Source organism: Atractosteus spatula, chromosome 2 (genome assembly GCF_055471065.1).
Source record: "Atractosteus spatula isolate fAtrSpa1 chromosome 2, fAtrSpa1.hap1, whole genome shotgun sequence".
NCBI classification, from domain to species: Eukaryota; Metazoa; Chordata; class Actinopteri; order Semionotiformes; family Lepisosteidae; genus Atractosteus; species Atractosteus spatula.
Window position 1 is genome coordinate 62,958,643 of NC_142707.1, and position 288,358 is coordinate 63,247,000.

Below are 288,358 nucleotides of genomic sequence, written 5' to 3' on the forward strand. Positions count from 1 at the left end.
AATGTTCATGTTTCTACAATTTCCTGGTCTCTGCACAAAGCTGGTTTGTTTGGTTGAGTGCCAAAAAGAAACCTTTACTGAAAACGACTCATCTAAAATCCCATATGCGATATACTGCAGATACAGTATGTGGCAGAACTACTGTATGTCTGGTGCAAACCCATCCTAGTGTATCATCCAGTCAGCACCATTTAAACAGTCAAGCTTGGTGATGATTGCATCATTCTGTGGGGCTGCATCTCTTCAGTGGGGAATGGGAAGTATTTCATGATTGAGTGAAAGATGTACAGTATGATGCAAAGTACGAGCAAATCCTAAAGGAAAACCTGCTTGAGTAATCCAATTATCTAAAACTGGCTCTACAATTCACACTGCAACTACAATTCACAGGCCATAACAATGAGGATAGACAAGAAAAGAGTGAATGTCCATGAAATGACCATTCAAAGTTTTGATTTGAATTCAACAGAAAAATTACAGTGAGGCCTAACTGTTGTAGTCCTTCACCCATACCCAACAAACTTACGGTATAAGAACTGAAACAATTTTGCCAGGAAGAATTAAAGAAATGATAGAATCCAAATGTACAAAGCTGGTAGACACTAATCTAAAAATACTGATAGAAGTTAGTGCTGTCAATTTTCCCTTCTTTATGCAGAAACACAGTTCTGTGGTGATCTTCTGTGGTGACATTTTAGGCTATTTAATCCTTTTTGTATCTATATTCTGTTATCTAAGTATTTTAGTTTTATGGCTGTGTAGAGTGGAAACTGGGAGTGTTTCACAAAGCAGGTTTAACTAATTCACGATTTTCTCAAGTTATCACGATCATGAGCAGTGACCATCAATTATGGCTCTTTATGAAAAACTATAAGGATAAAATCTGTTGTAATAATGAGGACTTATACTGTAGCTGCTGCAAAACCAAGAGAAGATGCCTGGCAAAGTATCACCGATACATTGAATGTGGAGGTTAATAATGAAATCCAATGAAAGATCTTCAGATGAAACAACCTATAAAAATTGCACAAGCACACACGTGTTCACATTAGTTAGTTACATTATTATGGCATTGAAGCTACTCTTTAAACTATTTTGTAGTTATACAATATTGTTTTATGCAGCAGTAATGTATGCATTTACAGTAGCTGGTCCACAATGGGAGGACCCCACATTGCAGAAAGTCTTAAGCCAGGTAAAAATGTCTAAAAATGTTTTCAGGAAAGAACTGTATTTTTGAACTGTACTTTGATGCTGTGAATTGATTTTCTGTTGAAACAATCTGCCTTGTTTGACCCTGTGGGAGCTTTAATGAGGTTGTCTGTGCAGTCCAGGGAAGCTATTAGGAAATGTTACAAGAAATGTTTAGATCACAGTGCATATCTACAGGGAGCAAAAGCTACATTTACAGTGCATAGCATTAAATATGAGAATACTGTATACCCAGTTATTTAATGAAACCCTACTTTTGTGATATTCACTAATGTATGTACTGTATGGCTGGGAGACATTATGAACACACTCAAACACAGTTTTAGGGCAAACACCACTTTCATTATTGCACAACACACTGTTGCTTTACTGAAGCTGATGCCAAAACAGGAAAACAAACTGCATCAGTCACAAGGAATATCCCCGTGAACAGAGTTTGGGTTTCTTAAACCCCCTGCTATGATGAGCAGTATTAACAATCTATGGGCTTAAGAGATCATGAATGTAAAAAATACTCTGTCTGCTGAAACAGTATGTTTCAAATCAGTGAACTGTAAAGTGTGATCTCTAAATTTTTATGCTCTGTGCAAAGCTCTCATATCAACTTTATCCCTGAAGAAAGGTGAAGTCATTTTTTGCAGGGGACTGATTCAACCTCATGGGAAATGCAGCTAAAACAAGCACATCAAAACTATCCAAAAATAATGACAATAAGTGACCAAGTTAAAATGTTAATGAGGAAGGTAGAATTGTGTTTTGAATGTTTTTTTTATTTTCAACTACCAGTTATATAAAGATATATTTATATTCATATATTCATATATTAATTTTGTAAATACCATTCAACATCTTATATTTTATATTATATATTATTATATGAATTTTAATATCAATCATGGTCATTTTTATTTTCAGCAACCAAAATTTGCTTTTAGAAATTTTGAAATGATTCCATATTAAGTGAATTTAAAGAAGTACAGTAGGCTTCCAGTACATGAATATTACAGTACTGTACGAAGAGCCATACATGGTGATCTAATGCCAAACCTTTCAATCTAATGAGTAATCCCCTTTTCAGAAAAAAAAATGTACAGCCACTTTGCATTTTAAAATGGTAGCTAGGATATTCATTTTATGTTTACATAATATGAAATATGTTATTTTTGAAGAAATACGATTATTGGACTAAGAAAAAAAGATTAAATGAAGTTACCATTTAAGTAACATCTTATGCAACACAAGTGCCACCTTTCGATCTGTTTTGAGCAGGGAAGGGCTGACAGGAATGTCGTCTACCACCAATTTTGATGCCCATTCTAGATGGCCCCATTTGTATATTTTAGAATATTCTGTATTTTATTGTGTGATCCAACTGATTTGAGATAGCTGTGAGTAACATGTTTTTCATTACATTATAAATTAGGTACCCGTAGGTGCTACACTTCCGGATGAAGCTAGTCTCTTCCCATCAGTGAATTATCTTGAGATCCTTTGGAATGAAAAATACCATATGAATGAAAGCAATTATTTGTCATTACTACAAGTAAATCTGATAGAATGTGTAATAAAAAGCAGTAATAGAGAGGAACAGTATATTTTATGCATTTCTGTTAGCTCATTTAGTGAATTTAGTTCACATGGAAATAAATGAAACACAGGACAATAAGCAGTTTAATTTATCTTTATACTGGGCATGTTCACATAATGTAGATTCTTGAAAAAAAATGATTGTTTTCCTGTTACCTGTTAAGTGATGATACATCTAGCAAGTATTTAAAACCCCATCAGCTAAAAAACACAGAGATAGCATCAAAGTGAATTATTTAACATGCTGATTCATTTTATTCATCCTTTAATGCTTTATTTAGAACAGTTTAAGAGAGACAATGACCTGGACACAGCAGCCTATCATTTCAGACTCCAAATTCATTAATGTAATCCTTTCATGTTTCTCAAGAATGCTTTATCGAGAACAAGGAATAATCATTGGTAATATGTTAATTATCAGAGTACATTTTGGTTAAGGAATAAAGTTAATACAGTATATGCATTAAGGTCATCTAATTGTACAGAAAATCTTATTTAAATTCAGTACAACTTTATACTGGAATGTGTAGATACATTATTGCTACAATACACAAGAAAATACAGGCTTAAGTCTTTTCTTTTAGTTGACGTTAAGTCATTCCGGTGACATGCTACAGTGTATTATCTTTAACCTAAAAACAAACGTATGTTCTTCTCCGCTATTTTTTGTTATTTTCCCATTTTAATCCATAATACTGTAGTGTCACCACATTCAATCATGTAAAAGGAAGTTTACACATTTGTACATTTTATAAATGATAAATTATTTAAACATCACTCTTGCATTTTGGACACTTTTTACCTGTGAAAGTTATAGTTTCAGCACATGATACGCCCATCTTTTCCAGCAAAAACTGGATTGCATCAAAACCTTTTTGATGTGATTTAAGTTTGAATATGACCTTGAGAAATGACGTTCTGTTTTCTGGTAATCTTTTATCGGAGAGATGCTTATTGAGTTTTAAATCTTGACTCATTGATGAATTGTCCACATGAAGTAGTCTGGAGATGGTGTTGTAACTCTCCTGTTTCTAGTAGTCATATGTGGTCCAAATACTTTTTCTTCTAATGTCATCAAAAAATAAGATACAGTACATAACTAAGTCTTGTAACACACTAATGGCGGAGATGTACTGTATATATACTGTATACAGTATACAGACAGTTCCTAGGATTTGATGACTCTCATACTGTACACTGTATCTGACAAATGGGGCATTACAATCACACAGGCCTTAATCTTTAACTTCTAAAAGCAAATAGCAAAGGTTTCCCCGGAGCTTGTAAGCAACCTCAGCTCATGAAAAAAATGTACAATAAGCTTCTAAAAACAAACAAAAAAAATTCTGCCTTTATAACACTTTTAATCCCAAAGAGCTTCACGTACTGTATAGGATGATATTCACTTCATCCGTCACTGAAGTATAGCACCTACATGGGAACTGCAGAAGACATTATGTGCCATCATACCCACTATACAGCAGATGGAGAAGCAAGAAATTGCTTCCTCAATTGAATTAAAGGGGAATTTTATTAGGCCATTCTGAGCAAATCCCAAAGTGTTATATAGGCAGACGATCCAGGTTCATACACCCTATTTTTAAAGGTGGTGAAATTAGATCTTGATGCAGTGACCAAACAATCAGGCCCTTAGAGGTCAACATCTCCTCCAAAGAACAATACCTCCAAGAATACATACAAAGTACTGTCCCACTTCAGATTTGAACCCACAACTTTCTAGTTACATCTCCGGAAATCTTATCACCACTTCATACTGCTGCTAACTATAGCTGATAAAAATCAAACTTACAGGCTATAATAATGCTACTGTATTCTTCTGTTCATACAATAATTTACACAGTAGCACATAATCAAAAATAAAACTATTATCATTACAGCATAAACATTGTGGACATATGAGTGATGTTTATGCAAAACACTCTATTTGACATCAATTTTGCCAAATATCAGCTCTTTTTTACCTTATCAGAGTTTCTGCACATTTGTGAAGTTTAGAAGTTTTTTGCATTGCTGACCCCATCTTATCTACCTTATCTGTCAGCTGTCTTTCTATAATTATGTGATAAGCATTTGAAGGTCAACCCTGATTTTTTACTTTGTGCTTTTCCAGGATCATATGACAAGATCTTCCCCTGTCAAATTTAGGCCTATCCCTTTAACAATCTCCAGCGCCATCCAGACTCTTCATTTAGTGTTATTTTCTAATGAAAGTACCTTGGAAAGACTGTCCAAAAAAGCATGTTCTCACATTGACATGTCAAGTTCCTGGGAAAGTAGTTCAGGTGGGTAGGTGCGTCAGCATGCGTAGGCTGCAAAGGAACAAGTAATAGGTTTATTTATTTAGGTTTGTCAACACGTGAAGAAGGCTCCTCGGCCTAAAAGTTGTGTTCTCTTTCTTCTTTTTTTCAGCATGGAATAAACCTATTACAAGTTTCTGGGAATGTCAACACAAATCTAACATTTTTCTTGGATTGAAAAACAGGCAGATGCAAAGTAGAAAAATTGTACAAAGCAGAAACTCACAGCCTTGATTCAGGAAGAAATTCAAGATTTCACTGAATAAAAGGTACACTTATAGAATTGTTGACTTATACAGGGTCAACAAAAGTATTTCCTCAGAATAAAAGAAGACCATTAAGCAAATTTTTGAATCCAGTGATATCTGCTAATAAACATGGTTTTATCCTTTCCTTTCTCATAATGCCTTACATATTAGTTGTGTGTGAGATTTCTGTGCATTAGCAGCAAGTTCCATTCAATGCGGGCACAGTGCACATTACCACCTTGTGAGCCAAGCAAATGCTTGTATTATGTGTGACAGTTTGAGATGAGAACAATATACTGAATTTCAGGGTTATATGAATTTCATGAGCTTTTGTCCGTCTCTTCAATATATCTGCAAAAGCTATACTTTCAAGGCCTCTGACTCACAAACTATTTAAATAAGCAAAGATTCTTGATGGCTGGAATATTTTATGATATGGGGGCTGTTTCACAAAACTGGTTGAACTAATTCAAGATTTCCTCAAGTTATCTGAATAGACCTAACCCGATAACTGAGCTCAGACTAACTCCGTTTCACAGGGGCAAACTCAGGTTTTAGTTATCCAGTTAAAAAACTCAGGTTCTGCATGTTCACGCTGCAGTTCAGTAGGCAAGGAGGGTCAAGTATCAAATCCTTTATCTGCACCAGCAAAACCACAGTGAAAGAACGTGCATCTTAATCCAGTGACCATGAATTATGACTCTATATGGAAAATTATGAGGATAAAATCTGTTTTGATAGTGAGGAGCTATACTATAGCCACTGCAAAAGCCAGAGAAGAAGTTTAGCAAAGAATCAATGTATGAGTTTAAGAGATTGTGAATGTAAAGTTTACTCTGTACAGTATATTTCAAATAAAAATTATTAGCAAACTGTAAACTGTAAAGGACGATCTCTAAACCTTCATTCTCTCCGCAAACCTCTAATATTAGCTGGTTCATTGAAGAAATGGGATGTTATTTTTTTTTGCAGGGGACTGATTGGTCTGTGAGTCGAGCTCTTAATCTCAAAGTCATGTTTATGTTTAATTTAACCTGACCCGGAGCAGGATAATAAAAGAGGATTTACTTAGCCAGATAAAAATTCTATATTGCTTTGTGAAACTGAAAATCCTGACTTTGGTCAACATGTTTACAAAAGTTATCCAACAATGGTTCAAGGTAGTACTGTATTTGAATTAATTACTAATAAACCATCCTCATTTTTAATCACCTTCAAATTCAGTAAACTAAAACCAATTGATCACACAGTATTAATTTTTTTATTTTTACAGTAGGTGTGAAACCTTCTGTAATCATCTACCATAAATACAATAATAAAATGCCCTATTCTTTTTTAAATCCATGTACAATTTTAAGTAGAACTACCTATTTGTCGATTTAATCATATTTTTTCTATAAAGTAATAAAACAAAGCCGTTAAAATCAAATAAACAAAGAGATTCTCAAATCATTGCAATTTCTTTGATTCCTGCATAAAATATTCTTTGCAAAATGCAGAATCCTTTAGAAAAGGCTTGATACAAATACCATTAGGCTCTTCGAATTCTTAGTCTAGTTACCATGACAACTAAAATGTTATTTTAGGTTCTTATTTCATTAGATATACTCTTGGAGACTACATTACATAAGACGTGAAATATTCATAAAGGAGTATCCTCTGTCCAAATGTAGTCCAATAAAATACATTTATACTATATATTTCTTTCTTTTATTTTTATCAAGACCAAGAGATAACATCATTTTCTGCTTTTCCATCACTCCATTATCAGAAAGCCACTTTTTCCTGCTAAGGGTGATGACAACCCAGAGAGAACCACACCCTATATGGGATACCAGTCTATCACAGGGCACAACCGTACATTGTAATGACCAACTGCCATGGCTGCCATGTCTTTGGAATGTGGGAGGAAACAGAAGTACCCAGAGAATACTTGCTGAAAACCAACAGAACATTCAAACATCACACAAAAGGTCCCCCAGTCTAGAACTCCAGATCTGTGAGGCACAAATGCTAACTACTATGTCACTGTTCCACTCTTCTGTACTAAATGTTCAAACCTAAAGTTTGACTGAGCTTCTCTTTGACTTATATAATAGTTTGCTTTGAATAATGATATATATTATAACTGAAGGATACCCAGATAAGCCTTGTCTATACTTTAAAACACTTTATACACTGTGGAAAGTGTGTTGTTGTTTATACCAGAACAGCTATAACTACTAATTCTTATTTGTGTTTCCTGAGGGTTCCAAGGTCTTTGGTTCAAATCTCAGGTGGCATACTGTAATTGCCAAATGTAAGTGTTAGTATGTTACTATTGACATTGTAATCCCTGGATAGATGCAAATAAAGGGTCTGGGCTGTTTTGCTTTGCCAGCCATGTGCCCTGACACCTCTGATCCCAAAAGGTTTCACACTGATGTGCAGATAGGGAACATTTAATCGAAAAACATATTTAATTGAAAAACAAGAAATACAGTCAAATAATGCAATACCAGAACAAGGTAGAAGTGTCACACTGTCAATCATAATAGCAGTTATAAAAATAATAATGAAAAATATCCCCCTGTAGATCTTAATACTGTAATAACTGATATAAAAATAACAGATTAACATGGTGTGTCTTTACATACACAATGCATTTTACAATTCATAAAATATGTACTTTATGATATATGTAGACATACAGTATGTGTCTACATACAGTACATGGAGATGTGTGTCTACATATACAGTATGGAGATCTATATTTGTAGACACAAGACTAAGCCAAAATTATAGCAACAATTACCAAAATGTGTTTGCTTTGTGTATCTAGCTGAGCTTCAACTGAACAATTCAATAGTCTGATATTCATACAGTACCATATATGCACAAGAGCTGAAGGAAACCTGGGTAGTAGTATTATGGTTGGAGGCACTCATTTTAATGAGACAGGGCTCATTAAACTGCATTGACAAAGGTCATAAATACAGAAAGATTAAATACTGTATCAGAGGAACAGAAAGTACTGAAATGGTCAAAATTCACAAGTATTCCCCCATAAACCTGTTTGTCACTCTCTGCTGCTGTTCCCCATTGAATTTATATCAGGTGTGTGTGGATATGAATTTAATTGCTGCATGGTTTATAGAGCTCAAATTGCATTGAATGTTGGAAAAACTATATAAATATAGTTTACACAGCTTTGTTGACAAAAAAAAAGCTGTGATACAGGCAAACATGTGCTTTTAGTCAGTGATCTCTTATTAAAAACATGGTATACTGTAGGATTTTGGGTGTGGAACTCTATTGCTCTTTTTCCTCACTACTACAGTTGTTTATGGATTCCCTGAACAGTTGTTAGCTGTCTTTTCTAAAACATGCTATATAAAATGAATCAATGATCTAGATGCCACCTGTTAAAAATAGCAATAAAAATCTGATATATACAAGCATGGAGCGTTATATGCATGCAGCACAATTGTAAACTGAAGTTATAAGATGTCAAATACTGGGCTTGAAGAAGCTAGTCATAAAAATGATTTAGCAGTCTCATAAGTATATCACCTTGAAATGTCACCCTTTGCAAGCTGTGCAAGCTGAGTATGTGTACAGCTGTGTATAAATTACATTATTGTGCATTTTCATAAAATGCTTTAATTTTCCATAAGTGAGAAATATTTTTATACAAATGCAATTTGTCCATAAAAATATGCATGTATATATAATACAATGCTTTGAGTGTTACAGCTTTTCTGCCAGTGGGGTTTACTAGATTTATGAAACTAGTGAAATCGCAAATTATTTAAAACATCACATACTACCATTCACAAGGATGGGGTGGTCACATTGACTAAAATTAAAAGATAAACCTTGAAGTGAGTGGTGTTAGCTATTTTAAAAGCTCTTTCAATCCATTTTTTTTTTAATTGGACTTGATATTGCAATTGTTGATTAAATTGAAGTTTTTTTTTTTTTTTGCTTCTGACAGAATTGTATTTCCAAACTCAAAGGATGTACTGTAGGAGTCCTTCTAAACATGATACCGTAGAACAACGTTTTGAATATTTTAATTTTTATTTGGGTCCACATTAGCAGTAAACTACAGAGTGCTCTGAGACTAGATTAGACAGAGGCAGCTGGGACCCTAAATCTATAGCTGTCCTACATGATGGATCTGATGATTTTGTTGGCCTGTTGCTTCCATTCTATGCTCAAAATGGAGCAATGCTGGCTGATAAACTCCTGAGGAGAAGACAAAATCTGCTTTTGAATAGTCACACATTAAACGTGAACGTAGAGCTAAAATCTGCGGTTATACTTTGTAATGGAAATGCTTTCAAGAACATATCTGCCCTGAAAGAGCCTGTCCCTTGAAGGCAAAATTGATTTACAAGAATCGCTGAAGGTCTGCTGCTTAGATTCCTCTATTCTGGGAATTTTCTTTTAATTTAAACAACCTGCAATGTTGTGATGCTCTGAATAATACAACCATGTGGTTTGGAGGAATGTCACTGTTACTGTGTGTATAATTGGCACGAGGTGAATTGGAGGACTTTGACACAGGACCTTCTTTGATCAGGGAGAAAAGTTGTTAATGCTGCTTTCACTGATCCTCCTGAGTTGCCAGGTTAAAATTTGCTAATATTGTTTGTGCTGCAAAGAAAGGGTGTTCTGTGTGATTTACAGTTTCACTTCTTTAGAATTAGAATTGTTTTAAAAAAATAACAACTGAATGAGGCTATACAGAGCAAGAATTTGTATTTGCAGGAATTTTGCTGAGACATATGCAGCTAAATTTTATTTGATTAAAATGCTATCATAAAAGCTTATTCTGATGATACAGTATATGGTATATGGAGCTGATGTACTGTATGAAAATTAATTTAGGCTAAAGTAAAAGATATACAGTATATACTGTTGTATATATTCACATGTGGCACTTACCATGCAAGTCATTATTGATGATGACGTTACTGCAGTAAATCCAAACTGATCAATAATTAGCAATATCAAAATATTTTAAAGTTATTTGTTTTAGAATGATGTACTAAACATTATTTTTATTTCCTCTGGCTTTGAATGGTCAAAGGGGACCAAAAACCAGGATACTTTTATATAACTAAGTCAGTAAAATATGCTACATAGTTATAGTAAATTATTTCTCTCATACTTCCAATTGTCTACAGATAAAAAAGCATAGCAAAACACAGTTACAAGGCCATTTAATTTGAATTGAATGTTTTTCTTGAATGGTTAATTTAATTCTGCTGTAGATGTCACCGTTTTGAAAGAATACAAGGCTTATGGTGTATTCGAATTGCATAGATTCTCACATCAATTGGCATAAAATACCATAATTAACACACATCTGTGTTCTGTTTCTTAGTTAAATATTTACTTCATTTCTCTTTAAATTTAAAATGCTGCCTGACTTGTGCGATATCCCAAAGAATTGTGTAAATACACTTTTTGTCTTCAATAAAAGTCCTTACCTGAAGTGAAGATGTGATAAGGTTAAATTCAATAATGAGCTGTATAATTAATCAGGTAACAGTGCTCTACATAAGGTCAGTCCAAAGGAGAATAAGCTAAAATGTTTTACAGATGGCCTACCCATTCGGGTCACTCCTTTTGTGTATTTCTTATTGTAAGGTATTTTAGGGTTCATTAGCATTCCAGAAGATAACCAAGGTGTGAAACCATGTTCAAGTTCCTGAATATTTACACTCAAAGGGCATTTTTTTCCTGATTGGTTCAACCAGTATAGGAAATCCTTCAATACTCAAACTGCTGTATGTCACAATTGAAAGTGTGAAGTGATCCATACGGTTAATAGTAATTTATGGTTCTCACATATTATCATGGGGATTCTGAGGAAACTGCAGGAAAACCACACACAAAAGGGATTATGGTAATTATGGACAGTAGGTCATTCTATATCTATGTCAAGGTGGGGAAGCAATAAATACACAGTAGGAAACAAAATGCTTGAGTATATTCTATAGCAGAATTGTGAAATTTAAATCCAGGGGATTTATGCTTAATTTTTTCAATGCGTCATGCTGGATTTGGTTAACATAACACAAAAATAATATGATAGCCACAGAAATATGATAAGCAAAAATGATTCCTTGTCATCAGGAGTTTCTTATAGTATACAGTATACTGTATATACTGTAAACAGGTAAAGGAAGCTAAATCTTATCAATCTAGAGCAAAGCAGATTGAGTGGAGACATGATTCAAGTACTGTACATAAGATCCTATGAGATTAATTATAAGATTAATTCAGGGGCTTGTTTCATATTCAATACTGAAACAAGGACACAGAGTGTGGAGAGGATAGAGAATAGAAAACACTTCTTTACACATACTGTACAGTAGTTGTAGTTTTGGAATAGGCTTCTCAGCCGTGTGATTGAGCCTCAAACCCAAGACTCTTTTAAGAAACAGCTGGAGAAACATTTAGATTTGCTTAGCTATTAAAATCCTTAAGAAGCATTTTTATGTTCTTGTGCTCTGATCCAAAACCAATCCACATTTGATAATATCATTATGCTCTTTGTGTGAAAAGACTGGTACGACATCCAGTAGGTCTCAGCTGAAGGTATTGTCTTTCCCATGCTTGTATGAGGGGTGTGGCAGAGAATTGTACATTTTAAAAAAGCACCAAGCATTTACAACTAAGAATTATTTTCTTTATTTTAAGGGGAAATGTGTTCCGAATGAAAACAAGACAAAAGTGATAGTCCAAGAAACACATTTCACTCTTTCTGCAAGGAAATACAATATGTTCTGTTACGACCCCAAGTGTCTAGGGGTAAAGGGGTGTAACATTTAGGATAGTTTTTGGAAGCAGGTGGGTTCTGGTGAGGGACTAGGAAGCGTGATATTAAGGGTCGGTGCAAAAGTGATGATTTTAAGTTGAATAAGTGACTGGTATGAGACAAGACAATAACACGCAGGGGTAAGGAACTAGAGTGGTGCCAAAGAAAAGAAAATAACAAACAAAATGGAGCTGGCTAGGAAAGTGAGGGAAAGTTAACCTGATTACAAAAGAAAACCCGAAACATACGGTCTTCAACACTCTAGCTAACCTCCACTGACTACCCAAAACCATACAAGACAAACGGCACTCACCCGTACTAAACTAGTGTTACTAATACAAAATCAACTAAGTGTGTACAAAATGTACCCAACAACATAAACTAACCTTATACACAAAAGTTCACACAAATACACAAGTGAACTAGGAATACAAAAAAGGGAAAACGAGAGTAATCAACAGGAACAGGGTACAAAAGATCAGAAGTTCAGAATCATATTGGAGAGACTCCACAGATGTCTTAAAATATGATGTGATCAGCTGTGTAGAAAGTCCATCACAGTCAAGTAGAATATGAGGTGTCATGTCCTGCTCACACAAAACTGAGAATTAGGAACATATTCGTATTCAAGAGGCTCCAAGCAAACCTACTGTAGATCAAAGATGGGTGTGTATAATCCTGTGACGCATATTGACTCACGGTAGTGTCAAATTTTCCCCCTCTCAGGAATAGGATCAGATGTACTGATTGTGTTTGCATGTACAGCCAAAATCGACTTTATTTTCACATAATTCCAGCTGTTCATTTTTTTTTTACTTGGAACAATTTTATGCACAGTACTAACTTAACTTAACTTATGATTCATTTAACATGATTTATGTATTATGTTCTATTGTCATGGCAGCTTTTATTCTTTTACAAATGTTTTTAAATGAGACCTTCTCTGCAATGAATTTAATGCTACTGTACTACTGCTACTGTAATATGCACACTGCAGTAAACCTCAACATAATCATGTTTCATGGAACAGTACAACTTAACATTGGTGAAAGAATGTATCAAGAGATGATACTTATCATTATTATATTGATGTGAATCATTCAATTTTATTTTCAATTTTCCTTTGGCACTTAGCAATAAAACCAGTGTATACACAGTACAGAGTTTTATAAAACATTCACTTGGTTTTACAGATGTACACAATCGATGTAACCTAAAAAACAATACCATACAATAAGTACAAAACCATAAGATTCACGTGTTAAAGTCCCCTGAAATAGCTAGCGCTTTTATAGCTATTTCAGGGGACTTTAACCACGTATCTATTTCCACCACTTTGCCTACTTTCCACCAGTTTGTTAAGTGCCCGACCAGAGAAAACAAAACACTGGACTTATTATATGCCAATGCTAAGGATGCATATAGTTCCACAGCCCTTCCCCCCCTTGGCAGATCAGATCACAGCCTTGTCTTGCTTACACCAGTATACACGCCTATTGTCCAGCGCCAACCTGCGACCATGAGGACTGTGAGGAGATGGTCTCAGGAGGCTATGGAGGATCTACGTGGTGCTTTGGAGGCTACCGACTGGGATGTGCTGTGCGAACCACATGGGGACGACATAGACAGCATGGTGGATTGTGTCACTGACTACATTAACTTCTGCGTAGACAACACTATCCCCACCAAAGACGTACACTGCTTTTCCAATAACAAACCCTGGATCACAAGCAACCTGAAGGCTCTGCTGAATGACAAGAAGAGAGCCTTTAGGAGGGGGGATAAGGAAGAGGTCAAGCGTGTACAGAGGGAACTAAAGCAGAAGTTAAGAGAGAGCAAGGACGCCTACAGGAGGAAGGTGGAGGACAAGCTGCAAAGGAATAGGGTGAGAGATGTATGGAGCAGCATGAGAGAGATCACTGGCTTCAAACAGGCTGGGGGTGCAACAGAGGGGAACCTGGAGATGGCCAACAAGTTGAACCACTTTTTTAACAGGTTTGATTCAGGGCCCCCTGTGGCTCAACACCCATCCCCCCACAGCCACATGCTCCCTAACCCTTCACAGCTGCGGCTGCCCAACACCTCCTCCATACCCCCACAATCATGGCCGCCTACAGCTACAACCCCCGACAGCTACTCACCCCCCAATCCCCCACAGCTACCACTCTCCAACACCTCCGCCATTAACACCTGCAGCACTGAAAGCGCTATGAGCACCATCCCCCAGGCCAGGCTGACCATCATGGCTGACCAGGTGAAGAAGGAGCTGAAGAGGCTGCACCAGGGTAAGGTCACAGGACCAGACAACGTCTGTCCCAGAGTTCTGAGGGCCTGTGCTGATCAGCTGAGCGGAGTGCTCCAGCGACTGTTCAACCTGAGCCTACACTTGGAGAGAGCCCCTGTGGTCTGGAAGACATCATCACTGGTCCCGGTACCAAAGAAAGGGTGCCCCTCTGTCCTCAACGACTACAGACCAGTTGCACTGACTTCTCACGTCATGAAGACACTGGAGAGGCTGGTCTTATCCCACCTGAGACCCCTGGTTAGCTCATCACTGGACACCCTACAGTTTGCCTACCAGCCCAGTATTGGTGTGGAGGATGCGATCATCTACATGCTGCAAAGGGCCTACTCACACCTGGACAGGGCTGGCAACACTGTAAGGATCATGTTTTTCGACTTCTCCAGTGCCTTCAATACCATCCAGCCCTTACTTCTAAGGAGGAAGCAGGAGGAGATGCAAGTCGATGCCTCCATGACCTCGTGGATCACTGTCTACCTGACTGGCAGACCACAGTCTGTGAGACTTCAGAACTGTGTGTCTGAACAGGTAGTGAGTCACACAGGGGCTCCTCAGGGGAAAGTTCTTTCTCCATTCCTCTTCACCCTCTATACTTCGGACTTTAAGTACAACTCAAAGTCATGCCACCTGCAGAAGTTCTCAGATGACTCTGCAATTGTGGGATGTATCAAGGGTGGGCAGGAGGAGGAGTACAGAGGACTGGTCAGCAGCTTTGTGGAGTGGTGTGGGGTGAACCACTTGGAACTGAATGTGACAAAGACAAAGGAACTGGTGGTAGATTTCAGAAGGAAAAAAGTCAAACCTACTCCTGTCTACATCCATGGGAGTGGCGTGGAGATGGTGGACTCGTACAAGTACCTGTGAGTCCACATCGACAATAGACTGGAATGGTCTAAGAACATCGAGGCCATTTACAAGAAGGGTCAGAGCTGACTTTACTTCTTGAGGAGGCTCAGGTCCTTCAATGTATGTAGTAAGATGCTACATATGTTCTATCAGTCGGTGGTAGCGACGCCTTTTTCTACACAGTGGTATGCTGGGGCCCCGGGATTAGAGAAGTGGATTCAAAAAGGCTGAACAAGCTCATCAGGAGAGCAAGCTCTGTCATTGAGTCTGACCTGGACCCCTTGGAGGTAGTGGCTGAGAGGAGAATGGTGTCCAAACTAGAAGCCATCATGGACAACATCTCCCATCCCCTCTAAGACAGGCTTGTAGAAATGAAGAGCACGTTCAGCAATAGACTGATTCATCTACGGTGCGACAGGGAACGCTACAGGAGGTCATTCTTGCCTTCTGCCATAAGACTGTACAACGCATCCACCTTGCGTCTGGGCAGAGGCAACATTGACAGTGACCTGTTTCTGGACTAAACACATCTACACATCTACTGCTACATCTGCTTTCTTTATTTTCACGTTCACAACCGGTTTTTGTGCAATATATGCCAGGGACCCGTGCAATACATTTATATATATATATTTATATCTATATTACATCTATATTTATATTCATATGTGTTATACAATTTTTCTGCATACTGTTCTGTTCTAGTTTGTTCTTTGTGTGTCCGGACTGTGAGTAACTCTTTTAGTGCACCCCTCACTGTACTGATTGTATTGTATGTATTGTACTATTATTATTATTGTATTATTCGTTACACTGTGGCTGTGTTGTCTGTGAAAAGCTGCTGTTGCACTGCAATTTCCCTCATGGGATCAATAAAGTATCTATCTATCTTAAGCATAATACTGTATATAAGTGTGAGCTGCATGGATATTTTGTATATGTTGACAATGGAATGCTGTAAAGGGGCTCATACTGTACATCAGAGTAATGGCACTCAGAATGAATGACTTCTTTAATGTTTGTTGTGACCTTTGGTACTCTGAAACGTCACCCAGATGATATTTTTTCTAATTGAGAGTGTAATGGTTGTGAGGCATCATTTAGTGTACTGTTCCTGTAAACAGTCCAAGTATAGATGTGGTGCAGATGGTTCTGTTAGTGACCAATAATTTTGCTACCTTTGTTTATATCCTTGGGAGCTTGGATCTACCCCCTGAACATGCTACCAATCCACATTGCTGAAGTCAATACCTTTGTCTCCTTCAGGAAATGACTGGATTAGATCCTTTGATGAGTAAGCTAGAGTACTACATAACTACCAAACTGGCCAGAGAGGCCTAATGGTTCCCTCTTGTTTGTTCTTATGAAAGCATACATTAGGCACAGCTTAAGCACTTTATACTGATGATAATGTGCCAAATGTAAGTTGTATTTTCTTTTTATGTTTTTTTTTAATTATTGGATATTTTTAATTATTGGACAGGCCATACTCTCTGTGGATGTTTTGTGCATTATATTTCAAAATAATAATAACTTTATTATTATTAAAATATTCTTATACACTTTCTGTTCAGAAAGAAAAAAAACAGGATATGAGAGGGGGACATGCAGCTCATCTAGTTACAGTATGTCAGGTCATGACAAACCCTTGTTGTTTGTTTGTTTGTTTGTTTGTTTGTTTGTTTGTTTGTTTGTTTGTTTGTTGGGGTTTTGTATTTCTCAGAAGAGGGGCATTATAGTCCTGTAGGACATGTAGCTGACATTCCTTTCCTGCTTGAGTCATCTAAAGGACTGTTTGAACTACACTGCATTCAAGATGGATCACTCCCCCATGGCTGTGGCTGATCTTTAAAAAAACTCAGGACATCGCATTGTATTTACAATGTCCTAAACTGGTCTACAGCCTTCCTAAAAGGAGAATATTTTGTCAACAAGGTAGAAACATAGCTACATTGAGGGCTGCTCAAAATTCAGACAAAACTTTAAAAACAGTTAAATAAGACCAGAAGTGGATAATTGTTCCCCCTAGACTTTACTAAAATACTCTGTTATCTTGTAGAGTAGTACAGTATGTACAGTACTAGGATGATCACTTAGCTACTACTGTAGCAACCAAACAAGCTGAATTTTAGAAGAGTTGCACCCACTCCCCCAGGTTACCTATGGGTTCAATTCAACAAGTCTATACTGTTTGTATCCCACATTTTACATTAATCGACCAAGCCCAAAGATTTCTTAGTTGTTGAGTGAACATAGATATAGAGAATTATAATTCATATTGCTGCTCCATTATCTGCCTTAGCTGTGTCAGTGAGTAAAGAAGAAGGGACAGGAGAGCAGATTTTACAGGCTTATCAGGGTCTCCTGTCCTTTCATGGTTAACAAGTGGATGTGTTTCTGCGAATCACAAATCACAGAGGGAGTTAGGCAACAGGACAAAGAATGCAGCTACAGAAGCAATCCATGAGGTAGAGAGAACTTTTATTTATATAGGGGGAGAGAAATGAAATAATGATGAATGGAAATCAAGTTTTAAATCCATATAATTAGAATAATTAAACACCAAATATGTCATAAATTAGAAACATATACACTATGGTAAATAAATTAGAGAAAATTACTTTTTAACAAATGATTACTGTAAGTTTAATTACCCTACACTAAACCGTTCAATAATTTAGCACAAGATAAATTAATTAAAAAATTAAATCACTTGGGTACTTCCATGCCTCTGTTGTATATGGCTGATTTTCAAAGAAAAATGCTAGGTAATTTGCAAGGGTTGCCAGACCTGTGTGAAAGCAAAGTAAAGCTGAACATAAATCCAGCACCCACTGGATGCTGGTGGTGATGCAAGACATTTACTGTACACCACGATACTCCTGCGTGGAAAAAAACTCAGCACAATACATGGATCTTTATGCATACTAATGTAAGTTTTCCATGCAAACAAACCATGAAATTCCATAAAACAATCTATGTTTCATGGGTCCATGATCAATGGTCCATGATCCATAATCCATTAAACAATCAGTCGAAAATGGGACTATGGGACTCCTGGGAAGGCTTTAAGTTTTCCATGCAAACAAACCATGAAATTCCATAAAACAATCTATGTTTCATGGGTCCATGATCAATGGTCCATGATCCATAATCCATTAAACAATCAGTCGAAAATGGGACTATGGGACTCCTGGGAAGGCTTTAAGTAAAGTCAAATTTATATACAGTACATCAAATCATATGTAACCTTGGAAGACTGTGTAATTAGCCTATTTGAAGGCATTGAAATAATAATTTACCAATATTTTGACTGCATCCTCTACCCCATATCCTGTATTAAGTGGCAAAAATGGGGTGCCAGAGAGGCTTAACCAATAAGGAGATCAGTGATCAATTCAGGGCTACAATATTAACCAGATATAACAGGAATTCCATTAAGGATGGTGCTCAAATACTGCTGAGGATGGGCTGACCCTCTCAATGAGCACTCCTCTCAATGAAGGATGTGCCCCCCAAATGCAGTAATGATGAATTACAAGTCATCTTGTCTTGGTATCTTTTAATTATAGGCTTTGGAGTGCTTGAAGGGGACAAGGCTGAAACCACTAAACGCATTTCACCTGTGAGAGTATATGATGCTTTTAACCACTTGTGACAGACTTACTGTATAAAATTACCTATACTGACACCTTGAAGATTTGACTGTAAATCATTCAAAGAACTCTGTGAACATTAAAATGGGTTACGATGTGGTGTTGAAGAACCAAATCTTGGAACATATCACATTAAGATAACGTTAATGCGAAAATAAAAGGTAAAAGACATATAACAAGATGACACTTAAATATAATGTCTACTTTTATTGTACTGTTGAATAGTAAAGGGAATTTTATTTGATTTAATATGTGTACAGTATGAGTTTCACTGCTGTAGCTGGAGGGTCTTGTAACCTGTGCTGGTACAAGAATATATTTTATTCATTTAAGAGTTGATTTGACCATATTAAAACAAAAGATATGTTCCCTGTGGAGACTTGAAAATAGATAAATCCTGTAAAGAAATTCATGCAGTTTAATGATGGAGGGTATAAAGGATTGTCAGATTAACCTCCATCATTTGAATTCTTCTGGAGATTTAGAATCTTTTCATGTATTGAGATTTCACAGGCTTGAGTGTATTATAAAATAAAACAGAAATGACAAGCTTTGTTTTTATATTGATTTCATTTTTTGGGGTGAGGTGAAATCTGTTTGTCAGAGCATTTTGATTTATGTATTTTTTTCATTTAACAGGTAAATTCCATGAACAATCATCTCAGGAAATACCATTGTTATACAGATATGCCATATCTTTGATTTAAGCTACACAGTACCTGCTGCTAGAATGATTAAATTTGAATGATTAAAGTTTCTATATAGCATAACTTTTTTCTTATAAAGGCGAAGTGCATCAATAAATGTAAGATTATGTCCATAGTCATGCTCCTATCAAGTACCTAATGTGTCGAAACTCCAACATCTGGAGTCATATGCAGTAGTTTTTATTTTAAAGTCTATATTCACTTCCCTATTGCTGATAAAAAGTTATGACTACCAAAGCACCTGTAGGACCGTATGATTAATGAGATGCATTTGTTGTGTATTGGGTCTTATGCCAGTTTATATATATAAAACTACTGTCACATAAACCTGACCTCATTTATACCTCAAAGGATGTGTCATTTATTATTTGTCCTATTCTACATTGCTGTATTTTTGGTACTCTGAAAAATGGGATATTCCAGGGGAAGGGGGCACTTGACAGAAGCATGAAAATTACTACCACCTAATTTAGAATTTGAATATTGAAGACTATATGCACAAAATGCAACACAGCATGTTAAGCACAGACAACTGACTGTTATATATTGATGCTCTAAAGAAATGTAATCCTTAGATTCAATGCATTCAATCAAGTAAGCATAGATATCAAAATCACAGAAACAAAAATACAAATACTGTAACACATCTGCACTATGAAACATGCCACAATGTCAAAATGAAATATTACAAAGTTAAAATTAGGCATAACCTATCCTAGCTATTATCACCACCGGTATTGACGTATGAACCTCATCAGCCTCTGGGCAGGCTGCTGTGCGTTACGTGCGTGTGCACAACCAGGCGAGTAGGATCCTAGTAGTTCCTGGGGTGTACTTAGTTGATGAAATAATGCAGACAAGACAGAAACGCCAAGCGACAAAGGGAAGCAGTGATCCTGAAGACAAAGTTTTAGTTAGCCAGGTAGGTCAGGAATAAAAAAATGCTAATACCAATAGCCGAAAAATAGTAGCTGTAGTCGTAATAACCTTAACAATCCGAAATCTTCAGGGTAAAAAACCGGGAGGTAGTAATGACGCCAAAACCCACAAAACCAATATCCACAAAAACGTAGTCGAAAAACCAGTCTAAAGTCAAAAAGCCAGAAAAGCAGAACACAAGGAATTAGTTGCCAACGCGAAAAAAGAGAGGCTCACAACCAGGAAGACCCAAAATACTGAACAGTGATTGTGGTGATTGGAGTTCCTGAAATAGGACGAGACCAGGGGTGTGTTGTTAAGCTGGTGTGGTGATTGGTTAGTAGTTTAACGCAGTCAACGCCTTCTAAAGGGGCAGCAGAGGTATGGCGTTAATCCGAAGTTGTAACACTGTGGAACCTTCAAATACTCTTCCTGCACCCAGATGGACATGATTGGACTTTCATAATTCTCAAGTAATAGGTTTATTCCATGCTGAAAAAAAGAAGAAAGAGAACACAACGTTTCGGCCGTGGAGCCTTCTTCAGGTGTGAGGAAGGCTCCACGGCCGAAACGTTGTGTTCTCTTTCTTCTTTTTTTCAGCATGGAATAAACCTATTACTTGTTCCTTTGCAGCCTACGCATGCTGACGCAGCTACCCACCTGAACTACTTTCATAATTCTCTCCTGCCAATGATAATATTGATTAATTGATCTGATAGATGTTATACTGAGCTCAGGTCAGGAGAAAAACCTGGCCACAGACAGACATGAACATTATTGTCTTGAGGTTATGCCATTGTAATTTAAGCACTGTGTGGCAGTGTAGAAAATAGTTTTAAAAAATCAAGACTTCCAAGTTTACATTTATGAACAGAAAGACTATTGACACAAAAGCCGGGTAGTAATGTAGGTCTCAATTTGCACTGAAGACATTGTGTTATACGATATTCCTCCTCACATCACATTATCACGTTTCTGTGACCCCACCATAGGTCTCAACAACTCAGATGTCATCACAACACTACACGCATATCTAAACATGATGTTTTCTGTCAGAACTTTTAAGAGCAAGATGATATTAATCAGTGAATAAAACACTTTACTTTCAGTTCCTCCGCCACCATCTCAGATATTCTGTGGACCCCAGTTTAGTTGCTCAGCTGCCAGCATTCCCACTGATCCAAACATAGAGATCATTTTCATGCAGAAGGTGAACTACAGTCAACCTGGAGAAATGCAGGTCATTTCTTCCAAGAACAGCTGTAGCCATTGCAGTATGTAAACAATTACACAAATGAATTGAACAGCAGAGACATTCGTGAACCAGTCTAAATAACACTTTAGTAGTTCAGGTGGGTAGCTGCGTCAGCATGCGTAGGCTGCAAAGGAACACGTAATAGGTTTATTCCATGCTGAAAAAAAGAAGAAAGAAAACACAATGTTTCAGCAGTGGAGCCTTCTTCAGGTGTGAAGACACCTGAAAAAGGCTCCGCAGCCAAAACGTTGTGTTTTGTGTTGTGTTGTGTTTTCTTTCTTCTTTTTTTCAGCATGGAATAAACCTATTACTTGTTCCTAAATAACACTTTGCCTGTCAGCATGTGGCTTGTCCCACATAGGCCTGATTTTCTGGAGTCTCTGGGCTAGTCTGCTGATTGTTGAATTATAATATCTCATTCTCTTGGCAACCACTCTCACAGACAAGCTACAGTAACTTCGAATGTGGTCATATCTGTCAGCGTTCTTGCATTCAATTAAATCATGTCTATTTAAAAGACTGTTGATAACTTTCTTAATCTCTCATTTTTTACCATTTTAACTTTACTAAAATACAAGACACTGAGCACTTGGCATTTTTATGAAATTACATCAGATCAGTATTTTGTTATCCACAGGAACAGCATGACTCAATCAATAAACCTACTGTATTAGTTCACTAAAACAGTAGGACCCTTTATATGAATTGGCTTTATTACTCTGCTCTCCTCCCCACTGATAGCTGATGTGTGGTGAGCATTCTGGCAGACTATGGCTGCCGTCGCATCATCCAGGTGGGGCTGTACATTGGTGGTGGTGGAGGGGAGTCCCTGTCATTACCTGTAAAGCGCTTTGAGTGGAGTGTCCAGAAAAGCGCTATATAAGTGTTAGCAATTATTAATTAATTATTATGTGTTATGAGTTGACATCAGTGATTTAAGGTGCTACTAACTCACATTTTATGTAACAGCCATTGGAAACCTTGTGGAATCCAGATACCTAAAATCTGCCTAATTTTGAATAAATTAGGGTGCAGATTTGAAGAGATAAGATGTCTTTCTTTGAATAAACAAGTTGCAGATGGGGCTTTGTGGTAGAAGTACAGCTGTGGGATTATAGTACATGTGGAAACAGATGTATCACACTCTTTCGATTGATCTCAGTTGAGCTCTTAGAGGAAAACTCAGCCTGGAGCCTCTTTATCACAACGTCAGCATCATATACTGTATATGATGATATCTTACATATTTGAAAAGCTGACACAACAAAGCAATGTGGGCAGATATTTAAACAGGAATAAAAAAGCGAGCATACATTCTACAGAAACCTCTGTGCTTTCCTTTTCAATTGTGGTTCTTTACCACTCATTACATTTTCTCAAAACCACAAAAATGTGTATTTCTTTTTTATGTTAACTAGTCAGTAGAGGAGTTGTTGAAATGAGTGGTGTTAGTACATTTTTAAATATCATATCTATACTGTACTCATACGAGCCTTAAGGAGGTTCTTTAAAATGACATTGTTTGCTTTCCTTTAAAAAAAAAACTGACTTACTGGGTTGTATGTGCAGAAATAGTCCTGCATTTCAAAAAAGATAATTCTGTTTCCATGGAAATTGAAGTACATCCCTCTCTGAAAGATAAGATATTTGGCATTTTTCACTTGGTGTTTTTTTTAAATAAACAAGCATTTTTACCATGTCTGCATACAGTATGTCTGGCACATTTATTCTGCAAACCACTTTAAAATCAATGGGTATTGAATAAAAAATCCCATTCAACAGCCATACAGTACATTGTGGATAGTTTCCTATCTTGGCTACTTCACCAATGCAACTTGGACGGATGTACTGTACCCAAGGCTATAAGGTGACAATCCTCTTACTTGCCAGCCTCCTCCCCATGTTTCTCTCAAAGACTCTCATGGTTCTTAAAATGGATGAAAAAGCCCTTAGAAAAGAGAACTGCAGCATAAACCAAATGTCTTTGTGAAACAAGTCATTGACATTGGAACTGTTGGGTTTGTGGGTCATTTGTTTTATGAATGTATTTTATTAAACTTTATATTTACTCAAAGTAGTCATGGTTCCAGACCCCAAAAATGGTCTCTTAAGTGTTTTCCAACCTATCCACATGCTAACGTGCACTGCGACAGATAGAAGCCCGTTGTAATAAAAATTCCAAGTTAAGTCTCCTTAACTAGTTTAACATTTTTTTCTGCAAAACTGCAAAAACCCTTATTAATTATATATGCATTGTAGAAAAATCAAAGGAATCCAAATGCTTTTAATCTTTTTTACATATTCTATTTTCAAGCCATCTTTAGCTTTGGGTTAACATACTTGAGTTTTTTTTTTGCTTCTTGGATTTCTAAAAAAGCTTCAAGCATTCAATAATAATTACGAAATGAGTATAAAAGAAAAAAAATATTGCCAGCTCTCTTTTTAATGGAATCCTGTGTATCTTGATGCCTTCATCTGAAACTTCTCTTGTGTCTTTGCCAAGTTTCAGGCAGCAACAATTTGGTCTCAACTGTGATTTAACTGCAAGTTTATAAATGTGCTCAGAGCAAGCAACACTTTAAAAACAATTAATCTATAAGACCCGTTCTAGTCTTTGACTGATATGGTTATGTATTTGCTTTGTACAGGCCGTAAAAAAATAAAACCTGTCAGAATGCATCGTGCTCAATCTCAACTGACGGAAATAAAACATATTTAAAGAATGTAACCTGTATGATATGGTGATTTAGCAGTTTTAAAGTAATCATCCTAAACAGTCTTGTGAATCTAGCTATTCTTAAGTGATGGTGGATGGGTCTTTTCCCGATACAAACATTTTGGTTCAATGCTGCAATTTGTTGTTTGCTTTATTTAAGACAATATTGGCTTGTAGCAGCCAGAGCAAATCATCCAAATTGATATGCTAGTTATTCGTTTTACATCAGAGGCATACAGAAAATTTACCAGTGAAGCATATAGAATTTATTGTGGGACCATTAAGTAAAATATACATTTGTAAGGTAAATGTAAATTGAAAGTGAACAGCCTATCATTTTTTGCCACATTGAGCATTGCAAACACTCTCCCATCTCTTAGTACTTAAGAGTCTGTATTTGCAGTCTAGTTAACGCTTCAGAAATGTATTTTTAACGAAGCTAAGAAAACATAGAACACGTTTAAGGGGGAAGCTGTATCTGCTGGATAAAAAAAGTGCAATATAATTTATTCTTGAAATGTATTCGTTAAAAACATCTTCCATGCCAGAAGATAACCCTGCAAAATGTACATTCTGTTGTTGTTTTGTTGTTGTTACTGTTTTGGTACAGTAGATTACTCTTTGGCTTAAACTTGCATGTGTGAGGAACTACAGTATACTGTACCCATAATGAGGAATTAGTGGACGTCCCCATACAAAACACACAAAACAAAGAGCAGTAAGAGCTAATTACCTAGATCAGACATGAAGTATGTGCTGTAGCATAAACAGCAGCACCAATACAGGATTTGGAATCCATCAGTTCTCCTTTAATGTTTTACTTTGTTTTTGTTGATTTCTTATCATTTAAATCAAGAGAAGTGTACAAGGAAAAGGTTATTTATATTTTATTGATGCAGAGGATAATGAGCCTCTGACACAGATAAAGGTAATTACATTGCATGAAGAAGAGTGATGAAAAGGCTTTAATTGTGAAGAGGTTTTCCTCCTTCAAAAGACAGATGCACTTTTACGTGAATTGATGCAGGATGGCAATTAAGTAAGTGATTGGAAAATTGCAAAACAGCACTATAAAAGCAAGCATGTATTTCGGGTTTAAGTTCTAGACATATAGAGAGACTAAGGTTTGAACGGATTTGAAAAAACATGCTGTTTCAGTTATGCTGAAAGGAGTATTTCATAAGATTATTATTTCCCAGTGTATGTCTCTCTGGACTTGCTTTGCAGGGAACGTCTTACATTGCTTCTGATCAAATTCTTCTCACCTACAGTACAGTAAGAAAAACAGCTAAAGGAACATCTTTTAGAAGTATGAAGAGATTAAAAATAATGCCTCAACATTACGTCCAAAAACTGGGCTTTATGGAGGAAGTATGGAGAAAAGGTTATTCTGTATCTGTATTCTGTATTCTGTGGGTTAAAATCCCAGATGTTTCCCAAGAGTTTCTTGCTGCATATGATTGCAATTAATTATAACATCATGTTATAAACATGCTTTGGATAACAGTGTCAACCAACTAAATCAACAACAACGCATCATGCTCTGAAATGTTGTACAGTAGCACATTACATTCAGTAAGTGTGGGTCACTGCCTGAAAACCTACTCTTTCTGAAACTCGTTCTTGTTTCTGTAAGACCAGTTGTAGTTCCTCTACCCATGAGTTCTGGGATACAGAATTCCTCAATTTGTACATTCACAACAGGGGACTTAGAAGTAGTTAACCCCTTTCCATATGAAGTAATACAAGTCAGAATACCAGTATTATTTTTATACTTAGAAAATTGGAAAATTACACTCTACCCAGCAAGTGAATACATCACTCCTGCATCACTTCATCACTCGCATCAGGAGTCTGTGAACTGCAAAGGAACAAAGAGATGTTAATTCCACAATGGAAAACGTAAAAAGGGAAAAAAAAATGTTTTTGGCTTTTGGCTGGTGGAAATCACATTGGAAATAACTAAGCATTCAAATATACTGTATAATTATATTCAGAAACTATGTGAATATATAGTTTATATTCATTCAAATAAAAAGTTTATAGTTTATATACTTTTTGAAAAGAGTATGTATTGTAATGTGTCTGGCTCAGAATTTAGCTTATATCCAGCAGAGAAAGTATACCTGGGTAGAGACCGCTGGGAAGAAAGGTGACTTCTGTATACTATTTCTGGCAACAGTCATAAATATCTAAAGGACACTTTAAATTCTGCTTCTCAATCCATTATTCTTTCACTAAACATTAAGTCTATAGACCAGTCAAAGACAAGAGTCCAACTCAGTCTCACAGTAAATTCAAGCAAAATGTCAAGTTTCAGAATTGGGTTATTCATTAATGCCCATTTATGACTCTAAACCTAGCATTGCTCAAGCTAAGAAAGGTCACAGAGTCATGCAAAACCACTGTTCGTCTGAACAGCGGTTGATAAGCACAGCAAAATGATAATATTTAAATATGGATTAGACTGGACTGTAAAATAAAATATCATCCTTTGTTCATTTCTTTACAATTCTTTCTTAGTCCCATAATTCCTAGGGCTTGTCTCCTCTGTGTTTCAGATCACAAATAGATTTAATTAAGGAAGCTACAGAAATTGTGAAATAAAACCTGAATTTTTATTCTAATTTTAATTATTTTATTCATAGCTCTCTACATGTCTATAACATCCCAAACAATGTTAAGTGCTGTATGTTTTACTAAAACTGTTGGACAGTTTTTGTAGGGACAGTAACCTCGTAAATTATACATGAATCTTTTTGGATCTGCATCTATGCTCTGTAACAATTTCTGTAAATTCAGAATTTACAATTGGAAACTTTCACCATTTTTATATACCCATAATAAAATATGATCTTTTTAATGGGGTCGAAATTTATTACTCCTAGGGGTATTTTATGATTCCTGTAGTCAGCAAGAGCTTCTTGGAAACTTAAAATAAGAACACATGAAAGGTGATGAAAGTGGAAAGGATAAATAAACTTATAATAATACAGCGGATAATGAGGTTCCAAGGTGATACTGAGTGAACCAATTGAATCTGAATATTCTGATATTTATAGTGCACTCCTTTCTTGCTGGAGTTTTCATTGACATTGCAACATACAGTATTTTGCACACTTCTATGTGATTTTTCCACATGATAAATATTTCTTCTCCGTTGTCCGTCATGTGTTTCCTCTATCATTTCTTCAGGCCTACATGACATATGTTACAATGTCAGGTGTGTTATGCTGTAGGGACCACTCAAATGGAACTGGGCCAGACGGGAAGAACTGAATGCCTAAAAAAGATTTGAAGAGTAGACAATTTGTACTTGCAAATGCATCTTTTGTCTTACCTCGGGAAATGTCTTCTTTGACAAAAGCGGAACCAAGCAATTCTCTGTATGCTACAGTACAATGAAGTTGCTTTACAGCATCTAGCAGATATTAGTAAAGGACAGACTGTGGCATGATTAATATGCTGCTCTTTAGCACGGTACTCTTATGTACTGTATATCTTGGTGCTGTATTTTCTTTTCTTTATCATTAATTGGTTCCCATTATCCAATTTTTGCCATATTTGTTATTTTTCTCAGCAAGTCAAATATAGTCTATTTATATCAAAATGTAATAGCAATAGAATACAGGACTTCATACATCCTCTACATTTCTAATGCAAGTGTGGAAAGAGGTCGTTAATCAAACAGTGGAAGGAATTAATTAATTTAGGCTAACTCCTGCCAGAAAGCAGTGACTCTCAAAATCTCTTTCAACATTCTCTGAAATCATCGAATCAGTTGCTGTACAGTAACTGTTAATTTTAAATCCTCTGAGAGTATTGATTGCATTTTCAATATTCCTCTTTAACTCTATTGTTTTTTCAGCAAATATTCTCAATGCTGATTATATGCTGCCAGCAGCGTAGTATGAAACCATCAAATTGTTTTACACTACTTCCCTACTCATGTAATTGTTTTATTCACAGAATGTAATAGATTTTACAATGTGTTTTACATCAAATACAGCAAGGCATGTTCAACAAAATTAACATTGATGTGATGAGGCAGTAAATGAAGACCAATGTGTCTCATGCTTTTATTTAATAAGATCTCATAATCCTTGAATTATTTCAGTGTATTCTTACAGTACAAAACAGACATCGTAGTGCTACAGCCTTACTACTCTACTTCATTATTTTACTAACACCAATACTGTAATTTGCCTTTTTGTGTTAAGATTTAAAAAAACATTGTATGTGCCTTGTGCTGTTTCTTTTTCACGATTATGTAATTGTATGTTATCAAGTCCGAGCATCATTTAGTTCATTTTCTAAACATAATTGCTTGTGTTAATCACAAAACAGAAAAAATATTATTTAGCTTTCCCCTACCACAGTATTATATTTGGCACTGTGTATCACATGACAGTTCACTGGAACTTCAGCAATATTCATGATATGATTTGTGTACATGACCCAGACATTAGGTAGGAGCACTGGTTACCTATTTAGGTAATCCCTTTGAACACCAAGGCAATTATACAGTATTTGAAATGTACTGTATGTCCCATGTAAGGTCATTCCCACATATTTGAGAACCTAATTGAGGTAAAACTGCAAACCGGCACATACAGATATTTAATGGTACTTTTGTCCTTGAGTTGAATATAATTGTACTTTGATGTGCAATAATACTTACTATTATAGTTAGATGCTTAAATATCAATGTTTAGCATCTGTTCATTTTGAACATAGGCCTTTTTAGTTTTATATGGATGATGTGTTAGATATGTTTTTAAGAAGAAGAACCAGATGAAGAAAACATCATATAATCAAAGAGTTATAAATCATTTAAGCAATGAAATCAAATAAAAAATGAAACAAACGCTAATAAGAGAGAATTTACCAAGTAAATAAAGTGCTTGTGTTTGCACAAGTAATAACCAGTTTCAACAAATTGCTGTTTATGTGATTTACAGCTGTGGTCAGATATAAAATATATTCACAAGGATTATGGGTGTTACGGCGATATTTAAGGCATTGCGTTACCAATACATTTTTTGGTGATCAAATGTATATTTTTGTAAGCACTCTAAAATGCAAAACAAAACTTCAGCCATCCCCTTTAGTGTAAAATAAAATAACTTAATGACCCCTAAAATATGACCAGAGTGCTACAACGAGACAAAGCTTTCACTGTGTCCACAGCAGCACATGAAGAAAATATATACAGTAAATAATACCAGGAAAATTAGTCCCTGATACACAAAGGCACATTATTCATATTTATGTAATACTAGAAAGAAAATTAGGCATATGATTTAAACTATTGTAAGTGAACAGATAAGTGTCTAAAAGAGTTGTGAAAAACACACATGGAAATCAGTGCATTGCTGGTGTGTACCTTTTAATTTGGGCACTGGAAATTAGTTTTCAGTTTTAGTTAACCTAAGCTAATATTTCTTAAAATTAATGACTCTTGTCACAATTAGCAATTGACATAAATTACATAGGAGTAAAAGAAATAAGAGCTATATTTGTCAAACGAGGTGGTGAATAGATGTTTAGTCAAGAGAAGATAATGTTGTCTAACTTACCAACCAGGAATGCCTTTTTCAAAAAGAACCATTTAGTAATAGCATGAATAATTGCAAGAAATTGTATATGGCCAATAAAGTGATTTTATCTTACTGTATGTCATTAATATCTGACCCAGAGAAATGTTTGACTTTTCTTTTTCTGTTTGTTTGTTTACATCATTCTTTTAAATGGAACTATGGACCTAAATTATGTGATTGTGTGATCCTTCTTCATATACAGTATAGTATTTTTAAAGATTATTCACTTATATTAGAGGACAGCTGTTATCAAAACCCATTGTAAATGATTTGTGTAAAGTACTCTCACCTTTACTGACTGTCTTTGCTTTGCTGATACAGCAACTACTTTGTAAAGCAGGCATTCATGGGTCAATCGCCAGTCACATCTTTCAATAAGAAGATAAGGATTCTGAAATGCACTATCATCATAGATGCTTCTGACAGTATATTATTATCCATGTAGGGGTGAAATGTTTTTCAGAGAACACAGAGCTCTCTCAAGTGCTGCTGAAGGGTGACTACAAACATGAAGTGTCATCTGATTCTACATACTGTAGAATGAATGTGAAAAAAAATAAAATTGATATCTGAACTACATCATTTTTTCACTTCTGTACATTTTCCTAGCATAGACATCTTTTTGAGTATAAAATTGTGAATTTCCTTTCCAAATCTGTACACAATATTTCATCTAAACAAGCCAGTCATTAATATTCACTTGCATAACCCTTTCAAATAACCTGTTAATGTTATTCTAAATTTTAGGGTTCTTAAACCATTAGAAGGTCTGTATTAAATTGTACATTTGAATCAGTATTGTGAGTGAATCACAATACTTACACTATTATATGTAGATGCATATTGGCATGTGTAAGCTAGTACATTGACTTTCTAGATGACTTGCATCCTATATTGCCATTTTCAAAGTGCCAAGCTTAATGCTTTATTTTTTGTCAAATTAAAAACTGACAAAATACAGTATAGCTGCTTTGGGCAGCACAGTGGCACAGTGGTTATTACTGCTGCCATGCAGTGTTGGTAACCTGGGTTCAATCCCCACATGGAGTTTGTTTGTTCTCCATACGTTTATATGGGTTTTCCTCTAGATTCTCCAGTTTTCTCTCATAGTCCAATGACATACTGGTATGTTCATTGGCTTATGTGAAATGTGGCCTTGGTGTGAGTGTGTGTGTATTTGTGTCTGTGTGCTAAGGCCTGGCAGCCTGTCCAGGCTGCATCCTGCCTTGTGTTTGCTGCTTGCAAAGATACAGTAGGTTCCATTTATGTTTGATATCTTCTCATCTTCTGTTATTATAAAGACTTCATCAGAATGTACACCAAGTTTCCTAAGTTGTTCCTAATCTGCCCTCATTTGAATTTCTCTAGTAATACATTACGTGTCAATAGATGGATTAAAAAGCTAATGACAAAGTGAAACAGAGCAAATCAAATTATTCGAATCACTTGATCAACCTGAATGCACGGCACACACAGTTATGAAGTGTTTCATTTTCTTTAATGAGTGTTTTTAAACCTCTTTTTGGTTTAGTGTTTTAAATATAAGCAGAAATAGGAGAACATAGACACAACAGTACCTGACTGTTCAAAGTAAGTGCATAACATTCTTTGAACTGAAGTATGACAATCCAAAGAATGAATTAAAGACTTCTATGTTTACTCAACTCTTGCTATTTTTCATTTACCATAGATTATGTAAGGAAATCTTTGCAACCAGCAGTTATATCACTCTGCAGCTCACACCTGGCAGCCCACTGAAGCTAAGCAGGTGTGGGGCTGGCCAGTACCTGGATGGGAGACCTACTGGGAAAGTTAAGGTTGCTGCTGGAAGAGGTGTTATTGGGGCCAGCAGGGGCTATGTGCCTAGCAGTGTGTGTGGGTCCTAATGCTCCAGTACAGTGATGGGGACATAATGATATAAAAAGGTGCCGTCCTTTAATGAGACCTAGGTCACGACTCTCCATGGTTATTAAAAATCCCAGGATGTTTCTCAAAAAGAGTATGGATGTTACCCCGGCATCCTGGCCAAATTTCCCATAGGCCTTTATCAATCAGGCCTCTAAATAATCTCCATCTATGAATTGGCTTTATCACTCTGTTCTCCCCACTGATAACTGGCGTGTGGTGAGCGCACTGGCACACTTTGGCTGTGGCTACACCACTACCTGTAAAGTGCTTTGAGTGGAGTGTTCAGAAAAGCGCTATATAAATGTAAGCAATTATTACTATTATTATTTGTAATATAGTGCATAGTGCATGAAATATGTGTGTGTTCTTAATCTATGCATTTTGATCGAACCATAGTTAAGGCAGAGAAGTGGTGCAATAGTGAACTTTATCGGGGGAACTTGCCTGGTTGTGGGTAATGACCACCTGTCTGTAAGGGCTGTCAGAACTCCCCCCTCCTCCTTTACTGAAGGATGACGTTGCTGTAAAGGTGAAGGGAAGGAGGGGGAAGGGAAGGATGTGAAAAAGAAATGTGCAAGCAGAGGAGCAAGAAGAGTGATGTTCATACTGGATTTAAAATGGATTACAATTTACTGCCTTTTTCTGTCTCTTACTGTGATCAAGCAGTACCAGAGTACAGGTACTTTTAGTTCCCATATTTTTTTTTTGCTTTAGTTTCTGCCCCCTTACAGTACAGTATATCATATAGAGGTTCAATAATAATATTTATTATTATTTATTTATTTTCATTGAAAAGGTTATGGTCAACCTCACAGAAAAAAAAACCAAATACATTAAGCTTTGTTTAATATAAGATAAGAAGAACCTAATGTCTGACTTTGTCTCAAAAGAAAGTGCAATGTAGCTTTAATCTTACAACTAAAGATGTCAATTAGAAACCCTCGTATTAAGAATATCTGCTGTTCCACCTCAATAACACTCTGGAATGGAACTTGATGAATAAAATGCTATTATTGTGAGCCTACTCATCACAACTTTCTCAATTGTTAAAAAGGGAAACTTTTCATTATTAACCACGTTCTTAGTTTTTACTTAATTTATTACAATATTGTTAATCGTGCAGAACACAGCCTGTTCTACTAAGAACAAAACCATGCATAATTTTCAATGTACTGTCCTGTTCCAGACAACTTCATTTTTGTGGAGATGACTCCTGATTATCCTTGTATTGTGTCTAATATGACAAACACCAAATTCACTGGAAACATTACAGGGAAGCTCTTGACTGCTGTGAGATCCATAATTCTAGTTACTCATGAATAATAAGTTTTCACTAAAGTCACAGCACAGTGATTTTTACACACATTTTTAAAATCAATAATGAGCTGCTGAAGTTGCAAAACTAAGGTAAAGAACACAAGGAAATCTGGCACTGCACTATACATTCCAAGTTAGCCTTGAATAGTACAGTATATGAAGACCATAAATCGTTCTTTTCTGTATCAATACAAATAAAAGAAATGTTATGCACTTTTGATTTCTTAAAATATCAGCACTGCACACTTTATACTGCTCAATGAGACTTACGCTATGTAAATATAACCAATGTGCTATGATTATGTAGAAATAAAAAAATATAGTGTTTGCTATAATATTTGTAGAAATGTAGAAAACAACTGTAGTTACTGATACAGTCAGAATCGTTATTCTATTTAAGAGTTTAGATTCACTAAAGCTTGAAGGCACATTAAATTATACTTCAAGAATATGCAGTAACTATAGCACCAATACTTTAAAAAGGAAGAAATCTTTTCTGGAGTAAAAGAGTAAATTCATTTTACTTCAGCATGAACCTCCAGGACTGAAATGAGACATTAAAAAAAGACATACTGTATGTCTCTAAAAAACATTTAACACTTAAAATGTATTTGAAGATAACACACAAATTGGGTGTCTCCCTTTGTATATTAAAAAAGCTGTGAAATTGAGCTTATAGGATACTAAACAGAGGTGATGATTGATCAGCTTTATCTGCATTCGTATGTGAATTGTTCTGTAGGATTTCAATGGACACTCTAGCTACGTATCTATTCTTGAATTCATTATAACTCCTGATACTTTGCTGTATTAAATAATACAAATATTGTATAAATGCTTTATATCGCCAAAATAAATACATTGTTTTGTTGGATAAACACTGCTGACATTTAAATTTCTCTCTTTCATTAACAGACCAGCAATATTCATGGTCACCATCTCAGCACTTCAATGAGGACAGATACTCTCCTACGCCAAGGAACATGAAGGGTTTATCTGGCAGCCGAACACAGCCCCAGATCACATCAGGACACACTTGTGGCTTAGCGGAGTGCGAACATTCTCATGACCACCTTCATCATGGCCAAGATTCTCGGCAATCCTATCTGCTCAGCCCTTCAGACAGCTGCCAAATGGACCATCACCGCTGTTCCCCGCGCAGCTCCATCCACTCGGAATGCATGATGATTCCCACAATAATGGGCGACCACGTCTCCAGCAGCACTTTCCCCAGAATGCACTACAGCTCTCATTACGACACGAGGGACGACTGCGCCATGTCGCACGCCAGCAGCAAAATCAACCGCATCCCAGCCAATCTCTTAGATCAGTTTGAAAAGCAGCTGCCGCTCCACAGGGATGGCTTCCACACCTTGCAGTACCAGAGGACCTCCACAACAGAGCAGCGCAGTGAGAGTCCGGGCCGAATACGCCACCTCGTCCACTCGGTGCAGAAGCTCTTCACAAAGTCCCACTCTTTGGAGGGGTCTTCCAAAAGCAACATGAATGGGACGAAAGGAGACAGCAGGAGTGACAGCCATCACCACAGCCACCACTCCAAACACAGCAAGAGGAGTAAAAGCAAGGAGAGGAAGCCAGACTCCAAGCACCGGTCAGGGATGACAGGCTGGTGGAGCTCTGATGACAATCTGGACAGTGACAGCACTTATAGGACACCCAGCGTCATGAGTCGGCACCACGTTGACCACATCACTCATTGTTACCCCGAGTCTATACAGGGCCACTTTGGAGACCTCACACTAAAGACTTCCAAAAGCAACAATGATGTGAAGTGCTCTGCTTGTGAAGGGCTGGCCATGGCCCCAGAGGGAAAGTTCATGAAAAGGAGCTCATGGTCCACCCTCACTGTCAGCCAAGCCAAGGAAGCATATCGGAAGTCCTCTCTAAATTTGGAAAAGCCAATGGTGCATCAGGATATTAAAACCCCCTTGAGGCCATGCCACTACCTACAGGTAATGAAAAACTGATTTCCTTTAATCTAAGCAGCTTTGTATAATATCCTTTGTCTTGATGCCATACCAAAATTGAACACCTGGCATCATAAATACTGCAAAGGAACAAGTAGAAGTCCACACTGAAAAGTAGAAAGGAAGAAAAATCATGAAATGTGGAGCTTTTTTCAGGTGACCTTCACAAAAAGTCATCTCCGAAGGTGAAACATTGTTTTTTTTTTTCATTTTACTAGTTCCTTTGCAGTTCACAGTCTGATGCAGCTCCTCACTTGAATCATTAATGTTGCTTTAATTGAGGTCTGTTTCTGTCTTTATTTTTAAATCTGTTTAAAACTTTTTAAAACTGTATGTGGCTACTGTATGTCAAATGTAGCTAATTTGGCCGATGAAATCTGAGGAAGGAGTCTGCCGATCAAGGTAACGTTATCAGGTCTTTGGTTTCACTGGGTATTTGCATATTGATGTTGAAATCCTTTGAGGCTCGTGTGAAGTTTTAATTGAAGATTTTACAGGGCATGTTTATTATGTAGTGCTTGTTGAAGAGCAGGAAATAAGGTACAATGGTGAGTTAAAGAGTTTCTTGGCAAACTAGGTAGCAGGTTTGGTTTCCTACCAAACCAAACTTGCTTTCACATAAAGGAAAGTTGGATTGTGAGAACCATCCTGGAAATATTCTGTGTGTTAGCAAAGGTTAATGTTTTGTAAACATGCTAAAATAATTCAAAGTAATCACAGACCATATACTGTAAATGACAAAATGAGAAAGGTTTTCTTATAATTGCATGCCCTTTTGAAAAAGAAGCATTGCACACTATACACTTCACTGCCCAGGTTGTACTGTATAGTTTTTAAACTAAAAAAATAACTTACAGTTCCACTTTTGAAATTGATCCTATATGCACACAATTTATTATTTTGTTCAGTTGCTTATTCAAAACAGAAATATATTAAGGAATATATATTTGAGCAACCCTGTTCTTCTTCTCCTGTATTTCATTTTCTGTTCTTTTACGCTATACAGTATCTTAAATTTCTGTCCTAGTAACCTTTTGTGTGAAATTGATTTCTTGTGTTTAGAAACTTGACATTTATTGTAAAATGGATTTTAGAATCAATTCAAAATGAGTCAAGACTTCACCATAGGATATTTTTAATAATTAACTTTAATATAAATTGGATTGTTAGAGCTAAACTGAACCAGTGTCTGAAGGCAGATCTATATTTAGGTCCCCAATAGAAAATATGTACAATATTTGTCTCAGGAGGTTGCATTTACAGGTCACTAGCAATAAACAATGTGGTATCCTGCTGTGGAGTGATGTTTGATTCAGTTACCCTACTGACACAGTTTACATGCAGCTTCAAGCTAATGTAACTCTAGCTCTCTAAACCAAAAAGGAGAAGATTTCGTGGATTACATCATACCAGCATAGGAACAAGTTAGTGGTTAGAGGTTAGTGCCACACTTAAAAAACAGAAAGGAAGAAAAACACATGACCTCCTTTAAACTTTATCTAATTAGTCTCATAAGTCACTTCTATCTACATCTGAGCATGGAGCTGATGCACATCTTGTAAGTGGCAACCAATTTGAGTGTAAACTATCAGCTAAACCGGACTAAGACAGCTAAGACTGATCATTAAAGACTCATAAAAGTTTGTTTTACTGTTTAGTTTGTTTTACTGCAATGGTTTAGCATAGATTTACATGTGTGTTCTAAGCAAATTAATGTTCAAATTCAAAAGAGGTCATCAGGATAGTCGCTGTTCTTCAGATTACAATTCCACTGGACTTTGAATATATAATGTATTGATTTAATAAACCAAATTTGTCAAATAACTACAGCAATTGAATGAAAACTGGGAGAGTTTGTGTTCTTAGCTGAGTCCAGGTCCATGGGAGCACAACTAGGGATACAAATGAAAAATGTTCATGGTAGTGTACTGTATAGAGGTGAACTAAATAGCGAGCTTATTTCCCTAGCACCAGCAATGTGATTTTGGCACAATAAACTTTAGCAGAAAAAGTAGACATTTCAAATGATTTACACATGAAAAAAGCAAAAATAAAATTAAATACATTTTTTTTATTTTGCTCATCTATTCAACTTTATAACATTTTTGTAGCATAGAGAGATAGAACTGGAAAAGACTTAAATTAGGCATAGCAGGGTACAACGTAAACTTTTAGTACCATTAGACCATATTTTGTACTGCTGATGGGTCAGATATGATGCTTTTAGAATTAATTCAGTCCAAACTTTAAACCTGATCCAGGCACTGATAACTGTTAATCCTGATGCATTCTTCAGGAAGCCATTTAATGAACAATTCTGACTGCAGTAAATACATAGTGCTATTAATAGTGAGCAGTTTTCAATTGCCGAGATATATTTAGGCAGTATTATCAATCCTCTGATGATGACGCATTTGCAAGGAAGATTTTATACTTTATCTGAAGGAATGAGATAGAAATGCATTTAAAATGATTGGAAGTCTGAACAAAAATAGCAATAAAAGGCTCCAGTTATTTCTGTTATTTCTGTCTATGTATGCCAAGAAGTCAAAGAGTTCAATACATACTGTACAATTTAAGAATAAGGGAATGAAAATCCGATTTGTTAGGTAATGGTTGACTAAGGTCTTTAAGAGTAATCACTGAAGCTCACTTGACATGTTGAATTGTGTTATAACATCATGCTGGGAAAATGAAGCCTTTTTGAAAGGCCATATTCAATTTTATAACCTTTTTAGAATATGGATAACAACAAACACGAAAAACGTGCAAAGAATGGGGGCTCACACATAAGGAAGTCCACTTTGCATTTTGTAGACTGCGGTATGAAATCATGTAAAAGAACGTTGTACTTAGAAGATATTAGTATGTAAGCATACAGTATATCACAGAGGAAATTATTTACTTCTTTAGAGTCATATGTTTTGCTTGAGAATGGGTGTACATCTATAATAACTTTAAAAAAGGGCATTGACATCCTACATACAGAAGTAGAATATTCTACCAGTTTTAAGATGCAAGGCAATAAGTGTAGTTCTCCCTTTTATATGGTCAATGTGAAGATTTACACACATGAAGGAGGGAAATATAAAATATTTCCTTTAGGAGCCTTTCTGTATTTCCTTATGGCACCTTTTCATGTGTGAGTTTGCTTTTCTTTATCATTCCTTAGTAACCTCAATGTCATAATGGCAGTCCTGGCTATGTTACCCACAGGGTTGGGAGATGAGTGGGTGGAGTAAACAGCATTACAGATACATACAAGTGGACCATTTGGTTACAGCACCTATTGTACAGTATGTTTTAAAGACCATTAACATCCACAGATCAGACTCAGGAAAATGTGCTGCGTACAGTTCTGAAAAGATACGGCAATGGAAAAATGCTCTTTGTGAACGAGTACTGGTTTTATTCATTGTCGTTTGAGAGGATGTTGAATATAGTCACGGATACAGCAATACAAAATCCCCATTAGCCCACTACGGTCTGCTGCTTGAGTGTGATGAGAGAAGTCGCAGTGAATCCTTGCTTGTTTCAAACTTTCTTTTTGAAAAATGATGATTATTAAATTCTTGAATGAAAGAAAACCAAAACCTTTTCTTTATAGCGCTACATACAGTATAATAGATATTAATAGTTATTGCAGTGAATATACAGACATCAGACTCATGCAGGCGTCTGCAGCTTTATCAGTAATATACAGTATATAGTACAGATTTCTTCTACTCATACCGTATATCTATATAACTATACTATATATCAGTGCTGTCTCCTGCCTGCAACCACATATGCTATGAAAGGTGAAGACCATTGGGTGGGAAGGGTCAAGAGTCATGCCTGGATGACTTTGAAAAAAACTGCCAGGGCCATCTTACATTTAAAGGAGCACCATTGAAGATTAGCAGCTGTGTGCTAAGGACCAGCATACACTCTGTTTCCAGTGTGGACTCTGGCTTGCTGTGACTCTAACGACAACAAATATCTATTCCCAGATACAGTAGATGCACTCCACAGGCTTCTGGTTCAGCCAAGCTGGTAGCGTATCCAAAAGAGTTTGGGATCCCACAGGTCAAGACCACCTGCAAGGTCCATCTACTTTGAGACCCCAACTGAATATCAGGATCTTAGAAGGGGAACCCGATTTGAGATCAAAGAAATGAAATCCAAGTCCTGTTGAGACCTTAAGAAATACATATCATCTACAAGGATGGTAAAACCAGTGAGACCCTGAAGAACATCAAACCTGTAACTGAAACTAGAGACCTTACCAAGACTTTAACAAGTAGATATTCTTGCATTGCCAAGAAAAAACTTTGTGAACCCCTGAAATAATTATGGGAATTACAATCTCAAAATTTTAGTCGACACTGGTTTGTTTTTAAATAACCAACGGGGTTTGTATTTACCAATCCAAAGTCTTATTGAGATGAAATAGTGTATGATGATAAAAAAATAATAACTGAGAATCAGTGCATGTAAAAATGTAAGTGAACACCTAGTTTACATAGTGTAATTAAAAGGGGTTTTTAATTTACTAAAAACAATTGGTAACGGGAATAGTAAATCTTAAAGTTTAAAGTTGCTGAAGACTGCTTTTCCAGGAATTTAGTGACGTGCTGAATTTTCTTCTTTAAAGCAGTCTGTGTCTGTGACCGACTGCAAATGAAACAGGCGAAAGAATCTCATTTTATTTACTGAATATACATGGATATTCAAAATATCAACAAAAAGAGTCCAGTCGTATCACTTTCATTGATCAGCCATAAATAACAATTGGTTTGTGACACACAAGATTTCTTCTGTTCCAGAAACAATATCTTGGAAAGAGTTCTGTGTTTCACTGACTCACTCTCTCAGCCTGCCATCTTGAGAATAAAGTTAGGTCCTGACTCGGACTGCTTGCAGTCACATGGAAATTCAGAGCACCAGGTTAGATGGAGAGAGAAGAGGAACCAGTGAGTTACTCAACATTTCATTGGGTTCCATCTTTTAAAGTAGAAAATCACAGCTGATAGTTACTTCGGGTGTTGTCAGGTTTAATGCAGGTACTCACCCTGCAGGTCCCTCATTGGATATAACTATCTATATAACTATATTAGGTAATGGACAGTAACCTCTGACCCATTGCATTAGGCAGAAAGGGTATAGCCAACTGGGTGGAGCCAAGATATAACACATATCATTAGAGTGTTTCAGAATGAACACAGATTTAAGATGGTCCTGTGCTGTATGTCCAGACTTTGAAGATGTTTCTTATTCAATGGGCCTTTTTAGCTGCATTCCTCTGCTTTTACACCACAGCCCAAGCTGCCTTGTCAAGGAAACCAAAAGATTATTAGAAATCTTTAATAACATTTAGAATTAAGTGTAATAATATGCCTTGTTGTTACAAATGTCACTGGTCTGAAGCAGTTCTTTGAGGAACAGTGGACCAAAAATCATAATGGCTGATGTGAAAGACCAATAAACAGATGCAACAAACAACTAGTTAAAGTAATTTCTGCTTATGGAGGTGAGCAGTTAGTGTATTTAGGGGTTAATACAATGATATATACAGTACTTTTGTATCATTATGTTAACTAATTCAAATATATCTTCTTTATGGTATATGTTTATAATCAGGTTATTTTTATCTTGTTTTAAGACGCACAGGAAGATTTCATTGCAAGTCTGAAATATACAAGAATAAAAACCAACCTAAAGGAACCTGTAGACCTTTGTTTGGCACTGTAGGCGTTCAGTTTTTCACATTTAAATTTACAGAAGGCATGAAACCACTGTCAAACTGTAAAAATTAACAAAACCATAAATTATAAATGCAGTTAGAGTTGATTAGTTTATGTCTCTGGACTCCTGAAATAAGCTCAGGTGAGGAACCTGACTGATACTGAACCCTTGAGCAAGGTATCATACCCAGAATGTTCTTGCAAAACTCCAATGTTTTGAATGGGTACCAGATGTTATACAGTATGGAAAATAAGCAAAAGGTCATGCAATCTGAATGTTACTGGACTTACTCAAGTCATGACTTTTTTCACTCATAAAAGTGTTCAGATTCAGCAGTCAAGGTTTGATAATATTAATTTTAAAACAATGTATACTATAGGCACTATAAACACCATTTGTAGTTCAATGAATGGGATGATTGGATTGGTTGAATACTTTTGCAAGACATTGTATTTACAGAGTACCATAAGATAACAACAGTATACTGTTTTCATGGCACTGAGCTGGATGATATCCCCCACAGAGTTGACAGTCTCCTAACAAGTAGATGATAACCCATGTGTTGATGTCCATGGTGGCACACATGAGAAACTTTCCTTCCACAACAATTCAGAGATTTTGCCAAAATACTGAATAATATGACCACATTTTTAGAAAGGTAGTCGTCTCATGTCTTTTGCTAAAGTGAACAACTTCAAATGTAAATCCATCAGCACGTATTTAGCTAAAAATTTGGTGTGCTGAAGTAGGCTTTAGCTTTCTTGGCTACTTGAAACCTTTTCTTGCAAAAGAAATCCAGACAGATCTGATGGATTATATCTAATTGAGGTGAGCATTTAGATGCCAGTACCCACACAGACATTGAAAAGAATTAAAGCAGGAATAATAATAATAGGAATTATATATTTTACAAAAGCAAGACAAGACAAAATTAATAACATTAAAAGAAAAAACAAAACACAAGACCAGATAATTAAGTGCTACGAGTAGCATTTCAGTAAATTAGAAAGTGATTATGATGTACAATCGTTTATCAAAAAGTATATTAAAGCACAGGAACATAACTAAAAAAATTAAGTATCTATGTTTGACAGATTTAAAGAAAAACATTCAAAATGCATAGTGTTAGAAAAAAAGTGACTACAAAATGCAGATATAATTCAACATTGTATTTTAATGAAATTAAGAATATATTGTTACACATAGAGGGTGATACATTTATAAATTAAGGAGCTGTCAAATCATAATAAAAATCAAAGGTCAGGTCCTGACACCGTCTTGCTATGAAAGCAGATTATAAAGATGTTCAAGTAGGTAGCTGAGTCAGCAAAGGACCAGGTAAAGGTTTATTCTATGCAGAAAAGAGACACAATATTTCAGCTGTGGAGCCTTCTTCTTGACACCCTCCTAATTCTAAAATGATATTGTAGGAATGCCAGCCACACGAAAAGAGCAGACATATTTGATGACTACTTCTTTCTTCAGTTTGTCAGAGGACCTACAGAAGGAATGCTTTCATTGATTTAGATTTTTAAACAATCAGGACAGACTGAAGAAAGGAGAGGTGAGAGAAGGAATCACAATATGGTGTGCTGTGATGCATACTTTTTTATAGACAGAGACTAAAACAAACTTTTACTATTTCAGGAAAAGAAGGGAAAGCTTAAAAGAAGTAGATTGGGAAAAGAGAAATCAATGGAGAATGTATGGCAAGAATTTAAAAAGGTTCTACCTGAAGTACAGAACAGACTTATTCTAAGAATAAGTAAATTAAAGCCCAGTGTAACGGACAGGGTCTGTAGTCCGTGTCGGGTTTTGTAGTAGACCCTATGCGATGCGATAAGAGCTGGAGAAATCAGGAGGCGTGGTATAGGAAAACACACAAGGGTTTAATAGTGCACAAAATAATAGTGACAGTCCGTGAGACAGTGAGTGGGGGACACAAAGAATGGCATCCAAGTCCAAACAGGTCCAAAGGCAGGTCAGGGCACAGTGCGGGAGTCCAGCGGCGAGTAATCCATCATGGACGCGACAAGGTTAAAATCCCCGGGAAGGGGGAAAACACGAACACATGTAAAACATGGAGTTCCTAGGATGATAGGGCGAGTTCCTCCAGACCCCGGGCTCAGGAATGGGGGGGGTGCCGATGTCCTCAGGAGACGGACATAGAGTATCCTTGTGCTAGGCATGATACTCGCGTCATCCGTACCCTAAAGTTGAGCTCCAAGGACTGGGGGAGCTAGACTTTAAATAACGGAACATTAACAGGCTACACCTGGGGAACACAGCAACAGTCACGGGACTAATGACGGGAGTAGTGGAGCGCCCTCTAGGGGAGGAATGTCGGGCGTGACACCTAGAAACTACTGTGGTACTGTTGCAAATAGTAAAATCTAAGGAGAAAGATCATACTTTATAAAATGATTAATAACAAATTTATCCAGTTCATACTGTATAATCAACTGAGAGTAGAGATCAAATGGGCATTACAAAGGCCAAGAGAGAGCTAGTAAGGAAACTTGTAAAGGAGGCAAAATACGATAATGAAAGTCTGGAAAAAATCCATTAATGCTGACTGTCCTTCAAGCCTGTGAACTGCCCAGTACAACTGGACTTGATTTGTTTTCTAATCAGGTACAAGGGGAATATATCCACCAGGACCTTTAAGGGTGGTAATAAAAGAAAATGGGTTTGTGTGGGTGAGTCATAAAACGGAACCAAAAAAGGCTTCAATTAGGTGTGTTTGTTGAGAGCGTGTGTGAGAAATTTGGTGTAAAGAAACAAACTGTATAAGGTATAAAAAAGAACAAAGAAAAGCTCCTGTGATTTTAATTAAAAGTCTGTGTACAGTAATCTACTAAATTATAAAAATCTACCACATTAGTGCATTTTAACATTGGTAGAGTACTTTCTACTGTATGTTAAGTGCTAGTTACTTACAGTATTCATGTGCATCATGTACACAATTAAAGATTTATTGGACACTCACCATTATGTATGACAGTACACCCCCCCACCATTAGTCTGCTGATGTTGTACTGTATTTAAAGTTTCAGAAGACATCTGCTTCAGTTCCTACTAAAAGATGAATTGTCAAATTTCAGGCAGTAAGCATTCAAAGTATCTCATGAGCTTAGATATCAGAGCTGGTTAATGGATAGAAAACAGAGAGTACAAATAAGAAGTTCATATTTTAAATCAGGTGATGTAATTAGTGTATCACAGGGATCTGTATCTTGACCACTGTTCTTCCTAATTTATGTCAGTGGTTTAGGTTCACATATAATTATGTAAGCTAATCAAGTTTGTAGACTATTAATAAATACTGTAGAAGTAGCAAAGAAAATTTAAACAAGATTTACTTAGATTTCAAAACTGGGCAAACAGCTGGCAGATGGCTTGCAGACAGGTGTAGAATATTGTAGGTGGAAAAAACAAATTATTGAAACAAATGGTGAAACACTTAACATAATGACACTACTTATAAATAGAGATTTGTTTATGCTTACTCATCATTTACATCTTCCAAATATAATTAAATAATATCAAGGCAAATAGAATGTTAGCATATATAGTTAAAGGGGCACAATTGAGATTGTGTTATGAAATATTGGAATTTGTACATTGCACACGTAGGAACTCATCTAGAATATAATAATAAATTAGACGAGCTAAAAGAACAGAATACCACAAGTGTCCTTATTCAAAATACTCAAATTTATTGTCAATGTTTATTCTTCAATAAAACTGCATTTAAAACTAAGAAAAGGAGGAAGCACATATTTTATAAATGATCAAGTAATAGGTTTATTCCATGCTGAAAAAAAGAAGAAAGAGAACACAACGTTTCGGCCGTGGAGCCTTCTTCAGGTGTCACCTGAAGAAGGCTCCACGGCCGAAACGTTGTGTTCTCTTTCTTCTTTTTTTCAGCATGGAATAAACCTATTACTTGTTCCTTTGCAGCCTACTCATGCCGACGCAGCTACCCACCTGAACTACTACCTTTTATAAATGATTGTGGGAATATGGCGATATCCAGCCATGTTGCTGAGGATGCTTCAAGAAGTGACTGTCACGGTAGCCGGGTCAGACTCCCATGAAATGTGTTGTTAAAGACCCTATGTGAGACGGTATAATCCGGAAGTGTTTGGAGAAGGACATCAGGGAAGACACAGCAGGATCAGGTCGGGTAGACAGACAAGAGGTGGTTACTGCAGTGATCCGGTGCTAAAGGGGCATGGCGTAGGCAAACAAGACAAAGGAAGTCCAGTAGGGTTAATCAGGGCGCAGTCCAAAATCCAAAAGTGGAAGTGGAACCAGGAACACGGAAGATTAAAAACATAATGGGACAAGGCGCTCCGAGCCGCGGACTCAGAGGTCAGGACGTCTGGGGAAAAGGCCTGTGCCCTCAGGCTGCCCTGGGCCTTCAGACGTCCATCTTTCAGAGCTGAGCCCGGAACTGTGAAGACGCTAGGCTTAAATAACAAAAAGGGGGACGGGACGCAGGTGAAGGTACTTAAACTAAACATAATACAAAAAGGTAGGAGCGCCCTCTAGATGAGGGATGACGGCCATGAGAGTGACTGGATGAATTTCTTGGGTCAGTTATCTACTAGCAAAGCAAACAAAGACCAGTCTAGATAGGCCAAATGGCCTCCATTTGTTTCTAACCTTTCATATATTTGTACTGTATGTCATACTTTTCTAGATGCTCTTTTCAGATTGGCTGTAGGGAGGTTAAAAATATGGGTATGTTTGTACAATCTACAATGGCAGGTCAGTGTGATAACAGAAGCATGATAACACATAATTTTAGACCTTTAAACTCCATGACATGATGACAAAGAATAAAATTACTTTTTTCTAACATTCAGATAAAGAAGCTGGAAAAAATAGGAAACCTTTCCTTTACCATCCACAGAAATTTGAGGGTATCTTTATAATTGTTCATTATGACAGAAGACAGACAACCATCGTCTCATACATACAGTATGTAAACAACGTTCTGTGTAGCAACATAAATTATACAATGGAATTCAAAGTTCAACGTGAATTTGAATATCATATGACAGTGGGAAAGAGGCTGAGGTTGAAGTGGGCAGTCCTTGAGAGGAAGGATTTGAAACAAATTCCAGAAGGGAGAACCTCAAAGATTATGATCCGGGTGAGAGGGGTCTGAGATGATTTTCTTGGCACGATTTGGAGGTGCGGCTTGAGTAAAGGGGTGAGATAGAAGGGAGTTCACAGCCAACAATTTCTGCAGCTTTGGACACAATCCTTTTCAGTTTGCCTTTTGAGTAGTTATCCATGCTCCCATACCAGACTATAATAGAGGTTGTTGTCAGAACACTTTGGATTATGGCTGTGTGAATTGAAGGAGGAGTTGCCGGTTAACTCTGTGGTTTTTGAGTTGCCTATGAAAAAAATCCTCTGCTGTGCTTTCTTGACTATGTGGTCAGTGTTTATATACAGTATGTAACCAGAAATTTGAAGCAGTTTATGGTCTCTATAGGAAGATCATTAATGAAGATTGGAAGTTTTGTGTTCTGGATTCGTCGGAAGTCAATGATGATTTCCCTGGTTTTAGAAGCATTGAGTAGAAGGTTGTTGTCCAAACATCAGGCTGTTCCCAAGTCAATCTGCTTTCGATAACGAGTCTCATCATCATTCGAGATGAGGCCAACAATGGTAGTGTCATCTGCATATTTGAAAATCTTGACAGAGTCATCCCGAGATGTGAGGTTGTTTGTGAAAAGGGAAAAGAGCAATGGAGATAGGACACAGCCTTGGGGAGCACCTGTGCTGAGAGTCAGAGGGCAAGATGTCCTGTTATTCACCCTGACAGTCTGTTGGCAATGTGTTAAAAAGTCCAGAATCCAATGATACACAGCAGGGTTGATGTTCAAGTCCATCAGTTTACTGAATAATTTATGTGGATTAATGGTATTGAATGCTGAGCTGCAATCCAAAAAAAGGATAAGGGCATAGGAATTTGGCTTCTTCCAAATGCTGGAGTATACAATGGAGAGCTAGTTGGACGGTGTCTTCAACAGACCTGTTGGCAAACTGGTGTGGATCCAGCAGGGAAGATGTACAGTGCTTGAGGTGCTTAAGCTCTAGGCACTCAAAGGCTTTCATAGCCACCGAAGTCAGAGCAACTGGTCTGTAGTCATTGAAGCTGGATATTTTTGAAGATTTAGGAACAGGTATTATAGTGGATATTTTAAAACTGTGAGGGACTTTCTGCTGAAGAAGTAAAGTATTATAAATGTTGGTAAACAAAGAAGCCGGTTGATCAGCACAATAGCTGAGGGCTGCAGCTGACAAATTGTCTGCGCCTGTGGCTTTCCTTTTAATTATATAGAAGAGAAAATATTCCATTATGCTGAGCTGTTGAAGCTTCCATTCTTTGGAAGTGATGCTACTGTAAACTGAGGCCCTTATTCATTCTCATTAGAGATCTCTTGTTACTATTTGAAAGAGCAGAGGTGCTAATTCAAGTGTCCTACAGTACTGTAGCTAAACTCCTGTCTGGGCATATGCAATCTGACTTACCCAAAGTCCCTCCTTAATTCAATAAGTGAAGCAATTGTTCACCTCTTTACCTGATATGCTGTGTAGAAAGGGTACTGACATGTTATGACTGCTGAGTGTCAGTCCGGGTGCTGCATTTCACAGGATGATGAACTGGGTCCCATCCTACATGTAAAGTGCTATGAGTTAATTTTGGTTCAAAAGCACCAAATACAGTACATAGCAACTACTGTAGCATTGTATTATCTTCAGTAATGAAACTATTATAGGAGTCAATCAACTGTATATATACTGTATAGTGCACTCAAGTAAGTAATTGTTCAGAACTAAAACATTTGATTCCGTTCCTTTTAGGTTATGTTTTCAATAAGATAAGCTTATAATGTTAAACAAGGCCCATTGCAGTGCAGTATAGACACCATAGGTGTGATTTATGGGGATGCTGAGATTTATGCTGAGACAGTAATGGTACACTGGCTCCTATTTAAGCAAAAAGGCAGAGTAGTGCCAGCTGGGTTTAATGTTAAAGTGATTCAGCATATTCATTTTTTGGACTAGAAGTGATATGTGTGGGCTGAGTGCCAGGCATGGGCCTGGCTGGGGATTGTAGCACTGTAAATAACAAACCTAAACAGGATAAACAGGGCAGTAGATAGCAGTAAAGCCATCATAAAGGGTGATATTTTAAACTGATTTCTGTGTTCTTTTTGTGTTTTTTGTGGTGCTGGCTTGTATCCTCTAATATTGTTGGTTTTGACTGTGGAATCTTGATACTCTGACAAGCAATTGATTAAGTTAACTGACTAATTGTTTTAATACATTGAAAAAGGCAAGTACTAGGCACACACATTTCTACACAATAGACTTCTGTAAGCTAATAAAACATGTAAGTTGCTCAGAAATATGAGTCTCGAAGACCAAAGCAGGATTACAGTATATTACATATCCCGTCCATGAATGAAAAATATTTTGAATTATGAATGTCACCTATCATTTCTCTCAGTATCCAGTGGAGTAATTAAGTCAAATGAGTTGCTAAAGCCACTCAGTTGTAAGAACCAAGGCTTGATTGAGATGCCAAAGGTGATGCTGACAGAGCAATAAAGTGTAAAATTAAGTGAGAGACATGACCGATGAGCCAAGGGAGCTATGAGATTTCTAAACAGCTTGGGTGTTCACACTCCAAAACTGTCTCATCAGGAACTATCCTCTGCTTCTCATTTCCCTCTGTTGAATATGCTGTTTTGTACCAAGAGGACGTCATTAACCAAAGCACTGCTGCAACATCACAGAAAACCACATCTTACAATGTCCCTTGAAGCATTAATTTTTCAAAGGAACATTAGTGTGCCCTGGATTTTTCATGTACATTTTAGATGTAATTTTGACCATCTTTTCCTGAATCAGAACTTTAGTAGCTGGACCCCATCATAAAATAATTTGCATTTCTCTTCATACTTTGTTATGAGGTGCCGTTTAGGCCATTATTCAGACTTTACCTCTCATACACACACAAATTGCTCTCACATACACACAAAATGCTCTCACACTCTCTATTTTACCTCTCTCATACACATAAAACGCTCTCACATTCACTAGTTTTACCTTGCACATACAGTATACATAAAACACTCCTTCACAATGTGAACATGAGAGGCAAAACTAGTACAGTAAATGTGAGTGCATTTTATGTGTATGTGAGAGGTAAAACTGATGAATGTGAGAGCATTTTACGTATGTGATAAGTGAATTATTGCCCAATGTGATTGGCTGAGAAAATTTATCAACAAGAGTTCTTATTTTCTGCTGTGCTCCAAGATGGAAGAAAGAAATCAACCTCAACTAGTGAATCTGAGAGCTTTTTGTGTGTATGGGAGTGGTAAAATGAAGTGTGAGAGCATTTTATGTGAATGTGAGAGGTAAAATGGAGAGTGTGGGAGCATTTTGTGTGTGTACAGTATGAGAGGTAAAGTTAGAATAATGGCTGAAACAGCACCTCATACTTTATGATGATGAGTGTTTCAATGTTATTTTTTGACATAAAGGAGGAGTCAAACTCATGGTATTACAATTAGAGACGGAAAAGATTTCTAAAATAGCTTTTAATAAACCACCCCAAGAAGGCTCCACAGCCAAAATGTTGTGTTTTCTTTCTTCTCTTTTCAGCACAGAATAAACCTATTACTTGTCCCTTTTAATAAATGGGTTTGGAAAACTCATGTCCTGAAATAAGCTTGAAAACTCTGTTACATGTTTTATTATTTTAGACTTCAAAGCATAATGACCTGAAACAAAGTCCTTCCTTTAAGAAAGATTTGATTTTAATTGGGAAATTATTTGAACTTGCTCTTAAAATATAAAGAGGCTTTCCCACCATTCCATGTCTGCTTGGAAGGGGTTTTTTTCAGTTATGACTATGTTTTTTTTTAATATTACACAAAAAGTTACCTTTTTGGTGAAAAAAATAGTTATTAATAAGATGTGTATCAGCTTTTACTGAGAAACTGAATCTCTTGCTGCCACTTTGTCACACCCTGTAGTTGGTTTTGAAAAAATCATGCAATTGAACATAAAATGTTCTTAAGAGATGAAGTAAATAACTGTGAAATGTGTTGTTTTAAAATATTTTTTCCCAACATTTATTTTTTGACCACCTTTGCAGAAGACCCACAACCTTTCTAAAAACAAGTTCTAGAAATATTTCTAGAAAATAGTACATTAAATAGCTATATTTCTTTACTTTTAGTTATTGTATATTCATGTCAACATTTTAATATTATTTACTATCATGTATTCACTTAAATGAAAGTATAGTGTGTTCACCATGTCAAGATTATTTCATATCCAAGCTGAATGGATCCAAATGGGCACCTCTTGTTTGTCTTTTGTTGTTATGATAATATAGAGAATAGGAACTTTTATTTTGATGTGCAATAACACTGTATGAGCACATTTTTTAAGTGCATCGAAGATTTTGTTCTACAAAGTACAATGGCAGTTATATTTTCTGTACAGAATAAGTCTCCATCCCTTCACCTGGAGATACCCAATCCATCTAAGGGATTGAGATTTGAGAGGTGAATATTGGTGTCACCAAGGTTGCTCAGATAGCAAGAGAGAGGACAAAAGAAAAAGGGAGACCAAGGTCAGGAAAAGGAATAAGAGAACTAGGGGGTAGTGCAAACACAATGATAAGAAGCTGGAGAGGATAATGAGGATGAAGCTCAAAGGTGGGTAAAGTGAAAGACAGGATTAAAATAGTCAGAAGGGAGAGAGAAGTGGTCTGGTCTGTCCAGGAACACCGTCAGAGTTGAATAAGACAGACAGGAGAATCAGCAGCTGGGCTGATGGAACTGTCAGGGGAGTTTCAGGTTTTGTCAAGAGTAGAGAAATCCGGAGCAGGCTAAAACAGAGCTGAAGTCGGCTTTGTTAGAAGATGATTGACAGCTCCCGAGAGCACCTGAAATAGTACAAGTTATGAGCACGGACAAGGAAATATAGTTGGGAGCAAGGGTGAAAGACTGTGGGTACTGAGTACCTGGACTACTTTTAAAGGTGATACTGGGTAAAATCATTTTTTGTTGTTTTTCCTTGTCCAAAGCACATAAGTTTTATTGTGTAGTGAGAAAGTCAAGAAATCACTGAATTTACGTAATCCTTAAAAACATTTAAAAGCATTTTTAATGACCTTAGGTCTTGGTAACAAGTTCACAAGAAGTTATTTGGCTGATTCAACACCAAACATTATTGAATAATTTAGTAAACCTAATTAGTCAATATGATTAGTATGATACAGTATATACTGTAGTAAGATCCTCCTTCTGATGTATACCAAGATGTGTGTTATTTGAAGTCAGACAGCAAATAAATATTAGAATATAGTACATTTGCTATTATTAAATGTACAGATTCATAAACATGCTTAAAACAATGAAATAACAAAAATAAAACAATCTATCCATTTTCTGACATGTAGAATAAAATCCATAAATAATATAAATATACTTAACATATAGACAAATAATTAGGTAATAAGGAATTTAATAAAGTAAAACATCTCTACTGTCTTATGCTTATTACATAAATCTGTAAAAAAAATGTACTGTCTTAGTACATACCTTAAGTTTATATTGCATTTATTGAATTTACTGTATTAAAAAGAAATGAAAGATGAAATTGCAGTCCAGATGGACAGTATTTACTGTATAGGCACGATTCATGCATTTTCTGGACTGTTCACAACACACTACAAAACAACAATTTTTCCTTTTTTTTCTTAAAATGACTTTTAGTACAACTTTATAAACATGTTTAAAGAATAAATATGTGTTTAAATATATTTTTGTGTTTAAATATTGTTTTATTTGCAATTTCATCATCAGGTTGGGAATGGAGCTGGAACTCACTTGTCCCTGTTTACGTGCTTTCCTATATAAAATTAGTTTTTAATTAATGTGCTTTTGTCTGAAGCAGCACTTTCAAGAACACATCCCCCAACTAAATCAAGAACCTATATGTAAACCTACTGTATATGTAAAGAACTGTATGTACAGTAAAGTTCTAAAAAATGTCTGAAGACCCACAATATTTTAGATCACAGTTCATCTTGACTTCACCAACTTAACTGAAGTTGAAGACAGATACTGTACAAAATTATACTACCAGATATATTTCACTGGAAACAATAACATCCAAAAATGGAATGCATTGTGAATGTTTGGATTATTTGATGGGATTATTTGTTTTAAACTGCTTGATAAATGGATAGCCTTCTGATTATAGGAGGCTAGGGCCCCAAATTAACGTGTATTAACCCTAAAACCACCAGTTCACCAACAAAGACGGAAGGAACAAATGTGGTCATTGAATGATTATGTCTCAGCTGTAGAAAAGTTTGCTTCAGCACATTGAAGTTGGTGTGAATGTATTTAAAAAAAACAAGTTTCTTAATTAGATGGTCTCGAATACTTTGGTGAGCTGCTAAGGAGGTCATGCTGATATGAAATGAAAATTGTCCTGTGGGAATCCAGATTTGGTAGGCGAAAGGGAAACCAGCTATGAGGTACTATTACGCTTTTCAGGTTAACAGAGAGAGGACTGGTGGATGTTGAGGAATCCAGAGCTAAGGATAGTTGAAGAAATTTTTTTCCCTGAAAATTTCCACATGGAGATTCAGGTTGATGCTTGAGACAAATGCAAAGGGAGTTGTTTGTGTTCAATATACTGTATATACTGTAGCTAATTCCAATGACGACTGTGATTAGGAACAGATATTTGAGATAAAATAGCTGTTTTTTTAATTAATAGAAAAAAACTTCTGTTTTGTGTTATACTCCACAATTTTGGAATTACATTTTTTTCTCTCTCCACAACTACAAAATCTGCAGCCTCACACAGGGGAGATTGAGGAATTGTAGGAAGACTCTTCTAACCACCCTCCTTTGAGCTGCTTGTTTCACGGGGAACACAACCTGCTGAACTGAAGGTTCAGCACCTATGGAGATGCACGTCCCTCCCCAACAGCACTACAAGGTTACAAGGGTCAGGGAAGCTGTATTTACCTAATGCTGAGAGAGGACTGTTTCCTTCTTCTCCTGATGGTGCCCCTCCAGGTTTGCACAACTGCTTGGGGAATCCGAATCCCACTTATGACCCAGGGTCTAATCTGTGATGCCTCGATAAGAGAGCTCAACCAGCATAAGATCAAAGATAAATTAATTACTATCTACTATAAATGGGCTTCATATACCAAATGACCTCCTTTTGTTTGTGACCTTAATCATGATCTTTTGTTTATGCATTGAAAAATTTGTGGAAACATTTTCACTCTACCTGGAAACGTATTTTTTTAGAAGAATTTCAACACCGGCTGGAAGAAATAGATTGAGGGGGATAGAATGAGGTGGGTAGTGAGAAAAGAAGAGAAGACCTATTGTTAGTCATAATAGGGGAGCAATGGAGCAGAAAGAAACATACTGCAGGAAGCTGGAATAATAGGGCTAGAAAAAGAGAGAGGGCATTCAGGATGCCTTGGGGATGGACCATATGTGATTGTTTGGCCTGTCTTTATTGTAGTCTTTCCTCACTGTCCTCTCCTTGCTGGTCTTCCACAGACAAACTTCACTCATTATGGGGTACTTCACTCATGATGGCTCTGAAACCTCCTCCTGTTAAACTGAGTTTATCAGGGTGACAATACTCTGTAATATAAGATAGCATTATGGGCAACGTGTAAATACAGGATGTGATAGTGCTAAAATCAACTGGTTGACTAAGGCAATTAAAACGAATGCTAGACTTGACCAGTTGGAACTATTACTTGTTACACTAGTTACTGACTAGTACTAAAAAAATATAAATATTAAAACAAGTACTTAGCTCATTCTGGGGGTATTCTCCTGGTTACAGTTGCCATGCTGACTGATAACTCAGTATATTCCATCTCATCAAGTCAACATGGTAACTAATCATGTAATTCATCTTTATCACTGAGTCCACACAAGTGCGATATTTTTTTCTCATTCTTGTTTGAATGTTAAGAGCACGATGCTTAGGCATTAATAGCTTGGCTCATACAGCAATGTGGCAGTGTTTAATTAGGCAATTAATTACTGTGTTGTCTTGCCCAGGTGGATTGTACTGAGGAGACAACATGTCATTAAAGAATGTGTGAAGGAGGTTATGAATATAAAACAGCTTCGAGTGGAAACAAATCAAAGCTAAATAAAGCTTGAGGTTTTCTTTATTTCTGTTTTGAAGGGATACAACATATTCCATTAGTTAAATGATTACATGTATATTTCAAACTGAGCCAGACATGTGCTAACATGTTTATTTGTTTACATTTGTATTTAGCCCAAGCATTCTTTTTTCTGCACTTTTCATTCACTCTCAGGAGTATTACATACAGAGAATGACCTGAAAACACATTTGCCCTTAATCCTCTTTAACTGCACCAATGGGCCACGGCAATGTTAAATGTGTGAAGAGTGCACCCACACAACCTGAGAGAATTTTGAATAAAGAAGGACAGCTTCACCAAGGGTGATTTACATTATGTCAGGTGACAGAGTGAACCTGGGGAAAGAATAGGAAGTGGAGCCATACTTGCTACTCAATTGATAATGTTAAAATAAATATATATTCATTTTTAAGAGGTTCAGATGAGTATTAGCTTGTTCTTCACAATCTCACCCAAATAGATGAGCTAAATTGTTTATATACAGGTTGTGCTGTAATACTGTAATGAGGTCGACACAATTCTTGTCGCTTTATATTAATCTTAGTGACTGTGGATGTATTTCACAAAGAAAACCCGATTTGTGATTCTTCCCTGAAAAACAAGAAGGCGTGAAACAGATTTTTAATTTTATGAAAAACATTTGTTTAGCAATGAATGTGTTGTTCTCAGCAAAATTGGTTCCTTCACCCCATTGAAGATTTTCAACATACAGTACAGTAATTGTTGCATTAGTAGGGGGTAATTGTTGTTTAGGATTTTCCACAGATCAGTACCGAGTCACAAATGTGATACACTGCACTGTTCGATGAATGTATAACACTGTATATACTTTTTGGAATATTATGGCTATAGCTAATTTCCTCCTAAGATACAGTACATTGTGACCTGCTCTACTATGCTCTTTGTGGTCAGCTCTTTGTCTTGAGTTTTTTTTTATATCTCCAAATGGTGCCAAAGTCAAAAGTTTCCATATTTGTTCATTTTGTAGATGTTCTGAAAATTTAGGAACATGTATAACTGAAAATGACTTAACCCTACAAAGTTTCTTTTGCACTTTTATTTGATTTATCATTTGAAAATTACATTTTTTTTTAAAATAACACTCCTTGAAAATTGAATCATCTCACCACTATGCATTTTATTGTTTGTGACAAACTGCATTAGGTGAATACGTTTCTCTTTATTTGGCAGATGGATATACAAATTCCTAGGCTACTGTGGAGCCCATGAGGTGTTTGCATATTTCCATATATTATGTAAATTAACCATTTAAGAAAGTCTGTGGACTTCTTTAAGCATCTTCAGCAGGGGGTATAAGGAATACATTTGTCAGAAAACCTTAAAGAACAGTTAAATAAGTGCATTGCAAAAGTATTCAGACACTTGCCATGATGTTCCCTTTTCTGAAATTATAAAATGATGTATTTTTTAACCGTATATTTAACCAATGTATTTTTTTACAGTAGATGTCATAGATAAAAAATGATAAGTACTTAGACCCATGAGCTCAGTATTTGGCTAAGCATTTTTGTCAGTATTTACAGCTGTAACTCTTTTGGTAAGTCTCTACCAACATTGTACAACAACTGGGTACTGTTTGTCAGTTCTTCTTGGCAGATTTGCTCAGATTCTCTCAAGTTGCTTAGGGATTGCTTATGACAGCACTATTCAAGTGTCTACACACATTTGCAATAGGATTGAAGTCAGGATTTGACTGTGCCATTCAAGGACATTTACTTTTGTAAGAACAATTGTTGGGGTGAAATTAAAATGAACTCTTCAGTATAGTTTTCCCTTTAAAGATAAATTGTCAAATTCTCTTCCTAGGTTCAAAAGAGAGGACAGATTCCCAAGCCAAAATGATTTTTAAAAATCCTTTTAATTACTACAGACTATTGAAAATGAATACTGCACAGATAAAATGTTAAAACAATAAAGTTTTATTATGACAGAGTTCTTCAGGTAGCAGTTGCCCTGATAAAGCACCATCTTGTCATGAGGGCTCACAGTTACCGAGCCCTCGGGATTGTTACCAGATCCCTTTTTTTGTGATCTGTGTTAAAAAGCAATTTCCTACTTATTATTCAATTCATGGTTTTCTATTTAAAGCTGAGGGACCACTTTGACAGTGCGTCATCATTTTTCACTTCACCCCGGGTTTTCTTCATTCTCCACATATCTCTGCTAAGAAAGACAGCACTTCACTCTGTGCAAAAGTTGTAGCTTCAACCTGCAACCTGGTGGTGCCCTTTTTCAGGAGGCTCGCTATTCGGTTTCTCCCGCACCCGAGGCTCCCTTTTTTCCACAGGCGGACAGTGTTTGGCAGCAATTTCAGCTTTAAGCCAGCCTTCGCTCTGTGCAGCAGTCTCGGCGGCCTCAAGCCTGCACTTCGCTCTGTGCAGCAGCCTCGGCGGCCTTAAGCCTGCCCTTCAAATCAGTCCAGCTCCTTCACAGGAGGCTCACCATTCTGTTCCTTCCATACCCGAAGCTTCCTGTTTCTGACCAGCAGACTCCTTTTGGCTGAAATTTCAGCTTCAAGACAGCGCTTCACTCTATGCAGCAGCCTCCATCCTCAGCATTGCCCGGTGCAGCAGCTTCAACTCCAAGCCGGCTCTCGGCGTAGCCCGGCACAGCAGCTTCAGCTCCAGTGTTGCCTGGTGAAACAGCCTCAGCTTCTTGCCCTCCACATCGCCTGACAAAGCGGTCTCAGATTCAGGCCTTCTCTCCATTCCGGACATATTTTTTTCACTGGTCACCAACCTTCAAGCTCATTGACCTGCACCCCTGGCACTCCTGAGGGCTTCTCATCTACAGTAAGGTCCCTTTTCAAGGGGTCTCACTATTCGGTTTCTTTCCTGAGACTCCCTTTTTCCCAACCAATGGGGTGTGTTCAGCAGCATCTTTTCACTGGGGATGTAGTTAGCTGGCTTCTCCTGGGACCGTCGTGCCTTTTTTATTCCCATTACTGACTGGCTGGGACTGATTAAACCCTGCCGGCCAGTAATCAATTACTTCACTATCACCTTTCACTTTTCACACTCCTGTCTCTTGCACTTGGATTCTAACAAAACACCACCCGCGCGGCTGTATTCATCTGTGACATTACATATTTAGCATCTGATTGCCCAAAAAAGGGGTTATAAACCCTTTCTCCCTGTAGAGCTACATGTTCATGGAGTCACCCCCAAGGTCTGCAGTTGGTGCCCTCTTGTTGTTGTCTTTTTTCTTCTTTCTGGGGGACAGGTGGGTTTATAAAGGCAAATAATAATCAATAAAATAATTACAAATAGCCAAAAACAACCCAACGCCCTCATGATCATAGTTAAATACAAATACAAAAAAAACATCAACAAAAATAAGAAAAATAAGAAGAAAAGGTCCAAATGAATTACACGAAATCAAAAAGAATGAAAATTGGAAAACAAGAAGTGTATGGTGTAAGTAGACATAGAGCATATAAGAAAAATTGAATTGTTTCTGGAATAAAAATGGAATAAATGGAACAATGTTACGTGGAGATGAAAAAGAACACGGTTTTATAACCTGTAGTTATTAATTAAAAATGTTAATCATTTAAGCAAAAAGTCTATTACTTTCCTATTCTAAGGACACCCAAGTGTAACTCTCACCTTATGCTTTGGTTTATTGTACCGCTGAAAAGAGAATTTTCTTTTAGGCCTGAACAACATTTTCCTTTGAGATTTACTTTGAGCACTTTGTCCCATCTATGTTCTCATTAATCTTTACAAGTTTCCCAATCCTTACTGATGCAAAGCAGAACTACAACATAATGTTGCCACCACCATGTTTGACAGTATGTCAGCATGCAGAGATGTAGATGTAGAAATGTTCTTGACTGAGTGGAGCACTATATTGGGTTTGCTTTAAATGTAATGCTTTTCATTAGGAGCACACAGTTTCAGTTTTGTCTTGTCTGACCACAAAGGCTTTTGTCACAAGTCTGCGGTATCATTTACATTGAAAACACCAATTGGGCTTGGCTTTGAGATGTTTCTTTTCCAGCTTCATTCAATTGAAATTGAAATGATGGAGTGACTGGGATATTGTTATCACATGAACTCTTTCAAAGTTCGGTCAGCCTCACAGTTGCATTCCTAACCAGTTTCTTTATTACCCAGCTCCCAGTTTGTCTCAATCCCTTTTACTTCTTAACAATAGTCTTCTCCATGCTTAAAGAGATATTAACCATCTTGGTAAAAAGTTTTTAGACCTTTTATACCCAGATTTGATCAATTGTATCCCTAAGTTGTTTTGGAAGCTCATTGATCTAGTGAATCTTTTCTTGAAATTCACTACCAAATAGAGAGGGACCTTACAGAGACAGATTTATATTCTTATGGTTATGGTTCTTATGTTTATATTCTGAAAACATAAGAACCACTATTATTGCCCAACAGAGGCCACTCAACTAGTTGTGTTGCTCGTGTTTAGCTTAGGTAATTGTGTAAACCTGCAGTAAGTTAATTTAGGTTTGCCACACAGAGCCTTTGGATACATACCAAGTCATTGACATTCTGTTTTTCTTTTATATGAATTATGTATTTACTTCTTTCTTTTTGTTTTTTGCTTTGCATTTGTGGAGTAGGTTGTGTATGCAATAAATATTAATCACTACTTCAAAGTGTCATGACTACAAACTTTAAAGCAACAAAATGTGAAAACTATGCAAGGGTCTGAACACTTTTGCAAGGCACCGTACAGTATATACAGTATGGCTATCTGGTTAGAGAATACTCTTGCAGTTGAAATTTTACACTTTAAGTTATATTTATTGTTCTTAGTGGTTTCGCACAATACTCACACTGTATGAGAAATTCTGAGATTTTTACCACATATACTGAGGGACTTGAGAAAATCCTGAGGACCTGAGGACTTGAGGACCTGATAGAAATTCTGTCTTCTTGTAAAGATTTTATTTAAAAAACAAATGTAATGAGGCAAATAAAAAGTGTAGGGCCATTCTGCAAAGTAATAAATTAAATGCAGGTTAATTATGCCTTTAGCATAAAAAATCTTTTCATCTAATGCTTCCTTAATGGTGTGTTAAGCATCATACCTGTGCCTGTTTTTTTGCATATGACAGATACAATACAGCAAGTTTTGTGCCCAATTTTTTTTATCATAAGCACCCCACAGTTTCTCCTTAACACTGTATTTAAACTCAAGGAGTTTATTTTATCTTGACACTGTGACCTGAGTAATACAGATATGCATACAGTATATATATAGTAATTAACTGCAAATGGTGAAACATAATAAAGATGAATCTACTGCAACTACTACTAAACAACAACAGCAGCAAAAATAATACTAATAATATACTGTATAGTAAATAATAGGTTTATTCCATGCTGAAAAGAGAAGAAAGAAAACACAACATTTCAGCTGTGGAGCTCACACCCCAAGAAGGCTCCACAGCTGAAATGTTGTGTTTTCTTTCTTCTCTTTTCAGCATGGAATAAAACTATTACTTGTTCCTTTGCAGCCTACGCATGCTGACGCAGCTACCCACCTGAACTACTGTATAGTAAATGCTCTGTTAACACCTCATTTCCTGTTAATCTATACTAGTTGGTTTCTAACAAAAACGAAATTGTTTCATAACTCCAGGGAGGGCAAAGGCTACCCTGAACATTTTATTATAACCCCTGAAGGCATTTATTAGGAACAACAATACATGTACTGTACAGTAGGTTAAAACAGCAATAGCACTTAAAGCCACTCTGCTAATGGGAGCAAAATGGAGTGTATGATTACCAGGGATGTACTGCTTATTGCAGGTCAGACCCTACCATTCACACTGTTGCTTCTGTAAGCATGTGGCAACCCCATTTTCAGTTGAGGTGCAGAAAAAAAAGCACTGTAGTTGCAGAAAGCTAGCTTGAGGACATGGGATACTGTGTCTCCTAACAGCACATGGATGCCTACATTCTGCATAAATAAAAAAAAAACATAATCCAATGCATTTATTCTATGCTGACTCTGGGAAGGTCCTTCCCAGCCTGTAGCTAACAGTACAGAACAGTATGTTCTGACACTGAAATCAGAGCTTCTGATGCGATAACAGCTAAATATACTGATTGCAGTGACCAGAGTTTCTCCAGCTCTGTACCTGTAAATCCCAAATCATCTCACATTCCATGTCAAGTGTAAACAAGATGCAGAGAAACCAAAAGACTTTCACATGGGGACAGTGTTACCTGAAAGTCTAAATTATGCCTTCTTATATATTTGTTTACAATTTTAATATTTTAATACACTTTTTTCATACTGTACATCCAGTCTCTCCGAATCTCAGTATCTCACAGTGCTACATTTATGTGATGCATATTAGTGAGTCCAGTTCATCTCTGGTTTCCAAGGCAACATCCCACACATATGCCTACATCCCCCCTAAAATTAATCTAGAGGTGTAAAAATTTTATATGATATTTAATTCAGAGGGAGAACTGAGGGAGAGTTAAAATTATAAAGTACTTGAGAAATTATTGGTCTAGGTTGCTGAACTGTGAAATACATCTGGAACTCAGTAAAGATCTTTCACCTCTTGAATATATAGCTAGAGAGCTGAGGCAGCAGTCAATTTCTTTGATATTTTCATTTACCATGTAATTTTAATGTGGGGGGAGGGTACTCAATCAGTAATTCAAAATCTATTTGAAACATAATAAAAATCTTAGCAGTTGAGAGGCTTAAACATTAAAAAATATAGCAGTTGTGTAAAACATTTATTTATTTTGCTCTCATAAGTTTAGAAACCACCTTTAGAAAAACAGAAATCAGAATGCTACAGTATGTGTAAGATATATTGTAAAAAACACCACCTACAAGTTATTGTGAGGTTATTTTTAATTAATATAAGAATTCTTAGAGAGATTTTTACATCACTGAAATTATACTGTATATTCCCATCACCCATTTACTTTAAATGCACTTACTGAGAGCTTCCACTTGTGTCCTTTGGAATCATTTCCAAACTTAAGAAGTTTAGTGTCTATAACAGAATCTAGATCATTGGTACAGTAGAAATTAGGAAAAAGCAATGGCTCTCGTACTTATCCTATTGGTAAACCACTAATTATATTACCATGTTCAGTATTCACCCTTTTATGTATTCTCTGTTTTCTATTTTTTAACCAATTCAGTATCTAAACATTTTTCCCTGAATGCTTGCTGCATGTAATTTAAGAATTCATCTTTTATGAGTAACTTAGTAATGTTATGAGTAACTTCTCAAAAACTAAAGGCACCGTATAATATGTTGGAAAAGGTTTATCACTTGCTTATGAACAGCATCATGTCTTTCCTTAAATTAGGAAACGCCATGTACAATACCAATACATACGGTACCATGAAGCCCTGGAGATTTGTTCAATTTTGTTAATTTATTCTGACTGCCTCTAGTACCTAAACTTCTGCCTCTATCTATTTAATACTTAAAAAATAGTATTTTGTCCTTCATGGCATTACGTCTTTCTCTGTCTTGGCCTTTCTAATCCCATTCCTTAAGTCTGCTTACAATGAATTGTACCCCTCTTCTTTGACCCTGTCCTGTTCTTTTCTGATCATTTTAGAAAATGCTCTCCTTTGCCTTATATTTAACCTAATTGATTTGTTAATCCTCAGGTACATTTTGGATACTGTATTTTTGCCTTTGATTTACTCAGTATAAATTATATTCGTGCTTCATGACAACAATGTTTGTTGTTGTTGTTTCTTTCTTGACTCATCATCATGTATTGTTTTCCCTCCCCTGTTTGTTATTGTAGATAACAGTCGACGCAATGCTTATTTCCATTAGGAAAGGGATTGGAATTTCAGCTTTTATTCGGGAAATTTCGACTTCAATCTTTCATTCAGCATTTAGCAAACATTTAAGAAATCAATATAGAATATTAACAACCTGCACTGCAAATTTTGTATTTGTCCAGTTTCTTCTAGAGGATTACTTATTTCCCTTACAACATACTGAAGCTTCTTAAAGCTTTCTGCTATGTTACAAAATTAATTATCCCACATACAGTATTTGTCTTTAACAGCCTATTTAACATTAACACATGGTTTCCATGTCTCTATAAATTGTGCATGATAAGTATGGTATTCAAATGGGGCCTCTCAAGTTGATTGTTCTCTTCCTGACAGCTGCCTTCATCATCACATCTAATGATGGTCATTATTTGTCACAATTGACAAGTGTCAAAGCCTATGGAACATCAATGTTTTCCACCCACCTCATTCTAAAACACCTTATGAGAGGGCAACCCTTTTGAGTAACGTGGAAATGGGCCACTTTTCGAAATTCGCCAGAGCACAACCAAGCCAGCCCAATTAATAACAGCTTTCACAACCACTATGAAGAGGGTGATGTAGAGGCCGGTGCCAAGTAAATATCCTTCAGTTCCAAAAAGTCACAATTTGAGGTTGAAGCCACAGTTGTCTAGGGACCCTACCGGCATTTATAAATCCTTTGCTTGTTGCTTTCTGAAATTGCAAGATGTACGCGATACAATTTCCATTTGCAATGAACATGATAAAAAATATTTTATTCAAGTCATTTAATTCTGATTACATTTATTAGCAGTATTTCAGCCAAAACATTTTAATCTGTTGCGGTAAATACAGTATAGATTAAAGTTTCAATCTGAGAGTTGATCCTTGAGTTTAATATAATAAAATAATTTCTTGCCAAGTTATTATGTTTCTCTGTCTTCTAGATTTTTTTTTACCCTGCACCTTAGAAAACATACTGTAGGTAGGAGAGATACATGTATTTATACAGGTACTGTATATGTCTATCCCTCTCCATTTTAATAAAAGAAGTTAGACTTGATTTCTGGTACCAAAAAAAAAGCTTGGCTTTCTTTCTAGTTTTTCACTCAATTAGATAACTATAGGATCATATCCCATACTGTGCTCCCCAGGCTCCACCTTATTGCAGACAAACAGCCCTCATGAACATGTACTATAAATGTCTGGCATAATTCCTCTGACACTACAGAGCGGCAAGCCAACTGGGCAGACAACAGGAGCAGCAGATGTAATCCTGCCAGAGGCAACAATGCCGGCAGCGTTAATGTCAGTGTTCCAGGCCCTGGGGTCCCTGCGCTGACATGTTCGACCAGCAACCAGTCTCGGAGAAGAGCTGCACGCAGCCTTTGACACTGCCTGTCCAAAACCCCTGCCACTCGCTAGCTGCGCCTGAGGATGTTTCCCTACAAGTTACCGTGTGACCTGGGCAGGCAGCGAATCTGAGGGTTTCAGTCCTTTTCAGCACAGCATCGAAAAACTGTCAGTCTCACATCCTTCCTTTGTATCGGTGTTGAGGGCAAGCACAGGCAAGGCAACAGCAACCCAGATTGGGAATGTGTCCCTTACCATTGCAAGGGTACAGCCGCCACACGGAGATCTTCTCTCCCCCCTGGACAGCAGCAGTTTCACAGTCTCAGCGCTTTGTCACAGCTGAGGATTTGAAAAGGCTACTCCTCACTCTGTGAGTCTACACAGAGGACCAAACAGGAGACCATGGAGGGTGCTTCTCCTGGTAACTGAGCAGTGTTATGGAAAACTCAGCCTGCTCTCTTGCAGGGCAGACCAAAACGGTCCATGATGCACTGGCTTCTCAGTAGAGCATTGTTTATGGAGCCTGGTTAAAAACAAGACTGGAAATTGGTTTTGATTAATGGAGTGATGATGTTACTACATTATTTAACATCCAGTTATGTAATGTTCACTTTTAAACATTTTTTGTAGTGCTCCCTAAAACAGATCTTTTTTAACTGTTGTTTCGTTTCAGTTTTAGTCAAAAACATCACACATGAGCTATCAGTGCAGAAGAGAACAGTGATGAAACCAATTCACAGATGGGGATTATTAGGAGGCCATAACTGGCAAAGGCCAGGGTGATATGTGTCCAGGACACAGGGGTAACACCCCTTCTCTTTTTTATAAACGCCCTTGGATTTTTAATGACCACAGAGAGTCAGGACCTCAGTTTTACATCTCATCAGAAGAATGATGCCTTTTTTTTACAGTATAGTGTTCCCATCAGTATATTGGTGCATTAGGACCCACACAGACCACATGCTACCTACTGGTCCCACTAACACCTCTTCCAGCAGCACCCTTAGCCTTCCCAGGAGGTCTCTCATTGAGGTACTGGTCAGGATCACACCAGCTTAGCTTCAGTGGGCTGGCAGTTATTAATTGCAGGGTGATAAAGCTGTTGTCAGTGTTGAACTGCTAGTTTCCACTCAAACCGGGGACTTTATATAGCAGTTAAGACTCTGAATAAGTATCAGGTTAAAAGGTAAAAACAGACATTTATAACATTTCCATAACCTGTTGCATAGCCACTCCTGTTAATAATATCTCTATGTGAATATAATGTAAAAGACAATATTCTTTTAGGAGAGGTTAATATTATGTGTCACAGGTTTAGGAATGTTTAAAATTCAACTCACAGTACCCAATTTGTTAAGACAATAGGCATTTTTGTGAATGTTTCTTCAGTTATCATTGGTCTTATCACATCCCTTAAGCATGTAACATAGCTAAGCAATTGTAGCATTTTTTAAGACTAAACCAATTATGGGTAAATCATTGAGTCTGCCTTATTAATAGAGAAGACAGGATAAGAAGACTGTACAAAAATAGTAATCTTACAAACAGAAGAGATAGAAAGGAGAAGATTTAACAACCTGAGAGGGCAAATCAGAATACAGATCTACTGTAGGTAATTTGAGCATTAATGAAACTGACTCTAGGATTTACAGTAAGAAAGTGACTGCTGACTTATATTTGGAAAACTGATCCTAGTGTATGCTGTATGTAGTATCCACTAAGCTACAAAAATCTCTTACTTGTTTAGTGATCCATTATTTGAAATAAAGAAAAGGGTTAGTATTTGTTTACAATCCATTTTAGAGAGCAATTTAATCCTCAATAGTTTTTTTTATTTTATGAGAAACTTTAGATGGCTCCATCTTTTCATTTTACAATATTTGTGCCCTAGCTGGAGGGAATATTTTTGTTTCCTTAGATCTGTAACATACAGGAGACTTGTACTCACAGATATGTAAGTTAAAATATTACACCATACTCTTTTTCCTTTACAGTATTTTTTGAATTTATAAAGCACTCCTTTTCATACTCCTGTATCTTCTGTTTGTCTTGATTGTTTAAAAAGGCAGAAAAAGAAACAGTATACAGAAAATGTATTGTACAGTATGTCATCTTGTTGGTGCCTTGGCAAACTGAGTAAGAAAGCTGTCATTAAGCATGTTTAGAATTTCATCATTTCATTTTCTGTTACTGATATTCCTATATAGTAGGTCTTTCCCAGGCTATGTCAGTTTAGGAGAAATCCCCCATAAAAAATGTTTTTGCACATTAATTTTTCATTTCATCATGAAGTGTGGAAAGAGTTGTTATAATCAACACCTGCATTTTGTGGTCTATCGCATATTTCTAACAGTATACCTTGGATTTTTTTTAATATGCCTGGCCAATGCAGATTCAGGGAGTCTTGATTCTTCTAGCTCATGAGTCTTTGAACCTGAACACTCTTTTTGACACAGCATAAAACAAGGATAGAACATTGGCTGTAGTTTTACATGTACATCTGTCCTTCCAGAACAGTCTGTCTGCTAATTTCTGTTAGTCAGGTTTTTGTGATTCCAAGGGCATCATTGACACCTGCTAATGTGGTAACTTTTATCTCATGTGACTTGTTTCTGATACTCTTAGCATATACAGTAAGTACATGCATTTAATTACCAGGTGGTTTGTTTTGTTTTTCCTAGTGGTCCTTCCTTGGTCTTTGCCACCAGTTTCGTTCTAATTTAAACGTTTCTGAATTTCTTTTTGGATTCCTGTGCCACGATGAATGGTGTCCAGTTTACTTACCGTAGATGTATTCTGTTCCATCTTTAAAGATGGCTTTAGCATCAGAAGGGTGTCCAGTAGCTAAGAAACCTGAAGCCTTCTTCTGCATATTGTACCTTGACCCCCATCCACATGTTGTTGACGGGTTAACATTTGTAATTCTTCATGTTTGCTTGGTGCTGTTAGGAATTCTGACTAAACTAACTAAATGAGTCCTGTTCATCAGTTTCATGCCAAGTTTTTACGTAGGTTTTAAATATTGTCATTTTATGTTGCTGCTTGGTTAATAACTTGCTATTACACTGTCACTGGAGAACAAAGAAAACTGTCCTGTTTGGTGTTCCCCAGCAATAAGGGGTGTGTGATTATTCATTTTAAGATTTTTTTTTTAATTTGCTTGCAAAGCTGGCAAGCTGGTGTGTCTAGACCTGATATTCTGTTTTATATTTTATCTTCCCTTATGTAATTATTCACAACCCCTATTTTATTACAATATATCAATCATAGCAAAACAAAGAAAGCATAATGTTGCGTATCCCCTTATTAAAATATTGTAATTGTTGGCATTGTAGGTGAGGTTATTTAATTTATTGCCACAAGCAAGACATCCTGATTCTGCACAGGTGATATTTTCCCATAGTAATCAAACAAAATAGCAAGTGAAACCTCTGTAAAGATTGAAAAACATTATCCAGTAAAACCTATTAATTTGTGAAACTAGTACTGGTTTGAAATGCCAGATTAGTAGATGTATGGATGATCCCAGTGGTGAAAATAAAAATAAGAACAATATTTACTCATTTAAAACTTTTTAAAATAGCTGGTAATCCCCTGTTTAACATTTCAAAATCTGTGGAAAATCTCTATCTTTTAAACATATTAATTATATTGTTTAATATTATAAGAGAAAAATATAAGTCCTTTCTCATTGCATTGGAACATCTGTTCCAGGCTCTCTATGCTTGATTTTACTGATCAAAGTGTAGCTCTGTACGTTAGAAAGTATGGGCTGAAATTAGTGCTTGACTTCAGCCCATCATACAGCCCAGATCTTTGATGGTTTGGGGACAAAAATAAACACGTTTGTGGTGATCAAAGAATTAAATAATAGTCTACATTTATCCTAAAACATGTGGTTTTGAGTTTGCAAGCTGGAAGAAATGTTAAGAAAAAACAACCAAAATGCTTTTAATATCCAGAACAGAAACTGAAAAGATGTTTTGCAGCTCATTTTGGATTTTCATCAACTTGAATGCTTTTAGTTCTAAAATCTAGGCTATTTCCATATGGCAGAGCATGTTTGAGCACTATATTATTTATGTTGAATTGCACAATTTTATATCTTATACATGGTTAAAGTAAAATTCAAAAGCTCTTTCTCTATTTATAGGTTTCTCTTAATCATCCCTATGTACAGTATGTGCCCTATAATGGACTGGTGTTCCATCCAGTGTGTACTTCCACCATGTGCCTTACAGTACAGAGAACATGTTTGTCAACCCATTAGGATTCTCACATAGTTCTCATATTTGAAACCTTAGATGTTATTAAGCCTTAATAACTCTGTGGGGGCAATCTTCAACTCGCAATATCACAACATTTAGAACATGACTTTTAGTAGGTCATTGTAAAACACCGAATTGCATCTTCTGCTTCTCTAGAATATTCTGATACAATGCAAAATTCATGGTTGTGTCAATGATGGCAAGACATTCAGGTCGTGAGGCAGCAAAGGAGCTCTAAGCCATCACACTCCCACCATCATGGCTTGATGGTTAGGATGAGTTTCTTCTGTTTGAAGCAGTGTTTGGCTTTTGTTACACATAAAGTTTTGTCATTGAGGCCAAAGAGTTCTACTTTTGACTCTTGACTTTGACCTGAAGCCTTGCGGATCATCTACACTGTTTGCTCTGTTGCGAACTTCAGATGGGCAGAAATATTTCTTTTGGAGAGCATTAGTTTTCTCCTTGCACTCCTTCCATGTACAGTACACCATTGTTGTTCAGCTGTCTTCTGATAGTTGAGGCAAGGCAAAAGTGGCCTGCAGTTTCTTGATGATTTTCTTGATGATTTTCCAGTTTGTGTTTGTAGAGATTTGTGTAGGACAACCGGTTCTAGGTAGAGTGACTGTGGTCTTCAACATTATCATTGGTAGACTATCTATCCGACAGTGGATTGGTGGAGTCCCGTATCCTTAGAAATGGCTTTGTAACCCTTTCCAGTCTGATGAGCATTCTATATATAACTTTGGTTGTCAGAGAGTTCATTATATTGCAGCATTATTTGTTTCCACACTCAGTCTCACATTTCTGATCTTAACATACTGTAGAGTGGAAACTCAGCAAACTGGGTTTAGGTCAGGTGATACTTTACCAGTATCCCTAACTTGTAACAGTGACCCTGTGTCATGGTAGCCGGGGGCTAGCCGTGGAGAGAGACCGGCGAGATGGGAAGACCCTATGCGTAGCGACAGTAACAGAGCAAACACAGAGGTTCGCTCCGGGCTCAAGGTATCGGGTGGAGTCGGAGCGAGACATAAGCCCTCAGGTAGCAGACGTGGGGCAACCTGGTGAGGCGAGCCTCTTGACAACAGATCCCAATGCTGAGCGAGGAGGATAGGGAGACCGGGAAATATAAAGCCCCAGACTGTCAAGAAACAGTTCTTTCCGGGCCCTATGCAGACGACACAATCCGGATTAGTGAGGAAACACTGGGGGAAAAGTCATGCAGGAGACAGGATGGAGACAGCGGGCGTGTCCAAGGGGTGCAGGTGTCCAGGGGTAGTGATTCCGGGGCGAACAGTCCACGTAGAAGTCCAAACGGGCAATCCAAAACAGAAGCTAAAGTCCATGGCCAGACGATCCATCCGTGAGATAAAAAATGGGAACCGGGTCGGAACCGGCGGGGAGGATCAGGAACAGAAAGTTAGAAGCATAACGGAGCCAGATGCAGCAGGACCCGGGCTCTCACGAAACGGAATTCAATGAAGAGCCTCGAATTACATCTGCATCTGGCTTTTAAGGGGGAACTAAAGAGGGGCTGGAATAAGGAACAGGTGCGGGTAATGGGGCAGAACAAGGAAGGGCTGGAGCCCTTAAGAGGAGGAGGACACAGACAACAAGACAAACCGGAAGAGCAAGTAAAGCACTGGGAAACTAGAACAGTACAGAACAAGAGTGCCCTCTAGATGTGGAGGGCGTGACACCCTGTTGCCTCCAAGTGTTTATGAGATTGCAGGACTCTCAGTCAGAGCTGTAAAACCCCCCTATCTAGTGTTTAACACTGCTGGTGATTTTGTGGAGCTTGCAATGTGAAAGGAGGATGACCACCTGACATCTCAACATTTTGGACAATACACATTTGTGGTTTGCAGTCTTCCTTTCACCCACAATCGGTTGTAATCCAGGCCGAATAGCAATTGGTAATTCCAAAACCTGAGAAAATGAAAAAATATTAAACTGTTTCTACAAAAAACATTTAATATAGGACTTATTTTTTAAATTAAATGTGCTTTAGGTTATGGTGATCATTACACGGTGCTCTTTCCATGTTTTTGTTTATTTAAAATTCTGAGTAAAATGACAATGTACTTACTCTGAAACATTTGCATTTGCATTTCCTTCCTGTGAAAAACCTTATTCGTATTCCAATATACAACATAAAACAGTTCCTGTTCTAGATCCATAACTAGATCCATAAATTTGTGACAGCATAAAGTCTGGGACAAAAGAGTGCTCTTTTGCAAAAAATGTACACCTTCTTCGTGCAAAATGTTGTATATTGTAAAAAAATGAACACAAGATGACATATAAGGAATTGTAAGGCCAGTAGAAACATTTCATTATAGATCAACCTATGGACCTATCGACCTATTATACCTACTGTACATGTGCCATTGTGCTGTAGAAGGTGACATCCTTTGGATAACATGTTAAGCTAAGGTCCTGAGTCTATTCTTCTACAATCTAACCAGTCACAGTTTTGTTTTGTTTTTTTGGGCTGGTCTTCCTGATCTATATTCATTGGATATTAATCTATATCCTAGTATAGTGAACCCACTAGGAATTTGCTGCAGATCCCTGGGCCTCCTGAGTTAGTCAACAGGTAAACGCATGGCCCCAGTGAGGACTGAACAAGATCATGGGTTTCAAGTCTGAACCATGATATTAGCTGAGTGTGAGGGGTATTCCCCAAGTGGAGGTTCACAACTGACATAGTGCCACCAAGGGTACAATGCAGTTAGTCAGGAGGGTTCCCTCTGCTTACAACAACTCAGTGACTCCTGCAGCTTCTCAGGCATTTGCAGGCCATTTGTTCTGACAGGGCTGAACCTTTCTACTTTCCAACAAAGACAATAAGGGGAACTGAATAGTAAATAATTATATTTTATATGAACTACAATTAATTATATTAATATTGAAATCCTAGAACAGGAGACTTCTTTGCACAAAATGTTGTGGGAATACTTGGATTTGAGAAATGGCTGGATCCTCGGATCAATTAGGTACAATCAACAGTCTAAGCAAAGGACACCTTCTCATTTGTAACACTTCTAATATTCCAACACGCAGTGCTGTCAGTAAGTGATACCCCTTTCCTGTTCAGTGCTAAACGTCCAGTGCAGGGCTGTGGCTGTGTACCATGTTAAAAGTCAAGCGGCTTAAAGGTGAGCAGATCATAAGAACTCACCTACACTTCCTCCTTCTCCCCTGTATGCAGATGTGAGGATTGTAGATTGTAGGTATAAAATATATAATTAGTGATTCTAAATGAATACAAATTATGGATGTTTGAGGGAGTAGCAACCAGAAACAACACCAAAGGAGTTCCAAAACATTTTAGGTGTTCATGTAGATTCTGCTAAGACCTAGTTCGGAAATTAGAAAAAGTTATTGAAATTAAAAAGTAAACAAAACACTTGATTGGATGTTAAAAAAGTGAGGAACTTAAATAAAGAGATGTTACATAATCACCTTAGTTACTCTGCAACACACCATACTTAAAAGTATAAAGGATATTACAGTCTTTGATGGGGTTAAAAGAAGAGCAATAGGAAAGAGTCGGGCAAAATATTGTCATATATACTGTAGACAGATTAAAGCAGCAAAGCATCTTCAGTCTAAGACAAAGGAAATTAAGAAGTGATTCAATCCATGTACAGTATATAAGGTAATGGAAGGTACCTATTATACCTCCATGTACAGTACATCAGGTAAAAGTGCAACCCAGGGTACAGATACTGGATCACAATTTAGAACTAAAAGGCAATCCGTTTCAGAAAGAGGAAATAGGAATAGTGGGTACAGACCTTTTAGTCAGGTGGTTGCGGCCCTAACTCAAGCAACAAGGAGCTGAATCTTCTTATCATGTACTAGGTCTCTTATATTTGTATTTCAGGTAGTGGTCTAGTATCAAACATTTCTCTTTTTTTTTGCTATAGATACTGTACCTATTGAATTGCTCATGTCCTGCCACACAGACAGTATGGGAAATTGTTATTTCAACTGTCAGTCACTTACACTGCAGCTATTTTAGAAGAAAGTGATTTTGAGCATTCCCTGTGTGCATTCACAGTAAAGCACGCATGCAACTACGGTGTGAAATGCCTTCTTGACACTCAAATGGAGGATCTCACTTCTGTCATGCTGTACAGGTGCCTCAGGACGAGTGGGGAGGGTACCCAGGGATTAACAAGGATGAGGAAATCCCTTGCAGGAGAATGCGGAGTGGGAGTTATATCAAAGCCATGGGAGATGATGAAAGTGGAGAATCGGACACCAGCCCAAAAACATCACCAAAGGCAGCCATCCGCCCCGATGCCCTTGTCAAATCTGTGGTGCCGAGACCGCTTTTTGACCCCCAAAGGTAAGTCAATTGCAGGATTCATGTCCTTCTTCCACTGCTCACTTCCAAGATTTTTTGAAGTACCTCTGGGAACTTTTTGGTAACACGCTGATACTGTAAGACACTGGGCTGATGTTGACCACGTATGGTATGTTCATTTGTATGAAGCCTTTGGAAATGTTAGGGGTACTCCTCAAAGAAATATTGAAGTCAACAGAGAGCAGGGTCCACAGCACTTTTGATCGACAGTATATGCCAACAGAGATGTAATGTGAAAAAAAGCCACAGTTGGAGAATTCCCTTGGAAAGGCTCTAAAGGTTCCTTGAATTGAAAGGAAAAATGAAACTTCTGCCTCTGTTTTGAGCTTTGTGTTACACCATTTTATATCTGGACTCAACAAGTAAGAGTGATTCAGAATATTCTTTTAACATTTCTCAATGCAAACACACCATTACTCCTCTTAAACTATTTTAAAACAATGGAAAATACATACTGGAGTGGCAGGTAACACTGCTGCCTCATAGCTCTCGGGTGCTGTGCTTGATTAAGAAGTACTCTGTGTGCTTGCAAGGTTTTTACCAGTTTCATTGCACTTTCAAAAAAAATGCAAGCTAGATTATGCAGTGTCATTAAATTACTGTATACAGTATGTGTATACTGGTGTCCTACAGTACCTTGCATCTTTGCATATACTGTACTTCCAGAATAGCCTCTGGTGGGATGAGTGTGTCATTAAGGAAAATGGGCTAGAACAGTACCACAGGTAGTTCTAAAACATCCTGTTATGCCTCTTCTTGCATTGTGGAGTAACACACAGTGATCAAACCATATAAAAAGATGATAGAATTATGCAAGTGGGTTTGAGGGTTTTATCTACATGGGTAACCTTTCTTTAAATATCTGCACTCAGAATCATCAAAAGATTGAGTATACCACACATTATCTGAGACACTGTTTTCACCCCCTTTATAACAGACATCTAGGGAAAACTGTTCACGCATGGAGCAGGGTTTCTTCAGGAGCTCCAAAAAACGAAAATAGAGTAGTCAGAAACTTCATACAACTTTTATATTGTGAAAAGCATTAACCTCATTACTCTTTCATTGTCAACAATTATAAAATAAAAGACAGAAAAACTGTTTTTTTCACCTACTGTAAATCAGTTTTGCCATGTTTTTTTTCTATCATGTCTTTCTGTTGTACTTTTCAGTATCTTTGTAAATCTTCTGAAGTAATTTCCCCTTGTTGTTGTTGGTTTTTTTTTTTGCTGTTGCTGTTGCCAGGTTTGTCTCATTTTTCACTGACCTCTGATCTGATCCTGGTAGCTCAGTCTTTGAGCATACACAATTTAAACATCTACCACTTGGTGTTGCTTAGCAACTGCAGAAGCATTCCATTATCCTATTCTGTAAGAGTCTGAATATTATTGTTACAAAAACAATTATCTCAAAAGTTACAAAAATATAAAATAAATATACAAAACCTAAAACCAATCTCAAGAATTTAGTAGAATCAGCAGGAAAGGTCAGCTGAAATTTGTACTTTTTATGTGTAATTAATAAAAACAGTTTCATTTAGATGTTTTACAGAGTGTTTTATAGAGCACAATAGTGAGGTTATATAAAGAGGAGAAAACCCTTTTACCTTTTCTATTTTGTTTTTGGTATCTTTATATTCCCATTCCCATCACAAGTACAAAAGATACTGTATATGCCTTCACATTAGGAAAGGTTATAGTCTTACTTTCACACTTTATTTTTGGTATTGTATCCAGTGTACTCTTTGCTCAACACCGTTGTATTTTTAGGGTTATTATTATTTTCTTTGGTTCTTAAAGCGTCCAGTGTTTTTTTCTCTCTTAATTTAAATGTAATTGCACTACATTCTGTGACGACACTGGCCTTCTGACTCCTTCCTTCTCTTATTTTTCTTTCACACGGAAGACGTTTCTTCTCTTTCGCAGGCAAAAGAGTTTTCATTCCCACTTATCCTGTGGTGCTGGATTCTCTTTCTCTTCACTCAAGGCCTTTAAAGGCCACCATCTCTCTGCAGCTGCTGTCTTCTCATCCGTAGTGAGGAGATACTGTGCTACTTTGCCAGGCACTGCCTCCCTTCTCCAGGTGTTAATGCCTCTTGTCAGCTTTGGTCCAGTAGGCCACTACTGTTCCTCCATAGGGCACTGTTAACAAATGGGTCTGGCAAGCTACTGCACCACCTTTCAGTCCTGAACCCGTGATGCACCTCAGTACAGCTCTGCATGTACTCGCTCCAGCCAGAGGGAGAACAGGTGCATGCTCTCAGTCCTATTTGTTCCCTGGTCTACAGTTTGCAACAATCCTTATTAGGATAAGTGGCTTACTGATACTGGATAGATGGATTTGTTAACATTCAGAAAAAGTATTACTGAATGTCTCTTTCAAAGTGCATCAACAGTACAGGACATGTTTGGTGTACGTACTGTACTGTACTACTAACATCCAGTCAAACTTCCATCCATTATCATTTTTTAACCAATCAACCAACTCTAGGTTGTAGATTGGGGGTGTATAAAATGTTAATATCAAAATAATGTTAAAAAATAATTAAAGCTTGTCATTTTTATACTTTATGACTTATTTATGGATTTCTTTTCAGAAATCACATTAGGTTTTTAATGAGAGCTTAAACTCACTAAATGTGATCTTAGTTATTAGTTAAAACTGAATGTTGGCTCTCAACACCATTACTTTTCTTTAAGTTTGTTTCTCTGAGAATAGTTAGGTGCAGTATTCTATTTGGCAAACTAACACAATTGTAAAAGGAAACTATTTAGTTACATGTGACAATTTCATATTTAAACACATTGTATTTTTGTTTTAGTTTGTCGTTTTGTATGAGAATTGTCCTCTTTCAAGAAAGAAAAACAGTTCATTAAGGTTGTGTGAATACAAGCATGATAATATTGTTACAAATAGGGGTTTACGAAAATGAAAAATAAATCCGAAATTGACCGAGTGATTTGTGTAGTTTGAGATACAGTACATTAATTCTTTGTTCACTGTCGCAGCATATTTGAAAAGAGTAATACTTCAGGCACACTGGATTAAATAAATGTTTATTAACAATAAAAGTACTGTACAAACATTAAACTACTCACAACATAAACAAACAACACACAAGTTATGCTTTTTACAAATTTACAAATAAGGCATCCCGGAGGTCTGACAGCTTAACCACCCCCAAAAAAAACCCAGACTGGTATGAAGTATTCAACTCTTAAATAATGCCTACAAAGGCCAAAAAATGGTTAATTTGCCTTTTAAATAAAAATACAACCTGTGGTTAAATTTCTTTATCTCTGTAAACCCAGATACCATATAATTATACATAGTTACGACAGCATCACATGTAAACTGCTTGAGGGATTGATGGGACTAACAAAAGGCCTGAGATTATAAGTGAGAAGCAGCCCTCCATGTTTCATATTTAGTAGTGCTGTGGTGTTTAGAACTGAGAACAGAACAAAACTGACGAAAGACAAGGTTAAAAGGGTGTTGCATGACAATAATACCGAAAATGCAGAGCCATGTGTTCGAGCCATTATTTTTGAAGCCCTTGGTCTAGAACAAAGGAGATTTGGGAACTTAATCCAAAAGTAGGATTCTAAGGGTTAAAGAGAGGTCAAACCCAAAGGGCTACTTCAGACACAAAGAAACAAGACAAAGAAACCTAAAGTGAATTTCTTAAGACAGAGAGTAGACAACTCTATACAAAGTTCTGTGGGTGTCTGGAACAGATCTTCCACCCACTGTCTGAGGCTCAGATGTCAGTTCCTTTAGAAAACAGCTGGATAAGGTTTTATATTAAATTTACAAATGATCAACATGGGTTGGTCCTCTCCTCTCATTTGTCAACTATTTATGCTTTGATGTCTTACATTTGCGCTGTCACATAATTGATTTTTTCTATTTGTTCAGTAGTTACGTTAGTGTGCAATTCTCTACACAGGTTAAATCCATCCTACTTGGAGCACAATGTATATATGTTTGTACCTTAATCTTACAACATCTTGGATTTGTGAGAACATTTCCTTGACTGATATTGACTGTGGGTGTCAGGTCATTTTGTTGGGATTTCTTTAGCGAAAGGGTTGTGTTGTGCATGGACCTAGCTACCGAGCCATGTTCGAGACAATATCCTGATTTCTTTCCCAAAAAAGCTTGATAATATTCATGAATTAATTAACTGCTAAACACCAAGCGGTTGAGATGGTAAGTGGATTAACTGGTCCTCTTAACCATTATGCTCTTTTAATAAGAAAAGACTAGACATACTACTGCTTGTACAGTAAAATACTAGTTTCTTATTGTAAATCCTCCTTGAAATACTGTACATCATGAAATCTCTAACACTGGTTCTGGAGGCCCCAAAATTCGTTTTTACGTATCTCCAGATTCAGAGAATTATTAATCAGATTATTGAATTCTCTCTGTACCACTGATTCACACTGATGTTTTTTGCGCACTGCTTGTGCTGACTTTTATTAAGGTTGTATGTTATTTAATTCTGTTGTTGTTGCTGCTTTTCTATGTTTATGATTGCCTGTCTTTTTATTGGAGCATATAGTACATGCAAATAATCACTTCATGCTTATGACAAATAAACTGAACTGAAAGCTGTGAGTATGGTCTTCTCCAAACAAATATACGGAAACAAGTCTTATCACAATCAAAGGATATCTGAGGGCTTCAGAAAATAAAGAGTTATTGATGCTCATCAGTACAGAAAGGGTTACAAAGTCATTTCTAAGAATTTTGGGGCTTCACCTATTCAGACAGGTCTATAGATAGAGAACGTTCAAGAGCACAGTCATTCTTCCCCATAGTGGTTGTCCTGCCAGAATCTCTCCAAATATAAACCGGAAAATTATCAAAAATGTTACAAAGAACCCATGTGTAACATCTAAGGAACTGCAAGGCACTCTTGACTTGGCTAGTGTGACAGTTCATGACACAACAATCAGCAAACAAATGAACAACAATGGAACAATGGTGTTCATGGAAGGAAAGGTAGAAGAAAACCACTGCTCTCCAAAAACAACAGTCAATCCTTCTGAATTTCACCACAGAGAACACAGATGATCCATGAGGCTTCTGGAACAGATGAGTTAAAGGTAGAACTGTTTGACCTCAACAGGAAATATTTGGTGAAAACCAGACACTAATTGCAAACAGAAAAATTCATCCCAGCTGTCAAGCCATGTTGATGGGAGTGTGATGCCTTGTCTTGTCATTATTGACAACAACAATAACAATTCCTTGTTAGGAAAAGACTTCAAATTACACATTGTTACAAAGGCCTCTCAGATCACTGGCACCGCGCTCTCCTCAGTTGAATCCTTGTACACCCAACGTACCACCATGCACGCTAACAAGATTATTGCGGATCCATCTAAAACTGCATACGACTTATTTCAGCTGCCCCCCTTAGGTAGAAGTTTCAGATCACTGACATCCAAAACTTCATGTTTCAAAAACAGCTTCTTCCCACCTGCTGTTAGGCTGCTCAACAAGTAATGTGCCCCCAACCATCAAAAACTTAGTTTTGTGCTTTATGACCTCTATCACATTTAAAATTGCACTGATTTATCTATGTTTACAGCAAAGCTGTACCAACAACAATTTTCACCGGCCTTGGTCATGTGGCAATTAAGATTCTATTCAATCCTTGGATGACAGTGTTGTACCTATGGCAGCAGAAAAACTGTAGATGTTTTGCCCAGGTTTGTGTTTCTAGAGGAAACTGCAACTACTGTATCAGCACATACTGTACAGTAGAAAGCTGTTTTAGAAAACCATACTTGTACTTTACAGTGAAATCATAAGGTCAAAGTGAGTTCATAAACAAAAAAAATCTTGATAGACTTTTTTTGAAAAACTATATTAAAATTTTAGAACATTTGTATGGAAACCTGATAGCACCATGTAGAAAAATATTATGTTTAAATGGGATACTGTAACATTGCATGTAAATCACTTCATTAACAATATCGCTTAATATATTAATATATTGCAATATGCAATACAGTACATGCAATAATATTGTGCAATGCAAAGTACCATTTTCATTAACAAAAGAAGAATATCGTTACAGCCCTCTTTGTGCAAATTAATTAGTATGAAGCAGTGTGTGTGCAGTCTTTTGTATACTGTACATGAAGTACAACACTTTGTCATTGAGTATTCCTGGGTTTAATGCATGTCATTTTCACCATTTTCTGTGAAAAGAAGAAAAGACATGACCTTGAATCTGGAATTACACAGCAACTATGAAATGTGTCGTATGAAGGGAGAAGATCATTTCTATGTTGGCTTGCACAGACATTAAATGAGAATATGAGAATGCAAAAGAAAACCAAACACAATTCCAGGACAGCACACAAGTTGCTACCATAGCCAACACAGTACTGCATTTATGTAGAGAGTCCTGCTGGTGGTGATTTGTTAGCAGCAGTATCTCGTAATAATAAAATGTTAAACACAATATATTTTATCCATGCTTCTAATAGACTTCTGTATATTTTAAAAAAGTAGCTGGAGCATGGTTTCAGCCTTTTACATTCATTTTGTACCATTGCCATTACATTGTTTGGTTTTTAAAACATTTGTTGTGCATAAATACAACAATACCAATATCGATACTGTTCCTATCAGTTGTATTCAAAATTTTAACTTTTTACCAGTTTTACCTGGTTTTAAAATTATTTCCACCTCAATGCACAAGTATAAACCACTAAGTAATGTTTTATTCTTTTTTAAATGGTGTTGTGCTTTTAAAAAAATCTATTAACACATGAGTTCACACTTATTTGGCCATTTGAGATCGTTAGGACTAATTTATTTCATTTCACAGCCTCACTGGAATGTATTTTTGATAACGAATACAATTTGTGGTCATGAAACGTCTGCAGTGGATTTAACACTTTTTGATTTTTTATTTCTTGTCACAATTCTCTATTTCTGAAAGAAAATATTTGATGTCAAGGCAATTACAGGAAATACAAATCTTTTAAAAGGTACAGTAATCATGCTTTTATTTGCATTGTGAAAAGATTTCAGGATTCATTTGGTTCCTTACTATTCTTGTTTTTTATATGAATCAAGCTGCAAAGAAAATGTTTAGATCTGTATCCCTTTCTCCCTTTCAACAATTTAGGGATGTTTGATCCAAGAGTTTAATGAAGGCATGCTTATCATTGCCTGTGCTGCCTAATTCGTATTTGTTTTGATTGTTATTTAACTGCACAAATGTGTCAGCAATGAAGGGGATAAAAGTCAAAGAGCTGCAGAATTTTAGAAAATTAAGCCATTAGTTGCCTCAAAACGTTTGATATGCAAAGGTCAGGTTTTATTCATTAGGGAAAACAGGCATTCTTAATATACATTGTGCTTCCAGTATCCCAAAGGCAAATGGTTTATTGGTTAGATGTTGAAAGTTTATTTAAGGAGTGAATATTCCAGAGGTTCTGTATGGCCAATTATTACGCAACTCCTTTACTGTACACCAGGTGAAAAGAAGGACCTTGATATTTCATTCAATTTGTTAGTAACATAGTCAAAAGGCACATAATAAAATTTCAATTTACTGCAGTACCTACTGAGGAGAACCAATGACCAAATTAAGAGGAAAAACTATTAATATAAATTATTAATTATTAGACTGTGTCATAGGAACGTTATCCATAGACATCTTGAAGAGCATCAGGCAGGCATCCATCACCAAAACTATCTTGAGGGCTCATTTCTATTGCAAAACTGGTTAAATAAACTGGTAAACATAAAGTTCAGTCCCACTGTTACTCTCATCTAAAATTCAACCAAAAGTATCATTCTGGAATGGGAAAGGTTTGAGCTTGAAATATTTTAGAACCCTTGCAATATATACAGTAGATTGTTGAAGATGTTCTTCCTAGTTGCAGCTTATTATTCAGAGGAATGGCCTAAAAGTGAACATTCAAAATCAAATGCATTTACTAGCAGAAAACTATATTTCATTTTTTAGAAAGCTTTTGATCTCAGAGGATTACAAAGTTATCAACATCTAACAAGGGACTCTCCTCATCCACTGGTACCAGCAGTCCAACTACATAGCAGATCAGGTGTGAGAAATTCACAAATTTAATTCAATGAGAAGTTTAGATTCTCATTGAATTCCTTTAGAATTCTCCAGATTCCTTTAGAATGGACTAGAATTGTTTATGCTTTGATGTCTTACATTTGCGCTGTCACATAATTGATTTTTTCTATTTGTTCAGTAGTTACGTTAGTGTGCAATTCTCTACACAGGTTAAATCCATCCTACTTGGAGCACAATGTATATATGTTTGTACCTTAATCTTACAACATCTTGGATTTGTGAGAACATTTCCTTGACTGATATTGACTGTGGGTGTCAGGTCATTTTGTTGGGATTTCTTTAGCGAAAGGGTTGTGTTGTGCATGGACCTAGCTACCGAGCCATGTTCGAGACAATATCCTGATTTCTTTCCCAAAAAAGCTTGATAATATTCATGAATTAATTAACTGCTAAACACCAAGCGGTTGAGATGGTAAGTGGATTAACTGGTCCTCTTAACCATTATGCTCTTTTAATAAGAAAAGACTAGACATACTACTGCTTGTACAGTAAAATACTAGTTTCTTATTGTAAATCCTCCTTGAAATACTGTACATCATGAAATCTCTAACACTGGTTCTGGAGGCCCCAAAATTCGTTTTTACGTATCTCCAGATTCAGAGAATTATTAATCAGATTATTGAATTCTCTCTGTACCACTGATTCACACTGATGTTTTTTGCGCACTGCTTGTGCTGACTTTTATTAAGGTTGTATGTTATTTAATTCTGTTGTTGTTGCTGCTTTTCTATGTTTATGATTGCCTGTCTTTTTATTGGAGCATATAGTACATGCAAATAATCACTTCATGCTTATGACAAATAAACTGAACTGAAAGCTGTGAGTATGGTCTTCTCCAAACAAATATACGGAAACAAGTCTTATCACAATCAAAGGATATCTGAGGGCTTCAGAAAATAAAGAGTTATTGATGCTCATCAGTACAGAAAGGGTTACAAAGTCATTTCTAAGAATTTTGGGGCTTCACCTATTCAGACAGGTCTATAGATAGAGAACGTTCAAGAGCACAGTCATTCTTCCCCATAGTGGTTGTCCTGCCAGAATCTCTCCAAATATAAACCGGAAAATTATCAAAAATGTTACAAAGAACCCATGTGTAACATCTAAGGAACTGCAAGGCACTCTTGACTTGGCTAGTGTGACAGTTCATGACACAACAATCAGCAAACAAATGAACAACAATGGAACAATGGTGTTCATGGAAGGAAAGGTAGAAGAAAACCACTGCTCTCCAAAAACAACAGTCAATCCTTCTGAATTTCACCACAGAGAACACAGATGATCCATGAGGCTTCTGGAACAGATGAGTTAAAGGTAGAACTGTTTGACCTCAACAGGAAATATTTGGTGAAAACCAGACACTAATTGCAAACAGAAAAATTCATCCCAGCTGTCAAGCCATGTTGATGGGAGTGTGATGCCTTGTCTTGTCATTATTGACAACAACAATAACAATTCCTTGTTAGGAAAAGACTTCAAATTACACATTGTTACAAAGGCCTCTCAGATCACTGGCACCGCGCTCTCCTCAGTTGAATCCTTGTACACCCAACGTACCACCATGCACGCTAACAAGATTATTGCGGATCCATCTAAAACTGCATACGACTTATTTCAGCTGCCCCCCTTAGGTAGAAGTTTCAGATCACTGACATCCAAAACTTCATGTTTCAAAAACAGCTTCTTCCCACCTGCTGTTAGGCTGCTCAACAAGTAATGTGCCCCCAACCATCAAAAACTTAGTTTTGTGCTTTATGACCTCTATCACATTTAAAATTGCACTGATTTATCTATGTTTACAGCAAAGCTGTACCAACAACAATTTTCACCGGCCTTGGTCATGTGGCAATTAAGATTCTATTCAATCCTTGGATGACAGTGTTGTACCTATGGCAGCAGAAAAACTGTAGATGTTTTGCCCAGGTTTGTGTTTCTAGAGGAAACTGCAACTACTGTATCAGCACATACTGTACAGTAGAAAGCTGTTTTAGAAAACCATACTTGTACTTTACAGTGAAATCATAAGGTCAAAGTGAGTTCATAAACAAAAAAAATCTTGATAGACTTTTTTTGAAAAACTATATTAAAATTTTAGAACATTTGTATGGAAACCTGATAGCACCATGTAGAAAAATATTATGTTTAAATGGGATACTGTAACATTGCATGTAAATCACTTCATTAACAATATCGCTTAATATATTAATATATTGCAATATGCAATACAGTACATGCAATAATATTGTGCAATGCAAAGTACCATTTTCATTAACAAAAGAAGAATATCGTTACAGCCCTCTTTGTGCAAATTAATTAGTATGAAGCAGTGTGTGTGCAGTCTTTTGTATACTGTACATGAAGTACAACACTTTGTCATTGAGTATTCCTGGGTTTAATGCATGTCATTTTCACCATTTTCTGTGAAAAGAAGAAAAGACATGACCTTGAATCTGGAATTACACAGCAACTATGAAATGTGTCGTATGAAGGGAGAAGATCATTTCTATGTTGGCTTGCACAGACATTAAATGAGAATATGAGAATGCAAAAGAAAACCAAACACAATTCCAGGACAGCACACAAGTTGCTACCATAGCCAACACAGTACTGCATTTATGTAGAGAGTCCTGCTGGTGGTGATTTGTTAGCAGCAGTATCTCGTAATAATAAAATGTTAAACACAATATATTTTATCCATGCTTCTAATAGACTTCTGTATATTTTAAAAAAGTAGCTGGAGCATGGTTTCAGCCTTTTACATTCATTTTGTACCATTGCCATTACATTGTTTGGTTTTTAAAACATTTGTTGTGCATAAATACAACAATACCAATATCGATACTGTTCCTATCAGTTGTATTCAAAATTTTAACTTTTTACCAGTTTTACCTGGTTTTAAAATTATTTCCACCTCAATGCACAAGTATAAACCACTAAGTAATGTTTTATTCTTTTTTAAATGGTGTTGTGCTTTTAAAAAAATCTATTAACACATGAGTTCACACTTATTTGGCCATTTGAGATCGTTAGGACTAATTTATTTCATTTCACAGCCTCACTGGAATGTATTTTTGATAACGAATACAATTTGTGGTCATGAAACGTCTGCAGTGGATTTAACACTTTTTGATTTTTTATTTCTTGTCACAATTCTCTATTTCTGAAAGAAAATATTTGATGTCAAGGCAATTACAGGAAATACAAATCTTTTAAAAGGTACAGTAATCATGCTTTTATTTGCATTGTGAAAAGATTTCAGGATTCATTTGGTTCCTTACTATTCTTGTTTTTTATATGAATCAAGCTGCAAAGAAAATGTTTAGATCTGTATCCCTTTCTCCCTTTCAACAATTTAGGGATGTTTGATCCAAGAGTTTAATGAAGGCATGCTTATCATTGCCTGTGCTGCCTAATTCGTATTTGTTTTGATTGTTATTTAACTGCACAAATGTGTCAGCAATGAAGGGGATAAAAGTCAAAGAGCTGCAGAATTTTAGAAAATTAAGCCATTAGTTGCCTCAAAACGTTTGATATGCAAAGGTCAGGTTTTATTCATTAGGGAAAACAGGCATTCTTAATATACATTGTGCTTCCAGTATCCCAAAGGCAAATGGTTTATTGGTTAGATGTTGAAAGTTTATTTAAGGAGTGAATATTCCAGAGGTTCTGTATGGCCAATTATTACGCAACTCCTTTACTGTACACCAGGTGAAAAGAAGGACCTTGATATTTCATTCAATTTGTTAGTAACATAGTCAAAAGGCACATAATAAAATTTCAATTTACTGCAGTACCTACTGAGGAGAACCAATGACCAAATTAAGAGGAAAAACTATTAATATAAATTATTAATTATTAGACTGTGTCATAGGAACGTTATCCATAGACATCTTGAAGAGCATCAGGCAGGCATCCATCACCAAAACTATCTTGAGGGCTCATTTCTATTGCAAAACTGGTTAAATAAACTGGTAAACATAAAGTTCAGTCCCACTGTTACTCTCATCTAAAATTCAACCAAAAGTATCATTCTGGAATGGGAAAGGTTTGAGCTTGAAATATTTTAGAACCCTTGCAATATATACAGTAGATTGTTGAAGATGTTCTTCCTAGTTGCAGCTTATTATTCAGAGGAATGGCCTAAAAGTGAACATTCAAAATCAAATGCATTTACTAGCAGAAAACTATATTTCATTTTTTAGAAAGCTTTTGATCTCAGAGGATTACAAAGTTATCAACATCTAACAAGGGACTCTCCTCATCCACTGGTACCAGCAGTCCAACTACATAGCAGATCAGGTGTGAGAAATTCACAAATTTAATTCAATGAGAAGTTTAGATTCTCATTGAATTCCTTTAGAATTCTCCAGATTCCTTTAGAATGGACTAGAATTGTTTATGCTTTGATGTCTTACATTTGCGCTGTCACATAATTGATTTTTTCTATTTGTTCAGTAGTTACGTTAGTGTGCAATTCTCTACACAGGTTAAATCCATCCTACTTGGAGCACAATGTATATATGTTTGTACCTTAATCTTACAACATCTTGGATTTGTGAGAACATTTCCTTGACTGATATTGACTGTGGGTGTCAGGTCATTTTGTTGGGATTTCTTTAGCGAAAGGGTTGTGTTGTGCATGGACCTAGCTACCGAGCCATGTTCGAGACAATATCCTGATTTCTTTCCCAAAAAAGCTTGATAATATTCATGAATTAATTAACTGCTAAACACCAAGCGGTTGAGATGGTAAGTGGATTAACTGGTCCTCTTAACCATTATGCTCTTTTAATAAGAAAAGACTAGACATACTACTGCTTGTACAGTAAAATACTAGTTTCTTATTGTAAATCCTCCTTGAAATACTGTACATCATGAAATCTCTAACACTGGTTCTGGAGGCCCCAAAATTCGTTTTTACGTATCTCCAGATTCAGAGAATTATTAATCAGATTATTGAATTCTCTCTGTACCACTGATTCACACTGATGTTTTTTGCGCACTGCTTGTGCTGACTTTTATTAAGGTTGTATGTTATTTAATTCTGTTGTTGTTGCTGCTTTTCTATGTTTATGATTGCCTGTCTTTTTATTGGAGCATATAGTACATGCAAATAATCACTTCATGCTTATGACAAATAAACTGAACTGAAAGCTGTGAGTATGGTCTTCTCCAAACAAATATACGGAAACAAGTCTTATCACAATCAAAGGATATCTGAGGGCTTCAGAAAATAAAGAGTTATTGATGCTCATCAGTACAGAAAGGGTTACAAAGTCATTTCTAAGAATTTTGGGGCTTCACCTATTCAGACAGGTCTATAGATAGAGAACGTTCAAGAGCACAGTCATTCTTCCCCATAGTGGTTGTCCTGCCAGAATCTCTCCAAATATAAACCGGAAAATTATCAAAAATGTTACAAAGAACCCATGTGTAACATCTAAGGAACTGCAAGGCACTCTTGACTTGGCTAGTGTGACAGTTCATGACACAACAATCAGCAAACAAATGAACAACAATGGAACAATGGTGTTCATGGAAGGAAAGGTAGAAGAAAACCACTGCTCTCCAAAAACAACAGTCAATCCTTCTGAATTTCACCACAGAGAACACAGATGATCCATGAGGCTTCTGGAACAGATGAGTTAAAGGTAGAACTGTTTGACCTCAACAGGAAATATTTGGTGAAAACCAGACACTAATTGCAAACAGAAAAATTCATCCCAGCTGTCAAGCCATGTTGATGGGAGTGTGATGCCTTGTCTTGTCATTATTGACAACAACAATAACAATTCCTTGTTAGGAAAAGACTTCAAATTACACATTGTTACAAAGGCCTCTCAGATCACTGGCACCGCGCTCTCCTCAGTTGAATCCTTGTACACCCAACGTACCACCATGCACGCTAACAAGATTATTGCGGATCCATCTAAAACTGCATACGACTTATTTCAGCTGCCCCCCTTAGGTAGAAGTTTCAGATCACTGACATCCAAAACTTCATGTTTCAAAAACAGCTTCTTCCCACCTGCTGTTAGGCTGCTCAACAAGTAATGTGCCCCCAACCATCAAAAACTTAGTTTTGTGCTTTATGACCTCTATCACATTTAAAATTGCACTGATTTATCTATGTTTACAGCAAAGCTGTACCAACAACAATTTTCACCGGCCTTGGTCATGTGGCAATTAAGATTCTATTCAATCCTTGGATGACAGTGTTGTACCTATGGCAGCAGAAAAACTGTAGATGTTTTGCCCAGGTTTGTGTTTCTAGAGGAAACTGCAACTACTGTATCAGCACATACTGTACAGTAGAAAGCTGTTTTAGAAAACCATACTTGTACTTTACAGTGAAATCATAAGGTCAAAGTGAGTTCATAAACAAAAAAAATCTTGATAGACTTTTTTTGAAAAACTATATTAAAATTTTAGAACATTTGTATGGAAACCTGATAGCACCATGTAGAAAAATATTATGTTTAAATGGGATACTGTAACATTGCATGTAAATCACTTCATTAACAATATCGCTTAATATATTAATATATTGCAATATGCAATACAGTACATGCAATAATATTGTGCAATGCAAAGTACCATTTTCATTAACAAAAGAAGAATATCGTTACAGCCCTCTTTGTGCAAATTAATTAGTATGAAGCAGTGTGTGTGCAGTCTTTTGTATACTGTACATGAAGTACAACACTTTGTCATTGAGTATTCCTGGGTTTAATGCATGTCATTTTCACCATTTTCTGTGAAAAGAAGAAAAGACATGACCTTGAATCTGGAATTACACAGCAACTATGAAATGTGTCGTATGAAGGGAGAAGATCATTTCTATGTTGGCTTGCACAGACATTAAATGAGAATATGAGAATGCAAAAGAAAACCAAACACAATTCCAGGACAGCACACAAGTTGCTACCATAGCCAACACAGTACTGCATTTATGTAGAGAGTCCTGCTGGTGGTGATTTGTTAGCAGCAGTATCTCGTAATAATAAAATGTTAAACACAATATATTTTATCCATGCTTCTAATAGACTTCTGTATATTTTAAAAAAGTAGCTGGAGCATGGTTTCAGCCTTTTACATTCATTTTGTACCATTGCCATTACATTGTTTGGTTTTTAAAACATTTGTTGTGCATAAATACAACAATACCAATATCGATACTGTTCCTATCAGTTGTATTCAAAATTTTAACTTTTTACCAGTTTTACCTGGTTTTAAAATTATTTCCACCTCAATGCACAAGTATAAACCACTAAGTAATGTTTTATTCTTTTTTAAATGGTGTTGTGCTTTTAAAAAAATCTATTAACACATGAGTTCACACTTATTTGGCCATTTGAGATCGTTAGGACTAATTTATTTCATTTCACAGCCTCACTGGAATGTATTTTTGATAACGAATACAATTTGTGGTCATGAAACGTCTGCAGTGGATTTAACACTTTTTGATTTTTTATTTCTTGTCACAATTCTCTATTTCTGAAAGAAAATATTTGATGTCAAGGCAATTACAGGAAATACAAATCTTTTAAAAGGTACAGTAATCATGCTTTTATTTGCATTGTGAAAAGATTTCAGGATTCATTTGGTTCCTTACTATTCTTGTTTTTTATATGAATCAAGCTGCAAAGAAAATGTTTAGATCTGTATCCCTTTCTCCCTTTCAACAATTTAGGGATGTTTGATCCAAGAGTTTAATGAAGGCATGCTTATCATTGCCTGTGCTGCCTAATTCGTATTTGTTTTGATTGTTATTTAACTGCACAAATGTGTCAGCAATGAAGAGGATAAAAGTCAAAGAGCTGCAGAATTTTAGAAAATTAAGCCATTAGTTGCCTCAAAACGTTTGATATGCAAAGGTCAGGTTTTATTCATTAGGGAAAACAGGCATTCTTAATATACATTGTGCTTCCAGTATCCCAAAGGCAAATGGTTTATTGGTTAGATGTTGAAAGTTTATTTAAGGAGTGAATATTCCAGAGGTTCTGTATGGCCAATTATTACGCAACTCCTTTACTGTACACCAGGTGAAAAGAAGGACCTTGATATTTCATTCAATTTGTTAGTAACATAGTCAAAAGGCACATAATAAAATTTCAATTTACTGCAGTACCTACTGAGGAGAACCAATGACCAAATTAAGAGGAAAAACTATTAATATAAATTATTAATTATTAGACTGTGTCATAGGAACGTTATCCATAGACATCTTGAAGAGCATCAGGCAGGCATCCATCACCAAAACTATCTTGAGGGCTCATTTCTATTGCAAAACTGGTTAAATAAACTGGTAAACATAAAGTTCAGTCCCACTGTTACTCTCATCTAAAATTCAACCAAAAGTATCATTCTGGAATGGGAAAGGTTTGAGCTTGAAATATTTTAGAACCCTTGCAATATATACAGTAGATTGTTGAAGATGTTCTTCCTAGTTGCAGCTTATTATTCAGAGGAATGGCCTAAAAGTGAACATTCAAAATCAAATGCATTTACTAGCAGAAAACTATATTTCATTTTTTAGAAAGCTTTTGATCTCAGAGGATTACAAAGTTATCAACATCTAACAAGGGACTCTCCTCATCCACTGGTACCAGCAGTCCAACTACATAGCAGATCAGGTGTGAGAAATTCACAAATTTAATTCAATGAGAAGTTTAGATTCTCATTGAATTCCTTTAGAATTCTCCAGATTCCTTTAGAATGGACTAGAATTGTTATCCAATTTCCTAAAGCATGTGCACCCATTACGTTGCACACAGTGGTCTCAAGAAATAGACACAGAGGCCCAGCTGTGTCACACAAATAATATTGATAAACAAATCCCTAGTTCTGAACTCCACCTCAATTTTAAGCTCTATACAGTATATCCTATCTGCCCTCTCTATAAGTAGCAAGACAGTTAAGAAAGAGCAGACATTGACAGTCACTGGAAGCCTTTGCTTCCTGGTAATTGGTTGGCACCCAACTAATTGTGTTCCACTAATTGGTTGGGTGACTGAGGACAGTCATTTCTACTGTCATTCCACCTGCACTGTCTTCTGAGGAATGTAGTTCTGACCAAAACTGTCATGGTGTTCCCATCTACTTCTGCTCGGATGTTGTTTGGATAGACTCAATACATTTAAAATGCACTCTATATAAAAACTGTGTTTAGAAATATTAATATTACAGTAGGTCAGTACATCATTTTTGCACTTTGTCTCAATGTCAGTTTGTTCTTTTTATGGAGTTTATCTTCTATTTTAACGAACCACAGCTTTATAATCTATTGGCTTTATTTTAATAAATCAATCATTGTAAATCAAATTTTTTGAAGATTAAAAATGACTTGTCTGTATTGTTATATGGCAAGATAATTCACGGCACATTTCAGGGAGAATATCTGCGTTTGTTTGATTCCTTCGGCTCTTACAGTTTGCATGAAAAAAACATCTAAAAAGAAGACTGTGAGTGCCAATGTTTTCAGTGAAGCTGCTCAACTAGATTATATTGTTTAGCTAGAGATATTCCATAATACAGTCAGGGAGGCCTTTTACTGTATCTGTAGTACATGAAGTAAACGAAAATATAAACCTAACATACTTTTCCACAAGGAAGGTTCTTAGAAAAGAAGCACTTGAAGCAGTTTAATTTTCCTACACGTGTCATCAAGATGGACTTTCCTCTGTGTTTTGTGAAATCGTTGTTATTGCTCAAATTGCATTTGACTACTTACTGTTCCTCTGTGAAATTGTTTTTGTTCATGTAACTTCAGTCAGTAAATGTGTTACTAAAAATGCACACTTGGGACTGATTTCCATATTTTCCATGAGATTTGTATCCCAAGCATGCCTTGGAGCATTATTCATCTGCAAGTTGTATGAGGTGTTGAACAGTTGAAAACACAATCGTGATTGTGTACTCTCCAGAGGATTCCAGAGGATGCATGTTTGTTTCAGAGATTGAATGAGCTTTTCAGGGTGGTTTTCTTCTCTCATAGTTGTATTAATGCAGTTATGCTTGTGAGTAAATATTACTTTAATGGGTGCTTAACCTTGTTCATGTCATTGAAGAGAAACCCTCATTACAGAACTCTTGCTTTATCAGAAGGATACACATATTATTAACCTTCTTGTCTGTAGGCCCAAAGAAGAGAGCTCTCGTCTCTGAACTTAGTCATTTGCATTATTCCTGAACACATCGCAGTTTGTGGTTTATAAAAGCTAGACGGATGTTGCTACAGCTTGTTCTTCTAAGACTTTTTTTTTGTAAACAGATAAAATGCTTTACCAAAGATCTGGGTCCAATATGAATTTATAATGGTTTTTAGTATATTAAAAAAGTATTTGATTAAATACAGGTTTCCTGAGCAATATGGGTGACTATAAAAAAAATCTACTTTACTTCCTGTTGGAATTCTGTGGTGACTTGATCAGTAGAACTCTGTTGTGCTTTTGATAAATCTTGATTGTTTAGGGCAAATTTTGTGTTTAATGATTTCATTATCTGAAGAAAAAACAATTTAAACCTACAGTGCTTCCCAGAATAGCTTTTTTTAAGATATTTCTCTTCAATTTCCTATGATACTGTATGTTTAGATTTGAAGTAAAATTAAGTTCCCTTTTACTTTTTTTCTTGTTTTTACTGTATTTTTATGCATCACCATGATTCAAAACATTTATTTTCCTTGAAAAGTTCCTCTCAGAATACTCTCCCATTGCAGGGTGATAATTTCTGTGCAATCACTATAATTATGCTTCCTTCCTTGGAGTCATGGTTACTCATTTGCTGTACACTCTACCTTGGACATTCTCTCAACCATTTTCAAAAGAAAAACATGTTTTGTCCGTTGTTAAATGAACCACCAGCAATTGTTTATGGTGTTTCATTGCCTAATTTTGGGAAATTGCATCATCTGAGAAATTCTGGATGTACATCTTGGTCAATGGGATCACTCTGGGGAGGAACATGTTTTTGGGCCTAGAGGATTGTACTGTACACGACTTTATATTCTCACAGCTTTCTACTGTTTGTCTCATGTACTGCATACAGTGTTTCTATAACTGACTTAACAAAAACATAAAAATTAAGGATGAAATAAACATTTCCTTCCTATGAAGTTTTGAAATTTTGTTATTTCTGTCCTTTGCTGATAACATGCTTCTTTTGGTTACCTGTACAAACACTTTAAGTCAGCAATTGCTGATCTCCCCCCCAGGAATTCAGACTGAATTGAAAACAATGGCATCATATGGAAAACTGCACTCATTCTTCTTTCTTCTTTCCTCATTTAGTCAGAGCTACCACTTGCAAGCTGCAAGAGACATGCATCCCAGTGTCAGCCTGGATCCGACAGCCAACTATAACTCCCCCAAGTTTCGTTCCAGGAATCAGAGCTACATGAGAGCAGTCAGCACCCTCAGTCAGGCAAGCTGTGTTAGTCAGGTGAGTTCAATCTCCATAAATCACAACAAATCAGAGGATTTGAGCCAAGAGCCGGGAGAAGACCAACTGTTTAACAGAAGATCGCAGCGTGTTCCAGTGGGCCGCTGTGCTTTGACATTTTCAGATGAGAGCCACATTATGGGGAAATATGTCTACTCTGCGCTGGGGTTTGAGCTTTCTTAAGGTTAGTGATAAATGTGATTCACAAAAAAAATAAGCGTGGTTAAAACTGTTCCTAGACATTGATGGGGTTGGCATGCAAAAACAACAGAATACTGTATGTTTCCTATTGCATTTGGTTAAATTCTTCAAATGTCCCAGCTGGTGTTTCACACTAATAGCTGCTCATTGGTGGTTTTGTATTTATTTGGCAACAAGAAGAAATAGTCTATTACCTTGATAACACAGCCCATGTTTCCTGACCCTGACACGGTTTCGTGTAGTAGCACACATCCTTGTCCCAAACTTTGAAGAGACAATTAAATATAACAAGATTGTGATCACTGACCACACAGGATTTTTTTCTCACTGTGAAATTGTATGCAGTTGAGGAAACAGATCCAATAAATGTGAATACATTTAATGTCCTTACATTGCATGTCTTGGAGTCTAACTGTGATTCTATCTAAATATGACAGAATACCAAGGACCAAAAATACCCATTTTTGAGAACTCTTGTGGGCAACCTTCATTACTCCTCAATAAACAATGAGTGAGCTATTTTTCACCTCACCTTTCTGTGCACATTGTAACTCCTTTTCAGACTCGCAATATATACTAAACATTTCTGAACCTTACTTATATTTTGTAAGGTAATGGGAAACATGGAGCTACTTTTTATTTTTTAGGGTTTTTAGTTTCTGCTCAGACTTCAAAATTAATCGGGGGGGGGTTACATTATGCTGTGTTTATTTTCAGTCCCTGATATGAAATTACTGTATTTATAGATTCACCTGTTGTTAGTCTTTTGAAGAAACAATGAAATCAAAAGAAACAAAGTAATAGATGGATAATTACTCCAGAAAATTGGGTTTCTGCTTTATGGTCGGATAATAAAATTCAAGTCTACATGAATGGTGAAAGGGGTGTTGATTCCTTAATTCGTCCAAAAAATTGAAATATCATGTTTAAGTTTCCCATATTTCTGCACTTCAGATGTATGAAAAGCGTTTTAAAGATGCAGTACCCTTCAGTACCTTGTGACATGATCAGGCAAGTAGTGAGTTTTCCTTTGAAAGCGCAATTTCGCTCTTGTTTTTCTTGTAGATACAGTAGCACATTATAACTTCATCGGTACTTAGACATCATTATTGATATTATTTTAAGCCAACTATATATTTTCCTTGTAAATTTCCAGGGGAACCTCCAGTCTTTGAGATGTACGAGGCCTTCTGTTTTCATCCCAATTAAACTATAAAGAACCTAATCAAAACATTTGCTTTTTTTAATTGGATCACTTCAACTCTTTACAGGGGATGATTTAAAGAGGCTAAAACTGCAGGCCTCATGGTCAAGATTTTTCGGCTTATAATATAAAATAATCTGATGAATGGAATGAGTATTGGTTGTAAACTCCAAGTGACCACATACTGTAACATCATGAGTGAGGACACCCGTTGTCTTCAAAAGAAAGATGGCATTGGATGTTTTTAATTGAAGACCTGGATGAGTAAATGCACCATTATGCACTTTCAAGGGAAACTCAAGTTTTTTCAAGTTTGGCTTTAGTTTTGAGTTTTGTTTTAATGGCTTATCTGCAGTGGGATTTTGCTGCCGATGCCCACTGGTTACGTTGGCATGCATGCTGTCACAGCTCTATGTTTGCAAACATACTGTACACAGAATACGGAACAAGGTATATACAATGTATATACATTACATAACAAATATTAAGATTGCGGCTTCATTTTTTAAAATTTGTCACCAGGCAACCAAGAAAGGACCACCTTTGTAAAGTTTCTTTTTTACACAAGAAATGAAATTTTAAAAAAAAATACATTTTGTCAAGAATACAAATAAGTGTTTTTATTGCCTTTTTTGTATATTTGAAAATCTATATAAATGCATATACATAAAATGTTCCTTACTCTATTCCAGGCTAAAATGATGTTCATTGTATGATGGGCTTGATGAGCTACAGATCTTGTACATCACTTGTGTGAGCTGGCCACAGGGAGGCGCCAATCTTAACTGTAGACCTACCACAAGATCCACATTCCAGGAATCCGCAAGGGCCTATTTCGCGTTACTGTACTGTATGTACAGTATCTTGTCACACCTCAGCTGCCCATTGTGAGCAGCAGCTTACTGAGGCCCAGCAGATTCCTGTGGTAATATTATGCTTCCAGGTCACAAGAGAAAAGAGAATATGGACAGTAGACACACTTGGTTACTGTCAGTTTCTCTGAAGGGTGGTTCTTGGTAGTGCTGATAAGCTTGAATTGTACTGTCCTTTTGAAACAATATTATACATGTCATACTGTTTTATAAGAAAAACAGGCAGAAATGATTTTTTTGTTCTCAAGGCTTTTACCCTGTCAATGGAATTTATACCTATGAGCTCTACAGTGTTTCTAACAATATATGTGAATTCTGTTGTCTTCCAGAAATCTTTAATTCACAGTTAAGATTTATGAATAAAATTTCCAGGCTGTATTTCAATAATGTAAACCTCTCTGAAATACAAATAGTTCATAATATACCACAGTTAAGAGTGCATAAATCACACTTGAGAAAGAAATGAGACATCTTATACGTGGAGAATTCATCTCTCTTTCAAAAACAAAGTTTAAACTGGATTACTGTTTCTAACAGAGAAGGCAAAATTGAAAAAAATATCAAATAGTAGATTTCTACAGCTCTTATACCATCTTTTATGTTCATAGTAGCTTTTATGTTTCAAGTAATGAAAGATACCATATAAAGAATGATTACATAATTAAAATAATTCATTTATTTTGGCATTAGGTGCTATCGTGGTGCTTACGACTCAAAGGCAAACGTTTCTGTAAATTGAAATTATAGTGACAGACTGAGCGTTCAACTATTCAGCCTTAACTGTCATTATTTTTAACAATAATGTAATTAGAATATTGAACATAAAAAATAGGTAAATTACTGACTGAAGTAAATGGCTTGCAGCATAGGTACTACTTGTCTATGATTAATTTTCTCAAAAGCCGTGTGTCAAATTAATTGCTCCTTTAGGCCTGTAAATATGTTGTTCAACAACTACTATATGCTTTGCATCTAAATTGCATGTAGTAAAACTCAAAACAGGGCATAGCAAGGGAAAAACAGTGGGACACACTGAACCCAGCTCTTTAATATTGCTTTGTATTTTATATGTTTCAACTTTCAACAGTTAAGATATGAGAGTATTTTCAGCATATCTGTCATCTCTCTAACGCATACTGCAAAGAAAAAATACGAATTGGTTATTTAGTTAAATAAATAAATGTCGCTAAAAAGATTAACTTTCAAACATAGGATGAGCATGGTAATTCTCAAGGCCTTTTGCTTAAGTACCTTTTTTGTCTTCATATTTCTGAAGACAGATGTACAGTATAAAAAAGTTAAAATCTGATCATCAGACTAGACATACTGTACAGTACTGTATTGTGAATACTAAAAAGGGATTTCTTTTCACATACATGTAAATTATTTTGTGTTTCACATACAGCACATGTAAATTATTACACACACTTTCGACAATATAAGGTATAAAAATGGAGTAGTGGAAATAAATATGTAATAGAGCTTTCATATTTTTTCCCATTGAATATAATACATGAAAATATGTAGCACAAATAATTAAGTAGTGACCTAATTTTCTCATTGGATTATTCTAACACTTTCAAATGTAACCCACTCAATGTAATTAACATTTTACCATTATGTTAAACAATACATCTGATAATCCCAAAATTTATACTGAAACACTTTAGAAACACAACATCTTCTTTCACTTATCATGACCATAAATGCAGTTATACTAAGTTAGCATCTTTATGTTTAGTATTCTGCAATTTCCCTCACGGGATCAATAAAGTATCTATCTATCATTAGTGGATGTGCCATTCTTGTAGAAAAGGTTAGAATCCATGCATTTTTTCCCTCTTCATGTTACTCCCTAAATTAGTAAAAGCAAAATGTGACAACATGTGTATGGCAGAAACTTTGTGCTCATGAATTTACAGATGCAAAAGTAATGTCTACAATTACTGTACATAGGGGACACAGATTCGGTTCTTATCAAACCTTGATAACATTGATGTTGTAGCTCTGTCAAAGAGAGAGTGAGCATACCCTGGGAATTTTACTGGCACAAATGACACTAAGATAAGATCAATTTATTGGCCATATACAATTTCTTGTATTAGGAATTTGTCTTTTTCGCATACACCGACTTGCTCTCCATGAGACACACAGACAGGGAGAGAAGCTGGGGGTCAGAGCGCCGGGTCAGCCATTTATACAGTACGGCGCCCCTGGAGCAGCTGGGGTTAAGGGCCTTGCTTAGGGTTCCAACGGAGTTCCGGCCGGGGTTCCGGACGATCCTTAGCCACAGAGCCACCACACCGTAAAGGCAAAATGGCAGAAATTGTGTGTCATTAATTTACACATGCAAAAGTAATGTCTACAAATACGTAGGGGATGCAAATTAAGTTCTTATCAAACTTTGATAACATTGATAGTATCACAGTGTCACCAATGACACTCTTTGGTGTTGTTAGATGATTCAATAGCCCACTCATTCAACTAGAATACACATCAGGAGATTGCCAACAGTAAGGTTGCTCCTATGATCAACCAAGTGTAACTGAGGGCTTACAGTATGTCCACACAGGAACAACTATAGTATATCTCTTGATACAACCGGACATAGTGGGAGACATAAGAAGTCATAATCATGGTTCATAGCATGAGTAAGACACTGCATATATTGTTAGCATCACTTGTCCTAAATTTATATTTACATGTCAGCATAAACAATAATCCCCTGGATGTACTGTATGTACATGTAGTGATTTCTGGTGCTTCAGTATCACTACTGGAAATGACAGACATAATGATTTTCAAACAAACCACAAACTGTTCACTAACATTATGGAAAAGGAGAAGCATTAATTTGGTAGAAGGAGCAAAATAGTGTGTGAGGCCATAATCATTGGAGGTGTCCTGTTGCCTTTGAAGCATAATACACTGAATGGCATTATGGTGACCTATTCTTACCGCAATGCCGATTCCAAAGTTATCACTTTTTCACCCAAGATTACAGTTGTTTCCACAATAAAGTGTTTATTCAAGATTTTCTACTTCAATCTGGGATTAATTTCTCAGACTTGTATCACTGCATTTTAAGTCAATTCAAGCTTTATTATTCCCTACAGAAAATATTGTTTTGTTAAGTCCAACACAACAGTACAATAAATATAATTAAAACCACCAAAATCAAGAAAGAGTTCAGGACAAACAATATCACAGGAAACAAAAAATAATTTTACATTATTAAAAACCGAAATTGCGGAGGAGAGAAATGACTTCTTAAGTCCATTTTCATTACACCTTGGGGCACAAAATCATCTTCCACATGGCAGGAGTGCAGATTCACAGTGAAGGGAATCCTGAATCCAGAATCATGTAAGTCTGCCCTATGTTTGTAGAGTGCATTTAAGCTGATCTAAAAACATTTAACCCAATAAGTCTGCTGCTTTTTTTAACTATGTTTATCAATCGATTACAATTTGTTTTACTTATCTTTCCAAACCATCAAACAAAGACAGTAGGTTAAGACAATTTCAATAAACGATTTTAGAAAAATGTTAAAATACTTTGGTCCACATTAAAGAAGCTAAGCCTACTTAGAAAAAAAATGTCTCTGTTGGATTGTTTTTATAAATGACCATGCTACATTTGTTGCATCTTAATTTTTTAATTTATGAACAGTCCCAATTCTTGTAATCATTGACAACCTCTGCAGTCTGGACAATTATAATGGGTTGGAGGGGACTATATTTTTCCTAAAATCAATGAAGAGCTCTTTTCTTTTGAAAACATCTACAGTAATTTCAAAGAGAACTTATTGCATCATTCAATAAAATCATTTAGATCAGGCCCGTTCAAGTATCCAGGGTTCTTACATTAGATGATAAGGGCCATGTTGTCAGCACACTTAATAAGATGTGTATCAGTGTGTTTGCTCTTACAATAAGTTTACAAAATATACAATCAAAGGGAGAAGACACAGCCCTGTGGTGATCCAACAGAAGTGCAATGTACTGTACATCAAAATAACCATTTCCCCAATTTGACCTATTGAGACGTGCTCATTAAGAAATTCAAATACCCATAACCAACCAATCAATCAATCTGAAATCCTTTGTGATTTCTGAGATCTTCTGTGCCAGTAGGAGGCCCAAAAAAAGTTATGTACCTGGAGATTAATAAAAATAGACACGCCAACATCAAGAAGTGGTAAATAACACTGGAGGAACATCTCTGTGCTCTGTGAGCAAGAAGTCTGACTGTCTTATGCCACGTTTGCGTGCTAATCGTTCAGTTAATAGCTGTCACACCTGGTTATTGTTTAAATACACTGGGGTGCCCGATTGCCCCATACAGTAGCACACATGACTTTCAAACTTGCTTCTCAAGACATTTTTCACAAATGATGAAATGGTGTCCTAGGATAGAGCAAGCCCAATCATCTCAGATCTGGGGTTTGTATTTCTAAAGTGTTTGGTTATATTTTTAAATTTCTGTTTATTATTATTATATAGAATTATATATAACAGTAGAAGGAGAAGTCAAAAACTTTACAAATATACTTTATGTTTGCCTTACTTAAAAAATAAGAGTAGAAAATACATCTTACATAATAAAAAAGGTCATTTCCATGCCACAGACAAAGTGTAAATGGTTAATTTATGCTTTACAGATAAGCAATACTCATTGGCGATCAGGAGATCAAGATGGATTGTACGTGCAGTATAATACATTCTTTATTTTTGGGTAATTCCAATCATACATTTGATTAGATTACAACAAAAGCATAATTTGTGTAAAACCCACTGATTCCAAGTGACCATAAGTATTAGGGCACTTTCAAATTAAGTAAATTTCAGAGTATAAAAGTCAGTATTTGGTTGCATCTATCTGTCTGGTCACCAAAGTCTTTGTGTCATCATTTGAGATGCTTAGCCAGACCTTTGCTGCAGCCACTTTTGAGACCTTGCCTGTTCTTGTCATGTTTTGACTTTTTTTCTTCAGAATCTAAAATGCATGTTCAATTGGATTTAAATCTTGTTTAATGTGCTTAATTGACACTCTTTTGGAATAATGATAACAGTAAGCACTAATAATGCAAAATGAAACAGAATGAGAAGAAAATTTCATAGTTAGAGCTTGTTTTTCTGTTACACATTATTACACTGTATTTTTTTTATATAGTTTCATTGTCCAGATGAAGAGAAATAGCTTATAACAATATTTTACTTTAGACCTTTGTTGTTGCTAAACGTACTGTATGTGGTTTCTGTCACTGAATTTTAAAAAAGTCATTATACGTACTGTATATCAGATACAAGAATTAAAGCTGCAAAGAAGGTACCAAAACTATATATACGTCATTTAATGTAATCATTAAGTTAACATTTATCTAATTTATTTAGTGTCTGAGTTAGTGACTAATATCCTACTGTACACTTACTACTGTATAAATTGCATACAACACATTGAGTGAACTGGTGACTTTTCAGTGATTTACAGTGCAGAAGACTCAAGAATAAAACAAGAGTTCTCTGTATTATCATTTTTATTGATGTGTCACTTGAGTCCTCTTTATTCTGTCTGAAATCAACCATTTACTCAACAGTACATACATTGTATATACCACATTCAGGTTCACATTTAACCTGAATTAACATTTGAGATGAATTCAATTACAAGTTTATAGCTTCTTTTTAAATGCTTGTTTTTGTTTTGTTTTGTTCTGTCTGTCCCCTTTTGCTTTTTACATAAATTCTTCCAAAAAAATCAAGAATGGGATAGTGCATCTTAAAACAGTTGAAGTTTTAAATTATTTCTTTAAAAAAAAAGTATTCTTCTGAAGTTGAAAAATTGGGACATTTCGCTAACACTCCTTCATATTTACTGTACAAAGGGGAAGAATGAAAGTCAGAAAGAGAAAGGAAGAGGAAAAATTAAGGACTGCTATTCCTGTTTTTGTCTCTCAGGTGAGTGAGACTGAGATCAATGGCCAGTTTGAATCAGTTTGCGAGTCCGTTTTTAGTGAAGTAGAATCCCAGGCTATGGATGCCTTGGACCTGCCTGGCTGTTTCCGCACTCGAAGCCACAGTTACCTGCGTGCTATTCAGGCTGGTTATTCCCAAGATGACGACTGCATTCCTTCAATGACATCTTCCACAGTCACCTCAACTATCAGATCCACAACAGGTAACAGTATGCTTAAAAGAGAAGGTTTAGAATACATACATTCATACATAACATACATATTTACATACAGTGGATACCTTGCTTGACAGACTCAAGAGTGAATGTTAAACTGTTTTTTTTTTCGTTTGCTTTGTTTGGCTATTGTTGTAATTTTGTTTTTGTTTTGTTTTTTTTTTGTTGTTGTTGTTTTTTGGCCTCTGTATTTGAAAGTACAATTTTAAGGTGCTTGCAAAGTTTGCACGAAACGATGCATCTGTCCCTCCGGGTGCACTATAAGGCTCACGGTGAGAGCAGAGGAGTACGTTGTGGGCTCACATTAAGGCAGCATAACGATTAACGACTGTGTTCACACTACTGACACATCACACGGCATGTGTAATGAGAAATGAGTGCTGTTTTGAGCATGTAAAAACATCAGTTTAATTGAGCATAATTCAAGAAATTGGGAAAAACCCAAAGCGAAGTAAAGATAGGGTTTGAGCAGGGGGAGGGAAGAATATAATTGACAGCAGGCTAAAGGTGTAGCTTTCACAGGGCCCTGCAACGGCTGACATTAGCAATGTCCTGGTAAAAGAGAAGTCCTGACGGCTTTGCCAGTATTTGGTTTGTCAAACAGACAAACTTCTCTAACTGATTTTGACTTGTAAGCCTACAGCATTCAGGACTGGGAATAACAAAAATGTAATCATTATACGGTAAGTTACCAGACTTTGGAAAATTTAGAGGCTGGTTGCACAAAGTAACTTAAGTACTTCAGTAAGATTATAATGTTCTTCTTTGTTCATTTTCTTAGAAATAAAATGTGTTGTTCTGAGAATTTTCTTAGGTGATCCTTGAGAAATAATCAGTAAATACACTTTCATCTGTCAAAGTGTTGCACAAAACCTATTAGGAAATACATTTCCCTTATTGTAAAGGTTGCTTTAACAGAGCTATTTCTTCTTCAGATGTGCTGGGGCTAAAATATCCATAGTGATTAATTACATGACAGTTAAAGAATTTAATAAGAACATACCACTAGTATCATAGGTACAGTATATGAATGACATAATAATGAGGCCTAAACTTTTTGCTAAGTAAAAGTTTATGACAAAATATTTGGCATAGAAGAATGTTCACCAGCTTACATGTTGTACACAGTAAGAACCCAATTTTGAATTTAGCCATACAGTAATGTTCACTTTCAAAATAGCTCAATATGGATTTCTGTTTATTTAGTTGTTTTGCTGTATGGTTACTACTATATGATTTTAATATACAGGTGTATGCATTTCCCAAAAGTCATGAACATAGAAGATTTTATGCCTCTTCTTTCGTTAGATCTGAAAACCATGCTACTTGGGCAAACTGACTGCAAGCAATGTATGGCAAATACCAATTTGATTAAATGTAAGAAAATGATTCAAAATGTTAACATGATTTTGCTTTCTTCCGGGAAACACTTTCCTAGGTTTTGTGCCACACAACTCAAATCATGCAGAAGGAAAACCAAATGGTTTATACAGTATGTCGGTATGCAAGGTGCTTTGTGCAAGTGGCCTATGTCCCTCTAAAATGAATTGTGTAGTTTATTTGGTGTATGCCTCCAAGAGTAAAGCTATGAACCCTATTGAAATAATGCTGTAAAATGCAGTAGATAAAATTAATAAATCTTGGAATTAATTGATGTTATCACATAGGTCAGTCCCAGAGAACCCAGTCTCTATTTTAATGTGTTTTGTTTCTGTTTGGAGTTCTATATTATTTTGCTTTATTTTTTTAATTGGGTGTACCCAATTTGATCACCTTTATTTAAACCCAAGGACAGATGATAAAGGAGTGTCCTCCAATCCCACTGTCTTGCTAGCTGCTTCTTTCCACCCAATGGGCTCTGTTCTCAAATCTGTAAATTAGGAGAATTGGTTGTGCTCCTTAAAGTCAAATTTTTCTAGAAAGGACCTGGATTATTCTCACTGCAGCATTTAAAGGTTTTCTTGATTTGTAAAGTTTCACCAGACTCCTGTCCGTTTCCACTACATTCTACAAAATGCCTCTGAAATCCCTGAATAAAATAAATGGCTTTGGACTACTATATCATTTCTGACTTCTGAGGGTTTTTTTTTCTCTTGCTCAGAAGCACTATGAACTCGCTGCGTTTCTCACCCCAAGAATGCAACAAACAGAGTAAAGACACTGCCACACTCTAAACACAGGGCAAACGCTAACTGATTTGGTGAAACAGTTGAATTGGCTATCCTTTGTAAATACACAAGGCATTTAAAAAAATAACAAAAATTTGGAAGTCAAAACTACCTCGGTCACTTCTGTAGGAAAAATATTTCATTTAGAAATATGCATACAGAGCCGATTTTACGCTGTCCTAAAACAAAAGCTGAAAAGCTTCTCTATAATAAGACAAGGTCAGCAGAGGACAGGGGGAGGTATCCCACCACACCCCTTGAATACAGAAGAACAACTTGTCTTCTCCTCCTTTGACGGGCGATCTCTTGAAGGATTACCAGGGGAACAGCTGGAGACATCTTTGGTGCCTTTGACAGGTATTTTAATCTCAACACGCATATATACTCATATATATGTATAAATATACACTGCCTTCTCAATTAAATAGACACTTTTCAATTAACTCAAGTTTATCCTGCAAGTTGCAGAGCACAGACAAGTGTTCATGGATGTGCACTCCACTATATCCAAGGGAGCAATTTCTATAATCCATCGTGTGGTTGAGATCAGCAATCTTTGACTGCGGGATTGCAGCCCATTCCTGGTGCAGACCTGTGTAAAGGAGCCCCCTGGAGGCTGGTTTAGGCCAGCATTTTCACAGGGACTGGTCTCAGGTGGACCTTACATGTTCAATAGGGTTCATATCTGGAGATTGGCCAGGACATGAAAGAGTTGTGATGCCTTTATTGTCTTTTCACCATTGTGTTGCACAAGTTTCTGGCTGGTTACAGCTGGTGATCCGCAAATGCTTTGTCAGTTCTGCTTGGTACATTTATGATTAGAGGTTCATGCTTAGCTGCTGCAGTGACCAGCATTGTACAGGGTGCTGGGTTTATTGAGGAGCTTACCCAGTGCTGTTCACTTTGTGCAATGGAAAGGTGGAAAGGCATTGGAAAATGGATGTCTATTTAGAGGTGAGAAGGCAGTGTAAAAAGTAAAAATGTGTACATATGAGTCAAAATAAGTTAATGAAATGCAAAAATATTTGAAATAAATATGAATAATAATCAAATTAAAAATTCACAAAAGACAATGTGAATAACATATTAAACAGAATTCTGAAGTATTTAAAGAGAGCTGTTTTCTTTGCAAAAATGTTGTACGAATAACAGACAAAAATGACCAATGACGTTCCTCTAATGATGCAAGATTGTCATTACATGTTATGGTAGACTGTAATATCCACTATATGTAAATGTTATGCAGAAAATAAAATGCTTATTTTACCTTAGGGTTAGTATAGTATATATGTTTCACTTCCTGTTACAAATACAAGCACTTAGAGCACAACTACTGTATGTTTGATTAGAAATTGAAATGTATTTATAATGAGAACATTTATGTAGTTAGTTACAAGTAAGGGTAAATATGTTGTTTAGCAAATTGTTATTGATTATCATATTAACTGATAATCGTTGCTAACCCCTTTGTCTTTCTTTTACTTTCATTGATATTGGGCCAATTTCAAAATACTATGCAAATATATTAACTTGGATCAGCTAAAACATGTTACCACTTAATATGTGATAACATATTCACGTTTAAGAGGATTAAAGAGGATTCATTCATTATTAACAATAGCAATTAAAACTATTCAGTTTTCAATACTTTTTAAAACTAAAATATTATTTACTGTTTATGCTCTCTACATACTGAAAAATAGTGTATGGAAATAACAGATAATCTTATTTTGACTCATGTATGTAAATGAAATGAAGAGCAAGTCTAATTATGGTTCTTTGTTTTGGCTTGCATCAAGTGTGTCCAGTTCTGGTCCTGAATGGCTGGTGAGTCTGCAGATTTTTAATTCCAATTTGGCTGTTTAATGCCTTAATTGGACCAATTTAACAACTGCTCCCAGCTCTTAATGTGGTGATGCTTTAAAGAAAACCTACAGACACACCAGCACTCTAAACCCCAAGATTGGAGACCCTTGTCTTATACGGAGAAATATTTAGAATTTAAATTTTGTCTTTCAATAATGTCCTTAAAGAAATACATCTTTGGTACTAGTGGTCTCTTGATGCTCCCTTTATATGTTTATCTGTATTTCTCTTCCAGAGGGATTTGATATGCTAGAAGGTACATCACTGCTAACTGAGGAAAACTTACAAGATGAAGACGGAGAATCCTCATCAGCTTTGCAGGACCTAGCTCACCTGCGAAGAGAAGATATTCCGCACAGTCAGCACAGCACCTGTTCCACTGTCACAGCTGTGTCTGTTACTCCAGCATCTCCCCCTGCTTTTAGAGTTCCTATAACAAATAGTTCAGCTTCTGAATCTGCTGTGCCTCAAGTCCTTCAGACCTTCAAAGAGTCGGCCAATATGGTGGCTGCTTTTAACCTCCAGTGGAAAGATGAAATTTCTGCAATGCGTTACGAATTAGCAGAATTGCGCAAAGACATATGTGGAGAACTGAAGACCTTCAACAGTAATTTCCTGAACTTTACGCAGTGCTACAATATGTGGACCCTTGGTAGAGAAGACAAAGTCTGCCTAGACCGCGTGTCTGTGGGTATACAGGCTGGAACCAGTGGCTTGGTAAGACAGAACACAGCTGATGCGTCATGCTGCTATCCTGAGGCAAATGCTTCGGACATCCAGGAAACAAGCACTAGTGCTGAAGGGATTGAAGTCGCCAGTGGTACTGAGGAGATGGGAGCAACTGACAGCACTGCCAGCTCAAGACCCTCAGAGGACACATCCAAAAAACGGAAGACCAAAAGACGACACTCGGGAAAAAAAAGTGCAAGCCTGGAACTGTGGACCAGAAAATACAGCAGTCAACCCATGTCATATCTGTCTTTATCATTTTAATCTTTTATGTTCTAAGCAGTGAAAGTGTGTTATGTTGTGTACAGTATAACATGTGGGATATTAAATTAGACAGCCCAATGCTTGCAAAAAAACAAAAAGACTTAAGTTTGTTTGAACAGACATTGAGAACCTACAACTGAACGCCCCTTTTTTCTATGCAGAGTAAATTAATGTGAAGCTCCAATACTGAATTCTGATTTGCAGTATATATTGACCTTTTATTTAATGAAATAGTATATTCTGAGTTACAATTAATTTAAAAATGTTTGAAATCAGATTGAGTTTACCTTCTAATTCAAATGATTCGAATGTGAATGATCATGATGTCAAGTTTAACACTAAGTGCCACAAGAGGAGTTCGATCTGCTTCGCCATCAGAGGCGTAGGTAGGGAAGGCAAGACATGCTGTTACACCCCTTCCACTACTCCCATCTGAAACAGATATAAAGTGAATTAGGCCTTTGCAACTAGTTTTTGAATACAGTAAGAGTCAAAGTGGGTTACTAAGCTTTCCAGCTGAGGTACAGTAGACTGAATAGAGTGACAACAAGATCTACTGTATATGGCAATGCTCTGTTTGGCTTTGGCTGGATTTACACTTGGCCCTTTAAAATAGGCTTCTTGCTTTACATACTGCAGGAAGGGAAGAGTGAACTACAGGAGGTTATCTGCCTGGGAAAAGAACAGTACAAGAGAAATAAAACGGTTAGCTTCTTTAACTTTGATAGGAGTAACAATTGGACTCAGACTGCATCAAACTGCAGCCTATTGGAATGAAACACAGAACTGTACTGAAGCCAACTGGCAAGTGTCTTTGACAGCTATGAATAAAATAGATGCAATCGGCACTGCTGCTTAAAATGGTGTGAGTATATTAGCTGGATTCATAACCTAATGGCCTTAAACTTTTGTGAAAGAAGTGTGTATCTTGAGATGAATTCAGCTGTCTAACAGCATATATTAAATATAATTAAATTATTATTAATTATTAAAGTAAACACATTGCTGTGAAAGTACTATAGGTTTCTTGAACACTGTCAAGAATGACAATGTCTTGACATATTATATGAAGATATGATAACATATTCATGTTATGGGTGTTAATGTTTTAGCCAATCCATAACAACAGTTTTCCACTATTTAAACAACTTTATTGTTTACTGTACATATCCATATATCTTAGTTTAAGTGTGTAGAAACAAAGTTGATCATTGCAAAGGTTCCCAAAATGCTTTATACATATATAAGAGAGAGACACAGGCATTGCAACACTGCACAGAAGTATCTTAAATTCTTTATACTGTACAGTATATGAATAATGTATGAATAATCTATCATTCATTCTTTTTTACTGTACTTCTGTGCTTAGTATAACTATTCCATACCTGTATATCTAGTGCACCAATGCATTAGGCAGTAGCAAACAATATGGTTTGTGATGCTAAAATTTCATTTCTTTGATTATTTTGCACTAGGCTTTAAAATATATGTTTTGCATGGTGGTGACTCAGTTTATAGGATCTGCTGGATTACTTGTCTCAGATGTTCCTTTGTAGCTAGTGAAGTTATAGGAAATGTTTTAGACTGTATCTGAATAAGTGTGTAAGAACATCTAACACTCAACTTTTATAAATATAAAACCAGATGGATAAAGTCTCTGCCCTTCTTGTAAATGTAAGAATGTTAATGAAAACAAAAATGAGAAATATCAGTACAAGTATTAGAGTATAGTATGTACAGTACCTTTAGAAAAAAATGTTTATACCAAAATGCATCTCAGTATCCGTTTACAGTGTTTACAGAAAATGTAACTACTAGCACTCTGATCAGTGTTGTCAAAACATTTATTAAAGCAAAGCAATGATTAGAGAGACCATGAATGTGAACATGTTGCAGCATGTATGCCTTAATCAGTGCTTTGAGAGTGATGGCTGCTTGACTCATTAATTATATTGTGTGAAGTGAACTTGAGCACCTCTTCCTCTTGCAAAAGTAATTGAGCTCAGCATATCAGTTTATCATTTAAGTAGCTGTAAATGTAAAATAAGATTTTTTTTTATTTTCCCTGCCTTTTGAGTTCATGTAATGAACTCGGATCTGGGACTAAAGAACTAAAGAACTGTGAATTAATCACGTAACACTCATAAGGCAGCTAATGGAAAGTTTAGGTGAACTTCAGATGAACGTGTAAGAGCCTGTGAATCATAATGCTAATATTTATTTAAAGCCTTTGTCCCCTTACAGGAGGCAGTTGGAATTCAGAGGCTGTGGGGAAGACTTAAATCTTTTAACACTTCTTGGACTGGCTGCAGAAGCCAGTCCTGGAATAGCATGATCACCCATTCTACCTAAACTGGTGAGCTTGTGGTCAGGTCTGCTTCTTGTATTAGCATACTAATACTCTTATATTATCCTGTGGCATGGCATGACAATCACTGCCACATATATTTTTTCTTTTTTGCAATAATTCTGTGATGCACAATAAGGTTAGCAAACAATTCTGGGTTTCTCAACCCATGTATGTCCTGAATACCCTTGAATTAGTAGGTAAAGGACCAGAAATATGTCTGAATGAACACTATCCCCTTCCTGGCTGATATCTCTTAACATCAAGTAAATCAATAATATACTTTAAAACAAAATGAACAAATCAAAGTTTGATCGAAACTGATCCAGTGTGAAAACAGGCTAAAACGAATGGATGTTTTATATCATCAAAACAAATTTAAATTCCGACAAGAACATTTAGGAGATGCTGTTAATTGCTTTAGATTTCCAGATTAGATGCTACATGTTGTTATTATAAACTGTTAAGTACAGTACTGCAGCAGCAAGGTAGTGTTTCTTATAAATATACTGTACTATATGTGAACTCAGAGACATATCAAAAGTACCATTGTAAATAGGAGGGGCCCCTTTGTTTAATGGCATTTTAAAACTTCAGTGCTTGTACTTATGACCTGGCCTAGAGTACCCACAACTCACAAACCCTTTACAGTCTCCTACCTACGCCTCTGCCCATGCAGGTTATGAATAAATTGATCTACTCCCCTTTGTCTCAGAAATAAAAACTAAATTCCTGCCTGTGCACAAATTGTCTGCAAGGCAGAGCAAGCCATCTGGGTAAGCTTCTCTGAGATACTGTTAAACCCAATGTGTTTATATTACCTTTATTTAAGCATTTCTGAAGCAAAATTCCTTATACTGTACAGTTAATGTTTCTTCTGGTTTTATATACAACCACCCAGAGAACTTTACTTAAATATGTCACTCTGTGAAAAATAAGATTAAAGTTTTTAGTCACATATAGGATACTTCTATACAGTATGTGCTACCTAAAATATATGTTTGCAGAAAGTACTGCATAAGCTTGGAAAAATTATTGAAAATATATTTGGATTCTACATCAAAATGTAAAATACTGTATGTAGCAGTATGAAATATTGCAATATGAAAGTTAAATGGAAGGTTTATGTGAAAAAGATTTAACCAAGATAGCTAATGTATTGTAAACAAAGTAGAAATAAGAATGGATCCACAAAGGCTTGAATATCTTTTCTTAAATTATTTTAAAATTGACAGATTGTAGAACAACAGTCCATACATTATCAGAAACGACTTAAAGGTATTAAATCAGGGTTTTTCAGTATCTGAACATTCAAACGTCTATGTTTGTCCCAGCAGTAATTCATGTATGTATTATATATGTATATACATCATTTATGTACAGTATACAAGTATATCTATGTTTATAATGTATTGTGTATGTTTATGTCTTTATGTATAATAACTGCAGGATTACTGTATTTGTATAGGATTTGACATCACCCTGTAATGCTTTGTGTGTGTACTTCATTTAAATGCTGAATCGTTAAATAAGGCTGAACAAATAACAGATCCCACTAAAGTACCATTATAAACCAAGCCCATCCAAAATGCTGCAGCTGTACCCTGGTGACAGTGACTATTTTCATGACGATGATGCACCTGTCCAAAGCAACAGATTGTGTGTGAATGTTTTGAGGAGCATGAAAGACACTTCAGACATCTTCCATGGCAACCAAAATCCCCTCATCTTTGTCCAACTGAGCATCTTTTGGATGAACAACGTTCAGCCATCAGAAGCATCCTCTTCCTACCTCTTTTCATCACTTGCATGAAATATTGATAACTGAATGTACTGACATTCCTCAGTAACTTTCTGCACCTTATGGAGTCTATGATATGCTGTGCCAAAGTTGTTGTTCGGGCAAACAGCGACTCAGTCTAATATTCCGTGTCCTGTGATGGAGCTTAATGGTGTATCTGTACATTTTGTTTGTTCTCTCTGGCCTATTTGGCAATTCCAATTTCCCTAAAAGGAGATGTTGATATATGAGGAATGTCATGTAACCAGTAAACGTGGGCACAAGATCTTGTTAAGACACAGCAGAAATCATCTACCTGTGTTGTAAAGGAATGGAAGAATTCTCTCGCAGAGATATATTTTGCCCACAACCAAAAGACATCATCTGAGTATGCAATGACCTTTTGGACAGATGGAAATTCTGCCTTGTTACAAAAGCTACTGTTTGAACTTTTGTCCTCGTCTTCATGTTTGCTAACTCTGAAGTAATTCTGTGTTCGCTTCATCAATAAAGCTGTTACCCAACATACAGTGACAGAATACTCATCTTGGATTTGTGGTTTTATCACATTGCCTTCGAAGAACTGGAAGGAACCGTCTTATAAAAGTATCGTTCCTCCTATAGTAAACTGCAAATAAGGCTCCTTTGACTTCAGGACTTCAAGAACTTTGTCAAGATTATTACACTAATATATTGTACACTGACAGCACTGCCTGGCTTAGGCCTAATGCTGAAGTCCTAAATTAGAAGATCAAGAAATGTACTGTGGTATGATATATTCTGTCCATTCTGGGCTTCATCCATCCACTTCGTCAAGCAATACATTTCCCTTCAGAAACAATGTAAATGCCTTCATTTTAGCATGAAAATTGACAGAGTTCGTATATTGTATGGTTCAGGAAATTAATTGAATGTTTGGACATTGTGAATACAGTATATTTGCCTTAATTTAGATCAAGTTGTTTGAAAACATGGAACTGAGAACCAGCTGTTGTAACACAAAGTATTTGGAATATTTATGCAAATTGCACAGTGAAGATGGATATCTGAAATTATTCTAAAATTGGGAAATAAACCTGATAAAGCGAATTATATTTGAATAAATTTCAATGTTGAGATTCCCCTGCTTGGTGGATCACAAATAGAAGAATAAAGTGCAATTTTGAGTTTATTTCCTTTCCATTTCCCTTTCATCTCTTAGGGAGTAGAACCCATTGGGAGGAATAAACACAACATATTGTACCAAGATACTGAATCCAGTAACAAAACTTTAATTTGTTCTATAATACAGTTATCAGTGTTAAGATAGTCCTTCCTCTCATGCTGCACAGCAAGTCTACTGTTTTCTTATAATCCTTTCATCTGTTTTTTTTGAGTCAATGTGTCTAACAATCTAAAGATGACTATAATGCTTGTTTTGATTTTAAGAGATATTGGGGATAAACTTTAATCATCTCTGAAAACAGAGTTTATTAAAAAAAATAGTAATCCTACTATATATACATGATGATTGTGCAAAAAGTAGTGTTTAAAGCAAACACTGAAATATTATTTGTCCCTCATTCTTAGCTTAAACTGTTAAATGACTTGTTTTTGGCTATGTGAAAATAATGACTTTCAAGCAGGCAACATTTAGTCAATAGCTGCTAGAAATTATTTCAATTGAAACAATCTATGCCTTTATTTTTCAAATGGGCTACTATTCACTTCAAAAACTGTGATGGTGTGTTTGCATATGGTCGACGTTTACATGTCCATTGGTAACCATGGTACTGTATTTTTTAATAAATCAAGCAAATAATTCAAATGAAAGCAAAACTAGTAAACGTTTTGCCCATTTACAGACACATTGCTGAATTCTGATTTTTTTTTTTAGAGGAAGGTTTTCACACCCCTATGTTGGAAAGAGTCCAGAGTTAATATTATCACGATTCTTCATGATGCTCAGAAGCTTAGAGAACGTCCTTGTTTTTCAGCTGAGAGTGATAACAGACAACATCATTTTCAAGCCATGGGTTTGAAAAGATTCAAGTCTTTGAAACATTGATTTAGAGTGGTCCAGAGTTGAAAAATGTATCTACAGTATGTTAAAATCAGAATTTCTAGGTCAAAGCAAGTATTGGGGAAATAGAAGTTTACATAGAATTAGATTTATTTTTTTCATTGTACCATCCAATTTACAGTAAGTGTTCTGTGAGCTCATCTGGGAGGTACCGGCTATTTATAAATAAAATATCTCAGCACTGTCTATCTTTCCCTTTTCCGAAAGAAGCAGATCTTATCTGGGTAAAGTGATCTCACATTGATAACCAGTCAAACTGCTTCGATGTCCTACAGTACTTCAATTGTTACTTGTTTGGTAAAAATGTTAAGTTTGAAAATGTAATATTATTTTGTGATTCTCATATAAGAAATATTTGTGTTTCTAGATGAATAACATACTTAAGCAGAAGTGAAGAAATATTGTTCTGGGGTTTATTGTTTGGTCTGGGATGCAATAGGACTCATAGCTTTACTCATTATCAGGATCCAATAACAGCACATCTATTTGTCACAAAACTTGTAGGAATCTATAAACAAGTAAATCTTTCTTTGTGAAAAAGGGCATAAAAATTATTATTAAATACAATGTAAGCAACCTATAAAATTAAGTTGAACTGGTAATGTTTTGAATCCAAATTCATTCATAACCCTGACCCACAGCATGGCTTAGGTACTCAGCATTGCCAATTTTAAATGCATTCTCCTTGTACTAAGTTATAACCTTTTTTCATTTTAGGCGCCCGTAGCTTAGCTGGTGGGCGTAAAATGTACGGTAGGTCTGGTAGGGTCCTTTTCTTAAAAGTTTTTCTCTGTTTGTTGTTGATAAATCTGTTCACAACGTCTCTGTGTAATATTGTTATTTGGATTAGTGACAGATGAGGTCAAAACCATACACTTACGGTAGCAATTTCAAATATTAATATGGAAATAGTCCCATAGTATAAATATAGCTTAAATATTTTGATCATATAAAGGTGATTTAATTTCTTTGTCACAAAATAATTAGTATTTCGTTAAAAATACACATTTTAACAATGATAAAATCATTGTTTTGTTTAAATATGTTTCAGAAAAAATCTTTTGTTCTTCTCTGGAGCACAAAAACTTTTTTTTTTAGAAAATCATCATGTTAATGTTTTGCTCTTCTTTTGCTCAAGTGCGAAATTAGAAAAAAATAACTTTAACAGAATTCAGAAGCAGCACTAACAAAGAGTAACACCAATATAAAACACATAAAAGTATGCTGACCTCTTCTGTAATAATCAAGTACAGTGAGATGAAAAAATAATATCTAATTTAATCTTAATTTCAAAGATGCCAAAAGTAAGAGAAATTACTGCCTTGTCTCGTTATATAATTTGATATTAATATACTTCAGGAACAGAAGCAGAGTTCATTTCAGAGTAGTTACTGTGCACACTTGTAATGTCTTAAGGGCAAGTTTTATCTCTTGTCTTTTGTAATACAAACGGTTCATGATGTGCTTGAATGTAAACGTCACATGTTAAGCATGCAGATATTTTCAGTGCATTAAATGTATCTTTTCCAATTGTCTTTAACACAAGTGTTTTATTAATGGTGTTAGCATTCCAGTGTACTTTATTGATCTTTTCATCATTCAAATGTTCAAGTATCTGGTGTCTATTTCCATTTCAGACTGTTATAGAAATGCTCAGGAGACTGGACAATTATTCCATTATTCATTAGTGAAAATTCTGTGTAGATGGTACAAAGAGCATTAGATCTCTTCTATAACAGTTTTAGGACAAGGTAATTACTTCTTAACTTGTAGTATTACACCCTACTGGTAAAGTTACTTTCTTATTATCGTTCAGTACATTTTGGAATTTACTGAGGACAGAGGAAGATTGCCCTTTTGAAACAGTGCACAGTAATGAAGTAAGAACTTGTAAGGGAAGACAAAATCTTTTTCTTTCTACAGTAAATAGTTCTGAAAACAAGAACAGCTTTATAATGCTTTATATACTGTAGAGGGAGAACCTCTCACTACCTTTACATCCCAAATTGCAACCACTATCTTGTAAATAGCGTGAAAGCAAAAATATATTCTATTCACGTGAGTAGTCATATTTCAGTAGTTCAGCCTAATCCTAATTATTGCATTATAGAGATGAAGCACATTAAAGTTTACTTAGCGTAACTCACCTGGCTGTGGGAACGGCAGCCTACTCCTGGGGATGAGGCTGACAGGCCCTCATTGTCTTCATGAGGAATGAGCCAGGGAGCTGCTGCACGGGTGAAGCTGGGGTGGAGGGAGGAATGCATGAAAGAAGAGCGAAGGAACAGGAGTGCTCAGGAGGAAGGATGATTATGTATAGGTGATTAGATGATTATTATTATGGGCGAGATTAGAATCTGTCCTCTCATTAACATTTTAAACTGTTTAAAATACTATGTGAGACAGTGTTGAAAAAGTGGGTAAAAGCCTATAGCAGGAAAAATAATTTAAGTTAGAATGGATATGAGAAAAATAACATTTAAGACATGAGGCTTTAAAAATATTAGCACTACTTTTAGCATGTTCTGTAACCCGACTGGTACAGACCTAATAACATTTATTTACTGAATAAATGCAACCAAAACACTATATTGGCTGCTCCAACCTTTTTTTCAAAACTAACTGTAACAAATAAATGTCATTTTTACATTTTTTACGTAACGTGTACATATTTATTCTTTCCTTGAGGCAGACACTGAAACTAGTCAGATGACCACATCAGGATTTAAAAGAGGCACTAGTTACCAAATACAAATCTCTGTATTGATCTCTAAATTAATCATTCATAGAACTTTCTTTTGTTATGTTATTGCCTATTATAGTCTATTAATCTATTAACATCTTAAATCCTATTAAAGGAACCATTCTATAACAATAAAGAATTCTAATAAGCATTAGAATCCTATTATATTAAAATAAACGTTATTTAGCAAAAAGTGTTTTTATTAGGTCCTTAGGTAGCACAAATTTGACTGGAGCTTGATTTCATAGAGCCTTTGCTTCTGAAGTCTGTTATGGTTTTTTTCTGTCGGAAGGCTGTTACATAAAAGGCAAGAAATAGAAAAAATTCAATTGGGTTAGAAATCATTAAGTTTCTGTTTAGAGTTAAACATACTATATTTTAATCTGTCTCTGAGACTGCTACAGTGATTACAGGAGGAGAGTACAACAAATCTTTTAGTTTAAGATAATGCTCTTCTGGTGCTATGGTGACATCACTGCCAGGAGCCAAGGTTTTACTAACTTCCTTCTTCAAGTGTTTCAGCACAGTTCTGTGGTGTCCATTCTTCATCTTGGACGCCTGCCTTGTCTGCAATTTTTTATTTCACATAATCAGCTCCAGGCAGCATGGTGGTGCAATTCTAGACCTGGAGTATCTGTGTGGAGTTTGTATGATCTTCCTGTGTTTGTGGTGACTTCCTCTGGGTACTCTGGTTCCCCCCTCATGATCCAAAGACTTACTGGTAGGTTAATTGGCTTCAGGAAAAATTGGCCCTGGTGTGTGTGTCTACCCTGTGATGTGATGGACTGGTGTCTTGTCCAGGGTGTACCTTGCCTTGCACTGAATTGGAAGAAGCAGTCAGAAAATTGATAAATAATCAGCTATTACCTGAGCAATCCTTCTAGTTATTGGCTTAATCAATCCATGTTAACATCTTTGCTTTTTTGACAGCACGATAGTGTCTTTATGATAACTACTGTATGATTTTTAATGATATCAATAAGCATGAGTAAGACAATAAAAATACTGACAAGTGGAAAGAGATGTACTGTTAACAGATTTACAGTAAATTACATACGGTATGTTACTTAAGTAATACAAATATGTAATAGATCATTCAATCAACCTAAACACAACTTTAGAACAAAAATTATGGAACATAATTCCATTAAGCATTTCCACATCATGAACATCTTATTGAAAAATCACTGTCTCGGGTAATGTATTTTCTATATTTGTTCCAGCCGCAGTGTTGCTGTTACCTCCTGGAATTATGTTATATTTCATGGATATTATTCTTTAGACAGTTGCCTCCTTATCCTGAGATACTGTACTAATCATACTTCATAAAATGTTTTAAAAGTATTTTAAAAATGCCCTGAAGCAATGTAATGTTTGTCCAGTAAATATAAGTATTATATTAATCTCAACCTGTCCCTTTGCAGTTTACAAGCTGTCAAATCTTCTTACTTTAATATAGACCATAAAAAGAGTAAATATTTTCAGACACTGAGAATCAAAATCAGCTTAATAGTATTCATTAGTTCTAAATGTCACTCTTCAGTTCTCTTGAGCAATATACTGTATATACAGTATATTCAAATATTAGAATTACTGAAGCAAATTTCTAAAGCATCGTTTTCTTAATTCGGTCAATGACCTCAATCTTATCTTATTCATAAAATGTTCCACCTTGAAATTCCACTACCAAATAAAAAAAAACTGTCCAGTGTAGTTAAATAATAAAACTGAAGTAGCTATCAAACCATCGTCATAAGGAACAGGTAAAGTTTTATTCCGTGCTGAAAGGAAAAGAAAAGAGACAACATTTCGGCTGTGGAGCCTGAATTTTATGTTTCAGTTCAACATTTTGAACCCTTTGACCATATGGCGGATGATTATTTTTGTATTTATGTCATTCTGTTAATACTTTATTAGTATATTACCTTTATAAAGGTCATTTTCCATCCCTTATTTCAAGTGTTACTAATATAGAGAAGATATAGACAGGACCAAGCAGTGATTTCTAAATTTCATGCAGAAAGTAAAAAGAAAGAGGTGACACTCCTGAAAAGAGCTCCATAGCTGAAAAGTTCTGTTTTTTATTCTTATTTTATTTTATTCTTATTTCATCTTGGAATTAACCTCAACCTGTCCCTTTGCAGCTCACATGCTGACAAATCTTCCTGCTCTAGTATAGTCAGTGCTTGTTTTTTTAAAATTAATTTTACTGTATCAGAGAAGAGCATGAGCATTTTAGTTCAATGAAATAAATGTTTTAATTTGGGGATGTAATGTTACCAGTGAACATTCAAAGACAAAGAGACACACAGCAGTTGGTTAAAGGTGCTTTGGTTGCATTAAATTAGTGTTGTGATTTCGACAGTCATCTTCCAGCAAAACAACTAATTAATCTTCCAGGAAAGTGACCAAAACGTCTTCATAGTCCAGTTCCACATATATATAGCCTATCATTTTTCTTTACTTCCTGTCTGATATATAAGATATACTGTAATAAGTTCACATTAAGAAATCTCAATATAAATCTCAATTATGTATTTATTACACTGGTTTTATTACCTAGAGAGTCAAGATATTTTACTCTTTATGTACTGTAGCGTTTTATGAGGAAAAACCAAACTGTAAATACTATTATGTCAAGTCAATATAATAATACCTTAATAATCTAATGTTATAATTCTAATGAAAATAATGGATTGAAATACTGGAGTTTATTGCAAGGTATGTTCATCGCCTTTAATATAAAGAGTCTTCCAAGAAATAGAAAAATAATTTGAACTTGACTACAATTAATAAGTTTTATCGTTTAAAGACATATTTCAGTACAATGCAGTAGTTTTAGCATTAGCATTTACAAAAATACATAATCAGAGCTCCTGATTTTTAGTCTTTGCCCTTGGATTTCGACAATGCTTTATCATAAACATACTAATCATGAAACAGTCATAATATACAGGGTTTACAGTTGTCTTTTAATAATGGGTGGGTTTTATTTTTCTTTTTCACAAACATATAAAATATTGCAAGATACTGTTTACTGTAGAAGGACAAAATTGTATAACGATGTGTGCAAGGTTTCAATAAAATGACCCTTCTTCATAGGTGTGGATGTGGTACCTCAGATTATTGTTTTTTAGTTACACTTTGATTAGTTCTGTTTAAAATGGGTCGCTCCCATTTGCGTAGCTCTTATAAGAAATAGCCCAATTGGAAAACTGCTGGGGTGGCACAGGGCTGGGTTCAATTCTGGCCCCGGGGCAACTACTGCACCTATGTGGAGTTTGTATGTTCTCCCCATGTTTGTGTGGGTTTCCTACGGGTGATCCAGTTTTCTCCGAAAGTCATCCTGATAGGGTCACTGGCTTCTGGGAAAATTGTCCCTGATGTGAGTATGTGTGTGTGTCTGCGTTTGTGTCTGTTTCTGGCCTGTGATGGACTGGTGTCCTGTCCAGGGTGTGTCCTGCATTGTGACTCTGGCTCACCTACAACCCTGAAGTGGATTTAGCACTTAGGAAATGGATAGAGAGATGGAAAGGCTCTGTAGCTGTTACTAACAATACATGCAGCCTACATTAATTAACATTTTTCCTTATAAATGTACTGTACGGGACTCTAGAAGGACAGTGAAAGAATCAGAAATGTTTTTAAAACATGTTTTTAAAACAAAAAAATTGAGAAGTATCTAGTTTTGACACAATCTTTTGTGGTAGATGGGGTACTCATCTAGAAAAGTGACAACCATCTTATTTGACATGAATTACAACATTACTGTAATTTAACAACCATCCACTTTCACTGAATGTAATTTCAGAATAATAATTTTATTGATTTATTGATGGCTGTATGCTAAATATTAATGTACAAGAGCTTCACACTCCAGAATGTCTGTCATGCTGAATGATAAATACTTTTTAAAAATATTATTATCACTTTTTATGGAAAATGTTCATTTTTTTTTACTGTACATTTTTAAATACAGTACTAAAAAAATCCAAGCTGCATTCGGGGACATCACCACTGTATGTTTATATGTATACAACTCAAAACATTTTTTTTTTGTTCTTATTTAACAGAAAAGGGACAAAAAAGTTTATTCTCAACATTATTTTGAAAAATTAAAAAAAAACTTTCTGCTCTGTAGAGCTATGATTAGCTACTGTACAAGTTAGTCTGCTACACTGGGAGATTCAGATTGTTTAAAGCATGCTTTATGTTAGGCTCTGCAATTGTCTCAGATACATCATACATGCATAGCATTTTCCATCACATTCTATAGCCCTTCTTTACTTGCTTTCAACTCCTATTGAAATTCCAATTAGTATTTATGAATTACTTGCAAATGTACAAAACGTTTATACACATGCTTAGTATAATATCAGAATAAAATGAACACTCCTAAATCACAGTATTAGTAATATGTATTCATTGCAAACAAAATAACTATTAATTTTTTAAATCCAGTACTTGATAATGGGTTTCTATTGAAAAGGATTTAATAGTACAATATTCATTATTTCATCCTTGACTTGTTCCCTGAAGTGGTAAAGCACAGAACTGAGACATTGTCATATGTCCACGTAGTCCAAAAGTTGATCAAAGTTTTCAGTCATACCATGATCATGTTTGCTTTAATAGAACAGGGGCCAGATCATCTGACGTTTGACATTTGGTTAGTTTTTGTGTTTCAAGGTGAAAATGTTTCAGAATAAAATAAAATTTTCACCCCAAACATATCCTATAGAGTTAATTATCAAATAGTGTTACAGTATGTCCATCTTAATGTCACAGACACTTAAAAAGGTGCTCATGCTTGATGTGCGGACCTTCAAGATTCTTATCGTTATGTTCCATATTCAAATGATATCAGCTATGAAATGCATAATTATATCAAAAGCTGCAGTTGACTGTTTAAAACAGTTTATTCTGAGTTGTAGGGTATTATTGTACAGTATTATAGCAGGGAACTGAATGCATTTATTGAAAATGCATTTATTTGCAAAATACATTTTTATTTTCCAATGTAATTAAAAGATAGCCAATATATTGCTGTTGGGGAATATTTTCAGATAAAAGGAGACTTAAATATTTGAAGGAAATATAATTCATTCAGGTTTTTTCTTCAGGATACCTTGTTCCATTTTCAAATGCTGATCAGGTATATTAAGTTGTTTTACTCTGGCATTCATAATATTCATTCATTCATTAGATTTACTTTATTTATTTTAAACTAGAGGCACAACGCCGGGACACTGGTTTCAGTTCTCAGGCTGCTGTCTGTGTGGAGCTTGTATGTTCTCCCCATGTTCATGTGGGTTTTCTCTAGGTGCTCCAGTTTCCTCCCAAAGTCCAAAGACATACTGCCAGGTCAATTGGCTTTGGGAAAAACTGGCTCTTGTGTGAGCATGTGTGTGTCTGTGCCCTGTCTATAAAAACAAAAACAAAATTGAGAAGTATCTGGTTTGGACACAACCTTTAGCGGTAGAAGTGTTTCTCATCCAAAAAAAGTGACAACCATCTTATTTGACATGAATTACAACATTACTGTATTTTAACAGCATTTGGCAAAAGCAATGATTTTTTGCTGTAAATTCACCTCTTACTAATACCCAAGAAAGAAATTTTGCTGACCCTATGAATCACCCACTTTCACTAAATGTGACTAATTTTACTGATTTACTGAAGGCTTACTCAGGCTGCTATCTGTATGGAGTTTGTATGTAGTCCTCGTGTTCATGTGAGTTTTCTCTGGGTTTGCTCCCAAAGTCCAAAGACATACTGCCAGGGCAGTTGGCCTTTGGGAAAATTGGCCCTTGTGTGAGCATGTCTGTGTCTGTGCCCTGTGATGATCTTGTGTTCTGTCTAGGGTGTACCCTGCCTCACACCCTTTGATTGCCAGGATAAGCTCCAGCTCCCCCTCGACCCTGTAATGAGTGTAGACGTAAAAAAATGGGAGGTGTGACCTTCCTCACATATCAAATTGCACATCTTACAAGACCAAACCTTAAAGAGTTTAACCGACTTAGTGTATGTCTTGCGGTAGTTACTGTACTGTATGTCTTAGCTTTAATGGACAATTCTATTGCTAATTTTATACATGTCATGTACCATACAAATTTGCTTTGTGATAACTTTAACTTAGCTGTGCCTTTGAAATATTAAAATTAGAACAATTTGCATTGTCAAATGTGGACTATTATGTGTTATATCTATAGACAATTGATTGTATTATTTTTATACTTGAGACATTTTCAAAATGCCATGCTTTCTTCACTCTTCACTTTCACTTCACTTTCTTAAATCTGGTTAAGGTGTGAACCATTTTTAGTGTCCCCTTAAATCTGTGGAATGAAATCCCATAACAAATTCATTTCATGAGCTCTCACTGTTCATAAAAGAATTGTGTTTTGAATCACTAAAATAACAATTTTGTAATTGTCTGATTTCGTACCACACTGTGTTAATGGATTTTCTGTTTAAAACTATCCTGTATGTTTTAAGACTCTTCATTTCATATTTGACTAGTTTTCCCATCCCTAAATTATTTGCCTTGTAGACGTTCCACATTCAAATACCTGGTCTTTCTATGGTAAGATAACCCTATGAGTGATATTGAGCAAAATAATACAAGATATTGTATCACAAAGTAAGACAGAAGAGCAACATATTGCTTGAGAGCCTAATTATTAAAATAAAAAATAGAATAGCATAAATCTGAATTTTAAGATTAACTACAATAACATATTTTAGGATGACTACTAGAACTTAAATTGTTGTGTTCCAGTTTCATGAACATCAAAAGTAAAGTCCAATAACACCTGTAGCTTCTTAAGTTGTAATGAGGGGGATAGGAGCATTGCTGTCATTCTGTCTTTGTCAATAAATTAGCTTTAGCCAAGATATAGGCATTTCCAACAAAACACAGTGCTTCAGCTTTAAAATATATGTCAATGTGTGTAAGAGTAATGTTTTAAGCACAAATCATTGAATAATAAAAATAAGGATTTTTCAGGTTTAGACCATCGGGCCCTGAATATATCAAACATTCAACCCACCTGCCCATCATAAATTACAGATCCTGTTTCCACTGAGCAATAGCAAGAAAGCCAGTGGCAGATCAAAAACCTCCAGCAAATACTGGGGTTTGGGATTGTGCTATTGTCTTGGCTGTAGTCATGAAATTTTGATCTCACACATCTCTTTCTCACTTGAAAGAAGTCATTCAGTTCAGACAAGGCACACGTACTAACACATATAAAAAGTCTAATCTCAAAAAGTATTGTATAACGTACCTTGTGTTAGGGCACAGGAGTGGAAGAGAGAGAATTAAGAAATAAATGGAGTGCATGTGCATGTAAGAGAATTTGGATATGCATGTGCATACTTGTGTGTTTGTATGCATTTGTGTCTTCAGTCCTGTGTTTAAAACCTAATTAACGCTATCTTGTCTGCTATTTAACAAGACAACTGTAATATTCACTATGTTGTAAGTGCAGCATGACACAAGGACCATACACAATAGCATGGTTTGTTCCTGCTATGCACAGTTACATTGAGGATTTGTCAGAATTCATCTGACAGAAATATTCACAGTGCTTCTTATACATTACAGTATTTTCAATGTACATGGTGAGATACTGTACAGGTACAGTATGTCTTACAGATCTCAAACCACAGCTGTAGATTTTTTTTAATTATGAGGCTATAAACTATAGACACTCTATTGGCTTGTTTCTAGTGAATTTTAAATGTGGTGGCATCTAGCTAAACATACTATATCTAATGACAAACTTATTATTAGGCTCATTAGTGTTTTGGTCTTTGGGTTCAATTCTGGACCTGGGATATCTGTGTGGAGTGTGTATGGTCTCCCTGTGGTTGTAGTTGTTTCCTCTGGGTGCTCTGGTTTCCCCTCCATGATCCAAAGCCACCCTGGTTGATCAAATGCTTTTGTAAAAATTGGCCCTGGTGTGAGTGTGTGCGTCTGTGTCTGTGTGAGCTCTGCAGTGGACTGGCGTCCTGTCCAGGCTGTGTCCTGCCTTGCGCCCGTTGCTTGCTGAGATAGGCTCCCCCATAACTCTGAATTGGATGAAGAGTTTAGAAAAAAGATGCTTGAATTGCTTGGATATGTACAGTACATTTACACATCTTACCATCAAAATGCCACTTTTCAATAATATATATTTGCAAACAAAAGTGGGCCTTATACTGTACAGAGAATGGATGGACCTCTGAAAGAAAATGCTATACTGAACGTTTACGAATAACATTCTGAAGCTCATTCTCTTTTTAAGCAGCTATAATGAATCATGAGACATAATTGGTAATATAACTAGTAATATAACTTAAGATATTTGACATGTTATTCCATAGTTTTTATATTTGTTTGTCTTTTCTTTGTTTATGGAGTCATACAAACTTGCAATGGATTGGTCACACATGTCTTTATTTGTTTATGAAGAGACAGATGGATTTTTATGGCCAAAAATGGACAAGCAGACCTCAGTTATGATGAGTTACAAATTAAATTTAATAGCAGGGATTCTGATTTTTGCTTTTTACCCAATTTAACCTCCACCATACCCTGATTGTTTAGTTGTACATAGGTTCAAAATGAAAACCACATGAGATACTTGTGTTTCAGATTCAGTGCTGTACAGAAAAGTCGGTGTAGCCGACACAAAATAAATTGTGTTACGTTGATTAGATAAGAGGTTTGTCTTAAATATTAACTCTTGATCTGTAGTTTGAAAAGAAACTCATTTATCCTGGTGTGCTATTTCCAACAGCAACAGTACAGGGTACAGCCAAGGCACAGAGTAGCTTTGTTTTATTTGCAAAAAAAGGAAAACAGATACTCTGTAAAAATCAGGTATAATGAAAAAATACTGTTATTCCGATAGGTATCATTTTAAGTTTAGAGCCATAGGGCTTTAAACATATTTTATCTATCTTCCCAGCCGTTGGTTTTATAAGCTGTGGGGTATACAATTTCAGTCCTGACAGCCACAATGTCTTTTTGTTTTCGTTTCTCCTGAACACTAAACTATTTAATTAATCTAATAATTGGATTAACTGAATGAGCCTAATCTTTTATTCCTGTTGTTGTGATGCTGGGGATTTACAGAGACCTGTAATGCTTGCTGGAATGCAGTTTTTTAGTGTCCCAGCCAATCTCATCATTGCCAACAACCAGTTAAACAGGCAAGAATAGTTACATTTTGCTTTTTACTACTCCCACTTTAGCGATTAATATCTGATCCTCCACCACAAAAACAAAAGGGGGGTTGATGTTAATGAATTAAATTCATTTTAAACTTAAAACACAATTTCTACTCGAATGTTACTTCTGTAATGACCATTTTTTCATAAATTGTTCTACATGATTGTTGGAAAGATGTTGGAAAGAAAAATTCAGAATCTCTAATTGTAAGGATGTTAAACCAGTTTTCAGTTATCTGTGAATGCATGCATCCTTCTATGACAATTGTGTTTTTATTACATTGCTAAATGTACAATATGTCTCCAGTAAAATTCATTTGTTTCTGTAACTGAATTCTCCTCACCATTGAGGTCACACATCAGCTTTGTAACAAATTTGTAAAACACATAATTAGCCTCAGAAGATCATAATTTGTCATATTTGTAACAAAGAGATTAACCTATTCATAATAATAGTGTTGTAACAAATCATGTCAAGTTTGATGAAGCATACACTATTTACAATATGTTGGGTTAAATGTGGTCTATGTGCTAATGTACAGTAACTGTTTAAATGCAGCTTATGTACTGTACAGTATATCCATAGTCTTTCATAGATACTGTGGGAATATATTCATCAGACCAGTATCTGAAAGAACTACCGTTGTTTCCAAATACAATTACGTTTACACATTTGACCTGGAGTTTAAAAACTGATATGATTTGGACCAACCTGTTAAACCTCAATTACCATGCTTGGCTTTTAATTTTGTGCTTCTGTGTCCCACTGTGTTTCAGAAAGTTTTAAAATTCCTTTACTGTATTACTGTATTAATCCAGAACACCATTTTTTCATCTGTCAAGATATGCAGTGCAAAGGACCAGAGGTACCTTCCAGGTCCTTTAAGGAATTAAAATTCATTGCAATTAGTGTAGTTTCATACTTCACAAGGATGAAGTAATATTAGAAAAACAAGTCATCCTGGTCAACATCCAAACAACATTTGTTCATTGTCTTTCTTCACAGAAAGGACCCACTATTGCATCTTTTCATATCATTTTAAGCAACATTTAGGAATTGAAGTCTCCAGCAGCTTTCACGCAGCTGCACATCACAGCTCATATAAGCCAGTTCAGATGGGTTAACAGTAACAGTTTACACCGTAAAAATAAGAGCCTCTCCTTCTCGAGGTGATAGTCAGGATGGAACAATGTCTTTCAAAGCAATGACACACTTTGAAAAACAATGGTTGAGGTGTCATTAAACCGTTGAGTTATGGCCATGATGTGACAGCTGAGAAACAGAAACAGTGAGAATTGGAATTAAAGAGCCCATTGTACAACGAAAGCACACTCCATGAAAGATGACGGCAACACTAAAGGCTTAATAATATTTTCTCGACAGTGCCCTTCTAGAAAAAAGTGGCCCAAACTTCAATCTGGTGCAAGGATAAGATTGTTCACCTATTGCAAAGACAGCCTCAGTAATTCCAGCTGATTTTGTGCTATGTTTGTTGTGAAGGAAATTTACATTTTGCTGCAGTTTAACATTAAAGAGACAAGAAAACAACAGACCAAAGCCAACATGAGAATGGCATTTCGATAACTCTTTATGGTAGCGATTGAGTCATCTTGTCTCTCTCCATAAAGTGTTCTCCGAAACGACATCTGAACCATCTGTCAATGTCAAGTTTGCTCTGTCTTTTTTCATGCAGTATGCTATGTTTTACATTTAAAATGTTAAAAACGAGAATTTAAAAGAGCCATTACCAATGTAAATAGCTTCAAATACATTTTTCAGTCATGCTTCTTATTATTCATTTTTCATACATTTAGGAATTATTGACATTCAAACCATTCTGGATGTCTGTTCCACGTCTTTAATGTTAACCCGAATTAAGTTGTTTCTGTTTGTCTTTTCCTCTGTCCAATTTAGCCTTCTTTGTTTAAATTGCAAGAAATTTTGTTTTCTCTCTCCTTGCCTTTTCTTCCTTTCTCTTCCTTTTGTTTCCTTTCCCTGCCTTTAGTATCCTCTTATCTCTTTCCTGTTTCCCTTAACCTCTTTGTATTGTCTACACCTTTTCTTAGATTTGTTGATTAGCTTCATTTTTTTCTTTTTTTCTGACTGTTTTATCCAGTATCTTCCATTCTTTTACTTCACAGAAAGCGCATCTTTGGGAAAATGAGTAGCATCGGCCTCCATTGAGCGTGCATAAACAATGGAGCATTACCTTGGTCAGCTAGACTCTTCAGGAGCATTTAACAGCTGGCCAAGAGATGGAGAGACAGGGCCCCAGTTACCCCATTAGCGGCAAAGTGAAGCGAAGACAGCACTCAAAAGTTTTTTTTTCCTAAACGTTTTTCTAATTTTATTGTTAATTTGTTATTTATTGAGCTTTAAAACACATTTGTCATTCCATTTATATATAATTAACAAAAGAAACACCAGTCTGCTGCTAATCTGTCATTATCAGATTTCATTTGATTGCTTGCATAAAGCCGGTCTTCTTAAATGATACCTAAAGGCCTAAAGCTCTTTTTCTTAAAACTATAAATTATTTTACAGAGTCAGGCATGTCACACAAGTATCTAATACTTTGTCTCTAAGCATGCTCTCATTTTTGGTCCAATAATGCTCTCAACAATGACAAAAGGGATACCCAGTAAGTGAAAAAGAAAGATTTGAGTAAAAAGTCTGCTACAGTACATATCTGTCCATTAGCCAGCTTTTACAAATTAGCATCATATATCTATCTTTGTAGATATACAGTACATATCAAACTATACGGTGTGCATACTGTATGTAAATTGTGACTTTATATGTAAATTCACATTGCTCCTGGAAGAGCTGGATAGCGGCTACAAATGCCCAAAATATAATGAAATCAGCTTAACTTTTGCTTTTGTGTGAAATAAAAAAACATGCAACTTTGAGAAATTGCTCTTCCTTATCACACAGTTATCAATTTTAGTTAAATGATTACAGTATTAGCTTTGGGTATCATGAGAATATCTTCTTGGTTTCAGCTTATATGCATGAAAGAATTGTTTTTATGGAATGTTGTCCTATTTCAACTTACCACCTCACTATAATAAAAACAATGTATAAAATACATACAGTATATATACTGTATATAGCTCATGTTTAACAAATATATGAAACCCTAGGATAAGCTTGCATGAACAATTCTGATTTTCCATTTCTTTTCATTAAAGTGCTATTTAAAAATCAAAATGTATTTAACAAAGCATTTTTTTTCTTTTCGTGTTAGCTAGATGCCTAGGTTGTTATTTTGCTTTGCCATTTTTGAAGAAGTATCAACCATTTTCTAACTTTCCCATATTTTCACATTTTTTGTTTTTGACATGACAGAGCTGTAAACACAGGGATTGGGGGGGCAAAACATACCAATTACCAAAATATCAAATGTAAACATCACACTGAAACAGCCAGACTTCTAAAAACTTACCATGAACAGCAGAGGATAAATATTTAAATGTCATTTGAAGCTATTTACACTTTTATAGAGTTGATACGTATAATTGTGCATTTGGGGGGTGTCTGGGTAATACTGTAAATCATGATTCTTCGAACTGCTAATTGACAATAGATATTACCCACTTTTTCAGGAATCCAGTTCCGACTTCCCTCTGCCTGTAATCTGGATCGGACGCCTCAGCAGCCTGCAGGTACTTCCAGCATATGCTCTCTGAGACTTTCATGGAATCATGCAATGCTATGTTAAGATATTCCTTTGCTTTGTGTATGTGTGTTTTTATGTGCTGCTAGAGGGATCAAAGTTAACAGCAGACATAAGAAGGGCGAATACTGGTAATTCCTATAGTGTACAATGAAAGGGCTGTATATCATAACATAATTGATAGTAGGGTGGTGCGGTGGCTAAGGATCTGCTCGTGTGGCTGGAAGGGTGCTGGTTCGTATCCTGCGGCCGGCAGAAGAATCCTACTCTGTTGGGCCCCTGAGCAAGGCCCTTAACCCCAACTGCTCCAGGGGCGCAGTATAAATGGCTGAGCCTGTGCTCTGACCCCAAGCTTCTCTCCCTGTCTGGGTGTCTCATAGAGAGCAAGTTGGGGTATGTGAAGAAGACAAATTCCTAATACAAGAAATTGTATATGGACAATAAATTGATCTTGTCTTATCAAATTGGGTGTGGATCATGGTGAAAAAAGGAGAAGTGCTCACGCTTTATTTTGGCTCTTAAATTCTAGAACCTCATCAAATAAACTTCCTTGAGAAATGTATTTCCTGAAATGATTGATTCCATTTCAGTAAGGTCATTCATTACAAAAGTTTATTATGTTACAGTAAGTCATGTTTGCCAGTTATCAAGTGAGTTGAGAAGTGGGTACTATTCAGATCAGACTGATCTTTCCTAGTGCTGAAGGGAAAGCCAATTAATAATAAATACTGTATGAAGAATATTTAGGACCTGGGTACAGATGCTGCTGCCTCTGTGCACCACCTTGCCTCTTGTGAAGATATTTGTTACTTCTAACTCTTAGACTTAGACCCCCAGCTGGGTCACTTCCTTCTGTGTGACATATCATTCAACAAACAGTTTAGGAGAGATCATAAAAAGGGGGTGCTGTGTATCATGGGATCTCAGCAGCTAGGCGATTACAGAAAGTATCCTGGCACCCTATAGTATAGTACCCTATAATTCATCATCCATGAAATATGCATCCCACCTTATCTCAATAAGCTGATAAATTTGATAAGGAAGGTGACTCCATTTCTAAAAATCATCATATAACTGTACATTTGCTGTTATTGAAGTTTTCTGAAGTGGAATAAAATTCTTAAACTCAAGCTCTTAAATGAAAAAAAACACCTGGTGCAGCTAGGTTTTAATGACTAGTTTCTGAAGGGACCCCACTGCTTTCAATTAACTCTTTTGTAATTTCACTGCACCTCACGATTTCTCCTTGAGCAGCTCTGTAACAAGTCTATTGATTTGTCATGAGCAAACAGTTCTCTTGCAGGTACTGTAGATTAGGAACAGCCTGCGAATTGACAATGAATCCCCTGTGAAAGAGAAGAGTAAATAGAAATGCATGACTTCTGCTTAAGTAAAAACTGTGCTGCTATCTGCTTGCCTGACTTTCAATGTTTTCAGTATTGCCTGTTTGGACAACAGAGGTACTGTATTTAACATAGTGAGCAGAGCTAATTTTAGCTGGGGTGATTCATACAATCCATCTGGCGAACAATGCTGACTGTTGAGTCATTGGTTTTAAAGCTTTTCTGTACGTAAGTTCAGGATAGTAAATGTACTATCCTAGCTAAGGTATCGCAAGCTAGTGATTGTGAATTCTTTGTACAAATTGTAGGATGTTTCCTGTGTTGCTCACTTCTTTTCTTAATGTACCTATATTAGGGATGAACATACAGTACTACAGAAATAACACCTTCTTTCCTGCAGGAACAGATATACAGTACAGTGCCGAATTTTCCATTGGGCACTGTAAGCACAGTGCCTGGGGCCTACGAAATTGTTAGGGCCGACGAAGGAGGGAAACACTAGTGACTAACAAAAAACGAGCTGAAACAACATGCCTGCGATCGACTCTAGGTGCTCCAAATCCATAATCAAATGCTGTTTAGCGGCTATTCTAGAAACTAGAAGTATCGGAGTCATGGTCGCTCGACTTGCTCCATCAATCACGTGGTTTAGCATTAGAATAGTGTAGCTATTTGCCCGCAAGGCATGCTGGGGGCAGCGGCCAGGACATTTTTTTCCCTAGTCATGAGTGATTTACAGTATATCACCTGTTTTCTTTCAACATTACACTATATATTCACACCCAAATAAAAACGAAGTTGAATCAGAAAGAGCTTCGTAATCACAGCCTGTAGGATATTTCAGCGAGTTACCTGCCAGGCAGGGTGCAATAAAACAAATGTCATCTGAAGTTTCTGAAGGAAAAACTTACTGTACATTGAACCTAAGGTCACCGAGACTCATGCTGTTGTCGGTAAATTAACTCCTATTAAGTCCCAGGTAAACTTCAGATTTAAAGGTGCTTGATTTAGAGACAGAGCTAAGGTTTGGATCCAAACAGGTTACTGCTTACAGCTGTGCTGCCAACAAGAGCTGCTTTGGAGCAGCTTAAATCTAAAAATACACACTGCTTCCTTCGAATTTCTAGATGGTATTTTGATGGCAGGTGGCTGGTTATCCACTGTAAAAGATATATATAGTTTTTATTTTTTCTTATTTTTATGCATCTTCTCCGTGTCCATTTTACAGAGCGGAAAATAGAAATGTGAATTACTGCTTTTGACAAGTAGAACAACGCCTGCTAGAAAGTTCAGAATTCACATAGTGAAAAAGCACGTCAGGGAAATGTGCACTGTTGCAGTGCATGCTGCTGTATGGATACAGGTCAATGATACTTTTGTTCATTAGAATCAAGAATTGATCACACTGACAGACAGGTTGTATTTAAGTTGCTGACACACAGGCTTTGCTTTTTTATTTTTGAGATAGAAAGTTCATCATCAGGGTGTGCAACTTTCAAAATTAAATTTATAACAGAAACGTGTGTATCACCTGCGTGTATTGCAATACAGATCAATGCATGTGTTGTTACTTCAGTTAAAATATGCACACTTTGTTAGGCAAATGCTTTAGAAAATATATTTGAAAGCACCACCATTACATTTTTAAAGAAATAACACTCAAACCTATATAAAGCAGGATAGCATAGTTTGTAGACTCATAACTGGTGGATTCAAGCCTTCTCTGCAGACACTGCTATTGTATCAGGATTGAAGTACTTTACCGTGATTGTACCAATTCACCTACCTGTGTGAATGGGGACCAACACTTTGCTGGGGATAAGCTCTATGATTTACTCATCTAGGGGACAGTCGTGTGCTCTCTGTTCACTTAACATCATGGAAACCAGCACGATGAACAATAAGAACCTGTGGCTTAAATATGGAAATTAACTACCAATGTATAATTTACAGCTAATGAAGTAGACAAAGTTTGGATGGCTTCTGTCTGTTTATACTGTTATGCACTATTTTGGTCTGTTATGTGGCAATTTTATGTGTTAGCTCTATAAAACAGTCATATTAGGAATAGATTACAACCTGTTGAATTCATATATTAATTATAATGCGATTGTATATGGTGAAATCAGGCACATGTGCAAAGGAAGAAGTTATTAGCATGGGAGATTTTAATTTTCTGAACATAGACTGGGAAAAACCTATCATGGATACCAGCAGATGAAAATGAACTGTTAGACAACGCTTATCAGAGCACCTACTACAGGTATATGAAATGCCCTTATTGATCTAGTGTTTCCAAACAATGAAGATAAATGGAACGAAACAGACATCTGAAACCCCTGTTGGAACTGTTATCATAACAAGGAATGTAGGGAGAACCCAAAAGGCTATGAGAGAACCTGAGCTCTTAAAGGCATTCTCAAAGCTGCTGACTAAGTCAGTCCAGTGGGCTTCTTCTGAAACAACAGGGAAATACCACTCAGAGGACACAAGTTAAAACTGCATGGAAGTGCTTTCAAAATTATAACAGGAGACACTTTTTTGCACAGGAGTAGAGGGGTTCCAGTAGAAGCTACACAGTTTTGTTGTTAATGTTGATACCTTGACTTGATTTCTAGAAATGGATCCTCTGATAAATCAGCTACTAGCAACCATATGGTCTCCTCTTGTTTATAATCTGCCTCACGTTCTTATGTAGAATCTGGCATAGTTTGTAAGCTAGTCGAGTTTACAGATACAAATTCAAAAAGATTCAGACGGAATTTAAAACTGGCAAGAAATATGGCCTGCAGTAAGACCGCTTTAAGAATATTGTATATGACTTTGGTCACCACATTACAAAAATGTAGTATACAGTATATTGTATATAGTAGATACTGTATGTGGTCTGGAATCTGTCCAGAGAATGAGCAGGTGCACTCCTGTGTAGAATCTACTCTGACATTGTAAAAAATATCTTTTTAGAGTTTGACAAACCTCAGGGGATTTTCACAAAGACAAGGACACAAGTGGGAACAAATGGAAAGGGCATTTAAAACTGAGGACAGGAGCACTTCTTTTGAAAAATATTTTAGGAGCCTTTAGAGCTACCCCGCCAGTATGTCCAATGTGACATGATTGCTCCTTTCCAGAAACAGCAGAACTTATTTTTTTGGCTAACTTTATTTCATATTAATCAAAGTCTTCAAAAACATGATCAAAATAACTCAAACATGATCACAATACTATTCTACACACAAGCAGCCGATATTAAGTATTGTAGTTAATCCATCACATTTAACTCTCAAATACAATGGACTATTGTCAAGAGTTCCTTGCTGCAAACATCATTTTGATCATTTCTACAAATTCATAAAGCTGAAAGGCTACTTTTTACACTATAAATATAGATTTTGAGGATTATTTATTTCCTTAAAACAGGATAGGATTTCTGTGGAAAATGCATTTCTGAATGATTAAGGGAGAATATTGAAAAAAGTACAGTGAACAGTGAAACATCAAAGTGTTCTGCACAATATTTAGATAAGATATTAATTTAACTTTTATTTATTTTTTTAGATTAAATAGGCACAGATACAGTACCTGTGTAACTCTTTTACATTCAAGGCTTTTTGGCTTATTGGCTTCATCCCATCTCTCAACGGAAACAGTTTAGGTTTGATTGGCTACTCTACATTGTGCCCAAAAAGGTTTAAACCTGAATTGTCCCCACTATGAGAGAATTGGTTATGGCACTACAGAGAGCAGGCTCTGACCTCATAGCTTTTCCTCATTATAGTACTTTTGCTAATAGTAGTTCCCAATGGAATGCACATCACTGGATACAGATCTTCAATAAAAATCAAAAGAATTTGTCACGAGTAAGCCATTTTTATCTTAAAGGACTCGGGAGCGAGTCACCAACTTTTTCCCCCTGCCAAATTCAATACAATATTAGAGGTCTTTAACTTCATCTTAAATGTAAATATTTTAAATGTAGAAATAAAACATCCTTTTGGTCATAGAGTTATTATTCACATACTGTAGTGATTAAAGTAAATGACTGTTCAAAACACCTAAGTTCATTGCCAGTATATTCTTATATACACGGTCAAATGTTTGATCTTCAAGTGTTTTATGAATGCCCTTTTTGAGGTACAGAGAGTCTTTTAAAGTGCATTGTCTCTTTGCACAGAGGCACTTGAAATTCAACATTATTATTACTACTTCGGGAAAACACAATTTTACCACCAAAACAAATGTGCATGTTGTTGCCTGGGAGACAGCATGGAATTCTTCATTGAAAACCCTGAAATACAATATAATAAGAAATTTTTATGATATTTTTGCAATCTTTCTTACAAGTATTCTATGCAGTGAGATCCCAACACGGTTTTGTAGATCAGGTCAAACTTTTGGAAGTTACTAAGAGTAGTAAAATATTATTTGATCTAAAAAATATCATATTTAAAATAAAAAGTTGATAGTTATTTAATTTTTCGATGAGGCTTCTTCATGTGTCCAGAACACCCTATGAAAAAGATGTTTGTATCTTTACATTTTCTTAATTTCTGGTAAAATTCACAGTTTTAAGAAATGTATTTCCATGAGTGGGACACTGACAGCCCTCTCAGCAAATAATTAGCCAAATCAAAATGTGTTTAAAGGCTAGGTTGCAATTACTATTACATTTCAGCATTCCGACAAGTCAATGAATTAAATGTTATGTTAGTTTTTAATGTACCGTAGGTTTTGAGGAAGACTGCCTTATGGTTTGTCAAACCAAGGCAGCTTTGTTGAAAACCCGGCAACCAGGATTCTGCAATTAAAACGGTGATAGGTTCAGATGTGCGTTCATCAGATTCAGGACTGAAAGACTAACATGAGCAAATCACGGTGGCTGTTTAGAGAAATTAAGAAATTAAGAAGGTTCCTTTTTGGTCTCTGGAAAACACATACAGAAAAAGAAAAAAAGAGAATACCACCTTTAACAATGTTACCTTATCGAATCCTGAGAGAGCATACTGTACATTAAATATTCATTGAAAAAATTAAAATTCTGTATGAAGTGGATACAAATATACACAAATTCAGCTTATTGATACCAGTATGTTTAATGTCACGTTAAACTTTGCCTTGGTTTACTGTAGGTTGTGCAACAAAGTTCCCTTCTGGTCAGTCATTTACTGTAATTCTTCCTTAAAGTCTTAATTGCTTCTGCAGTTTGTTAGGCCTCCTCCGTTCCTTCTGCCATCTCAGGGGGCATCACACACTCACCACCCACCTTAGAGATTTGGCCACCGCTGAGCTTCATGACTCCAAGGAGAGCTATCCATTGGGCGAGATCCCTAGCTAAATTTAAACCCAGTCTTCTTTCAAGCAAGCTTCTGGTTTTGTTTAAAGAGATATGGATGGATATGGATCCTTAAAAATACTGTATATGTTCTTGCTCTTTTGTGGGTGCGATGTTGATGGAAAAAAGTGCACTAGCTTTACGTCTTGTGAAATAGTACAGTTCCTCCTCTCTGATGTTTGTGACAGTCATACTTATTTTCAACAGTATTATTCATTAATACGTCAATGACATGTTTGTGCCAGCTGTTTTCTATAAAGTACATGCTGGTTCAACACAGACTAGAGCTATATAGAAAGTACTGTATACTGTATATCACTCTGGGCTCCATATACATGAATGAGAACTAGTAAAATAAAAAAAACATACAGTATTGCTCTTGTACTACAGAAATTTATATACACCCTCTCCTTCACTTTGTGGGAGAGCTTATCCCAGGCATAGACTACAATGGAGGCTGTTCTAAATCTAGAGAAACGCTGCTGGAACTGGTGACATTTTTAACTACTGGGTAATGAGCAGCAGATGAGATTGACATATAAAGTAATTTCCAGCCAATTGTTAAATAAAATAATGCCACTGTATATAACTTAATTTGGCTGGCAATTGTACCCAAAGCATAATACATTTGTGTCTGTTTATACAACAGGGAATTGTACCGGATTAATCATAGTGATCTTGCCCACGAACACACTTGAAGTACCTCACCCAGGATTTGTACCCAAAACCTACCAGTTCTGATGGATCTAGTTGTCATTATCTTCTGCAGGATGTTATTAGTGGGGCAGTTAATCTGGACAGTCATTGGTCCTGGATCCTTTGCAAGTTCCAGCCAAGCTGTGGTAGGCTGGCAATTAGAGTTCCCATCTGTTCCTTTCGATTAAGCAAAACTTAAGCCAACACATGGCAAAGGCCTTAAAAAATGCTCTTAAGAGTTGCCCAGTCCACAACCCATGGGTCCTAAGCACCCAATATGGATCCATTCAGTGCTATTACATGGTCAATCTGCAACAGCATTGTAAATCCGCAGGACTGGAAACTGAAATTGAAGTTAATATATTTGTTTGATGAATCGACACTTGCTCATAAACTTCAATGTTAGACAAATGAAAAATATGACCCATTTTGCTTCAGACACCAAAACAAAAGGTCAGCTTCAGTCGCCTTCCACTAGATCCATTAAAATCCTACAGTTAAAGGTCAAACAAACAGCATAGTATCTGAACAAGTTCATAATTTGTGTTTTAGATTATCTGAAATATCTGAAAGAGTTGGTGCTCATAATTCATTCGTGTAATTGTGCAGTTCTGTACTATCTGTAGTTTATATTTATAAGGCATACTGATTGTAGGTTTTATATACTGTACTTAAGTATGTGCAGATATAATTGCTGTTAAAGCTCTTTCACTTTTCACTCATGAAGTAGATGACAGCATGGTGAATGATGGTGTAAAATCATATAGTCTCTAGAGCTGTTCACTATATACATAAGACTTTCTTAGAAAATAAATATTGCAGAGAGAAATAAACTAAAATATTAGAGTAGGCTAGGGTACAAAATATATTGGAAATAAAACAAAGTTACAGGAACACAGTGGAAACCTCTGCCATTATCTATAGCCACATGTAGTATATTTGATATAATGCATGTAGCTAGAGTTTTTTACACTGATGTGTTTTAGACTTTGACTTTCTTATTTAATATTTTATAGGTTTTTATTTTTTTTTAATCTGATCGAAAACTGTAGAGTGCAATGATAAAAGCATGATATTTCTCTTCCTTGCCATCTGGTACATATTGAACAGTACAGTAGCTCACCTAAATTTGAATATTCTTCTATAGGGTTCAAACCAATCTGTGGTGTGATACTACTTTAAGAGGTGTCTCTGTTTTCTTTGAGTAAACTGCATCTTCTTTTCCACAGTTACAATCATTTACAGTATACAATATTTTGAAGTTAGGAATCGTTATCTCTGCCTCTTGCTTAGGGCAAAATGTTCAAAATGTTAATAACTCATTTTTCCAAAGCTTTTTGTTTTTTGTTTTATTTCCATTATAAACATTATGAAACATTCAAGTTAGCAATCACAATATATTGTACTGAATACACATTATATACAATGCACACACTGTATATTCACAGCAAAATGCAAAAATATTTAGACCTTTCCTATGGTGTCTTATTTTGTGATATTACAAAATGATACTGTACCAACACATTTTCTTAAACTTAATATTTTGATTTACTTTAACAAAAATCCCGAATGCTCAGATTGAAGACTTCAAAGGGTAAAATAAGTTAGAGAAAATGTCAACAAAAACTAAATGTGTTGATTGCATAAGTACTGTATTTAGACATGCAAACTCAATATTTGGTGGCAGCACATTGGCAGTAATTAAAGTCACAGTACAGTTTGTGCCCATTCTTCTTTGCAGATTTGCTCAAGCTTTCACAGGTTGATTAGGGATCACTAATGGTCCACGGTTTTCTAGTTTTTCTACAGATTCTTAATAGGAATGAAGTCAGGACTTTGACTAGGCCACTCAAACACATTCACTTTCTTATTCTTAAGCTTCCCCAGGGTAGCTTTGACCTTGTGCTTTAGGTATTTATCCTGCTGGAAGGTACATTTTCCCCAGTTTTAGGTCTGAAGCAAGATTTCCTCTTGCCAGTACTTTGCTCTATCTGTGTTTCCATCAGTCCAGACAAGCTTCCCAGTCCCTGCTGATAAGAAGCGGAACAATAATATACAGTACTGTTAACACTGCAATGCTTGACAGTAGCGAAGGTGGTGGCTGAGTGATGCACTATGTTGCTTTAAGATCAGATTGAATATTTTGGATTTAGACCAAAAAGTTCCAATTTTTTTTTTTAAGTATCACTTACAGTAGGTACGTTGTTGCAAACCAACTGCAGGATTTGAGGTATTGTCTTTCAGTTCCCCCTTTGTGGAGAGATGGAGATGTTGACCCATGGATATTTTCTCCCATGTCGGCCACTGAACTCTGTAACTCTTTCAAAGTTGCTGTTGGCCTCACAGTGCTCACCCAAGCCAGCTTGCCCAGCAACTCAGTTTGGAGCCTGATTTGGACAGCGTCTGTGTCTGGGTGCCTTCCATTTCTCAATGGGTCTTTGATATGGTCTTCAGGGTCTTTCAAGAGTCTTTGAAAGGCTTATGTACAGTATATTCTCCTCATCGGTACCTACTGTACAGTATATACAACTTTATCACGGAGTTGTATTGGAAGATACTCAAGCATTCAAAAGTTGAAACTTTGCTTGATATTCACTACCTGTTTGGAGTGCGATGTAGAAATAGGTGTATCATGAGAAACAATATTATTACACAAAGACAGAGGCCATTTTTGTGGCTCCTTAAGGTAGTTTTTTGCACCTCAGTTAATTTCGATTTGCCTCAGCAAAAGGTTTGAATACTTATGCGGTCATGATAGTCCCATATTATATATTATATAATTATATAATATATTATATAATAGTGTCCTTCTTGCATGATTAATTTATTTGTAAATTATACTATATGATAAAATCACATATAATGTCTTATACAAATAAGTACAGTATATTTGTATATGAAAACATATATAAATAATTCAGCAGCAAATCATCATGTTGAACTATTGTGTATAGAGACATTATGTCAGAAACTATTAATATTAGACAAAATGAATCTGATTAAGACCTCTTTATTTCTAGAACTTTATGAGTCAGTCTCTCCCAGAAAGTCATCAATTTTTCCCATTAAACTTTCTCACTTTTAACTTGCTGTTGTTACCCTTTGTTAATCCTGATTTATAATTTTGTATTTTCCTTCTGAAATTCTTAAAATAATGCGTATACAGTATACCGTTATTATGAGTAGTTTATCAGCTGCTAAAGATTAAGAGTACTATCCCATTTACACTTTTCATTAATATATTTTTCATCAAAATGCCCCAAAAATGTACAAACAAATATTCACAATATTCAAACAACCTGTATTTATTCATCTTATATTAAGAGATAAGACATTCATATTATTTTGCTATGAAAGTCAAAGGCTACAGTTTTAAGCAATATCAAAAACCTTTCTCTTACGTCATGAATTTATAATAATATTTCTGTGTTCAACTCCCACCAGCCATCATTCTCAGATACTGTAAGCACATATTCTTATTTACAGTGTCTGTATGACATATATTTTGCTCACCGGGCTTTCTCACAGGTTTCTCAATTTGTGTTCTCTGGTCCCCCAGCTGTGACGTACACTCCCAGCTACAAAAAGACGCCTCCACCTGTCCCACCCAGGACAACTTCCAAGCCCCTCATCTCAGTTACGGCGCAAAGCAGCACCGAATCCACGCAAGACGCCTACCACGACAGCAGGCTCCCACGGGGAGGTCTGTGGCCCCAGGATGGCAGGGGACTGTACAACTCCACAGACAGCCTCGACAGCACCAAAGCCGTCACCCTCGCCATGGAAACAGCAGCTGGCAAGCGCCATGCGTCCACCGATAGCCACACATCTGTCATCACCTGCGACAAGGCCGTCCTGGTGTCCAAAGCTGAGGAATATCTGAAGAGCCGGCGGTCCTCCATAGGGATTCAGGTAACCTGTCATTAACATCTGTTTTGTGCTGGATCTATTTCTTTAAATAGCCTGGAATGAGCCATTCGGCATCGCTGGCTCCAGTAATCCCATACATAACCCATGGGTCCCCAGCATTAATTTGAATTCACCTCATGAAGACATGGCTCCACAGAACGTGCAGCAGAAAAGCTGCAGTATCTGCCAGCACAGCATGGATTAATGTGTCCATCACACACCAGCCTGCTTTCTTTAAAAGCCTGCCACAGTAGTAAATACAGTGAATTAGCACCTGCCTTTTCTGTATTATATCAGTTGCACACTATTATTACAAACACCATTATCTGTTAAGTCCTCTCTGCAGTTTCTTTGCTGTCCAACTATACTAGCTATAGAGTGTTTGGATGCTTTGGGACTTTTTTCTACTAAGGTTTAACAGCAGATAATGGTTTTGTAAAGTTCTGTAAAGTCTCAATTACCCCTTAATTATTATGCATCAAAGTGGTTATAAGAATTAATAAAAAATTGTATTTTTTAAATAAGGAAAAATCTGGAGCTCTTTACATCACATACTGTATACTGTATAACTGCTCTCCTTTTTTCAGAGAATAACATTCCAACAGATTATTTTATTTGCAAATCCAGTAATCAATTAAAAAGTATTTACAGGCAATAGCATTTAAAGCTACTGACATTCCAATTTTCTACTTTTGTCTTGTAAAATATACAATGGACTAAAAACACATCAAAATCAGTTAATGGGTGCAGATTTGAGCTTGGGTCTATCTCCTCAAGACACGGTATGCACAAGCGCTGAAGGGGGTAGTGTTGGGATTTGTCAGTCTGGGCTCCAGCAAAATGGAAATTAATTGATAAAATCCAACTGCTCCAAGATGGGGGTTGGGATGTGCCTAGGATGTGCCTAGATTTGGGTGCTGACTCTGGGCAATTTGGTAAGAACCCTGTCAAAGGGCGCATTAGAAAACTGTCCACCCAGTGAACATCAATTCTGAGTAAATCACTAAGCTCACCCTCAGTATCATTTATAATACAAATATGTACATGTAAAAGTACCTTAAAAAACAATATACATGTACAGTAGCAGTTATTTGTTTATATGGTAAGCTACACACGTTCTGTTAGATCCACATTGTTATAGTAATAGTAATTACTTTGACAGCTTTTCTATGTGTTCTATAACGCTCAATTTTTTAATTGGATAAGTAAAATTCTGTTTCTTGCTCTTTACTTGCAATTGCAATAGCAATAGCAAAAATACACTAAAAAGTTTTTTTTCTTTCATTTAGCTTGAAAGTTAAATAATAAAAATACTACATTTGTTAAATCTGTAAATAATGATGTGTGGCCTAAAATATGGAGGCTAGGTGACCTCAAGGGTTGCTTTCAATTCCTGTTATTCGAACATTGTATTATTATAGATGCTTAACCATCTTCTTTTCTACTGTAATTTTATTTTTGCTCTAAGATGATTATTATTACTTTTCACTATTTAAAACTGATTTTACCGTAAGTCTTGATGGAGATTTATTTTGTTTTCAAGTTCATATGTCCTGGAAGAAATTGCCAATGCATAGACAGATGAGACTTTGAAATAAAATTCATTAACATTTTTATTACACGTAAATCAGGAAAAGGAAAAAATAGACCTCAGTCCCCTTAAGACAGAGTAACATATCCTATTATTTTACAAGCTCAAGTACCTCCTTGACTCCTGGAGACTCTTCATTTTTTATATCTGTGTTTGAAAGACATTTCTTGTTGATGTACTGTGCTGTAGCTTGGCTGTTGTATTTTTAGGCAATTTTTTTAGGCAGAAAAAACATGCGGGTTTGTTAGGGTTGTTAGACATGCAGGTTAGGAGTCCAAATGGTCAGGCAAAACATTCCTTGACAGAACTGTGCCTTAGCTGTGGATACACATTTACTAGATGAATCAGAAGCTAAGTAAGGGTGGACTTGGTCAGTTTTAGAATTGCAAGGAAGACCAAGCTGCTGGTGTAAGTGGTGTTAGTGGGCCGGTAGGTGGCGCTCTGCCTTCTAGCCCAAAATTTCCAAGGGAATGCCGCTTATGGTGACCAGGGACACAGTACTATACAAGGTGCCACCCTTTGGTGGACACATAAAATAAAAGTTCTGACAACTTGAACGTTACAGATCCAAAGGCGCTGTTCATAAGAGTAAGAGTCTGAACTGCAGTGTCCTAGTTAAACTGAACTTTGGGCTTGCACAGTCTGACCTTCCCAAATATCCCCCTCAATTCAAATGTGAATAAAAATATCACTGGGGCTGGTGCACATATTGACTGCAGTAGAGGTAGTACAGTATATGAAATGGGCCCACACCTATATAAAAAGCACATTGGGATTGTTTGTGATGAGAATTGCTGTAAAAATCAAGAAATTAAATTGATTAATTTTAGTCTGTTGACCCAACTGTACTGTTTATTTTGAAGTTTGTAGAACATTATCAATGACTAGTATGGGTTATATTTCTAAATGATGAATACTATGAATGTTAAAAACAGCTGAGGTTCACAGTTTGCCCAGCTGCTATGGCAGACCTGTCTTTGTGAACAAACCAAGCATTTCATCATTGTTTACAGTATACACAGACACACCAAACAACTATGACAGCAGCTAAAATTTGTCAGGTAACTGTGAAACCCTTTCAGAGATAACCATTTCATATTTAAAGACCTGTTTACTCAGGAAGAGAATCTGTTGATTCAACATGTGAACCTTCACAGATTTTTACCTTAAGCTTCTCTGCTGTACTGCCACTTTAATTTTTATGTACTGTAAGCAGCATTTGTTTAAAGCTTTCAAAAGCAAAATAGAAAACTGCTGTCATTACATTGTAGATATTGACCCTGCTGTATTTTAAAATTAAAAGATATTTAGGCTACTTAATTATTATTCATGAAATATAAAATATAGTGGCACAATAGTTAGCATGCTGCCTTTCAGTGCTGGGGCCCTGGGTTCAATTCCATACCTGGGGTGCTATCTGTGGTGAGTCTATAGGGTCTCTTCTTGTTCATGTGAGTTTCCTCCCATAATCCAAAAGTATACTGGTAGGTCAAATAACGACTGTATTTCTGTCTATGATTATTTTCATTTCGTTTTAAAATTATATATAGTTTATTTCCATAAATGAAAGGAAGAAAAAAAACACAACCTTTTCGGCGGTGGAGCCTTGAAACCCAAAAAAGGCTCCACAGCTGAAACGTTGTGTTTTGTTTCTTCTCTTTTCAGCATGGAATTAACCTATTACTTGTTCCTTTGCAGCCTACGCATGCTGACACAGCTACCCACCTGAATTATTTCCGTAAATGTTTGTCTAGGGATTTGAAAAAAAAACAATAAGCAGTCGTAGACATAGAAACAAAGAAAACAATTGTTAATTGAGAATTAACCTTTTTTATATTTATTAAAAGTGTTTTTCCCCTCCCATATTGTCATTATTCACTTGAGCTTCCTTAATGCAGGATGCTAAAGAAAATATTTTAAAGATTCTCAGAAGTATCACTGTACATTACACTGAAGTAGGAAATGTTACCCATTTTTAACTTATATCTATACATGTTTCTGAAAATATTCTCACTTTAAAAAGAGAGATTTTCTCTGTCATAATTGTAAGTAATTGGTGGGGAGTAATCAAGGGGACTACAGAGTATTTATTGCTCAGAGGAAACAGAGAGCCTCATAAAATGAGTCATGCATGGAATATTGCGTGAGGCATACAGATGTAACTGGCTCATAAAGCTCTTGTTTAGCACTGGTGGCAATTTGATTGGGATCACTGACTTTCAGGACAAACCCAAACCAAAATCCTGCAGTGCCCTCTTCACATCAAAATTGCTTTCAGCACTTGCCCAAGGAGTATCTTGACCTCACAAAATAATTTTGTGAAAAAGCAACAAAAAAAACCCCAAACTTAATCAGCTTTTTGTCATCTTAATCTAATAACAATATTTGTAAAATAGTTTTTATTTTCTAACACGATGTAAGCAGTAATGAATAATACTTACAAGGGATATTTCTAGTCTGGGTTTGTTATGCACCAAATTCTTAATGACACTAATTTTTCATTTAAGATTTATCTTTATGACTCAGTGCATTTCAGCTTAATTAAATAAATTATTAAGACAGGGCACTGTACAGAACTTCAAATATACGCTGTCTGAAATTTAGGAATATCCAAACTCAGAATGTACATGTGAATAAAAATGCAACAAACTATTCAAGCAATCAGCAAAACATTGCATTACCCAGGCTTGTGTTTGTGGTGCACTGAGTGATGCATGCTTACTACAATTTAACTGGGGAAGCATGAAGATGAGTAGCATTCAAAGTAGTTTATGACTCTGACAATCAGTTTTGGAGGTGAAACACCTTAATGGAATTATAAGCCTTGTGCATATGCATGCACATATATTATTTACAAGCACACATATATTATTTAGAAGTTTTCTTGAAATACACTTAAAAAATTTAATTATTATTATAATTGGTGGTAGTATGACATACATTATATTGTTGTTCTGGACTGTAAACCGTCTGTATGGCCTACATTTCTTTTCATTTATGCTTTTCTGCAAAACCCTGAAACACAATCCTGTCAGTAATTGTTAAACTATTTTATTTTTCTAACATTGCTGTTCATCTTTCCGCTTGTTTGAAGTAATGCTGAATCTGGGATTTCAGAAAGAAAGGTCTTGGGGTCCATGTCCACTGGGAATCTCCCATCCGCCAGTCTTTAATGTGGCTTTGTGTTGTATCAGGTGGAAACAGCAACTGATTCGGAATCTGAAAGCAGAGGCCTTCGGGAATATCATTCTGTCGGAGTGCAAGTGGAAGATGAGAAGCGGTAGGTCAAGTGCAGAATCAGTCATGTTCCCAGCGAATGACCTAATTGTTTTATTTAAACACGGTTTTGATAAAAGCCTGATTGTTCTTGGTGAATGTGTACAAATCTGACTCTAGTGGGGTCATCATGCCTGACCTGGCTTGAGGGAAACAGACACTTGTTTTTGAACATGACATCTCATAAGTAGCTGAAAGCTGGGGCTAACATCATCAGGAATATCCACTGGGCCACATGTAAAAGCATTTTGGGAATGATCACTTAAACACCTACTCATGGTAAAAACATAGGCTGACCATGTCTGGACTCTGACCATAAAACCGACAATAACATAATTTGGGGCTCTGTGGGAAATACCCCTCATGTGTGTCTCCTTCAGTGTCCTCTGGAAATTGACCTTTCCATCACAATTAAACTCATCTCAAGACTTCACTGGACTGTGCTGTGACTCCTTGCATCCTGTCATACTTGAATTTGTCACGAAGCGTTTTTCAGGACCCTATGCAGATGGTAGAATCCGGAAGGGAGTGAAACAAACACGAGGGAGAGAGGGCTATAGGAACGGAGCTGGAAGACGAAGAGGGGGGCGTGTCGACGGTGCACTGGTGCTCGGGGGGGGGGGCGTGGCCAAGGCAAACGAGTCCAAAGGGAGTCCATAGGGAAAGCCAGGGTGAGCAAAAGGTCCAGAGCAGGGTAATCCATCCATGACTGACGAGACAAAAGTTAAAAGCCAGAGCGGGATCCGGTGAAAGGTCGGGGAAATAAAAAGGGGTAACGGGGCCAGTCGCTCCAAGCCCAGGATCCAGATGGTCAGGACGCCGTTGTGAAGCCTATGCCATCGAGTCGCTCCTGGACTCGCTGGTAGGCGGGCTTCCGGCCGTCCATCTTCCAAAGCTGAGCCCAGACTGGTAGGAGCGTCTGGCTTTTATAGGGAGGGGCTAGAACAGGAGGCAGGTGGAAAATCAACACAAACAAGGAAGAGCCAGAGCGCCCTTCAGAGGAGGGGCTTACGATCGTGACAGAATTCTTCTCATATACTATTTCTGTGACAAAAAAACGAACAGGTAACCAAAAATAAATATTTCTGTTGCAAAAACATGTCTAGGATAAAAGAATATTTGGATTGTTCTCCCGTTTGGACACTACTGTACAACTCAGCTCTAATAATACTCGCACTTAATTTGTTCCATTGAGCCTTCTGAAATCTTTACAGAAAGGTAAAGACAAGTGGAATCTTGAATAAATGGAAATATAGATGGGTAATTTTATTTTAGTTTGCTAATTAAAATCTGTACCTTTAACTAAAGAATGGAAATAAAATGTGTATAATTTTTTGAAAGAAAATCCAGATGTCCCTCAGACTGTTGGAGTAGACTAAAGACAAAAGACCTCTGGCATGCACTTTGAGAATATCAGATGAACTGAATATCAACCTCATAAAATGTCACTTAATTTTTGAATTATTTACTTCAGCAGATAGCAAGCATTAATTTCTTTCATAATAAGCCTTCATTTCTATGCGCTAAGAAGGAATCACAAAATCTGGAAAATGACCTTTTGACAAATGACAGTGAAGGCATAATTTCTCCAGCCCAGATAAGTTTTAGTGAGAAAAAAGTGAGAAAAGTTTGAAATGCACCAATTTCCAAAACAACTTGCACACTTTTTCTTCTCACGGAGTTACATTAATTTCTGCTAGACAAGAATTATTATAATGAAATTAAAGAAAAGACAAACAGTGGCTACCAGTTCTGTTAGACGTTGCATACAGTAGGTATACAAATATTGCAATACATCAGCTATATTAGCTGATATTTTCAAAACACTTTCTTTAGATATATTAGCATAAGGTAGCATTTTCTTTACAATAAACTGAACAGTGTCCCCTGGGTTGTTTTCTTCGCTGACATAAAATTCCAAGAGGGTCACGCTTTCAAATTACACATCTCAGTGCCGGCATTTCTATTATGTTCCTGATTGATTTTAATTCAAAGCATGCTCAGTTTTATCAAACTGTTCAATGACAAGCAGGTGTAGTTCTCCTCAGTCTGATTACGTGAACAGCTTGTAAATCCTAGTGCAAACAGATATATCACTGCATCCAAAAATAGAATAGAAGAGAGCACTCTGATAATTAAACCTTCTTGGATATCACCTGCAGGCTAGCACAGGGGTTCCCAGCCCTCGTCCTCGAGTCCCACACACCTGCAAGTTTTCATACAAGCTGTGCTTAATTGCCTAATTGAGCTATCAATTTATAATGATGAACAAACACCATATTAAATGAATTAATTGATTTAACAAGTTGTTTGATTTGTATATTTGTTATGTATTTTAATTGTGGAAATGCGTTTATAAGATAACATATAAATAATATTTCTTCATGGATTGTAAATTGAAAGAAGAGGTTAGAAGATTGATGGATTTCATTGTAGAGACATGTCAGACATTATTATATTGTTGCAAAGGAACAAGTATAGGTTTATTTCATGCTGGAAAGAGAAGAGAGAAAACACAACGTTTTGGCTTCTTGGGGTGCAAGCTCCACAGCCGAAACGTTGTGTTTTCTTTCGTCTCTTTCCAGCATGGAATAAACCTATTACTTGTTCCTTTGCAGCCTACGCATGCTGACGCAGCTACCCACCTGAATTATTGTATTGTTGCCACTGAATATAAAAAAAAAGTTTAGTTGAAGGAAGTTAGGAAAGCACAGGTTCCTCTTCCATCCTCTTCCAAATGTTTCCGTCTGTTTTCAGACACGGAAGATTTAAGCGTTCCAACAGTGTCACCGCTGCTGTCCAGGCCGACCTGGAACTGGAGGGGTTCCCCGTCACCATGGAGGATAAGGGGCTTCAGTTTGGGGGGTCGTTTCAGCGCCATTCTGAACCCAGCACACCTACACAATATGGTGCTGTACGGACTGTAAGAACGCAGGGCCTTTTCAGCTACAGAGAGGACTATCGGGCGCCCATCGAGCCCCCCACCCCACAGCCAGAGCCGTGGCTGGTGGAGGCTGCTCACGAGGTGGGCGAAACAGGCCGGATGTCACCTTGTCGGCGAGACGGCAGCTGGTTTATGCAACTGCTACATGCCGAGACCAAGAGGATGGAGGGCTGGTGCAAAGAGATGGAGAGGGAGGCCGAGGAGAACGATCTCTCAGAGGACAGTGAGTTCACGTGCCAGAGCTTAATGCCTGGGTTCAGCTTTTTGTTTTTTGTTTTTTAATTGCCCACAACTATAAACATCCAGTAGGGAAAGTGACTCATTCTGGAGGCCAATTAGACTCAAGCGAATAAGAAATTCTACCAAAAATCTAAATATGGGTACAGTAATGAAAAGGCCATGAAAACATCATTAAAAATAGATTCAGAAGTCTGGGAACGCATAATATGATCACAAGGACTAAAATGTTGAAGGCATTAAATTATGGTAGTACAAATCGGATGATTTCATCTAACTGGGGATTTTACTGACAGAAGTATTCAAATACCATATTGAAATACCAAGCTTTCTCCATCTCTCTCAATATTGTGTTCTCTTTCAGTCCTAGGTAAAATCCGGAGTGCCGTAGGCAGTGCTCAGCTCCTTATGTCTCAGAAATTCCAGCAGTTTTACTGGCTGTGTCAGCAGAACCTGGTATGTGTATTTATTTATACAGTATATGTGTAATATTATATTACAGTTCCATTCACCAACCTACAGCATTTGTTAATACTGCTGTTTTTTATTACTAAGAATGACACAAGTTTCACTCAAACATAAAGCCAACATATACAGTATATGGTCCTGTGCTTCATATTAAGATGAAAAAGTTTGTACATAACTTATGAAGTGCAGTTTTCCTCTTACTTAATGACACCAAAAAAGGAAATAGGTACTATTAAAATAGAGAAATAAAAATATTATGTGGAATATTAGCATTTGATTATAATTAACCAAATATTATTTGATTATAAGAAAAGTAAAATAGTAGCTCAATCTTCTGTTTGTTTTATTTTAGGTTTTCCATACTGGGGCAGCTTTTTCTTATAAAACTAATTGTTTCTCTGTTTTAGTAATACATATTTTTATCTATTTTGCAAACTAAATAAGACAATGGAGAGTAATTGAAATGGTTAGACCATTTCAATCTGCAATATAGCATAGCCATGGATTGAAATATCTAACATGCTTAATCCTGTGTACAATGTGCTTTTTTATTATCAATGAGCACAATAACCATTCAAACTGAAGATTCATTCAAAATTTAATTTATTGAAACACCCTCTCTCCTGATACATGAATCTTGGAAAGCATGGAAATGTGATCAAATGTTTAACCATTAAATAAAATTGATCAAGATATTTATTTAAGTCACTCATTCCATAACATAGAAGCTTCTACATCTTTTCTGTTGAATGTTTCCCATATACATTTTTGCAAATTCTTAATGTGCTTGAGAGCCAAGCAAGTTTATATTATGATGTAGCATGTGCAGTGAATCAGTCCTTTAACTACTTTCAAAGATTGTTTCCCAGTTTTGTTTTTCAACAACTGCTTTAAAAATATTTCATTTTGTAAAACTAACACCCCAGCTTTTGTAAGTAACACCCCAGTGCCAGATATTGCAGACAGTATAATATTGACATTGGTATGTTTTATTTCTACCAAAAGTGAAATTACCAATAATTGTCTTTTTATGATGTATCCAGTCAGCTTGGAATCACTATGAATTTAAGGCTCTCCTTTATAACTGCAATTGCTGTACTGCATTGAGAGAATAAGGCTGCACACATGCCCCTGCAACACAGTGATAATGAGAGTCATTCATGTTTTATCATGCTGCAGTATCCACTGTGCACATCACTCACATCACTGCAAGTGTGCAGATGCCTGGCAGGTCACAAGAGGTACTGTTTAGCCAAAATCTGAGAGAGGTCTGCCTGACTAATGGCCATGCAGTGGCCCCATGCTGCATGGGGAGTCTCAGATCCTGCTGGTAACTGACCCAGGTTCGAACCAGCGATGTCTGGTCTATAGGCTTCAACATGTGCTATGAGCAAACACCTGAATCACGCAAGTTGTCACTCAAATCACTCAGAAACCACTCAAAATTCAATACACAACGCAGTGTGAATATTTAATTACAGGAACAGTTATTTGGGTACAGCTGTTAAAAACCTTTCCCATTGTTTGCACATACTGGACAGTACAGTAAACACAGTGTATATTTTTTTTAATTTAAGAATAACTGAATGTTTCACATTCTGCCATTAATAATACTAGAGGCAGTTTTCTTTTCTTGAACAAATGTCTTGTTTTGCATTAAAAAAAGAAACACCAGATATGAAACGATACCATATACGGAAAATGGACTGACAGAATACGAAAAAAAAGAGGGCTAATTAAAAATCTAAGAGAGAGTGTCTGGCCATATTGACAACTGTACTTATATCCACATTTTATATTTTCCAAAGTATTATTTTATTTAGAATTCAGTTAATACATACTGTATACTGTACCTGTACATCTTTTTTTACTAATTCTCTAACATTAGTCTTACATAATATGTACAGTCTTAAAGTCCAGTTCTATTTCTACTTATATCAAAGATAATCTCAAATAGTTTTCACTTATAAGACATTATTTCCAGAATATCTGAGAAACTGAAGTTGCCAAATAAGAAGCTTAAGAAGTAGCCTGCCCTAATTACGTTTGCTCATTTAAGCTGGTTTTATCTAATATTTTAAACCCTGATTTAACTTGCTTGAAAAGAGAGCTGAGGCTTCAATTCTCCCTTGAGATCGTGGATGATGGATTAAGTCACACATTAACACAGTCACAGTTGATACAGCTTAAATTTCATTCTGTCCTCAAAAGTGTCAGACTGTGTTATTAGAGCAGTCACTCTGTGAAATAAGTGCCTGGTTATGACAAAGTAATTTGAAGGCGAAGGTTTCAAATGAATGAAAATGTCTTGTGTTATTTGAATCTCCAAATGATATACATGCAGATTTAACTAGATATTGCATGTTCTTAGACCATTTCTGCTTTGCTTATTTTATAAATCTAATATTCCTATCAAAGGGGATTGCACATCTGGTCCAGTCTGCATTCTGTAGATTATTTTACATCGACATGTCATCTTATTGCCAGTTAGCAGAATAGCTTATTATATTCACATTCAACTTTATGTTTGATTACGTACATATTACCTATGCTTTTGCATACTTAGAATTTCAGGCAAATAACTGTGATCCATTTAATTTATACTGAGCAACAGCCTGCAACAAATTCAGAAAGCTGTTAACAGGAAAAAGCAAACTTTTGTGCAACACTGACATGTTACTGAACAGACATGACATTGGTAATTTCATGATACTGGAATGCTCAAGAGGGGGTCACTGTGAAGGTCACTGGCTAGGAGCCTGTGTGCCCACACTGTGATATACTCCTTGCACCAGGTTCCAGACGCTGCCTTGTGGGATTCCATCCTGTGTCTTTCGTAGAGTCTGGACATACTGTATGTGTGTGTGTCAGGCCACTGGTGGCCACTGTCAGGCCACAGATGTTCAATAGGACTAACGTCTGACAATTAGGGCTCCAAGACATAACTGTCACATTTTCAATTCATGAGAAAAATGTTGTGATACAAGCTGCTGAAGGTACGTACTATACAGTAAGTGCATTGTCATGCTGGAATGTTGTCATGTCAGGACGTACCCATGGGAAGGTCTGTTAAGTGAGGTCCCAGGACTTGCTCAGTACAGTGCCATGCATTTTGACTACTATCAATGATAAGCTGAATAGTGACTACACCTGTCCAGACCATCACACTTCGACTTCCCCCTCCCTTGATTAGTGAAACACAATAACTTACAAATTGTTCTACACATCTGTGTTATATTCACTGATGTTCTTGTGGGCGGACTACAACCTGCTTCAGCAAGAGGTTGGCACCACTGCTGGTACGGATTTTTAATGACCACAGAGAGTCAGGACCTCAGTTTCATGTCTCATCCGAAGGACGGCGCCTTTTTACAGTATAGTGTCCCCATCACTATACTGAGGCATTTGGACCCACACAGACCGCAGGGTGAGCGCTCCCTGCTGGCCTACTAACACCTCATCCAGCAGCAACCTTAGTTTTTCCCAGGAGGTCACCCATCCAGGTACTGGCCAGGCTCACACCTGCTGAGCTTCAGTGGATTGCCGGTTGTGAGTTCAGGGTGATATAACTGGTGGCAACAATTTAATTGATCATTCCTTACTGACTGTAATACACTTCAGTGACTCTGTTGTAAAATGTGGAGCATATTGGTCCTTTTCCCTGTTACAGTACCTCTTTCTTCATTTGCACCAGGCTTGGCATTCAAGAGGTTAAACCACCTCCACATCAACTCCTTATCAGCTACTGTGGTTACGTAGTGCTTTTTCAACAGTCAGAATCACTGAAGTGTATTACAGTCAGTAAGGAATGATCAGTTAAACAAAATAATGCTAAAATGTTTCCTTAATATCCATGTAATCAGTTTTCACTGCATAAGGGGTGGCATGGAGGCACAGTGGTTAGCATTGCTGTGTCACAGCTCTGGGCCCCTGGGTTCATTGGCAGATCTTGTCTATACATTCTCCCTATGTTTCCTCAGGGGGCTCCAGTTTCCTCCCACAGTCCAAAGTCATGCTGGCAGGTTAATTAGCTCCTGGGAAAACTGGTCCTGGTGTGAGTGTGTGCATGTCTGTGTCTGTCTGCCCATCAGGGTGTACGCTGCCTGGTGGTCACTGCTTTGCTCAGATAGGCTCTGGGTTCTCCACGTGCCTGAATTGGAAAGAGCACTTAGAAAATGGATGATGAATGCATACTGTAAGTAGAATGATGAGGTTTTTTTTAAGCCCAGCGTATATTCTTCAACACATTGGGTATGTTGTAAAAAAAGAGGATAGAAACAGATGTGTGAGCACTCAAGCAAGAGTATTCTGTATCATTGACAAAACTGACAATGGGCAGACCTCAAAGTGAAAATCATCTTTGGGCCTAGGAAATACTGGAACTACTAGCTCAAAATCCCTGGAGACAAATATGACAACGAAGAAGGCCTCCTTTAAGATCTTTGGATAAGATACAATACGTTAAGGAAGACAACCAAAGACAAATGTGATACAGTATACAGTATATCTCAGTGAACTGTCATAAGGGCCATCTCAGGATCTCTTTACCACCATTCAGGTATCATGCCATCATAAGACAATTTATTTAGCTGTTTGATACTTGGCAAAATCAATCAATTACTTTTGCCAATTTGCAATTTTCTTAAATCAAACCAAAACTTCAGGGCCCAAATCTTTTATTAGTGCAGCAGTAAAAAAAGTAAGTAACAACATACACCGAACACATGTTTAGGCACATGCAAGAACTAAAGTCAAACTGGAACCAAATATTAGTCTGTTACTCTGTAGGAATGATGAATTTTTTAAGTGTTTTTAAAGGGACGTAGTGACTTCCTCTTTCACAGGATCATAAGACAGATCTAGTGATCTTCTGATTCAGTTACATAACAAAGAAAATGTTTTTGTTCTTATTCAGTGACCTCAATTCATGATCAATCCACAAAACCTATAGAGGTTGATCTTGATCTTCAAAAGCAGGAGAGTCAGACACAAAAGTGAAAGAGTGTCTTGTGATAGTTGCTGTGGACAAAAAACTGTGAAACTTAAAGTTTTAATTTCCTATTAATTAATATAATTTCTAATAATTATCTGAATCTTTTTGAATTTTTTTTCACTGCATTTATTTCTGCTTAATCTATTCACAACATAGAGAATGTCCTATCACCCAAACATACAGTACAAAAAGACTTTGCCTTGCCATGTACAGTACAGTATATAACTAAAAAAATAGCTGATAGAGCCATCTAGTGTTTTTTAGCAGAAGTGGGCCTCAAATTTCCTGGGAACATTTAGAAATACAGTAACCACTCTTATTTCACATTAAACCCTTTCTAAGAAACTGTGTACATTTCTTCTGTGCTCAGCCTCATTTGTCTTCATGGTTTAAAATGTCATGGTATAAAACAGAAGTTCAGGAGGAAGTCAAATTCTAATCTTGCACTTCCTTTCTCCCATGTATAAACAGTCATTGGCTGCCTCAGACCTCCACACTTTGTTTCTAGCAATAGAAACAGTAAGGGGGGTTTTGAGAGCACTAACCTTGGGTCAGGACTTTCATTTTCTCAGCCAGGCAAATGAATACCAAAGTAATAAGTACATTATCCCTTTACATTTGGCACCTCGTCCCGTCGTTGTTAGAATTTGACCGAACTACTGAAATGAACATTCGGCTCTGTAAAACACCACTCACCGTGCTTTGCCTCATTTTTTAGACAGATTTTTATCTTGTGTTAATTTTTTTTGGGGGGGTGGGGGATATTTTCTTCTGAGCTTACATTTGGAGTTAAGCTGCTTTAGCTAAAATTAATTTGGACAACGAAACGTACCACTAGGGGAACATGGTGGCACATGGCTAGTATTGCTACCTCACGGAACTGGGGCGCTGGGTTTCGGTTCTTGATATGGGGTGCTATCTGCTTGAAGCTGGTTTGTTGGTTGGGAAACAAACAACATTTACCTGCTTAGAAGGCAGCTATGCTCACCACTATACCACCAATGTGCTATCTGCTTGATGTTTGTACATTCTCACTATGTTTTTAAGTGAGTTTCCTGTTGGTGTGTGTATGTCTGTGTCTCTGCGTGCCCTGCAATAAACTGGTGTCCTGTCCAGGGTGTATCCCCTTTCCTTGCTGGGATAAGATCACCTATAACCCTGTATTGGATTTTGCAGTTATTTACTGTACACTTTTTCAAATCCAGGTCTAAACACAACAGAAGTATGGTTTCAGAGATTTTAAAAGCTTTGACCTTCTTTCGGAGATTAGAGAGAACAATGACATCATGGAAAAGTGTTGTACATTTAATGTTTTAATGTACTGTCATTCATCTTCTTGGTAGGATCCCAGTGCAATGCCCAGACCGACCTCTCAAGATCTAGCAGGATTCTGGGACCTTTTGCAGCTTTCCATTGATGATGTCAGTATGAAGTTTGATGAGTTACAGCAAATCAAGAACAACGACTGGAGACCCATCGAAAGTCCAGAAAAGAAGGTTTGTCTAAAAACATCTGTTATTCCAAGTTTGTCAAGCTTACAGACTGTTTCTAATACAGATGCTTTGAGCATTGATTTCTTGTGGGTTTCAATCACGAAATAATTATCTTATGCATCACTACACTCAAACCTGGAAAAATACAAAACAGCTTGTTGGAAGAGATGACAATTCAGTCAGGTCACACTCAAGGGTCATGGGACAAATGTTGACCGTCGGTGTTTATTTTAAGCCATTGTTCAATCAAACATTTTCAAGTCTTGTTTAGTAACACAGAGGATGATGGGTCTACAGGAATGCTACATTTAATTGGATCAGTCTGACCTTAACAGCATGACATGCTACATTCAGCTATGATAAGAGGGATAGTTAAATATCACACAGTATCACACTCACACAGCTACAGATCCTTCTCAAATGTCATGAACTCAAAATTTTGCTTCACTGTTTATACTGAATTAAGGAAAGGTCATGTGGATAGGATTTGTTCTGTACTATTGATCCCCTGTGACAGGCATTCAGTATTCTTGTGTGCCTAACTTTACTGTAGAATTACCTCAGAATATAGTACAAGCCAAAATGTTACTTTTTCATATAACCACTTACTATATATATGCGCCCTGAGTTCTGCAGTTCTGCTGCTAGGTATTCACAGTTAGGTATTCATTTGAATGAGGCAGAAATAAACAGCAATAGCAGGGAAACAAAATGGTTAAATAGAATTGTATACTGTATACCAGATGTCTATTTTGTCTTGATGAGCTTTTTGTTGGTTTTCATAAAGATTCATCTTTAACTGTAACATTTTTACTATTTTTAAATTGTTTTCTTATGAATGACAACTTTTTTCATCTTGTTTCTTCAAAAAATGTTGAATGTCCCTTAAAATTTGTACACGGAAATGTGTGTTAAAACTTCTTCAAACTTGATTGTGAATTTTGTATTTATGATAGCCTAAGGCATTTGAAAGGTGTTGGTATTGTAACAATTTTCTCATTTTACACGGGGAGTGCATTCCGGTAAAATGTTACGTAATGCAAAACCCATGAATTAAAATTTAATATGATTGCACGTAAATATGGGAAGGTGTTCTAGAATTCACTTCCAACCAAAGGTTTGAATCCTTAAATAAAAACCATTACACAATATCTCATGTATGACATTTTGTATAGTTGTACTAAAAGCCAATTAAACTAAATCTTTATTTTTATCAATTTCATATAACATGTAAAGGGATGGCTGCTGTTAGTGGTGTTTGGTGAACGGTGTAAAAAACTTAAGTCACATGTACAGTACAGTACTATACATACTGTGAATGCATTAGGTCAGAGCATCTTTTGGCCTTTTGTTTTCAGTGAATCTCTGATACAGTATACTGTAGTGTAAAACTACAGATACAGTAACTAAAAACACTACTTTGCCAGTTCATTAGTGAAAGAAAGTCCCTGATTATAATTGCTTGCTAATTATAACTGTTTAAATTGCTAAAATTCTCAGCTTGAGTCAATACATAACAAATTGCATATATTATAAGTGTGTTTTCTTACTTGGCTTTTTATTTTATTTTATTTATTCAGTGTTAAACAAAGCATTCATCTGCCTCTCATAGGAACTATGGCTCCCGCTAATGATGAACATTTTTATTTTTACTAGAATCCATCAAGGCTTGATAAACGGGAGCTTTTTAAAACAATATTCAGAACAGTAAAACTACATACTGTACATTAATCAATTTATTGTAAATTAATTTAGGTGCACAAAATTACCTTAATCAGCCACACAATTAGTTGCGTGCAATAATAGTGATTCATATGATTTCAGAATAAATATATTTATTTATACAAGATTTCTCAGTCAGGTAGTGAATTTTAAATGCAAAGATTAAACCATGAAGGCCAACAAGCTTGCAGGACAACACAGGGATCAGACTGTATAAAGGCATAGATAAGGAGAAGGGTATAAAAACATTTGAAAGACCTGAAATATCCCTGTGCATATTGATGCCAATCATTTAGAAGTGGAACTTTTTTATCTCAAAGCAAAGCATTACACCTGATGGAAACCCAACATATTCAGCATACTTATGCCACCCGCATATTTCAGTTTCTTCTATTTAGTTTTTACTTTTGTATTTGTCTTAGTCTGAGCACTTACTTTAGGTATTGAATAATATATTAAGAAATGCATACAGTACATACATTTCTCAGAAAATGGGACACCATAGTAAGGGACTGAATACTTTTGCAAGGAACTCCACTGTGAATTACATAAAGGTCATGTGGGTAGGATTTGTTCTTTATTCGATACTCTATATTCAATATAGCTAGAATGGTTCGAACGGATGGTATTCCTTTTTTGGTTTCACCACCTTTAAACTTTATGTACAGGATGATGCAAAAGTCAGTGCTCATCCTTGTAACCCCAGCTATGTATGTTTTGGTCATGTATTTTAGGAAGAGAAGAAATTGCCCCCTCCAGTACCAAAGAAGCCCCCAAAAGGTAAACCAGGTGTCACGCGAGAAAAGTCCCTGGATCTTCCAGACAGACAGCGACAGGAAGCCAGAAGAAGACTGATGGCAGCCAAGCGGGCAGCTTCCTTCAGGCAGAACTCTGCTACCGAGAGAGCTGACAGCATCGAGATTTACATCCCAGAGGCCCAGACCAGACTTTAGGACAAAGGACACATCAGCATTTCCCGTCTGTTAACCATACTTTATCAGTTCCAAACCTTGTCATTGTATGTACTGTATATCAGGTTTGTGTCATTGTATCCAGTGTAATAGAGAAATCGCATTACTTTCGAATACCTTCAGTTACCCAGAAATATATACAGTACGTAGCTGCTGGTTTTCTCCTTTCAAGGAGCAAAATTGCACCTGCCTTTGAAAAGGGAAGTGATACTTTTTTTTTAGTTTAACGGCAGTACCTTTAAAATTGTAAACATCTGTTGTAGCTTTCCAGTGCTGATTTAGATTAATCTACAGGGGTGTCTGCATTTTTCAACATTTTCAAAATGAATCACAAAGTGCAACTTTCTTAGAATTCCACCAGCAACAGTGATCTTGGGCTAATGCGTAAGCAAAATACGCAACCAGTTTGAGGTCTCAGTGGTAGCACAGAGGTGATGACCCTGTTCACAGGTTTGAAATCCGTTTTGACAGAAATATTTTGATTTATTGTTTGATTGTTATGATTATTGATTTTAAAGCTTGTTTGACGGTGTCCTTCTAAGAATACCAGGTCAATCAAGTAATACTTTTGAAAGTGCCAATGCTTGAAATACCTCAATCGTGCATGATGTACTGTAGTTTAAAGCTGAGTGTGCAGTCATCACTTCTGAGATGTAGATGGGCTACCTCTCTGTGAGCTATGCTTTGTCAGTGTTGGAAAATGTTGAAAATAATGGCTCTACACCCAACAGATTTCATTTAAGTAGACAGGCATTTGTTCACACTGTTGTATAGTGGGAACTGAAAAACAGGCTGAAACGTTAGGTTGACTTTCAGACAGCCAGTCACCCTCACCCACTTCAGTATTTTCAACATTTCTACGGGATCGTGTAAATTATGAAACATGCCAATAATATTGTGCCAACTTACAAAAAAAGGATTAAAAGGATTTTTTTTCTTTCCAACTTTTTATGCATTAGTCCGTTCCAGAAACTAAGCATTATATTTTTAGAAAGCAATGATTTCTGGTAAAGGTCATAAACTGCTTAGTTCTGGAAGTCAAATGTACAATACAGAATAGTGCATTTTTGCAACTAAGAATTTTCATGTGTGTATTTCCAAGGGAAATGTAGGTTATGACGATCACTTAATATCATGGCAATTGAATTGCAAGGGTACATATGAAGGATTTTCTTTTTCCATTGTGCAGTCAAACATCATTCCCCAAGATCCTGCATTTGTAGCATATAAATAATTAGACATATATTAAATTGCTAGAATATTTTCTTAAAAAATTATGTTTGGACGTTTCTCTGGAGGTGAGACATACATATCTGTATGACCCTCTATTTAATGAGTGTCTTCTTGCGACATCTGATAGGCAAGGGTACATCTTATCCATTATGGCAACCTGATGACTAATCAAGAAGCATTGGGCACAAGGACGGACAGGGTACATATTAACCCATTACAAAACATATTTAATTTAGATGATACAGTACACGCCTACATTTAAACATATTTCTTATTTTGTGCAATTTGCCCGTGAAAATGATATCTCTTGAGTCTGTCGGACTGATTAACGCATCACATACAAAATGTCAGAATCAAACAGGTGTCAGATTGAAACGTGCTGAAAAAGGAAAGAGAAAACCAAGTGCAGCAGATTAGATGGTTTCTGTTTGATAGAAACTGGAGGAAGAAAAGGAATTTAGAATGTTATTTAAATGGCAAGACAAATTAAATAATGCAGAGCACATAGTATTTTTTAATCATCTATTTTGATCATTGAGCAAGGAATTGATGACTTATTGTCAGTGGCATTTAGAAAAGCGTTCTGTAATCTTAAAAATAGAAAGTCTTTGTACTGATTAAGTGCACCACACTAAACTTGTTCGTTAATCCAGGCCATACCAGGCAGCTGCAGGGTACATATACTGTACGCACACTCCCAAGAGTAAGGGAAAAAATTGATTCAGCTTACTGTGCCACAGGGACCAATACCGGGCATATGCCCACTGAAATTTAGTTCTATCCACCATGTGTTTATAGTTTGTCAAAGTTGTGTTCACTTTGTATGTATGTTGCAAAGATGAGGGAAAGTTGAAATCAGTGTCTATGTTCAAGAAGAAAAACTGAAATAAATTCAAAAGGTTACTTAAAAAATATTTTGCAGTCTATAACAGTTCAATTAATTTCAAGCTTGACTATATTTATTTAAACTGACATTCTGTCTACATTGTAAAATAGCAGTTACACAGTAATAAGAGTGTAGTCATGGTATTAATAACAGGTAGCTATCCTGGGATCACAAATGTAATTATTTTATAAACTTACATCCTGGCTCCATATCCTGTATATTGCTGTGCAAAAGTCTTGGATACCTTCAACAGTTACAATATACGTATGTCATAAGAATCAACAATTTATTCAGAGTTTTCAACCATATACTACTAATTACTAATAGAGTTAATAGCTTAGTTTGGATGAGAAGAGCAAAATTTCATGGAGGAAGTTTTAATTCACATTAATTGGAATCTTCAACGCTTAATTACAATAAATCAACTTGAGCTGCCAATATGTAGTGTTGTAGTTGTCTGTCACATTTACCATCAAATCTAGTTGACTTATTGACAGGCATTCCTCATCATTAACACCATTTATACTTATACTTTCTATGAAATCTCTCTGTACTACCAAAAAATCAAAAAGTTTATTTTGGATTACAATATACATACAAAATGTCAGTACAAAATCACCATTAAATAGTGCATAAAGAAGGAAAATATCGAGTGGAATGAACCAAACCACGCAACATTTCTGAGAGGTTTGCACAGCAGTAAATGTTTCCCTTTTTGAGTGGTGATAGCATTAGCTTGAGCTTTTGGCACCTTTCAAAACTCACAGACTACACATATACAGTACAGTATTTTATACATATATGATTCTTTTATCTGAATATAATGCCTTTAAAAGGGAACTGCAGTCCCAATTTCTCAGACCGCTTATTAAATCTTGGTAACAAAACAAATTAGTTGATAGAATCACAAAATTTTACCAATTTTGAATTAAGAGTAAAATCGGAAACTTTGTGAAAGTACTGTCTGATTGCCATGTTGTTGCAGGCAGACAAGAAACTGCCGGTCTTGCCAAGGGTGAGAGTGAGATTTGTGCAAATTGTGACGTGAAAGCAACCCTTCCTGCTCACTAGTCACTGTGAGCAAATGAGAAACATGGGTTCCTAACAATGTTAATTATTTTGAGTGTATTTTAGTTGGATGGCAGGTTGATCTTTTTTTGCAATACTTAAAAAGGTATTTCAAAAACATGCCACCTTACATGAGTAAGTTTCATGTAATTTACAATGTAAGTTTCATGAAAACATTTACTATTAATTTCATAGCATGTTTACAATGTAATAGGGCCTCTTTCACGTCACCAGAGGTTTTTTGTTCCTCGTTCTGAATTGCAGATAATGACAGCAATATGGCGCAACGCATACATTGAAACTTGGTGTCTTTTGCGATGTAAATTTGGCAGTTGTACACGTTACTGTGTACTTCATAGTTTCATTGTGGTTTGAAATCCATTCCTTATTGAGGATTCATTATAACCCCGAAATGTAAAAATAGCATTGCAGTTCCCCTTTAAACTGAATTATCATTTATGTGTTTAGAGCTATTTCATGATCTATTTAGAATTAGTACAAAAATTTTGTTGAATATTATATGTATGTAATGCATTTAATACACTCTTTCTACAGTGTAACTATAGTAATCTGTAGTTTTTAAGTGCATTTGACATTTATAAATATCACCATTTTCAGTTATATGACTAGTACCCATGCAGTGCTTTCTTTAAATTTTGCATTTGTGTTGAACCAGTTTTTAGTTATTGTCAGTGAAAAACTTTTACTTATAATCTCTTACTAGACGATTTTAGAAGGAGACCCAATAAATGCATTTTATCTGAAGATATATAAATACTGTAATTTAGTTTGGAGTTGATGTTTTACATTTTTCAGGCAATATGAATCATATTTTACGTTAATAAAGCTGTATCTGTTTAATTCTTAAGATAGTGTTTAGATAGTGTAACATCTTGTTCCTATTCCAGGCTACTGTGGTCTGAGTACCAAACTTTAATTATTAATTTCATTTTTCTTGAATTTTGTATTGGGATTTTGTTTTTTTTAGTCCTTTACATACAAATGGTTCAAAAGATAGACAGAGGCTGTGTTTGGACTAATAGTTTGTAAAAAGGTGAAGTTATTTTTTACAAAAGGCAGCAATGCTCTGTAGATTGTTGGACTGTGTATTGCTGAGAATTTCTTTCATGAAGAAAGATTAGTGGTTTGTGATCTGCATGTTTTTTTTTTAATGATGTCATGTTCACACAGTAAACTAAACAACAGGGTACTTCAGTGCTAGAATACATGGCCCAGGAAACCAGTAATAGTTTTGTCAGTGCTGGTATTTGTACAGGGTAGAACTCTATAAGCAGGGCGGAGAAAAATCAGTTTATAGTGGATAAGCCTTGGACCTACGATATGCTTGCAGAAAGAACAGATAGCCAGAACTCTTGTAACCCACCATTCATAAACAGTCACATGTTCTCTGTTGTTATTCATATAGTTGGTGTGAAATCTTTAAATTTTGCATCAGTAGAGCTGATTCAAGATTACAGTTTTGTATCATTTATCCACGGTTTTGAACTAAAGGTTGATGATGGGATATTGAATAGAATAAATAGGACAGATTACCATTTGTCAGACTGAGAGATATGAATTTTTCAAAGTCCTTATCTTTACCCAGGCTTAAAAAATTATACAGCATCAATCATGACAATTTTATCTAACATGATTCCTTTGAGTTAAAAAAAAGGGAATGTTTTAACACAGGCAGTCTCAAAGAAAGTCAACCTCTCTTTGTAAATGAACCTCGATAGATTTATTGTGCCATACAGCCTTAAAAAAATTTTGAAGAAAAATTGCACATGAATGTACAGCCTGTTCAGTTGCAAAAAATAATCTATATACAGTATATAAAATCAATAAAAGCTTCTGTGAGCATAAACAAAATTTCACTTTTTGTTTTTCTAACCCATGTTCTAGGGGAAAGTGAGAATGTACGCCTTATAAGTATGGCATGGAAGAATATTTAAAATGCAAGTTTTCCAAATGCAGTAATTGTGAAAACCAGAGTGACATTTGTTACGTTATCAAAAGATATAATCAACGACTGTTCCACAGGTTTATTTAACTGGTGCTCCAAAAAGCTTTTAAAATGAAAAAATATGTATGCTGTGCTTCTTAAGTAAAATTATTTTAGATAGATACAGTATGTAAAAATATATTGAGTACAGCATTCCTTTCTATGTATTTTAGCTTCAGTAGAAATTTTATCACTCCTTTAAGATGTTAACAATATTAAACATATATATTTCTACATAAACATATATACACATACTGTATATGTGTAAGTGTGTATATATGGGGCACCACCTACAGTGTAAGACAACACACCTATTTTTTTCTGTGTGTACAGTAAGCTCTCAGAGCTATCACTTGAACGAATTTTGGAAACGTGCTTTCTTTTGTCTAGAAATGAATGGAATGGCATCCCCAGCAACAGTATGCAACTCTGGGAATACATTATGAATTAAGCTCAATTCTGATGCTGATTTTTGGCATGGGAGCTAAAAGCAGAAGAATGCATGAAATTACTTTATACTTAGCTACGTATATATACTTACTCTGTATGGAGTAACTTCTTTGTTACACAATGGACATTAAACCTTAAGCATCACAAACAAAATGGTAACATTGTATCCCATATGCAGTAGGTTCCATTTCCCTATCACTGCTGAGCTACGGCAAAGTGCTTTATTTATAAAGCTTTTTCTAAAGCCGCTGAAGTAATGTGCAACATGTTCTGTGACTTCTTTTGAAATCCACAAGTAATCCATCCTGAATTACATCGCTTTCTGTTTCAATGATCCATAAGTATTTTGCCAAATCCACAAACGAAGTGCTCCATGTATCTTGGAATATTCTGAACTGTAGGCTCTATTTAATTAATTTGTAAAAGATAATATGTTAACTGCTTAGTTGCCTGAATATATTCTCCCCAAGCTGATTAGTAATAATAACACATTTTATATAACATTTTACACAGAGAAGACCACCCAATTTACCACTGAACTACAATACTTTCCAGGTACACACAGATGCCTTTATGAGCCAGTAGTTTCAGTACACTGTAGTGGAGAAATTAGTGAGAAATTATACCAATTTACCAATTGAATTAGCAGGAAAGTTTAGGTACTGTATGTTAGACTTTTTAAAACGGGACGTACAACATTTAGTGAAAAAGCCAGAGTTAACACCCCACTCTTATAAATAACTGGTCTAAAGTTGCCAGTATAGAGGTTTCTTTTATTTGAACGCCCATTCAACTCTAGTTGTGATGCACATTTATCTGCACTCTTTACACAACTATATTTTAAGGTAGAGTTTTTGTCATCAAGCCTGTATTTGCCTTATGTTCCATTTGTTATCCTAAGGCAGTTCCACAAAATTTCTCTAGCTGATTTGCCTCATTTGTTATCAGCTGTAGTTCACTCACTTTTGCTTATTTTTCAGTTCGTGTCTGATTTTTTCCCGTATTATTTTGAGTTCTACTGCAAATGTTCAGTATAAGAGTATTCAAAGGATTTCTTCCTTTTTTTAGTGTTATTTCTTTCTTATCTATCCCTTTAGCTTCCTGCCCTTCTTTCTGGCAGATTTCTGTGCAGTCTGTCCTTTTCCTTAACATCTGTCAATCTCCATTTTGTTTCTAAACCTTTTTCTCTCCCCGGCACATTGCCTGATTTCAAGGTACTCTGCTTCTAGTCTCTGTATTACCTGGGACAAAAGAACCAAACTTTGTGGTACAGATAACAAAACCACTTTTATTTAGTCTAATTTCCATGTCATTTCAAGCCACATAATCTTGTTCTCATCTAGTCCATCCATATCTTTCTTTGATCTGTTTTGGGTAGTCTTTCTCCGTACTCTTTCAGAGTCCCTTTATTCTCTCCCTTCAAATGGTGTTAGCTATTTAAAGGTTTCTTAGAGGTAACAGATTGAGGCTGAGTTCCTTGTACCTCATCCTGTACGTCCAAGTTCTAGGTACTGCCTTAACAGACCTGGGCAACATTTCCATCTCACACTTTGTATACAGTTTATCCATGATACTCTCTGCAACTAATCATTTTGCCATCATTCATATCCTTTACTAAATTCACCACAACATCAGCTGAGTGAAGGCCTTACAAACCCCTCCCTCAGGTTTGCCTGTGTGCAGTATTTCTGTTGTGCTTTCTTGTATTTCTTTTGCTGCCCACTCAGCTGCTTAGATAAAGTCTCTCTAACTCAACTTTCCTTCAGTTTATCCTTAATGTCAGTGAAACTGTCCCTAATGGTCGCCATGTTTCACCATCTACTGTTTTAATGATTTTACGCTCTATGCTTTTAATATTTTGTATATGTAGATTGACTAGGTGTTCAGAGCATACAGTTTTTGTATGTTCCCTCTATATGTTTTAGGACAGCAAAATCAAAAACTTTTTTAGCTATAATTAAGCAATTCGTATTTGTGCTGGGGAGATTAGCACAAAAAGTATAGTACAATATTTTTAATTACATTCATACATTTGATCATATTAGAAAAAAATACATACTGTAGTTTGTGTTCGACCCAGTGATTTCAAGTGATCATAACTAGTGGGACACATTCAATTGAATGTAAATTTCAGAGTTTAAAAGTCAGCCTTTGGTTGCAAATCCCTTTGAGACAGTAGACGTATGATGTCTGCAACCCACTGATCTCGCTAAACTCTTTGTCTGATCATTTGTGATGCTTTGCCTGGCCTTTTCTGCAGCTGCTTCAAGCTCTTACCTATTCTTGCAGTTGTTCTTACTTCAACAGTTTATTCAGAATATAAAATGCAGGTTCAATTAAATTGAAATCTGGATATTGAAATGGCCAGTCAAATATATTGCACTTTTTTCTGCATCAGGACAAAAATGTTTTTTTTGTAAACTACAGACTTCATTCATTCATCTGCTGTCATCATTAGATACACCACACGTAAAGATGAGTTAGCCAAGCTCAGAGGTAGCCATGCATGCCCAGGCCATGACATTACCTTGCTTGCTTCAATGATGAGGTTCAGATTCTTTAGAACACCTTCAGCTCCTTTCTTTTATCACACTGTACACTTTCCATTACTCTGTTAATGGCTTTCTGTCCGTGAAACTGTGTTCCAAAACTCTCCTGTTGCATCTAAGCAAATTCGAATCTGAATTTTCTGTTCTTAGTGCTGATCTTTCATCTTGTACTATAGTCTTTGTAGCTGTGTTGTTTCAGTCTTTTGCATACGAAAACTCTATTTTGATAGTTTCACTAGACGTTTTAGGTGATTTCACTGACAACTGTTTAAGGGAGTTTCCTTTACAGCACTAAACGTTTTTGAGCTATTAGATACAGATGCTTTTCTTTGTCAATCTTTTCAAATTAGCCAATTGGTAAATATACCTCTTTCAGTTCATTCCAAATTGTTGATTTAGTTATGTTCAATGTCTGTGCTATGGTTATAGAAATTGACTGCTTTTTCTTAACAGAAAATTCTTTGGTTTTGACTTTTGACTATCGACTCCAAACACTTATGTCAAAGCAAAACATATTGATAGGATTTTTACAGCTCTTTTATGAGTGCCTAATTGCCCAGCAACAAACACTGAAATTTCAAGTAACAACTAGTATATATTTAGTCCACATATCGTACAATTTTAAAACCACTGTAAGTTCTAAATACTGTAACTCATATTGTTGTAAACTAAAATCACAATAGTTGTCCAGGAGAACTTGAAAGCTTCAGTGAATTAGGCCTAAATTTAGAGATCAACATTTAACAGATGCAGAATATGCTGTTTTTTTAATTGTAGGCCTTCTAGCTGGACTTCAAAGGCTGCTCTCATTATACATTAAAATATACCGAACTTAATTATTGTCTCTTCATATTTGAAAAATAATTTCCTCATTCATGAGATCTTGAGGTACTCCAGTGTCTTTGAATGCATGCGTGCTGGCATTATCTTTCCAAGGTTTTAATAACCAGGAAAAAAAGATTTTGACCTTGCACATACTGTAAGTATAATATTTTTTCTGTGAGGGACATTTTGTACTTTCCAAACTAGGAATGAGTCCCAAACTAGAACTTTGAGTTCCAGTCATTCCAGTATTTAAGGTCATTACGTTTTTATGCTTACAGTATATCATTTTCTTCTTTTTGGCTGTTGAGAACATTGTAGAAAAAATTAATGAAACACAAACTTAGTCCACATGATGGACTTCTCAGTGCTTAAATCAAACTTAGCTGCAGCTAAATTAATTATGTTAAAAAGTAATAGAAGTGGTGTTGTAATATTTTGCACAAATGATAAATTTAAGATCCGTCAGTAATTAGCCATGGGCTAGCAGCGTTGATAGTGTGCATGTGTAGTGAGAGAGAGAGATTTATTTTTTAAAAAGAGTGCATTTCCTTTAATGGTACCTTTTAATGAAAATGCTCCTGGTGAGTTTTTTTAGATTCACCAGGAAAACATTCTACATTTCCAAAAAATTCCCCTGCTCACTTGTACAAACCATCGCTGCAAAAAGGGTTTCCATGAGTAGGTTATGAAATATAATTAGTTTTGTTTAATATGGATTGCCTTTTCCTGCCTTCATTGTGAAAAATAATATGATCTAGTTATTATCTCTTGAATAGTGTCTCATAATAGTAATAGTATCTCATAATTAGTAGAAACTAGAACCGTTTCTCTAACCTTGATCCTGCAGTGCCCCAGTCCAGTCATTCGTATTGGTCATCCAAAATCACCTGAATTAAATATTAAAGCTATCGTTAAAGTTGTTAAAGCAATTGAACTATTAAGCAAGCAATGTTTAAATGAAGGGAGCCCCTGGGGCTACAGGATATTCGGATTTTTGTAGCAAATCATATTTAAATAACTTAATTTGACACACCATATGTTTAAGTGATTATAGTTAAATTGTTCCAGAACTTTAGAAATTGACATTTTAAAGGCTGTCTATACTGTACAGTAAATCCTGTTGGAAGGGGGCTCTCCAGGACAACGTTTGGAGTTAGTGTTTTGTATATTTAAGATATCATGGTGTACAAACCATTACATGCATACAGTAAGCTATCATATGCTTCAATGATCAGAAACTGTAATGCATGTGTAGCTTTGTCCAATATAAAATGTTTTCTATTGTGTGTGCATTGAAGCTTATTTTTGTATATAGCAATATAAAAAATGTTTATTGGTGCCTTCAGGTAAAGTTCTTAAGTTTGAGATGCTGAGTGATTTCACTTAAGGGCAGGGAGAAACAACAGGTTCTCTTACATTTGTCACTCACAAGTTGTGGATGTGTTTTAATTTTATTTACTTACTGTTTCAGAGTGAAAAACCTGAAAACTGACAAATCACATAACACAGTAAGCTGCTTCTCTGAAGAGCATTTGTTACTTCAGTGTAAATTGGGTTGAGAGGCAAAATGGCTTTGTGTGGAAACTTTAGCACTATTAAGTACAAATTGTAAAGACAAAAAATGTGTTTCTATAGATTTAAAGTCCAAAGCTTTAAGCTACCTATAAACAGCTTCATGGCTGCTTTTACTTTCAGACAAAATCTATTGCAATAGTTTCCTGTATCAAGACTTTTTTTTATTGTTCTAGAGAAATTAATTTTAATGGAGTCATTGAACATACTGTACTGTACAGTATGGGAAAGTATATCAGTGTGTCACTAAACATATAATTAAATGGGTATTTCAGGTGGCTCAACCAATAAAGGCACTTGCTCGGTATATAGATTGAGACATCACACAATCAAAGCTTGGGATGCTTCATCAATGGTAAAATAAAATGGTTGAGCACTATCAGGGGGTGACTCTGAGTATGCAGTATGTAAGTGTGCAGTTTTGTAAGAACATGTATAGCCCTTTCTCCCTTGAGAGTATAAGGGTCATAATAATGAGAGGAATTAACATTAACATTAAGCGACTTATTGGGGAGTAAAGAAGACAGTTGGTGATCCAATGCTTTTGAAATACACTTAAGGTCTTATTTCCTCATTAATACTTTTGCATTTGTATTAAAAAATACGCCTTTATGTTATGTGCAATACAGTTGTTTTATTGTTAGATTAAATATTGGCATAATCTACAGAACCCTTTGCTGCAAGAGTTGTTCTTTTGAGCAGGGGAATCACTAAGAAAGTGGTGATATAAATTTAAATAGAAAGAGAAGTCTTGATTGAATAGAAAAAAAAATACAATGTCAAACACGTAAAAGTGTTTATTCCACAAATAAGTTTTAGGTTCTACATTTAGTGCCAACAAATATCCGCTCTGCATACATCTGAGATAAACAGCTACAGGAAAGCAGCAATTGTTGTATGAGCGATCGGCTGTGCTTAAAAAAATTCTGCTATAAATTTTACATGACCGATAGTTTAGCGCTTTGTGGTTATACTTTATTTCTATGAAGTCAAACAGTGAGAGAAATGGAGAGCATTCTGATTTTATAGTTGGACGGGTTTGCGTGCAGTGAAGCTAATGGTCTTGAGGTTGGGGGCTGGGGAATTGCTGTGGTCTAATTAATGGAACACATCACAATCAAATGCAAAATTTTGTTCTTTGCACATTTTTACCTTATTTTTAAGAACATAAAAAACTTTGAACAAAGCAAATTGTGTTAAAATTAATTTGTTTACCGAGTATAATCGACTGCCAAAACTGATGGTCTTATCTGTGCCAGTACTACAGCCACAAGTGCAATAAAGGTAGGTTACATATTTGTACTACAGGCATAATCTATTTACCTAGCAGTCCAGTGTGAAATCTTAACAGTAAATACTGGGAGAAAAATATATCAGTCAATAAAATGACAGCAGAGCACTTTATCAATTCAATGTACTCTGTGGTATAAGAAAAAAAAACAGTTACACTTGCTTTTCTAGTATTATAAATTAAAGGCATGCTCAGGAGGCGCTTTAAATGCACTTATTGTACAACTATATGTACAGTTGCCATTTTCTCCTAAATCTATATAAAATGGTATAGTAGCATTGTGTTGTCACTTCCCAGACCTTGCTGGTATAATGTATTTTTGCACACTGTACAGTATAATGTTGTATATCAGTTTTCTACCTGCCACTACAACATATTCATTTTTTGTTAAAATATAATTTTCTTTTTTCTCATAGGCCTTGTCATTACAAAGTAGGTAGGTAGTAGATTTTAGGTCTATCTACAGTACTGTATGTCTGCTGCTGTAATGAACTGCTGTTTTTTTTTTAAATCAAGATACAGTATGTTAGAATTCATTGATTCATTCTGTGCCAAGTGTCAGAAGTCAACCTCTTGAGCATGCCTACTTTTTTTGTCAAATAAGCATTCCATATCGACACTATTAAATGCCTTTGTACATTTTTAAATAGTTATACATAAAGATAAACAGAAACACGCTGTAAATAGGATGGAATAACCCTTAAAGCCAGTTCCCCCCAGTGGGAGTCTATATAAATACTAATAAACATTTTAGTTACCTAGTATGTAGATAGAGAAGGTCATTTCTAGAATAACAAATTGCGTCATTAAATATACCATGACTATACTTTGTCATGTATAGTTTGGAAGCCCTGTAAAAAATACTGTTAGCCGTGATAAGGGAATAAGCTAGTTATTAAATTCACTAAGGTAAAGCTCCCTGTAGTTCTTGAACTGCTAATTACACAGTGCAGGCTCTGAATCTGGATTTTTATGTACATAGACCTTTTATAGCTCATACCATCTCTGCTATCCACTGCCACTGTTCACAATGATGCCATCTTGTTTTTATATTTCATACTTTCAGTGCACATATCAGCTTATATATTTAATTTATCACTATTACACTTGCATACATTCTGCTTTCTTTTTACTGTTTCACAAGGATCGCTCCAGCCTGTTCCAAAAACATTCCAGTGTTTTTTTTTAGCACTATTTTCATGGAGCTTGAGAGAATATACTGTATGTACATTGTTTGGGCAGTTAAAGAGAGTTCGAAAAATGATGTAAATGTGCCAAAACCACCCATAAATTCAGATTTAAAGATTCAGATTCTTTTGAATTGAGCAGTGCTTAGCGCTCAATGATGCCTAGTTTTCAGAATGAAAAATGTTGTGAGATGCTGCTGAATCGTGGTTGAAGGCTACACTGTATATAGAAGATTGCTGGACTGTTTCACTTGATACTGTGCTCTTACTTTTTGAAATGTAAGACAAATTGGTGTAAGTTGCATATTTAGCAATAACAATTATCTAGCTAAGAACTAGCTTATTATACTGTACCCTTACAATGATAAGCAACACCTGAGTTTTGGCGTGTTGTGATAACAGGTGAATTCACTCACCATTGTTAACCTCTCCCCCAGGGTAGTAACACACAGTCCATATTCATCCGTATTCATAAAACAGTTCCTATGACACTGCTGCTCCTTTTTTTAAAACAAAAAGCGATGGAAATAATAATGTTTCTTTATTAGCCCTATACAATTTCTTGCATTAGGAATTCGTCTTTTTGCATACCCCAGCTTTTTCTCCATGGAGACACAGACACGGAAAGAAGCTTGGGGTCAGAGCACAGGGTCTGCCATTGTACGGCACCCCTGGAGCATACCCCTGGAGCATACCCCTTTTTGCATACCCCAGCTTTTTCTCCATGGAGACACAGACACAGAAAGAAGCTTGGGGTCAGAGCACAGGGTCTGCCATTGTACAGCACCCCTGGAGCAATTAGGGTTAAGGGCCTTGCTCAGGGGCCCAACAGAGTAGGATTCCTCTGCCAGCTGCGGGATTTGAACCGGCAACCTTCCAGTCACAAGTGCAGATCCTTAGCCACTGCTCCGCCCAAATAATATCTCTCATGTTACAGAATCAAAAGGAATTGTTTAAAATGCTTACAGACAATCGCAAAATAGCTCCCTGAAGGATCTGATGTCATTATCTTGTTTGCTTATACAAAAAATGTTAGCATGGTGAGAAATGCTTTATGAACATTTGTGATAGGGTCCAGAGAGAATTCCCAGTCCTGCAGAGTGGTACAGTCCAGCAGTTCAGAATTGCTGTGGGTACTGAATCCCTATTTCAGTTTTAAACTTGTGATGCCATCATTTCTTCTTCTTCCTGAAAGCTTCCACTGAATAAATGTTTTTTTGTTTTCAAATCTGCTCTTGTGGAAGGGCGAGGGGGAGGGGGGGCCTTCTTGTCTGTGAACACTTGCTGTGCCAAATGCATCACATGTCATTGCAGAAGAATATACAAGGTCGCTCATGGATCTTGGAATGTGAGAAAAAAAAAGATAAATGTTTAGCTAAAATATTTTGAATTCTTAAATATCATATCAATAATGAGGATGAATATAATGCCAAATATTCATTATTTGTAAAGAAATATATATATAAATATATAAATATATGCTTAATTTAAATGGAACTATTTTCTGCTCTTCCTCATGTTTTAGTTGTTTATTTTGGTTTTGGATTAGTTTGACAAGGTCTTATTATGGCATGCAGGATACTGATACTGAATGTATAATTTGTTGTTCCATTGCTTTTTGGTATTGCCGCCTTCTACAAATTGTTTTGTATTTGTATTTGTTTTTTCTTTAGGTTTGAATATGACAGATCTTTTGTTGGCATTTTTTTTTATTATTTTATGAACCTTATGCTGACTATAAAAATGTGCTTCAGTACTTTGCTCCATTTCTCTTTTTATGAATCTGCCTCTTTAAATAGCATAAGTATTGCTAATGATCATCTGATGTAAATACTTCTGCAATTAAAACTTTTTTGGAGAAAAAAAATAGCCTGCTTATGATCTTTTAGATTGTATAGTTGTTATCATCTCTCTTCTTTCGCAAGGAAATCCTCAGGTATTTCAAAAGCACCAAGGGTTAAGAAATCATTGTACATTCTTGGAACTTCTGAAAAACAAACAACAAGTGTTTAATTGAGAAACATCCCACACAACATTTAAATTTTTTTAATGTTATTGGCTTAACTGAAAACGGCTATGGAGAATGCAGTTCTTGGAACACTTGTGCAAATTCGTCTACAGAGCACAACTTCAGCTTCATAGTCATATCCCAGATATTTTCACATTAAAACAAATGTAGTCGTTTTCTTAAATGTTATTCTAGTTTCTTACTGCTTTATCAAAGGAAAGAAAACTAGAACATATGAAGTGTAAGCACAAGTTGGTCTTTCCCTTTTGGTCCGTGTTGGCTACAATTTCCTTCCTCATTCATGCTGTACATTCGGAGGGTGTCAGATGAGTTTTTTTAAATGATCCTTCAGTTGTACATTTTTATTTTTACTCAAAAAATGAAACAAAAATAAAAACTGCAAAATTAAAGGTTCAGAAATGCAAAATGAAACCTACTGTACTTATGACGTGCATGCTAAAGCGACAAACATGTCAAAACTTAGAATGCATGATAAAATTCAACAATAAAGAAATGATGAACATCATTGTTAATCCACAATGTAAACCATACCTGACCTAACGACATTTCACAGTTTAAACTGGCAATTTATCTCTTTCAACTTAGACCTCCTTCGAGAAGTGCACAACAGGAGTGACATGGATTTGGTATCTGTAACAGAATGAAGTCTGTTCATTCAATCATACCTTTTCCCCCCAAAGTCAAGGATTACAAAAAACAGATGGAACCTGTTTGTACATCACTTTTAAAAAAACTGCAGTGAGAGAAAAAATTTAAATGAATGCTGGAAATTTCAACATACTTTGAGTTGTCTACCCTCAGGCCCCTTTGCTAGATAGAGAACCCTACTGTGTGCACACTGTATTGTATTTTATTACTGAAACTGCAGATTAGCATGTTAATTGAGAACACACTCTTAACTCTCGCCAATATGTAAGATAACCTGGAGTCAGTTTTAATATGTTTCATTATCTCTATGTGAGTGAACTGTACCACACTGTGCAATGAGCAAGAAGAAGATAAACTCTGGGAGTTTTGTGAGGCAAGCCGGAGTGTGTGAGCAGATGACTCATCCAAGCACATCTATGTGCAAGCTGTTTGTGTGTATATTAAACACTTTTTATTTTAATATTCAACACATGGATCTAACTCCTGTCTGATTACAAGGTATGTCAAGGGTGAAAAGCCACCTTGCATGTTACAATTATAAAACATCACATTTATTTAGATCAAGTGCTTTATCAACAGTCTACTATACATACAGTGGTGTGAAAAAGTGTTTGCCCCCTTCCTGATTTCTTATTTTTTTGCATGTTTGTCACACTGAAATGTTTCAGATCATCAAACAAATTGAAATATTAGACAAAGATAACACAAGTAAACACAAAATGCAGTTTTTAAATGAAGGTTTTTATTATTAAGGGAAAAAAAATCCAAACCTACATGGCCCTGTGTGAAAAAGTGATTGCCCCCCCTGTTAAAACATAAATCAACTGTGGTTTATCACATCTTTGGAAAGCTGAGTTCAATTTCTCTAGCCACACCCAGGCCTGATTACTGCCACACCTGTTCTCAATCAAGAAATCACTTAAATACAGTAGGACCTGCCTGACAAAGTGAAGTAGACCAAAAGATCCTCAAAAGCTAGACATCATGCTGCGATCCAAACAAATTCAGGAACAAATGAGAAACAGAGTAATTGAGATTTACTGTATCAGTCTGGAAAAGGTTATAAAGCCATTTCTAAAGCTTTGGGACTCCAGCGAACCACAGTGAGAGCCATTATCCACAAATGGCGAAAACATGGAACAGTGGTGAACCTTCCCAGGAGTGGCCGGCTGACCAAAATTACCCCAAGAGCGCAGCGACGACTCATCCAAGAGGTCACAAAAAACCCCCTAAACAACATCCAAAGAACTGCAGGCTTCACTTGCCTCAGTTAAGGTCAGTGTTCATGACTCCACCATAAGAAAGAGACTGGGCAAAAATGGCCTGCATGGCAGAGTTCCAAGACGAAAACCACTGCTGAGCAAAATGAACATAAAGGCTCGTCTCAGTTTTGCCAGAAAACATCTTGATGATCCCCAAGACTTTTGGGAAAATACTGTGGACTGACGAGACAAAAGTTGAACTTTTTGGAAGGTGTGTGTCCCATTACATCTGGCGTAAAAGTAACGCAGCATTTCAGAAAAGGAACATCATACCAACAGTAAAATATGGTGGTGGTAGTGTGATGGTCTGGGGCTGTTTTGCTGCTTCAGGACCCGGAAGACTTGCTGTGGTAAATGGAACCATGAATTCTGCTGTCTACCAAAAAATCCTGAAGGAGAATGTCCGGCCATCTGTTCATGACCTCAAGCTGAAGCGCACTTGGGTTCTGCAGCAGGACAATGGTCCAAAACACACCAGCAAATCCACCTCTTATGAGTGGCCTAGTCAAAGTCCTGACCTGAATCCGATTGAGATGTTGTGGCATGACCTTAAAAAAGCGGTTAAGGCTCGAAAACCCTCCAATGTGGCTGAATTACAATAATTCTGCAAAGATGAGTGGGCCAAAATTCCTCCACAGCACTGTAAAAGACTCATTGCCAGTTATCGCAAATGCTTGATTGCAGTTGTTGCTGCTAAGGGTGGCCCAACCAGTTTAGGGGACAATCACTTTTTCACACAGGGCCATGTACTGTAGGTTTGGATTTTTTTTTCCCTTAATAAAAACCTTCATTTAAAAACTGCATTTTGTGTTTACTTGTGTTATCTTTATCTAATATTTCAATTTGTTTGATGATCTGAAACATTTCAGTGTGACAAACATGCAAAAAAATAAGAAATCAGGATGGGGGCAAACACTTTTTCACACCACTGTAATTCTATGGAGTCCAAATTGTGATTCTTATAGATACTGTATGCAAAGTAATCTTTTTAAAAAAGTGATGACGATGATAGTGATCCAGGAGGTTACACCCATTCCTCTGGATCTCCATCCATTCCTTCTGATTAACGGCTTTATCCTTAGAAGGTCTTGGGGAGCTATAGCTTAATCTGGCTGGCAGAAGGCAGAACATGGTTAAATAGCCTTTGACAGCATGTCAGTCAATTGCAGTGTAAGCACATAGAAGGAGCAATTTAGAGGCACTTGAACCAGCATGTGTATGGACTGAGGACGATGGAGCACCCAAAGAAAAAAAAATAACACAGCCATGGGAAGAACTTCCAAACTCCACACAGTAGGCACGCCCGTCCAAAACCGAACCCATTACCCAAGAGCTGTGAGGTCTGTGCCACCATGGTGCCCCCATATTGATTTGGATTTCCTGTGCTGCAAGCCGTAATGACAGGGTAAACATTCGGGAGAGCTGTTAAACTGAGGAAATAAATACTGTAATCCTGACACTCCTTTTAAGATCAGAGGTGTTAAACTGTGGATAAATTGCACCTTAGGCTTGCATAGCCTGGCCTCAGTAAATGATCAGAATCCTTTAGAATGAAAAGCAGCCCTCAAGTGTCTATGATTTTTTTCTCCACGGCCGAAACACAACGTTTCGGCCGTGGAGCCTTCTTCAGGTGTGCAACACCACACCTGAAGAAGGCTCCACGGCCGAAACGTTGTGCTCTCTTTCTTCTTTTTTCAGCATGGAATAAACCTATTACTTGTTCCTTTGCAGCCTACGCATGCTGACGCAGCTACCCACCTGAACTACTATGATTTTTTTTGTTTAGTATTATTGTTTGAAAAGAACATCTGTTTTTGTAACCTCTTTGTTTGCACTTTTATGACCATTTGTCATATAAACAAAGGATTTAAAGTTGAATATTGATCTGATAAAATGATTGACATAAATTGATCAAATAATTGTCCAAAATAAAATATTTACTGTGTACTCAGCTGCAGTTTGCTGATTACAACATTTGACTAAATAAATAGCTGATGAAAAATTTAATCAAGCATAAACGGATTGAGGCTCCAAAGCAATGCGTGATGTAAAAATTCTTGAAAGTGTAAATGTACAGTATAACAGCATTGGCGTCAATGAGGTTTGCAGATCAGCCGGTTAATCGATCTATAGTACAAAAAACTGAAAGATTTTAGAAAGTGGACAATGCCGGTGCCGTATCCAATTCTGTATTCCCTGGAAATCTGTATCCCCGTCCGAATTGCGCACGCTCTCAACAAACTTTTTAAGGATATTTGATCCATCAGAATACCGCCTCGATGATATGGGCTTCTGCGTGCATGTTGGTCTCGTCGCTCATTACGATGTGGATAAAAAGGAGCCTGTTGTTTCTCGGTGTGTTTGATGCGTTGACAAGCCATAATAATAATAACAACAATTAATAATTGCTTACACTTATATAGCGCTTTTCTGGACACTCCACTCAAAGCGCTTTACAGGTAATGGGGACTCCCCTCCACCACCACCAATGTGCAGCATCCATCTGGATGATGCGACAGCAGCCATAGTGCACCAGAATGCTCACCACACATCAGCTATCAGTGGGGAGGAGAGCAGAGTAATGAAGCCAATTCATAGATGGGGATTATTAAGAGGCCATGATTGGTAAGGGCCAAAGGGAAATTTGGCCAGGATGCCGGGGTTACACCCCTACTCTTTTCGAGAAACGCACACAAGACGGGAACCTGAATCAAAGCACACGAAGGCTATGTGTATCTGTTGTCCTTATTTCTTACATACTGTATAAATCATTTTATATGTGGAGGATGATACCGAGTTAGATGAAGACACCTGTGTCGGGTAGATTTTGTGGGGCAATTAAAACATTCAGCACATTACTCAGCCACTTGTTGAAATCTTCTGCTCTACCTAAACAGAAGTTATATTGAAATATTACGGTAAGCAGAAAATAGCGTGTTTCGTGTTCTCCACCGGGATTCCACAAGAGCATAAATTGCTGTATACATCGCTCGACCTCAAATATGCAATACAGCGTTATATCTCCAAGATCATTATTTTTAACGACTGCTTGCGGTCAGCGGTGACAGGGTGGAAACAAATTCGGGTTGAACACTATTTCAAGAGACACAAAAACGAGTTATAATCGCATACCATGCACACGAAGAACATGGGGAAATAAAGTAATGTTACTGAAAGCAGGCAGTCTTCAATACCGTTATATAAAATTGCGCAAAATACAGTACTTGCAAACACACACACACACCTCACCTGAACCTATTGCGCTTATGTTATAAACTGCTTGGTATTCGGAAACAGGCCTCAGTGCACCAATCGAAAGGGAGAAGTCCCTGAACTGGGGCTGGACTTCCGCAAGCTGTCACGTGTAAAACATAATCACGTCATATGATGTTCATCTCTTAAACTTGCGTTGAGGTTGAAGGTAAGTTAAAACTTTGCTGCGGAAATCTATTACTTGAAATGATTGTATAATACAATAGTATTTAGCTATTAATACAAACGTTGTAGTGCTTTAACAGTAGGTTTCGCGCAACGCACACTTCTAGTGGTAATGTTTTGCCAGGTTAGTCTTATTGGGCACCGGTTCTTTTCAATTTTGATTCAGTGCTGTGGGGACAAGATTTACTGAAATTATTTGCGAAAAGCAAAAAGGAGAAGGGAACTGAAAACTGAGTGAACACATTTTGTTGTTTTTAAGTGGTTATGAATCTATTCAGTTCACCATGGCGTTTGTTTCATGGTTTGTTACTGATAGTGTTGAACCTACCCGAAAGTAATAGGCAGTCAAATGAGTGAATAAACAGAGACATCGTGGTTTCAGTTTAGCTGTGGCGTAAATAACCTTTTGGAAGTTTAAAGTATCAGTTCCGTCTTCGATGGCACAGTATGAAGCTAGAATAAAATTGGGTCACCGTTTGGAATCAATACATGCAGGGTAATTAATACATGAATGTATACATTTCGCTACTGATTATTATGTGTAATTGATTAGTCATTTATTTGACATGTAATTGTGCCAGCACAGTGTTTGAGGTTTGAAATTAACTGTGTCAGAGGCTCATTTGAACAAGTGTTGGAGTTCATCTGAGACTTTCTATTCATGTTTTTTCCATCACATTTCTGAAGAAATAAATACACCACCATATAGACTGACAGGGCTTTATAGCTACTGTATTTGAATTATGTGAGTAGTTCCCAGTTTAGAAATTTTTAACTGTCCCAATAAGCTTCATAAGATATGCTATTTCAGGTAATATGTGGTCTAAGGTGTACTGGTGTGCTCTACATGTTCCTCGATTTGTAACCTTCTTAGTCCTTGAGGGACACTCTCTAGCATGTTTTATAAGTTTTGTTCTGTATCTCCACCATCTTCCCTGAATTGGGGAAGTGCATTAAACTGGTCCGGCTATGATCAATGAAGTCATTTTGTGTTGCCTAGTTTAATTCCAGTCCCGCAGCTACAGACTGAACGACACTTCCCTTTAGTCTGATTTTGCTCTTTTACTTGTAAAGTGTTTAGTTGCAATAGCCTATGCAGTACTTCTATAAACGTCAAAGTGCACTGCTGGGAGACACTAATAATTAATACTTCTCTGCACCTGTTTTCTAACCGCGTCTTTCAGTTCAAGGTTGCAGGGGAGCCAGAGCCTATCCCGGCAAGCCGTGGGCATAAGGCGGGATACACCTCGGACTGAACGCCAGTTTATTACATGGCACACACAGACACACAGACAGTCGCAGCAGGGCCAGTTTTCCCAGAAACCAGTGAATCTACTAGTATGATTTTGGGCTATGGGAGGAAACTGGAGCACCAGATGGAAACCCATAAAAACACAGAGAGAACATACAGACTCCACGCAGACAGCAGCCTGGGTTCCCAGCGCTGTGAGGTAGCAATGCTAAGCACTGCACCAATGTGCCACCCTACTCAATACTTATTTCCAATAGTTTAGCAGTATAAATTATTAAGCTTTAATTTGGGTTTAAAATAAGCTTTTTTGTGTATTTTGTTTTGCTGTGAAGGCAGCTGTGTTGAAGGACAGATTCTTTAAACAGGCATGCAGTGCTGGAAGACCCAGGAATCTGGTGGGATGCCAGGTACCAGAAAAGTAGGCGGCAGACTAAGCTAAAATTGTTCACAAATGTCACAGTTTGAGAACAGTGTGAGAAATACCCCATACCCCTGCACAACTATCAGTTTATTTGAAGTCTGCCACACATTATGTCCTATATCTCTTCCAAAGATGGATAACATGCTAGATATACACGTGAAAACATTCTATTTATTATGTTTGAAATAATACAAATGGGAACTATAAGATCTGAAAGTCCAGTCACCAAAACAAATTTTAGGGTTTTTGTAAAAAAATAGGAAGTTATACAGTAGATGTTCCCTGGGGAGTGCCAGAGGTTACTTTTAGAAAGCGTTATGTTACTTCCTAGTGACTTGCTACAGATTTCTTTTGCCCTCTGTTGTTCACAGCCTAAAGTTGGTGTTTCTACAGGGATATTTAATTGGCTGTGTGTCAGAGCACTTCAGTAGGAGTGCTTTCCCCTGTGGTGCAAAAGTGAGGTATCTTCCACTCGGAAGACTTAGCTTCATTTTTGAGATGCAGTATGACATTACGGAGATGTTTTGAAATGTACAGCTATTGTACACTGGCCAAGCCTGACCTACTGTATGTTCTGAATTGCACTTTGAGATTTCTATTTCTCTTTTATTTATATTCAGTGGGTTGTAAAGTGAGAATGGTATAGCCATGGCAAATAACAGGCATAGTATCTACCAGCATCTGGAGTTGTGCGGCACCATTCTTCTGTGAGAAGGTCAACTCTCTATCAGGTGTCGATCTAGAATATCCCATAAATGATTGCTTGGCTTCAGGTCTGGTGATCAGGTTCCTCAGATCACTGGGCAACTAGCTTTTTGCACTAACTTAACTACAGAAGACACGTTTTAGCATCGCCCAGCAGACTATATAAATACGTGGAATCTGCAGCCTGTCTGTTATTTTAGCCTGAAAAAAGAAGATTTCATTGTAAGGAATGAAATAGCTTTTTGTGTCTTTTTTTGTAGAATCTTTTACCCCTGCTTTTTGTAACTACAGTTTAAAGATGCAGTAACATGATGATGACATTCACGTCTACGAACCATTCTTCCATTTATGGAGTCTTACAATATGCAAGTGACCGAGATAAATTGACAGTTAGGGAGTGATGTCAATGAAATGTTTTTTACTCATGATTTGCGAATATATCTGGGCAAATATTAAAAGATAAGAGGATAGATAAAACCAGAATCACTTATTGTGATTTTAATGCCTCTTGATACACATTACAAGCTGTAGTGAAAAGACAGGTGAGTTTGGAAAATTTGACAATAGCATCTGGTTTGGGGATACTACAGTAGAAGCAGTATCTATCTTGATCTGTTTCACTACTGTGTAACTTCGGTAAAGACTGAAAAAGCAGACATACTGAATCATTCCATAAGGTAAGGCACAAGTATGCTGACAGCCCAGCAATCTTACAAACGTAAAGAGCAGGTTGAGCAGCTGTGTTTTGCCAAACCTCGCAGAGGGATGTGAAGAAAGTACCGCTGCGGGAGCAGATAAGGGAGGGCTGTGCTGACCTCAGTGAAGAAAATCAGCAATTACACGCTGCTGCAAAATAGTTACAGATGCGTTTGTGCTTATCTAGCACTAGAATTGCACAAAGGCTTGGCATTTCCAAAGCGTACGTTAAGTCCCAAATTTGTGGTGTGATGTGTTCTATGCTCTTTATCAGAATACTCATGGTGCATGAGCCAGGCCGTGAAGTGTTGTTTGGGAGCCACAGCCTCCCGGCACCAGAGTTCTGGGTTTAGTGTAGGGCCTGGGGTCCTACCTGAGGAATTCCCACGTCCTTCCTTTGTTTGTGCATGTTTTGCATGGATGGTTTTTTTTTCTGCAATTGGTTATTTAAAAATATATTTCCTCATTAATTCTCCCTGTCAGGAGTGACTGATGCCTCTGTGCCCAATGCTCGGATTTGATTATGGGCTCATGTACATGCACACACCGTATAAGAAACTGTTAATATTCAACTTCCAACGCCATATCACTTCACTTATTTATGAAGTGTGACCTTGTGGACACTTTCATCACATTTCATCCTATTTCCTTTTTTTTTTTCAGGTCACTGTGGTTGGCTTGTGGATGGATGCTAGCTTAGAGCAGAGCGAATTGCGGCTGAAGCTGAAACTCATTATCCTGGGGGGTGCGGGGAAATAAAAGCACTAGAAGAATAATGACGTCTGACCAAGAAAGCTCTGTGCTCTCCAGCGTCTTTGATATGGACTATTCGTCTTGGGATGTGCGTTACAGAATAATTGCTTTGGGCTTTGTTTTCTACAGCGCAGTGTTTCTGGTTGCTCATGTCATCTCACTTTGCTGCTCCCGGACGTACTGTTCTTTGACAGCCAAAGAGAAGCTCTTCTGGGACCTTGCTGCCACCCGGGCTGTCTTTGGCATTCAAAGCGTCTTTGCTGGCTTATGGGCACTCATGTTGGACTCGGAAGTCTCCGCTGACAAAGTCAGGGGCCAGGAGGACTGGTCTTGGTTCAGCATCCTCACAGCCACGGCCTTCTTCTCCTTTGAAAATGTGGCTCTGCATGGATCCAACGCAGTGTTCCGCTCCTTTGACCTGCCCCTGGCCGTCCACCATTTCTTTGCCCTGGCAGGGTTTCTGGGCGCTGTGATCTGGGACCATATCGGACACTATTTTCCTATGGTGACGCTGTTGCTCGAAATGAGCACTCCATTTACTTGCATTTCCTGGATGCTTTTGAAGGTATGTTAAAAAAAAACCCAAAACACAACAAATATTTTCGGGATTCGTCATAGTCCCTCAGTGCTGCAATGTTTGATTTGGTGATGAGCGACACTGCATTGCCTCTCAGTGTGGAATGAATTGAACTGGTATATCTCACGTCTCTTGGTACAACCCTGAATATATTCTTATACTTTTTAACAAAGCAAATATACCTTTGAGGCTGTCGCCGTCTCAAATTTAAGATCTGAGGGACTAGTTCTACTTTTTTTTTGTTTAAGTAAAAAGTGAGGGATGCGACTTCCCCACCTTTACAAAAGGTTTGTAATGCCACTTCGTTGTAACTTCGCATCTCATTGATACTGAGTCAGGCAAGGGGGCTTTGTACATTCTTGTGGGGGCGATTGCCGCTGAAACAGGCTATAGTTTCTCACCGCCCTTTGTTCTAGTCTTGAAAATGAGGATTTAGAGCTGTTTTCTGACAAAAACAACCTGTCTGTCTTTTTTTATTTGGCAGCGCAGTCAGGAACTCAAAACCACAGAAAGTCACAAGTTTTATCAAAAGGAAATGAACTTTTCATCATTTTATATTATGCTGCTTGTCATGTACTTTACAGTACTGAGCCTTACGTTTTTCACTTCAGCTTTATAATTTATATTTTGGTATTTGGTATTTTGTGGGTGATTCCCTCATCATTTTTGCCTGCTATACAGATCAAGTAGAAAAAATCTTCGTACATTTTTTTTGCAGGTGAAATCATGTCCATTGCGAGTATTCCTATTTATATACTGTAACGAAAGATACAATTTGTTTTGAAGAAGAATATTCTAGTGGATTTAGGAGTAGATTCTGACTTGAGCAGCTTGATGAGGTGTAAATGCTGATATATGGTAGTTATGTGGTAATAGAAATACATGTATGACTATTGATTCTGAGGTTATGAATGCATTTTTGTCAAATGTGAAAATGGCATATTTCTTTTTATGCAAAGTTTTAAGGAAAGAGAACTTTTAAGCAAAGAGCTTGTGTTATTCTAAAATTAATTTTAAGGTAGCTGGAGTTTCAGGCCACATTGAAGTTTTTTTTCTTTTGAAGACTGTGTTAAATATTTTATCCTTGAAACTTTTAGGAAGATCTCTAGACAAAACTATAACACTTCAAAGGGGGTTACCATTCAGAGAATGGCTTGTATTTCTGCTTGCATATCGCTCTTGTAAATAGTGTGCCAGCTCTAGGCCGTTGCTACCTTTTATCCTGATCTTGTTAGATGTCATCAGCAAAGCAAGTTTAGATCAGGTCAATACTGAGATGTAGACTGCTCACCTGGTTGCTACTGTAAGTGACATTGGTGGACCAGTAGGTGGTGCTCTTTTCTCTGGGCTCAAAATTTCCAAGCTACACTGTCATAGAAGGTGCCATCCTTCAGATGAGATGTAAGCTGAAGTCCTGACCACTTTGCCATTAAAGATCTCATGACACTGTCATAAAAGTAGAGGTGTCAATGCTTAATTCCACTTTGGACTTCTTAACATTTTGAATCTAATTCAGTGGGCTCAGTTGATTTCCATTTCCATTTTCCATTGGCTCTGTAATATAGTATGTTCTCAGGCACTGAATGACGACTGTGTTCGTGATTACATCTCAGTAGTGGATGAAGTGGCTTCCCCTCCTGTAAGTGAAGCATATGGGATACTTTGTGATGAAAGGTGCAATACAAATTAATGAAATTAAATGTGTGAGAAGTAGTATACTAAATGCCGCCTGACACATGTTTTAATTTAAAACAGTTAAACTGTTCTTTGCATAAAAAAATAGATGAGTATGACCTCTTTTTGAACTGTGGTAAAAAAGTATTTTTTCTTATATACGACATACTGTACATCTGCAATGTATGATCACAGATAATAGCTTCAGAATCTGCAGTTCTTTGTGTGGTTAATGGACTGATGGCACTGATGTAACTGTATTTGCAGTGGTGTGCAGATAGCGTGGTTATCAGTCACATGAAATGAAAATAACCACATAATGTAAGAATTTTAACATTTTGGGGAAATGCTTCGAAACTAAACCGTATCTGTTTATATAGGACAGAGTACCAGTTCTGTCTAGAAAAAAATGTTCGTAAATATAATCTTGTTTTTAAAAACAATTTGGAGCTAGCGCTCATTTTGCTTTGTGCTCTGGGAACCCCAAGACCCTGAATTGGAAGAAGCAGTTAGAAAGGGGATGGATGAGTGAAAAGGTGAAGTCTCAATGGGATTTACCATATTTAAAAACGGAGGACAGTGCAAAAATGTTTTTCAGCAGTTTTTGTAGAGAACAAACTATAGGCTCTGGCTCCACCACGATCCTTACTTGGAAGAATCAGTTAGAAAATGGATGGATTTTTCATTTTGAATTAATGAATGGCTTTCACTGAGTTCTTGCTCTCATTTTCATCCTCAGGCTGGCTGGGCAAAAACACTCTTTTGGAAGGTCAACCAGTGGCTGATGATTCACCTGTTTCACTGCCGGATGGTCCTGACCTACTACATGTGGTGGGTTAGCTGGTGCCACTGGGATGCAATGAGACAGCACATTCCTCTGCTTCAGCGCATTATCTTTTTCACTGGCCTGGCGCTCCTCACTGTCATCATCAATCCCATCTGGACACACAAAAAGACAATGCAGCTTCTCAACCCGGTGGACTGGAACTTCGAGAATAAGCCAGCTCCAGAAAATGGCCCAGGCAGGAGCAGAAAACAACATCCATCGAAGAAAAGTGACTGAAATGACACAGTTTCTCCAAAGGTCTTTCCCTGTGCCTAGTCTGTATTCCAAGATATACTAAAAAGTGTCACACCACGGTAAAGTGTAGGTATTACGGTGTATTTTGTTGTAAAAAGTAGGGGAAGTAGAATCCAGTGGAAAGGCTCCGGTGGAGTGCAGGTACTTGAATGAGGGCATTCTCTTGGAATGAGAGTTGAGGAATGGATTGATAATAATCTGTTTTCAAGCTTTTGTAGCTAACACACTAACAGCATTTCTCTTTTATTTTTGTGGTGCTTCAGGTTGCTGGAAGAGTACTGTTCAGCATAGGAGCCTCTTATTCTTTTCCTGTTATTACTCATTCATTTAACCGTGTTTTGGAGAAAAAGGTGTATCTTCTGTATATAAGAGATAGGATAAGATCACTTTATTAGCCATATACAATTTCTTGCATTAGGAATTCGTCTCTTCGCATACCCCAGCTTGCTCTCCATCAGACAGGGAGAGAAGCTTGGGGTCAGAGTGCAGGGTTAGCCATTGTAGTTGGGGTTAAGGGCCTTGCTCAGGGGCCCAACGGAGTAGGATTCCTCTAACGGCTGCGGGATTTGAACTAATAACCTTCCAGCCACAGGCGCAGGTCCTTAGCCACAGTGCCACCCCTCCGCCCATATGTTTACCATGCATAATGTAAGCCAGATTTATATAGTCAAAACAAATTCCATAATCCATCCCTGCTAATCAACAAAGACAGTTGTATGTTTTGTTTGAAAACCAATTTTAAGTTATTTGTAACTTAATATTTTTATGATCGTGAACCTTGCTGTATTATCTTTGCATGTGCCATCTGACTCCTGTGGTCTGGCTGATTTCCGATTGTAGTCAGAGATAGGTCCAGAAGAAAAAGTGAAAGGATGTCTGTGCATTGTCTCATTAAATAAGGTCCTGGTCTAAGTGCTGCTCTGATATTGACTGTTTGGTGCATCTCTAGAATGGGCATCCCTTTCTAGGTTAAATGGGATTTAACCTTGCCACTTAGTAAGGAAAAGCTAGCAGCATAAAATTGTTTACAAGTGCCATCTGCTGGTAAAGGTGTAAAGTTGCTGCCTCAAAACTGCTTCAAAAACCTGTTTTTTCTGTCAATGAGAAATACTTGTAAAAGCCAGTTTGTAGACGTACTGTATGTTACCATTGGCTTAATGTTACCCAGGTTACATATTTCAAAAACCTTTGATTATAAGTATAATTTGTGAATTAAGTTATTGTATATATGTATATAGTGCCTCTCTACTAAATATTGTTAAGCTTTGGACTTTGATGCATTGCATTAACATTGTAATTGTTTCAGGGTCAAAATTAATGGGCTTATTGTTCTCTGTGCCTTTAAAGGAGGTAGTCTCGCTGCACTTACTGTACGTACATAAATGTATAGTACGTTGTAATTATCACTTAATGGTGTGTGGTAAGTTTTAGTTTTTAATGGACAATAGTGCTTGTCTTTGTTGAGGCTTCAAAGGCGGAACTCTTCCTTCGAAGACAAAGCAATCAAAATCTAACTTGAACCATATTGAACTTTTCTTGGATGTTCCTGTACAGCATGTTATATAACATCAGCTTCCTCCAGAAACCATTACACAGCTTGTTGCTGGCAGGATAGAAAAGTACAGGCGAGAAAAGGAAGAATTTATCAGGTCTTTGCTTTGAAGCTTTACTTGTTGTGTGGTTTGTGCTGCAGCTTGTGGTGTGCCACAAACATTTTTAAGTAGGGAGCTGTGTTGGCGTATTTGGCTAAAGGTTAAAGGTTAATTCCACACAAAAAATAGAAAAGATAAAGCAACATTTTGGATGCAGTCTTCTTCAGATGTGAGAGAGAAAAGTGGTAAAAATAAAGGGGAACAGAATAAAGAACAAATTAATTCTCACCTTTATTCTTTGTACTTTATATTCTCACTTCCTTTGTCTCTGGCTCACACCTGAAGAAGGCTCTAGAGCAGAAACGTTGTTTCTTCTTTTTATTTTTCAATGTGGGAAACATAAAAGCAAGTATCTTTTACTTGTTTCTTTACAAGAACATGTTACTGTTTTGCTGATCAGGAAGAAGCAGTCATCTGTTGCAGGGGGTTTTTGAATTTTATGAACAGTATTTGTCTGGGGCATTTCAGTAAAAATGATTGGTAAATTGATTTTATCAGGAAATTTGTGGGTGAATTGCACTGGGATGACCATTGGTTCGTTCAGTTCCTGCATTACTGTAAATATAATGCAAAAATGACATGGTATACATAATATATTGTTTTACCTTGTTTTGTATAACTGAAATCTGTTTCTTGCAGATAATATCATGCATATTTCTGGAGTTTATTCTGTCTGTTCGTGGTCTAGTAAACAGAGCTTCTAATCAGACTTGCCAAGGAGTGTAGGATATTTAGTAAGCTATTTACTCATACATTTACAGGTACTCAAACTGAACAGTCCAGTGGGAATAATCTTCAAACAGGAGCACATGTCCTTGATTTCCTTTTTTTATTCAGATTGGGCTTGTGGTTTTTAGTTTTTTTAAAAAACAAATTGTATATTCACACAAACAGGGCAGTCAAAACCACATGAAATGTCAAGAATGTTTGCTGGGAAAGAGAACTACTTGGGGGGAAAAAAATACAAAAAGGAGTCGTGAGAATCTGGCTAGTTTGTCTATTTTGCTTACCAGGAAACTGAAGATTTACTTTTTTTAATACTTCACTCTGCTGATACGGGTATTGGGAAACATGAGCTACTGCACTGTGTACGGTAATTATGTTTTCTTAATATTGAGTAATGTTGATAAAATTAATTAATTATTAATATTAGTAAGATAAAACTGAATCATATATTGGAAATGTTAATGGTAAGGAATAATATTATGTGGTCTTAACAGTTTTATTTTTCTGTTTCTCCTCTTGTTAAAAAGCTACATTGATGAACAATTGCATATTGAAGAGTCGACAAAACAGCTGCAGGCTAACCTAGAAACAGATTTTTGTGCTTACAGTATATTGAATGATTGCTATTGACAGCTTGCAAGATGCCACTATAACCTTTGAAGAAAACGAATAATCAGTTATTAATATCATATCAATTGTGTTCAGTTCAGAGATGAGAAATGTGCAGTGTGGCATAACGCGGGGATGTGTTCAGTGCAGAGGCGGAGCCCTGGATGAAGGGCGACGCGTTGCATTAGCAGCCACAGCTGTCCTGGCTCATTAAGGACAGGCCACAGCTGTGGGGGCCCTTTAAGACACACTGAGCACGTCCTGGAGGGACGCGCAGACCGCCCCACAAGGGGAGACCATTCCAGCGGCAGTCCCAGGATAGAGACAAGAGCGTAAAGCCATCATTTTCTTTTTATTTTATTTTTATCTCCACCGGGACAGGTTGAGTTATTTTTTGTTTTGGCCGCTCCTTGTCTTCCAGTCCAATCATTGTCATTTTATGCACAGTGTGCATAAAACACTAGTATTAAAAAAAATAATAATTGAATTGATAAATAATTTAATCAGTATTCTTCAAAACAAAAATTTCCAATTTGGTAAGGGCCAAATTTCCCTTTGGCCCTTACCAATCATGGCCTCCTAATAATCCCCATCTATGAATTGGCTTCATCACCCTGTTCTCCTCCCCACTGATAGCTGGTGTGTGGGGAGCGTTCTGGCGCTCTATGGCTGCCGTCGCATCATCCAGGTGGATGCTGCACATTGGTGGTGGTGGTGGTGGAGGGGAGTCCCCATTACCTGTAAAGCGCTTTGAGTGGCGTGTCCAGAAAAGTGCTATATAAGTGTAAGCAATTATTATTAATTATTATTATTATAAAAATGTTGCACAAGACACCAGAGGATTTCAGAGGATCTGAAGTTATTGGTTAAACAGAGAAATGCAGAGGCTGGGCCTCCTATGTATCAAGTGGCTTTAAACATTTTAATAACTGCAGTCTGATAAATGCATCTCCAAATGGAGACAATGAGTCGGGCTAATGTTGTGTTCAGCAATTCAAATGCTGATTTGTCTTGAATATACACACTATTTTCTAACAGTATCGGTGTGATTCTGATTTATGTAGCATTATAACATTCCTATTATAATAGCTCTGCATTTGCTATTTCTGTTATGGGTTACTTTGTCAAAGTTGTAGTTGAAGTGCTGGGGAAAAAAACTTTAATGTAGCTTATATTAATCAGTTCTATGGAAAGTCACGATTTCACCTTATGGAGTAAAAAAGAAAGTGCAGTGTTGATCAGTCTTTTTTCCATTTCAATTGTAGAAAAATTATGCATTTCGTACTGTAACTGGCAAACTTTGTTGATACTCAAAAGAATTTTATGTTATTGTGAAAAATTGTACATGTAGTAGAATGTTACCAAAATACCTACCAGTGTATGTTATAATTGCTGCATCTAATTCACATTGCAGTGTACTAGAATAATGCAATACACTTTCTCCATTTTAGTTATTGTAAAAACCCTTTTTAATGTGGAGTTGTATGCAAATGTTTGGGCACCCTTGGTCAAATTGCATGTTTCACAGAATCTCGAAGTGAAAAGTTAACACAACCTCTGCAGGTTAAACGTGACATATTTCAGGACATTTTTAATGCACAAATACTGTTTATGTGCTGAATTTAACACATAAAAAATAAAACCGTTAATGTGACGTTAAAACTTTAGAACCCCTTAATCAGAGTTAGATAATGAGAATGATTCTTAAAAGGAATGAGCACAGTGTATGCAATACTAAGCTGCAGTAGATAGGAATTCTTTCAGGAATCTTCATTCAGAGGTGTGGGATTCTGGAAGTATGTACCCAGTCATATTTTTGATATTTTGATGTCTGGATGAGATCCTTTGATCAGTCACCTACTAGCAACCAAATGTGTTAAATGGATCAGATGTCCTCCTCGCATTGGTAACCTTAATTATCTACAGTATGTTCTTAAATACAAATTTACCATAAACTGCTTTGACCTTCATGTATTATGGTGAAGCTGGATAATTCTGTGGCTGGTGACAATGTCTAACAGTCTGCAAAATGTATTTTATTTATGTCAGCTGCTGAATTGATTTTAGACTTAATGTTTTTTTATATAGACTTGAAAGAAAGTACTACATTTTGGAATTTCCTTCCTTTTACACAAAATATTAATTGCTTACTTGTATATTTAGGTTTAATACATTTTGTCATTTGTTTGCCATAGCACAGAGATAACACTCAATAAAGCGCACTGTATTTACAGTATGATGTAATTTTTTTATTGACAGCTATTATATATATTTTGTAGTAAAGATGTGCAACGCTGGCACAATCACACATGAGATCACTTCCGTTTTCAGGATACCAGTAGCACTATAAAGGTGTTGTGGAACAATTATGTTTCAGGTTTAGTAGACGTACTGTATGCCTACAACTTTGCCACCTTTTGATCCTTTGTTCAATAAGCTACTGTTGGTTCTTGAACGAAGCCAGCGTATCAACTTCAGTATCATGGGTGAGTAGCTTGTTTCATACTCCCACAACTCTTGGGCTAAGGAAGTGAGTCCTGTTCTCACTTTTAAAGGCACCTCCACATAGTTTCCACTTACATCCACTGAATTGTGTTTCACGGTTTATTCTGAAGAAGTCTACTGGGTTGACTTGGTCAATGCCTTTGTCAAGTTCGAATACGCTATCCCTTGATTTACGATCTCCCTGTGATTCACTCTTTGCAAACTATTTGTAAGGTGAAAACCCCTAAACAAAATTAGCATTCTTTCCCAAGGTATGGATAATCACCCAATAAGACTTATTTTTATCCTAACAACACACTGAATCATCATATTAAAAACACTATTGTTTCTGGTAAGCCTATAGTAGTTAAGATAGTAAAGTCATTAAGATAGTTAAGATAAATAGACAAGATAAAATGGGATTAAAACATCAAGAATGCAGATGCAATGAGGAGCAATGTTGTGGGATGCAGTACTTGGCAGTTATGACATAAGGATGGCATCTCCTATTCTACTTCAAAAGTTACCCATTTGCTAGAGCAATATTATTTTTGAAATGGTGAAAGGCGGGTATGAAAATGCATGCTTTGTTATGCTAAAAATTCTTTAGGTGTTTGAGATCAGGTTTAGTTCCTTCATTCTGTCAGTATGACATTCCCTTAGCCCCCAGAATGTATTTAGTTGCTCTTCTCTGGACTGATTCCAGTGTAGCAGTTTGCTTTCATATATTGTGACGAAAAATATTGAACTCAATATACATACTAAATATGGCCTAACTACATTAGAGTGTAGCAACATCACTTGCCCTAAAGACTAATAATTAAAAAGTTGTGTCTTAACATTTTGTTTGCCTTTTTAATTGATTCTTCACATCCTCTAGAATATGTACAGTAAATTATGGCATGATGCATGATGCATGCAAAGCTCTGCTCTTGTGTACATTACATGTCATCTGACAAGTGCTGAATTTATCTTTTATAAATTTAATGTAATAGAGTCTCAGAAATGTGGTATTAAAAACTCCTACTATTCTCTGTCCTCAATCATAGCCTAAACCATACCGCTATCTTTAACACTATGCCTAGAATTGGGGGTATCTATTTTTACAACTGTTTGTAACGTCAAAGTTTGATCATTTTTGCATGGTTCATTAACAGACCTAAAAAAACAAAGCAGCAGTATACCCTTAAAAATAATTCATAATTAATCCTTCTCTGTAATTTAAAAAATATGGTTTTCATTAATAGAAGAATATAAAAATATTTTATTTTTGAGTGAATAATACAGTATGAATAGTATCAATCAAGATTTTTTTAAATTAGGATATCGCTTCAGGCATAAACTTTAAATTTTTTTAAACATTCTCAGTCACAGAACACTTTTAGTGATGCATTTGAAATAAGAAAGTCATAAAACTTCGCACAATTAGTGAGCCTGTAATTAGTATTCAGTGCATTCTTTTAGAGAAGCCTTGTGCAAAAGTACATACAAGTAAATGTAATATGTAAATATGTTGAAACTTTCATAACTAATGCCTAAAATGGTGAATATCCAGAGTGTATGTATCATTTTAAATATACTTTAAACATGTTGACAAAGTACATTAAATATTAGGGAAAATTAATTTTCACATTTGTTTTTGTCTGAAATAGTAGTATTACTCAGCTAGTGTCCTCGAATACTATCCTTCATTCTACTACTGTATAAAATTAATACTCCGTACACAGTGAATTTGCTCTAATACCTTTTATGCTGCACTCATTGTTGTAGTTTCCCTTTTATGTTTAAAATGGAGTTGTTACTGAGACTGAGTTTCTTAAAAGGGGGCTCCCCAACCACAAACATCTGAGAACCCCTAATTAAAGTGTGTAGATGCTGTAAGTACATGGGCTGCCTGTTTGATTTTCTCCCAAAGATGTATTTAGTAATCGAAATCAAGAGGAACACTCCCTATTACTCAGAAGAATAAGTGTTAAGCTCGTTTTGTACAAACATGAAAGTGGAATAAAGGTGTCATGGCATGTTCTTCTATTTCTAGCATAGCAATACAGCTGTATTTATAATATGGGGAAAGTGTTGATTGTTAAGTCACTGCTCTTGTTCATTATATATTTTGGCATCTGAAGGGATATGCCTCTTCTTTAAAGTGGCTGTGAACTGTATCATTCGTTCCTGTGTTTGTTTCACTTATAACATCACTTTATTAACCCTTTACAATTTCTTGCATTAGGAATTGTCTTTTTCACATACCCCAGCTTGCTCTCCATAAGACACACAGACAGGGAGAGAAGCCTGGGGTCAGAGCGCAGGGTCAGCCATTGTACAGCGCCCCTGGAGCAGTTGGGGTTAAGGTCCTTGCTCAGGGGTCCAACGGAGTAGGATTCCTCTGCCGGCTGCGGGATTTAAACCGGCAACTTTCCAGCCACAGGCGCAGATCCTGAGCCACAGAGCCACCGCTCCGCCCCCTAAATTTAAACTCCGCATCCCTGACTTATATCAGCCATCTAAAAACAAAAATCAAATCCACATTAACTCAATGTGTTGTTCTGGTTTCTGTGGCATTAAGGACTGGAGACCAAATGACTCCCCCCTCCAAGCCTGGATGGGGCACCGGTCCATGATGGGGATTATCCCCCAGAAATGCTGGCTCTCTACTTACACAGCAGATTGCCTCCATTTCATGTATAGTGGGGATGGATGATAGACAATGATAAAGATATAGTAGAAAATGCTAAATGCATAAATGACCTTAAGATATAAAAAACATGTGTTAGAAGGTCAAGGTAAAGGCGATTACCTATTATGCAGGCACATATGATATTTGTGGTTTCCTCAACTTCACAAGAAGTATTTATGACCTAACTGCCCAAGAAGCAGTCCTTTTGAAATACAGTATAAGAAAGGGGAAGAACGGATTTAGGAGAGGAAGATTGTCGAAATGGAAAGAGTATTTGAAGATGTGTTCAATAAAGAATGCAGTATTTACAAATTTATATTCTGTTCTGGCAACACCTAATATGGCCCTTAACTGAACCAAATGAACAAAGTATATCTGGAAAGGAGGCCAGCTATGTTGAGAGAGATATGTTGAGAAGAGAGAGTCAAAGAGAGCTCACTCTGACTGTTCACCTGCATGTTACATGACCATTACATGTCTCCAGAGGCCACAACTACTCAAACAAGAGAGTGTCACTTGGCCAAGCCAATCACCCTCACCTGCCAGGAATAGCCAGTAAAATCATTAGTATTTCCAATACTTCTTTGCATCTTTGTGTTTCCTGGAATAGTTTATTGCTGGTGTGGAAAACGTCTGAAAATAATACAAGAACTAAGTAGTTCAGGTGGGTAGCTGCGTCAGCATGCGTAGGCTGCAAAGGAACAAGTAATAGGAAGGAACAAGCAAAGGAACAAGTCTCTCTCACACCTGAAGAAGGCTCCACGGCCGAAACGTTGTGTTCTCTTTCTTCTTTTTTTCAGCATGGAATAAACCTATTACTTGTTCCTATACAAGAACTAAACCAATCTGCATACTGTACCTATTCTGTTTCATCAGTGCCCATTAGGAGTAATTGTAAAGAATAAAGACTTTCATCTAAAACATAATGCCCCCCTCATATATTGTTCCAAAAAAATTAAATTTCACCTCAAGATGCTTAGATCAATCACTGCCAACAAGAGTGCACTTTGACTAAAGTAAAGTAAAAGCTCTTCTAAAGAAGAAGGTTTTGAGTGTGGATTTGAAGGAGTTTAGAGAAGGTGTCTTTGATATCCTTGGGCAGAGAGTTCCAGAGCTTGGGGGCATAACAGGAGAAGGCCCTGTCACCAATACAATGTAGACGGGCTTGGGGGACAGTTAGGAGACAAGAATTAGAAGAGCGAAGGTTGTGAGGTGGGGAGTAGGGCCATAATAGTTCAGACAGGTACTGAGGTGCCAAGCCATGCAGAGCCTTATACAGTAGGTGAGCATGAGGATTTTAAAGTCCACATGGAATTTGACAGGAAGGCAGTGCAAGGACTCCAGGATAGGAGTAATGTGATCACTTGCACTAGACCAGGTCAGTATTCTGGCTGCCGAATTTTGGACATACTGCAGTTTGTTCAAAGTAGATTTAGATACCCCAGCGAGTAGAGCATTACAGTTGTCAATGCGAGAGAACACAAATGTGTTGATCAGCTTTTCAGCCACGGTGATAGTGATAACATAGGGCGTAGTCTAGCGATATTTCTGAGGTGAAAAAAAGATGTTTTGACAATATGCTGGGTCGAATCCTTTCAAAACACTTCTAAAACATCTAAATACATCGCGAAAGTTCTTTAAAAAACACATTTACAAAATACAGCAGCATGCAACGGGTAGTTTATTTTGCTCTTTGGAAACACTCTTCTTAAACTAAAGCGAGCAGATGTGGTCTCTATCCACAACGAGGCGAACTGCGCGCCAGCATGGCTTCACCCGTCTTCCGCCGCGGGATGGAGGAATGATGTTTTTCGATGCTGGCACAGCTGTGCAAAGAACTAGCCACCTCACGGGTCACGTGGGCCGCTGGAATGCAGCACCTCTCTCTCCGGCCAACAGACCGCTGGAATGTGATTGAGGGGCCGTCTGGCCAATCAGCGTTGGGGAATGCGGACGACGCACCAATGATTGAGCGGTGGGGGCGAGGTCATAACACAACAGTCTTCTTGGGAAGAGACTTGAAAAACTGGGATGAGGAGAAAAAAAAAGAGGAAAAAAAGCGTCGGATGCAGTGGGAGCACGGATTCGGTGAATGGCAGTGCCCAGCTTAGAAGAAACGAAGAAAAAGCTGATGCAGATGGTGAGCGAGAAGTACTCGTTTTATCATGATGATCACTTATTTGATGTCTACAGGCAAAAAATAAAGTTAATGGAAAAGTTAACTTATTCTTCAGTCCAAATCCTTCCAATTTGTTTGTCTTCTTGAAAAACAAAATTACACTTTGCCGTTTGATTTTACTCTTATTATCTGCCAGGTTGTTTTTCATACAGTAGGTGATTTTTCAAAGTGTGTTAAACGAGCAGAAATTACAGTATATCCGTTACTTTCGAAAGTCCCAGATGTAAAGTTTCATTGATTAATAAAATCACGACGGAAAGGGCAAAGCCTGCAGTTAGGTGCGCTAGAGAAGTCCGGCTGTTTCATCTCGAGTTGGTGGACAATTTCGCAAGTAGTTTAAAAAGCAAGCGGGGGTCATACAGTAATTGTGGGATTTTCTAAAACAAGCTAAACAATACTATATCACATTAAAACTACCAGTAATCAAACTGCTTTCTGTTTTGTTACCTGTCGACCTGAATAAACTTTCCAAAGCGTTCTGCACCATTAGGATGACAGGAGATTTTGTCTTGTTTTCTTGAAAATGTTTGGTCATATTTGAGAAGCGATGTAATCCCCAGAGTATCAATTCACCTATTGAAGTGCATGGCGACTAACCAACAATACAACTGCGCGTTGTTCTTTTATGAATAACGTACTATTACAACCGATCATCATAGCTGTGTAGTAATTTCTGTCGTTGTGAACAATTACAGCTTTTACTGTGTCTGAGTAATCTGTATAAAAATGAATGTTTTGATAACCGCAGCTTCGTGCCGATGATCCCACATTTGTTCAGGAGCTGTTTTCCAGTTGTCACAGTTTTGTAGGAGGTACAGTAGTTGGGTGCTGTTTCTGCAGGGCATGGGCGTTGTTAAAGAGCAGGTCTCAAGCTCAGCTCTTGCAGGGCTTCATGTCTTCTGGTTTTCGTCGCATCCTGGGTAGTCAATTAAACGGGTGAATTAAGCATTTTCTTAGGTAGACCTATAGGATTTTTTATGGGTCTTTTATAGTTGATTAAAAACTTAAACTTTGTTCAAGGTTACCTCATCCATTACCTCAGAGCCTGATGACCTGCAGTAGGAATTGCATTTATACAAGCAATCAATCTATGTACTGTAACACAATGGGCTTGTGAGCCCTGTAAGAGTTTCTGTTTCTGAGTGGCAAACCCCAGACAAACAGTCTGACAAACAAGGGGTAATGGACAAGCTGTCCATGTGTCACACAAGAGGTAATGAATATCCATGTGTCAAATGCTCGTAGAGTGTTCAGAAAATTTACAAAGAATGATTTTCCAGTAAAGCTAAGTTAATGTCTTAATGGTTTAAAAGGCGTCTGACGTAGCAGGTTCACTCAAGGTGGTGTGGACTGGTCCAGTAGTGGTTGCAGTGAGCAGTGCTGTTGCTTCACAGCTCCAGGGTCTTGGGTTGCAATCCAGCTCAGTCTGTTGGACTTTGCATGTTCTCTCTGTGCTTGCATGGGTTTTACGCCAGGTACTCTGGTTTCTTCTCACAGATGATAAACGTGCTGTCCAGGATAACTAGCATGTCTGCATTGTCCTCCAGGATTTGTGCTATGGAATGGATTGGCATCGCATCCAGGGTGAAGTTTCTCCATGTACCCCATGCCTGCCAGGGTAACCTCTGCCTCTTTCTCACCCTCAAAGGGTAAAGGGTTTCTAAAAATGTAAGGATGGAGATACTAATCAGCACCCATCTATGTGACAATTTTAAAAGCGGATTACAAAGGGGACAGAAGAATATTTAATTGTCTTCTATTGCCTGTAAAAGACAAATATGCTGTGAAATATGATTTGATATTTTTGTTTTACATCTCTAACCTCATGCGGCAGAGCGTTCTTCAGTGCCTTTTGAAAGTTGAATCTGCGCTCAATACGTTGATCAAAGAAAAGGGCCCAGATGTTTGTGAAACACAAGTGTTGCACTGACATTGTGGTGCAGATGTGGTTCACACTGTAGCAATTCCTTAGAACGTACATGTCACTGAATTCTGTTCACATAGTCCATTAGAACTTCCCAGATTGATCTCATTGGTTTCATTTGCCTGCAGTAAAATAAGGAGGTTTTAAGAAGAAAAAAACATATTTAAAGGCTGTATGATGTGTGCAGGTTATTGTCCTGAACAAACAGTATGTTCTTCAAGAGTTGTCAAGGTTTGCCAGATGACCTTACAGATGCACTTTCATCCCTGAACATGAGCAGCATGTTGTTCTTCATAACGTGTTTTCTTGTCAGGACAACCCAGCGATTTAAGAGTTCAAATCTAAGATTCACATAAACATAAACGCCTTGATTAATAAACGCTTCATCTTATGAACATCGACTCTTTGGTCAACGTGATAGGAAGTATCTAGGAAAAACAGCACCAGTCTGAAGAAAATGAAAGCTGTTATACCCATGAGCTCATCAGCACAAACGAATTCCCCAAAGTCAACTCCGATGTAAGGATTTCGAATCAGCTGTGCTACAATGTGACACCTGACTTCGAGAGGCAGTATATATAAACTGCTGGGGCTCAAGAGCTATCTGATGGTAAAGACTATGTATCAGTAAGTTTAGTAGAAAATATAGAATCAATTACTGAATATGATGATTCAAGTTCAAGAGCTGTGAACCTCTTATTGGGCTGTTGCCAAGCAAATAGACAAGGATAAAATATCGTCACCCTGATTCAAGGTTGCATTATGCATCAGCCATTTATTTTTTGGTATTTTTAGTTCTAAGGTTGATTAAATCTTGGGACCAGTTAAATGCAGAATAACTTAAGATGGCATGCAGAGAAGGTTACCAGCAAGACAAGGCCGTTTGTCTCAAATCTTGCCAGTTTGGTTGGTAGTAGCTTGGTGTTTTATGAATTTTGTGAATCTTTTTCTTCGAGGATCCCAAGATGTTGGCATCAACATGTGTTCTGGACGTTGCTTCCAGATTCCCACATTTGACAGTGTAAAAAATGCCTTTTGTTTTCTGTCATCTATTTCTTCTTCTTCTTTTTTTTCACAGCCTTAGTCCCAGACTGTCCTGGGGTCAGCTGCTTTGGTTGCTCTTCTCCACTTGTCTCTGTCGAGCACATCTTCCTCACTCACTTCACATACCTCCATATCTTTTCTCACACAATCTATCCATCTCTTTCTAGGCCTGCCTCTTCCCCTGTTACCTTCCACCTCAAATTCCATTACCCTCTTTGTTACTTCCTCAACGTCCCTCCTCATGATATGTCATGATATACCACCGTAACCTCGCCTCTCGCATCTTCTCAACCACATCCACCACCCTACATCGTCTACAGATTTCTTTATTTCTGATCTTATCCTTCATTGAAATCTGCAGAATCCATCTCAACATCCTCATTTCAGTTCTTCTCATCAAGTTCTCTTCCCTCTTTCCAACTGCCAAGCATTCAGCTCCATAAAGTAGTACAGGTTTAATCACAGTCTTGTAACATTTTGCACTTTAACTTTCTAGGAATTTTCCTGTCACAGATTATTCCAGTTATTTCTCTCCACTTGTTCCATCCAGCTTTCACTCTTTGTTTTACTGCCTCCAGTGTTTCTCCTCCCTTTACCAGTTTTGATCCAAGGTATTTAAAGCCATCAACCTGTTTCAGTTTTCCTCCATTTGTCTCCTCAACATTTCAACTTTCATGAATGGCCAAAATCTCAATTTCAACGTGTGTAACCAGGGTCTTTGTGTTTCTCAGGGGGCAGAAATTCCCCTGACTTTGTCAAGGCCTTTCGGGATTTTGAATACATCTTTCAAGTCCTGACAATCATCTCCGTTCTGGGTTAAAAAAGATTCAGTTCATTTAGTCTATAGAAGTATAACATTCCCTTCAGATCAGAAATAAGACTCTCTGGTCTCCTTTGTACTGCCTCTGGAGTAGCGATCTTGTTGCATGGTGACAGAAACTGACCACAATATTCCAGGAGGGGTTTTCTTAATATATCATGTAGTTTTATGATGACTCTGCTCATAAAACCAAAGCACATAGTTTATTTTTATGTCTTTCCTGATCTGTCTTTTTGAAGTAGTGAGTCTTTGAATCTGGACTGACGGCACCCATAGCAAATTTGTGGACTTTCATTTCTGCTTTTATAATCACCCTGAATATTATTTATAATACACTTTTACTTCAGTTTGATTTTATTTTCATTTTGTTAGGTTGCTTATTGAGGATCTCATAGGAAGAAAAGGTTAAAAACTCTTAGAAATTGCTAATTGTCTTGCTCTGACATAGCTTAGAACTCTTCTGGGGTTGTTGTTTGGGGTTTTGTGTGTTTTTCAATGATGAAGCTCCCCCTATGCCGCAAAGAACAGACTCAATCAGTGCTATTAGTGTGCTGTAATTAGCTACGGTTGGCTTTTCAAAGGAAAATCCATTCAGCAGAGTGAACTCTTTGATCTTTGCTTGTTGGGTGCCATGCTTGTCCAGCTCGGTTTACATCACTGTTTGAAAACTGGTAGGCAGTGAGTTACTTGCATATGTTAATTTGCTCAGCAAACATCTGACCTACTTGATTCAGATGGGAAAAACTGGTCGGATACAGATTTATATAAAGAAGATCTATACAGTAACTGTATAGTATAGACCTATTGTTTTTATATTTTGTATTAATGTGCTTAGAAATCTATACAATTTTTACAAACTAGCCATAATGCAGTTTTAAATTTTATTAACTAGAGATAACTTAATTTTCAGATAAATGACCTTGTGCCTAGATCATTCATTAAAGTACATCTATAATTGATCATTCATCATAATGGTAATGAGAATTTGGTGTTTACATTTTCTGATATTTAGTCCTTCGGGACTGTTTCAAACACTAAAGCTGGTGGAAGTGAAGTTGTGTGTTTGTTGACATTCACAGTTATGCCTAATGTTTTGCAGGCAACATAGGCAAAACACAGATAAACCTTGATGAAATTGCAAAAGCCAGAAGTTCCAAGGAAAAGCAAAGTGACTATTTCCTTGCTGTGAAATGATAGTTTACCGTGGAAATCTTGATGTGATGGCGTGGCATTGCTGTTGAGCTGTTCTGAGCTTCATCAGTCTCTCAAGTGATGCTTTGAAAGGGGACCGATAGTGTACTGTAGAACTATCTGCTATGGGTTTGAAAGTAGTATACCTAGATAATATCAACAGCATCTCTTACTGTACGTATTACTGTATATTATCTTAATACTTGTGTTGATTAACTTCTCTTTTGTTATTTCTGTATTTATTTGATAAAAATCACTTATAAAAACCCGTTTCAAAGCCTTTTTTTCTCAGACACAGACATGATCTGTTATTAGTGCTTTTAGATTAAATTTATTAGCATGTAGCACATGTAAAAACAAACGGACGATCTGCTTCTTAAAATCCATTTAATGAAGAGATTACTCAGATTATTGATCATTTGAAAAGCAACTATCCAAAACTATTTGTGATTACTGTGAGCTATTTTGTATTTTGGCAGTTTTAGATAAAATAAGTAATCTCTTGTTGTGTTCCTGAAAGCCCTCAGCGTAGGGTGGTACAGTAGGTAAGCTGAAGACCCTTTTAGAAAAATAGGGTTAGGGGAACTGAAGTCAAAGTTTACCCTGTTAAAATCTCTCAGATATTTGTTTTTACCTACAGTAGAGTGACAAATAGAGTAAAACCGTGACACCAGAGATCACAAAGAAAGTACTATATTTGGAAAATACTATTGAATGGTTAGATTTTAAATGGGTTTCTGACATAATTCTTACTTAATTGCTGTGATGACACATGGCTTGTACGAGACCTTAAGCGATGTCACTGTGCCACTTCTTACACTCACTCTGATAGCTTCCTTACTTTCCTTTATTGGACGAATTGTAGATGCATTTACACCAAACAGCCAACCCACAACTCTATTGCACAGTCTTTCACACAACTTATAAAGCACTTAACATTTTTTCTTCTAAACTCATCACGGATCTAGATCGCTGAGCAACACTGGACCCATCCTTTCTCATACACTTAGGAGCCATTTTAATTTGTTAATTTATTCCTTATTAAACTAATATTTTATTTAGAAAATCACTATCACTAATACTTTTTTGCACAATGAAATATCAATAACCATCAATGCCCAATGCAATAATGTACACTGATCTGAACAAACCCTAAGAATGTGAGAGGAATTGCGGACACATCTACTCACAAGGGAGGCTGACTGTGAAAGACCGAGATCAGACCACGTGGCTGCTCGTGAAAAGAGCTCTCTAGCCAACACGCACCATGGCTGTTTCTCGAACTTGTGTACACTCAGACTTTTGGGGGTTGCACAAGGTTAAACGGTATACATAAAAGTCTGCACGAATACACAAAACTGCATAAGCTCACATACAGTATAGCGAGGGATTACTGTATTTCTAAGATATGTAGAAAACAAATCCAGGCCATCAAAATACTCGGGCTAAAGCTTCATGGAAACCATGATTTTCTTTGGCCTTGAATCAAGTACACACACTTTAAGTCTTCCTGATGTGCGTTGTTTCTCCTGTCAGTCTAATATTGAACACCCAATTTACATACGAGTCAAAAACGTTCCACACTTTCCAGTGGAAGCTGCTGATTGGTTGTGGCATGAGACACTCCATGTGTGACTGGCCCTCTTCCCCCATGATTTCCTGCTTCCCTGCACAGCAGCCTCAGCGACCGATAGGCATCAGCCTGTGACATCAGCCTGCTGGGTTCCGATCCCTGTTGCTCATGACTAGCACGCACAATACCATTCCCTAGACAGTGGCCAGTTCTGGCGTGCCAAAAGATCATGATAACTGTAGAATTTGGGATAGCACTGCTGGATCACATCTCTTGGGTCTGGGTTGGAATACTTTCTGTGTGGAGTTTGCATGCTCTCCCCCCCTAGGTGAACTGCTGTTTCTTATGTCATGCTCGTGTGTGCTGCCTTCAATGTACTGGTTTCCCTAGTCCTTGTCCTTGTCTAGAGCTTAGTCTTACCTTGCACCCTGTGCCTCTGTGATCCTTACCAAGAATAAGTGGCTTTCAGATCATGGATGAATGATTTCACATGCACACGTGTGACAAATTCAAAAAGTTACAAAAGTAACTATGAAATAATAAATTGCGTAAACCTTTTTTTTTGTTTCAATTGTAGACTCATGGGCAGCACGTTGCTCTCTGTATGGGGTTTGTATGCTCTCCCAGTGTTTTCAGGTTAATTGGTTTCTGGGAAGACTGGCCCTGGTGTGTATGTGCGTGTCTGTTTCTGTGTGTGCCCTTGCGATAGACTGGCATCCCTTCTAGGGTATACCCTGTTTGCTCCTGTTCCTTGCCAGGATAGGCTCTGGCTCCTCTGCAACCCTGAATCTGAAGACGTGGTTAGAAAATGGATGGATGGTGAAAGTGTTCATGAATTAAGTTATGTGCTAATCTTTTTAGTTTTGCATTTAGTATTTGCATTTTGTGTTACTATGGTAAATCACATTAAACACAGAAGAGCAAGAGATATTGCCATTGGCATGAGAGTATGTTCTACTGTCAGCGTTAAGCTACAGATGGGTGATACTACAACATTACAAGCCATTATCAGTTTAAATCAAGTGCTTATGACAAGCCAAATTCCAGCTAATAAGTGTGTATATTAAGACCCTTTACACACTTCTTCTTGTATTTAAAGAGCGGAAAATGATGTGTTTCATGGCTAATTGGCACTTCAAAGCTTCTCACTACATGGAGTACAATAGCAGTCATTTGGCACAGACCTAATCGTAGGCTACGAGGGAACTGACGTCCTTGTTCCTTCTATTTCGAAATACTGAAATCCATTCGGAATGCAAAACTGGTTTCTGGATCTCAGCTGTCTTCTCTGAAACAAAGTGAGCATCCTCATCATGTGGTTTATTTTGTAGATGTGTAATCAGAGTATCAATACAGTAGACAGTAAAATCTGAAAATGAAAACCTTTATCCAGGGTAACTTACAATTGATCAAATACATAATAGATATAATGAAACACAACTACAAATAATTAATAAAATGAAAATAAGGTTAGCCCAATGAAGTAGTTCACTGAGCATGTACTGTATATTTTTTCATAATCACTGCGGAATTAAATCATATGCATCGTAAAAGGTCACAACTTCCGCGTTGGTATTATAAGTTTATGTGAATGCTTTAAGATGTTTTTCAGGTTTTGATTTCATGTTTTTGAATATATAAATGTTTTTATAACAGCATCATTATGTCCCAGTATGATGTTTACGGATGTTTTTACATCATAGTTTGTCTTCTACCGGAAAATTTAGACTTTTCTTGTATTCAGATAAGACTGTGTTGTCTCTAGAATACATTAATTGAAGCTCATAACTGACAATCGTGCAGTATTGTATGCTGTACTGTATCATCCTTAAAATCCAATGTATCAATCAGAACAGTATGTATAGTAAATGTCTTTTATACTTTTTATCTAATAGGCTATCTTTTTCATTGTGTACAGGTGGAAATGTACAGTATGTGTTGTACAACTTTAAAAAATCACTATATTCAGTGAACTGAAGTTTTTATAAAAGCTCTGAATATATTCAGTATGTCTTTTTTAGAAGCTGACAATGGTTTTGAAAAATAGTTGAAAGTTCTGCTTTTTGAACTTTTATAATACAGTAGCTTAGCATTACTGCAGCTGCTTTAAAAGTAGCATGACCTTACATGCTTGTAGTGCTTTGTCACTAAGAAACAATTACATTCTTGCATCGTTAGGTGGTTACTAGGTGGGATCTCCTCCTTGTACTCTACCACACTGTCTGTATACATTGATGTCTCACCCACAAATATAGGATGGATTAACTTCTAGTGTAAAATTAATGAAAAATGAAAATTAATGAACCCTACATTTAAAAAGTAATCTGTATGTGGTGGGACATTTTAATTGCTCCTTTAAGCAATATATTTTAAACACTTGGGTAGACATCATTGCGAAACTGTGTTGAAACTTAAGACTAAAGGATTAACAGCTCAAAAGAGGTTCACATTATGCCTATAAAAAAACTTATTTTTTCATCATTATATTTTTTCTGCTTAATGTACAGGGAAATCCACTTTTATAATTGTAAATATGAATATCTTTCATTCTTTTGTTGCGATGTAAGGTGTACTTTTTATACCCTTATTGGATTAGTAAATGCTGACATAAAATACAGAAGACAGCTTTCAGAAAATGGGGTACAAATTTTGCCTTGTTGCTAAAAAAAACTTAGAAATGTATCCTGAAATTGTTTTTCACATGAATTTTGGAGTGGAAATAGAGCACACCGATTATCGAGTGCTCTTCTTACATTTGTAAAGCATTTGATTCCAAAGCTGATTGATGCCTTTGTATTAAGCAATATTATAACATCTGTTAGTCATGGACAAGAGCTGGCCTGTAACTACTGTATGTCCAGATCATTCAGAGCAGGCATGCCCTGCACCATTTCTGTCAAATTAGTTGGACAGACTTAATGCTACAATTGTGTACATTATTCATTTAATTTTCTGTTAATTATGCAAATTATTTTGATAAAATATCCTTCTTCCACATATTTTTAAGGTGCCATTTTGCTGTAGATATAGCTTTCAACATTTGTATAAGGGTTTGTAATAGTTATTCCTTGTTTCTTAAATTCCTTGAATTTCCAATACCATAACATGTTTCCGAAAAAGCAAAAGCTCAGGTTTTTAAAAAGCCATTTTGTTATCAAGAGTTATTGATAGCATTTAAAGAAGTGCTTAAATCCACATTTTGGTGAAATGTCTATTTATATATTGAATTTTTGGATACAATTGGAAAAAGGTTGTGTCACAGGCCAGTTGTAAATTCGTAATAAAATGCTTCATTCCCTTTAAGTCTTGCTCCTATAATCTGAATTTGCAAAGACTGGGGTGCAGGTAAAAAAAATAAAATCCTTAATATCGACAGCTACTGTATAAAACCATTAAATATTTGATATTTGATATTTTTGTCCCTTTTTTCATAAAAGGTACTCTCTCCTTGGAGATTGATGTTTCTGTTTCCTGTGCAATAGAACAGCATCTCTGCCACAAGTTGCTCTGTTGCCTGTTTAACTAGTGCTTTGTAAACACATATGAAACTAGTGCTTAACTAGTGCTTTGTATGAAAATGTCCTGTGTTACTGCCACATTACAATACTTTCACACATATCGGATATTTTGAAACATTTAACCATGGGAGCTACCATAGCAATTTAATTTAAGCAATTTTCTCCTGTGATAATACAATCCCATTGTATGTTTGGGTGAACAGCCTGGTGCTCTACTAATATTACTCTGAACAATTATTATGTCCAGTATTGTTACTGACAGTCAGTGAGTAGTTTGTGATTTCTTGGGTATATTGTTAGAATGGCAATTTCTGTTGTACCTAATGGTTACTGCAGTGCTGCCATTGCATATCTTCATAAGGAACCTGGTTATAATGGGAATTGAATGGTCTTGTACTTCTTAAATAGTAAGTGACACACAGCCAGATGTGGTTCTTGTTTTTTAACATTGGATTTCTTTGGTGATGAAAGAAAATTACTTGGATATGAACATGTTTTGTGCTTAATTAAAATGTGTATTTCTTTAAAGTCCATGTGTCATTATTTATTAAATTAATCAGAATTATAATCACCTTTATTCGCCAAGTACTTTTCATGTGCGGTGAATTTATTCCGGTGTACTTGGTGCTACAGTACATGTATTCACAAACAAGACAGTAGACATTACTAAGACAGCGAACATATAACTAGGAATTCTGGTTAAGCAAAATGACTAGGACCTAGGAAAGAAGCTGTTCAAATACCTGGTTTTAATAGACTGGTAGCACACCATGATACCAACCGACTCAACTCCCTCCAGTACGTGGTCTCATGATCATTAGTGATGGTGGCGTTCCCATCTTCCAGCCTGATTTGTCCTGATCTCAGAGCCTACAGGTAAGCAAGGCAGGACTGGTCAGCTGTAGAATGGGGAACCTTTCGATAAACATCGCTTCTTTAAATGGTGTTGGTGTACAAGTACTTGTTTGCTGTGGACCTGCACTTCTAAACTAGTGCCCTAGTATGGTGACCAGGGGTACTATACTGTAGACGGTGCTAAAATGTTCAGCAAAGGTCGTGACCCCTAGATCAGTAGAGATCCCTTGGCAATTTTTGAAAGTAGTTTATCCTAGTATCTTGGTTAAATTCCACTCCCCTTTTGTGCAATCTGACCTTCCTAATGGTCCACCCTTAATTGAGCTAGTAAGCAGTTTGTCACTTCTCCATCTAATCTGCTATGTAGGAGAACTGCAGGTGAATATTGGCAGGTGTGTGTTATATACAGTAAGGGAAATGGGTTCCCTCTTAAGTGTAAAATGGTTTGATATTGTTTGGAAAGACCAGTTTGGTCTGGAATACAGAGGTTTTTGACCAAATAATTTATCACGGATATACAGAGGTTCTCAGAACATAAAGTTTGTTCTCTCAAACATAGGTATTAGAAACCTTTGAGCAGACCTACAGTATGTTGAGTGAGAAACAGAAAAGTAATATGAAATTGAATAAAGCAGTTAACCAGTTGTCCCCAATTTCACACTAATGTAATGATTTTTATCTCTTGTGTTCAGTTTTAATACAAGAAGAGGTAGGGAGATCAGTTTTTTTTTTAGTTCGAAATGTTGCTGGCAAGTGCAGAACACTTCATATGAAGGAAAATGTTTGCTTTATTTTAGGTGATGTGGGTAAGAGAATGCCAACTGTAATCTGATTTCTGCTATTAGGTCTTTAGCTTCTGCCTGTCTGGATGGCTTTCTGCCAGAACAATGCTTCGGGAGCTCCACAGGCTTGTGAAGACATGAAACCTGTCATCTAGTCTCTTATAGTAAATTTTACATTTGCAGTGAAAAGTTACCCCAGTTCCCACAGATTCACATTTAAAGAAATGTTAGGCTCATTTCACAAGTACTGTATTGACAAATGTTCCTCTGTACACATTATACTGTACTGTGCCTAATAACAGAGTCTATTAGAATAGTAGTAGAAGTAGACGTTCTTGCTGCTGGTGGTGTTGGCCTAGAATGAAAACATCTCTTGACTTACAGTATAAGCACTGGTAATGTTAAAGTAAGGAAGGGCTTTGTCATCATAAATACAAATCATGTCTTAAGTATGGGTCTTGAGTAATTGTCTTACAGTTAAGGAAAGGAAGACGTAAATGACTTGGCTATTTAGTTAAGTACAACGAAGGGAAAATTAAACATTTCTGGCATGAATGAAAATGGGTGTGGATTTGATCCACTTGGACAGCATATGGAACTTACAGACAGGCTGTGGCTGTTAAAGAGCACAATATGAGGAACCTCAAAAGTATAGTAAACTTTGTTGGTGTTCAAATACGTGTCCTGTGACCCTTGCAGTGTACCTTCTATCAAATCACCACTGAAAACCTCATTTAATAGATCTTAAGTAACCTAAATTGATGGACCTTTGCGACTCACAAGTTTTATTTATCTGATCCTTTAATATTTGACTCTCATGTGACTAAACCACTCCAGACCTGAGCTGCCTTTCCATAGATAACAATGTATAATCATTTTAGTCACTTGTCAGAAATCCTGAATCTAATTGAACATCAGTAATCAAAGGAGTAATGTGTTTTTCATTAAAACAAACCTATGCTAAACTTAATTTGTGTCTGTACTCAATCTGTACTTTACTAAATGTCTTTTATGTCTAATGTGCACATACTTTAATTCCCCAAATTCTTTTGTGCTCCAAAGCAAAACTAATCTTAGACTACCTTTCAAGTTCTTTTGTGATGGTTTGGTATGTGATATATATCACAACTTCATAGACAAAACAAATAACAGCCTCTGGAGCTGTTCACCTTTCGTGCTTAATGTAGCAGGGGATCATGCATGAAGAAAAAATATTCAAATGTTCAACTCAGTAGGCCTTTAACACCTTTAATAAACTGTAATTTAAAATCAAGTATTTAGGGATGCTAATATAATATGTAGATGAAAGGGGCAACACGATAGTAATATATTATGTTTCACAAAGTGAGAGTTCTCAGTTAGCCAGATAACTTTACTGTTGAAAAAGAATGTCTGGATTTTCAGTTTCACGAAGAATGATTAAATTCTATTTGGTTAAGTAACTGTACTATACTTTGTGGTTAAGAGCTCAAGTCACAGACAAATCAGTCTCCTTCAAAAAAATCACGTCACTGTTCTTCGGGGATCCAGTTGACATTAGAGCTTTGCGGGGAGAATGAAAGTTTAAAGATCACCAAAACCCTTTACAGTTTGCTGATAATTTCTATTGAAAGATATGATTTCAGAAGACAGGGTACAGTTTTTACATTCACAATGTCTTTAGCACCTACCTTTATTAATACAGCTCATCGTAGCGCGGCATTAACGGAAAGGTGAACTCTGTGCATTGGGCAGAAGGTCCTAGTGACTGGTGCAGCTTTTTCATTGTAAGTTGACTCGGAGGGTTTCAGTACAGTGTCGGTGTGTCATGCGATTAGAAAAGTGGTGTTTGCAAAAAACAGTTTAAAACAGTTTTTGCACGCATTTCATACAATTTCCAGACCATGGATTAGTGAATATTGTTGAATGGGGGTTTCATGAATTCGCTGGGAATATTCGTGTATAATATCCACTGTGTATGTGCTATCTTCTGCTCCCTGTAGCTAGGTGTATTGATCTAAACATTTCTTCCAGCATTTCCTAATTTAATAGGTGGTCTGGAGCGCAGACATCCCCATTAAGGCAATATACATAGTTTGAGTTTTGTTTGTCAAAGAGGGAACAGTTTTTTGCCATTAATAAGTTAATAAGTCCAAAATTGTCCCACTCTCTCCTGGTGTCCTCCAAGGCTGTATCCTAAGACCTAAAGTATTCTGTTTTTAATCCATAAAACCCATTAAGCAGTCTTATTGACAAAAAGGGTGTCCCCTCTCATTTTTACACTGACAACATTCAGCGTTACATCTCTGTCTTGTTCGATCATTCGTGTACCTTTGGGATTCTGTCAAACTGTGTGAGGTTAATTCAGACCTGGTTGAGCTGAAATTTCCCCCATTTAAATATGATGAAAACTGATCATAAATCCCATTGAAGATACAAGCTTCACATTATGCCCTACAATGAAACATCTCAGGGTCTGGTTTGATACAGAGATCTGTTCTGATGCATAAATTAAAGCCATCTGTAACATCTCTTACTTTCACCTAAGTAATGCCCGTATTCAGTCTTTTCTTGATTACACTGCTGCAAAAACCCTAATTCGTGTCTTCATCACATCTCAGATGGATTACTGTAATAATCCAGTGGTCTCCTCACTCACTCTCTAATCAAACTTTGGACTGTCCAAACTCCACTACTGGATTTCAGGGCTCCATGACCATATCACCCCAATTCTGACTTGTCTTTACAGGCCCCCCATTACCCAGCGCATTCATTTTAACATTTCTTTTTGGCGTGCAGTATTTATCATCTGTCTCTGCTCCTGATGTGCCAAGCAGAGCTCTGTGCTCTGCTAAGGCTCACCTTTTAGTAGTCCTTTCTGTTGCCATGCTCCACAGCTATGGTTTTTAGTCAGGATTTTTTTTTACCCTGTAAAGTGCCCTTAATACTGTTGGTGTACAGTAGATGGGCACTGAAGTAAATCCTTGTGATCCCTCTCTGAATCAATACAGGGCATCTACTGCACAGTAGCTGCAGTCAGAGGCTGACTACAGTACAAGTGAAGTTATTGCTTTACTAAACGATGCATTAGCATATATAATGATGGCAGAAACACACAATTAACAGTTTCATTTTATTTTCTAATATGCCATAGTTTCATACTTAAGCTCAATGCTTATGGGATAGCATTCAAGTCATTAATCAATACCATGTTAACGCAGGAATTTAAACTTTCTGAGGTATACAGTATGTACAGTTTAAGCAAGGAGCACTGCATATGTTTAGTGAACCTACAGTGATATTAAATAAAATAAATGACTAACCTTTATAGGAGTTTAAAACAATTTATTTTACTCTTTTGTTATTTATAACACCTTTCTCACTGTGTTGCTAGCTTTTCCTTTTTTCAAAACCCTTGCCTCACTGAAACTCTTTTGGGTTTACGTAGTGGTTTACTAGAGGCTCTAAGTAAACATAATCATAACACGAGACTGAATCCTCCTTCATACTTTACACCTAATACAAATTGCAATACAGTATTTAGCACATTAGAAAGGTAAACGTATTCTACTCAAAATCTAGATACTAATAATAAAGAATTATTTGTTCTTATTAGCCTAGAACATCTTTTTATATAATTCCAACCCATTTCACTCTAGCATTTAGATCAAGAAATTAATGAAGAAAGAAAGGACTAATCTGGATTTGTTTGGCTAATCTGGATTGTCTGTTTTTAAATAGGTCATGAATCTAAAACATTTCATTTTCTTTTTTATATTACTTATATTTTATTATTTTTTGCATAAACATAAAAATAAAAAGGCCAGTCATCACAAAACATTAATTATATGAGTATAAAGTCTGCTAATTAACTAATCTAAAACATTTCAATAAAGTCCTGCAATACCCTTCAATTATACTGTTAAAAGGTTTGGCAGTTTAAGGTATACTGTACATGTGTGTAGCATACTGTAATTCTACTTCACAAATATCTTTGAGGAGTAGAAGATAAATCCAGTTCTAATGATTTGAGAAAGTTAAACTTGCACTACTGAAATACTGAGTATTTGATCTAGGTTTATACAGAAAAGACCTGGAGTGGTATGCACTGCTTGAATAAGTACTTTAACACACGCATACAGTATAATGACACTTTGGTTTCGCTGTCGTGAAAACAATGTGAAGAAGTCTCCTTTCTCTCCCTAACCAAAAACATCTAAAATATGTTGTTTGTAGTCTGTATATTATTATATACAATTTAATTCACATACTGTATGCAGTCTTGAAAGGTTTTTGTTTTATGAAGCAAAAGTATCTTCCATATTAGCAAATCACCCCCCCCACACACACACATTAGCTATTGAATATTGGAATCTCCTGAGATTTAGACTTGTTGTGTACTTATAGCTGTGATTTGTGTTATAGGTAAAATATATGTAGAGCATGTGTTGATATCCACTTTCAAATATAGAATAAATAAAGCAAATTTACATCATCAATAAAACATGTCCTTCAATGATCAATGACACCTTTCCTCATTTTTATGAATTATTATAAGCTGGTCCACGATGGAAATGTTATGTCTAATATTAATTATATCAGAGTTTAGACTAGTCTAAAGCCTGGATTAAATTAAACCTTTTGTCAATCACACATTACTAATGCAGAACATGTTGCCTGGTTTCCATTGTCTGCTGCTGAAGCAAGAGGCTTCTGACAACCAGGGAGATGTCATCAAGCACTGGGTTTGTAATTTGCAATTGGCACAGGAGCCAAAGGTTCAGTTTACATTCTGCACAAAGCTGTAATCTTCTTCTGAACTCAAAAAGGTTTGAGGTTTTTAAGTAGCTTAGTCGTTTAGAATTCATGCAGCCTATTGAAGAGACAAGATTTGTCTTTAAAATGCAGATTTAGTTAAGTTAGAAGTACAGCAAGTGCAGTGCTTAACAAAAGCAAAGCCATCTGCATGTGTTTTATATACACAGGGTATTAAGATTAGAATTGCTTCGTTTTTAAAAGAAAACAACTTTATGTATCATAATAATTTAATTGGAGTGCTCTGGATATGTTCAGTTTAAGAATGTTTTCTTTATTAAAGCTTAGATTGAATTGAACATACCATCAATTGATCATGTAGTACTCAACCTGAACATATAAATCAAGTATCTGTATTTTAATTCATACAACTGGATTGGCATTATAGTTACCCTGACATATACACAGAAACCATGACAGACACCAGGACAGGTGTGACTAAAAAAGAATGGATGAAAATGGAAAGGAAATCATTTCCTTTATTGTATTGTCTTGAACTTCAAACATGACTTGGGAGGAACAGCTTTAATTTGTAAATATTTTTTATTTTTAACTGTGTCACAGATTAAAATCTTATTACACCCCTTTTCTCTTCTCATCTGCGCTGGTATTATACTGTATATAAATCACTTATTCTCTTAACCAAACAGGATACTTACTCCATCTTGTTAAGGTGCTACACTGAATCTGTATTTTATTGTTTGGACTATATTGGATGAACTATGAGGTACTACTAGCCACTGTCAGCTATTGAATTGTCTCACAGCTACCCTTCAAAAAGAGTCCTTAGCATTTCTCATTGTTCCATTTTATTTCCTAAATTTACAGCCAACTTTCAAACCTGAGAACTACTTAATGCATAGGGTTTCTGCAGAGAGATGACAGTACTGTTATGTGTGAGGACAATTAGAGAGCAGTCTAGTACTGATACAGTGACAGGGAGTAAAACACCATGACTAACAGTGGCAAATTATCTGAACAGTAGTACTAGATATGTATTAACTAACACCATGCAAACTGCTGACGTTATAAAACAAAATAATAAGAATTGAAACGTTTCATAGTATTTGAAAGATATTAAGTGGAAACATAACTTTTAGAGCTAAAATGACAGTATGCAAAAAATATAGATGTGTTTCTTATGGGTTCTACTGGGTCTTTAAACATACAGTAAATGTGCAGAATGTGTCTTCAGAATCATGAGAATCGTTACATTGTCAGAAGTCATTTTTGTATAGATTTCTTTATATGGAGTTAAAATATTCAGAACTGCATACGTGTTAATGGTTACATCTTGGCCACAAATAACAGTCTGTTGTCCAGGGCATCTGGAATGATGGCATGGGCTTTATCAGAAAAACAGCCAGCATCTAGATTATCAGATAAATTAGCCCAGCTCTCATTGTTCCATCTTCAGCACCAGCCATCAGGTTTTAATATTTTCATGGAGCTAGAGAATGTAGTTGATGGCCAGATCAGTGAAATGGGGGTCAGTATAGAGCTTGATAAACACATGATAAACATTCCTTAGTGTGTTTGCCAAATAATGAGTCAGATTCTCTGACTAGCCCCCAATAAAGTCTTCCATGTTACCATTTTACGTATACCTTTTCTGTCTTTGGGTTTTTACTAATTCTCTGTATAGGATTTTGGTTTTTGATGTCCTTTATGTAATATGTGGAATTAAAAACTTGTACAGAAGTGTTTAGTGACGTTCTCTCTGTTTAACCTCCAACTCCTCAAATGTTGCATAAAGATAGCCCTATACTGAAGGGACAGTATAAGCACAATTAGCAATAATGATCAAAACAACCTGGGAATGATAAAAACTTCTAAGGCGTTGGACCACCAACACAGAAATACGATCATATACTATTCATTCTCCTTCACTGGAAAAGGACTTCATCAGGACACTGCTGTTCAGAGAACATTAACAGCTCATCTCTGCCGTACAGTTGAAATTGTGGTCAGCATAAATACTTTTAGAATTTGCTAGAGTTGTGTGTGTATATAAAAAGTACCGTGACAGCAACTGGTGGTCTCTCTCAGTAGAGGACGTCGGTCTACATCCTTTTTTATAGGACCTTAAAATTATCAATGAGGAAAGATCTGGAATTAGCCGTAATTTAGACCAATTATGTAAGTAGTTGATTCAAGTACCTTGCTGGTCCAAGGTGGAATGGAAACCAGATGACAGATCAGCCCTCCAGGACCAAGAGTAAACATTAGAGTTCCACATCAAGTACTTATAAAAGAGCCATAAAAAGACTCAGAACTGAAGTTTAGTAAGTCGAGAGATACAGAAGCAATGGTTATTAGGAGGGAGTGTGACGAAACAGCTGGTTAAACGGATTTACAGATGGAGGGCTTGCATTTTTGCTGTTGTCTGTAAGACAGTACAGCAGCTGTAAATGTAATGCACCCCTGGGAAATTAGCTTGCAAAGCCACATTAATGCACACTGTTTCAAGTGCTACACTGTAATTCTAGCTATGCTCATGTTTGTGACATTACAGTGATTGCACAATTGTTTTGAGCAAAGGTGTTTGTATGAACAGCCCTTTATTCCCATAGCTAAGAAATCATTTTGTTTTTCAAAGGTAATTTTGTACTGTTGTGCATCATGTTAATGGTCTCTTTTTTTCATGTAGGGATATGCTTGGTGCTGAAGAATTTTCACCAGAGTTAAGAATAAATATCCACTAGACAGCCAACATTCGACATGGACGTAGAAGAGTTCCCTCCCCCTCCACCGGAAGGTAATTGTCTGTATCGGGGTTATCGGCTTCTTCCTACCCACTTCCACTGAATTCAAGCCCTCGCGCTTCAGGACAGTCCTGGGCAATCCTGTGATCACTATGTTATGTCCAATAATCCTTGTCTTAATGGGGCAATTAATATCTTTTGTTTTCATATAAATCACCAAAGCCTATGATTACAGATCAATCTGGCCTGTGTTTTATGTACCTTTGCAGCGTTCTGGGTGACACGTAGCAGTCATTATGCTGCAGCAGCCCCTATTAAATCGGGTATAAAACACTGTGGGAAAATGGGATATCAAGGAAATGGATACTGGAGCCCAGTGCTTGAAGTTAGTAATTAGAAACTTGAATAACGTTGGTGCAGCTTTATGTTAATGTGCTAGTACCACAATTATTTTATTAATATTTTTAGATTTAGTGAGATTTGTCTGATCTTCACATTGTATTCCTTTGTTTTACTATTATGTAATAAAAATGGTAATAGCCTAATTACTATAATTTCATAATAATTATCTGTTAACAACTTATGATTTTACAGGATAAAAAGACCTATTTATCATTCATATAGATATTTGTTTTTAATATGAATGAATAGATTTATTTTCTATGATGATTGTACTGTAAGTCAAATAGACAGCTCCAAGCTAGGGGCCATTGAGCATGTCTGGTTGCTAGCAGGTAATTGGATCTCATCTGAGCTGTTTCTTGGAAGAAGCCAAGGTCTCAGCTTCAATAACATGGCTGGGTAGCTCACTCCAGCCCCCACAATCCTTTGTTTCTCCAGTTTCTTTTGCAAAGGACTTGATTTGAAAAATAATAATAGACTTTGGCTTGTTTGTGCAATTATTCTGTTACATTCTGAGATGATTGCCTAGTTTCAGGAGTGATGTTTCTTATGTGTAGACAGTAAATATTAACTATTAATCGAGTTCCACAATTTCAATCTCTGACTTAGTTTTTCGGCACTATTTTATACCTTAATAGCCTAATTAGTCAATTGATGTTTCTCTTATAGCCAAAATGCGGACTTAACTATTCCCAGTACTTCACAAAGAATACAGTATATCACTTGTGCAAAGTCTCCTTCAGTCGGCCAGTGAATTTGCAAGGCAAGCTCGACCCGTTGTGACATCACAAACATTAATTAGCCACAGCCAGGTGGTGAACTGGAGTCTGCGATAACAGCATCATCTCCAAAGTTGGGGCAGCATGCTGACTATACCATCAAACTGCACCGATAATTTTGTTGACATCTAGGCGGCATGCAGACACATGAAGTTCTGCAGATTTTTGCCCACTACATTTTAAGCATTTTGGTTTCTCTTCTAATACACTGCCAGAAAACACCATCTTTGCATGTTTTTAGAGGAGTTTGTTGACTGGTAAGGGGCAGTTTGTTTATTTATCAAATTGTGAGTTTTACGTCATAGCATAATTTTTCCGATGTGAGCTTTGATGTGAAATATATTTGGGTCAGTACACTGCATTTTGTTTTGTTTTTAAAAGGTTGCCTGAGTGGCTTTGGCAGTACTGGGTAATACGTTGACTTAATGTGATAAAATAAGATGTAACTTCACCATCTGCCCACAGCAGCTGGGCACTTTACCAACAGTTCAGGCATTCAGCAACTGCCGACTTCAGCATCTGTTCATACATCTACAGTTCTCTCCAGATATATTCGTACCCTTAATACAGTGAAACTGCTCGACGGGTTTAGCAAAAATAAATGCCAAATTGCATTTATGCCAACTATATATGTACCCGTATCCATCCAAAAGACACAGGTGCCTACTTAGAAAATTATATAATTGCTAGAACTGCAAGCTGTTTAAGCTACTGATTGCTGTAGTACAGCATGGTTCAAACGGCATTGTAGTCTTTGCTTGTGCAGGAAATATTTATATCAGTAATTGTGCTTGATAATTGATGAATACATTAAGCTTCAGAGCTTCTAGTGCTGTTGTAACCGTGGGCGTTATAGAAATGCTGAAAAAGAATTGAATCATGACAACTGTATGATTGTTATGTTTAAAGACTTTTAAAAGTGCATGACACTAGTTTTTAAAATATTCTGACTTTATATTATTTAATTCCTGATCACAAAACTTTTTCGTTCGAGCTTATTTTGTTTTAATGTTTCTGCCAACATAAGAAGAACTAGAAGCACATTCAATTTGTTCAATAAATATCTGGATGCAGATCCTGTTGTGTATTGTAGTAACGCTAGTAGCATTTACAAAATATCTGCTATATTGTTGGAGAGATGTGTATTTGAATAATAAAAGCCATGATGGTTTGACCCCTGGTGAAGTATTTGCTGTATATCAGAAGGTATTTAGAAGTTATTAAAAATGCTATGAAAGTTCTTAAAAGTTTATGTGTATTTCTTGTTAAAATGGTTTGAATGGTTCTCATATTTTCTCAAATAAAAAAAAAAACATACTTGAAATTTTAAAAATATGGGAGAAAGAGCTTTTTAAATCAGACTCCAGACTCCAACAACTGGTTATATCCCCGACTTTTTGCTTTTGCTTGACACTCTAAGCAAATTGATTTCAAGTCATAGATTCCAAGCCTCTGCCTCTTGACAATACGTAGGATGAAACTGAGAAGTGAAGTGTGGAAGAGAGCAAAACCCGAACAATGAACTCTGTATTGCAATTTTTGAATACTGCAGTGTCAGAAGTACAGAAGCCTTTAATAAAAGAATGCATCTCCCAGCTGGACTGCTGTGTTCTTTGTTGGTGAGAGATGCCTGAATTTCATCTGAAAGAGTGACTAATTTTACAGAGCAGGGCCAAGCAGTGGGGACAGAAGAACAAAACCATATTGTTGTGATGAATTGTCGATTGTTTGACCAGTCAAGTTGCTGCTAGCTTTTTACGCAGTGAACATCTAAATTCTTTTTATTTCCTTATTTCCATCTTGAAATAAACTAGAACTGACTGTACTACTAAAAGTAATGAGAATGATTTAAATGTACATGGTCTCTTCTCAATTACTATTTTTATGTCCCCTTTCTTTTTGGTTAAACTGTTTAAAAGCAAACACAGTACAGGAAAAATAACTGAACAGATTTTATGTCTTCCTTTCTGGGATCTTTATGTTTCTTGAGATCCTCCACCAACCTCTGTGCAGTTAAAGAATTTGAAGATTAAAAAAAAAACTGGTGTTTTTTTTCTTTGGACTGTGCAGATGCACACTGCTGTGGTGGCCTGAATAATAAAAATGAATGAGTGTGGGAATCTCTTCACTTTTATTAAGTATTAAACAGGAGCTTCTGGCTGTGCTCCTCAGTGTCATTATTTCTTTTCATTAATATTTCTTGCTATCCAAAGTGTTCATCTGAGCACATCGTATTTAACAGAGCCATATAGTGAAAATTGCAAAAATATTCTTTTATTTTTTTCAGCTGTGGGATGAACAGGGTTTCATTTATCCATTTTTTGAACCGCTTCTTTTAATTCAAGGTCGAATTTAGGTTTCATTCGCATTAGCAGAAAGGTGTTTTGACGTGCAAAGCATTCAGAATGAGCGTTCAAGGGGCAATATACTGTAAGCTAAGATAACTAATTGGTAAAAATGATAAAATGTGCTTCTCTTTGACTCCTTTACCTTACGTTTGCCCCACTATGTCAATGACGTTCTTAGGGAAGTGTCTTTTGTGAAGGGCATGACTGAAAAGAAGTGGCACAGTGACTCAGTGGTCAGCACTGCTGCCTTGCGGTGCTGGGGCCCTGGGTTCAATTCCTGGGGTGCTATCCGCATGGGTTTTGTTATGCTCTCCTTGTCTTTGCATGGGTTTTCTCTGGGCGCTCTGGTTTCCTCCCACAATTCAAAGACATACTGGTAGGTTAATTGGCTTCTGGGAAAACTGTCCCAGGGGCAAGTGTGGTCTGTGTGTGCCCTGCGATGGACTGGTGTCCCTTTCAGGGTGCTCTTCTATGACCCTGAATTAGAAGAAGAGGTTAGAGAATGAAAGGATAACTTAAAAAGTGAAGACTCAACGGGATTTACAATATTTCAAACAGGACAGTGGAAAATGTTTTTCAGTTGTTTTTGTACAAATGTTTCCCTCTTTGCGGACAAGGTACTATGTTTCTTACCATGCTACAGTATGCAGGCATGTAACTGTTGTATCAAGGACAGAACACTCCTAAAACGTTTAGTTGATATAAAGTACCTGTATAGAGAGTAGCCAAAATATCAGCCTGTGCTGTTCTGTAATTTATAACCTAAAGTTAGCTGCCTTGTGAACATGGATAATTGAAAGCCTTCTATAAATACGTTCTTGCTTGTCTTTCTGTGCTGTTATGTGCCGAATGGCAGATGGAAACAGAGATAGGCTTGTGTTCCAGGTGTTCCTGATACTATCATTACTTTGTAAGTGCTCTCAGTCTTTAAGGTCTGATAGGTTAAATGGAACCTGACACTATAAAAAACTCATTCTCTTTGCACTTCCCAGTTTCAGATGGTAAATAAAATCTGTTTTACACAAGATGTATGCGCAGTCATACTTAGTTAGCATTTCTTTGTTTTTATTTTACAGGCTCCACTGCAAAACATGTTTTAGAGAGCACCCATAAATTTGTTCTTTATTGGTTCTCAAGTCTAAATACATCAGCTGGGAAAGCCTGATTAAGATTGAACTACTGTATGGTTTCTATACTCCATTAATGAACACAAAGTTACGTTTGCTGACATTTGTTCTAAAATGCGTGCAATGTAAAGAGATTTAAGAAAGCTCTGAGTATATTCTGTTTATTTTACGGGTCCTGTTTATGATTTAATGCTTTTTATTAATGTGGCAGCTTATGCGGAGGTTCTATAGTCTTGAGAGTTAAAACAGTTTTGATATAGAGCCCAGTATTCACAGTATTCCAAATGGCCTGCAGAGAGGGAGCTGTTGGTGCAGAATCCTCCAGATTGTCAAAACTGCATCAGCGTGCATGTCCTCTCCTCTCTGTACCACGAGACAACTGTCTGTACAGAAATTCTAAAACCTACACATCTAGCAGTATTGTCACAACTGGGGCAGCAAGATAATTGCCGTAAAGGAATACATCAGTAAATGACTGTACTTGTACATTGTTATTAGAACACAAGGACAGTTATAAACGAGAGGAGGCCATTCGGCCTGTATACTGTAGCTTGTCCTTATTTTACAGCTCTCCGTGGCCTCCTTCTCCCTCCTTCTCGAAGGAAACCAAACCCCAAACACTGCTCCCACCGACTCGGCAACCTAGGGACCTCCAGCCCAATTCAGAATCCCAGTTTCTCCTGGACATTAACGCTCCACGGATCACCGACTCCCTTCGCTCCTGCCCAGTTTCTCGCACACAGCTTTTCCCGGCTGTCGGTCTGATCCCCAGCTATCCGTATCGAGCAACACCAGTCCACTCACGGCTCTTCCAGCAGCCAAATCAGCCTGACGTCCTGTGCTTCTTCTGCGGGCCGGTCGCACATCCCATTGACGTAGCCATAGTTGTCTCCGGGGCAGCCCTCCATTATTCTTCTCACTGTTTCACTCTCTCTCACCCTCCTTTTCGCTTCTTCTCTCTTCTTAACGTTTCCCCTTTCCATCATCGGCCTTCCTTCCTCCCCGCCTAAGGTCCCAGCACTCTCCTCCATGTCTTGCCTTTACTCTGCTCCCCACTTGGTCCCTCAGGAGCCCCTCTGGCCCCAGCAGCTTGCTGCCCTCTCAGCGTGGGTCCGACTGTGTAGCTCCTTCCACGTCTGCTCGTCTACTTCCTCTACCCCCGGCACCCCCAGCACCCGTGCCTCGGCGCTACCCGTACGAGCGTCCTGGTCGCGGCCCAGGTAGTGGCGAAGACAGGCCTCCCTCCTCTCCCCTCTGGCACCTAGCGTGGGGCAGTCTGCGCCTTGGCTTTGTCTCCTTCTCCTTCTCCAGGCGAGTTCGACCAGCAAAACTCACAGATTCAAAATCACGCCTCTGCTCCGAGTTAAATTAGGGTTACTGAAGTAGCAACTAAAGCACTGACAGCATGTGCTTCACGCAGTCATTCACTGTATTTATTGGAACATTTGTTTGCTTGTCTCATCAGAAATTATGGGAGGTAAACAACACACTTATCCGTTCTGTCTGCTTCCCGTTGGTGAGTGCTGCACATTCCTATCGAAGAAGCTGGTAAAACTGTGGGAGGTGGCTGTCGTCTGGCATTTTCCCTTCTAGCGGTTGAGAATAAACCCAGAAGTCCTTGTTGTGTTTTAATAAAATCATTTTACTATTAGTTTTATTAACTCTCCTGTTACAAATTCTGTCAGACCTCCTGTTTTCAGTTTAGCACTAATGAAGAAACGGCTAATTCTTTTAACGTGTGTTTAATCTTCAATGAAGCATTGTGTGACTGAATATCCTGATTCAAAGTCTGAGAAGAAACTAATTCAGAAATAAAATAAAAAAACATTGTAAGCATGTCAAGAATGTAGAGCCTAGCAACAGCTTTTAAACTCGTATTTTGGAGATGTTATGTACTATAAAAAAAGCAGTGTCCAGAAATAAAAAATCTTTTTAAAACCTTAAATGCTGTATCCCCTACAGTAACTTCAGTTGCCATAGCAAGTGAAATCCACTGGTGTGGCTTACAGCATGCATAATCAATTGATTCATTGGCTAAGTAAGTTGTTGATTATTTTAAAAATAAACTTACTCCCAGTAATAATATAAATAAAACACACAGGATAGTACTCCTAACTGAGGTGAGATGTTTTCTGCATTAATTCAACACCAAACTTAAATTCAGTTCGGTAGTTTGGTCAGACTTTAATTTCAGTAGTTCAGTGCGACAGAGGGATGAAAGATGTAGAAAGTGTTTGGCATGACTCACCTCGCTGAGGGAGTGGCAGCTGAGCCATGTGGAAAGGCTGCCCAACCAGCCCCCCCCCCCACTATGGCGAGGTCTGAGCTGGGGAGTTTGCTGCAAGGGGGCAGATGGGTAGGCAGGGGTGTACGAGAGGGTTACGTGAAGGGAAGGCCTGGGTACGAGTCTTAAAAAAATGAGGCAGTCGGATGCGTGCGAAATTAGGATCTAACCTTCCCAAATGTCTCTAATAAACTTCATTAAGGCAGAGAAGGGGCATGATTTGTAACGATGGGGCAGTCTAAACCCCAAGAGAAGAGTGATATTTGTATGTGATGTTTATGGAACAAGTAAAAGGTTTATTCCATGCTGAAAAGAGAAGAAAGGAACCATAACGTTTTGGCTTTGGAGCCTTCTTTATAGTTGTATTTGTAGGTAATATTATATTTGTATTTGTACAGTAGGTACGTTGACATGGATGAAATGAGGGTTTTACCTCCTTCTGAGTTTTTGTTTTAAAGCCCATTGAATAAATACAGAACCTGAAGGCTGCAGTATCAAAAAGGAAGTAAAACTTTGAAAGGCCATTCATAATGCAATAGTCTGGGCTCCTTAGTTTCAGATGCTGTTGGTTAACGAAGGTCTGTGTAAGATTCTTAATGGGAATTGAAGGGACCTTGATGTCACCATTAAAGTTTCTATTGATTTATTCACTGGCACGAAAAACAGAGAGATTAAATCACTCTGCTTGTCTCACAGACTCATGGAAAATGTCTTTTTTCTTCCTTTCCAAACTCAGGTAATTGAGAGTTAATCATTGTTCAGCAGCCGCTCTTAATTGGGAGACAACAACAAATCCATTTCCATGATACATTGTGGGAGTTTTTGTTTTTGCATGGATATTTCCCTTCAGTCGATTAGAATTCAGTTTAACGTTGAGAATGGAACAAAGTTAAGCTGTGCACAGGGCACCTGTGGAATATTTCCCAAAAAAACTGTGGGAGTGTTAACAATTCACACGTTTAAATACTGCAAGAGTTTGGAGACTCTCACAATGCCATCTCCTCCCTGTTCTGTTTAGCTTGATTTATGGGGTACTGATCTATTACCATAGTAGCCTAATATTAACATTTGTATAACCTTTTTTTTCATCTTTAATATTTCTGACCACTTTCACTTCTTTTCAGTTTTTGTTAAGTATTGTCTTCTCCATGTAAAAAAAATGTGGCAGTGCTTTAGAAACTAGAGCTTCAGAGCAGACCGTCAACAGACATGGTGATGGCAGAGTTTGTCACACGAGGGATCAGCTGCCATCTTTGTGGCTCAGCTATACACCAGCTCAGCAATACAGAGTTGATGCAAGCCATATTAATCTGGTATAAGGATTGTTTTCGTCTCATAGGTAACATTACTTGTATGATAAAACAGGACATTTGAAAACTGTTTTAGACAGGACAATTAATTCAGAGACACATAGTTGGAATTTCATTTTCTGACTTTTGTGGTACATTTGGTCCTTATGGTCCATCAACACTTAATTACAGTTATGAAAAATGCCAAGTGTTGTAAACTCTGAACTTCTGAGTTACAGCTTTTAAATAGAATAAGTATTCTGATAACTACAGCATTGTCGTTTTACCTTGTTATTATAATATGAGAAGTACTGTATGAAAAAGTGATCTGTGACTTCAGAAGTCGACTAGTAGATAGCACATTGGCAAAAAAATGAGTACAATCTGATTATATTTTTTATAGCTCCAAACTGACATTCCTGTTGCCATGGCGTTTTGATTCACACTGTGATATAATGTGACTATCACTGTGCTTCATGTCTCAGCTGGCATTTTAGTTTTTTTGCCAGCTTTGAAGGAAGGCATTCCTTTTTTATTTAGATAGAATTAGAATAGCATTTAGAAATAAGTGCCTTGAAAGATTTTTCATCTGAAATGTCTTTCTGTTCTACTCAAATAAGACCAGCCCCTTTAAAAAAATGTTTACTTAGTGTCCTTCATGTCAAAGAATACGTATCTAATTTTATTGTAAAGCCATATATAACGGAGTTGATAAATTTCTGAGTTGTATTTGAATTTTTATTGTCTTCCAGTGTGTTGTACAGAAATGTTATGATTTTTTTAATGAAATGTTCCCATCCCACTTGATTAAGCCAGATGATTTGACCTTTGTGGATGTCTTTATGTGTTGGAGAGATTACTTTATTCAAGGCCAGGATGCACTGAGTGACCAGTTGACTGACTGGTGGAGGAAACTCAGTATTAGTGGTTCGAGTGGCCAGACGACAGAGCAGCAGCTCTTATTGAGAGGGTATATCAGGATATCAAACAGCATGAAAAAAACGTCTTCCTCTCTCTGTAGCGCTGGAGGAAGACTTGCCATATGCCGACGAAGAGGAAGGAGAGCAGTTTGCGTTTGACGACAGTGGGGACGAAGTTCCTGAAGCTGACAGACAGCCTCCTGTTCCCCCTGTGCCTGATTACGAGAACCAGTTCGATGCTCAAGATCCCCAGGCCTTTCAGCATGGTCCTTCAGAAGGGCAACCACTTAGTAGAAGACACAGCAGCCCTGGAGGTAATGTGTCCGAAGTCTCTCATCCAAAGAAAGACCCACATTCCCAAGGTGGCTTCCCATGTTGCCACATTTAATTTTACAGTTTTTAAGGAAAAACAAACTTCACCTGGTGCTAATCTAGTACTGTAATTCTAGTGCTTAAAGTGATTTTTTTTCCTTGAGTGCCCTTAAATGTTAGTGCCTTCCATAATATCAGTGAATCTAAAAATATTTTTAAGTTTCTGTATCCTTCATTATGCATGCACTTTTGTGTTCTTAAGTCATCATGTACTGTACATTACATAGACACTGTATTTGGGTATATAAAGTAGTATCACCTGGGTCTTGACACAACACAGTGCTTTCTGGTTGCATGGAATCTTTTTGCCATTTCCCCTTCTGAGGTCTAATTGATTTGATCTTGATTTATTTGTTTTGTTTGTAACCCTGTTAGTAGCCAGACTATTACCCTGTATGTCCTCTCAACTAAAGTCTTTTTGAAGTCTCGAGATACATTAACTTTGTGTTGTGCAGGCTTCATGACTTTTCTTGCTGCCAGGACCTCATGTCAGGTTGTCTGATGAATCTAACTGGGCTTGCCCAGATCACAATTAAGTCATTTAAAAAAAACCAACAACAACATTTGGTCTTAAAGGGGATCCTGCAATGCTATTTTTATATTTCAGGGTTAGAAAGAATCAGCATTGATGAGTGAATTTCAAACCACAATAAAAGTAAAATGAGCACAGTAACTTGTAAAATACATCACAAAATAGACAAAATTTCCAGGTATGGGCAGTGCCATGTTCTGCGATTCAGAATGAGGCAACATAAACTTCTGGTGACGTGTTCTGGCCCAATGACATTGTAAACAAGCAGCCTCTTTTAATCCAAGAGAAATATTGCGTTTGATTTTGTGATAGTTTTGCAGACAAATACTACTTACTTATTAACTCTGCATGCAGATCACGTTGGAACATTTCTGCAGTGAATTGTCTGATGCACAGCCTGTATTTATACACTCGTCCATCCCATACCATTATTCATGACAGAGACTAGTGAACAGGAAGGGGCCACTTTGCTTCGAATGCGAGCTGCGTCAACGTGGCGACTTAGAGTACTTTAACAAAGTTCACGGTTTTGTGCTTAATTTGAAGTTTGTAATTTGTTCTTATAACATCAATGTATTTTGTTACCAAGATTCAATAACCGGTCTGAGAAATGGAGACTGCAGTTCCCCTTTAAAAAGGCAGGTTGAGGGTGAGGTTACGTGCTGCTCCATTTTTGTGTGAGACAAATGTCCTGTTTTCGTTTTCCCAGAGCAAGATGGTTCCAGTGAAGAACGTATGCCTCCTTCTGCGGCCCCCAGGACCATCTCTAGGTCTGGGAGGGCAAACCCCTACTCTGTCATCGACATCAGCCCCCTCCAGCAACAGCCTTGCTCTCCAGACACAGAGGCAGGTGGCCCAGAGGACTCTGGGAGCCAACGAGTTCCTAGTGGTTATGCGGTGCCTGTGCCCTGTGGATATGCTGTGCCCTCAAATGTTCCTCTGATCAAGCCAGCTTACTCCACTCCGGTCATCATTCGCCATCTTTCCGTTGATGAGGAAGGTAAATCCCTATTATCGGGATCACAGAATTGCTCGTGAAGTGTGCCTTCATCTTTATCTTTACTGTGGCGGAGTGGTGATTGCGCTCTGGCTCTGGTGCTGTATTTGCTGTTTCTTTCCTGTGAACCTTTTTTAGAAAGATTTACTAAAAGGAAGTGGAGACTATATTTAGTCCCCTTCAAACCTCTGGTTTTGCTGAGCTGTGCTTTTCCTTCTGTAATTTTAGTGAAGAGTTCCACGACTGGGTTAGTGTCGTGAAAATCACAGTGCAATTATGGTGAGACACTAGATGGCTAAGATGACCATGAATTGAATGTCTGAGGTTGAATGCCATCAATTATAAAGAATGTTCTGTATTTAATGTGTGTTTGTATCATTCTGTAGACAGAACTATATCCTTTGCCAGCTTACTACACCCCTCTCCATGTGAAAACGTTACAGATAAGCAATATATTAAGGAACAAAGGCAGAAACTATCAGCTGAAATCATGAAATTCCACAAAATGAATAATAATAATACAATTCCTTACATTTATATAGCGCTTTTCTGGGCAGTCCACTCAAAGTGCTTTACAGGTAATGGGGACTCCCCTCTACCACCACCAATGTGCAGCATCCACCTGGATGATGCAGCGGTAGCCATAGTGCGCCAGAACACTCACCACACACCAGCTATCAGTGGGGAGGAGAGCAGAGTGATAAAGCCAATTCATAGATGGGGATTACTAGGAGGACATGATTGGTAAAGGCCAGGAGCAAATTTGGCCAGGACACCGGGGTTACACCACTACTCTTTTTGATAAACGCCCTGGGATTTTTAATGACCACAGAGAGTCAGAACCTCAGTTTCTCGGTACGCCTCATCTGACGGATAGCACCTTTTTACAGTATAGTGTTCCCATCACTATACTGGGGCATTAGTACCCCCTACTGGCCCCACAAACACCACATGCTCTATAGTCTGGAGAGCCAAGGATTCGAACCTGGACTCTCACCAACCGTAGACAGACACCCTACAAGACGAGCCATGGTGCCACCAAGATTCAACCCATCTAGCCTGTTTGGTAGCTAGTTGATCCAAGGATCTCTTTCAGCTATTACTGGAAAAATTCAGGTTATTGGTTTCAACAACATGGCGGGATTAGCTTGTTCCACAACCCACAGCCCTTTGGGTAAGGAAGTGCCTCCTCTTCTCAGTTTTAAATGCCCTTCCACATAATATGGAATAACTTTCACAATATCAAGTAAATTAAGACCAATAAATTCAGAAAAGGCGGGACAGCTGCTTGCTGGTAAAATACATTTGACAGACTTCAGATATGTAGCTTCAAGGGTGGTAAAAAATGTGGCTGAGTTCTGTGCTCACTTGTTAAGTGAAGCGAGTGAGTTGAGCTGTCAGGGCCATGAGAGGAAATCAACAGTGTGTTTGGCTTGAGTTCTCCTGGGAACCGTGACAGGGTGCTGACTGACAGGAAAGGGGAGGCCAAGTGAATGCATTTAGATCTGGATTGGCGAAGCACATGACAGTAGGGCCTGAAAAATTCCAGCCATGGCACTGATAAAGACACATTCGACAAATTTGTATACATTACGCAAATTATAGATGCTTTTTTTTAGTTGATGTATTTGGATTGTTTGACTTTTTGAGTCAAAATTTTGAAATTTTGAGTACTAGTCCTCTCTGCATGAGATATTTTGCAAACCATACGCTTTAAAATACTTTAGTCATGTTTTGCTTTATTTATGTGGTAGCTCGTTATTGAAACAAACTAATTGATGCAAAATGAAACAGTGCTCCAACTAGCTCATAAGATAACCTATGTATGTACACTATTATCAGCAGCTTTCTTGGTGTATGTAATACTGAGGCTGAGCAACGGACCACACTTTTGCAGCACAAAGGAAAACAGTTTTGACTAAGAGTATCACAACTCCCTCTTGTGGATACTTTACACCAAGCATGTTTTGATAGTTCTGTCCCCTGTCAATTTGCTGATTTTCTTTTTTCTTGCTGTGTTTGGCATAAAAAAATGCATTTCTAATTATGCCTTTTCTACTTTGTCTCGATGCTAAACAGTTGATTGATTTTTGTATTGATCCAGTGTTGTGAGCTGCACTGTTTTTTCTTCTTTCTCCAGTAACTGTCCTTGGAACCAGCAACACTCTGTCCGCAGACAGGTACAGTATGTCATATTGATTACTGCAGTTAAGTTCTCATTGTATAGTGCCGAGAAAACGTTAGTGAACTTTTAGGATTTCACATATTTGTAGGATTAGGATTTCACATATTTGTTGTTAGATCTAATAATAGATAAAGTCAACGTGATGAAAAAAATGACACAAAACATGCTACTCTTTAAAAATGTGTACGAACTCAAAATATGCAAAGATTCAATATCCATGTATCACAAAGTATGTGAACCTTTAGATTCAATAACTGGTGGCAGCCACTTGAGCAGCAATGACTGAAAAATAACATTTCCTGTAACCATTGATCAGTCTTTCACATCACTTTTGTACATTCTTTTGTACATCTGTATGTTTAGTATCACAGTCTTTCTGCAAAACCCACTTTCAGTGTAACTTGAGGTCACAAATGGATGACCTGACATCGACCTCTAGAGTCATGCAGAATTCATGTTGTATCAATGATGGCAAGACATCCAGGTTATTCTATTGATTTTTGCTAAAGAGTCCTACTTTTGACTCATCGGTCCAGGAAACATTGTTCCTAAAGGCAAACATCAGATGGGCATGGAATTTATTGCTATAAACCCTATTGTATATTTATATAAAGACTGGTTCTGATTCAAGAAACTCTCGTAGTAAAATGAAATTTCCATATTTATCTTTGGATAAAATATTTATTATAATACCCAAATATTTTTGGGGTACTGTAAGGATAGGTGTCTCTGTTGTGCTAACTCTGTAAGTAAAATTGCTGTTAGCAATCAGAACTATTACCATTTCAATTAAGACATTTGGTGTTAATATGTCTTTTGTGGTTTACTTTTGCGTTTATGATCGTAAACTGTGTATTGTATTTGAACTTTTGAGGAAATTAAGCATTTGTCCAAATTTTCTCCCATTCTGGATTGGAGAAATAATTTGTTGACTATCATATTTTTCACAGCAGGATGTACAGTAATGTAGATGATTTATTAATTTATAGTATGTTTTTTTATTAACATGTTACAATTCTTAATAAAATCTAAAGTGTTTTTAGTGAAGATCACCCAGTCATTAAGGAAGAAGATGCTTTATCAAGATGGGTTGCTGACCCAGCAAACACTGCTTGGATGGAAAGTAGGTTTTCCTAATTATACCTAAGTTCTTCTTTGTAGCTCTAATTATCTTTCACACTTCTGTTGGATCATTTCTTGAATATTTATGTCAGAATAATTCAAATATTTAAAGCAAGGCCATGCACTTTCCTCGTACTGAAATATGCTAAATGTAACAGTTATACTTTGGTGTCGTTGCTTTCATCTCTAGGTTGTAAGTTCATGTGTAAGTTGTAAGTTTTTGCTTAATTCATGAAAATGCTGCTATTGATGCAAGTTTTTTTTTCAGTTCATCCACTCATACATTTCTGGTAAAAGTTCCAGTAAGCAGGGTTACTTTCCACTTAATTAGATTTTATTTTGCAATCACTTCCTCTTTCATTTTTACTGCATTGTGGCATGACATTCTTTTTTCATTTACAACAGAGGCTGTCATCCGCCAGTACTGTCAATTGCAGGTTTTCAGAATCTCGTTTTATATCTAGATCCCGATGAAGTGATTTATGATGATGTGCCCAGGGAAAACTCAGACTCCACCACAGGTAAAGTATGTCTACTTCTATGACAGATGAGAGACCTGTGTCCCTGACAGGTTCTGCCTTCCTAAATATTTTGATTTGTTCTGTTTTTGAACCGCCTTTTGTATTGAAGCGCTTGTTTCCTCGCGTGCGTGGGTTGTTAACGAAATCTGATCTTACCTCTCTGCACGTTTCGCCAGACCCGGATGAAATGATCTACGATGATGTGGAACGGGGAGAGGAGGGAGGGAGCAGCTCTCTGGACAACGGCTGGAGCTCCAGCGAATTCGAGAGCTACGATGAGCAGAGCGACACCGAGGGCAGGACGGAGAATGGCCTTCCGGACTCCTTCCTCAGAGGAAAATCCCCCAGGAGCAAAACGCACGTGTGTAACTTCCGTTTGGTTTTCAACTCCAGCCTTCAATCCAGCAGTCAGTGGCTGGACCATCAGGATACGCTGGGAATCACTGTTTTACTGCACTGGATTGCGGGAAAGGGATGATTTAAATTCTGAGACAGTGTTGTCCACCAAATCTAATAGTTTAAGTAAAGAATTTAAACATACATAAGTAGGCCATATTAAGCCTTGCGTTTAGTACCTTTAAAAACAATTTCAAAAATTACATTTTCTTTTTCTGTTTTAAATTGGATATACGTGCTGCAAAGGAAAAATACATATTCAGGAAAATGTAACAAGACATGTTTTTCTTTTGGATTTCTTGAACAAGGAATTCATGACAAATTCCTGCTTTCAGACATAGTTTTTTTTCTGTGTAATGTACAAAAGAAAGGTAAGAAACATTGAGCAAGAGGATAAGATAATGGATAAAAGAAACATAGAAGAGGTATTATTGAAAAATGAAGTTTGGCATATATTATTCATCATTACATATTGAGTTACTCATTGTCCTTATGTAAGATACGTGATGCTGATACAAGTGTAACAGCTCTGTATTTTGGCATTGCAAACGTAACCTCATATATTACGATCGTTTTTAAACATTTTACACAATCTGCACATTTGATGTGCTTCTTTTATGTTCTCTTCTATCCTCTTGTGAAAGAAAAAAAACTCCTTTCATATAATATTTGTGCCATTAAATTTGATCCTTTTTGCGTAATTACTATGTTTCCTCAGCCTTTTTCAGAATGCTGTGAACCAAGGCCCTGTTTAAAATTGACCAGCAGTTAATGGGCTAATGGCTATGATATTCTCAAGATGACTTTCACAGAAGTGGCTTGACTGGCACTTGACTGGAGGTTTCAAACTGAATTATACAAATTAGATAGTTGTTCAGATTCGTGAGATATTTTCACAGTAAATTGTTTAGATTTTGTGCTCAGCACCATAAAGTTCAGTCAAAGGAACAAATCAGTTTTCCACAACATGCTAGTGTTAAAGTAAAATAGATTGCACTCAGAATGCTGTGTGGGCGTCTGATATTATTACTGTATTGCTTCAGGTCTAAAACATTGTGTTATCTGAGATATAAATTATTTTACATGTTTCTTGATGTTACAACAAAAAGCCATCCTTGAGAGTGACAACAAATACAGGTATAAGTTGATTCTCTATCTGTTGATTCACAAATATGCTGCTGTTATAATCGTAGATTATAACCAAGATTCCCATTACCCAAAGCTTTGCAAATACATTGCTCTGACTATCAAGTCACTAGGCACCATTTGGTGCAGATGACATAAATTCCTAGTTCTACTTTGTTACATTTAAAAACATAGTGTTTTACCTTTATTTAATACTCTTTGTATATTACTATACAATAGCATACCACAAATATGCAATGTACAGTGCATAGGATAAGGTTTCAGAAAGTTTTTTTTTATAGTGTAAGTCTTTTTAATATTGTGCTTAACTTTCACAAAGAGGGTATTAAAATAAAAGCAATAAGAGATGAGACAAGCAATTGCCAAGCTCCAGAAACTCATATCACTAGTGTCCAACACTATACAGCGGAGCTCGAAAAACAGTTAGCTATTTTCTTTACTTTTGTACATGGTAACTCTTTTAAAGGAAAAAAATATAGAGTATATACAGTACCAAAATACTTTATAGGAATCAGAAATAACCTTGTGCCAGAAGCTGTTTCAGAATTCCCCTCATGTGGGTTTGCTGTTGCACGGTGGAATTAAAACAGTGGGTCTCGACAGCATTATAATAATGCTCAGAAATAATACAAACAAAGGAGATTATTTCTGAATCAAAGACCCGAATGCAGCAAAACAATAGAAATTAGGATATTGGGTGAATTATGGATTCAATAAGCTTAATTAACCAAGACCTCAGTAGGAACAAAAGCCAGAAGGCTCAGGACCAGAACAGGAAACAGTGTTCTAAGACATTCTTATATTGTGAAAGGGAAGAGCTGTTTTTTTTAACACTTGTAATAAATACATTAACCCGGTGTCTGCTGTACTTCAGGCTTTACAAGTTGTTGTTATTGTAGTCCTTGTCTGCAGTGAAACACATCTCACTTACCCTGGAAATTCTGACTGCAAGGAATGGGGTTAAAAATCTGTGCTGAATTTCCCCATCGAGCATTATAGGTATTCTGCCAGGAAAGCCCTGGGTTTATCCTTCTGAAGGCTTCTTCAAAGAAATCTTCTGTTCTTCTTTGAAGGGTTGTTCTTTTTGAGGGGCGGGGGGGGGGGGGTTGGGTGCTTCTCTGGCTTTGCATCTTCAAAGCGCAAGTGCTAACGCTTCCCTTACTTTCGTTCAGCTTTCTCAAGATCTGACTCGCTTGAAAGAACACTATGAGAAAAAGATGAAAGATCTAATGGCAAACACAGTGGGGACAGTAGAGCTTCAGCAGATTAAGCAGAAGCACGAACGGAAGGTAAATTGAACGGTAAACACGGACTCCCACTGGGTAGAAGAGAGGTTGTCGGAAGTCAGGTTTATTTACAAACATTGGTGTATCAGCAAAGCTTAAGGACTTAAATCATTAAACCACATGCTGTCAATATTTATTATTGCTACAAGTACATTTGTAGATAATTGACATGGAATGACCCCTTAGAAGCAATACCACTGTTGTCATGTTACTGTATGTGTTTAGCTTTAGATTTTAGGATGATAGAAATCAAGGGTGCTCCCTGTATTCAATACATAACAATAGAAAGAATTTTCCTTATAGGTTCCAGGTTCTCTATAAAAACCCTTCCAAGAATGTTATTTGGAATATAAGCTTTGTACCATATCTGGCAATAATTGATGCCCTACCATGAGAAATTGAACCCCACTTCCTTTATTTTAACAGTCTGTGACAGAACCACAATAAAACCAACTACACTGTACTATGCATTTCTGGTACTGGATGAAGGAAAGGATGATGTCCTTTGGTGTCACCCATTCTTGAACATCTGGGTTCACTGATTTAAAAAAAAATCTGTATCATCGGCAAAGTCAGTTTGCCTGGTACCCAGCTTTCAGGCCATGTGTTCTGTGGCATTCAGGGAAGAGACCGCTGATGGCCCAGGCAGCGTTGTTATTCCTGCAAGAGCCCCACCTAACATTATACTGGAAAAGTGGTTTGTACCAAGGAGCACATCCACAGAGTGTACTCCAGAGCCACTTGCTCCAAAGGAGGTGAAATGGGCAGCAGCTTCTGATGCCACTGAGTCCCGACATGATCGCCACTGCACTTGTCCAGGAGCACATGAATGAGCCCCTCCAAAGACCAGACTCAAGATCTACTGGACAGAAACTGTATCGGCAACAAGTAAAGGTTAATTCCGTGTTGAAAAATAGAAAGGAGAAACACAACATTTCAGCTGGTGGGAAAGGAGGCTTGGTAGCTAAAAACTTGTGCTTTTCCTTTCTGTTTTTCCCATTACATATTCTTTTGCATCAAATTCACTCTGATGCAGCTGCCCATTTAAACCTCTGTATCAATCTGTGATGTACAGTAGAGTCTGCTTGTTCCAATGCCTTATATACCTTATACTGTAGTTCATGCATGATATAATATCAAAGGACATGCTACTAGATATTATCATGTACTGTATGTTTGTATCACAGACTCTTAAAAATAAAGGTTGTTCAGAATCAGGGATGTTCATTACTTTTATACAGTGATTAGTATAAAACAGTCCCTACTCCCCACTCATTAACCTACCAGCTTCTGTGTATTGAAAGCGTTGCACTCTTATTAATCTGTTTTTTGCCAGACTCCTTTAATTGCTGATTTTTTAAAACAGCCTGATCGGTAGTCTAAATTTCCATGAAGCATCAGTATGATCTTCCTTTTTTAGTTTCTTTAGCTACACTATCATACAAAATACAGCAACTGTTCCTCCTTTGGGCAATGTTAAATATTCTGCATGCAATATTTAATCAAAGTTTGTCAGAAGATGCGTCAGGAGATGCATTTTGTTACATCTTGCTGTATTTTTGGGTGCCAAGTGCATGGAATTCAAATCCCATCAAAGAGCTTTTTCTGCTTCGACTTGCTGGAAGATTTGCACTTCATCTCACAGTGACTCACACGTTACAGACTCTGCATGGATCTGTAAAAAAGTGTGGTATGCTTTTAAAAAAAAAAAATACTAGGGTCATGCTCATACCAGTCCCCTTGTTCAACTCATGTGTTTCAACACAATGTTTTTTTAAAGAACTCAAAATGCTTGAGTTTTTAAAGTCTAATGCAGATGTCTTTTGTTTTCATTTGAGGTTTTAGGAAAGCACCGAGAGTCAATTTGTTGTATCGGATTTGTCCTCCATATTGTTGTTACAAAGCATGTGCAGTAAAGTACGATGAGGCCTGGTTTTTACAGACGGATCTCACTTTGCCTTGCACTGTAATAATTCAGTTTAATGCTAGGACTAATCGTGAAATTTCATATGTCAGTAGTGTTGAGGTCCATTTTTAATATTTAAAACTGTACTGTATTGTATATACTGTACTGTACTACTAAAGCAAATCAATATCTGAATGTAAGGATTTGACTCTTAATCTACAGGACCTTTGGAAACAGAAAATCGTTGAATATTTTCCCTAAATTTTCATGAATGTGGATATTTCCAAAAAAACTGACTGAGTATTTTTTGGAGTGAATTGGAATGATGTTTAGATAACTAGACCTCTCTTACTGTTCGTTAACTTTAGTGTACTATAGATCACATGAAATGACATTGTCTTGAATAAACATTATATTAATTATTCCAATAAAGTAACACAGTAGTTAATTATTCAAATTATGCTTGTTCATTTTGTTTTCAACTGTGTATAGAAGTTGCCGTTTAATTACAGCTCTGTGCAGTATTATTGTATTATGAGTATTATATAATCTCATTTTGAAACTATAATAAACAAAAGATTAAGATGTGTAACCAGAAAGTGAGGTGGTGTTTGATAGTGAAGAATTTCTTGCTAAAAGTATTTAAACATATTTTTATTTGACCACCCACAAGAAACTGACACAACTGACAAATATTGATCCAATAGAGAAATCTTTCCATGTAATTATTAAGATGCAGAAGAACATTATGTAATGTGTTATAGATTTCACAGAGTATCATTGTGAAAAGGTGCATACGGTTTCGCTGTAGTTAAGAAATATCTAAAATGACAACATTTCTGTAGTTCATGATGTCTTTTACCATTTTAACGCAGCAATGTGTTTTTTAAACAATAAGTTAGTCTTGTTGTTGTGGAACAGGTCATATTTTTACTAAGCTAATAGTCGTCAAATGTTATTAAAGGTGCAGAAGTTGATGAAGGCAGCAAAAGAAGGTACCAAAGATGGACTAGAGAAAACCAAAGCAGCAGTGAAGAAGGGGCGCTCATTCATAAAAAACAAGTCCTTTTATCAAGGTAAAAAAGAGATGGCTTCCCAAGCCTTTCTGGGCTGCTCTCTCATATATCTTTTATTTCACAAGTAGACAAACCATGGACCTGTGCTGTGCATAGGAAAAATATTTTGTGGAAATATGTTTTCAGAACCCACCCCTAGAATACTCAATGTAGCTAAACAGTGGGTTGCCTGTATGTGTAAGTACTTATGTGCTTATATTTTTAGTATCTAACTTATATTATTGAATTAAGAAAAAGCATTAAAACCAGGGGATTTCTATGATAGTTTTCACTAAGTCATGTTAAAACATAATTTTTTTGTGCAGAAGCATATTTGAGCCTTTCAGTTTCCTATTTTCTTTCTTTTCTTAGGTCTAGAAATACTTAAACTTTTAAGTTTAAGTTTAAAGCTTGTTTTTTTTCTTGTGCCTCTTGAACCAGAAACCAGCATGAAACCAGTTCACGTCATTTGAGCACTGAATGTCAATAAGAAGTAGTTAAATAGTGTAAGGTGATGTTTTTCACTGATGTTGTACAACTTTGTGAATTTACACCTGGCCAAAATCTGTGAAGTTAATTTATTCCTGGTGTTGAGCTTGGTCCCCCTAATTAACCTTTCAGATCGAAGGTTTGGCGATCTTGAAGAGGAGACCAGTATGTTTATTGAAGTGGAGTGTCTCAATGCGGAGCCTGTGATGAATCCCATGCCGGAGGGACTCACACAACAACAGGTGGGTAATGAATTTACGTCATAGAGTGAGTTCAAAGGCATTCAGACCCTTCCAGTTGTTTCCCATTTTGCAAAATTACAATATGATGCATACACATACAATTTAAACTAAAAACCTCAATACGTCAACCAAAGGATAACATTAATTACAGTAAATGCTGGCCAAACCAATAGTGCCAATAGAGAAAAAAATGAAATATGTTGTTTTCATAAGTATTCATACCTATGAACTCAATATTAAGCAGATGTGCCTTTGGCAGCAATCATAGTCACAAGTCTTCAGTAAGTCTCCACCAGCTTTGCACACCAGTTTGGTGTATTTTTTCCCCCATTCCTTTTATCTGATTTGCTCAAGCTCTTCCAGGTAGCCGGGAGATTGTTGTTGGACAACAGTTTTCAAGTCTTTTTACAGATTCTCAGTGTGATTATCGGGAAAGTTAGGACTTTGACTGGGCACCTCACAAACATTCATTTTCTTCACAAAGATTCTTAAGTCACTCAGCTGTGGCTCTGGTCTTGTTCTTTGGATCATTGTTCTTTTGAAAGACATTTTAATTGCCCCATTTTTCATTTTTAGAAGCCTGAAGCAGGCTCTCCTCTAGTGTTTGCCTGTATTTTGCTCTGTACAGTTTTTCAACAGTCCTGACAAGCTTTCCAGTCCCTGACCTGAAATAGGAGTAGCATCCCTGTAGCACCTCAGAAAAAATATGCTGGCCTTGAAAAAATTCTAAAATAGAAATTGTTTGGAAATGTATCTAAAAGGAGTCATTTTTTATTGTTTTCAACAGGTTATTAGAAGGTACATACTAGAATCTATATTGGAAAGTGAGAAGAACTACTTGGATGCTTTGAAGCGCATTTTAGAGGTATAGTGAGCTGTTGCTTTCTTGTTTTCTTACATAAATATTTTATACAAATATCACATAATGAAACTTAATCCAGAGTATTGGAAGATAAGTATTATCTGAAGTTGTCATATAATTTCATCATGTTATTTACTTACACACTGCACAATGTCCTGCTTTCCTTTAAAAAATTGCAGGTGACATACTTATTTAATGTGCATGGAAAACACTTATTTTGAATGAGTGATCCATTTGTTGGTGTATCACCTACAGTACATTTGTGTTTCAGTGAAAAACATAAGCTTTGTTTTTTGTTTCCCCATCAGCAATATGAAAAACCTCTGTCAGAAATGGAACCAAAACTCATAAGTGACAGAAAGCTGAAGATGATTTTCTACCGGATAAGAGAGATTCTTCAGTGTCATTCTTTGTTCCAGATTGCTTTAGCCAGCCGTGTGGCTGAGTGGGACACGTCTGAGATGATTGGAGATGTATTTGTGGCCTCAGTAAGTTCCAAAAATAATCCAGAGTGATAAAAGAATAAACAGTAAAGCAAAGTCTTGATCAGCTTAAAGAGGCAAGACTGCTCCCTAAGACTTAAGGAGTTTCTCATGCGGTGCCATTAATAATGCTAAGATTTGAAGACAGCTGTGTAGCTGTCGATCATGTTCTCAACTTTGAAAGTCTTTACAGTCCAACAACAGGTTCTCTACCAGTAAAGCTTACTTGTTCCAGAACTGACACTCTGGAAATCTCTGTCCAGGGACTTAATTTATGTTTATGCATCTGTATTCTGTTTTCTCATTGCTGATATTTTTTGTTATACTGTATGCTGGGACAAGGATGTCTTGCTAAGAAAGAAGGTTAGTGCACATAGAGGAGGTGTTCATTACTGGTACTGACAAATTGACAAGTACGCAGAGGTTAGTTCCACGGCAGAGTATAAATAGACGAAAGTGTCATGTTTCAGGTGTGGGATTTTTTAAGGCCTTTTTTTTCTTCTTTCTTTTTACCTTTCAATGTGGAATTAACCCCTGCATGTTCCTGTTCACACAGTGATGCAGCCAGCTCCCCTCTCTTGCCTCTGCAGAGTGTGTAGTGTTGCCTTCTTTGCTCTCAGTGTGGTATGGTTTGAAACTATTCATACAAATTGATGATTTTTCTCTCTTAAGTGGGGAGATACTTGCCGGTTCGTATCCCACGGCCGGCAGAGGGATCCTACTCCGTTGGGCCCCTGAGCAAGGCCCTTAACCCCAGCTGCTCCATGGGTGCCTTGTAAATGGCTGACCCTGTGCTCTGGCCCCAAGCTTATCTCCCTGTCTGTGTGTGTCATGGAGAGCAAGTTGGGGTATGCGAAAAGACAAATTCCTAATACAAGAAATTGTATTCGGCCAATAAAGTGATCTTATCTTATACTTCCCTCATCAATGTTTTTCGACTGATGTTTTCCAGTTGTCATGACATTGCCATAACATTCTCATTGCTCACTCGTCACTTGTTCTATTTTCCTAAGTTTTCCAAATCTATGGTATTGGATGCATACAGCGAGTATGTGAATAATTGCAGCACAGCCATGGGAGTTGTGAAGAAAATGTGTGCGTCAAAGCCTGCTTTCCTTGAATTTCTTAAAGTAAGTTGAGTAAGGCATTTGGGCCTTCTTTGGTTTTCTTTACAACAGACTGATTTAATTATTAACACTATTCAACAGCAGAGTAAATGAATTATTTTAGGTGAATTTATGACTTGGAGTTTTAAGGCAATGTCCATCATTTTAGAAGTCATATGTATTCTTTAGACTGCAGTGCTTAAGAATATGTTCAATGGACTTTGGTGTGTATACTGTAGTGTACAGCTGAGACTTTTGTATGTCGAGCTTTTGAAAATTGCCTGCTGTAAGTATATTTGTACACTTTCAATTTGTTTCATGATGTTTGACCAGCTGGTTTGATAAAGGCACACCTTTTCCTTGGCTGTTATTCAACCCTTGTTAAACCTTGTCATGTTCCTTAGCACTGCCAGGAGAGCAGCAGTGATCGCGTAACTTTGTATGGGCTGATGATGAAGCCGATTCAGCGTTTCCCACAGTTTATTCTGCTGCTGCAGGTAAAAAAAACAGTCATTTGAAATTGTGAGAAAATGAATTGTTTGGATAATTTTGAAACACGACCCTTATTGACTGTTAAACAGATGATGCTGTGCAATGTTCATATAACAAACAAACGTCAATTTTCAGTATCCTAGAATAACCATTGTAATAGGAAACTTTAAAAATGTCAAACAATATTTCCACAGACATTATGTATCTGAGCACACCATATATCATTAATATAAGCATTTAAGTTTAGCTGCCTTGTGGTATTCTTTGTCACTAATCTAAAATGTTTTATAATGACAGACACCCACTGTGATCGTATTTTGTGTTTTTACAACTAGTTTTTGTTTTAGATAGCATTTTACTTTTTTAGTCAGAATTTCAGTGTGCTGTATCATTCTCGTGAAGCAACGGATTTAAAAGGCCGTTGTCTCATACTTAGAGGATTGTCATGGTCTGACAGAAATAAGTTCATCCTGGGTCAATTAGAATCAACGGACTCTTCAGCTATCTGCTTTTTGTCTCTTACAATAGCATTTTGGGGACATTTGAGGTTTAGGGCTCTCTAATTGTAGTGTACATGAAAGACAAGAAATCCAGAGTTGCTGTCAGGAGGGACTGACAGTAAATAGCTAATTCTGATCAGTTAGTAACCATGGAAAAGACAGAGACACTGCAGTACATTATTTCTTCATCTGCAGTCTGGCTTTTCTTAAAAGAGGGTTAGTCACAAATATGAAATGTCGGATTATAATTTTTGCCCAGTTGTAGTTAAAATTCACTTTTCAAAAAGTCATAAAAAAAATGTCTGAAAATGCAGTTTTCCAGCTTAACATGCTATATTTTGAAACTTGCATAATTGTACTGTAGCTTTCATGCAACCCACAAGAGTGGCACTGCAGGAATTCCAAGTACTGAACAGACTTTTTGTGGAAGTTATTATTTCTTTTCCTTGTGGTCCTCTCCAAAATATCATGTTGAATTATTACCCAGTGGTTCCAGGACCTTGCAAGAATATTCAGATCTTTTCTATTGCAGCCTATTTTGTGAAATTACAAAAGTACAAAAATGATGCATACACATAAGTATTCAGATCTGTGACTTCAATTTCTGACAAAGCACCGAAGGCAACAATTATGAGCTACAAGTACCCTTGTAGTATAGTATGTTTGGGTCAGTCTCTTTGAACACCTCTACAATCTTTGCACGCCAGCTTAGTGTGATTTTTCCCCATTCTTTTTGGTAGATTTCCTAAGATCTCTCATGTTCCTGGGAATCAATTATGTACAGCAGTTTTCTTGTTTTTCCATAGATTTCCAATAGGATTCATAAGGCTTGCCAACACCATGATTGACTGTAGGGCTGGTATTGACTGAGTGATGCACTGTGTTGGATCAGGTGTAACACTTTCCATTTATACCAAAATAATCAAATTTTCACTTGTCTGACCACAAAACCTTTTGCCAAGTGTTTTTAGTATAACTTACTTGCTTGTTATGCCTTCGTGTAAACTTGATGCAAGATTTGAGATAATTGTTTTTTTTTCCACCTTTGTACAAACAACATTCATGGAGTGACTAGGATAATGTTGACTTAAGGACATTTTCTCCCATCTCAGTCACCGAACTCTGGAACTCTTCCCAAAAATGTAGTATCCCTTACCACTCTTCTCCTGATCTGCTGCTCAGTTTGGTTGGGCAGCCTGATTCAAGCAGTGCATGGGCACCTTCCACTTCTTAATGATCAACTTCACCAGTCTCAAAGATGTATCAGTGATCTTTGAAATGTTTTTCATACTCATGTCCTGATCCGCTCCTTTTTACAACTTCATCCCTGAGTTGTTTTGAAAGCTCCTTGTTCTTCATGGTTGAAGCTTTGTTTGAAATTCACTACCTGATTGTGTGACCTTACAGATACAGGTGTATTTATTCATAAATCATTTGATGCAGAAATTGTACACAGAAGCCACTCAACTAATTATAACATGGTTTGCTATCTTAATTTTGTGCAACTAAATTAATTTAAGTGTTCCACGGCAAAGGGTTTACATACTTATTTGAATAATTGTGACTTGTTTTTTTTTCTTTCATATCACGTTTTTGTTTTGTTTTTTTAATGTGTGGAATAGGTTATGTATACAACAAATATGAATTGCTTCTTCAATTTAGTGTCACGATTGCAAGTTTTAAAGCAACAAAATGTGAAAACTGCAATGGATTGAGTTCTTTTTCAGGCACTTTAAATATATCTCTAATTTATGGCATTTTTTAAAAAAGGCTTTTCTGTTAATAGAGCAATTTACTAATTCAGTTCTTAACTTATTTTTTCATCTTGTGTGTTACAATGAGACTTCTGAGGAATATTATTGATGTGCTTTGACCAACAGATGGAGCCCTGCACACACATGCAAAGCTTTAATTTACTTTACTAGCAGAAAAGCTTTTCGATATTTTAGATTTTGACTTAATATGGGTACATTAATGTGTTTTTTTAATATTTTAGCACAAAAATCTTCTTATGTAGACTTTTCACTTGCAAAATGTCTCCTATGACAAAAAAAAATGAAAACTGTCCTTGTTATGTTCATTGCTGTAGGACATGCTAAAGAACACTCCTAAAGGCCACCCTGACAGGCTGCCTCTGCAGATGGCTCTGACTGAACTAGAAACACTGGCAGAGAAACTGAATGAGCGGAAGAGAGAGGCAGACCAGCGCTGTGAAATTAAACAGATAGCCAAAGCCATGAGCGAGCGCTATCTCAATAAGGTACACAGGCCTTATTTGTTTTTAAGATCGTGGCTTTTTAGTGAATGCAGGCTTTGCGGTACATGTAATTCTGGTGCAAAAGATTGATTTTTTTAAGCATTGTGTTATGCAGTTTTAATTTAATGCTTTGCACACAACCTAATATGATTCTGCTTTTCTTCTCTTATCCTGTTTATGGACCACTGTTGTGTTGATCAAACTGACATGTTTACTCTTTGGAATTATGGATCTACCCCTTTATTCTCTACATAATTGAACACTTTAAAAACAAATGCTTGTAAGCCACATCCATACAGCAAAGTACAAAACCTTACTGTGCAGTATTGTATCGTGTACCTCTTGTTCTGTGGTACACATTTCTCAAGTAACACACTCAAGGCATGTTCACCAGTAAAATGTCCTTTTAAAAATAATTGTATGGCCTGATTCCTTACTTTATGCAGCTTTAGCATGTTTGGAAAAGAAGACTGCACTCACTGATTTCTGCTCCTCATCTTTTTTGGTGGGCTGCTTCAGCTATGAGGTTGGGTGTTGGAAATTAGCAAAATGTTTTTTTCACTGTTCGCAGCGTATCAGTTTTTGCTTCATAATTTAACCTCTGGCTTAAAGGTTTCTATTAATGTCCGTGATCCTCTTCGTAATGGTTTGTGAATGCAGCTCCTGAGCAGTGGAAGCAGGTATCTGATTCGCTCGGATGACATGGTGGAAACTGTTTACAATGAGAAGGGAGAAGTGATCAAAACCAAGGAGCGCCGCCTGTTTCTTTTGAACGACGTGTTAATGTGCGCCACTGCCAACGTGAGGTAACGCCCCATTTTCACAACAGAGAGCTAGGGTCCAGTGCACCACATTTTTAGGTCCATTTATATGGAGAAGTTTATGAGTATGTCTACAGTTTTGGCTTCAAAGGCTAAAAGTAAACCAGACAAAGTGAATCAGTAACTTAACACCCCATCTCAAAAGCATTCAAGAAACGTGTTTCGGACACATATAAGATAAGATCACTTTATTGACTATATACAATTTCTTGTATTAGGAATTTGTATTTTCATGTACCTCAACTTGCTCTCCATGAGACACACAGACAGGGAGAGAAGCTTGAGGTCAGACCTCAGGGTCAGCCATTTATACAGTGCCCCTGGAGCAGTTGGGGTTAAGGGCCTTGCTCAGAGGCCCTACGGAGTAGGATTCCTCTGCCAGCCACGGGATACGAACCGGCAACCTTCTAGCCACAGGTGTAGATCCTTAGCTACATAACCACCACACCGCCCCTAATATAGTAGTATTTGGTCCATTTTCCAGCCTTTACAAACAAGATGTTTTCTTTCTCTTTAGAAGCTGGGGGATGTAAGCCAAAACATTTGTCTGGAAGGTGTGAACTCGTGCATGTGGTGTTTTAATGCCTTTTTTTGTAACTAAGGGCCGTATTGATAAAGAATGTATCACTAGAATAGAGCTCTGCCTTCTTTAATAAGCAAAGACATAGTATAGTAACTCTGAAATGTTCAGGTGGCTTTATTAAGCGTCATTTTATATTCTTTTTCTCCGAGTTGACGCGTGGTAAATTTCCTTCGGCAGAATATGTATGTATGGAAATGGCTCTGAGACTGTCCTGTGCTCTTGTAGATCACACCCTGAAGGCAGTGGGGCTGTCCCTTCCAGTCAGAAGTTCCTGCTAAAGTGGAGCATGCCTCTGAGCCACGTGGATGTAGTGGAATTTGGCTCCAGTGAAGATATGGGGGAGAACGTCCGATTCCCCCCACAGCACTCTGGAGAGAAAGTGGTTCTCAATGCAAAACCAAGTACGTACAGCTGAAGTTTGATTTAAAGACAATTAATCGGCATGGAGATTACAGTATGTTCCAGTCTTTTTGCAGCCAGCATCATTTGTACTACTTTTTGTGGAGAAAATAAAACTTAGGGTTTAGTTCTGTTGTTTTTTTGCATCAAATTTTGCCTTTTGATTTTATAACTGAGCAATTCCCTGACCTGTCTTTTATATCAACCAGTGTTTAGTCCATACAGTGCCATTTCAAGCCTGGGCTATATCTTTCACTAAACCAACACTGCATTATTGATCTCCAAACTGATCTTTGCTAGAATGTGGTGTCCTCAGGTTGCCATTCAACAGTGGGCCTTGACAGACTGCTTAAAGCTTGCAGTTGTCATTAAAAAAGACATTGCCTCTCCAATTAGTGTTATCATTTCTGTAAGGAGCTCAAAGTGTGTCCAGTGATGTATGGCTCTGAGAGGTAGGCAAGTTGGATTGAAAGTCTTCCCCTTCTCCTTGTGCTCTCCAAAGACTGGGGCAGAAAGCTAGGATGATTAATAATGGCACATTCAGAATTTGGATGGAAAAATAGAATACTAACTGGCAATTCCAAATTTAAGAACACATTCTGTACTATTCCCACCATATCTAAGTTTGCTCTTAAAAATGTGTATGGACATATCACTGAAACTTATTGCGCATTTAATTATAGCCTCAAAAATGTAGTGAACATTTTTTTACCATTCCATAAGAAAACATACATTTAAAATATAAATGAGTTTGTAGTTCACAGATTATTTGGGATTTCACAGCATATTTTGCTTCAGTACTATAATTTGTCCTCAGATTCTGTTTCAGTCTGGTTTTCATTTGTTAGAAGTAATTTCCTTTTGGAGCTCTGAGTTATTGTGATGAGGCAAAAAGACTGCTGAGCCTTGAAATGCAGAGCCAGTAAAATCAATAGCTTTGCCAGTGGTAAACCCATTTGCAGATTAACTGTTGTACTAGCACCTTTGAAACATTGATGATAATCAAATAATTACAGCAATTACTTTCACTCCATAGCAAATCCCAAGAGATTTTAACTCAGAGACATGATTCTTTAGGTTAATGTAGAGTTACGTTCTAATTTTAATGTAAGTTTGAATGTCTAGCTGCAAATTTCAGCACTTCTGATGTTTTTTTCTTCTATGACACGATTTATCTCTTCTATAAATGAAAACAATATATACAAATATTTTGTAAGATACAGTACTTGTTTTAAGATTTTCATTATTATTGATTTATTTGTCTGACATCTGTATTCAAAATGACTTATATTTGTACCCTTTCATATAGTTGGGTTAAGTTTAACATATTACGCCTAATATGAAATTTCCTTGCTTAACAGTACAACAGTAGTGTCTCACCTGGGAACCCACAACCTTCCAGCTTACAAAGCTGGGAACACCAAACACTGCTCCACAATACTCATGAATACAGTATTAAACAAATAAAAACCGTACTGAGAATATATGCTTAATCAGCACCTTCAGGGACGTTTGTAGTGCTTGATACAAATCTTTAAATCTTTATTAATAATAATTAAATCTGATTATATTAACAGTTTCATACTTAATGCCTTGAATTACAGTCCAGTAGTTAAGGAAAAGAGTCGGTTTCCAGTGCAGTCCTGACTGTCTTTGGTCTGCTTTCCTAATGGACTTGTCAGTGCATATTTCACATCTAATTGGATTAAGCTGCTTTGGATAAAAGCATATTTAGCATGAATAATCCTTAATTTAATTTTCTTTTTATTAAATTTCAGTGTTAGATCTTCACACTATATTGGAAACTTCTGCCATGGTCTTCCACGTTCCGCTCTATATGATCTGTGGTAATCAGGAACAGTTTTTCTTTAGCTTGACATATGTTGCCTGTGATCCGTTGCTGTCTTTCCCACGCTTCCATGAAGCACAAAGCACATCTTTTTTGAATTATAGTGTCTTTTTAACAACTGTGAAAAATATGAAAACTCTGTCTCAGCAAACGTCATGCATGGCATTCACTTAATGAAGTTATTGGTGTAATGGACATCATCACAGGATCATAATTGGACTTTATGTTTTGCGTAAATGAGCACTTGTGTCCTAAATGAGAATCTAAAACCAAATCCACTTGTAGTTTATAACACAGACCCTGAGTAATTTTTCTCTCCTGTCTGTGGCTCTGGTTAAATGACTGTGTTGCTGCTCAACAAACCTCTCACATAAGAAATGTTAAACCAGAAATACATGAACTCGTATCAGGTGTCACAAAATCTTAATGCGGCTTGTTGTGGGTTATGCTCAAAGCCTACAATCCCCTTTATTTGTGTTATTCTGCATGCTACAGATTTTTCTTATATACCGTGAGTTTTTGTTTACTTTTTTATCTTCTTGCTGCTAGTAGAATTGAGCCATTGTGCTGTCATTTTGAATTGCATTTAGTAAAATTAAATGTGGAAGTGCATTTGTCTTACTTGCCTTTTCATTAATGAATAAGCTAAGAGCATCCCTTCATTTTTTAAGCTTTTTTCAATGTAAGTGGTGTGCCATTGGCCAGTGTAACTTAATTACTGTTGGGTACATATTCCTTATTTATTAGCTACATGTAATGTTGAGATAATACACTGTGTAACTCTTGGTTGGCTGTCTTACTAGAGCCTGTCTTCTTCAATGCATTTGATATTGAGCTGAGTTAGAGGTTTGGCATTCATGTGTTGAGCAGATAGCTGGAGCCATAGGACATGCAGTCATGACAGTACAGTGGTCTGTGATGTTGGTCAGCAGACTATGTAGGCACCGGCATAGAAAAGGAGAAGGTCTTTACTGGAAGATATGCTTTTCACCTTAAAGAAATAATCAACCTGAACTATCAGGATGGAAGTGACACATAACAGTTTTGCCACCTTGCAGCACCAGAAGCTAAGCAAGGTTAGTGCTGTTAGTGATGAGGGTTGTCCTGTACTTAGCAGTAAGTAGTTCCTCTATATGAACCTGGATTTCCAAACCATGGTCCCGGAAAAACTTTTAAGCATTTACCTGGAGGCATTGTCTTTCAAATGAGTCTTTAAACAAAAGCCCTGACTACATGCCCACAGATGGGTTACATGGCACTGAAAGGAATTACTATTTAATCTGGAGCTGAAGAGCTGGTATTTTAATATTAATAAATATACAGAGGGTAATATAAATGTCACCTTATGAGGAGGCCGTATTTAGATTTTATGTGGATGTGCACTTGAAATCATAGGAAAGTGTGGCATAATGTACATGCTTTACCTACTGCAATAACTCAACCAGAAATTTTAAAAGAGATTTTAAGCCACAGATTTGGAATTTGAGCAATGAAATATTTTTTCTCATCAGTTTTTTTTTTTTTTGAAAGCTGATCTCTTTCAAAGCCTCCCAACCCACTCTCTGAACCACTGACCTGGGAGTCCTACTGATTCAAGCTCCTCAGACTCCAGCATCTGTGGTCACTGCAGGATCTTGGGCTCTGAGAGGAGCACATCTGGCTTACGCCTCTGCCTTGAAACAGTGGTTCTGCTAATACCATGACATGTTCTACATGTTGTGCATGGCACTGTCTCTGTTTTGTCCCTCACAACTGCGACATGTGTCAATACACAGGTACAGTAGTAGATGCAGCTGACCAGTGGACTTATTAAGTATCATAACTTTCATCTTAACTTTTGAGGTGGGGACTTGCAAGGAAAAACAATATTTGACATTGGATTGACATTGGATATGAATATTTTTAAAACAAAATTGAAGTTTACACAGAAATATGTTATTTATAGTCTTTGTTTTGTTTTCCTCACAGAAGATGGAAATGTTGTGCCCAATGTAGCCTCTTCCACCCGGGCTTCCCATTTTGTATCTCTAGTTTACGTTTTCATTGTCTACATAAAGCGTGATGCATTTGTCTACTGACAGGTGTTTGCCCAGTCTTGAGTTTGATCTAAATTATCTGTTTGGTCTAAGTTTCATCCTGTTTTGGTATCATCTGCAAACCTCACTGATTTACAAACTATAGCAGAATCTCGACTCTTTGATAGAATTTAGGAAGATCAGTGGTCCCTGTACAGAGTTTTGCTGTACTCCACTTCATCACCTGAGCATACACTCCTTATTTGCACTCTCATTAATTTAAACCAATTCTCAATCCAAACACACACATAGTACCAAATGCTTTCTACCTATAATTATTAAAAGCCATCTAAACATTTGATCTGTGTGTAGGCCTAACTGTTGTTGCCTGTTCAAAGAACTCTTAAGACCTTTGTTATGCAAGACCTTCCTTTGCTAAATCCATTTTGATCATCCCCTCTCATTTCCTGCAGCTCCACTTCCAGTGCTGTCGTAAGGAGGAACTGGATTTTAGGTTATTTCACAGGTGTAGAAACGTAACCCAAGTCATTAATCACAGGTTAGAGGAATATTTTGTAGGCATTACAATTTGTAACCTATCTCTGGGAAGACTGTGATTACATTTGTGTAAAGTACATTAGAAAAGTAATCAATATTGGAATCCAGTAAGTGAGGCAATCAATAGGTTATAGGCTGCCATAAATACTAAGCACTGCTGTTCAAGAGCATCTGTCTTATTGTATTGAGTATAACACAGACAATGTAATGAGTGGTAAGTGAAGTAATATAAAAGGAGGTTTGGCACTGGTGTAGGACTGATTCCTTGGGTCTTCGGTTGTCTTCAGTTTGATTGTACCTTCTCTATTCTTAATTAAGGCAGTAAGACAGTAGACATAGTAAGACATATTCTGGGAGGAGAAATGGTCAGGACACCCACCAATCAATGTGAAGGTGTGTATGGGCTAAAAAGCTTTTTGCAATGAGGGATCGTGAATTCCAGTTTCACTGGGGACTTGGAAGAGCTGTGCTGAAGAAAATCTATAAACATGAAAACAATCATTGTCTTCAGACCTTCCGTCTCTCGTATGAAGTACAACTGCATGGTAGTTAAGGAGGTAGTTATGTAAATGTATTTTAATTAATGGGCAGAGACGTTAATGCCTTAATAGTGAAGTCAAGAAATGTGGATTACAAAATGAGGTTTCAGGATCCATACTAAAAGGAAAGACTGGTATTTCACACACTGGAAAAGCTAAAAAATAGTTTTTACTGTCACACTTTCAGATAAAGTAGATGCTGTTACAGAACTAAAAATATAGTTTGGAATTAAATTTTTAATAGGTTTATTCATATTTTCAAAGGCATCTGGATAGATATCTGTATCTGTATCTATTATCAAATAAAACCATTGATCATTGGTCATGTACAGTAGGTGTGTTGTAAACAATTAACACTGTGTCATAAACCATTTACAATTTACCTTTATAACATTTTTCTTATTTAAGAAAACATTACAAAACTTTACTAGTTATGTTAATAGTGCACAATTTTAAGAGCTAATGGTCAGTGTTATTCATTTTTGTGGTACTGTATGTGCTAATTTTGATGAATATTTTACTTCTATTAGATGGGGTTTGAAACAAATTACTAATTATGCTTTAAATCACTATTTCTGTTACAGTCATACTTAACCACAGGCTCAGCAAACATTTACAGTGAACACCAAGTTTAATGTGCAACACAGAAATAATGAATCAATAAGGACATACTCTTATACTTAAATTACAAAGAATTAGGACACAGTGATTTACAAGATTTGTTTCTTTCTGTAGAGTTTGTTTTTTACATGAAAATGCCATAAATATTTGCCAACTAGCAAAGTTCATATTGGTCTTCAGGACATTTTCAGGAGAGAACAGATTCGTGTATTTAACAAGATAAAGTACAAATAATTAAAATTCCTGTCTTGTAGACCATATGATTTATATCAAAAGGACTAGAGGCTACATAGGAAGTAGATTTAAAAAATAAACATTCTCACATCATGGTTTTGTTTTCTCTGTAATTGCAGAGAAAAGCTTATTTGCATCTTAAATTGTACCAGTAATAAAGAAAAAATGTTCTTTAATACTTTTAAAAGTTATATCAAAGAATGCAGATGCTTAAGCTTGTGAGGTTTTATGTTGATGTAGAAACCCAGCAATAATACTATAAATGAGATGTTTTCTGACACAGTAGCACTTTTCATTTTTAATAATTTACAGTATATGGAAGAAAATTCATTATTTAAATGAATTTTGGTTTTAGGAGTTCTCTGTGAAAAGAATTCTTCAAAGTGTGCAAACAAACAAATCCTTCTTTCCTAATTTCTTAGGGCAAAATAAAAAAGGCCCCCAAAGTGTTGGATAGAGAGGACAGCTGTGGTTACCTTGGTAACAGTGAAAGAGAATGTGTCTGCAAATAAATACGCAGAATAGCTTTTGTGCAGCTGTGAAAAACTACACTAGTCAAACAAAAGGGTGACTGGAAATCTGCTGCTTACTCGTACTGAACTGGTACTGCAGTCCAGGTTCTAGAAATATGTTTTTATTTTAGATATAATACATTACATGCGGAAGATATGCACATTTCTTACATACGGATATTCAATATACTTACAGTATATATACTTATATTCAATATTTATTTCTTATATAGCAAGACCAAAAATGTCTAATGTAGTTACGGTTGTCTTTGTCAGAGTGTATGGATTAGGTGGGAAATTGAAAAGTAAGTGTACAAAGACAGATAAGTTCCCTAATTTTTATGTATAGGGTATTTTTATCTGTATGTTCAATACCAAGTTAGTTGTTTTTCTGCACAGACTACTGTATTATTTTAAAAAAATGAAAATACATTGCTATTAGCTGTCTTCTTTGATGATCAAAACTTTATCTGTGGTCACTACATCTTCTGCTCCATAATTTATTAGCTTGAAATTGAGTCAGGACTGAAACTACCAGACAGATGTTTGAAAAGTTTAAAGATGGAATCCATTTACATAGTTAAAGTATTAAATTGTAGCCTCAACTACGGTAGGTAATTGAATTTGTGAGACGTCTTAGGGATTTTCTGTGTTCAAGTTTTAATTTCAGTTAAATTCACTAGAAAATGGTCGATGTGAATTCAAATACTTTACAAAAGCTTCTTACCTTGGTTTAGAAGAAGCTGAAACATACATGATATAAAATAGTGAAATACGTTTAGAAATATATTTAAATTTTGTTGAAAATTTCAAAAGAACATGTACATGGGTACTCTAATAATGAGCCTGATTGCTTTGGTGTTTTGTATTTTTTATTTATATTTTTGTATTGTATTTTAAAGACAAATGTCCATACACTCCTTTTCATTGTGCAGAATCGAAATTAGATATCTAAAGCTAAAATAAATTTTAGCCTTTTAAAACATTAATTCCCATATGTCTCTTTTACTTTGCTATCCAGTTGGGGTTGTTATGCATCTTTTTGACTCATTCCACTATGAATAGGTAATGAACATGGAAAGGCCCATAGCAATGACATAACTATTTGCTATTTCATTCATATACTGTATGTTATTTAAATGTTTTTTTTGCATTTCACAGATCTTTTTTATCCATTTGGAAAAGTAAAGTTCGAATTTTGTGGTACATTATGCTCTTTAAAAAAGCATGGATTGGACAGGAGATTCACCATCTCCAGGCCCTATTTCATTAGACGTTAAAATCTAAGCAAAGCCGTACCTCACGGCTCATTGGATAGAATTTCTGCTTGCATCAGTCTTGTTAGGCCAGAAAGGGCAGTCTTCCAGAACATGCAGCACTGTACTCCAGTAAAGTAGAGGTCTAGGAGGGGCAGTCTGCTAGGTCATAGTGACTTTGTGGGCGTTACACATACAGTAACTTTTCCTAAAACAGGTATTGGAATCTGATATACTGTATATCTCGTAAAAATAAAAGAAATTAAGCGGGTCTCCCCACCAATGAGATGTCATGTGTGTTTTTATCATTTTCTCGTGTCTGAAATATTATCTCCCATATTATCTCTTGTTTAATTATTTTTGAGAGGAGTGTTAACAAGTATTTCACAGTATGCAGCCTAACCTACTGAACTATAGCCATGTGAATTTCTGTTGATAGATGGCTCAAAGACATAAAATCTCTCATCAGACAATGTATAACAAAACAAAACAAATATGTTAATATAATTATTTGAAAATATGATGGTGTATATTATATATAATACAATGTAATATGTGCATTGGAAATATATGATTATATTTTATATATAAGCTATGTAAGATTTCTGTAAGATTTCTTTGTAACATTCCCTTTACAGTATATGAAGATTAGTAGAAATGTGTGATGTACAGTAGATGGACGTAGCAAAGTACTGTGTTTTTTTAAACCTTCCTGAAGGAGCTTTGGCTGAATAAAGGAAAGAACTAGCTGAATTTGTTCCCTGTTTGTGAACTTAATGACACTGTTCATCCTGTTGTGCAAATAAGTTGTATTGATCTGTTCTTTTCAATGCAGTTTAAATAATTTGTTATCCATGAGCAGTAATGGGGGATCTGCACTCACTGATACTTCACATATCCATCTGCTCATTTTTATTTCTGTAATAAATCCGTTGTGATGGCATGTGAAAACAGTCTAAGGTATAATGAGTCAGGATAATGTATTGAAACATTCATTAAATAACACAACAAACGAATTCTTTGCATAATCCATTAGGAAGTCTGTTTGCTAAATGCAATTAATGCTGATAGCAAAATAATGTATCCACTCCAATTTAACTGTACTGTAAAACAACGACAATAGTCTAATGGCCAGAAAGTTATGCCGAAAAGGATGAGGTTATTTTCAGAGTTGCAGAATGCTTAGCTGTTCTTTAATGTATATGGTGCAGGACCCATCACTAGCCTCTGGTTCTCTGTACTAACCACAAGAATTTATGGTCTTTCAGTGTCAAAGAAAAGGTAAATCATTACCAGATAATGAAAGGCGTCACCAATAAATCTGTCCTCTGCTTTCCAATTTGGGATATACATGGAAACTTAAGCAGTCTTTTGTAACCAAGGCAGAGAGCTTTACAATGATCACTTTGTAGCCTGATTTCAATTACCATGCTGGACACATTGAGAGTTCGCGTTTGAGCAGCGTTTGGCTGCTGCAAAGCACAGTGTGGTTAAATAACGGTTTTTAAATGAGTGTTCCTTAGGCTTGAAAAGGTTTCCCTTGGTAAAAGAGGCATGGTACATTTGTTTGTGCAAATGTGTAGATGAATCTTTGTGCATCACAAGGACCAAGTACGTCTTTCTCATCGATTTGTATCATTGGAAGTGAATGATTTGTTGCTTCACCATACGTCTGATGCAAGGTAGTATTTTTTTTTTGTACCATAGCCCCGAAAACATTCAGAAAGTACATTTTGTTTAATGTCATAAAAAAGGGAAATAGATTAAACAGATGCTGTTCAGTCTGGTGAACCCACAGTGTTGGCTCTCATGCCAATTAATGTCATTGCTCTTGCAGTGGTGTTGTGGTTTTGGGAGAGACAAGTGCCAAGGGTGAAAAAGTTCCCACCCGTTTAGAACTGTGCAGCCTTTCCATTAGCGGGGCCTCATGCAGTGGGAAACGAAAACAAGCCAAAAATGGCAAACATGAGGGTTTCTTTCATAATTGGCATCTCGTAACAAGCACCTTCTGTGGGTCTGACAATCATTTGAATCTAATCATAACTTTTGCTAATAACATCTGTTGCTTTACATTTTAGATGTCAAAGTGTGATTATGTCTCCGTTTTCTCAATGACAGCAAAAAACAAAATATGCTGAAGAAGCATGGTAAATTTGTGTCATATTAGGCTTATTTCACAGCATATGTCACTGACCTCCCAGGATCATTTTTACTAATCTGTTTAGCAAAATATTTCAGTATGTACTGAACCACTTTAGAAATGTAACATAATTTCATCCATCCATTTTCTAACTGCTTCTTCCAGTTCAGAGTAGCAGGGGAGCTGGAGCCTTTCCTGACAAGTAACCGGTACAAGGAAGGGTACACCCTGGATGGGACACCAGTCCATCACAGGGAACACACAGACACGCACAAACTCACACACAGGGCTAATTTTCCCAGGAACCAGTTAACATACAAGTATGTTTTTGGAGTGTGGGAGGAAACCAAAGCACCTGGAGAAAACCAACGTGAAAACACACAGATGGCACCCCAGGTCTGAAAGTGAACCCAGTGCCATAGCACTGCAAGGCAGCAATGCTAACCATTGTACCACCATGCCACCCACACAAAACTCCATCCCTCATACTTAGTTATGCAGTGCTAACCTGAGTATGATATATTGAAAGGTTGTTAGATTGCCATATAGAATGCTAGAGCTCATGTCCTCTAGTTTGTTACCTTGTGAGTGTTCAACAAGTGTAACAACACATACTCTACATTGCTGTGGAGAAGTCTTTGACATTTTGCTTTGGTTATTGTTTAACATGAGATTGTTTTCATCTTTATGTAGAATGCAGAAACATATTTCTGTGGCACAGTAAGGGATGTTTTAACCTTTTTGTCTTGAACTAACTACCATTTTGAATTTGAACTTAATCCTAATCCGCATGTATGTTTTTGAGGTATAGAAAACAGTTTCCTAGCTTTATTGATATTTAGAGAAGGGCAAATGACATTAATGAGAAGAAACACTTGTCAGAAAATCAATTAGAATTAATTAGTACAGTAAATATAATGGAATAGTTGCTATAGTGTTTCATATTTACTTCTCATGTATAGTTTACTTTGAGGTGTCCCTCCAGTTATTGACGTTTCAGATCAGCCTTAAAAATGACTAAACGACTCATCTCTTCTCACTCAAACAAAACTGTATTAACAGGCGACAGTGCTAGAATTGTAGAAAGCATTTAGTAGTGATTAAATTGTTGTGCTTGTAATGTATACTGCATTCCCTATATTGTAACTAATGATTGTGTCTAAAATGTCTGAGGCATTATTCGCAACACAAAACATAAAAAAGACAGTACTGTATGTGTATAAAGGTGCTGTATCCATGCACAAAAGACTGCAGTCCTTAACAACACTGCAGTTGCACAGTCATGGCTCATGGCAAGAGTACGAGAGAGCACTCTGGAAATGTTGCTGCTAAAAATGCAGCCAGATTTACTCACTAGGGCTCCCAGTGTCCATCAGTAAATCACTAGAATCTACCAATGTTGCCATGAGATATCTATACATAACTTCTGCTACATGACAGGTCTTCAATGTTCTGCTTAGTTTTATAGTCTTTTTTTTTCTCCCTATCTGTCACAGGTAAACTGTACATGGGACCAGGACAATTGTACCAGGATTTGCAGAATTTAATTCACGATCTAAATCTTGTTAACCAAATCACACACATGATTGGAAGTCTGAAAGGGCACTATCAGGTAGGTAAACAGAGCTACAGGCCTTCTGTAAAATGTCAGTTTCCAACAGAATCCTTTCAGTGTCTTTTTACAGAAGAGGTAATAAATATAATGTTTTACTCTGATTTAAGTATTACATCAAGTGAACTTGTTAAGTGTTTTGTCTTTTCTGGATATCGGTTATTTTGAAGCTATTCTGACAATGCTTTCACTGTACGAATGGGAACAGGTTCAAAAGTTAAAAACATTAATTGTTTATCACGTATTTTATGTATGCATGTAAGAATTCCCTTAAAAATCAGATACGACACCACAGTGATGAGACTGAGGTTCAATCTATTACAAGAGCCCTGCTGCCCTTGTTCAGTGGCCTGTATTTCCAGAGTTTTTCTCATGGTAGATAACTCAAAGGTAATGGCATTCAAATTCATGATCTTTATATCCATCGTGTACATTTCCAGCATCTAAATGGAACACGATTCTTGGTGCTTGTTTCCATGGGTGTTTTAAAGGAGCTGGCTGTAGCACAGTCTGGCACTGTGTTAATGTTACTGGCGCCTATGGCCTGTCACTGAAAAGATTTGTCTGGAACTGTGACCCAGCAGGGAAGAGCCCCCAAACTCTGACAAATATTGTTCTACAGCTGTGCGGACTGTTTTGCCCTGTATTGTATGTTTAATAAGAAAATGTTTTTACAGCGTAGCTTTTCTGGTCCCTTCAGAGATCAATCAAAATGGCAGTGGGCAAACTGTGTGGAGGCCAAAGTTTCTGCGGGGAACATGTGCTTTGTATAACTGAATTAAGTTTAAAAGGTCAATTTTTGTTAGATATTTTAAGCTCTGAGCACCAGATATTTTTTCTAGGCATATACATATTACGTAATCTTTCTGAGCATTTTGTATTTTTTTTATATTTCTAAGAGGGCAGAAACCAGAGATGAGGTTGAGAAGAACAAGCACAGCTCCGTTCCTCTCTTCCTTTTCTTCCTCTAGACAGATTGTTGCCTTGTGAACACTTGTTGTAGTGCTTTCGTTGTAACTTGGCTGTGAAATCTTCCGTTTTTAGAATGTAAACCAAGCCGTTGCTCAGGACTGGATCTCGGGACTCCAAAGACTGATCTTTAAAAAGGAAGAAGAGATCAGAGCAGCAGATCGCTGTAGGATCCAGTTACAGCTCCCCGGGAAGCATGACAAGTTAGTCCCCAATTCTGTGAACAGACAGTTGTGCAGATATTAGAACTTTTTCAGGATAAAATCTAGTTCAGTTGTTGTGCAGGATTAGCTGTTTTTTGTCATTACTGCAGGTGTTTTTTTTTTAATTGTTCGTAGTACACAGCGCAGTTCATAGGAAATAAATACCATGCTGTAAGAACATTACAAATGAGACATTCTCTAAAACAACATTACAAATGAGAGGAGGCCATGCAGCCCATCTATCACATTTGGTAGGTAGTAGGATTCGTGGACCTGATCCATCTGTTTCTTGAAAGAAGCCAGGGTATTGTCTTAACCATCATGGCTGAATGACTTCTTCCATACCCCCAAAACACTAAACATTTTGATAAAATTATATAAAAGGAAATGCTTCATTAATAACCAGTTAACCTTGGATTCTTTTGCAGATTTGATCTATTTAATAGAATTACAAAAGCACCAAAATATCCTTTGTTTCCTTGTCTAAGTTTATATTGAGAGTTGCATTTGTATATGATCATTTAGAACCGAGACCTACTGTAGAAGTGACCGAGCAATTTTATATGACCTTAAGACCCTTAAATTGAGTACTCCAGAAACAATAGTTGTTCCATATTCCTATAACCCTTTGGGTAAAGAAGTGCCTCCTGATCTAATTTTAAATGCACTTGTACTCTATATCCAGAAAAGGAACAAGTAATAGGTTTATTCCATGGTGAAAGGAGAAGAAAGAAAGCACAATTTTTCGGCTGTTCCCTCACACCCGAAGATGGCTCCACAGCCGAAATGTTGTGTTTTCTTTCTTCTCTTTTTAGCATGGAATAAACCTATTACTTGTTCCTTGATCATATGATGCCTAGAAAGCTGACATTGTGAATGTCTGGTGCTGGGGTAGACTCCAGGTTTGGGGAAAAAAAACAATGATGCTTTTGTCCCTTTTCCTGGCAGGTCTGGAAGGCCTACATATTTCACAGCGGTGTTTAATACATTTACTCCAGCTATCAAGCAATCCTGGATCAGTAATTTACAGATGGCAAAATTGGCTCTCGGTATGTCTTTTCTATCTAAGGCAATTCTACATACATGTCCTTTTCTCCCTTGTAGATTGGTATATATTTATATCTGCAGGACAAATACACTGCATTATTTTGCATGCTCTGTTATGTGTTATTAATACATAGGTTATGAAAGGTCATATAAAAACATTTAATTGGTTTTAAGAATTTTAAAATCCAGCAGTGCTGTTTCCTGTCTGGTGTGTAGTGTTTCTTACAAGAAAACAATGCAGCCTTGAAGTCAAATGCTTTTGGACAACATGCTCTTGGCACTTCTTACTTGTCCGCTATTCAAAATGTAAAAGTAACTGTGGTGGAAATAAATATATTGGTGCTGCATTTAGAAAAAATATGTATCGCTTTACGTTAGCATGATTATTTTGTTACTGAAAATGTCTTTTGTGTTTTTCTGCAGCATCACCTTATCCATGAATTTTAGTTTATGCATGCTGTTTGTTTGAAATGTCTAAAAAGCAGCCATGGGCCTCATATTATGTTATGTTAGTCTGTGTCATACATGTAGTTTTTGTAATTTCTTCAAATCAAATTGCCAAACCTAAGACTAGTAAACATTATCTGTTTTTTCACAAGTCATGTGAATATCATGTTAATGTCATTACTGTATATAAGACTATAGAGAGTTTCCATATTAATATTTCTATTGAAGTTACACAAAAATAATTCATTTTTGTAGAACTCCATGGTACATCTGTTCACAAATTATTCAGAATTTCCAAGTAACTGTGCAGCAGTAGCACGGAGAGTGCATCATTAAAGGTCTGAGAATCTGAAGACCACTGGTGGCCAAAATAGAAGTGGTAAAAGTGGTAAATTAGCATTACTGATACTCTCCATTTATTTTGGTAGTTTGGCCAAGATTCAGATGGGAGAACTTGTTTTATCTGCTGTTTTAAACTCAGTTGTCCAGAAAGGAGTAACTTTGTGAGTTTTAAGGTGTAACTTTTTAAACACCGGTGCTTTTTGGAAATGTTTGCTGAATGTCTTAACAAGCTATTTTAATAGCTTTATTTTTTGTTTTTGTTTTTGTTTTTGTAAAATGGAGACTGTGTTACCAAGATAAAATATCTTAAAAAATGAAATGTTTCTCTTCACAGAAGATGATAACCTGCAGGGCTGGTTCCTTGCAGAGGATGATGGGAATCAGATCAAAAAGCAGAAGCATCCTCTTCTCCTCAGACAAATGCCTGTCATTATGTCTAAACTCCAGGAGTTCAAGGTAGATTTGTTCTCATCTTCAGTAACCTAATGCTGTAATGGTAATATTCCAAATTAAAGAGAAAATAATCCAAAAATAAAGGATTCCACTGACTAATTTACTTAATACTGTATATGACCATATCCCTAGAACATTTTTAGTATTAATGATCACTTTTGAATTGGAGTTTCTGTGGCATAATCATTAGTAGCTGCTCTTGCCAGTGGCGGTTGACAGTTAACTACTTAGCATACAGTTTTGGAAATGGTTGCCTAGTGTAATAGCTTCATCACCATGGGAACACAACTACTTTGCTTGGTCTTGCTCAGGAAAAAAATGTTAAAAACTGTTTATAACTGGCATTGGGAACCAAATTTCCATTTATTCCAATTACTTTTTTTTCTCATTTTGATGGCTTATGGTAGTTTTTTTTTCAGACATGATACAAACTTAACATTTTGGTTTTGTATGCAAATTACCGATCTTGGAGTGTATCCTTTCTTATCATTAGAAATGTCTGAAGAAGTGTTAGTTGTAGAATGACAGTGTTTGCATATAATTCAGGCTTTGTCTTTAATACAGTTACACATTCTAAAGAAGCTGAAACAATAATTATAATAATTCCTTATTTATATGCAGTAGCACGTTAGGGAGCACTTTGCACACAGAAGAGGATCCACTTCATCCACCTCTGAAGGACACTGAAGCGCACGTACCACTTTAGGCATTGTGCATCAGCAGCCTCACACCATAACAGGCCCAGAGGGCAATTGAAAAAATGCTTCACCAATTAAATTACAGGAGAACTTTAGGAAGGCCGGGTTTTATAAGCCCAGGGAATTTAGGCAATTTAGCAACGATTTTTTGTTAACCATGGAAGCTTTAGTGACCAAAGAGCCAAGACCTCTCATCCGATGCACAATACCTAATACCGTCAACATTCTGGTCTGAAGTGGAGAACACCACCTCCTGTTTACCAATATCACTTCCAGCTGCAAGTGATGTTGCTAGTTTTCCTTGGAAGTCTTTCTTAGGCCCAGTCTTGCATAGCTTCTGAGATCTGGTGAAATCTGGTTTAGACCTGCCTGAGAAATAGGCATTTTCCAACAGCTTGATCAGATTCGTTAAAATGCATTCAGCTATGTTCAAATTGTAAGTGAAACACATTAAACATACAGCTGTTGAAAATAAAACACTTCTTATAAAACAATATTGTTTCCCCACTTCCTTTTGGGTTACATAATAGTGCTTTTTCAGCTGAGTTATTTTAGTTCTGATTCTTCTTGCACTTAGCAGTTAGAATATTTTGCATTTTATAAATTCAAAATTCAATTCACTTTTCTTTCTTTGCCATTGTCTATGGTTTAATCTCAACACTCCTGTATCTTGTCCATATCTTGTTCACACAGTATACTGTGAGCTCTTAGCAGTGGTTACTACAGTATATGGTTACTATACAGGGACGTGTATGTCGCACATGAAGCCATTTCCTGGAAGAACATTTTCTGACAATACAAGTCCGGCATTCACAGGTTTTAACCACTTTGCAAAGTGGACCTAATACCTCATAGATGGTACAAAGTGAAGCTAGATACCAATCCCTTGTGTAGTTGTGTCTGGGGCTTCATGACTCTAATCTGGGTCTCTCACAGTGTCAGAAACAGAGTCTGCATTGGGAGCCTTCTCATCCGGTCTCCTGGCTCCATGGCAACCTAGCAGATCTTGATATTATTCGGATGGAACCTTTGACTGTTGGGATTCGTGATGTCAGTTTTGGCACAATGGATGCTGCTGACACGGTCTAATCCCTGTTTCTAAACATATTTGATCATATTTTAAAGATATGTAGGTACAAAATTTGAAGTGATACTACTTAGGAGGTTTGGCAAGGGAAATTTGCTTGGGGTGGGATAAATGTTATTCTGTTGTTATACTGTATGTATGTTATCTGTTCAGAACTTTATTGTTTTCCCCGCTAGGGTATTGCAAGTGTACTTACTTCCCTTTTCTTTTTTGTGCATTAGCCATGTCAGACTAAGTAATGTTATTTTTACAACATGATCATTCTTCATCTGAATTAAAAAACTCTACAGAAATAGCATATTTCTTTTTGCCAAAATGCATGTTTTTTTGTATGAACTAATACATTTCTATCAGACAAGTCCTTTCTGTTTTTGGTGCCAGTTCCAAGCAATACAACACATGCGTTTATGGAACTTTATGTTCTACTTGAATATGATTCTTAGATCTCTTTAAGAAAGCAAGTCAATGTCTTGTTTCGTTGTGCAGGTGGAATGTGCTGTTCATAACCCTGAGCCATTCTGTGGAGATGATAACATACCAGACGCATTGTCTATGGGCCATGGGTGTCTCTGGGTGAGTATCTGTATCCACTTGAGGGGTGTAAGTATTATAGAATGCAGTTAACTCTTTGGAGACAGGACTGTATTTTAAATGTGTGCTAAGTTCTAATAATTCAGCCACTAGGAAATAAGGGTTACCTGTGATTTGGGGTATGAGGTTGATAATTTGACTCTTATTTAGGTCAGTTAGGTAACTGTGATGTTGCTATAACATAAGAATAATAGTTTTTAAAAACACTAATAATTGACAAACACCAGCACAAAGTTATTTTTCATGTCTTGTCATGATATTTTTGTGCATTACCCTGGTTTAAGTGAAGTGATTAATTGTCACACATGTTCAAGGTCCTGTTGAACAGCTTTTGACACTCAAGGAGAATTTATAAGCACAATTGCATTAAAATTTCAAAAACTGATTTTAACATTGTAACACCTGGCAAAGAGTCATTCACAATTTTGCAACTCAGCTAAGTACACAAGAAGACTGAGTAACTTCAGAATAACAAGCAGTAAGTAGTAGAGATGGAACTTAAATTAAATCACTTGGTAGGGGGACCTTTACTTATACAGCTGCACCCTATGTCATGTTGAGACATAGGCCTTTTGTCTCAGCAAAAAAGAGTGCTCATTCTTGTTTCAGGAATTTTCTTGTAGGTTAAATTACATATAAAATTTCAAAAAATGTGTATGGATGCAAGGAGTCACAGTACAGTTCAGTGAAGGTTTAACCACTGGAAGGAGACATACACATGGTGTATTTTCCACAGAATCCTGAATTGCAGTAGTTTTACAGCAAGTTTTATACTCAATGTACAGCCAAGCTCACCCTATGTTATTACCATGAATGGGTGTTTATGTGTGACATTTACCAGTCATATTGGGATCATAGAAAATATTTCCACTTTTGGCACTGTGGCTATTCCTGATAATGTTACCAATTCCTTTCAGTTACTCCTGTGATGTCTAGTACAATGGCAGGTTCTTATTTAAAATGCACTGTGGGTAGGTTAGGAGTCATGACCCCCAGGCCAGAGTCAGACTTCTTCAAATGTAAGTAAAAATTATTTCACTCGACAGATTGCCAGCTGTACGAATCAAATGGGTCAGATCTCCATTGTGGCGCTTCATAACTCCAACCCCAAAGTGACAGAATGCTTCAATGTGGAGTCTCGCATACTTTGCATGGTGCACATCCCTCCTGAGAAGACTCATGAGGAGCTGGAGGGAGGCCCCGAGACCGAGCACATGACAGGGAAGAGCCCTGACTCACCAACTGTGTGCCTGGGCATGGAAGAGGGCAGGTAACCCAGAAACCTTAATCAAACACTTCACTTGACATGACATCGGCATGAAAGCAGACCTGGAAATGCTTGGTCAGGTTCTTTTCTTGTTAAGTAATACTTAAAAAAAGGTTCAAATGTATTTTTAAGAGAGATAGATTAATCCAAAATGGCCTTATCTGACCACTGCATCTGAATTAATAATTTGACTCCTATTTAGATCTCTTGACTGTCATGCATTGTATTTGTAGAATGTAAGAATTGGAATTTAAAAACCATCTGTATGAGAAAATTAGATTTCAGGCCAGTTAGTGTCTTCCACTCTTACTGCTTGGCCTGATCAGGTTTTTCACCTGCTGAACAGCATGAGCTGACTCTACTTAACTGTCCAGGATAAACAAGCTTAAGCTGAGTGCTGTCTGCTTGGCCTTCCCACCCTTAGACATCTGAGCGATGCGAATGAAACGAGTCAGTAAAATATTTTTTTTAATTTGTGGAAACAGACAGTGCAGCTGCCAGGTTTGCACTCTTTAAAGGTCCCTGGACAATAATACAATTAATGTAAATTTACAGTAATTATCTGCACCGCATGTTTGTATTGTTGTGAAAGCAGGCACAGGATCTGATGACTGTCAATGGAATGTATGAGAACCATTACTGATTGTGCTAGAACAAAGTTGCCATTGTGCAAAGATAGAGAAAGGGCATTGACTCCGAATGGTGTGAGATTACTGAAGACATCACAGTGCTGAAGGAATTGTAGTGACAAACATATGATTAACATGAACTAAAATACGTAATTTTTGTTCTTCAGTTTGACAAGTGTAAAAGTTTACACATTTTTTACAGCTTTGCTGAATGTTTTTGTTTTATCTGATCCTTGATTAATTACAAACAGGGTTCACAATTTTAAGCATTTATTTAACAAGTGAATGTCAATTTTTAAAGCTCTAAATAGTGCTTTTTAAGTGATCTTAATGGAGACAAAAGTACTCAACATCACCTGGATTTTAGATAATTTTTAAAAAGGTAAGATGTAAATTGTGAAGCTTTTACAGTGTGCTGAAGTAACATTTCTCAGCAGATCGCAACTCAACTCAAAAAACACAAGCACTGAACAGAAATAATTATTCAGCTAAAAATGGTTTTCAAATGTGTTTTATTTAGCAGAATTTTTCATGTTCAAATTAAGAGGGTTTTATTGTCATGACCAGTGAATTACAAAAAGTAGAAAACATAATCTTCAAATATTATATTATTATACTCTGTTTTTCTGGTTGTGATATGAGATCACATACTTAACTACGAGTTCCACCGAGCTTCCTACTACCTCCAGAATCTGCCATAGTTGTATAGTTCTTACATGTCACCCTGCAATTCACATCTGGCAGCCCTCTGAAGCTAAGCAGATGTGAGCCTGGTCAGTACCTGGATGGAAGACCTCCTGGAAAAAACTAAGGTTGCTGCCGGAAGAGGTGTTAGTGGGGCCAGCAGGGGGAGCTCACCCTGTAGTCTGTGTGGGTCCTAATGCCCCAGTACAGTGATGGGAACACTATACTGTAAAAAGGCACCGTCCTTCGGATTAGACATAAAACAGAGGTCCTGACTCTGCCAAATTTCCCATTGGCCCTTACCAATCATGGTCTCCTAATTATTCCCCTCTGTGAATTGGCTTCATCACTTTGTTCTCTTCCCCACTGATAGCTGATGTGTGGTGAGCGTTCTGGCGCACTATGGCTGCCGTCGCATCATCCAGGTGGATGCTGCACATTTGTGGTGGTGGAGGAGAGTCCCCATTACTTGTAAAGTGCTTTGAGTGGTATCCAGAAAAGCGCTATATAAGTGTAAGCAATTATTATTATTTTGGTATTCTAAGGAGACCACAAATATAAATTTTAAAAAAATACAAGATGGGAGATAAAGGCATATCTTTGTTTTATTAAATTACTGACAAACACTATCTGTATGAACTGGCTTCTATAAAATAAGGCATATCAGTAATGGTGTAGCTTGTCTACACGTTTTGAGTCATATTTTTAAGGACTGCTTTCCATTAAATCTCAAAATCTTTTTTTCAATTCCATAGCATATCAGTGTATAAAAGTTGTCAACGGTCAAAGAAAATTCGCCTTCAGCATTTCTTCACTCCAGACAGATCAGCGGTAATGAGTTTGGTCTACAGTTCTCCATGCCTCTATGCTGGCCTAGTGAGTGGAGCTGTTGCTATCTACTCCAGAACAGAAGGTAGGACTTCTTTACCTTCTCCTGTCCCTTTCCATTCAGCACTGCAAAGGGATGTCAAAATGATCATGTGTTAAAATACGAAATCCGTTGATACTGCTTGATGTTTTGACACTGCATCAGTGTGAAATTAGAAAAAGGTGATTTAACTCTTAAAATTGACCCTCTCCATCTTGCTGTGGATGCTGAGGAGTAAGAGTTTTTTTTGTCTTTTCTAGATATTTTTTTCTACATGATTTTTCTAGAAGAAGTCCCCCACTGTGTCACAGAACAATAGCGTCATATTGAAAATGGTCACATGTAGGTTTGTTTAGTAATCAGTGTTAAATATTAAGTATTGTTACAGAGTGACAGCTTGTCTCTGAGACAACGCCGCTATTTGCACCATCTGTCCAGAGGTTTGTTGATCTCTGATATGCACCTGTATACATCTGTGGTATTTTGGTTGACATGTAACTGTATTTCCTCCTGTGGTCCTGTCCTTAAGCAGCTCTGGTGAACCTAATGTCTCTAACCCATTCCCAAAGCATGCTCGTTACAGGACCAGATACCCAGCTTTTCATTGACCTGATGTATAATAAATAGAAAACCTCTATTTGATGTTACCATAATATCCTCTGAGATTTTTTGTTTTGTTTTTTTTATGTTCTCCCTCCTGGGGGAAACTCTCAGCTACAGCTCCTGGGATAACCGACCAGGGAATGTTTCTTTAACTGAATCTTATATCTCACACATTCCCAGGCTAAGGTTTCCTTTCTCGCCTAACCTTGCTATACTGTAGCTCTAACCTCTTGAGCTTATCCCCTGCGTTATCTTTGACCTTTATTACTAAGTCCTAACCTCCTTCAAGGTCAGTTAGATCTTCCTGGAACCCTTCTGGGTGCATATCTCACATATCTACTGAGTCTCAGGGCTATACTTCCTAGTATCTGGATTCAAGAGCTCCCTTTCCATCCACCTCACACTCACGAGGATTTCCACACTGCAGCATCCCTAACCCTTCGCTCGCAGACTCCAAGCTTCACAATACTGACAGGTTCCTCCGGTGTATAGTGCAATTACTTCCTAACTTACTCCCTTCCTCAGACTACCTTTAACCTTAGCACTGTTTCCAAACTCCCTCCAGAGTTTCTGACCCCGTGGATGGTCTAACCACCCCTTATGTGGTACTAGAGAGAACTCTGGTCTCTGGTAACCTTTTAGGAAGCCCATTTAATATTCCCACGTCCGTCTCGATATTATAGTATAAGAATTCTCGCACGTAACTGATGGTGCTATGTTAGTACCCTATTTTAGAATTCCCTCCCATTTACCTAACCTTTTACCTGTTGCTTCTATACCTCTTCAGAGCCACCAAATTACTTCATTCCACCTTCCCGCAACTATCAGTTGACCCATTACATGTTACTTCACTCACCTTCAGTATGTTATTCAAGACCTTCCCCAATTTTCTTCTCTCTTATTCAAAGTTTGGAACCTTTATTAGTTATGTTTCCTTACCGGAGAACCTTGATCTTCTATTCCCCTATCAGAGCACCTATTCCCTCTGGGGAAACTCAAATCCCCCCCTGTATTTATAACCGGCTGATATAAAGCAAACAAAGTTACTGTGCCCATTCTGGTATTTAATCAGCTGAAGTTAACCATTACCTTTCCAGGGTCTTAGAGAGAACTTGAACTGCCCCACAGTAGCAGTGTAATCCATCTCTCAGCTGATCCCGTTTGGCCAGGTCCCCTCTAGCATAACCATTATCTTACTGGCAGAGTTGACTCAGCAACGACCAAGCCTGCTACTACTTTATTTGTCTATGTCTGAATATGTGTATAATCTAGCACCTAAACCAAAAACTCAAGGGTGCCTTGTCTCAGTTCTCTTAACCCTAGATTACTCTAACCAATCAGGGCTCTATATGGCGAGAGCTAATACTTCCCCCTCTTTTGCCTGACTTCCTTGTACTCAGAGCCTATCGGCTCCTCAGACCCACTGACTGTTACCCCATTAGTTAACCCATTTTGGTCTTAACCTGAGACACATATGTAAATATGCTGTTAACAGAGAGGGTGAGACAAATACCAGTGTGATTATCATTGACAAAACCCCTGTTTGAAGACCTAAGAAAATGTTAAATTGTATATTTCTCAGTTTTTACATTCTTAACAATTATCTTAATGAGGCCTTTCACTCCAATTTGTGGTTGAACTGTTTTTGAACTGCAAGAGATGACTTAAATCATAAGAGAAAACCCATCAATCTATCTTCAAATAAACTTATCAAATTCAGGGTCAGGGAACTAGAGCTAGACCTTCCTGGACACGACACCGGTCAATCACAGGGGCACACACAGACAGAGTGACATGCAAAAACTTGCACCAGAGCCAATTTTACAGAAGCCAATTAACCTGTCAGTATGTTTTTGGACTGTGGGAAGAAACCAAAAGTGTGTAGAGTAAACCCACGCAAACATGGGGAAAACATACAAACTCCATGCAGATAAAAAGCCACTGGAATAAAAAGGTCTGGAATCGAACCGAGGGCCTCAGCAGTGCCAGGCAGCAATACAAAACATTGTGCTGCCCTAAGAGAAAACCTTTATATTATAACTAATCACTATGGGCTAGAAACAATGTATGTTTTTCTCTGGCAGCACACAAGAAATGTCAAAGTCAACCAAGAAATTTTGATTTATTTGTGCACTTAAAGATTTGGTTATGTTTTCCAGAAACTATATGTTTAAAAAAACACACTTCTTTGGCAGAATAATATTCTAGTTTACTGCCATTTCTGCATGTGTAATTGTTAGCTTGTTTGCATGCCCCAGCTTTTCCGTGTTTGATCCACTTCTGAATGTGTAAGGAGCAAATGAAAAATATTCAGACTGACACGCACTGCATTTCAAAACTTTGCAAATTCAGTGCTTTCCTCCATGTTTTGGTGGGTGTACCACTTGTTTGTCATGCTTAAGAAACTGTGATCTGTTTCTGCAAAGATGTCTCAGCGGAGTTTTGGTTGCCTCGGTGATATTATTAATCCACATAGCTGACCTATTTTCCTGCAGACAAATTAGAATGGCCTGAAATTCTGACCTAGTGCTCTTTAAAGAGCTTACAGTACAGCAGTACAGTACAGAGCAGGCAGGAAGAAACTGTAAAACAATTCAATTAAAGGAAATGGAACCCAGCAACCTTTCCTTTCATATTTACAGATAATTACTATAGTAACATCAGTGCTTCATTCATGACATTTAATCTGTACTTGTGTAATGAAGATTTCAACCTATTTGAAAACTAAACTAAATTTCAGTCATCAAACTCCATTATACTAATGATGCTGCAGTATGCACAATGTAAGCAATATATCTCCAGACATATATCCAGATATAATTAATAAGGCTACTGAGCATATAGGACTTCGACCTAATATTCAGAAGACCAAAATTTTCCATCAGGCATCGACCATGTGCAATTGATTCATGATGAGTGTATTAAGAATGTAGAGGGCTTCCTGCAGTATATCTTGTGAGTTGTCTTATACAGTAAGCTGATATTAATGAAATTATCCAGCATCATCTGGAAGCTTGAACACTTTACAATCAGCATGACATTCACCATGAAGTTTAAAATAATTAGTGGAGTACCTCAGGGATCTAGTTTAGGATCACTGCTCTTCCAGATTTATATACTTTAGATGATCTAGATTTAGGTATTGTAAGCAAATTAGTCAAGTTCACAGATGATAGGAAAACCAACACTGTAGAAACTGCTATATGAATTCAACAAAATGCTTAGACTCCATTCAGAGCTCACCAAACAACTGGCAGATTATTTTTAATGTACACAAGTGCAGGGCTTTGCAAAAACATATATTTTAAATGCAGAAAACACCAAGCCTGAATTGGCTGCTTGTGAAAAAGACTTAGGTAATTATGGAGACATATCATTATCATCTTCTAGACACTGCAGGGAAGCAATAAAAAGACAAAAAATGTTACGATATATAGTTAACGGTGTAGAACTTAAAATCGGAGGATTAAAATTTAAGACTTTATTCAGAATATCATTACAGTTTTGCTCACTGTGAAACAAAAAAGATGTTGCTACACTGGAATCAGTCCAGCAATAAGTAATACAGTATATTCCCCCGATTAAAGGAATGTCCTACACTGACAAGTTAAAGGAGCTGAACCTTTTTAGTCTTGAACAGAGAAGATGATGAGGGGACCTGATAAAAAATCCTTTTCAAAATCCTCAAAGGTACTAACAGAATCAACACTGAATCACAAGCCAGAGTACACAAGTGAAAACCACACAGAAATGCATTTGCAACAGAAAACTGAGAACACTTCTTTACACAAAGGGATCTGGGAGTATGGAATAATCTAGCTACTATAGGTTGTTGAAGTCGATACCCTGGCTTCCCGGCTATTAAAAACCAAACGATCTAGATGGGTCAAATGCCCCCATTTTGTTAGTTAATTTTCTTATGGTCTCTGCTGCCACCTCAGATATTCTCTAGGTCACGGAAGATGATGATTTAATCTCTTAGCTATCAACATGTTGCCCTGGATTGGCCTCCGACAATGCAAGTCCATTTTCATGCAGTCATTCTGGTCATTTCTTCCTGGACTTTTTTTTAATCCTGTAGCCACTGACGTCTGATCATAATTGTACAGATGGATTATCCTGGGCTGGAGATATGAATCTCTGCCTTTGAGAATGTGACCTGTGCCTCACAGATTGTTTTTTATTCTGAACTAGTCTGCTTACTGTGGAAACTGAATACAAGATTCTTAGGGCAACTTCTTCTGTAGTCAGGCAGTCACATTCATAGAAATCCAGTAGTATTCATTGCTCAAGTGGGACATAATCGAATCATTCACTCATATGGGCAATTTTAATACAACTCCGATATCAAACACTGAACTACTGAAATTTGTATAAGATCTGTAAACTTTAGCTCAATTCTTTACAAACCTAGCTATTGACTATTTACTAGTACTTCTTGTTTCGATAGATTTGTTGATGTAAATAGAGTTTATAGCCATTGTAATTTTATGTAATGCAGAGACACAGGGTTCATAGTATCTAATCTCCAGGCCTGTTTCCCACACACTTGATTGCATGGAATCACCCAGATGATATTGTCCTGTGACTGCATGGCATGGCACAGAGCTGTTCAATGAAGCACTTACAGTAGAAGTCTTTCAAATACGTACAAGCTGAGAATGTGTTTTTGTATTCATGACAAGTATTGGTATATCATAGTCAAACATTCATTCAAGATCCTCAGGTCTTTGTATTCCTAATAGAATTAGGGCTTAAATTCCCTGCTGCCTAACACTGAGACTTTCTTCCCTCCAGCCTCACTGTCAGTGGAAAATGAGCTTCAGTGGCTGTAGATTAGAGTGCCATTGATTCTCTATATTTTTGTTCTAATATTCAAACCTGCTGTGACTTGATTGGACATTAAATGCAATGAGAAGCATTCTTCTTCAAAACGGAAAGTCTTTAAAACAGCAGAACAGTCACAGAGATTGTGATAAGGAAATGTACAGTGAACTGTTGTAAATTATGGACTGTGCACGCAACCTCAAAATCTTTCTCATGTCTGCACAAGGAGCTCTCTTTATGAAACAAATAAGCTGCACATCATTAGCTCCAAGAAAAACATATGACAAAATAAAAAAGTGCGAGGAATTTGATTAAAAACTGGAGTGCATCTGTAAGCATTTCATCATCAGATCCTGAACAGAATTCAACTAGCATGTTTTATCTCTTTGAGAAAACTATTAAACATTTTTTCCATATTAATCACCCTCTAGTCAGACTGACTTAGTCAAACAGGATTGCTTTAAAATTTTGTGTAGAGATATTGTTTCTGTTGATGAAACAGAAGATGCTATAAAGTATTACTGTCAGTTTTTCCCTACCATACCAAGGTGTTTACAGTACTGATGAACAACTGTATCACCCTGTTATAAATTTGTTTGAATGTTAAAGGTTCAGCAATTCACGTTTATCATAGATAATATGTTATCATGTTATTTTATCATAACATTATTTGTATTATCATTTTAAAATGTTTAATGTTTTTTATAGTTCTTGATACTAAAATATTTACTTTTTGATAAAAATATTTGCTTTTGTTCCATGAATTTATATATTGAATTAATAGAAGTTGATGAGTTGTGAAAATGAGTTGTGAGAAAGAAACTCAAACCTGAGTTGGTTAAATTGTTTTTTCCTTCTGCTGTTATAGATAAGATTTTTCCTTTAATGCTTTAGATAATAGGTGAGACTCCGAAGACCCTTGTGAGGATAAAGACATTCGGATGGTTCTGTTTTGTACATTTGGCTCTTATAGTAGAATAATCTACTGTAGTAATTCTTCCTTGTTTTCATAGTTACAAATGCAAAGTAAGAATGAGGAAAAAACAAGAATGTTTTTTCTTTCACAAATAAAACGGCTTTTATTCAAGTACTTGTGAATCACTGATACTTCAGTGACAAGATACTTTCATTGCATATTGCTGCCAATACTGACATTCATGACAAACATTCTGACAATAAATCTGTATTAGGTTTAAGCTGATTGCTAAAATCCAAGCAACCACTGGTTACACAAAAAGTGCTCATAGTGCCCTAGATTTATAAAGCTTTTGCACATTTGAATCAACCAATTATCTAATTGTAATGTGCAGATAGTTTTGTACATAGTGATCTCTTCAAAACGTTCCACTATAATTACACATAATTGAACTGTATTGATAAAAAATATATTTGTAGATTATTTTCATGATTAAGTAGGTAAAATAATTTTGTTTGTAGAGTTTTCTGTTGTATATATCCATTCATCCAGGAAATCAGCTGAGCATGTGGAAAATAATAATAATTAACATTTGTTTTCAACAGCATTGATCGACAGGTACTTTACTGGGAATGTCACAGTCTAGCAGTGTGTGTGACCACAGAAGCAGTAAAAGCTGTACATTTGTAATACATCCTTTGCACCAGGTTGCATATACTGTCCTGTGGGGTTCTGTCCTATTCCTCTCATAGAGCTTAGACAGGTATGTGCGTTTTCACTGGTCTCTGAGCCCAGCTTTATCTCACAAATGTTTAGTGGGGCTCAAAGCATTGTGGGGCATCCATAGCATAACTGCCGCATTCTCATTGTTAGATGAGTAACATGGGGACACGTGTTGTCCTGATGGAAGATTTTCCTGTCAGGAGGAGCCTGCAAGAAGGGCAGCTACTGAGGTCCCAGAATGTGATCAATGCAGCAGTATGCGATTAGGTTGCCATCAATCACTGCAAGTGGAGTTCTGTACACACCATTCAGCACATTTAGACCCCCCCCCCCCCCCACACATTGATCTTGGCGAGGTCTTGTGACTCGTGGGCTCCCAGCTCTTGGGCTGTTATTGACGCCCTGTGTTTGTCTGGAATGTTTTGCCGGATCAGAATTTGCTGGCTGTGATACCCCAGACAGCGTGTGACAGTGTGGTGACCTTGTTCAACCTCCAGCATCTCCATCATGCCGATGGCACAAAGGCATTGTTCTCTTGATGTGCATGTTGGTTCCTTTCTATGTTGTTCTTTTTTGATTTTACCATGGTAAAATGGTGACATTCAGTCGTTTCACTACCGGTGACCAATCATTTTTTTCAATAATGAGGCAATTTATTTCTTATCATCAATATTTAATGCATGACAAAAATACTTTACTGCATTACTGACAATCATGAACAGTAAGTTAATCAAGAAGAAAACAATTGATCTCATGTGTTCCAGAACAGACACTTTTTCTAATCATATTTGTGATTCACTGATGAGTTATTAAATGACGAATCAGCTGAGTGATAATTAACTAACAATTAGATAAAGTGGTTAGGGAGTACAGTACAGGACATTAAGGTTGTTTACAGTACTATTGTGTAAGAGCAATCCTTATGGTAATCTCCCAGAAAAATTGTAAAAATGCATTCATTTGTGTCCTCATAATAATAAGCTCAAAATACAATATATTAGTAGTTTATTGTCTGGTTTCTCAGAATGTTTTATTTCCACCAAAGCAGCAACTTACAAAACCTACAAATACAAGTAAACTTTCCATTACAAATAAATGTAACATTGCATAACAGATATCTACCCATACATATTCATTTCACTCCACTCCTACAGAAAACGACAACAGAACCTTGTAAATATTCTCTCCCCACAATTTCACTAAGCCCTTATAATTACACATTACCACTTCACTTTTGCACATAATCCGTTGGTTGCACTTTCCCATAAAACACTTATTGATTGAGTAGTTTGAAAAATATGAGCACACAGCACCCACAGACCTGGAACCTGTATGTGTGTATAATCTACTGCACCACATAAGGTTAACAAAAAGTAAAATCGCAGATATCCCCAAAATTGGAAAACTTTGAATGCTGTATTAAATATATTAGTCCTTGTGATGTATTCAAGGATTAAATATAAGATTTAAGGAGCTCATATCACAAAGAAATGGAGTATCTTACAACAGAGAATGGCCCATTGATTTCTTTGGTTTAAAATGCAGAGTGCTTGCAGGCACGTTGAAGAATTCTTGATAGATCACTGGGTTACACCTGCAGGGGTTTGATTGCATAATGATGTGGGCTTATTTTGGAGCAAGTCTCTTTGGCGATTGTTGCAAAACTTATGCAACACCATTCAAAGACTAATCCATCAATATGATATTTTTCAAATGCACAGAATCATTTCTTCTCTCTAAAGTGTTGATAACACTTTACAGCTATGTGTTTTGCTCAGCACCATGACTTGGTTTCAGTCTAAAGCAAATAAACTATTGATTATCTACAGCATATAAAGTACCTAAAAGAGCTGTATAATATATAATGCAATAATATGCAATATATTATATTGCAATATATTATATTATGCAATATAATATATTGCATAATATAACACATACTGTACTGGATGTGACCAGGTCTAGCCCTTGAAATAAAGAATCAGAGTATTGTTTTAGAAAGATTAGGATAGTTTACATGATCTTGCAAAGTCATATATCTGAATCTGTTCAAATGATAATGTGCTGCTGCTTTTATGACTGCATTTTTGAATTTCACTTTTTTGTGATTAAATTTAGATTAGAATATTATTGAGCAATTTCATTTTTTCCTTTAATGTTTGGGGTTAATTCCTACAGTGTATCTATATTTGTGAAACTTAAGCCTAAAGGGGATGGGCAAAAAAGAGCTTAAAGGCAGTTTACCTTTAAGAATGAATCATTTTAAAGGTTAAATACGTTTCAAAAAGGTCCACATTGACAGTTCACACTCAGATTTTTTTTTTTATATGAGCTTACACATATATTATTCTCATGTACATTGTAAAGTACAAGAAACAAATAAGAAATAAAAAACATGGTATGAGTGTAAGATATTTCTGTAGAGCTTTAATATTTAAGTAGCAATGTTGTGTTAGGATATTGCCGGGGTGCAAAGGTATTTTTTTACAACAGGTTGTTAAAAAGGACAGAACTGTAGTCTGTAGTCAGGTAAAACTTAGTATAGCGGGCTGTTGGTTTCTCATCTGCAGATGGTGCCTGGAGCACAGATTCCCCTGCGGTGGTCAAACTGGGGGTCCTGCCGGTGAAGAGCATGCTGGCGATGGAAGACACCATCTGGGCATCTTCTGGGGGGCAGGTCTTCATCATCGGGAGCCAGACGCAGGCGATTGAGGTACTCGGGGAAGTGCGGGTCACGGCGCCCTGCCACGTCAGGCTCACAAAGGGGCATGCTGCAGAGAGCGCCGGGTCGGGCCCACATCTCGTGTCTCCTCCTCGCTCGCGGCAGCTCGGAGCTGGCAGCGTCGGGGATGAGCTAGCGGAAGAAGGATCAGTTCTTCCTGTACAATCACTGAGGAAATTTAAGTGGCCTGTAAAAACAGTGCTTGCTGGCCACATACTGTATCTCATGACCCTGACTTGCATAAGAGGGTATTGAAAGTGATGTGATGTGGTTTCTAGTGAAGCACACTGAGCTATAGTGAACCACCAACAAAGCCTTTTTATTATTATTTCATAATGAATAATATATTTAATGGCTAAAAATATACGTTTGCCTGCTTGGGAGTTTCTCCAGAGTGCTGTGACTTAACATCCATCCTGATAGTATAGTTCTTTAATGGAAAATTGTTGTACAGTTGCACAATATGCAATCAGCTATGGATTTTGTGTGAAAACTTTCTAGCTGTTTTTTTTTCTTGCCTAGTGAAATTGATCTTCCCTTATTAAATTAATTACAGTATATTGTAATTCTTTTTTTTTTAATTGAGAAGTTTCCTTTCCTTTCAAAAGAATGTTAATAATCAAAGACTTACCTGGTGCCATAAAGTGCTACTACGCAATATTTATGGTTTGAGTCCCCTGTGACATTTTATTCATAAGTTCAAGTCAAAATGGCCTAGTTACAATTGAGTTGGTGTTACAGCATTCATCACATACTGTGAGCATAGTTGAAATAGTTTTGTGGTCAGCGTGTGGATTATGGAAATGTAGTATCCCACATATTGTTTTGGATTTTACTTTGTACACGGCATAAAGTACACTTGATAATACTAGGAAACTTCTTGGACTGAAACCTCAAAAACAATGGCACCATCACAGTTTGGAGAAAACAAGCACTCCTTCACAGCCCCAGAGCACGCACGTCATTCTGTAGCTTAACAACATTCAGATCTGTACTTTATGCTTCTTTCAGCAGAATACATTTAATTTAAATGGAGAATTCCTTAACTAGCTCATTTAACTAGTTTGTGTGTGGTCTGTGGCAGCTTCCCTACACAATTTTTTAAAGGTCTCATTTACTTCTAGTGTGTATAAAATGCATTGCCCATTGCTCATTGAAAATCAAATAGTTCAAGGGGTTTGTACTTCACAAAGAGCTGAAAAATAAACATTCCTGCACAAATATTTGGGATGAATCAGGGATGGATTTCTGTGCCTGCTGAGAACTGTAATGTAATCTTGTTAGAAAGGAATCTCCCGTTGCTCCTTTTCCTTTGTAAATTATGTTAATATTTCACAACGGGACCTTTGCATATTGTGAAGCATCTCTAAAATCTTATCATTTCAGTCATAGTGCAGGCTAACATTCATTTTTGGGGGTGAATTTAAACTCTAGTAGGTGGACAAATGTTGCACAGTGATTCATTATTTCAGATTATGATTTCTATTTAATTAAGTGTGCTCAGAGCAGGGGTCTTAAACTGCTGTTCTTGAAGATTATTGAGCCTCTTGTGGGTTTTGTTTATCCAGCTCTAGTCTCAGTCATTTAATTTCTCTGGCAAAGTATTTTTTTTTCCAGGTGTCATTCCAGTGCAGACAACAGACTAAAATGCGTTGTATGATGCTGCTCTGTACATTTTAAATTCTGAAGAGCACCAATGCAGTGACGTAACAATCTTCAATATGGCCAGCGACGTGCAAAATTTGATCAATGAACAAGAGTTGGAAGGAAAAGCAGCACACTCTGATTCCCTGCAGGGCTGAGGAAACTGGTCCATGTGTACTGTAGGCAGACCAGTGCAGATTTGTACTGTGTTTGAAGAAAGGGGACTTTCACCTTCTCCTGAGAGTCTGATTCTCTCTTTCCCTGCAGCGTCAACTGGAGGCACACCAGGAGGAAGGCATGGTGATCTCCCATATGGCTGTAGCTGGAGTGGGAATCTGGATTGCTTTCAGCACAGGCTCCACCCTCAGACTCTTTCACACAGAAACACTGGAGCACCTACAGGACATCAACATTGCAACCCCAGTGCACAACATGCTGTCGGGTAAGATCTAGTCGACAAGCATTGTTTAAATATTGAGTCAGGTTACACCTTCCTTTGAACTGGAAATCTGTGTCAGGCAAGTTCATTTCTATTCTATTTCTAATCTTGATTGCTCCTCCCACACTACAGCCACATCTGTTAATCAAGCATGTGAAACATTAACTAGAGGAAGGTTTGATTTCCTGATTTCTGCAGGTGGTGGAATGTTCTCATAGCTTTACAGGAACACTATTGTGTGACTAAAATGTCAAGTTCATAATTCTAGAATGTGTGTAATATTTTGAGAATGTGGTTTTAAATGTGGTTTTGAAGGCCATTTAAGCTACCCTCACACTTTCTCTTATGTTCAATATTGCCTTGAGTTCTTTCACATATTGTAGAATCCTGGGCCTTTGTAAGACTTTTTATATAAGTTGTTAACCATGTTCTGTCTCTTAAAATAATTGTGCAAAAGTAATTACTTTTTTAAACTAGTTTATGGTTATTATGCTTGAATGCTTACTCTGAGCTCTTTTCCCTGTTACCTCTATCTTCTAGTTTTATAGCTGATGGTTTATTGCTGGCGTTGATCTGGTGTTTAAGTGTTGAACTGCATTAACATATTTTAGTAGGAATAACCACAACCAAGAATTAAGTGTACTGAAAGGATTATGGAGTCTTTAGTTAAAATTTAGCTTAACCTGCATGGGCTGAGAGCTAAGCTCCTGGCCAGAGGGTGAGGAGGCTGGGACTCCCATGCAGAGTGAGGAGTGACCAGGGGGCAGCTGCAGAGGTGGAGGTGGAATCAAAAAGATGTACGTGAGGCAGAGAAGGAGATCAGTTACAGTATTTGTACTGTTTTAGAAAAGCAGGAGTGTCAGGAGTTATTGCGTATTACTAACAGCTGAGTCTGATCGAACTTGGTTGTTGTCATCCCTTCCGAACGTAACCGAGTTAACCTGGGTAAATTCAGAAATAATCAAATATAATAATTACAGTACTGTACATGCCTAAGGTATTATGTGATCCAAAGCCAAGTGGAGTGTCTCTTCACATTTTAGAGATATTACCACAAATGCACCCCCAACATTTGCCATTTAGCATTTGTACATTTTCACTGAAATGATAGCAAAAACTTTTAAATGGATTTTTAAGATGCTGGGCGTAAAGAAGACATTTCTACTTCTAGATGAGAATTGCATCCTTGCTGCAATGATCAGAAAACTTGCTTACATGACACACGGAAGGAGACATACAGGTGATCTTGTGGACAATGAATTGCAACACAGCAATGTCACTGAAGCTCCGGTGGCATAGGCATGATTTAAAAGCTACTTTAAATTTTAAAACAATGGCCGACAAGTGGAGAAAGTACAAATCATACTCTCCTGGCAGCCATTCCTGATTGTGCTCCGCTGCAGATGCATTGCGACTTCTCGATTTATCCTTTCTATTCTCTCATAAAAAAGGAGGTTATGAGTTGAATAATGTAGGATACCATGTAAAGTAGGCAACCAAATAAGTATTTTTTTTAAATCAAAGCTTTATTTGAAAATTTCAAATTCATTTGCTAAGCATTAATGATTTAGAAAGACAAACAAATGTCTTATTAACCTTTTTAGAATTGAAAAGTAATTCCTTTATAATGACCATGACAAGGTGGAGTGCTGATTTTGGAGGGTGTAAAAAAAATGCTTTGCAGAGTGTTCCTAAGAGTGAAGCCACTCATGCAGATCTAAAAAACTAGCAGGATGTAATAATAGGAAGAATCTTTTATGTGTTCGTTGATACTGTCACTCACACTGTCCAATCCTGACATGGTAAACTCTGATACTTCAAACGTTAATTTGTAAATAGGCAGTGCAGGTTTACTCCACAAGATGTCTCAAACTGACTGGTAATTTTGGCAGGTAGCTCCACCTTTGTGGTTGCTTTTTTATAGCTGTGGAAACACGCTACATTTTTCCTTGTCATAACAATTTGAATGCTGCGGTCTTATTCATCTGCCATTCAAAGTATTTGGCCTTAAAGGTTGCACTTGCCAACACACAACAAATAACTGCTTATCTCTCTGCACTCCATTTCCTTTTGATGTTTTCTCGTGTTCCTTTCAAGTAATGTCGACGACATCATCCTTATTTCATTATGCCCTGCTCTGAGTTGACATTTGTTCTGAGTCAAATATGACTTACATTGTTAAGAGGCATCACAGTCTGTGCAGATAATGTGAGTTTACATAAATATGACAGCAGATTGTTTCCATCAGCTAAGCAATGCAGAGAGAAAAGACTGTCATATTCCCTGTCATGTTTTGGGAATCGTCTGTGCTCTTTCAGCACTGACCATTGGTAAGGTGAGGGCTTTGGTCTGGAGAGCAGTTTATTCCAGGTGTATAACAATGTGTAAAAGGGCACTGTTCTGCTCTTCAGGTGAATATGACAAAGTTGTTATGATTGTATGCACAGAAAGCAACAGAAACTGTTCCAGATATCTTCCAGCCTGTTGTAATGTTATTGGTCCTTAATGTCAACAGTTGTGTATCTGGCAGGACAGCACTTGTTCACACTGTGCTAAGTCATGTTCCACCCCCTGTTTTGTCAAAGCCTAATCAGCTTTTCTGAAACACTCATAATTCATGTCTCGAGCTGCGATTATAGAACCAGCTTTGTGCATAAACAGGTTTTGTGCTGAAATATGCTTGGTTCCTCCACAGATTGCCAGTGGCTAAAACACGTCAAGACAAGGAGAAATTACAGTATATTACAGGGATATGTAAGGGCGCTGTACAGGAACTCCGTCAGTCTGAGTCACCCTGTTTTCCCTCCTATAGAAATATCTTTAATGTCAAATTCTTGTTTTCTGCAAGCTACAGTAGGGAAAATCATTGTCATACTTGCAGCTACTGACATGGGCTGTCAAGAATGAGGAGGTGGAATCTTTTATCAAAAATGGTTTATCCCAAAACTGTGTGTTCAGGTTCCTTCTCACTACTCAGTTTCCCTCAGACAGGTCTGGGATGAGGGATGACCTCCAAATACACACCCTATGACCGCCGTGTAAAAAATCTATACGAAACAACCATACAAACAGTAATAATTCTCACAAAACATAATGGCAGGAACAAATAATTTAACATGATCATAGGAATTTTAGAGCCCACACCTAGTGCTTCATAGCCTATTGCTTCATTTCATGCGAGAGAAGAGAGAGAAGATGTTTTCGCTGACCACAATGCAAAACAATTAAAAGGAAATTTAGCTTTGTTCCAAAGGCCATCAGGCTTGCAAACAATGACAGTAAAGAAGTCTGTCTGTCTATTGGACAGAAAAAACTTTATTACCTGCTTAAATACTACACACTGTTACTTTCACTCACTTTTATGGTCCATTTGCTGTTTTTTACATGTATATTTTTTCTTAGAAATGCTGTTTTTATAATTGTTATGTATTGTATGTTGAACCTCTTGCTGCTTACATTGCCCCTCTGGAGGTGAATAAAGTATTTTGGATTGGACTGGACTGGATTGTAAGGTACTGTTAATACATCCCCTGCATGCTCCAGTTGCAGCTCCAGGGGCTGATGGCAAATACAGGAGTTTGAACGTCTTCTGACTCATTCCCCATAAACGCTCAGTTCTAGGTCTTATACTATAATTTTAGTATGCTGTAAATGTTAAATCAAGTGAAATGTAAGTGCAGTCTAAACTTATATCTTTACATAGTACTTGTTGGAGAAAGCATTTATAATGGGGAGTGACAGAGAATAAACTCACGCTAGTGTCATCTGTAAAACTGACCTGTGATTTTTTTACAGTTTGCATGGCATGTTGGTTGAAATTCTGATCCTGAGGATATATTGAGTAGACATGCAGTGGTAGTTATTGCCTGTGCTTGGAATTGGCTGTCTTTTCCATAAGGAATTCCATGTGTCCTTATTTAACATTTCCATACATTTTTTTCAAACTCCGATGAAAGGTTTATTTTTGTATTATAGCAGTATTAGGCTTCTGAGAATTCTTGATTTTTCACTAATCATAGGTCTTGGAGAACAGTGACCCATCAATCTATCAATTGTCTTTCTTTGACGTGTCTGTTAATTTACTTGAGAACTTTGTCATGTGACTGGTCACTGAAGTGCATTTTCTTTATCTGTGTGTGTGACTGCAGGTCTATAGAATAGTTTGCCATGGTTTACCACAGTATAAGTCATAGGATGTCAAATATCTTCATCACTTAGCATGATTTCATGGTACTTACTTTCCCTTTACTATGGTTTAACTTATTTGAGGGAGTACAATAAAGCTTATCCTTTTTCGACCTTGTCTCGTTAATACTGGATTCATGTGTTATACTGATTTTTATTTAATTCTGCTTCAGTTCATGTTGCAGAGTTTTATTGAGTTTCAATGAAGTATTGATTTAAAAAATGTCCAACAAACTGTCTAGTTCAGGCACAAGCAATTAATTGCTTTTAGGTTTATTTATGCAATAATATCTGCATTAGTGGTACATACTGCTATTTGTTCTAATAGAATTCAGATCTAAAATAATTTAAAAGTTGTCTTGGCGAGAACATTATTTGTTAATAATCCCACTCGTATCCAGAAGTCCAGCTGGCACTTTAAACACCACATTCTAGTGGTTTTTAGAGGTCTGTCTGGCATTGTAACTTGCTGCAGAGTTTGAACAGGACTGTGGGCTGAGAAATCCATATTAATTATCTCAGGGTTCTGTTACAAAATGGTGATGGTATTTAAAATACAGATCTCTGTACCCCTGTGCCTTTTTCAGTCTACACTTTTAAAGCATAGAAATGAAATCAGTATAAGTTTATTGTATAAACAGGAAGCCAAGGACACTGGGATAATACAAGGACAGGTACAGTATGTGATTGAGCAGACACAAACGCCAGTAGCTTGACTTTAGGAGCATGAAGCAAGGGCATCAATGGCAAAGACCACAAGCCTATCAGGAAACACGGAGGTCACTCTTTTTCGAGCGTATGCAGCATGGTTCCAGACACAGAAGACGACCGCCCACAGGGAAGCACATACAGTGGAACAGACAGCTTAAGGGCATGAACAACCTTCTGTATGTAAAGAGACAGATTAGCCACAGCCTGGTCCATCCATATCAGCAGACAACATGCACCGGGATCATTATTAGGTTCTTAATAACTTGTCCTGTCATCGTGTTTTACACTTAGTAGTTTTAGCTTGACTGGAAATAGGTAGGATTGTAACGTAGACAGTTGAAAGCCAACTTCTTGCTTTCCTACTGTGACATGGGAACAATCAAATTGCTCGGAGGTATATCATCAAGCTGGTCCCTTCCTTTTGCACTTCAGATCCCTAACAATCGACAGAGCTGAAGAGCAGACACAGGTCCCTCCGAGTCTTTTCCCCCCAGTATGCAACAGACCAGACATGACACCAACCATCACATCACAGATCACAGATCGAGGATCTCTCCACCGGCTGTTCTCTATGCCCAGTGTCCTAAATTCAGCAAAACCAACAAGCCATGGCCTGGGTTTGAGTCAGCAGGAGGCGGTCCCCCCTGGAACCTCTACTCAAGTGTGCTACACTTCTGTTTTTTTTTAATTTAGAAAAGTTTGCTGGGAGCAAAATAGATAATACTCCTTGTAGTTTATTGTAATTAGTGGGAAGGTTGCTGTTATTATCATAGTATTTTTAGTTAATTTTTTACATCAGTTACTGCATTTTGTGCCCCCGCATAGAGAGAGCACAGTCTCACATCGAAATTAGTGCAGAAAACAGTGCCAAGCAAACTGTTTACAACTCACATTGCAAACAGACTTATTTTGTTCATTATGAACAGAAAAGTAACAAATTAATTGAAGCCATTCAGCCTTTTATTTTTGTTGTGTTTTCATGTTAGATAACTGATTCAGACTGTTTGATAACATATATAACATTCTATATATGTATTAATGTATAATAGTGTAGGAATTTTTATGGTCATACTACCTGGTTTGTGGATTGTGCTTTATTAATATGGCAAGAGATTGATACTTGTGCTTAGTCAGGCTCATTTCAATGGTTATGACAGACGTAATGTTTCTTTCAAAAAGTTACAACAGTTTTTAACAAAAGAAATTACTGGCTATACCCCAGTCTAAAAATATCAACTTTAGCGATTTAATTTGTCTGGACAGGTTTTTCTCTTTTTATGATTTCATTGGAGTGTAACTTATCTTTTCCCCCAGGCTTACTTTTTTCCTAAGGTTTCTCTTAAATTCTGAAAAAATATATATTCTTTTGTCAAATCTCTGCTAAGCAATGGCACATTTTCCGGAGACGTGGAGAAAGCTGCATTTAATATTTGCCGTCATTGTGACCTTTGATTGACTGAACTCAAAAAAAGCTTTGAGTTTTTTCAACACTCCCTTACTGACTGACAAAGCATGCAGCCGATTTTGAATAGGCTTGAATTTATACAAATTATCGGGAGAGGCGCAATCTGGCTCAGCAAATCAAATAGCTGATGTGAAAAAGCAATGGGTGTGTAGTAACTTATACACTATACAAAATGGATTAGAAGAATATTTTTGCTTTTTGCAGTCTCTAACCAGTTTAATATAAAAGTATCTTATATCCAAAGTAAAAGGCATAAAGTGAACCTTTTACTAATGCATTATCAGTGATGTGTGGCAACCAGAGAAATAAATAGTAAAAGATTCATTTTTTTCAACATTGCATGAGTGAAATGTTTTCATCTCAGATTTAGTACTTCTGTGAAGAAATAAATACATGTAATACACTACTGTATGTCACATTTTCCTGGATAGACAGTTTATTTTGCCAAAAAAAACATGGGACATGAAAAATAATGAAAAGAACTGCAACACAGAGAGATGAGTTTCAGAATATTGTTTTGTATCTGGAATTTTCAAACTGCACTTAAGTTTACTAATGCCTTGAATCTGTAATCATAAACCCCTTACGTTCTTAATCCACTTAATCACCTGCTCTTTTTACAGAGAAGTTTGTGAGAGAGTGAGCAGCTAGGAGCCTGTTTTAGAAGCTCGTTTTTAAGAGCAGAGAGTGATGTAACACTCACAAGTTACTGTAGCAGTTTTTTTTTCCTGCAGTAACATAACAACAGATGTACCCAGGGTTGGAGTAAGGTTGCGTAATGCTGTGACAGGAAAAATAAAATAATTGAATGTCCTTTCATTGTGATCTATTACTACAGAATGTAAATATATACAGATGTTACCAAGGGGCAAATCTTTTACCATGACAGACAGTACTGAAGCACTGTCCATTGTTTGTTAAACTGAAAAGCTCAAGATGCCTGCAGAGAGGTATAATAAGTTTAGCAATATTTGTTTGGACTCATTTCCCTTGTGTAATTTTAACCGCAGGGAAGATGAAGGCACTGTTCAGTTAGATTTATATCTATGAACACATGTTGACCTTGTCTTTCTGTTGGGCTTTTGTCAGCAGGATGAAAACCTTAGTAAATAAGCTTCCTTCCTTTCAGTCTTTTATAGTTCTTCTTTTCAACAATTATCTCATGTGAGTTTATTTCCCCTTAGAAATACTGTTAATGCCTTGAAGTAAACTTACAGTTCAAGTTATGCACTATTGTCCATGTCATTTGTTGAAAGTGAATGCTGCATCCTATCATTATCCATTAAGACTGGTTTGGATATAGTGATATCTCATATTTACCTTCTAAGATCTGAAGGAAATTATACTTATAATAATAATAATTGCTTACACTTATATAGCACTTTTCTGGACACTCCACTCAAAGCGCTTTACAGGTAATGGGGACTCCCCTCCACCACAGTGGGAGGAGAGCAGAGTAATGTACCCAATTCAAGATGGGGATCATTAGGAGGCCATGATTGGGAAAGACCAATGGGAAATTTGGCCAGGATGCCGGGGTTACACCCCTACTCTTTTCGAGAAATGCCATGGGATTTTTAATGGCCACAGAGAGTCAGGACCTCAGTTTTACGTCTCATCCGAAGGACGGCGCCTGTTTACAGTATAGTGTCCCCGTCACTATACTGGGACATTAGGACCCACATGGACGACAGGGTGAGAGCACCCCTGCTGGCCCCACTAACACCTCTTCCAGCAGCAACCTTAGTTTTTCCCAGGAGATCTCCCATCCAGGTACTGCAAGGCTCACACCTGCTGAGCTTCAGTGGACTGCCAGTTTTGAGTTGCAGGATGAAATGGCTGCTGGGAATTATTCCTACATTTTATTGTTTGTCACATTTGTCTTGTTTTTCTATTTTATTATCTTTTTACATTTTTTACGTTTATGGTGATTCTGTATTGTAAATAAATTTCACACTTAATGAACCTAACATCATTAGCATTTACATGTTGTAATAAACAAAGTCAGTAGAGAATCTCACCTTTAACTCTTTGGTTGCATGTCTTCCTCCTTATTCTTTATTCTTCCTGGACATAATCCTGTGATCTTCCTACTGGCCCTGGTTTCTAGAGTTGTTAAGGCTGAAGGGCCCACATGCATTGACATTGTCTGTCTCCTCCATCTTACTGAACACATCTGTGGGTTTTTCAGGACAAAACTACTCATTTACTATATACTTAATTGATTTTACGTTTTACTGCAGATATTCATCAGAAGAAATTAATGTCTTTACACATGTAAGAATGACAATTTTAATGTATACAATAATCCTTGAATTTTTTACATGGATTTATCTTTTTTTTTCTTTAAGTGAAATGAGGTTGGTTAAAAGTAAGATGCTTGGATCACACTAACTAAAATTCTATTAATACCATGGGAAAAACTCTTCCTTTATACTAGTTGCCTATTACACTGTGTCCAAGGGGACACACACACACTGTTGTCTTTAGGGAGATAAGGGTCTAAACTGGCAGCTTTGTCTGCAGTGACCTAAATACCCCTCCATGTGTGTTCTAATGGGACAAACAAGTGCATTGTAAACAATATACTCAGCACCTAAGGTTTAGGGGTTTACTGTAATTCAGGGGGGCATTGATTTAAATTATTCATGTTTGTATATACAGTATGTATACCAAGTAATAACTTGATGTGATGATGATTTTTTAATGGAATATCTGTAGGATCTGTGTGATCTGTGGATGTTTTGGCCATCCATGCAAAACATGCGTGTGGTTTTAACATTTGCCATACTCCTTTTTTAAGGAACAAAACTGAAGTTGTTCCAGCAGTACCATCCCTTACAATAATAAGATATAGAAACCTTGAGGTTAAACCTTGTGGTAATAGGCTGGTTTTCATTGTCATACAGTTATTAAATATAAAGTAAAGACAGAAACTCACAGATGCAAACAACCTGTGTTTACACAGAGCTCCGGTCATATGACAATACTGTGCTTTCTCCCTGATAGGAGGTTTGCCAGAGCACTGATGGAGCATTTTGCAACAGTCTGTCCCAGACTGGCTGCCTTGTGTTCATTTTCACACTAATAAAAGGTCACCTAGCAAAGGGACAGTACAAAGGGATCAGCAATGATTAGCAAACCCTGCAGATGAACTGAGATAGCTGACCTAGTTAACCTCTATTGTGGATATTCCATTCAAATAACTATCTGAATTGTTTCAGATCTAAACATCAACACTGAGACTGCAAATTAGGGGCTCTGTCGTGTGTCCCTGGATGGGAATTTAGTCCAGCTGTATTATCATTTTAAGCACTGCTGGGAAGCTTTTAGTGAAAATTGTTGCCTTTATGGTATAGGTCAGTGGTATTTATGGTTTCCAGCTTGCCACTGCATTTTTGTAGGGAGACTTGCTGTCTCCCTACCTAAAAGAGGGAGAAAATACATAAACATACCGGTGTCAGTAAGGAGAATTTCAAAATAAGTTTTCTCTTATTGTAGTTAAAAATAGGTCAGCTAATGTTAACCTATATATCTGCTAATATCAAATTCCTCCTCACATCTGCTTCTTAGTCCTTTGGTAATACCAGCAGTTTGCTGTTTTTTTCATTGAGTGGTTTCATTTTTCAGTGTTTTTTTTCATTTGTTGAGTAAAAGGAAAGTGTCAGTCTGTCAGAGATCAACCTCTTTATTGAATAATCCTGATGGCATACTGAAATTTTGATTTTTGGCACCACTTCGTGGGATTGCAGGTGTCCATAGACAAACTCTGCTTTCTGTAGAAAGTTAGACGTGTGGAGATATCCTTAGGACATTATTATTCATATTCAGCAGGAAAAGGCCATGATGCCAAAAGGACATCTGCATTCAATAAAACAAACACTTCAAGATTTTTTTATTTATTTGAATAAACCCTGTGAAGTTCAGCAAAAATTAACCTATAATTTGCTTAAAGCGGGTTTTAAGAACTCTTTAAATAACGTATTCCTTGTTCTGTAATGTGCTCGTTATTTTTTTTTTTCTAGAATACGATTTTTGAAACTATTGGCAGAATTCTCAAAACAATTGACACAAACACCAAAATCTTACCAAATATTTCTTGTGTTTAAAGTTTTCATTTCACATTTTATTATTATATCATATCAAAACGCTTGCTGTAAATCATGGAATAGGGGTATTCCATGGTTAAGCCTTCAACTAAATTAGGCTTTTGCTCTTTTTTTTTAATTGTTACATCACAGAGTTCCAGATCTTGGAAAAGGTTGTAAGACTGATAATAGAATTATGGTTTAAAAGTATTAAAATTAGATGCAAATGAAAGGTTTTAAATGATGAGGACATTTCAGTAACATTAATTTGCCGGTTGAATATGCTTTCAGTTTAAAGAAATGTATACTTAAGAATTATTTATCATAACCGTTACAATGAAGATAACAGAACATTCAAATACATGCACACATTTAGAATTATTCAATATCTTTCCTTATGGTCAAATGTTTTAATCCATTTCGCAGTGAATATTCTCTCTGGCTGTGCATTGTGGAGAGAATCATCTGGCAGAATGGATTTAGCCTAGGTTTTATTGTGCCATTATGACATTACAAGCCTCATATATGGACTGAAGAAATACTACTTCCTCACAGGGCTTGTAATCATAGACTTTCCACCTCCTAAGTCCTCTCTTAGATTGAGAGCAGAGGAAAGGGTTTGAAGGAGAATCCCACAGAATCAAAGATGTGAAGTAAACCATTCCCACACTACCACAGCATGGTGGAATCAGTGACAGAAGCTGTGGCTTCTTTCCAGCAAGATAATCTTAGAAGTGGCCAGAATAGACCAGCAGCCACTCTGTATTGTATAAGTCAGGCAACGAACTGCAACCAAAAACTCCCTCCCTCAAGTGAGACAGAAGCCATTTTTCCCGCTGATGGTTGGGTCACATCTGTGCCTTTATGTCAATTTGAAGTCTGCCTTGTAAATAAAAACATATTTTTTCTGGGAAGTATTTTATGACCAGTGGGGTCTGTTTCTTATAACTAAGGTATTTGCTCAAAACTGAACTCAGCAATTGAGAAAGTATTCATTTCAAAACATGTTTCTGGTCATAATTTGAATAATTTGCTCAATTGCTTAGCAGTAGTAGGTAATATTTATAGTGGTTAACAGAACTTACCTGTACACAGTGGTAACATAGTGCCTTCCACTTTTCTGTTTCTTTCATAAGATACCAGATATACTGTAGTAGGTTTCATTTGTTTTCAGAATATACTCAATTACAGGCATGCTGACATTGTTCTCAACATGAAACACATCATTGTCGACAGTATTGTTCCATATCTAACAAAGTTGGAGATCATTATTGCCACAGGTCTTTTCTACAGTTGTCATTTCTTGTAGTTCAGCAATGTGGCAATCGCAGACATCACTAGTTGATTTCCTTTCAGTTCTGAAACCAGAATAATGTATGCACTGCAATGAATATTTGCTCTACAGTGATAATGTGACACTATATCATGACAGTACTGGCACTATACTTATTTGTATACATTTTATACTTTTTAGTGCATGGTAAAACAGGCAATTAATTTATTGTAAATCTCAACCTAGGGCTTGAGCAACCAGTTACTGTACATTAGAAATGATTCACTGAGAACTCCACAGGGATACTGTAGGTTGCAGTTCACAAACCATTCATCACACCTGGCAGTGCGTGTTTGCAAATTCTGGTGTGCGCTGGGAATGTGCATTGGATTGCTAAGCGCTGGAGAAATATGTGTGGTCAGATTAATCATCCTTCACTCTGTGACGACGTGCAGCATTTCTTTCCTGCTGGGAGAGGTGTCTTCCAGGATGACAGTGCTTTTCTCCTCGGAGAATGTGTGATCAACCAAAGGTTTGATGAGCATGACACTGATGCTACGCAAATGGTATGCCCTTCTCGGTCTCCAAATCTGAACCCAAACGAGCGTTTATGGGGCAGTTTCCAGTTCCTTCAACCAGGCATGAGTTAATTGACTTTCATGGGGATGAATGATGCCACATCCCTACTGCATAATTCCAAACACTGCTAGATTCTATGCCATGGTGTGTACAACCCATACTGGGTGCCAGTGGTGGCTCAACACCCTATTAAGAAACTCTATATTAGTGTTTTTGTTGATGACCTTTTCGAGTCCACAACCTGTGTAAGTGACTATACTTGTTCAGAACCTGTTTCCTCTGGCTGGATTATTTAAACAGTATTTTAAGCTTTGATTTGTATTGTTTATTTCCTTGGCAACAGATGAGAATATTACCACAGAGGCAAATCCCGCACTTCCAGTGGGCAAAGTATACTTAGAGTCATCTTAGCAGAAATAGACTGCCCCCTTGTAATTAAAATGTTGACCAACGTGGCCACACAGCAGCAAGAATGAAAATTTTGCAACAAGTGTTTTGTCTCCGTATATTTGGTCTCTTCTGCCACAATGCTGGTAATACTAAAAGAAGAATAAAGAATTCAGCCCAACCTAATTTCTAAGCCTTAACTTGTCTGGTCTTACAAGCTTATAACTGTAGGGTCTGGTTGGAAACCTGGTTGGCAAACTCTAAGGAAAATTAGCATAGCAGCTGGAAATAATGTTGATAGAGCAGAAAATCCAGAGCACTACGTCAGTGTGGTGACATGCTAATATGTTAAAGGATGAGCTGCCATTTAGATGAAGTCCTGCTCCCAGAATAGAAATTGAGGATCTCCCCTGATAGATTTCCCCTGATCTCCAGCACCAGGGTGTTCGCTCCTTAGTTATAGACAAATACAATATTTTTCATTCTTATTTTAATTAATATAAATTTCTTCTTTTTTTCATTTGTATTTAGAAAAATTCTGTTTTGTGACCAGCACTGTTCTTACCTATTATACGTCTTCTTTATACTTTGCAGTGTGAGATGAGCCTCTCCTTGTCCCTTTCTGCTTCTCTTACAGAGTTTTATGTACTTTTGCTACCTTATAACTATTGGTTATGGAGGACTTTTAGTATGTCATACATACAGTAATTGCACAAACCCTTTTTGTTGTTTTTGTCTTTTTATACAATACGGTACATTCTTTATTCACATGTTTCTGGATTGCCGAGAAACTATTTGTATTAAACTATTGCCATGGTGATGCCTTAAAGAGACAGTGAACACCCCCAAAATACATTTATGATTGTTACATTCCATCACAGAATTTTTCTTAACCTGCGAAACCTTCAATACAAGAATGTGTATTAAACAGTGTTGGCAGTATGATTTCTGACCTCCATATTTAAGATTTGATCTTTGGAGGCAGCAGCAAATTTTTAAATCCCATGATGTATTTGCAGCAGTAAGAAGCTATTACTAAGATCTTGTGCAATTAAAACTAAGAACAGAACTTCTTCT

At 36.8% G+C, this 288,358-nt stretch overlaps 3 protein-coding genes across 3 annotated transcripts in view; all 3 read left to right on the top strand.

Annotated features, from left to right (window-relative positions):
- The first annotated feature begins 69,037 nt into the window (after positions 1-69,037).
- dlgap2a (DLG associated protein 2a) lies at positions 69,038-156,045 on the top strand. The gene is made up of 12 exons (XM_088936432.1): positions 69,038-69,190; positions 71,953-72,164; positions 91,611-91,761; positions 99,999-100,218; positions 104,500-105,186; positions 127,018-127,077; positions 138,019-138,371; positions 143,154-143,239; positions 145,993-146,402; positions 146,781-146,872; positions 153,221-153,373; positions 155,827-156,045. The coding sequence occupies exons 1-12, from the start codon at positions 69,038-69,040 to the stop codon at positions 156,043-156,045; spliced, it is 2,796 nt and encodes a 931-aa protein (XP_088792558.1).
- A 20,390-nt stretch (positions 156,046-176,435) lies between these two features.
- cln8 (CLN8 transmembrane ER and ERGIC protein) lies at positions 176,436-188,885 on the top strand. The gene is made up of 3 exons (XM_088909727.1): positions 176,436-176,489; positions 180,244-180,898; positions 183,324-188,885. The coding sequence occupies exons 2-3, from the start codon at positions 180,356-180,358 to the stop codon at positions 183,645-183,647; spliced, it is 867 nt and encodes a 288-aa protein (XP_088765853.1). The 5' UTR covers positions 176,436-176,489; positions 180,244-180,355; the 3' UTR covers positions 183,648-188,885.
- Positions 188,886-193,848: 4,963 nt separating this feature from the next.
- The window catches only part of arhgef10 (Rho guanine nucleotide exchange factor 10), a 99,662-nt gene continuing 5,152 nt past the window's right edge, over positions 193,849-288,358 (top strand). Inside the window, exons 1-27 of the mRNA XM_088908182.1 lie at positions 193,849-193,953; positions 213,144-213,251; positions 222,449-222,661; positions 223,961-224,251; positions 226,389-226,428; positions 227,468-227,556; positions 228,020-228,076; positions 228,253-228,437; positions 230,791-230,907; positions 233,775-233,886; positions 234,487-234,596; positions 235,384-235,461; positions 235,767-235,946; positions 236,954-237,070; positions 237,451-237,543; positions 240,128-240,298; positions 240,956-241,101; positions 241,925-242,100; positions 253,319-253,434; positions 254,479-254,606; positions 255,555-255,655; positions 256,777-256,898; positions 259,167-259,253; positions 260,318-260,541; positions 262,607-262,764; positions 272,359-272,501; positions 274,422-274,596. Of these exons, the coding sequence (XP_088764308.1) occupies positions 213,215-213,251; positions 222,449-222,661; positions 223,961-224,251; positions 226,389-226,428; positions 227,468-227,556; positions 228,020-228,076; positions 228,253-228,437; positions 230,791-230,907; positions 233,775-233,886; positions 234,487-234,596; positions 235,384-235,461; positions 235,767-235,946; positions 236,954-237,070; positions 237,451-237,543; positions 240,128-240,298; positions 240,956-241,101; positions 241,925-242,100; positions 253,319-253,434; positions 254,479-254,606; positions 255,555-255,655; positions 256,777-256,898; positions 259,167-259,253; positions 260,318-260,541; positions 262,607-262,764; positions 272,359-272,501; positions 274,422-274,596 (3,466 nt within the window). The 5' untranslated portion in view covers positions 193,849-193,953; positions 213,144-213,214. The remainder of the gene's footprint in view (positions 193,954-213,143; positions 213,252-222,448; positions 222,662-223,960; positions 224,252-226,388; positions 226,429-227,467; positions 227,557-228,019; positions 228,077-228,252; positions 228,438-230,790; positions 230,908-233,774; positions 233,887-234,486; positions 234,597-235,383; positions 235,462-235,766; positions 235,947-236,953; positions 237,071-237,450; positions 237,544-240,127; positions 240,299-240,955; positions 241,102-241,924; positions 242,101-253,318; positions 253,435-254,478; positions 254,607-255,554; positions 255,656-256,776; positions 256,899-259,166; positions 259,254-260,317; positions 260,542-262,606; positions 262,765-272,358; positions 272,502-274,421; positions 274,597-288,358) is intronic.

Coding starts and splice junctions, on each gene's coding strand:
- dlgap2a (XM_088936432.1), top strand. CDS start 69,038: ATGGAGACAGCGGGCGTGTCCAAGGGGTGCAGGTGTCCAGGGGTAGTG. Junction 72,165..91,610: donor CCGCTTTTTGACCCCCAAAG/GTAAGTCAATTG, acceptor TTCCTCATTTAG/TCAGAGCTACCACTTGCAAG. Junction 100,219..104,499: donor AACTATCAGATCCACAACAG/GTAACAGTATGC, acceptor TTTCTCTTCCAG/AGGGATTTGATATGCTAGAA.
- cln8 (XM_088909727.1), top strand. CDS start 180,356: ATGACGTCTGACCAAGAAAGCTCTGTGCTCTCCAGCGTCTTTGATATG. Junction 180,899..183,323: donor TTTCCTGGATGCTTTTGAAG/GTATGTTAAAAA, acceptor TTTCATCCTCAG/GCTGGCTGGGCAAAAACACT.